Genomic DNA, 288,358 nt, shown 5'->3' with positions numbered 1-288,358 from the left:
TATTGAATAAATCTTTCCATTAATAATTCTTGACAACTTTTTCTTGGAGAGAAATCCATTTACAGCCAAACAATTCAGTTCCTTGAAACAAACTGGCCAGGTATTATTATCAATTAACTTGAGAGAAAGCTACTCCCAGGTTCAAACAACTTTTCATATTGAAAATGGAGGTTACGATCGTTTCAGAGAGTACTTAAGGCCAGCTTGATAAGGCAAATCCGGCCAGCAACTTGGAGAACTTTTTAACTGTTTTGTCTAATTTATCACGTACCTAAATGACATGCTGTTTTGTTGGAAGGAAAAATATCTGATAGACAAAATTAAAGAATTTGTGTATCAGGACAAATCCTTGGTCAATTGCTTCTTTGCTCCTTCCCTTTGCTGCATTCAATATCTTTGACTAAGAAAAAAATAACAGTGCATCCACATATGCTGAGTGTGATGGATAAATTGAAGCATGTACAAGAACAATATAGACATGAAATTCACCAGGGTTCTATTTCATAATAAAAACGTTATAATTTTTTCCAATACTCTTTTCTATGTGCATTGATTCTCTGAGTGTGCTGCAATCAGGCAAAACCACTGTGAGACTCACCAGAAAGTAATCTCACATTGTGAAATCATTCTCAGCCATTAACATCTCCATGAATTTGAATTGAACAGTTGAACAATTCACACTTGTCCTTTTTTATTGTATCCAACACAAAAATCCGAGTCCTGCAGGATATTTATTTTGCACATACCTGACACATTAATCAATGAGAGAAAGAGCTGTACACTGATTAAATGCTCTGCTCAAAATGAATGATCCAAACATTACTTTCAATTGTTTTGAATGGTTTTTATTAAGGTTTCAAGTGTAGCTGTTCAACTTACCCTGCAACCAGCATTTGCAATGGTGCTGATAGGAGATGATAGCTTTCTGAGGTTTATTCAGTGATGACTATATGTGGTATTTTTAACTGTCATTACATTTTACTTGTTCCATATACGGTAGTAGGCCTTGAAATGAAATAATAGAATGAGATTAAGGAGAAAAAGAAATGGGGAGATGACAAGATAGTATTTATGTACAACAGCCAGGGGTGTCTTCTCGAGACTTCCAGAAAGAAAAGAGTTCTGGTACTTGCTGCATAGACTGGTGAAATTTGATGAAATCAAATCTTCCTGTTGTCTAGGAGCAGCGATGCCCTTGATCACCTTTGTCTCTGTGTTGGGAGACCTGGCTGATTAGTCTCAGAACCATGACAGACAGTATTCAGGTTGCCTGCTGCAGGGACCTGACCTGCCTCTTGCTGGTGGTGTGATCTGTGTCATTCAGAGATGGCTGGACCATGGCTCCCTAAATGACTAATGCGGGGAGATGCTAGTAATTGTAAAAGGTTGTTTACCTAAGTTGGGCTCTGAAACTACTTCTTTTCATAGATGCACCAGGGATCAATCTACCTTGCACTGGTGAGGTCTACAGATATTTGTGGTGGGTGGTCTCTATGCAAGTTCTAGTTGGCTCTGATATGAAGTTTGCTGTGATAGTTTTGTCCAACTGTGCTGAGTCTCCCCACAATTCTAGACTTACTCATAGTTCGTGTTTTTCTAGTTCTGTGTTAAAGAAGGGGGAGGAAAAAAAAAAAGGCAGGAAGATGGAAAAGGGGGGAAATCCACAGGATAATTAAGGACAATAACTCTATGCCTGTTTATTTTATCCTGTCTTAAACCTTCCTGACATGTACTGATGTCTGTAATGTAAGTGCCCTAAAGGTGTGTGGGCCGTCATATTCTTTAGTGGTGTTTGCTTTAGGAACTTAGCTGTCTGAAAGCTTTAATATCTAAGAGGAGCTCCATGTTCTGGCAAGATGCAGCTTGCAGGCTTCAGGGAGGAAAAACAAGCCCAGCAATGCAGGCACTAGTCCCCTTTTAAGCTGCTGGAGGTAAAAGCATAGAAGTTCAGGCACTTAGATGTCCAGACTGAATGTAAGGAGATAAGTGATTGTATTTGTAATACCTCAGTGTGCTGGCTGATTCATTCAACCAATTAATAAACCCCTGCCCTGAGCATAAAGCAAAGCCTGTTTGGAAAGGTTAATGTCAGGCTCTCAGACAGCTCAGTTAAAGTTACCTTTTTGCACTCCGCAGGAGCTCCTTGAGAATTTTGTCATAAAGTCTGCTTAGTGGAGCGGAGCAAAATAATGCAATAATAACACTTAGTACCTTGTAAAAAGCTACTGGAGGATCTCCAAGTGTTTTGGACAAATATGTAAAGGCAGCTCAGCTTTCTCTATTGCCAGGTAGAGCAGGGTTATGTTCTTCAGCAAGAAGAAGGATTTTTTTAAATTTATTTTTATTAAAAACCAAACAAAATAAACTATTTTGCACCTTGTAGAAGTGTTTCAATTTATTCATGGTCTCAAAAAGAAAAATTCTCCTAAGACCACAGCAGAGAAAACAGCAGTGAAAGAGTTTGAAGGGAGTGTCTGTTCTGAGATGTGAAGGAGCTGAAGACAGAAGTGCTGTTTGCTAAGCAGAATTTAGATGTTGCTTCTCAAGCACCTGAAACTTTAAAAAATAAAAAAATAAAAAATTCTTAGGATCAAGTCCCACCCCAGCTGATGGCAACTGGAATTTTGGCATTCATTTCAATGGAAACAATATTGTCACCCATGGAGGTTTTACTCAGAACAGAACCAGATCCTGAGGGTGGGGAAGATCCAAGGGGAGGTTAGTTGTCTGCCTGTTTTCTTTTTCATGAAACTTTCTTAATTTTCTCTGTCCCACCCCCTTTCTAAAGATGACTTCTGTTTTTTTTCCTTCAATAGAACTCCAGTTTCAAAATTTCCCACAGTTCTAAGCAGAAGTTTGTGCCTGTCTTGAAAAAAATAAACATTTTTGTTGTGAAAGTAATTATTATTTTTTGAGCTGACACGATCAAGCTAAGGTTAAAAGATCACTTAGTAGTCAAGGAAATTCACTCCCACATCTTTACCCTTATGCTATTTATTTTAAGAAGGCTTTCAATAGAATGTTCTTCCGTACCTCATAATAACTTTAATTTGTTTAGCAATTGGATAAAAAGAAAATTAATCACCCAAGTACCTTCAAAGGGAGAATTTGTACATAGTAAATCTTCAGCTGTAAAACAGCCACCTGCCATAGCACTTTAAGTTAGTACCCCTGAGCTGTGCGTTTGAGCACTCTTAATCCTTTCCAGCACAAAGTAAGAAGGGCTTGCTATTGGTTTTCAGCTGTTCAGTGTTAGTAAATTGTGAGTGGGATAGCTGTTTGAGTAGTGAGTATGAATCTATGTATTATATATGAAAAAGTGTCTTACTCAGTAGACAGCCAGAGTGAGATCTAGGTTATGGAGGCAGTAGTCAGAAAACTACAAAATCTCCCCAAATTTAGGAGCAGTAAATTTAATTAACCAATGGGAAGAGCTTACCAAGTAGCAATGACAATTTTACTCCATATCTTGTCCAATTCAAAATGCTTTTAAAATAAAGAAAAACACTTTGGGTAGGCGCTGTTGAATTTGAGTTTTTCTAGAAGTTTTATTTCTGTTCAACCCAATAATCCAGGGACTACTGCTTGAAAGCCTAAACTCTGCATTTTTGGGTAGTTTAGGGAACATAACCTGAAGCAGGTGTTTTTCTGGATCAAGAATGAGTGGACAGCAGACGTAACATTGAAAAACATTCTAAATTACTTTTATTTACAGTTGCCATTCTTTCAATGAAATCTACTTATGGAAAATGTATCAACAGCTACATCACAAGTTTGCCTCACAGTAGCAAACTAATCCAATGATAAGACCACTTGCTTGTTTAGAAAATTATTTGACTTTCTCTCTTAATGTCCACCCTCTGCCATGATCTAGTTCATAAGAACATTGGAATTGCTTGTTTTGAGTTGTTTTCTTGCATCTATCATCTGCCTGTTTTAATATCTCCTGTTTTAGGGATGTTTATTTTTTTTCCCTGAAACTTAACTGTGGGTTGCAGAGCTAGAAAAGTGACCCGACTCTTCAGGTGCTCATGCCAGACTGCTTCATATGAGTAGCACTGTGTCTCTGTCCTTACTGGAGGAAGTCAAGGAGCACACAGCCCTCAGAATGTTCCATGCTTGGCACCAAGTCCTGAGGCTCGCTTACTTCTGCCATGGTTCTATGTGCCTAAGGACATATGAGAAAAGGTTAACAGTAAAAGTGTCTCTAGATTGAGAATAAGAGGCCTACTTCTCCTGTAACAACAAATACATGGGAAAAGATCACAGAATTCTCTTTCTGCCTATAAATCTAGCCCTGAGGCTTGAGGCTCATACGTTTCACTCATTTTTGGTCTGAAACGGATCCAATGTCAATCAAGGCTTGGAATGGGGGAATCATTGCTCTGAAGAAATGACTGAATGAGAGCCCTTCTTCATAAAGATTTCTTGCTTAAACAGTAAAACAAAGTAAATCTAGTTTTGTGACAACACTGAGGAAGGTGGGGGCTGGGATGGTGCCCATGGGACAGGGCCTGGTGGTGAGGGGACAGCCCAGGGTGCTGCTACGGTGTAGGCCTAGAAGAGCAGCAGCTTCCTTCTAACTCCTATCACCCAGATCAGCCCCTCCTTCTGACAGGAAACTTTTAGGATTTGGGTGAATCCTGAATGGTTTTGCAGTAAGGGAGTTGTTGTGACAAAGTTTCCTCAGGACTAGGGTAGAAATCTTTCCTGAGGGAAGGGAAAGGCCTGCTCTGCGCTGGGCTGCCCTGCTGTGAGGCACAGACTGCTAAGCAGCACTGGATCTCCTGCTGCACCTCCCCACGTGTGGGGCCAGCTCTGCCTCAAGGCCTGAGTCCCTATTTAATCCTCAGTTTGGTGAAATGAAATCCCCACACTTCGTAATTGGCTACTGATTTCTTTCCAGCTCGTTCTGGCGTTCTGGTAGTGGCATGTTACTGAGATGCCTGGTCACTTGGAAGAGGTTCATTTTCATTATGCTTGTCCTTATAGGATTTATGGAAGTTTGAGTCTCATCAAACTAATAGCCTTCATCTTTTCAGTATAGGTATTTAAAAACATCTTGTCCTAAACGCTGTGTTTTGTTACCTATAAAAGAAATGACAGGTTTGGAAACCTCATTCCAGCCCTGAAGCAAGCAACAACAAAAAGAAGTGCTCTACTCCATTCAGAAATGCTGCTCCTTAGGGTGTCTGAAAATGTATGCTCTCCTGGGTAAGCAGCTGTTTCTCAAAGACTTGGTGGCAAGTCTGCCATTATAGCCTGCTTCTGATCAAAGCTTGATGGCCTCTTCTGAAGTGCAGGCCCTGAAATGCAGCTGCCAATGTTCACAGATGAAACCACAGAGCTGCCCTTTCTCTGGCCTGCCAACAGCCTGAAACAGGTATAACCATGGCCTAAAAAAACTCTCAGAACTCAAATCCCAAATTACACCATAGTCTTCCCCAGAAAGCTCTTTCTCTTGTCTCCAACTCTGTTGGCTTCTTGGCTCACACCAAGCCAGAGACATGATTGTGTGTGGTGTTCTTCTAAAAAGAGTCCTCATCTGAGGTATGAGGATATCCTGCTGAATAAAATCTGACAGTAAAATATTTGATACTGCTCTAAGAGTTAAGTTAGGAGGTTGCTTGAAAACAAGACATTTAAATGCATCAAACAACATTAGATGTTAGATTAGTGTTAGATCAAACAGGTGTTTGGTTAGGTGAGCAGATGTTTGCTAAGGACCTTTTTTTCTGGTATATATGGTGAGAAATAAAAAGGTGAAAAGGCAGTTGTGATCCTACATGAACAGGGGGAAAATACACTTGACCTTATTGCTGGTTTGAATTGCTTCCCACTCCAGTTACTTGAAACCTTTGCTTGTTTTGTTTTCATGTGATTGAATGCAATGTTTTAGGGTTTAAAACTTATAGTTAAAAGCTTTGTTGAGGTTTCCTAAGACTTTAGAACTTCAGGTTTCATGCAGACACTTGTATTGTCTGAATCCAAAGGAATTTAAATTATAGGAGTTGACAGATAGTTTTACCTGTGGTGTTGCTTATGCTGTATGCAACTGTGTGTGTGTGCACAATCTTGTAACTTTGCCTGAAAATTATAGTAAGTGCTTCACTACATAGCGATTTTGAATTGAGCCTGGATGTTTTAGTCAAGTTGTCGGGATGTAGCTGTAGGACATACATTCAGCTATGTGTGATGATGGGCTGGAATTGGAAGAAAGCATTATACAGCTCACAATATAATCTGTTGTTGAAATTACCAAGACTGTACTCATTTTCCTTCTCCAAAAGACATCTATCATCCCCGAGAAAGCATTACTCCAAAGTTCAGATTAAGAGATCGGAATAATTTTCTGTGGGAGAACTAATGGAAAACCTTGCAGATGGGCTGAAGTTACTTAAACTGTCCCTTCGCATTCTGTTCGAGTGTTACTGTCTTTGCAGTGAGGTCTGTATTTTGCATGGAAGATGGAGTGCATGTAGGTGTAGCGAAGACCTTCTAAGATTCACCTGTGGCTGAAGTGATCTGTGTGGAGAACATATGTCTGTATATTGGCTTGTGCTTCAGCTACTGAGTAATGCAGGTTGTAAGTGGCTGTGTAATCTGTTGCTATCATCCTACACGCTACCTCAGACATTTTTGTAAAAAGGAATGTCAAAATTCATCTCGTCCTGTCTTACAAAGTAGTATAGAATGGCAGCCAGAGATGGATTCTGTGACCTGCTTCCTTTATGTGAATACCCTTTTTAGGATTTTCTTTACTGTCTTGGTGCCTTTAAAAAAACAACCAACCAAACAACAACAACAACGACGGCATTGCTCCCTCTGAATTTGCTCTCCATTTTTTTTTCACATCCCCCTTCATCTTCTGTGTCTGGCAAGTAAAATGTCAACAAAAACGTCTGAGTGCAGGTGTACTCAAGTGGGTTCGGAATAAGCAAACAAGATCACCCAGGTCTGGACACCAATACGGTCCAAACTCTCTTATGTTTGTGTTGTAGGAATTTACTTTTATCAACTGTTGTGACTGAGGTCTCTGGAGCAAATGGCGCATCCAACTTGGATAACCACTACTGTATCAAGTTTGTGTAGTGTTGCCTATTAAAATAAGATTAGTTAGATGGGATGTTCCCTTTATAGTCTCCTTAACAAGTAAGAAACAGATGCCTAAGGCACCCAGCCCTGTCTGTGAGAGAGAGTGCACCTTAAATCATCCCTTTGAATATGTATTTAGGATACTAACTTCTTTGCAGCTCAGTGTCTTGCAAAGATGGGCCCCTAACAGAGCTGTTAAATGGGCTCAGCTACAAGAGTTGTTGCAAGTGTGCACCTGTCTAGTAACAGCAAGTTAAAAGATAAGTGCTTGAATAAATCAGTCAACAGGTTTTATGAAAGACTTGGGAGGAGAAGAGAGGACAGCAGAAAGTAGTTGTAATGCTAATCAAAAATGAAAGATGTCCTAAAAGCATGTGAGAACAGGCAAATATTAGCAGGTGTTGCAAATGTCCAGACTTAGAGCAGAGTTTGAACCACACTGGGTAAAACTACTTTGATATGGGTTAAAATGCACTAAAGATGCTAGTTAAGCCATGTAGTTTTAGTGAAAGAAATTATAATTTAGGGATGGATGGAATACCTTAGACTGTGAAGTCTCTCTTGGTTTTCTTTAATAGAGATTTTTCTTTCCAGGTCTACCCTGGGCACCCGAACCTACTTAAGCTATGTATGCACTTGAGTGTTCCTGCTTTGATTTTTTTTTTTTTTTTTTGAGGCAAAATCCAGGTCTTAAGCCACCTCTCACAACACATCTATCAATGTAAGTTTTCTCAGTGACCATTTCCATTGTATTTCAGACCATCAGGAGCAGTTTCCAAGGAGACTACCTCCTTGTGGGCTGAATCTTCAGCAGGTGCATATTAGCTCATTTCCAGCGAAGTCTGCAGGGTGAGTTGTTCAAGTTTGTTTATAGTATTAAGTTCATAAATCAAACTGTTAGCTGTATCACAATTATGGGGGAGAGGGTTAAAAAAAAAGTTTAATCTCCTTTGACTCTTCTTGAGGGCAACATTGATGATCAGTCTGTGGTTTCAAAATAAATAAGCTCATTCTGGCTACAAAATGTAAAGCCTGTTTGCAGATCATGCATTGTATTCCGCCACGGGTTTGAGATTTTTAAGGAAACATCAAGTTCTGGAAAACAGTATGTTCACATGTGATTTCTGTAAGTCTTAATTTTCAGAGCACTAGGGGATCAGCCTGCAGCTCTTCTAGTTGCTTTGTGTAAAATCGAGAACATCAGGTTTCTGATGATATTTTGCAGCGTTTTTCCTCCTTTGGCACTTTTCTCTCTGTATTGGTGATACAGGTGGCAATTGTGAAGTAAAGCGTACTTATCTTTTCTATTCAAAGCCTGAAGTTAGTATTTGCTACAAATCATTGCTCTGTCTCCCTCAGCAGGTCCCATCCTGGAATTAATTGACTTCCTGTTTGGTGTGTGTGCTCCTGAGGGAGGTGCATACAATTTTTATTTTAATTATCAGTATACCAGGCTAGACTTGCCTGTGTATAGCATTAGAAATAGAAGAAATGCTGTAGGCAGTTTATGTCACATTAATTTATAGCTTGGATAGGATTTGGATAACCATATGAATTACTTTACCAGTGGACTTGACCTTTACATGTGGTGGTAAATTGTGTGAAAGAGAGAACACCAACAATGTATTTAAGGAGGGGAGGAATTTGAATCTGAATGGTCTTGATTTTGTAATAAATCAGCCACAGAATAAACATGTCTCTTCTCTCATACCCCCACATATGGAAGGATGATTAGAACCAGGACATCAAAGATTGTAGAGGTAAACAAATCTATTTATGACACTTCTCTCTTTTTTCGAAATTTATGAGCGTGTTTAAAACGCTAACTTTGTAATCTCTTTTAACGCACATAAATCAAGTATATGTTTTAATAGTAACAATATGGATGTATTCTAGCCTTACCCTTCATAAATATATTTTGGGCTGTTTCTTAAATAGCTGTGACTTAATGAAAGGTATGTATAGCATTGTATGTGTCTCCTAGAAAGGATGTTGTATTTCTAAGGTTATTGCATTCCTATTTCTATTCTGGGAGGTCTCCTAGACCACACCCTCTCTTCTGACTGTTACATCAATAAATATGGTAATGTTACAAAATATTATTTAAGGGAGCTAGCAGTTCTACCCTTTCTGTGCCTCTCAGTCTTCCAGCTTGAGTCAAGACGCAAGATAACTTTGGCACATCGTATGCAGCTTCGTTGGCTAGGGCTTGAAAAATGGTTTTGCAGCTAACTCAGATGTGTCACTGCTATTATTTTCATACGTGGTTTATCACAGCATCAAATATGCCAAGAAAGCTATAAAAAGCAAAGCTTTTTTTCTTAAAAGGGTGCAAAATTTAAAGCCTAGTTCTAGAATTAAGTAGTTGAGCTTGTAGGTTAATATAAGTGAGATTTCACCGGAGGTTTGAATTTTGGGCTCAGTCTATAATGTGATATGTCTGTCGATGGTATGGTGAGCTGCTCTTGTAAGTCTCTAGTTCAGACTAAATTCGTGGGAGTGGGTGATCTAATAACATTCGGAATATGTTGCTGGGTGAGATAGGTGAGCTGAGAGAAAATGTGTATTGTCTTCTAATTAATGTAGACTAGCATCTCAGAAGATTGACTTGTTTCTCATTAAAAGTCTGTACTCTGTTGAAGATGGAAAACTTCCTAACTTTGGTTTAAACCAGGACCAAAATCATAAGGGTCGGAGTGTATTGTCTGCAAATTTTAAAGCAAAGTCAGTTTTAGCTCATGTATAATTGAAATCCTTCAAGCATCTAACCTACTTGTTTCTATTGGATTGAAGTTCTGATTCAATTGGACTTAGTATGGAACTGTATGCATACCTTGATTCTTGTACATTAGCATGCCTTTCCCCAGCCCCCATGCTATTAACTAACTGTTGAGCATCACTGCAAATAGATATTATGGTGTGACAATTTTGTACTGTATTTGGGTAAATGTTGTAGAAAACATAATGCTGTAACTCTGTTTAGTCAGACTCTGTACAGATGTAAGGTTAGTCATGGATCAGACTTCGTTTTCATCTCTCCTTCTGCTTCATTGCCCACATATGGGGTTTCGAGCATGAATTATTAATAATTGAATCATTTTAAATGCTGGAGATGCACCAATTGTTGTCAGATTTAAAATTTGTTCCTTTTAATTGCATAGTTACCATTTAATGCACAACATGGATCCAAGGAGTTCTAATTGTTAAAGAACATTTTTCACCTCTCCTGATTGGTATGATTCAGGGTATAGAAAAATCAGTAGATTCAGGGTATAGAAAAAGCCTATTGTCAAACCCACTGAATTTTCTTGTCAGTGCTAAATTAATACAATATGAATGTAAGATATGACCATGAATAAACATTTTAAAGAATGTATTTTTTTAATCTGTGCATTTCTGTACTGTTAATAATGTTAGGGGGCTAAAACTTCCAGTTGTTTTACCTGGTAACTGTAGATAGTACAGGAAAGGTAATAAAACAAAAAAGTGAGGATTAATTACTTCATATGGATGAAAACCTGAAGTCACCCTGGAGATGCTATTGCATCTGTTATTGCTTTGCTTTCAGTGGTTGGTGCTGATGGTAATGTTCCATCAAGGGCCCTGGAAAAATTTACATCCTTAAGTACTTGGGGATAGGCTTAACAAAATGGATTTTGGAATATGCTAATCATACTTATTTTCATATTGTTGTACCCACTGGGCCCACTTGCCACCTAGATCCTGGATCAAGGAGGTGCAATCTGGAGAATGTTCCTCAGAGATTTGTACAAAACTTTGTACAAAATTGAACGAGAACTTAAAATAATCTGTAGACAAAGGTAGTTCCAAAGTGAAGTTCAGATTTAAGCAGAACCGTGTACCTACTGTGTTTCTCTTTCTAAGAATTATGGAAGTAGAGAAGGCTTCTTCTGTGTTTTTTTCCTCTACAACATTTGGACACCAACTGTTACTTTTGTGATCAGTCTATGCTTGCTTCTATAGAGCAGCCTGAAGGGAGATGAAAAAGTGTGAGCATGGAAGAATTTCTTAAAAGCAAAATCTAGGTCTGTAATGAGGAATGATAGATATAGCTGGAGGTTTCCCACTGTGGGTAAATAGGAAACATTGCCTGTGCGCCTGCCTCTGTCCCTCAACCAGTTTCTCTCGGAGGCTACAAATAAATAAATGGAGGACAACTAGAACCTGGGATATATGACAGGTTGCATTTATAAGGGACAGCTTTCCATTGAGAAGTAGGCATTTGAAAAAGTGATGCATTTGGCTGCGATGCATTAGAAAATGCATTTCTAAACATCACATCTTTTTAAAGTCATATATGTGTGTGTGAGTATATATATATATGTATATATACACATATATACATCACACATATATATATCAGCAGGTTCCTCCTGAAAAAAAAATATATATATATATATTTAGCTTTAGGGAAGTGTTTCTATTCAGGTAACAGAATGGAAATATTGCAGAAATTCCTGTGCTATTCCAGAGATGAAATAATATGTCCTAATAGGAAACATGTCTTGCTTGATCCCAGTAGTGTGAGTTCAGTCCTTAGAGTCAGGAATTACGTCAAAACCACCACAATCTTCCATATGGGTCAGGCTTTCTAGAACCACCACTAGTCTCTGTTATCTTACTGAGTTATTGTCTCTGATAGCTCCTAGAGGTCCACTTGAAGGAGATACATTCCGAATAGTGTGCAAGTGTTCACCACTTGAGGCAAAAAATAAATAAGTAGATCCCAATCTTGATATCATATTCCTATAAAATTCCTCTAGCTTGAAAACCATTAACAACTGCTGGTAGAACTTCATACTACTCGATAAAACTAGTTTTGAAGCATTGATGTGAAATCGGTTCTTAGAGTTCAAACTAAAGTAACAGAAGTGCTGCACAGAGATGTGGCCTCTTTACACTTATGTCATTATAAATGTGACTTCAGACCTAGCAGACGGCTCACGATGGTGGTGAGGTTAAATGATTGGAGTGGCTTATCTGCAGTTGGATGCAGTACTCTTTTAATCTGGCATGTTATAACACTACAAATATTTTAGGAAGAGTTAAAATCAAACTACTTAGGTCCTATGTGGTAGAGAGATGGTGGTAACGGAGGACATGACTGTTTGTTTTAAGAGGAAATTCTCTGTTTCCAAAAAAGAAAGGCAGAACATTGATTTTTGTCTTAAACTTGTGCCTACAGAGAGATCCAAACAAAGTCTAGTTTGGAACAAAAATTATTGCTAAGGTGAGAAATCTACGTGTTTACACAGGAGCACTTAGAACAATGCCCCTTGGTATGAATAGCCCTTCTCTAGTGCACTGTGGTACCCACAGAATTGCATTGGTTTTTGCTCTCAAAATTAAGCTGATGGTATTTTGTAGATTCTTTTCTCTTCCTCCTCTTTTTCTATTTTTTTCTAATGATTTGTTGAAACCGGAGGAGTAATTTTAGCTTTACATAGTATGAATTCCAAAACTGTTCCACTGGGACTTCTCATGGGTATAAGATAATAATTAAACTATTTCAATACTGCAAATGATCTAATTTTTCTTTCACCTTGCCCCAGTATAATATTAACTACTCATCATTTACATAGCTAAAATAAGTTTCTGAATACCGAATAAGTCAGTGTAGTATGAAATTTGACTTGTGTGTTTTCTTCTGGAGTTGGTTCTTGAAAGCTCTATAGAATCACAAGACGGTTTGAGTTGGAAGGAACCTTAAATATCATCTAATCTCAACCCACTTGCAATGGGCAGGAACATCAGATCAAGTTGCCCAAAGCCCCATCCAATCTGATCTTGAACACTTCCAGGGATGGGGCATCCACAGCTTCTCTGGGCAACCTGTGCCAGGGCCTCACCACCCTCATAATCATCTATTACTTTTTTTTTTTTATAGTAGCATTTAAATATCAAAGTAATAACATCTAAACTCACTTAATGTAAGGTAAGAATCTAGTCTTATTGGTTCAGCTGTTGGCTTAGCACCACTGAAGTTAAGAAAATACTCCCGAGTTATAGTATGTGCTTGGGATTAGGCCACATGCAGGACTGCCTGAGTTGGGAAGGATTTGCAGGCCTGGCTGTATAGTCTGTCGAGTCTTCCTGTTGTAACCAATCTGGAATTTTAGTAAGGGAAGAAATTTTCACAACTTTTGAGGCTTAACTGATTTAAGCTTTCAGATTGAAACCTGATAAACTTTGCAACCTGTTGCAGCTTTAAGATTTTATTGCTTCTTGCTGCTTCCATTCACCATATGGTCTGCTATTCACAAACTCTGCCCTAATGGGAATTACCCTTGCAGGTAATTTTCTAATGATTGTCTTGGGATAAACAAATTTTTCATACTTGTTTTGCTAATGTATTCAAGTAGGTTCACAGGGGAAAAGATTAATCATCTAAAAAGCAAGCCGGTGTCTTTCATTATGCTAAAGGATCCAAATATGATCAGAGCAAAGCCACTCGTTGCTATGACAGCAGATACCTTTTTCTCCCTTTGTGAGGTAAATGGCAGCTCCCAAGCTGATTGGCTAAAATGAGCTTATCCTGGTGACCAACCATAGGGAGTTAATTTCATCAGAAAGAGAAAATGGTGGGAAATCCTGCCGCGATCTTACAAAGGAATTTTCATTAGAAACCAACAGAGTCAGGGGTTCTCTTTCATTATAATTAATATGTTCCATCTAATAAAATAATTTAGGTGAGGCAGACAATAGAATTAGCCTATCTATTATTTTGTATATCCACGTAAGCTTTAATCTGTTTTCTACTAAGACCTACGCTCAAAGTAAAGCAACCCTTATTTTTCCCCATAATACCTCTATTACTGAAGACTGTCATCATGTACCTGTTTATATAATTGTAGATAAGCTAATTGCAGGCAATACAAAAGTGCTGGCATTCTTACAGGTATTTGCTGGAAACAGTCATGCTCTATGGAAGTAATGGATGCAATAAACTTTACATAAAAGCATTTCCCTTTGGTTTATGGTGGTAATTCACATTGTATTTCTCACTTTCTTAATGAAGGAGACTTTTAATTGGATCAGATTCAAGGATGGAGGTTCTGTGCAGTTCACAGGTGAAAGGAAGGGATCGTAAAGAGGCACTATGGTTTACAGTTCAGTAACATGGGAAAGACCTACACCAGCCTGCATGAATTCTCATTTCTTGTAAGCTTTTAGGTGTCGCCATCTCATCCCCTCTTTCAGGCAGGACTCTCCTTGAAGAGGTCAGACTGACTGTGCAGGTTGCAGAGCATAATACAGTATATACAATATTGTGTATAAAGACAATACAGTCCTCTCCGATTGTCACTGCATACATGTGGGATGAAAAAAATAATCTGGAATTGAGTTATGAAATAAAATCGGTGTTCTTGGTGCTTTAAAATGCAAAGGTCAGTCAGTACACTATTGGTCCCTATAAATCAGCTTTACTTACCCATATACATAAAGGGGAAAATACCTGGATATATCTAACATAGGGAGAAAACTAAGACGGCGGAAAGCTTAATTAGTTGCCTAAAACCACAGTGATTTAGTTACATGCATGAGATTACAACTCAGGAGTTTCTGGCCCTTTGCCCATGCTCTCTCAGTATCATGGAGCTCTTATTTTGTGTTATTCTACTAGGACACTTACTTCCAAGACCTGATTTTCTGCACTTTGTGTGTGTACATGTGCACAAACACGGCAAAACTTTCATGTGCTTTCTATTTAGCTCTGCTAATTACATATGCAAATCCACAGCTGACAGACTATTTTCCTTTGTCATATACTGTTGTGGTAACTTCACGTGCAGATTGGCCTTGCAACTATAACCTACCTTTTTGCATCTGCACACTTCTGGGAGTCCTGTACTTGGCTTTTCTTCTCAGGTTGGTGTGGTGGACATAGTTCACCCAATTTGTAAGCAGTAATGTGCCGTCCAAGGAAAGACCTGCTCTTCTAGCAGTCTGGACACTGTCCTGTATGGTACTGAGTATGTTTAGCTGTTACAGAACAAGCTTCAGACTCAGCATTCAGTGTCTTCCCTTGAGATATCAAATCTTGATTGGAAGTTCATTGCATGACTTCATGTGAGTCATGTAAGCAACTGCTTGGGTGTCCTGGCATGGCAACAATTAGTAGCCAGAAAAGGGAATCATAAAGGCACATTCAACCTCACCTAGATTGAGCCTTCATCCTCTAGGATGAACATATTTGTTTGTAGTCTTAATATCGGTCTGTCTTGAATCAAAGGTGAAACTACATGGCTACGTAAAGATACCAAAGATATCTCTCCAGGTGCTAATGCAGCTCTCTGTTTCTAGGGACCATTTTTAAAGTTAATGTGAGAACATAAACATGTATTTTTTTATGCCTGTGCTCTAGGCCTCTAGGACTCGAATTTTGCAGGGAGTCTTCTAACCCGAAAGCTAGTCCCTTGCAAGTATTTTTGTGAATCAAGCCCTGACTCTACACAGACTTCAATGCAGATAGTCTTGCAAAGAGGGCTGTTGCATTGAAGCCAACTACTTCTTTAAAACTGATGTGTTCTAGTTTCCTTCTGTAAAAAGTGGCGTTCTCAGGTATGATAAATCTTTCTGGAAATGGCAAGTTTAACCATTGCCCTTAATGTTACTAGTAATAGAGAGTTGGTCTTGTGATTGCATTCCAAACAACAGTGAATACTCAGGAATTCCAGCCCTTTCCCAAAGAGGTCCCAGCAGGTTGTTGCTTTGGGAAGGGTCAGTGTGCAGAGCAGGAGAAAGCCTGAAACAGCTCCCAGGTAAATGAGGCATGTTCTGGTGGGGAAGCCAAGCTAAGTTTCTACGCCCTTATGCTGCTCTCTAACACTGCAAACAAGGTCACAACTGTGGCACGGAGGCAAGAATGAGAATGGGTAGGGAAACAGAAAGCAGAGTTCTTTCTAGTTTAAGCTTCTTGTGGGAGCTGGGGTTGTGTATATTAGCCCCCATAGCTTTTGCCTATGTACTTCTGTCTTCTCTGATGGGCTGTGGCCACAAATTTATGTGCTTCTTCTCTCCATACCAGCAGGAAGCTGAATCAGAGTCACCTGCTCAGAAAAATTTTGAGCTTAGGTATCTGCTCAGCTATAAAGTAAAAACTGATTTCTCATAAATATAGTGAATGGAACTGAAAAACTGGTTGTCTCTATGGCAGTTCATGCAAAAGTTCCGTTGTAAATGGCCTCAGAATTTTACAGTCCTGAGGGACTGAGCTTTTGCTTCATCCATGAGTTAAGTACTTGACTAGAATGTGGATCAGAAACTTGGATTAAAATTTCTACAAAGGTAATGAGTATTTTGTATATTTGGTTTAGGGTCTACTTTGATCCAATGCAGGTAGAAAAGAAAAAAAAAAAAAAAAAAGCCTTGTAAAAATTCTCATACAATTGAATTATAGCTTCTGAAGGTTTTGTGTGTATTAAAAATAAAAAGACACCTCAAAACCAATTTTTTTAAACTGTACGTTTCCAAGACAATGCTGAGTTTTGTTTCGTCTGACAGGATATAGGATGAAGTTTTGAGCAAAGAATAAAAGTAAGCAAGTTTTTAAATTTAAGTGAAAATTTTCACGGGCCTGCTCTCTAATTTTCAGCTGAAATCTCTCGAAATCTCTCCTTAAAGAGCAGATGAACCGAATTAACTAACAATGGTAGAGGAGTTATTTCAGGATGTGCATTTTTCTCCCTGGGAAGTTAAAACCATAGTTTCTGAGATAAGCAGCAACTGGTACCATGGTCATTGATTACAGAATTTTATATGCTTGAAATCGTCATAAAGGTGATCTATGCAAATTCTAGGTGGAGAAGATATTTAAAAATACACGTATAAATGAGCTGGCTTTGAATGTTTTCTCATAAAATGCATTAATGTGATGTGAAGGCAGCAATGGAGCTGATATTGTTCTGTTGTCTGTAATGGTCCTATTAAACTACTGCATGATTAAATTGATAGGACTTGGCTTAAAAATTCCAGCACCAGTCTCAACGCTGTGCTTTTCAGTGCTTTCAAATTAGGTCAGAACATGGAGATAAAACATACTATTGTGGAAACAGAATCCATTTACAGCCTGTGCTGTCAAAACCTGAGTGATGACTCCCCTCCTAAAGATGGTGTTGATGATGTATTTTATGACACCAAACAACTTCTATTTTTGACTCTCTAATTCTATTGTTGCATTTCTGTTCAGTGCCCTTTGATTTGTATTCAGTCTCACTGTACTTCAGGAGCTGTAATTCTGTCATTTACAAGATAGACTTGGAGCTTTCTTGCAACTGTTCTGACGTACTCATAACAGGTACAGGTTTTTTGACGGTGCAGTACCTGTTTTTATCAGCATGTGGGCTGCTGCTGGTGATTTACAGTCTAAAGTTAATAAAATTTGTCTGCTCCTTGTACTGTGTTTATTTAAGCAGCTACTCTGAGCCTTTTCATGAGTTGTTCCAAATAAGATCAAAGGGTTGAGAAAAATGTTTGTCAATCTGAGAAGTTACAGTGGTGGTGTTCTTGTAAACTCCGTATCCTAAAAAATCATTGCTAGTAAAGTGCTCTGCACACATGATTAACAACTTAATGGTAGATGACAAGATAGAATACTTTTTGGTAAAGTTTCACTTTAAACACAAAGAGTAATCTGTTTCAAGCTTAGAGAGGTGGGGGGTGTTGGTGGGGGAAGACAGTGTCAGGCTAGATTTCCCCTGTAGATACCTCTAGAGCTGCTGTTGAGCACAACAGCTGGTAAGTAGCAAGCAACTGGAGAAAGATCCGCTTTTAATCCAGTACAATGTTTTCTTGTGCCCATTTTACTGTAAGTCTCAGTGGCAAGGGGACAAAAGCTGTTGACTGATCTATGCAATTACCTCCTCTAATATTGCTTTCAACTGTCTGCCCAGAGTGACAAGAGTGGATGAGGTTTAGTTAAAGTCTGGGAAAAATGCCCTTTTAATAAATAAATAAATAAATGCCCCTCTCTGTTATCAAGCTGCTCTTTTAGGCCTTTGTTTTGGAAGAGTGAAGGTGACGTGCTTGAAAGTTAGTGAGCCTGAACTCAAACAGCAGCAATGCAATCAAATTCTTTTTTTTAACTGAAATACCCTTAAGACTCTGTGCAGTTTGCACTGGGACAAGAAGTCTAAAAGTCTCTTTTTTGCTTTCTGGTTTGCATCTATGGAGTCGTATCTCCTTTTACACTGTGAGTAGAGGCAAACATTTAAAACTCATTGCCCAAAGTGATCTTCATTTAGAGACTTTGTCCTTGATGACAAAAATGTCATTTTAATAAAAAGTAAAGCTAATTCAAGCTGCTATTAATTTCTAACATAGATGATAGAAAAGTAAAATTGTGTTTAATGAACTGTAGATGGAAGCCTTTTCCTTTTAACTGATGAGATGGTATAAGGAGGTGCTGCGCATACCTTTATACTCTGAATCAGTGCAGTGGAGTTAAAGCCTAATACCGAAGCCCTTTCTATGATGCAGGTGGCTGTAACAACTGGTATCTTGGTCCCTGTTTCTGTAGAGTTCTTGTGCAAGTGAATCAAGAGGAGACAAATGAACAGGAGTGTATGCTGTATGCAAGGGCTGGATGTGTGCTACGGTTCTGCAGTCATGGCAATGAATGCACTGTTGACTGACAAACAGGCAGCATTTCACTAAGTACAGATGTTCGGATATCACATGAGATGTTGCAAAGCCATTTGTGGTATGTGGTAGAGGAAATATGGTAGCTTGGGCTGCAGAGAGCTGTAATCCAACATCTTAACCAAAATCATGAGAGAAGGTGTTTGTATTAGGCAGCTTTCTGTTCCTTTCATACCTCTAGCCAGGGACAGGCTGGATAGGGAGACAGCCTCGCTCTTTCCCTTTTATGAATCCAGGGATTTCAAGGAAAAAAACAAATCCACATCTGAATAGCTGCAGAATTGAGCTGTATGGGGCTCCTATTTTTTTTTTTGCTGAATGTGAAGATGCAGCATTTGGAAGGAAGCAGATTTCACTCCGTCTTCCTGCAGAGCATTGATTACCTGCTTGCAAAATTTCATACCTAATGGTACTGCAAATTCTGCTTATTTTATTAACAGTTATTTTTATCATCTGCACTGAGGCCATCAGGTATCTTAACACTCAATTGTCTCCTAAAATGCCTGAGAGGAAAGGCCAGTGAGAAGTTAATTTAGATTTCTTTGTATGGCATTTCTGACTATAGCAGCAGAGGAGGAGTTTGGAGTGAGACCATCAAATCAGTTCATGTGTACTGTTAAATATCCTCACTGTTCAGCCCATAGCAGCATCTGTTGAATAATGCCCATATATTCTGTGATGAACCTATTCACTCATTAATATTTAAGCTCCTGCTCAGTACATTCCAACCACTGCTGACCCTCTTACTGTCACTTTGATCTGTCAGCTTGTATATGCATTATTTGTCTATTGACAAGAAAAAATGTGGTCCAATAGATTTAATGGTAGTGGCTGTCAAGAGAGGTAAACTCCACTCCTGGTCCCTACACCTTCCACTCCCTGTCCCTACATTTGATTTCTGCTGTGACTGTGGTCAGGTCTTTTTTTCTTTTCCCACTTAAATGTCCCTGATTAAAATACAGGTAATATTTTATTTAAAATGATCCCTGTTTCTGTGAAAAACTGAGATCTGGAGGAGGAAAAAAAAAAAAAAAGAAATCCTCAGAGTGGAAATTGCTAAATACAAGCTAAAATTTATTACGGTGTATTGGTACGTCACTGAATTGGCAGTGACTGTCTGAGCACTGTCTGGAAAGGCCTTGACTAAGAATTTTGCTGTGCTTCCACTCCTGACCACGGGCAGGAGATATACTGTATTTGTACTGCTTAGTGTTGCATAGTTCAGAAGTAGGGTTTGCAGAAAACATTGTATTATTTTTGTGTTCTTTGTTGAACAGAAAGCCATGCCTAATGTCCATCTCTTCTTCAAAATTTCAGAATTGCAATTTATTAATTGCCGTTGCTTTGGCACCTTTCTAATTCTGTCAGGTGCATTGTTGACTATTGCGGTAACTGCGTGCCTCAAGGACGTAGCTTGCCAAGCTCAATCTGCACTTCAGTTCTTGTACTGGCTGAAATGACTACAGAACACTGATATTATAACTCTGGAATGTAAGACACTTGTGCAGAGCACTGAGAATAAAGAAAAACCTACTTGTGATGACTTCATTTTATTTTCTCTCTCCAATCTATTTGTTCTATAAAACCGCAATAACAGAAGTAAAAACCAGTGCTACTCTTTCCTACTTTTTGGGGGGTGTTTGTGTGAAATTAAAACTAATTTCAAACTTGACAAAAAAGAAAAAAAAAAGCCTTAAAATCTTTCTGCTTAAAAAGAGGAAAGGAAACAGTAGTTTTGTATTTGTTTTTCTTCTGTATTTCTTTAACAGAGTTTCAGCAGAATTAACCCATGTGGAAATAAAATAAGGAAAAGTTATTACAAGAAACTGAAATGTCTCCTGCCCTCATTATTTTGGTTTCAACTTTATCATTTACCAAATTCAGGGTAATTCTGGAATTTATATGCCACAGACACTTATATTTTGCCTTTTGCATGGACAAAAAGTGTTTGTTTCCTTTATGCTCTCATTGTGAGGCTCGAGTATCGTTTCAGCACTGCACCAGGTCATCCAGTTTGTTGCCATCTCTGGCAATATTTTGATATCCTATTCATAAGCCTGATTCCACATCTCAGTCACTGTGGATTTTGTCTTCTGTTCTTCCTATTGGAAGATTATCCCCAAACTTCTCTGCTCTAGTACTGAAAACCTTTCAAAGCCCAACTGCTCTTTGTTCACCTCATGTTACACCACAGCTTTGCTCTGATTCCAGTTCTGGGCTGTTTACTTGCAGGGCTGGAAAGGAGTTACTGATCATCTATGGGGCTTCTATATGGACTGGGGCAAAACTATTCTGCGTTTGTGAATTATGGGGCTGGAAAATGTATGATTCCAAAGACATCTTTGTTTTCCTTTTCTGCTCAATCTTATTTCAGTTATGATTGGTTTGGAAACATTTTCTCTTAAAAAAAAAAAAAAAAAAAGAAAAAGCGTCTGAATCACCAGTCTGAATAGTGTATTCGACGAGGGAAATTCCTAGGGTGTGGTGAATTTTTACAAGACAGACTTTTAATGGTAGAGAGGCATTCCTTTGAAGTGTTGGATGAGGAGTGGAGGAGCCAGGAATCTCAGAAAGCCCAACTCAACCAATGTATTCAGTTTAGTTTAAAAGGTTTGTTATTTGCAGAATGCTAATGAATTTTCATAAAAGAAAGTTATCAGAAGGTGGCTAGAGTTACTGTTCTCTGCTCTGTGCTAAGAAATAAATAATAAAAAAAGCCAATTTACATTAATGTGGTCTAAAAACCAACACACAGGTGGGCTCTGCTAATGCTTCAGTACTTTCTCATATCTGATCCTTTCTGAGAAAAGGAATCTCTGCTGTCACTGCTTAAGCACCTCCTGTTGCATAGATGTGGTGTAATTAAGCCTCTTAATCTTTTTCTTCTCTGTTCTTTTTTTTAATAAATATCTGGTTGTTATTGTAAATTTCTATTAAAATTGGTCAAAGGATTCCTATAAAACATATTCACCTCAGTTTCAGAGACATGATGGTGAACAGCTGCAATAAACGTGAGGATATAGACTTTAGAAAATTACAAACTCTAATCATTTCCTTCTTATCAGCTTAAAAGAAGGTTAGCTTCTCTGATTTCAGTTGTTACAACTTAGGCCATCCTTGACTGAAAGTGATGTTCACCTTGTTTATAATACATTTGGGTCACTTCAAAGAGTGGGAATCATGAAAGGAGACTCATGATATTTTGTGTTCTGCTGATTTGGAAAACCAAGAAGTACCAAAAGATCAGACAAAAATACTTTCAAAATTTAGCAGCACTAAATAACCTAAAATGCAATCTGGCACTGCTTACAGCTATTTGGTTACCCAGAAAATCCACTCGGAAAAATCCAAGATGAAAATCTACGTAAAATTCCTGAGTTTACAGAGATATTATATGAAGCTGTGTGATCCCATGCAGTTGAGGCTTCTGCAGAAGTTTTTTGTGAAAATGTCTTATATGTGGTTATTGTGAATGCTGTGGGCCTGGACTCGATGACTTTGCCTCTCCATTTGGTCCTGTTGTTCACCTAACAACATCTTAGATCAGTTTTCCACATATATGAACGGGCTTAATATATGTAAGGCAAAAGAGCATGGAAAACTGTTGCTTTTGGTCTTTGTTTTCCATTAAAATATTATGCTCCCCAGTTAAAAGTCAGTGTTTACCAATAGAGGTGCTGCACCGAGTAGAAAAGATCTTTCAAAGGCACAAACAGCTGATCTAATTGATCTAATCTTTTCAGTGCCTCTAAGCCTTTATGAAGTTCAGTACTCATTTCTCCAGTCTGCAATCTAGTCATAACTGGTAATTCCTATTCTATGTTAATTGTTGGTAAGTGAATGCTAGCTCTGTAGGGGTGAGTTGCTTTAAGATTAAAAAAAAAAAAAAAAGAGTTCTTGGTGTATTTTTATTTATTTTTTATTTTTTATTTTTTTCTCTAAGGACCTGTCAGGCCTGTTTGACCTTGGTGTATCAGCTCCATTCATTATTCTTCTGCAAGGTGCTGGTTCATTTCCTACGTCACGGGAATAAGTGGAAAGGGACTAGACAGTAGAGGGCTACTGCTTGCTTCCTGTTAGCTGAAGTCAGGTGTCAAGGCTCTCTGTTCTCTGGTTTGATTGATAAGCTTGAAGGAGTCCATGGCAGGTATGCAGGTCAGGGGGATAACAGCTGGAAAATATGCACCCAGCAGAGAGACCACACAGAGACCAAATTCTTTCTCACTTATCACTGAACAATTTCAGGATAACTTGGTGGTTAACATAACCCAATATGACTTTTGACTCAATGTGTAATCTGTGGATATAGCCATATAATTATGTTCTGCATTACTTGACTGATAAAATACTCTGTAGCAAAGTGGGTGGATGCTAATTGTTTCTTTAATTTTAGCTGCAAAGCAATATCCAAGATTCACCAACAACTGTCAATATGCTATTAGGTATTCAGAGATTTTAAGTGTAATTGTATACTAGTTACATTCAAAGGGTGTGATGACTCCTGCTCCTGACTGGACATAGAAAAATCAAAAAGCACAGGAAAAGATGGGTGGAACCTTCTCCTACCCTTCTCAGAGGTAGGAAAGGGGCAACAGGCCTGTGCTGGGACAGAAGCACTGCCAGTCTGGCATCACTGGTAACGCTATGTTCCTGTTAGGCAGGGAAGGAGCCCTTCCCATGTTAGTTTTGGTTTTACAATATGGTCTGTTCAAGGCAACCACAGTGTTTGAATGTTTTTGACCTCAGTTATTACTGCTGTACCTCACATGGATACCCTACCCAAGCTGGGAGGTTTTGGGTGGGCACTGGATCCTTGTAGACCTGGCGTGTTGCCTCTTCATTCTTGCTCTCTGCGGCCTCACCTCTGCACATCACCTTTGTCTCTCTGGTAGATAACATGAAGGCTCTTCTATTGAGGGTCTTGGGTGCTCCGGCAAACTTGATATTGCTACAAGGGTAAATGCTGCGCCTGGCAAAACGTAAGGCTGCTTAGTCACTAAGTACAGGGCCCTGTAAAGGAGTGTGTCTGTGATCTACCCCATAGCAGCTCAAGCTTGCTGTTCCTCATGACCTGCCCACTTACAAAGCAGGAAGATGTCACCATCTTTTCCCTGTATCAGCATTAGGTGCCTAATCTGTCTGCAATAGTTAGAAACAAGGAGCTGCATTAGAGAAGAATTGACCTCAGGGCTTGGTGCTGTCTGAAGAGGCCCAGGCCCACTCTGTAAGATCTGCCTTTAAGTCTCAGTTGAAAATTTAGGACTAAAACTGGTCTGAGGTCACTTTGATAAACACTTTTGGATGGCCCAGAATTAAATAACATTGGCTGAGGTCTGGCCTCTGTCTGTTTACAGAGCATCCATGCAAAAAACAGCAACATAATTTAAAATATTAATAATGAGTTCAGATCCCCTTCCTACAGCAAATCTGAAACTTTAAAATAGGGAAAAAGCAGGGATTAATAGTTGCTTTTGACAAAGACATTCTGCTGTCTACATTCTATACAGTTTCGTTCGTTCTTCTCAAATAATGCATCGGTGGTGGACCCTGTGCAGTGACACTTGTGTAAGAGTTGTGAATACCCTCTCAGGAACACTGCTGTTAGGCGCGTATATAACTACAGGGAACAATAGTCATGCACAATTTGGGTTTTGTGTGCTCTTTTGTTAACAGCAATCACTGAAGCATAAATATATCCTACTGATCATATTTAGTTACAGATATTTTAGAGTGCTCTCCATGTTCAGTTATAGGCAGTTGTCTAGCAGAGGCATAATCCAAATGTAGTGCAATGACAGTGTTTTATGTTCTCATTTCACAGATGTATTTGAAACAAAGGGAAATCAATAGGCTTAATTTTTCCAGAGTGCATTTATAAAAAAAAAATTGGTGGAGTATTTTACTAGTCTTTCCATGCATTTTGGCGATGGAGATTTGGTGACAAATTAAATTTTAGGTCCTCTAAGTGGCAGCTATTGTGAGCTCTGACCTCTTGTTTTGGAATTATTAGATTGATTTCTCCTGATGTGACCCACTTCACTAGGTATAAAACAGGAAAAAACTTCACTGGGAGTTTTACAGGAGCACAGGTTTCATCATCAGGTGTTTGTAATGTACCCACAGGTAGCAAGTAATACTCCTCCTCTTCAAAACATCAACCCAGTCTGTTAATTGTGTAATTCCACCTCTTCCCTTCCTCCCTCTGCACTCTCCTTCCTGCTCCAGCCCCAGTGCAGGTGTCTGGTCTGACCTGTCAGGTGGGTCTCTGTTTGCCTGTCAGTTTGGGAGCTGATGGCCTTACCGAAGTACGGCTGATTGCACAAAGTGGAACAGGGTTAGTCTGAATTGCAGGTGTGAGCGATCGGCAGAGATCTCTGCTAATCCTGGGGATAGTGGAGCACCCTGGTCTGGAGCAGATGCAGCTAGAGAGGGCTAAAGGAGGTGCAAAAGGGGAAAAAGAAAAAGTTAAATGCTGTGGTTTCCTTCTCCCAGGCGGCTTGAGTTATCTGGCGCTTGTAAAGGGAGTTGCTCTTGTTTTTCTGCACACCATGAGGATGGAGTTTGGGAACGTGGCTGAGACTTTATTTATATGTATGTCTTTATGTAATATCTTTATAACAAAGCATTTGGAAAATGCCTTTCCAAGTTGGTGGAAAATCCTGACCACTTAAGTTTTGGGGTAAAGTAAAAATAAAACTTAGTTTTGTTTTGTCTTACTCAGCATCCGTGGAAACCAGGTAGCTGAAAGTGTGGTTGAGTTTTGGGCTTTATCATACATAGTGCTCAGGAGCTCTGCTGGGTGCTAAATGGATTTGACTGAATTGGGAGTGAGGGGGAATTGATTCACTGCCTGCCTTGGGCATCTAAAGCAATGTACAGGCTGTATGCAGTGCAGAAATTCAGAGGACAGTTGTGTTATATAGGTGGGAGCGTTAAGGTAGGCAGGGGATGTGATACAGGTTTAATAAACTGTAAGAGGGAGAAAAGAGGTGTTGCTGAAGAGGAAAAAATGGGGTAACTGGAGCTGGGGGAGAGGTCTGTAGAAAAATGCAGAGGTGGTGTATCTTGTGAACTGGATGCCTTTGATCTGCTATGAGTAAACACTGCTTTGCTTTATGAGTTTTTAAGTTCTACTCGGGCTTTATCTTCAGGGTTCTCCTAAAATCTTGTAAGTTACAAGTTCATATTTCTTATTTGTATATTAAACTCTCTGTATCACAGGATTTCAGATGCTGAGGTTCTGAAGAAATACTATCTAATAAATCTAGACACTAATATAATAACATTTAATATATACATAAAATTTATTTATGGACCTTTAATGTTTGCAACAAGTAACTATAACATTTTGCTATAGTCACAGGAGTTGACTTTTCATATAGCAGGGACAAATTTAGCTTAGAAATGATATATTGCAACTTAAGGTCCCAATTCTGTCATTCAGGGAAAGGACTGCAGGATATAGCCCTTTATTTGCAAACAGGGAAGGGCGCTTACACTAAGCAAAACATGCCTTAAAAAACTAACAAGAAATTGGAGAGGTACAGAGAAAACTTGAGTATTCCTCAGCAAGGCAAGTTAATCCAATTTCTCGGCACCAATTTTTCTACACTTAAGAGGAGGTTGTATTTTGCATTCCTAATCATCAGGTGTGAGCTATTTTAATGCAACAGTCATCTGTGTTTGCTTTGTATTTATCTCTAAACATATATTTCGCATAAGTAGGGTGATACAATATAAACAGTGGTATGACTTCTGTTCCTCCCCTCCTTCTCCACACACACAAAGTCGAACTGATTCTATAGTTTGCACTCTCTGAGACTCTAGAGAGACCCCACTTCAACTTGTATTCTCATCCTTGCTAGCATGGTATAATGTCACTTTGTCACACTTAGTTTGCTTGTAGTATAACCTCTCCTTTGCATTGTGAAACACTTCAAAAACACAGGAGATGCATACATAGGTTCCTACCTCTCAGTGTAAATTGAGAGGACAAAAACAGACAGAATAAAATAAAGGCCTGTAACATGTGAGTAAAGTGACCAGAACAATGCCTGGATTGTAGCTTATTGTTTGGTTTCCAAGTTAAAATCCCTAAGAAAATCCCTCCTGTCAATTAAACTGGAAGGGGTGTGGGGGGGAGCTCTCTTGCTTTCCTTCTGTCGGAACTTCCTCCCTCCTATCTAGAAGCACAGCACACTTAGCTGCTGTTGGAGTTGACAGAAACTCCTGTATTGACCCCAGGAGGCCTGGGGTGGACCTGTCAGTGCCGGTTTCTAGAGGGCTCTGCAGAAGCAGGTTTCTGGGAGAGATGAAGTGCTTGAGGATAGTGCCAGCCAAAGAGCGGCATTAATGCTCAAGTATCTTTAAAAGAGATTTTTTTCCCTCTTCCCCTTTATCTAATTCCTCAAAGTGAAATGGATGCAGGTGTGTGGAATGAATTCATCCAGGATTTAGAAACACCGTTTTGTATGCGTACCCACCCACATAATTGCTTTCCTTTCACAAACTGCACTCCCATGCACACCTGTGGGATGTTGGCAGGACCTCTTGGATATTAGATCTACTGAACATATGACCCATGCAGCTCTCAGTATGGTTAAGTTACAGAATTGCCCATGGGTAGCCTTGGTGGGCAATGAATTGTGTTCATGGTTCATCTTCTGTATCTTTTTGTTGTGTTACGGCAGTATGATAGGAATCATCACTAGTGTGTCCTTTGTGGTTTACAATTTTGTATCTCTGTTTATTTGTACATTAAGCTTCCTCACTAAACAGTTTGATGGATTTCATTATTTCTATAGGGAGGCATAGGATGTTGTTAATTCTTGCTATGACTAAGTGTACCTATACATAAAGTAGGGACAGAGTTTACCTACTCAACTAATTTTCCTGTGAAGATCAAGTACTGCTGTGAGGCTCTTGGGTAGGGCCACCGGGGTCATCATGGAGACTTGTCTTTGTGGAACAGGTGGAGGCTGGGCAGGATAGCACAACGCATCTAAGGCCATGCTCTGTGGCCTGGCTTTATACCCTGGAGCCAAGCTTTAAATAAAGAGAGGCATCTTTTATGTTTTCAGCATTCTAGACAGTATTCCTTCATCTTCATGCTTTTGTCTGCTTTTCAGATGCTCCCAAGTAGTTGTATCTCTTCCTCCCAAGTAGCATATTATTAGGTTGTACTGCAGTCCTTAACTGATTACAATTTACAGCAATCTACAGCGTTTTTGTGGTGTCTCATCTCCTCTATTTCTGTTTAGGGACAGAAATTCTGGTAAACTTGGATCATGCTAGAAATGTCAAATACAACTTGGAAAGACATTGCAAACAAATTGACTTAAGGGTCAGATGGCAACTTTAGTCAGGAGGTACTTGGTCTCTGCATAATCGGATAAAGATACTACAGATGTGACATGCAGGAATCCTGTCTCTAAAGACGTGCAGCTACTGAAAGATGCAGCCAAGTGGTGCAGGGGATTTTCAGAACTGCTGCATGTAGCTTCGCATCTTTGTGCGTGTTCATGAAACGTGTTCTCCTAGAATGGTACTGTGCATATCAAATGTCCTAGATAATGAGACATCCAGGAAGAACAGTACAGTATCTTACATACTCTTCCTGTTTCAGTCTATTTTGCTTTTGTCTAAACGTTTTTATTGTAAATTAATGTACAGTTATTTAGTTTGCAACATTAATTATTGAAAAGAGTCATCCCTGCTTCTCTAACAAGTGAGCTAAGTACTGAAGCAGGCTTTTTACTAGAGGACTTACTCTTCCATGCTGTTTTGGAAAAAATGGTGAATAGGAATAAGTTGCTCAAAATGAAAGAATGATGAAGTGTGAGTGAGGGATTCTCTCCCTAATCCTGCACTTTTACACATTGATCAACAATTTAGGACAGAAGGGAAAACAAGAATGCTGTATACAGCTGAATTTACAGATGAGTGCAATTACTCAGGGTGGAAGTTATGCCAGCCGCAGGGGATGACAATATTGACATGGGGCTGTTTTTGGTGCAGCCTTTTTCTTCATCACCTCCAGCTAACAGCTCCTTTTTCTGCATGTTACCTCATAAAGATAACAACGTGTTGCTCACCTGATGCCTTGACACCTGTTTCTGATTCTTGGGGGAAGAAGTCTAGTCTAGAAAAATGGTAGTTGGAGCTTTTAGAGGCACCTACTTTGTAGGACCTAGGGACCTGGGTTGTGTTATTTGGTTATGAGAATTGCAGCTCTATTGTCACTGCAGTCCTGTGGGGGAGAGGCTGTGCTGTTCCTGACTTACAGGAAGAAGGTCGCTTACTGATTTACTAGCACCATTTCTTAAGGTACTTAGGATTTCCTTGGAAGTCCTTCATCCAAATTCTGATAACTTCTAACCTTGTTTAGATTTCATGGGTACTGGTGGAACCACAGCCCCACATATGTTATTGGCTGCAAGTTATCAAAATACTGTACAATTCTGTTGCATAAAAATAATTTTCTTGTTTATACGATGATGTTTTTTTTCCAGTTACAGGTTACTTAGCTTCACTTTTACTGTCCCCATAAATTTCCTTCAGGGAGGGAAAAAGTCTTAAATATGTGTCTATTTCAGAGATTTGGGAACATTGGAAAGATCAGTCAAAACAGGTACCTAATTTCCCACTACTTGCAATTCACAATCTGTGAAACACTTTCACACCAATCTGCAAGGCTGGAAAGTGTTACTAACCCCACTGCATGGGGTTCCGGAGACCTGGGCTACAATGCTAACTCTTTTTCTTCTGGCTTTCTTTCAGTTTGGGAGCATAGATTTTGATTCTATTTCCCTGAGTGAATGACCGTATGTTTAAAAAAATAAAATTATAGACTTCCCCTGGGAACATAGGGAAGGAAATAAAACAATTTGCTTGCAAATGGGAGGTAATTGGTATGTTAATTAAAGTTGACTTTATGTCTCTTAATGTTAACCTCCTGATTTTCTCCAGTGTTTCAGGTAGGGGAAAAGAATTTATTCTTTAGTATTCTCAAGAATGAGATTGGATAATAGACACAAATGAAGTCCAAACCTAGCACAAAAAACATGAGAAGATATGTCTCCTGGCTGCTTTCCTAATACAGCATAAGGAGGACGAGATAGTTATCTGAGCAGTCACTCCACAGCTCAGACTTCAAATTATAGTAATTATGACAATTTGTGCCAATAGCCATGAGGTGGGTTTTTTTGATGTGGTTAAAAATAACATCTGTAAAAATCCAATAAAAAAAATTACATTTTGCTAATTTTCTGATAAGATAATGTTTAACTGTACTCTGTGCCTTCTACTGCCAGTTTTCAATTAGAGTATTTCCTTCTGGGCTTTTACCATCTCGTCTCATGGATCCAATTCCATCCTGAGCAGTTCATTTGTTTTAACTTTCTTAATTAATTGTTTTGTGTAGGTTTTGCCTTTCAAACTGATATCAATCTTCTAGACTTATTAACGTGCTGATTGCCAACGCGCGATACAAAGCACGACTCAGTTAAATTGTTCTTTCTGTCATATTAAACAGAGTTCCCATATTAGTCTGCTAAACAAAATAATTGTAGATAATTTAGAGGGTGAAAAATGACAAGAGTCCTGTACCTGGGAGAGTAGAAAAAAGTTCTGTTTGCAGCTTCTCTGTGTTGGCTTGAGGCACAATTTTGAGCCCACATACAGAGGCAGAGTAAAACAAAATAATTAGCTCCTAAGAAATTGTAGGAGGGAAAAAAATGCTTTTGCCAAGCAGTAAAGGCTCTCACCTTATCTGAGGAATATGGGTTGCAAGGAGAAGTAGGGTACCTGACCAGTCGATAGCCTCCCTTCTGTGTCTTCAGTAAATTTCCTCTTTTGTGTGGATTAATTCAATTTTATGTTCCTCAGTTAAACAAGACAGATGCAATTGAGGGGCAGCATAGCATTCACACAGTCCTTACGTATGTCTGTTCCATATAGCTTGACTGAAAGGGATCATGATTGTAAATTCTTACGTGGTTTAATTGGTGTATGACAAGGAACAGACATCCCTGGGGATGAGGGTTATCTTTGAAGTAGTCACATAGATAACCTGGAACAAGTTCAGTGTGTGGCAATGCAGAAGAACTGTTTCTCAGAAAAGGCATCAATCCTTAGGCTCTCTAAATGCACTTGAGATGATGACCAGAGCCCACATAGCTGGGAACTTGTTGTTCACACAATAGTATCACTACTGTGCATAACCAAGCTGAGCTCTCATTATGCTCTGTATCGTGCAAATGATTTCTGAAATTGCTCAATGATTGCATAGCTGCTCCAAGAGATTTTACCTCTGGCATTGGTGGGAGCAGACAGGTGATTGAGCCCTGTTGACAATCTCCCTTTCATAAGCATCACAGTGAAAGATAGCATAAAGAATGAAAGTCATGCAGCTTCAGGTATGTTGCATTAAGTCTTTAAAAGACAGGTAAGGGCTAGGGGGACTCTTCTGGCAATCAGTCTTCAAGATGTGCTTTAGATAGGGGACTCAGAAGTGCGTACTTAAAAATGTATTGAGCAAATTTGTCTCAGTTCACAGAGGAAATAAGGTACCCAAATTATAAATTCAACACACTTGGCAAAGCAGAGACTTATCTGGGATTTGAAGACACATTTTGATCAAAGTTTGAGGTACTGGTCTCGATGTATGATAAAAGTTGGGTGCTGTGAAATTGTAAATTCTGAAAACAAGGAAGAACTTTTGCTGAGCTTTGCTTGGTACAGTGCTAAAAAGTTATCTGCTCTGCATTGTACTCCTCTTCTGTACTCACTGACTCCCAACGCTTCTAGCGTGCGTTCCTGATTTCACATCTAGACTCTGCAGAACTTTGCACCTGGTTTTCTGCCTTTTTATCACCAGACCAGGGAAACTCAATATGCTTCTCTATTTATAGCCTCCCTTTCCCACATTTTTGCTGTTTTTCTCTAGACTGTTGTGGTATATGCTTATGCACATGTTTTTGAACCAGGACACTGTTATGCTGGTATTTCTTTAAGAGAATGTGCTAAACCTTTTAACTTGCAAATCTAGTATGTGTATTGCAAGATATTGGGACATGCCTGATATGTATTTTCCTGGAGTTTTTAGCTGCTAAAGCTGATGGAACACATGCCAGCCACTTCAGTGCAGCAGTTGTATTGAGCACCATTGTACCTGGTGGGGCTGGCTGTGGAGGTGGTCGCTCTCTTATTTGATGCAAATCTGTCTTACTCTCCAGTGCCCCTTAGCCATCAAGGCCTTGGTGCATGTGGCTGCTGAAGGGAGCTTGCGAGATGGCATGTGGTACCAATGTGACTACAGACTGATTCAGAGCAGCTGCAAAACCTGCACCAGCTGTGACTCAGGTAGTGAAGCCTTTCCTGCCTTACAAGGTAGATCCTTCCCCTTCCCTGCAGAGAGGACTTCCTTGGTGCTTTGTGCCATGCAGAAGCTGTAGAGTGGCCCCACGCAAAACTGTATAGAAAAATTTCCTCTTTTCTACTTGCAAGTGAAGTCCCTGTGCAGTTTTCCTAGCAATGTAGGCATCAGCATGCCCTGTTTGAGAGGGATCAGGTTTGCAAAGTAGCAAGAAGCACCTTGCACTTGAATCTATCTTATGCACAGGCAAGGGTTGGCTATTGTCAGCCTAGAACTTCTCTGAGCTTTCTGGCTTTTTATACACAAGCCCATGTGTGCTGACACAGATTTCTCAGCACTGGTACTAAGTTGCTCACAGAATAAAAATAATAGAAATATGCAAAGCATTTTGCTTGATTTAAATTTTGCAGAAAACTGAAGCAGAATGAACTTTGGCTTCTGTTCAGCTGCAATCTAGACATGAATTAACAGGCGCTTCAAACTTAAATTAGACGAGTCAACCATTGAATGTAGTTCAGCAGCACACCAAAATAAATCCAGATGACATTTATGACATATTTCATTGTTTCCATAATCTAAGTAACACAAAAGGCATAAGTCACAGCACAATACTTTATTGCATTTCTTTTTGAAACACTGGCCATGAATAAATTTAGAGTGGAAATTGGAAGTTTTGTTACCATCAAAGTGGGAAATATACGATGATGATGCTGTGACTGCAGTGGAATACAGCTGCCCATACTAAATTAGAGCTCACAGTCCAATTCCACTCCAGGCTAATGTTCCTTAGTACACAAATTTGGGTTATTTAAAACAAATGTCAACACCAAATGTTTTTGGCTTCCTTGTGTACCACTTCTATCATGGAGTCATCAGAGAGCATTAAAAAAAAAATAAGAACTTTATTGAAGTATTTCAAACAATTTTTAAAATTTGATTTGTGGTCTAAGAAAATGTAAGTGCTGGTGATGGCCTCCTTTATTTGAGTATCCCTTCTGTGTCAAGTATATTTAAAACCTCAGGCGTGTTTCATAAATATTTACCTTATACATATACGTTTATATATATGTGGTGAAGATCATAAGAATGAGGGAATTGTGACATTTCCCAGCGCAGCCATCCAGCTGAAAGACACATTTGACCCATTTACTAATTAGACTGCACATTTTTCTCTGCCCTTCCAACTAAAAATACATAACATTAATTCAGGTAGCGCTCATGGTAGATCTAGCGAAGTGTCTGTGGCATTCTGTCATTGGGCAAACTGCTTTCTAATGCTTCTGTCTTCTTTTCAGTTTAATGCAGATTGAGAATTGAGATGTTAAGTGGATAGGATACTTAGCGGTGAACAGGACTGGGTCTTGAGAAGCCCTTCCAGGTAGACAGGCTCCATTCCTCATGGGAAGGACTCTCACACTTTTCATAGTCTCAGGTTAATAAGAACGCTAGATATGCAGTATTGCTAGCCCAGACTGCAAGTGTAGTGGCCCAGCAGCACAACTGAAGGCAGGAAAACTTTAGTGACACATCCAGATCTAAAGCATAAAAGTCAAGCTAAAACTACAAGAAAAAATAAGTGTATTTAAATATAGCAGACTACAAGTGACATGGATACAACAGATAACCTAAGATCTCAATGACTGATGGTTGTACAGCATAATTTTAAGGAAGAACTGTTCCTAAACAATTTTTCCAGTGTATTAAGCACTAACAGCATCAGGCATGCATGTCTTGTTCCACTCTTTTTTTTTCTTGAACAAACAAGTTGAATGTGGCCAATACAAGAAAAGAGCCCACTCTCCACTTATGTGTTCACGTTCCTTTGTCCTCTTTCCAATATCCCTCAGTAATGACGAAGTGCAGGATCATGTTTTGCTCTAATGTCTTTCTTGTAAGATTCGGAGGGTAGTGCCGTTGTGACCTTCGGGAGCAGTTTTTTCCATTTGGAAGGAGATGAGGAAGGGAGCATTGAATTTGAGATTGATTTTCCTCCTTTTAGCATGTGGAAATTCAAAGCAAGCTCCTTGATTCATCAACAATGACTGCATCTCCAGCCTCGGAGAATGCAAAGGCATCAGCAGGAGCAGACTGATGAAGTTAATACCCCCAGACCACATGGTGAATGTGACTAGAGCCCAGTTTGCTGTATGCTATTGAAAAATGCTGATACTCCTGGCAGTGGTTAGTTTTAATAGGAGAATTGCTATCTGAGGATTAAAGGAGTGGGGAGCTCAAGCAATTTTAGACATCGCAGTATGTTCACAGTTTCTACTGGGGCACTTGGGACTCTGCATATGTACTGTATGTTTTGGAGGCTTCCAAGGAATGCATCTAGCTAAAAGCCAAAATTTGTGAGATGCTGTTTTTCCCTGTTGCCCTTCCATGGTAAGCACTGGAAAGTGTTGGAGCCTTTCAGTACAAGTTGTATTTTCAGTAAAGAGCAGATTGATTATTTCAGTAGAAAGCCTTTTGAAGACCCGAGTTATTGACCTCAGTTCTTCAGCAGGAAGCTTTAGGAAAACACACTGGATCCAGGCCATGGGGACCTTTGAATCCTTGAACTTCTCTTATTTTTCTTTGAGCTGGCCAGTCCCTTCTGTCCCAGCATCAAATCTGATCGTGCTCTGCTGACCCAGGGAAAAGGATGGCACACCTAAAATATCACAAGAATTGACAATACTTGCCTTTCTTCAGGTTTTGGAGAAGCAACAACTGAGTGCACCACTGATTTCTTAGAGGTGGTTTTTCTATATCAATGGGATTTGCATGGGCACTGTCATGGGAGGAAGTAGTAATGTTCCTGTATGTGCTTCCTCTTAATAAGCCAGTGCTAAACTTACCCTATTTTATTCTTGTGAAGAAAAAGGTTTCTCCTTTGTACACCTACTGCAAATTGTCCTATTGCTTCTGCAGGTGCATCTAAACTCTGTGGCAAACCCCCACCAGATTAAATCTGATGAAGTTACGTGTTTATTGTGAAACAGGCATCCACAACTGAAGAGATGCTCTTCTGTATTGTGGGATGGTTTGGCTGTTGAGAACATCAAATGCTGAAGTTTGTATTTGGGATTAAATATACAACTAGATTGCTGTGTACATCTCTCTGTTGTGAGACTGCTGGACTGTGTATATAGAAACATTGATAACTTCCAGTTGTTCTTCCCATTACTTTTCTGCTGTTCATGGCTGGTTGGGGTGATGAGCTAGTTCATACTGTAGCAACAAACCCACGTGCATGACTGAGGGAACAAGTGGATGGCACTTTGAGCTAGTGGATATTTGAAGATATTCATTCACTTCCTCTAATAGTTTTTTATTAACTTTTTTCAATTGTGCAAGAGGACAAAAGGTAGGAAAATGTCAGGTTTAAGCAATTTGTTTTCAGTTAATTTAGTTCTCTCTCTCTACCTGCCTAGTTATGTCATATTGCTGCACAGTGTAGGAAATGTTTATCTTTCAGTGCATACTATAGTTTCACAATAACAAATGCATGTATTTAGTTGTCACACACAGATTTATGTGAATTTCAGTTCTGAAAAAGGGTTATGAAACTGGTAGAGGAAAATAGGTGGAGTACTGTTCAAATTCTTGTTAGAAAGATTTCAGTTTAGGTGTATTTGAGAATCTATAAATGAAGTTGCCTATTCTAATTGCTACTTTGAGCACAGGATTCGTGGATGTTTCTGCACACCAGAATAGCATGTGTCCAAAAACACATGGTGGGATTCAGGTTGCTGGTAAAATAAAAAAAAATATATATTTTATCAAGAAGATCAAGCTTCATTACAATTGTCACTGATGTAATTCAAAGTGCAATTTACCACTTGGTGTTTGCTGTACTCATTCTATTACAAAATGTTTTTTCCTTGCTATCAGTGAATTACAACTATTTGAGTTTAGCCCCCAGAAGTCTCCCTTATTGTGCTTCTTGGTATTGCATATGAAATCACTTTTACCGTGTTCTTTAGTTTTTGGACATAAGGTCTGAACTTCTCCCAAGTTACTTTAACCTAAAGAACAGATCAGTTACTTGTACTCGTCTATCTGCATTGGGAAAGGAATGTGTTTTGCTGTGCATCTGGGTATAAATGTATCAAGAATTCTATTCAAGAATATATTAATCCAATTCATACCTCTTTTTGGCTCATCTTTGATACCTGAAGTGAAGTTCTAAGCCAGAAATGAAGCATGTTCCAGTACTTAGAATTACGATTTTGCAGTCACCTATTGTCCAGTCCAAGTATTAGTGTATACAAGAGAAATTGAAATAAAAAGTTTGCAGAAGACTACAGAAATCCTGGGGCTGTCATGTGAAAAAGTAGATCTCAAGCCTCTTGATGGGTTCAAGGTATTTGTAACTTAATTGCTAAGCAAAGCAGTTATATCAATTTAATAATAGGATATTTTTTAACACACTCAGCTGATCTTAATTAGATATGTAGTCAGCACAAAGCTGCTGGGTTTTCTGCTTCTGTTTCCACATAATTATAGTCTACCTACATGTAAATTCTTTCCATTAGGAATGTTATATGTATCTGGTATACTACATGAAGCTGTTAGGGTTCAGAATTATCCTTCGTATGGATAATATTCTTCTGAAATGATGATAATTTAATTAGTTAATAAAATAATGTCTTTAAAACAATATGCAAAAATACAATAAAACTGGAAAAAAAATCCAGTAATGCAGTGTTTTTACACTTGTGGATTTGCATTTGAGAATATGCAGACTTGTGCACCTAGAAGTAAATAACAGTATAACTATATTATAAAGTTTCGTATTAGTTAGGAGCCACTAACAGGCTTTATGATCTTTACTTTCAGTCTCAGGTGACAACTCTTTTGAAATGTTAGCCTATATTGCTCTCTGCATGTGGAAAGATAGCATATTTTTAGAATGTTTGGGAGCTTTGGGAAATATTAGTGTGCTTTTCAAATTCTTTCACCTTCACAATTGTGTGCATTGGTTGCTGTAGCCCAAGCGAGGAAGTCTTAGTTTAAACTGTTCACAAGCAGCCTAGAATAGCTATTCTGGAGCTGAAAATATCGTAGTTTAAATTGTAGCATCCCACAATCTGCCAGGTCTAAAAGCCAAGTCTGTGGTCCCACTGAAAGAGGGAAATCTCTCGTTCCTGATATTTTTCCAATTTCTTGTCCATTAGTGATATTCATCTAAATGAATGATAGTTACTAAAATGGGGAATAAAGATTGTCAGGGAAGATGCTGTTTGGAAAGAACCTCTCTCCCACCACCATAATTTCTGAAGTGTTTTTTTTTTTTTTTCTCTCAAATTTGATGCACTAATAGTGGTTTTAGAGGCATAAATGAGTGAGCAGAGGATAGGGAAGATGGTTAAAGGCTTTACCATAATGGTTTCAAAAAAAGTCATTATACATCTGCAGCTTAACAATGATGTATTTTCTCATTTGCACTAGGTATTTACAGTATCTAATATACTAATTCTGTGCTGGGTATATAGTTGATTCCTGCTGTTAAAGCTGTTATTTATACTTGTTATGCTTATTGCACTTCATGTTATATGTCAAACAGTGCTCATCTTAATCAAAGTCAAATGCAAGTCATTGCATACAAATGACACAGGAAGGTGTCTGTATTTCGTGCAATGCAAACATGAAGTCTCTAGGAGCTTAGACTCTTATCCACAGACACATGATCTACATTCTCCCTTTGAGTACGCTGAGATTTGACTAATTGATTCTATGTTTATTTGTTATTTTTGAAAGATCAATATTTTGGAAAATGGACTTGCATTTGCCTTCTCAGGTTCAGGTGACTCAAGCTCAAGGACTGAAGTGTCATGAACCTTTTGACTCGTAAGCATTTAGATCTTAACTATGGTGATCCTATTTTCTCTTCATATAGTAACCTGTTTCATTGTCAGGTGAAAACTTATTTAGTGTGAATTTTCTAAAACACTGAATAAGGGTAGGCTACTCATTTTGTTTTCGAAATGCAAGCTCTATTAAAATTAAGCGATATGATTGTTATCTAAGAAAAAATTATTTGGTCTTTTAGTCATCCATGTCCAAGCAGGAATACCCCAGTGTGGTCAGCATTAGCCAAATTTTGCTCTGAAGTGTAAGTGATTGCTTTCATTGGGTGAAATATTTGGCCAATACTTAGGTGCTTTTAAAACTCTTATCCTTTAATCTGGTTCTTTCTTTAGCTGTTAATATACCCTTTTGGCTCTCATAAAGCCATGTTTCTAAGGGCAAATGTCAGGTAGTGTAAGGATTACCTTGTTTTCCTTTGCTGGAATGTACTCAGAAAGCTAGAGATATCAGATCAGGGATCGTTGCTGCAATTAATATTGTGTAGTGCATCTATCATCAGTCTGTAGAAAGCTTGATGCTGTGGGCAGATCCTTTTGCAGGTCTAGCCCTGCGAGGGAAAGAGCTTTTCATCTGCAACTGCTCCTCCCTCTGGCAGAAGCTGTGGGGTGATTCTGTGCATCATCCATAAGACACCGTCTCCAGGTCGAGCTGGGTTGGCAGAGCCAAGGCCGACAGATCTCCGCTCATCTGAAGACTGCCCTGAGTGGATGTGCTCCTCTGTGCTCCAGTGCCCACGAATGTGCAGGGGTGGCAGTCCTAGCAAACAGCTGGAAGGCAAACTGGTAGCTAACAGGCTTCTCCACAGTCACTGCTGTTTGCAGAGTTCTCAGCCATCTCTACACCAAGGTGTTTTCTTTCCATGAATCCTGACTGAAGAGTTAACACCAGCACTTCTGAAGTATGCTGAAAATGTTTACTGGAGAGCTAGGACTATGTTCATCTATCCCCAGGACTTAATTTACTACCTTATCACTAGCTAATCAAATTAGCCTCCTTCACCTTTAAGAAAAGCCAAATGCTGTCCTCTATGGAGCTATTACCTCCTCTTCCTTCATCCCCAGTCTTTTCCATGTGGTGCAAAAAGCAAGCGATCAGGCCCCCGGAGCAGTAGTTGCTGCATAACTGGTATGGCTGTGTCACGCAAACACTGAAGAGGTATGGAACTAAATCAACACATTTGTTGGTTCAACTCAGTACAAACTAGCTACGGTAAAACCAAGCTGGAAATGGAGAGCAAATATATGTGAGAGGCAAGCCATGGCTTGCAGTAAAGAAAATGTTTGCAGAAAACGCCAGCATTACAGGTTTATCTAAGGTGTGGTCTAGCTTAAGCTGCAGTAATTACCCAAGGTACCATAGCTGTGGCTGGAAAATGAAGTGCTTTATAAACTTAACCCATTCATGTCTCCTGAGACCAACCACAGTGTTACATCTAGGTCAAGCTGTGCTTTGTCCAGTGCAATTGAAAATTCCCAAACAAGATCACATCCTCTTTCATTTACTTGCCAAGTGCATATGGAGGCTCTGTGTTCTCACGTCTGTTCATGGCATTACAAATAGAAAAGAAAATTCTTTTCTTTTACTATTTATAGATGTTAGTGATTCCATCAACCATAGGCAAAACAGTTGAATGAGAGGAAATCTTTGAAAATACAAAATACCTGTTGGGCAAAGTATTTGCTAGGTAGTTATATATAGGGTTATATCAGTGGAGAAATAATACTGGGTGAGTAAGGGAGGCAGACTTAAACTTGCTGCTTTTTAGCTATATGTGTCTGATGGTTGAATTATCAGTGGGCAGCAATACTGCTGTCTTCAGGAGAGTTACACAGAGCTTGCCTAATTTTATTTGCTTCTCAAAAAACAGAATAATATCCAGGAGGATACCAAAATATTTATGTAAACTTGGAGCAATGCCTCATAAGATGGCCAGGATCTGAAGGAGTTTGTTTATGAGGAAAGAACTCAAAATCATGAGTAGGTGAAATCTGTCCAAAAAGTACTCTTAAGTATATGAAAATTTAAAATGTGAGGGAGACAGTGTAATAGTGTGTCTATTATGGATGAATTCCTAGGGACTGGCTGAAAAGAAGAACACTAAATTTGTGTTCCAAAGCCTTTCATTCACAGATGTACAGAGAAATGGCTTTCAAAGATGACATTAAGACTTGGCCTGATTTAATATCCTTTATAAATGCTTGTGAAGGATCTGATTTGGTACCAATAACTTCAGTTTTAGTCAGAGTATCGGGCATAATGCTTTGGCCTATAAAATCAGAGACGAATCTACTACTTCCAATGCTGACACGTTCCGATGTTTAATCTTGAACAGCTCATTTGGTTGGTTACGCTGACCACAATTAATAATCTTCCCTGGTTGGAACAGATATCTTTAGTTTCAATCAGATTACTAGATTTGTTTGGTTTTGACTTCCAGGGAATTAATCAGGAGTTATTAGTTTTTTTGCTTTTTGTTTGGCAGGATGGGGGGGATTATTTTTTCTTGGCTTGCCAAACACTGTAATTTTCAGTAAGCTTTCTGGTTTGCTAGAATGAAGCCCAACTACCCACTACCCCTTGCATCTTCTGTTCTTGGAGAATCTTTGTTGAGAAGGAGGCTGTTCTGGCATGTTTTCATGTGTGCTACGTTTATTTTTAAAATGTTTTCCAAAGAAGCTTGGCAACAAGCGCTGAGGCTGTCATTACTGTGGCGAACTGGAAAATAAAAGAACAGCTGGTATGTTTGGTGTACTGGGAGCTGTCACTCTTAGGATTCCCCCCTCCAAAAGTAAAATCAAAGTATGTATTTGTTTCTCTTTCGTAGTGTATAATAAATTATAGGAAGCTGAGAAAAAAGCCAAGCCAAGTCCTAGGGAAAAAAAAAAAATCAGTAGAAAGTTGACAGTTGCCGACTGGCAAAGTACATTCCTGGCATATGGGAAAGGAAAGAAAGTAGTAGAGGAATCTTCACGAAGGTTATTACCCTAAATTACTTGGGGGGTTGTCCTTAGTTTGCATAGGCTGTTCTTAATGCCATCAATGAGGGATGCACAACAACCAGTCAGGAGCACTGTACAAGCGTAAGGGCTGGCTGTATGGCACATAGCAGTACCAAAAAGAAATATCCAAACTGTAGGCACTGGCAGCTGGCTTGATGCTCCATCTGGGCTAACTGGTGCTGTGGAGGAAGAAGAGTATCATGATCTGGACAAAACTCCATGTGTTGCCCTGTGTCACATGGACATACCTTACCTCCCAGGCAGTGGGAGGGCACTGCTGCTTATCTGGCCTCCCTGCTTCCCCCCCACCTCTGGCTCTGGTAGTCGGTCCTCATTGGCTTTCCTCTGAATGCTATTCATTTATCTATTTATTTACTTTAGGAATCTGCTCCATGTTTGCTCATTTCATTTTTTATCTTGATTAAATATCTTTCTAAGTTTGGTTTTTACAGGCCCTTGTTTTCCTATGTAGAAAGCAATGGAGGAAGAGTTTGCTTAAGAGAGGAGTGCAGAATGGCAGTATTCGCACTAAGTCTGGTGAAGTTGGTCTAAATCTCTCCTTGACATTGGCGTACAAGAGATCAGACCCATATATTTTATTTTTCCAGTGTTTTCTGTGCAGACCTGTGACTTCTGCTTCCATTCACTCCTCATTCAAGCTGATAACATCCCTGTTGTCCTTAGTGGTGTTACGTACAAAATGCTTGCATTGTTTGTGAAAGTTACTTGCAAGTATTTCCTTGTGCTCATTTATTTGTTCTGCCTAATTACAAAGAATATGTGAAGGCAATTTGAAAACCCTAGATTTAGGAGGAAATACATTACGAAGTGCTCTGAGGGAATGAACAGTTTTCATTTTAACCAAATTGTTGGGGTGACTTTTCTTGGTAGGGTTTTCCATGCAGAAAAACAAATCTGCTCACACGTATTTCTGTTGTCTCTCTGGGCCTCTCACTGCCTCTGTGTCTCTTTAACTTTCTTTTCTTAAATGTTTTTATTTGTTGTTCAAATATTTGCGGTCCTTAGAGCAGAAAAACTTCAAGCATTTCGAAAACATAGGACTCCTTAAACTCGATAAAAATTACCGAGATACTGCTTTAAAGTGCCCTGCTTAAATAAATTAGAGCGTTCTACAACTCTTAAATGCCCAATAGAGATGCAAGAGGCACCTAGAATAATAGACTGGGTCACACTTAAATGAATCTCTCTTGAAGAACATAACAGTAATAAGATAAACTGGCTCTGCACTAAACCACAGAAGCAGAGATAATACAATACAGCTACCCTAAATGAATCTTCCTTAGAGGAAGTGACCAGGTGATAAACTGGAGCATGAAAAGGGGAAAAAAACAATTAAAATTACTTAACTTGTTGAAAGAATCAATTTTTCTGAGTATCAGGGCAAAACGTTACCAAGCTTATAGATAGCTCTTCAGAAGCAGAAAGGATTTTTAAAGCACTTCCTTTCGTATAGAAGCAATTCATTGACTAGATATACACAGTACATGAATTTAGTAGCTGCAGGTATGAACTAATAAAGCACTGGTTTTTATAGTGCTGGGCTTTTCTTTTCTTGTAACCTCTAAATCCAGGATTTAACCCCTGTGAGTTGCAGAATACTGTTGTGATCAGATTTTGTCAACAGGCCCTGCACAAATTGAGTTTGGTAGGTTCGTCAAGGTTATGTAACAGCAAACATTTGGAAAAATTGGGCACGATTGTCAGCCTTTGCTCTGAAAGGGCACAGGATTAAATGAGCATAAAAATTTAATTGTCCTCTCACCCTGAATGAGGCTGGGGCTTTCCATATTAGGGTCGGGCTGGCTAGTTGAGCAGCAATTTTTATCTGGCCCCTGGATAAATAGATGCATTCAGCCTTCTCGGGCCTTCAACCTTCATTAACACAGAAATTAATCACATAAATTAAACATATATATTTTGCTGGAAGAAGTCTTAACAAGCTGCATCCTCTACTGGATGAGAGAAAAGAATCAGGCATGTGTACATATTTAGCCTGACAATGCCAAGATTTCCAGAATATGTTTATATTTCTGTCCTTAATTTTCAAGCAGCTTGGCAGCTGGTGTAAATTGTCTACACTAATCACAGTGGAGTTAGGCCAATATATACCATGCAGGAGTTGATTTGTAGTTTGCTTGAGGCGCTCAAATTCCTATTCTCAACATGTTTTCTCTTTTAAACTTCATTGGTACATTACTGTAATTCAGTTGCTTTCAGTGGAGGTATATGGGTGTGTAATTGGAATAACCAAGCAAAGAATTAGTCCTTCAGATCTTATGAGGACAAGTGTATTCCTGTGCTTCAGTAGTGAAATGCAATGTGTGTAAGATACCAAATTTGTGATACATAATGACATTTTACATTTATATGGTCTCTTTCATTCCATGTAATCCCACAGAGATTTACAAGTAGCTTAATGGCAGCAAACTGTGTCTGATTTTTGAACTGAATTATTTCTTCCCTTGGAGCAGTTGGTCAGTCATGTAAGTGACATTAAAGAACAGAATAATCATTGATAACCTGGGTGTTTACTAGAGTTGCAGAAGTTCTCGGCCTCCCACCGTAAATGGCACTGTGTTACGTGATAATGTTGACCATAAGCTATTGAAATAAGGCAGGATTTGCCTAAAAGCAAATGCTTTGTACTTAAGGTTTATTTTTCTCATGTTTAAAATATGAAATTACAGAGTAAAAGGAAGTGGTAAAACCTCCATCACTCAAAGCCATGGGAATGTATCCGCTTGTTCACACATGCTTCATAGTTATTGAAAGTGTGATTCTCATTTTACCTACTAATCCAACACTTGGATGTATTTAGAGGAGAGCTTAGTCCTAGCCCTACGTTTTGATTTCCAAGTGATTATAAAGAAGAATGTGCCGCATCATACCTATCTTTTATTTGTGTGTCAGTGACCAATAAAACATTCAAAGTGCAATTGCAGGTAGACCAAGTTGTGTGCAAGATACAGAGCTCCTATTGATAATGTAAGTGCCTCTTGTGAAAGACACTGATGGAATTTGGTAGGTACATATTATTCATCTAGGCTCACTAGGACATGACAAAGAACAAGCTAACTTTAGGCAGTGAAACTTGGTTGTGTCATTTTATGGTCACCTGATCCTACCAGCTCTTCCTTGGTGGGCTCCTTGCTCCCATCCATCCTTCTTTGATCTGTGCTGAGCACTGTCTGATGCCAGGTGCCGAGGAGCAGAGAGGACTCAGGGAGCTCTGGTGCTGTGGGTATCCCACTGTTTTACAGAGCAGGAGCTGCTGAACAGTCCTCTGAAATGTCGCCAGCACTGGGGTGAATTTCACAGTCTGGATTTCTTAACTTTGGCATTCAGCTCCAGGGGAGCTCGCAGCTTTCTGCCTTAAACTAACTGGGAATTAGACATCTTTTCCTATGGAAATAGTATAGGTTTTAAAATACCTTACATGATGAATCAGGCTGAAATATTTGGGGTCGTGAGGGCAACCTTACTTTTACATGTGTAGTAATGTGTAGCTGGGTGGGTGACAGGCAGTTTCTTGGAGAATCCAGCTTTTGAGAGTGAACAAAAGAACATGGTTTTGGCATCTTAGATGGCTTTCTGGAAGCCCCTGTCCCAACCATTTTACAAAGCTGGAAAGGGGGGAGAGGCAAGGAAGCAGGAAGATAAGGGGCACTGGAAACCCAGGGAGCTTGTTTCTGGCAGACTTCTCTTCCCCTTGCTTCTCCTCGTTCCTCCTCTTCTCTGGAAGGCTTCTGTCAATTTAATAAGAAGGGAGATTAACAGAAGCTCTGTGTCTAGGGAAATCATTTTGTTTTTCTGCTAAATTTAAATGTTTCCCACAGAATTTTTCAATTGTGCAAGCGCAGCATTTCTGATTAGAAAATTAACATGGGAGATAATTTCTCAGTTCTGTTTTGATTACCCACCAGTGAATGCAATGTAGTTCACACTGCTTTATGTAGCCATTATGATCACTTTTAATAAGGTTAAGTCTTTTCCTCTGAGGTCTTTTGGACAGAACTTCAGGATTTTGAGCACTAGAAAACAATGTTAAGGTGTCCAGATTTATTGCTTTAAATGTGCCTCCATTTCCACTGGAAAGCCTGATTCTTCATGACTAGTCCCCCAAAATACATGCTCCAGTTTCTCAAGAGCATTCCCAATTCTCCTGTTTTGTGAGCTTCATATACTCAGTCTGTGTCCTTCCAGGGCTCACCATTAATAACATGCTGCATCCACAGCACAATGTGATTTAAGTGAATGAAAGGACTTTAAAATAAAGGACCTCATATTCAAGGTGTCTTAAAAAAAAAAAAAAAAAGAGAGAAAAAAAAAGAACAAACACAAACCACTTCCTGAACAATAAAAAAATATCTGATAAAAAATATGTGCTCTAGGAAACACTAGTACTGTTTTAGAAGTTAGACTACACAGAAGTGTTTCATTACTCCTATGCTAGACGTGGGAAAAATTCAGAGCTTGGAGGAACTACAAGGAAGTAACTTTGGAATTCCTACGCTGCTGTTGGACTGTTGGATATTATTTTTGTCAGGCTGATTTATCTCATCTAAGTGGTTATTAGGTATTATCACAGTAGGTTGTATTTTGTTACCTCGAAGGCTAGTCATAGCATTAGTATTTTCATGTTTATAACGAGTTCTGTTACTGACATATTAAATATAAGAAGGGGATATAAACTATGAAATTTGGTCTTTATTTACTAGCAGAACAGGAATTTCTTTAGAAGAAAAATTCCTACTTATTTGTTACTACTGTGCTGGTGTCTCCATTTACATCTTTTGTTTAAACTTACTAGTGGTCGGACACAGCGTGTGAATTTAACTGTAATAGTCTTGAACTGCAATTAAAGCTAATGAATGTTTGTTATTAATGTTACTTCTTGGTATATTGTGCTTGATGAAATCCTGTTGTAAGTGGGTTGGTTAGAAGTCTGCTTTCCCTTGAGAATGGCAGGATGAAGAGAGTGTTAGCAGCACAGCAATATATTGTGGCTCAAAAGTGTAAGTTGGGGAAGCGACAAGGGTTGCCATCTCTCAGACCTCATGGATTTCAAAGGCTGCAGGCTTAACAGAAACTCTTTTAATTTCATGCCACCCATCTTGTTTTCATGGTGACCCATGAAAATTGACACAAGACAGTGGCATGGCACTGTCTTGAAGGAAAATCACTTTATTACTAGAGCTTTCAGAACTTAGAAAAAAGCTATGGGAGCAAGGTTTATTTCTCCCTTTCAGCCAGCAGAAAGTTTCCCAGCTTTGTGATCTTGCTTAAAGTAGGAAAGATTTCTGCGGTGCAGAAAAGTAACAAAAGATAGGTGAACCCGAGGCACTCACTGCCCTGTTCTGGGCTACTACGGGCTCAGGACTGATAGAAGTTTGCACTTATATCATCTGTGCTTTTTCCTGCCTGCTGCAGTCCCTCCCTTAGGCTGATCTACTCAAACTAAAGCATACAGCATGTGATGGTAGGCTGATGGTTGCCTCGAAATCATGGATCTGGGCTCTTTTTGGTAGCTTAGTAATGTTTAAGGTGAGAGTATACAAACCAGCCTAGGGGCCAGAGCTGTTTGGTTTTGAACAGCATCAGCCCCTGCTCCTCCCACCCCAGCTCTGGGTCAGTGGCTTGTGCTGTGCCCTGTCCATGTTTGGCTTCCTTTACTTCACTCAAATGGGAAGGTAAGTCTCTAACCTTCTGTCTGACGGGAACTAGGGATACAGGGAAGGGAAACAGTTGTCCCCCATGCCCTCATGTCACCTTTCCCTCTTTTTGGACCTTGTCTCTCCAAGTTATTTCTTGTATATGTTATTGCAAGGACACCAGGGCAGACCATCAAACTAGATGTGTTGTGGCTTAAATTCAGTTAGGGTGCAGTTCAACCTAGATGGAAAAGAAAATGGGCTGCATTTCCCTCAGCACACTGCTGTGTAAATCCACACTAAAGGTATTCTAGATTAGCGTTGCTAAGCAAGTACAGAAATCTCTGCATGAAACAAATTCAGAGGTCTCTATCCTGCAGGCTGTAGGCACTCTGAACTGAGGGACAGATTTTGCTGTGTGGGGAATGCAAGACTTTTTTAGCAGCTTACAGTATTGCAAGGTGATGAGCAGTCCTCACGGTACTGAATGCCCCCACTTTCTCCATCACATCTGCAGAAATAGAGGGTGCTTCAGGAGCACTCTGCACTGCAAAGGATCAAGTCTGTCATCTCTCCTGGTGTTTTCAGAAAAAAAAAAAAAAAAGAAAAATCACCATTGAGAGTCTCTGAAAGCCTCTAGCTTTTAATGATCCATCCATACCTGTCCATTGTGTTCTGCTGGAAAAGACATTTAATTTATTTTAAAAGATCTGGGGTGTTCAGTGAGCCCAGTTTGCACATTTCTCATGACATATCCAGCATTCCCAGCAAGGGCAACTTCTTAGCATGGCAGGCTGCAGAACAATGCAGCTTTTTTTCTTTACCCCTGTTTCTGCCAAGGAACATAAGTCTTCCAGAGAAGAGAGGATCTCTCATTATATAAAAACGTGTGTGCCTGGTTTTATATATTATATAGGTGGGAAATATGAACTTTAGAAAAAAAAAAAAAATCATTCTGGAACTGGGTGCTGTAAATTCGATGACTAAATTGATTGTCCTCATACCCCCCCTTAACTTGAAAATGCCTGAAGGGGAAAAAAGTGTTTTTTTGAGGTGAAAATGAGTGTTCGATTTAATCTATACAAAAATTGCAGTTTTTAACTCTAACAGCTCGTGATGGCTGCTTGTGAGGTGTGTGAGCAGTGCTTTTACACAGTGGAGCCCTACTTCCTGGCACAAGCTTGTTAGTGCTGCTGCAATAGAAGTAATAACAAAATCCTCTTTGTCTCAAGTTGGTATGTACAAATTCTCACAAGGAGAAACAAAACAACACAAAAACACAACAGTCCAACATGTCAAACCCTCGCTATTTTCACATGTGAAAATCCCCTGAGAGAAATATTGTGCATCGCTACTGTAGATAGAGTACATGTACTCAAGAACAAAGAGGGCTTAAGAAGAAGACATGGTGAATATATAATAACTCTGAATAAATACGGTAAGTCCTCTCTTGTTTCTTTGCAAGTGCTTTTCAAGAAGTGAATAATAGTAAAGCTCTCCAAGTCACTTAGGGTCTGAGCCTGCAAATATCTACTCGTATGAGTACTTCTTACTCATGTAAGTAGTCCCATTGAAGTCTATAAACCTGCTCATGTGAGTAAGGCTAAACAAGTTCAGGGTCTAAAACACTATGGGGGAGACAAAAGCATATACAAGTACAGCCCTAAGACTCTTCAGACATGGAGCAGCAAAAGATTTATCTGAGGCTTCCAATGTAAAGCCTTGTAAATTAGTAGGAAGATCTAAAAAATCAGGCCGCCGCTGCATTGGGAAGCAATGGAGCTCTCTTAATATGGGGATATAGGGGTAATGTGATGGAAAGACTTAGATGCAGCATGTAGTCTACCAGTTGTATTCTGTACTCCCCACAATCAGAGCAGTAGCTGGAAGTCTAGTGAGCAAATAATTATAGTAATCAAGTCACGATGAAACAAAGGAGAGGCTATTATTCCAACAACTGGCCAAGGGAACACAAGTTTGGCTGGCTGGATTCCTGGAGAAGAGTAGGATTTATTACGTAATGTGGGATATAAACTTCGATGCGTTTAAACTGTTTTATGGATATGTTTGCTTTTATTTTTTAAATAACCTCTGACTTAAAAAATAAGCCTTGTTGCTTTCACCGCTGTTGTGGTAGCTGTGCTCAAGATCCCTTTTTCCTGGCTGTTCAGCTAGTCCTGGATTTTTTCTTGCTGAATCCAGAGTTTTACTCAATAGCCTGGATGTTTCTTTGGATTGTGACTGAACCTGAAATTCTTTGACTCCTTGGGATTAAGTCTTATACCTAAAATACTGAGAAAGCCAGCTAGCAGAGAGATTTCTTGAAAAAAAATAATAAAATTAGGAGTATCCACAGTTTTTCCGCGAATCCAAAGTTTACTTGATTCATACTTCTGTAGATTGCACCATTCAGACTTTGATTTCACCATTTTAAAGCCAGTGGTATTCATGTGAAGTTAATGGAGTTTCTACCAGTGCAAAATCTGTCCTCTACTCTTTCAACTTTTCAGAGCGATTTCATCTTTGTGCCTTTTTCCCTTTTTTTCTAAGAAAAAAAAAAATTAAAAGGGGAAAATAGAGATAAGAAAGCACATGAAGAAATACTATTTCTAAGTAATGTACTTTTTCCAATGACAGCTTAGTATTTTTGTTAAACGGCACCACTTTCAGCTTTCAAAAAGGTTTAGCCAACAGTGCTCACACTGCTTTCGACAAGGTAAACCTTGCCCACCCGTTATAACCTTTAGGTCATTCCAATCATGTTATTTCTCCCATAATGCCAGAAGTAATGGAGTAGGCAGGAAGTGAAAGTAGAAGTTATACAGCACTGCTCTCTTGCCTTTTGTTTGCTTGTCTATAACTACCTTAAACTACTTCCTTCTCATCATTATAACAATGGGATGAAATGGTTCTTTATAAATGGCCATGAAGTAAAGGCAGGCTGCAAAGGCTTCTGTAACCTATTATTATGACCTTTCTCTCATCAGTAATTGTTTAGCAATTTGTACCTGAAAAATCCAAGCCGTCTGTAATGTGCCACACAAGGTGTGGTGAAAGGGCTTTGGAGACAGATAGAATAATTATTAAATACCAACGTGGTACAAAGCAGCAAGTCTAAGCAGCATGAAAAGGCATCAGAAGGTTGAATAATGAATCTATCTTCAAATGTATTAGGTCCTGGCTAATCCTGGTGAAATAAATGCATGTGATTTAACACATGGAGGCTGCTGATGCTGTGTCTAGATTAACTTCATTAAGGAGAAAAACAAATGAAAAACAAATCTAGTGTAATTCTACTGTAGGTATCTGTAGGAAGAAATCAAAATCCATAAAAATCTTAGTATGTCCCAGAAGTAGGAGGAGCATAGAGGCTTGAAATACCCTCAGACCTTATTCATAAGCTACAGGGTTTGTTGTAAGCATCATTTCAGTGTCGGAGCCCTCCTATTTGTTTGGATTAAAGCTGTAAGTAGCCTCACCTTTCCCAGACTACTCCAGCTGATCTCTGGGGACAGAAGCTTTATAGGTATTTTTTCACTATTTTTTGAGCATGGCAACTAATAGAGTTGTCCTCTTGTGACTCATGATGACTCAGAGCCAGACACAGTAGGCATGGGTAAGTGTAACACAAGATGAAAGTAAGTGTCTGTGGGATGTGAACGTTGCTGCGTCCCCAGTAGCATAGTGGTTGCAGTAAGGTCTCTGTTTATTTTTTGGAATTGAAAAGTAAAACTTCTCAAGTGTCCAATGTTTGCCTTGAACTGGGATCATTTGAGGAATTTGGTCCAACTGTTCCTTGTCCTAAGTCTGGCCACCCACTATTTTGTGTGGTTTGTCTTTTGCTGGCCCTTTTCCCGTACCCGTTAGTGTTTGCCCAGCGAGTGCCAAAGCTTTCATTCTTCCTTCTCTGAATGGCTCCAAATTTGCATCTCATGCAAACAGCCCAGCTGCTAGAGTCACACTTGCAGTACGTAGCTGCCACGCTATGTATACACACTTCGTCTTGGGTAGCAACTTGCTCCTTGGCTATGAGGAGAAAATAATATTGCCTGTTTTTCTCACTTTAAAAGTAAATAAATAAATAAACACTTCCATTTAAAATATTTTGACGGATTTTTCTAGCTTGATGGTTTTGGCAACAGTCATGATTGTCTTTATGGTTAATCTTTTTTCATTGTGGTTTTGAACGCAGTCAGTCTGGATGGTTAACAAGGGGCATCAGCGCAAAGAAGCGGCCATGAAGATGGGAAGAGCAAGTGGCTGCAACGCAGTCCTGCAGCGAACTGCCTTGTGTGCCCTCTCCTGGCTGGAAGCAGCCAGCTCAGGCCGGCATGCCATGCTCCCTGCGCCTGCTGGCTGCTCTAGCAGGTCAAGTAGCGAGAGACAATATAGGGATTTATGCAGCAAACAAGACTAGGCTCTTCCTCTGTAACCTCAGCTATTGTCACTGCATGTTCCTTTGTAATGCTCCAGACTTCCTGCCCTCCAGGCATGTCTTTTCCAACCTGTTTCCTTCAGCTCTAGCCCTCTAAGTTTGGCAGCAAGCTGCTAATGGGGAGGACTGGTCCTCCTTGGCGTTATTAGGCTGTTGGTAAATTGGATTCTCTCTCCATGTAGTTGCTCATATCCTGCCCTCGGAGCAGAGCTGCACCAATGCAGTTGACTGAAGATCTGGGAAAGGAGGTTTGGGGATCCAGCTTGTCTCTCTGGAGTTGGGATTGTTGTGGTTTGCTTAGTTGTGGACTTGCTACCTACCTCTGTGAGCCCCATTCCCAGGTGCTTTGCAGGAGAACCCTATCAGAGTCCTCGTGTGGCTTTTCCAGATTGCTTCCTCCTTTCTCTGGGATGAAAAGCCTTTAGGTCTGTTTGTTCAAATCCTGCGACAGCGTGGACACGCACCTCAGCAAAAGAGCTGTCACTGCTTTATTTTTTGTGTTATGGTGACCGTCAGGTCCCCGGGGTTGTGTGTGTGATAGGAACACAGAACAAGAAGTTTGGTCCTTGCTCAATGCCGTCATACCTGGCAGGGCAGGTTTGACATTTGCTCTGCGGTTTGCTTGCCTGAGTAAGACACGAGGGAGTCACACCTGGGTTTTACTCTGTCCTAAGGATGGAGACATGGATTCATAATTGCACTTGTTTGACATTATCAGATTTCAAGGATATTATCCAAGGCTAATCATGGGCCAGTTTGCTGCTTCTGCCACACAGAGCTGATGTGAAGCGCATGCAGTGGTGTAACTGTGCTCTTGGCCTCAGAGTGAGATGCCAGAACTGCTCCCGCAGGTCCCTGTGTTAAGGGCTCATCAGAGGCCTTAATGATGCAAGGATGGCTGCGTTTTACTGTCTCAGTTGCTGTGATATTTGTATAGCATTTCTGTAATTTTTTTTTTTGGGGGGGGGAGGGAAGTTATTTAGCCTATACTGCCCTTTGTTGCATTACATTTAACAGGGGTGCAGTTAGATAAATGCGTGAGCAGAGCAAAGTAAATGGCAGTTTTTCTCTTCCCTCAATACTTTATTTATCAGTCTTTTACTCTGACTCTTTTGCTGTCAAATCTAAAAGGCGTGATGATGGAAAAACATTTTCTTATCTGCCGCTAAACAGAATCTGAAGCCCTAATCCTGCAAATATTTATTCCTATACTTAACTTTAAATTTAAGGATGTTCATTAATCTTTGCAAGATCGGAGGACAATTTGTTGTTTAGATTTGAGTCCACCAAACCGCTGCTGAATAAGATACTGTTCTTTCCTGCACAGATGCAGTAAGCACTGTCCATTTAATATGGATGCTGTTTAGCCTCTTTTAGTTTGCTTCCAGTTCGTAAGAAAGTGATGGAAAAAGTTCCTTTATTAAGCTTGAAATTTGTATAGGAATTTTGGTGACCTCCTGAACATTCAGCGGAAAGCTTAGTTTTAAAGTTAGGCGTTACGAGTATCAAATTAAGCTGTCAGCACATGAAGTGATACAGGGGAAGATGTGTACAAGAACAAGCACACTCACAGGAACACATGCACGCATCTTTTTCCTCTCTGTGCCAACTGGTAAGTCTTAACAGTAGAACTAGATGCTGGGAATTACATTTTAGTAATTCTTTTCTAGTTATGTCAGATTTCTAGCATGCTATTAGAGACATGTGTGTCATCCTCACCATCACCCAACATATCATTGCTGTTTCAAACTGTTACCAGAGCTGTTGACACAGAATATTGTGTCTGTCGACAGCTCCAATTAGTTGGCGTGTCTGACTACTGACAGCACAGTCTACTTTTGTTTATGAAGACGGTGTGAGCTGTATCTCACTCTCACAACCTCCAGTGGCAGACAGATGGATAGAACTATATAATCATCAACGGAAGCGGGTGATATTCTGTCTTCACAAATCATCATGTGGAGCAGAACCAACGGCCTTTTGTCTGCTTTCAGAAATGACTGCAAGATTCCTCCCATCTGTCAAGTTATGAGGATGAATATGTATAAAATACATCAGATATATATGCGGGGTTTTGTATGGTGTTTTTTTTTTTTTGTTGTTGTTTGATTGGGGGTGAGGGGGAAGGGGGGAAAACTGCTTCTTAATTTTCACCAGATGTTAGCTATGAGACATGGAACAGTAGAGGGAGAAGCACAATCATTTTCTCTCAAATTGAACTTTTTTTTTTAAAGGAATGGACCAACCCCTCATCATTTGCAAATGTGGAACCCCATTGATTTCCTAAGGTTGTACAATTGCAACTGCACACAGAATCTAGTCTAATGCACTCTTTACATATATTTAATCCTCTCTATTGTGTGATTATAAAATCTTAGCAGCTGCCCAACCAGCAATGCTCTGCTTCTCATTTAATGGTAGTTACCGATACAAACTATTTTCAAAAATAGTTCCAAGTTCCTGAGTGGTTCCTCAAGCACTGTGTACACTGAGCTCAGGGAGTGTTTGTTCCGAGAACAGACCCCCCAAAGTAGGTAAGTATTATAAATTTGGCTAATTCATTCAAACAACATATTGTTTAGTGTTCCTTAAAAGGCCTAATTTTTAAGTGTGACGTTTGTTTTCTTAAGAATGGAAAACAAATTTCCTTAACGTTTCCTTTTTTCCTTAACATATCAAAATATCGTGGTTTTCAGTAGGAAAGTCTTTTGTTATAGACAGCAAATTCTTATAAATTCTTATAAAGCAAGCAAATGTCTACTTGAAGTAAGTGGGAGATCAGAATACAAATCGTCTTTGTGCTGTTTCTCTGCCTAGTTTTCCTACTCTGTACTATATAACACTTTTCAGCTTTTCTCTGCTATAACACGTGCCGTAACATTTAAGTGCTGATCTTGCCTGTTAAAATTAATTAGTGGTTATTATTGACTGAAGTGGAAGCAGGATTTGAGTTTTATCCAGAAATTAAGGAATATTGATTCGCTTATTTGCTATATGAAAAATATAAAAATAATATATAACATAGCAAATAATTGTCATTTCCCTACCCTTGTGGGAAACAAATTCTAATCTTGCATTAACATTCTAACTTTCCCTGCAAAATCAGCAGGATTTAGTGTATAAAACATAAGTGTGTGAAACTAGTAAGCTAATGAGTAAAATTTAGTGGGACGGAAGTAACTGCTTATTAGACTGCATGGATCTTCAGAGTAACCTCTGCTGGGGTTTCAAGCAAAATGTAAAAGTTTCATCCTGACTGCTTTCTCATCCCTATTAATTCCATAGGGATTTTCTTGATTAGTAAAAAGAACCAAAAACTGGCAAGGAATGTTATTGCTCTGGATACAAGCCAGTTCCCAGTGTGTTCGATGCAGTAATTATAACAGGTAAATCAGTAATATAAAAGCACTGTATTTTATTCAGAATTTAACAATTTAAATTTCCAGTAGTGCTTTTTTTTTTTTTTTGAAATTCTTATGGAATTGGATTGTATGGGGCAAAATACTTTTCACATGAAATTTTTTAAGCAATTTAAATTTAAAGTTTGTGTGACTTAGTAGCTGCACCCTAGTGTTTTTCAGTTGTAAACGAGCAATGATATCCTGAGATTCTGCTGCACACTTAGAAAATCAGCTGAAATTTTGAAAGTTCCTGAGCAGGCCACAGAATATACATATTAAAAGAAATTTGAACATTTATGAAACCAAAGGAAATTCATTGTGAGCTTCTGGCTAATTTAAGATCAAAAGAGCAGTGAAGTTTAGCAAATTAATTTTTGATTATTCATGCAATTGTACTAATTACTGTGACCAGCTTTTAGAGATCCCAGTGAAATACTTTATGGAAGTCAGACGTTTATTGAAATGAAACCTCCAATATTTAGATAATAGGAAGCATGTGGGTTAGACTGAGAGAAACAGGGGCTGTTCACTGATGTTTTGAGAGAAACTGAGCATGTGTGGCTATGAGTGACTACCGTGAAGCCCAGGCTGGGAAGTACTCAGGTATTCAGAGGACTTGCACTAGCTTTTCTTCTGTCATGGGGCCTTTTTGTTTCAAGACCATACTGGGGATAGAGTTATTTGGAGCAACAATGGACTGGAGCAGCATCAAGTGAGTAGCCCCTGTTTGTTTGGACCTCATGGATGCTGAGAGCTGCTGCGTAGCAGAAGTGCTTTAATGGAGAGGTTTCGGCACCTGCACACTCACCCTTCCTTTCCTGGCTTGCATAGCAGCAATAAAGTGCATCTGACTTAGAGAGAGACCCTTCTCAGGATTCAGATGCTGGAAGGGTTAATGGGTGGTGTCAGCCAGGTCCCCAAAGCGACTTTCCTCTCAAATGTTGCGTTCCCAAGAGCACCTCTAGGAGAGCTGTTCATTCTGTTGGGACATCCTCCTCATCTCCAAGCACAACTTCTTCCCGTTTTTTTTCTTGTTCTTTCATGCTGGTTTTGTAGGGGTGTGTGTGTGTGTTATAGCTGAATTTCAGTGTGTTCATAACTTTTTTTTTTATGGTTAGGGTTTGAGAAACAAGTGATGTCTTTGTTTACTGAAATAAGAGTATGACTTAAATTGTGATTATTATTTGTACCCATGATCTGAGCTGGGCTTTGGTAGACAAGGACCTCATTACTACCTGGGCTGCCATTGCACAGGGAAGATATACAGTGAGATAAAGCCCTGGTTGCCAAAAAGAATAGGCAAACCAGGCAGAAAAAAATGGTTTTATTCCCATTCTACACAGGGGAGTTGAGGCAAGTCCATGGTATAGAAAAAGTTTGTATCTCTTGTGTTCCTGTATGTGTCCTAACCGCAAATCATCCTTCAGGCAACTTTACCTGTCACTCAGGCTGTTAGATGAGACTTGCTCCTGTGGTAACTTCTGCAAGTTCAAACTTGTTCTGAGCACATTTTTGGAAGGACAAGTCACTGCAGATCCGTACTTAAAGCACGTGGGAGCACAGGACCACCAGTTCCTGGGGTGTTTTTCATCAAGAAAGCATGAGTGTTTTCCTTATTTAGTTCTACCTTATTGTATTGGAGGTATTCATTATAGAAGCAAATTCTGTATCCCATGAAATGTTTAATGTTAAGAAAATGCTTTGGTTTGAATAGAGTTTAAAATCAAAATAGAATTTTACTTGAAACATGGAACCGAATCCAGGCAGCTGCAGTTGGCTTGAAAACAGTGGCAATGACCAAGGAAGAGTTATTGCTCCACTCTAATGGAAAACACCCCTTGGAGTTAAGTAAATGAAGAGGAATATCCCTGTTTTGTAGGAGGAACCAGAAACACATTTTCAAAATGCTGCACCCGAGCCTTTACAGGTCAGAGGGATAAGTTCAGTTTTAACTGAGTTAAAAGTCAGTCCTGTGCTGAGACCACTGGAGTGTGTCACCGTTCATGGGTAGCACTACATCAGCAAGTGCGTTTTTGTCTTATTTTGCCTGGTTTGCTGTGTTGCCAGGTGCTAATCCTGCGACCTACCCTAATTCTCAGAGTTCTTTTCCTATTTTTCATTGCAGGATAACAAGTATCTTGACTGTAATCTATTAATTGAATTGAATAAACTTGTTTCCCTAGCAGTGAGAGCATATTGTTTGCACACAGTGTCATCCCAGGCCCTCCAGCTATCGAAAGATTGCCAGATATGTTTATTAAACCCCCTGAGCTTGGAAAGAACACAGAAAACTGTCATCTAGAGCAATACGAAAGTGCCTATCTCAGCTGGGGATCTGGCTGTTATGAATAAAGGAAGAGTTTGTGGTAGAGTTTTGAGATGTAAAGAGAAAAGGCTTCCCTATGGTGCAAATGTGTTGGAACCCTCAGGCGAGAAAAAAAAAACACTGAATTGTTGCTGGCAGTACAATGTAATTATTGAGTTAGCTACAGCTAGGTCTGAGAGCTGATGAGGTAAAGGCCTGGTGACTCTGGCTTCTCTTCTTTCTTTTGTCCCCCTCAGGGCAATTAAAATTTTTAATCATATTTTTTTTTTTTCTTACTGATGGTGGAACCACATATATCTACCATGTTTCTGATTATTTTGTGGAATAATAGCTTTCAAGGTTCCCCTGTTTTGTGTCTGCTTCCTCTCCCTGTTCTAAGTGAAAACCAAAGTAGCCAACAGTGAATGAAGAGCTGGAACGAGTAGTAAAACTTGGCTCCATATCTAAACTCTCCTAATCTGCGCTGGAATCACAGACCTGGCGATTCTGGTTTCTTGCACTATGTCCTGGCTTTATTGAGTTTTTCCCTATTGACATAAAAGAAATCAGAAGTTCACCTACATGTAACAAAATCAGAGCTGGAGAATCTAGATGAGAACCGTCTTGGTGATGGATGTTTGACCTGAAATCTTACGTACCTGAAGGTTTATTAGATTAAAATGTCTAAGTCAGCAATTGCTAAAAAATTTTGGTTGTCATCCCACTTAGAGACTGATTTCAATACAGACTACAACGCAAACTGAAATTATATTATTAAAAAGGGGGAAGATTCATTTCTGTTGGTCTGATGACTCCACTTGAAGTTATGACTTTTCTTTGGGAGATGCTGCTCCAGGTGCTGCAAGGCACCCAAGTGTTCCTTCTGCCTCTTTTCCCTATCTGCTCCATTAACCATTATAAAGTTCTTGTTGACCCCTTTGGGAAAAAAGCTTCCTATTAATTAAACTTATACCCTTTGTTCTTCATATGTGATGTGGCTTTATTTTAGTGGAAAAAAGTGTTTTTACTGAATCTTATCTTTTTTTTTTTTAAACATAAATCATGTAGGTGCTGATATTGGCAGCTTGCAGGGCACAGGGAAGGTATGGTAGAGTACACACTCAATATTTAATGGTGAGAAGACAAAATGTGTTGTGCAGTAAATGACAAGTGGTGAGGTAGAGCTCAAATGAGGGCTGATACTTATCTCTAGTTCCCATAAATTGCCCAAAGACAATCGGGACCTTTCCACTGACTTTGGTGAGCTGTGGCTTAGGTCCCATGTGTTTATATCCAAAATACATTGTTGTCCTTGATTATTTATGTTATGCCTCAAGGCTTCAGTCCAGCTCTCTGGATCCTGTTGTGCTGGATCATTATCGAAGCACGCAGCTAGCACTGCTCTTAAAGCTCTTTCAATCTAAGCAGAGTAGCTGTTTCATAAAGCAGTCCTCTTCTAGAAGCAGTTATTTGATTCATGTGACGGCACACAAGAGTGGCCTGCTTGTCTTTTTGGCTGCCCTGGTTCTGTGTTACAGTCCCTGCTGCTGTTGCCATTAAGCCAAAATGAGATTTCTGTTTATTTGTTTTATTTGTTACTGTTCCTCAAGCTTAAGGAAGTACTTCACTTTTACAGGCATGCACTCCTTTACTTTCTGTTGCAGTATAGCCATATTTTCCTTGCTTTTTCAAGGGGAATGCTATCTGTGTGAAACTGTGGTTGTGTTCACCCTAATCTGTGAGGTTTCTGTAAAATAATTTTGGCTTTACTCAAGTGTTTTCCAAGTAGATGCATTAAGATGTTTCTGTGGTCTGTTCTTTGTGTTGCATCTTTTAGTAGAGGTGAGCTTATTTCTTTGGATCACAGACTGATGATTTGAAGAGTCATGAGCTTTTAAGATTCAGATTTTCACTACTAACATCATAGATGGAAGCGGGGAAGAGAGATTTTGAAGTCTTTGGTGTGACTATGGGACGAGGACCATCACTTTAGTCACCCTAGGCTAAACTCAGAGGGAGACAGTGGGTACTCAGCTGGGAGATCCAGGTTCTGTTCTCGGCTTGACTGCTGGCGTGACACTGAAGGCTAAACAAACGCCTTTGTGCATCCTTGGTTTTATTCCCAACTCTCCTATGACCTGTCTGGGTAGTCTGGGAGAGGAGCTCTCTTATTAAGTGTCAGATCGACGTTACAATATACATTTTCTCTAAGCACTTGCTTGCCTGACTCCTTTCATAGTTTACTGCAGATATATGTGATTCAGGCTTTGTATTTAATAAGCATTGTGTTCTAAAATTGTTAGTGGTTAAAAGTAAGCAGGCAGTGATGAGTTGGATTACTAAAGATGATGTTTACACAGTGTGAGTTCTGAAAACACCACAAAGTAGCTTTCACTAGGAAAGACAGTCTTAGTAGACCTCGTAGCTCTTGGTGCATATCTGAGGCTTTTTTTTTTCTTCCAGGGAAACTGGGGAGAAATTCTACAGCACAATCTGTAGTTCAAGGTTTTGCCTACAAATTCAAAGGTGTATTACGGTATAAATAATTTTCAGTTTAAATTGGTAATATCTGGAGTCCCTTAAATGATCTTTAATATATTTATATTTAAAGCCACATATAAAAAAGTTATAAATGTATAAAATTTGTACAATCATTACTTTGCTGAAGTCAATGGCAAAACTCCATCAGACTTTAGTGGAACAGAACTTTTCCTGGTGTCCCTCTTTCACCGGGAATTTTGAGATTACAGTTTGACTTTTGAGGCATACTTGAGCAGAACTCCCAGTTTCAGAACTCTTGAAGAAACTTTCAGGGAAAAAATGTTTTTCAATTTCAATTTTTGTTTAGTGTTTAAAGCAAACAAAACAAATTTAAGAAGGTTAAAAAAAAAAAGATGTTTTGAAAATATAAAAATGGAAAGTTTTCATGCTGTAGAGGTGGGAAAATCTGTAGCAACAATGAAATTGCAAGGAAATTGACCCAATTTTGAATCATTCTTTGTAATGAAAATGTAGGGCTGTCAAAATATTTATTACCAGCTCCAGATTTCATTCCAGAAACTGTATCAGTTGTGCTTCGCACAGATTTTTTTTTCAGTTTTACTTTCAGATCTCGGAGAATGAAGAATACTACAACATGTCATTATTAATGTAAAGATGACACCATTTAGTGCTTTGCTGTGGTCTTCCTGTGTCTATCCTCACCTAGCTGCTCAAATACCTACCCCATAAAGCACTCGTACATTTATTACAGAAGTAAACATTTCAGATTAACGTGCTTCAGCTGTAAATATCAAACAGAGCAAAAAATAAAATTTGGCTTAAAGCCATTGTATCAACATAGGAGAAAAATACCATCTACTAGCAACTAAATCAAATGTCTATTTTCTATAAATTAACCATACCTGCAAAAAATCATATATTTAGGTTACAGTAAGCAAAATGATTGTATGCATTTCTTTAAAATATTCAGTTGTCCTTTGAAAAATCCCTACATTAATTTTTATTATTTTATCGTTATATGATAAAATCATTATCTTGATTGTAAAATAAATAAATAAATAAAGGTAACCCCAGAGTTTACTTGCAGCAGAGGTAAGTGTGAATCAAATCAGCCTGGATGGCTTTGTGGTAAAGTCATTTTTTCCACAGGTCTTTTACCCAGAATGACAGTCTGTGTTCCCTATTACCCCTTTACACAATATTCAGTTGTTATGATATTGTATATATGCATTAACAAATAAAGGAATGCATCCACAACAATTATGTTCCTCTTCTGCTTGATTTAGTTGTCAGCATGCATTCATGACTCTGTAAAGTATCTCCTTCACAGCCTTGTCAGGCATACCTTTTTCTCCCCATAATGTCAACTTCGTACAGCAGGCAGGCCAGGTGAGCTTGGCTCACTTTCAGGTTTTGTCTGTCTCTTTATCTGAAAATTTTAAAGGGGGGACGTCAGAAGAGGTAATTGCCATAAATTACACACTGTCTGTTGTAAATTGTGATGAGAACATAATTGAAAATTGAGCTGAGAGGCACTTCCTGGATTCGAGCAGTAAGAGAGCCAGAGGACAGCCTTAGCAATTTGCAGTGGGTCTGCAAAGTCATTTTTTCCACCCCTCTCTCCAAAAGTGTAATTGATTCCGGTGCTGTACGATTACGCTCCTGTGTCAAGGGTTGGCCTGAGGGTCCTGGAGAGGGTTATGGAGATGATTCTGGGGGGCTCGCACAAATAATTGACTTGTTTTACGTGAGTACTGTGTGAGGGGAATATCAGCTTTTTCCGACAGGAGAAGTGGAGCTTGACTGCTTGTGCAGAGATGTCACCGTTCAGAAAGGAACATTGTTCAAGGTTCCCAGCCATTGTGTGCTTGTGTGAGCACTGGGATATTTGTGCCTCTCTCAGGCATTGCTGGGGGTGGAGATGAGTGTTAGGGCTGGGGGAGGGGGGAGTTAGTTTTACTCTCTTCCACCCACTTTTTCCTCCTCTTTCCCTCTCAGCTAAATAAAAATGTGAAATGCTAATGAACAAATCAACTTAAGTAGGTATTATTATTCATAGCAGAGACTCAAACCGAGAGGAGCTAAGTGACTGACATGGTAGGTACAGGAATCCGTACCAGGAGAGGATTAAGAGTTGAAATTTTCCTTGGCCATTCAACTCTGCTGATGCTGACCCAGCTCAGCATCCTTTCTGTGCAGTCCAGGGTCGCACCAGCTGGCAAAAGAGCTTGTGGATTTGAAAGTTGTGCTAAGAGGGATTTAGTGCAGTAACCTTGGTAGAGCCATCTAAAATGTACTAGAAAACAAGACTTTGTTTGTGACTTTTCTTTACAGAATGAGATGATGAATTTTAAAGTTTGGCTCCATTTCATGGTGTATCTTCAGCTTGACATACATTTAGACTTTCAAGTACATTTGCATTCCTTTAGATCTATGCATATATACAATATCACTACAGAACAATAAATTTGTGAAAAACAGAACACCTTCCTATGAGGGAACATTAATTACCATATTGCATAAAAGACCTGTGCTAAAAATGAATTTACTATAGTCTCCCAACAGTTGGAATTACACAAAGCTGAGAGTACTTCTTTCTTATTCACAATTCATGTGAAAATAATTGTGTATGTGTGCGCATATACACATGCGTATTTGCTTATAGCCAGGGACTTTCAGCCTCCAGCTCTAAGGAGATTTAAACAAACATTTTCATTGCCATGGGGAAATAGCCTTTAAACCTCTGAATCCAATTCATGTTTTGAGTACTTCTTACCCCATTGTAACATTTATACTGCTACACCGGCCTTTTGTAGGTATAATTCTTTGGTGTTTCCCAAGAAGGATGACCTTTTTGCAAAAGCCTCAGTAACTGCTGGACAAAGAATAAGCAGTAGCAAAGCGTGCAGCCACCTGCGTTTGGCATCCTTGGCCCCATGCCCCTGGGAATGGTCTGTGCCTTACGGGCCTTTCTGGAATTCCCCCCAAAGCAGCGAGTAACGGCTTGGGAGAAGACTGAAGCAGGGAGGCAAGGCTCAGTATGAGGAGATATGAACTGGGACCTGTAAATTTCTACCTCTTTCTCCTTCTTCCCATAGAACTAGAATTTGAGACATGTTTCAGAGGCAATCAAGAACACCAAAAAAATGTTGTGTATTAGGCCTTCATGAAAATCATGCAATGAGCTGCTTTACATATCTACTTTGTTTACAACATTCCGTTCAATGGCAAAGTTCACTTTATGAGGGAAAATGGCCAGCCCTGCCTTGGCCCCTTTCTAACTAAGAGAGGCCCCTCAAACTAAGAGAGGCAGCTCTGCTGGGCTAGCCGGTGAGTGGGTACCTTGAATAACTGAACACAAAGGGATTTTAGGTAGCTGTAGTTAGTAGTCCTCAAGCTCTTTTTTGGCTGCTGCAAGGATGCAAGAAGCAGTGATAGTGGGTTATGTTACAGACCTGATAAAATTGTATTGGCTGAAAAGTGCCAGGGGGTTTATTTGTAGTAGAGATGGGCAGCTAAGTGGATTAAAAAATAGGAAAAAATAGTTTTCATGACAAATCTATTCCCTTTTTTTCAGCTGGAAAATTTTGCAATTCTGACATTTATACCTGTCTCTAAAATTAAGGAAAAGTGTCTGGCACATTTTTGGGTGGCTTTATCTGGGCTGTTGCAAAGAGGTTATGGCCTTGGCAGGGCAGTGGTATGTGGAACTGAAGTTCCATGCTTGTCAGACCTGGTGAACCACAATTTGTTCATGCTGTTCATTTGATGGCTGTTTGTAGTAGGATTTTGTCTTGAATGAGAATATAGCCTTCTAGGACAAGCACTGATATATTAGCACAGGACTGAGTCCTTGAAGAATTGTTGAGGTGCCAATGAGGCAAGTCTTTGGATCGCCAAGTGAGTCTCAGGTTGTTTTATTTATTTATTTTAAGCTTTGAGGTATGATTTATTTATGTTGTGATGTTCAGACATGTGCAATGGTACCAAGTTTTGTAGAAACAACAAAAATATGGCACATCCTCAATTCTGGATCCAAGACTGGAAATTGGTGAATAATTATGATTCTGAAGTACTGTCAGGAAAGCAGTGCTGAGTGTGTTATCCTCAGAACATGAAACTTGTCGGGAAAGAGTTGCATTGGTGGGTGAGTGATGACCTAATTTTGAGCCAAAGCCTTAACAAAAGGGATTTTATGGCTAAGGTACTGGTCAGCATGGTTATCTTTTCTGCTAAGTGTCTCTGGGGCTGAGCACTGGTGAGAAAAATGACTTTTCTATATTTTATATCACAGCAGGTTTGACTAGTTGTTTAATTTAATTTGATTGGGCTCATAGAGCTTAACAGACAAAGGAGGAGTTAAACTGCCGTACTGGAAAATGTGGAAATTACAGTCTTTTGTTTCAGTAAACCAATTGGTTTTCTGAACAGACAATCCCAGTCATCAAGTCTTGAAAGCAATACAAAGCAAATTGGATTGTGAAGAAACCTTCATGTCAACTAACCTGCAAAGAAAAAAAGTCTTTCAAGGGCAACTACCCTTGAAAATACTCAAGAGATTTCTTTTTCTTTGAATGAGAGTCAATAAAAAAGTGTGGAGAAAAACTTAGAAAGTTATTTAAATTTATTTTTTTTTGAATACACATTCATAGATTTCAGTCTTATTTGGACAAAAATCTTCTAAGAAACTGAGGTTACTGGTAGGGGGTACAGAAAGTATCTTTTTATTTACAAATGAAAAGAACTTTTGATGATGTTGGAATGCCAAGTAACAATCTTTTCAATACAGAGATTTTAAAACAAACAAAAGAGATATAAAGTGCAAAAAAAAAAAAAAAAAAGGAACTAAAGGGAGGCATGCAGTTCCCCCTCATCACTCATGAATAAAGTGATAAAAGTGTTTTGCAGAGGCAAGTTCAGAAGTAATATGGGAAAGCACAATATGGAAGATGACCTACCAGGCTAGCTGACAGAAGTGTATTACAATGCATGGTGTTCGGGGAGATGCTAAAATATTGCCACTGGTGCTGGTGACTGGGGTCTTGAAAACTGGAGAGAGAGAGAGAGAGAGGGCAGGAAAAAAGCCACCAAGATATTCCAAGCCTTAGAACACAGTCTGTTTAGTTTATTAGGAAGAAGATCGAGATGTGATTGGGTGTGTGGTCACCTTTTCAGAGGAAGAACATGGTATCTGAGAGAGACTGAAAGAAATCCTCTGACAAACCCTCATTGGAGTGCAACAATTTGAGACTTACCAACATGCAGATCCCACAATGAGCATCTCAATAAAGCCAAGAGCAGCAGAATTGTGTTTGTGCTCCAAGTAGTGGTTAATGTTGTGGGAATGGTGGGGGTTTGGACAATCTAGTAAGTTGTTACAACAGACAAAAGTAATGGGATAAATACCTGTGTTAGAAAGGAGGTTCCTGTTTTCGGTAGCATGGACAGTTAATTTTTTGTATAAAATCCCAAGAGAAAATCTGGCTTTTTCATCTTCAGTGTTGGAAGATGTGTGATCCAGGGAATGTTTCTTCATGTCAGTATTGGATTAAATGGATAAAATTCTACACTCTGTATTATACACTTTATCACACAAAACAGTATCTTTTAGCATTAGGAGATTTGATTTTTCTCATAACTGGACTTAAAAACTAAGTTTTAAATCCAGGTATAAAGCCAGCTGTAAGAAGAGCTGGCACTTCTCTCAACAGGCTGGTTTTATTGATGGTGTAGGCTGTTTTTTGTCTTTAAGATCACATGTAATTGAGATCAATACTCCCAGCTGTAACAGAAGTATCACCGGATCATATAGTATGTATGTCTTTTTTGGTGCAGGTTTTTCAGAGCAATTTTACATTCTTTTCTTCCAAAAGCAAGAGGCTTTACTTGCCTTTTTGAGCTAGAGGTGAAACACAATTAGCTATTAACAGCCCTGAGTTAAGTGGTCCTGAGTTTTGACAGGGTACAGTGGTTATGTGTCACTTGGATCTCAGTGTGTGTTGCTGTTCTCTATGATCGCTGCTTCATATTGTGTTTTCCAATAACGCTCTTTAAAAGCACTTGCTGTATTTGGTTATGCTTTTGGCATGTGATGCTCACCTTATTGTCTCTTCTAATTCAGGGAATGAAAATTGTTCTCGTTTATTCAGGGAATTTTCCTCTTTTAATGATGAGGAAAGTAGTAATGGGTTACAGGTGAAAATAAGCACACAATTAACGCAGTCAGGCTCGTGGGGTTTGTTGGTGCTTACTACTCCTTAATCAGTTGCAATTAACACAAGATGAGTGTTTACTCTCAATTCTCTTAATACTTGTGTAATTGACCACAATAACAAATTTACATCTCTGGATGTGCTGAGTTTTTCTTCTACCCATATTGAAGCTTATAAAATGTTTCGTGTGCTGTGCAGATATTTCAGGTACGAAAGCCTGAAATAAAATGCAATGACTTCAAGAGAGAAAGAAAATAAGCTTTTAAAAATCAATGCATTTGGTGTGTAAACATGTTGAGAGAGAAATATCTAAGGGCTGTGGCAGGAATAAAGCCTGAAAACTACAAATTACATGGAACAGAATGGTTGTTAATTGCAGATTTTTGGACTGAATTCCTGCTTTGTCACCAAATGTCATACAAACTTTGGTCGGGTGAATTAGTCTTTGTTTCCTTTCTGTATTTAAAAAAAAAAAAAAGAAAAAAGAAAGACACACATAAGGGGAATAATGTACTATCATGTTTCATATGAAAAAAGATGTATGCTAAATACATCAGAAAGTTGAGACCTTGTGGTGATGGGGCCACAGCTGTACTGAAGATAGGTAGCACAACATAAAAGGATGGATAAGAGGCGTGGCATTGGGACACACAGTTTAAATGTCATCGTTTACAGCGTTCCTATTTGACTTAATTTATTAAAAATAAAATAAACAGAAAAACTTGTGTTTAGTAAGTATGATTATAAAGAGAATTTGCAGGGAAAATTAAAAGGAAGTTAGAAGTTCATGGTTTGTTTTGTAAACATGAGCAAGCGCTCGGCATGTTTGCTTTCTTTACTCTCTAAGAAAGTGCCTCGGAAATACCACACCATTTTGTGCTGGACACTAAAAATGTAGCTAGGGAGTCCCTGCCCCAAATGGTTTCCAGTTTCAGTTGGAGAGGCTCAGGAGACTGATTTAATGGAACAAAATAAGGATTTACAACCCCCAGCCTTGAAAATTACCTTCCCAGAAGCTCTGGTACTTTTAGTTCAGGTGGGTGCTGGTGGGTTTAAATGAAATGAATAAGTTCAGCAGCAGAGCTCTATGCTCAAGTGTTTTAGGTTCTAGCCTTGCAAACTAAGTATGATACTGCATTGAACAAATTTACTTGTGTTTGTTGTCTTTGTGCTATATATAGACTTTTTTTAGACCCTGGCTTATGATTTTAAATCTGTAAATACATGCACACAACTGGTGTGCATCAATGCTTTTAATTCTTGACGAGTTCTTTAGCAAGTAATGGGCATGTGTTGAATCTTGTCACTCTACGTGTGTGTAGATGCCTGCATCATCTTCTGCATGCACTACAACAGCATTAAAAAAAGGTTTCAGCAAAGCAAACAGTAGCAATTCAGAGGGGAAGTAACAGACAAATGCTACCCCTAGGGATTGCCAATCATGATGCTGGTAGTTTGTGCCACACAGAGCCAACTCTTTTTTGCACGGTGCTCCCGGGGTGACAAATGACTGCTGAGGTTCAGGTGGAAGCCACAAATATTTTATCTGAAGCAGAAGCTTCAAGCTTTTCTTGATCCTCATGTGCACAAATTTGGCTTGATAATTTAAAGAGGGACTTTTTCTCAGTTTTTCAAAGATGACCTGTGTCCTTAAAACACAGGCTACAGCCTGAAAGCTCAAGTTAGAGCTTGGGTTCTCTGGAAAGAGCTGGCTTAAAAGGATTGCAGTTGTCAATGTAGAAAAAGGGAATGGTTGCAATGTACCTGGAGGGGAAGAATGTCTCTTTAAATGGTGATGGTTAGACTGCAGTTTCTTACCATTTTTTTTCTCTGTGCGCTCTGAAGAACACCAGCCCAATAATCCTGTTGTCATCACTAAGACACTGTCACTCACCTAGTTGGATATTTGGGCCATTCGTGACCACCCAACAGCATTACTCTTGGGTGAGGATTCGTAGGCACAGCTTTCCAGAACATCTGTAGAACAGGGCTGTTGTTCTGGCTCTATGTAAAGTATCAGATTATTCAATTTACTTGTGTATTTTTTAGTTATTTGTAACCAAATGCACAAGCAGATTCACAACATTCCCTAATTACCCCTCTCTTTAAGATCAACAGTGTAATGAAAACAGCAGAAGCTGTTTTACCTTCTGTACCAAAACATAAACCAAATATAGATCTATTTTTCAAATTAGTTAAATGTTCAGTTTTAATAGGCCCTTTGGTTGCTCTTCATGAAAAGCGCTTGCACCATGCAGCCTGAAGTGTGTTCTGTGGTGGTCTATAATTTGTCTAAGTATACATTAGTGGAAATAATAGCGAAAGGCTGCCAGAAGACCTTTTGTCTGTACGTATTGCCTTGTTTCTCATAAGAAGAGTTCCCCACATACTTATTTTTTGAATGTAGCCTTTGTATTTATAATGGGAATGCATTATTATTTGGTTTGGTTTAAGAAATTGAATAGTATACAGTCTTTCTGGTTACATATATTTGCTTGAGTTAGAAAGTGCTTCAGGACCTAATGCAAACTATCAGGAAAACACTGAAGTTAAAAGGGGTGGATGGGAGAGAAAAGGAAATCTGGGTTTCCAGGTAACTTAGGTCACTTTTTTTTGAATTTGTGTTCTTTGTTATCCCTTGAAATGTTCAGTTCTGCCCCATCCAATACATGCATGCTCTCTGCCTTGCCCATACGGAAGCTGGTTGGAGCTATAGGACCATAGGAAAGCAGTGATGGCTTTCAGCACATGACCTGGGGACAATCACTGGCTCCTGGGCATGTGCCTACCCCACAGCCAGAGATCCTCTGGTCCTGCCTGCTGATTGCGAGCTGTGTCTGCCCCCAGGACTGCCAAGTCCATGTGCTGTAGTATTTTTCCAGTGGGATTCTATCTCTGGCGTAAAATAGAATATATTTTCAGTTTAGGACTTTTTTTTTTTTTTTTTTTACTTTGTTTATAGTCTGTAGGATCATCTAGCTATTCAAGCTTTTCCTGGAAAACTGGATAACTAGAACCTCTTTTAAAACGAAGGTTGAAACCATGGTTTCTGATAGCTGTGACTATAGGAGAACATCAACCTTCCAAGCACTGCGATAAAATTGAATGGCTTACTGAAACTCAGCAGCTTATATCAGGGTTCATTGTACACATAGGGTACATGGTTATCTTGCCTTGAAGAATTTTATTTGGGATTGAAATATTAGGGGAAAATATAACAAATGAGGTGAAGTGGTCCACAATGTAATGGTGTGGGTTTCTTCTCTCCCATGCCGAGTAATTTTCATTCTTCAACCAGCGGTGGCATTCTTCAGACTATGAAAGACTGTAAAATACAATACGTGAACAGCAAAGTCAGCTCTTGGGTGCATCCAAATGGCCACATTATATCAAGCTAAAGATCCATGTAAGTCAGAATATCTAATGCTGAGACCAGCTAGAAGGAACAGGACTATAGAGAGGCTCCTTCCCTGGTGCAGTGTTCCACCGTGTGTCAGTCAGCAGCACAGGGATTTCCTCAGACATGGAAGACATCCTAGAATTATGAAATAATACAAATTGTTTATGTTACTGTAACACCTAGAAATCCTAGCTCTGAACCAGAATGCTATTGTGCTGAGTGCTGCGTAATCGAGAAACAAAGAGGCTGTTCTCATTGTTGTTTTAAATCTGTTGAGCTTGCTATAAAATACAATTTGCATAGTCTGATAGCAGATACAGAACTAGATCGTGATTTTGCAAGCCGTGACCTGTAAATTTAACTGTCTTCAAGGGATTAACCCTGCAGCTTTCACGATTGCTCACAGACGGCTGCACTCGGGAGAAATGATGTCCCTGGCATTGTGTGCAGAAGGGATGTGGGTTCATCCAGTGGGTCTGATCCTGCAGGAGGGCTGTGAAGACCATTGGCCATGTGTCCTCTCTGCTTCACTAGTTCTAAATTTAAAACCAGGAGCTAGATGTGGCTGTGCATTTGTAGCACAGGAAGCAAAATCACGTGAAAACTTTTGGGCATACTTGAAAAAACCAGATGAGGAAAAAGGGGATCTCCAGCACTTTTCTGTAGGAGGACTAAGCCTTATATTTTAAAATGCATTTAATTGCTTTATGAAAATGGAGAAAAAAATACCAATTTCAGTAAGGTGCATATCAAGCTATTATAGAAAAAATAAATAAGTGAAACAATTAACTTTTTTTTTCCATTGGGTAGTATTAAAAAGAATAATTAAAAAATAGTTATAAATATTTCCATCTTAGAAATATTTTCTTGTATAGATGTTTCCTTTCACTTGAACAGTGCTGATTGAGCAGGAACTTTTTTTTCTTTCTCCCTTCAGCAGAAAGACAACTTTTCACAGACCTGTCTTACCACCTACTTCCTGTTTTATTTTTTCATGGATGCAACTTTCCCTGCAGGAAGAAGGTAGGAAATATATATTTTTTTAAGCAGCAGGTTGTCGTTGTATAATGTCACATAATTAAACTGGAAACTTAGTGTGATTTTTGAATTAATAATCCAGAAGCTAAAATGTTGAAAACATTGACTGTTTAAAAACAAACAAACAAACAAAAACCTTTAAATGGCAGAGACTTATCATGAATCTTACCCTTTAAAATAAGATATTTGTGCTGTAGATAAGTTATACTATGCTAGACTCTTATTATTGCATAAGTCCAAGGGAGAGGTAGTTAAATGAAAAAATCTTCAGTATTAATCTCCTCGCAATAATTGAAATAGATGCTTTATTGATCCTACAGTACCTACTGACTGTAGCAGCAAAAGCAGTAATACATGTTTGCACAATACTGAAAATAATTAAAATGCATTAGTATCTGTTAAAAATCACCTGTATGATTTTCAGTGAATGAGGTCTTTTGTGAGGGATGAGGACAGGAGCATTCACACTGTGATGTGATTATTCAAACTACCGTGACCATAAAGCTATGGAGATGGCAGTGACCTTTTAACCTATATAAAATCAATAACGGTCCTTCTTAACTTTAAGTCATCTGTTGTTTAGTTTATACATATTAGAGTAAAATATGCGGAATAAATCTACAATTAAATGTGCTTTTAATCAAAATACAATTTATTAAAAGTATCTGCTTGTATGTTTGCAATATAAGAGCAGAACATAGTATGCTGAAGATATGTAGGCCTTTGCCTTTTAGTGCATTTCTTCTTTAAAATCTGAAAACATCTCCCTCTGATGGAGGTGTTTGAATTTCTTCAAGTGGTTTGTAGTTCTGTGCTTCGCTTAACCTCCTGTTTCTTTTCTTTTATTTACATGATGTTTTGTCACATGTACAGGCTTTGCAAATAAAATCAAAATCAGTAGAGACAACCAAAATCAATTTTGCCTTGGAAAAGAGAGATTTTTCTTTATAATAGAAAATTACACTTTTGATCATTTAAGTCAATCGTTTCTTTTTGTGTAACCTTGCAAAGATTTATGTGAATGTTTAATTTCATTCTCGCATTCAGCCCATGGGAGTCCTTACAACTGCTGACATGTAGAGACTGGGACACTGACTAGCAGGAGAGAGGTTATCTTTTTTAAGGTTAAGGATACCCAGTTTTGGTGTCAGAGATGGTTTTGTCTGTCAAGCTGTCAGTTGTGTCTGTGTGGTACTTGTGCAGATTAGTAGTGATGAAAGTCTGGGGAATGAATAGGAAACAGCTGAGATTTAATTGTAAGTATTGGGTCTTCTCAACATTTCTCCCTTGTTCAATTTTGTAATCTGAGTTCTCAGCTGAACAGAATGATATAATATAGGAAATTCAGATATTTTGTTTAAAGGAAAAAAAAAGGAAAAACAGCAATAAGGCACCGAGGGGAGAGAAAATGTCTCTACAAATGCAACAGACATAAAAGAAAGTGAAGTAAAGTTAAAAATTACCATAGGGCAGGCAGGACACCTGCTAAAGAACCTTCTGCTGTCTCTCACAGCTGGAAAGAAAAATGAAAGAGATGCAAACAACTGTTCTGGAAGCATGAAATCAGCCTTTTGTCTTTTCGTGTCCCCTCCCCCCTTTCTGAACAGTTACAGTATGCAAAATTTAGGGGAATCTCAAAGTATGCTGAGGAAAAAAATTCAGCAGGCTCTGCATATAAAAAGCTTAGGCATGGAAGTGTGCCTCTTTGAAAACAGGAGCATGTTTGGGAGCTTCCCGGTGCATTGAAGAAAGTGGTAATTAATGCATAGTGAATGACTTCGAATGAAGGTTGAATAGGGGCATAACAATGGGAAGTTTTTTTTTTTTAGGTTAAAGTGTTGAAAAAGGAAAGCTGTTAAAAGATGGCTACTGTGAAGCTACAACTTCAATCCTTGTCTTCTCCGACTTTCCTTTATAGACTGTGGTGGGTTTTGTTTTGTATGAGTCTCCAAATACAATGAAGTTAATTTGCACCAATTTCATTTTGTGTATGCTTTGGCTTTTTTTCTTTTTTAAAGTTTTTTTTTTTTTTTTTTTTGGCCGGGCTTGGTTCTTTGATGGTGCTTTTCAGCAAATGGTTTGCCCAAAGTTCAGATGGTGTTAGCTCCATCCTCTTTTTCATTTACAACATCAAGGGGATTACAGAGAATAACTTTGTTGCCCAACATCAAGGCTATATCTTCAGGCTACTAGAAAGGTAGTTCTCAGAAAGTGTGTCTTCTAATATTTTAGAACCTCCACAGGCTTCAGATAAAACAAGTATTAAATACAAAAAGCTCACAAGGATCCCAAGGAAGGTTAAACTCACACAACCTCCTTCATGTTGAACACCTGAAATATATTTTTTTGGACTGTTGGAGTGTTATCATAGTGAAGACAGCAGTGAAGTCTTATATAACTGAAGACAGAAAGAATAATAATAAAAAAAAACAGCACCTTGTTTAAAGACAGGCAATTTTTAATGGAACGTGAGCTAAATATAATCTACTCTTGCCATCAAAAAGGGAGTTTGGAGACTGAGCAAGTCATTTTGGAAGGGGTCTTGGGGGTTGATTTTTATTGGATCACAAGCTAGCAGATCTGCAGTTTTGCTGTGCTTGATCCAAGGACAGAATTTATAAGGCTTGAGGACAGAAGAATTGGAATGTTTTGGAGAAATGAAATAAGGAAGCTACTATGCTCAAAATAATTTCAAATATGTTTCTCGTGTTGGTAGTTCTTAGCAGGAATTCTGGGCTGGAGTTCATTAACCTTGGCACCTCAGTCCTTTATCATGTAAATCTTAACTACTTCTAAGGAAGGTATAAAATTAAAAACACCCTACAAAACTCCCAGAGTATATTCTGTTTTCTGTTTTTCCAAAGGGAGGCAAAGAAAATGTAGTATTTGCTGTAGTCTAGCAGAATGTGTGTCCTTTCTTCCCAGTATATCTCATTAGCACAGTTTTGAGAGGAAGGCGAGTCATGCTGATGAGTACAAGTGAAAAGTTATCTGCTTTTGCTGCTTGCACGGAGCTGCTGTCTGTCCCGAGCAAGTCTCTTACCATCTCCTGCTAACTTCAGCAGGTGTTTTATTGCCCTCTGCTCCTTAATGTTTGCAAAAGGACTGTGAATCCTCAGATTCTAGAATGGTGCTCTAAAATAACTGTTGTCAATATTATGATGAGTGATGTTGATTTAGGTTTATGTATGTAGTTTTCCTTGGGTATACGTATAAAACGGTGTCTCTGACACCCAAAATACTTATTGTTCCTGCTAGTTTTGCTAAATTGGATATGCTGATGTTGAGTTAATTATATATTGGCAGATAGAGGCATCTTTTGAACTGCATGAAATCCTACTTAGTGTCTGCATTCTAATATGTCTTTTACAGTGCTAAAATGTGTGTATGATACGAACAACTTTATTAGAAAAAACAAAATAAACAAAAAAAAACAACCCCAACTTAGGTGAACATATTTTTGCAACAGATGTTTGAGATTCATCAGAGATCAAGTTGCAAAACTAAAGTAGAGCCTTTTACTTGATCTGTGAAATTCTGGTTAGGCTGAGTTCCTGACTTCCAAACATTGTCCTCCCACTCCCAACCCTTTTTCTGGCTTGCTCCAGTGCTAGCACTTGCTAGCAGTGTGCCAGTAGAAACATAAATGCTAATGGTCCAAAAAGTCATTACCACCAGCCCTGGAGCATTAAAGCAAGGTCTACAGGGGCTTGTGCAAGCTGCAGGGTAACATCTGGGACCTGACTTCCCTTTCTCAATGTATCTGCAGGTTTTTGCAGGAATCTGTTGGTCTTTCATAGAAACCAACAGTAGTAGCATGGTGGGGAATGAAACCTGGGTTGGACTCTTCATTTCTTCTGTCTCTTTAGTAGACAGTCTTGTTCAAATGGGTTAAAAAAAAAAAAAAAAAAAAAAAAGGCAGATTTATTAGTGGGGGAGCAGGTGGAAGGAGCATGATGCTCTGTGTTATGTGATGAAATGGTGGCTGTACTTCTGCGGGTATCATGCCACTCATTGTCACAACAGCTTTTCTTCCTGGTAATCAGTTGTGAGATTTGGAGTTTGAGCAATAACGATTGGGTTTGGATATGTTATACATACTGCATGGGCTAGATTGTATTTTTCAAGGTTTTTTATTTACAAATCTGAGCTGATGTCATACAAAACAAAATAACATTAAGATGAAGTTATTTAGGTTGCTAAGTCCTACAGACAGAAGGTAAAGGTTACAGGAAACTTGGCTACTGAGCATTTTTGAATCAGTCCCCTTGTGAGTCCTGAGAAGACTTTAGTGATGTGGTTGTGTTAATTTTTTTGTTCTTCTCACTTAAAGTGTTCATAGGAGATATAGTAATATGAATCATGAACAGGCCCTATGAACTCAATACTTCTTAAGTTGCAAAGTAAATAATCTGGTCTAGTTTTATATTCTTGTGCATGTATGTATGCTACACGTGCTCCGTTATAGGTTAAAAAAAAAAAAAAAAAAATCTGTGTCAGAAAATGTCAGGAGAAGATGTAATGTAAGAACTCCCTCTGCTGTAAAAACTCCCAGCATATAAAATGCGCTGTAGTACTAGCCATTGTGACCCAGAAATAAAATGTTTCCTGTGAATTAGAAGGATACAGAGTTGGATTAACTGGATGACATTTCCCCATCTGGTTTTTATTTATTGTTGCCCTTTTCCTTTCACTGTAATTAGTGCATAGAAGTAACAATAGGCATATACTGCACTCTAAGCTACAAGGATGTACCAACATTTTGAGCACTTTCCATTATTTTTTTCCCAGTGACACTTCTAAAACTCCTAGCATCTTAACTCTGCTGAAACCTATTATTTCTGTGAACTGAAGAGGCAATTTAAGGCACCTTTTCTGTTTGCAAACAATTTTCAAATATAACCTCACAATTTCTGAACTTTTCCCAAGGGCCTCATAAAATCGATAATTGTCCACTTTCTTCTAAGTGACTTGAAAAATTGAAGGTCTTACAATTCAAAATTCTGATCTGGATTTCAGGGTGCCCACCAACAATCCTGCTGCTCAAAGGTGCTCAAAACCAGAATCCTTCTCCTTAGAGAGATTGCAGCTGTTTGGAAATGTAATACATCCTGGGCTCTAGAGAACCCGGTTTTCCTTTGGACTTTCACGTAGCTTGAATTTAGAGGTATTGTTGCTGGATATTTCATAAATACTAAAGGTGCAGAAAGAGTCAACTTTTCATTAGTAATTCAAGCTTGGCATTGGCATGACAGTTTTATTTTAAAGGTGGGCCATTGACAGGATATTGCCACATCTAAACTTGCCTATAGTCCTAGGTGTTAGTTTGGTTTTAGGTAATCAGTAGGGTTTTGTAATGGCTTGGCAGTAAATAAAGTAGTTGAGATGGCAGAAGGGTGATGCAGATGCTCAGCTGGTGGCACTCCTAGCACTGGGGATAGGTAGCAGTAAGTAGTGGTACTAATCAGGTTATTCTGAAGACAAAAATAAAAAAATGAAATCCCCAGAACAAAACCTCCAAACCTGATGATATTTATTCTTAAGAAAGGGTCCTGTAAGGAAAACCACTAAAACCTAGGGCAAACTTTATACGCAGCAAAAGGGATGAATGTGATAATATCTCCACAAAGATGTAAGAGCTTGAGAAGTCTGGCTGAAAATTGAGGGTTCTTATGAAATAAAGGTACATGAGATATCCCCAAATCTGTGACTCTACAGCCAAGAAAAATAAATAAATAAGAAAAAGCCTTTTTTGGCTCAGTGTTGAAGAGAAAGCAGAGATTAGAAATAAAGCAATTTATAACGAATAGAAAAAGGGACACTAACAACAATTGATAAAGTTCAGAAGTTATGAAGTGTATAAAGTTGATAACAGCCACTAAAGCATCTGAGATAAAGCCACGTAAAATGACAATAAGAATGTTTTAAAAAGTTTTTTTTTTTTTTTTTAAATGAATGACAGCACAGTGGCATATCTCTGTTTCTGGACAGAGATGAGAAACATCGGTTGTTTGATACACACAGGCTTTGAATTTGTGTTCTGTGGCCAATAGAAAAAGACTCCCAAAATGGGCTGTGTTTATATACTGGTGTACTGGTGGAGTTCCAGAAGTCAGGAAGAATGTAAACATTTTGCCAGTTTTCAGATAGAGCAAGTAGTGGTTAATAAATAAATAAATAAATAAAAATTCACGTTATCCATCCTGGGCAAAATAATAGAAGGTTTGTCAAATGACTAATAGGTTCTATTGCTCTGTTTCTTTCTGAATAAATAGCTAAAAATTGTTAGGTATTGCTTCCTCTGTTTCTTTATCATTAGCACTTGTTTACTATTCCCTCCTAGTTGTGAATCCTGTGCTGTGGTCAGAGAGCATGAGCAACTAAGTATATGTTCCAATGCAATACAGTAAAAAGAAGAATGTATAATTTATTAAATGAGTAGAATTTGATTTTTGTTCTCTGTACCAAATATTGTTGGGCCGATGTTAGACTGGTGGGTATAGTTCAAGATTCTGCATCCCACAAAAATACTGAAAATTGGATAAAGAATCCACAGATTTTAGATCTGAATAAAATCTCATGCCATGACAGCCCATAAGACCTCAATCTGTAAAGGAAAATGAGAACCAATTAGTTTTAAATATGTATAATCAGTTTTATTTGTGGTTGGTTCTTGGAGGGTATTCCCATGCTATTATTTTGAATACTGGTATGTGATCTTCTATGTTGTGTTAAAATAACATGCCTCTGGCTCTTAACAAACAGTGCTGATCCAGCTGGTTCCTAGCCGCAGGTCTGAAAGTGGCACAGGCTGGGGACTGTTCCCTATAAGCGGTTTGGATGTGGTCCTCCTGTATTAGATGGTAAGATGACTAATGTACATGTGAGCTGCTCCTTCCTGGTTGGCCTCAGCGTTAAGAGAATTTACTGAGATGTAGCCAATGGTCTAAGGTTCCCTTTAAGCCTCAAGCTTTAGAAAATAGAAGATATCAAATGGCATGTCCCAGTTGGTGTGCTCTGATCCCACCAGTCATGCACCTCTGAAAAAGGGGATGAAATGATTAAGATCTGACTTATGGTCTGTCATAGTACTGTTCTAGCCTGGGGGACTAACTGTGCAAAGGCAGCAGGACTTGTCCGCCGATGAACTGGAGTTCATTTCTCTATTACATTGGTGCTAAGTGTTCTATACCCAAAGGTGTGTTTGTCTGATTTCTGTACTGTCTTTTCAGAACATGACTGTTTTAAGTTTTGATTTAGATCTTATTTTTACACGGGATGCATAACATTCAAAAGCATTGCCAAGATGCAAATCCAGTAGGCAAGCAGCCATATGCTTGCAATATCATATCTAGAACACACAGATTAAACAAAGATGACACAAGGAAATACAAAGGAGACTTGTGATGTGGCCACAGGTAGGTGGATGCCCCTATTAAGCTCTGAGTGGAGACTTGTGTTATTGCAGGAGTCTCATGATGCTACACAATGATGATGACAGTAAGGGTGTGATGAAGACCACACAGAAGTCTTTGAAAAAGCTTTCAAATACTTTTGCAGTTTATATAATCTGTGGCTAAGGAAGAGTACCATATACCTTTTAGATTTCATTTTCTAATAGAAGGAAGATGATGGCTAGAAAACGATTGAAGACCTCTGGATGTTTTAAGGCAAGAATGACTGTAGCCACAAAGCGAGGGAAACTGCATTAGCAGGGGTTTGCAAGAATACGCTGGACAAGTCAGTGTAGTATTGACTATATGTAACACTGTAGGGAGCAATCCCAGAATGACCAGTGTAAACTGTTTTTCCACCTTTCCGAGATTTCAAGCAGTTTCACTTCTGATCCCACCCACAACTGTCTGTGAGACTAAGCTAGGGTTTGGCATTTCCAGTCCTGAATGGAAATCCAGGCAGAATGAAAGGAAATAGTCAAGCCCAAATATTTAATGTTAAAAAGTACAGACATACTATTTGTTCTAGGAACATGTGAAAGTGAGAGAACATCTCTACGGTAAATAAACCACACTTTGCCTATCCCTTTTGGCAATGTGATGAAATGCAGACTGATTGTCAGCAGGAATGCCTTTCAGGACATACAATAGGTCATTGGATACCTACCGAGTACTTTAACAAGTGTGTCAACTGGCATCAAGTGGTCAAGCATAAATCCATATCCCGGGATGCAGTAATTTGTTTGGTGTGGTGCTAATAGTTTAGGACTTGGAATTTGTGACAGAAGTAAGTGCTCTCCCAAAAAACATCTTTCCTATATTTACCAAGAAATTTCACCATCTGAACACATTGCATGTTGGCTGGGATGAATTAGGAAAATAACCTATTTAGAAGTGATACTTTAACTAAAGGCAGGAGTGAGTGGAGGCACAGTTAGGGCAGCCAACTGGTGTAATGATTCTTTTTTGTTTGTTTTTGCTGATTTTCTTGAGAGTTTGTCCTCCTATCTCTGCTCAAACATGGTTCTGTTGAACCACTGCCTTCTTATATTCCTTGTTTCTTACCATATAGTTAAAATTAGCATTTTGACTGAACTTTTGAGCATCTGAGGAGAGAAAAAAACCCGAAACTTCCATCAGTTATTTTTCTTCCATTGTAGTGACCTTATGTTGTCCTTGTTTTTTCGGTTTCTTTTGCTACTTTTGGAAGTCTTAGACAAAGATTTGGAGCTAAATTCAGCCCTGATGTAAAACAGTACTGTTTTGCTAAAGCTTTTACTTGGTTCTGCTTTGATCCTGGAAAGACTTACTTTTAAAAGGTGGGAATGACACAGTTTCTCCTCTACAAGGAGCTATTTTTTTTTTCCTAGCACTTATTGTAGGAGCAAAGCAAGCACAAAATTGCCCTGGAAAGACATTTCAATAATCAGAAATATTTTTTATGGAAAATTATCACAACTATTATTGTACTTGATGATAGCTTCCAGAAAAGTTGGTGGGAGAAAACTTGTTTTGTAGTTTGGACCATTCTCAGAATATAGGACAATTCTAGTATTAAACACATTGGGCTGATAATAAACTCATCCTCAACTCTTCTCAAGGGCTGAAATAGTGAAACTTCAAGAGGCGGCAGAAGTTTGTCCAACTTTGTTTTTTAGAACTGACCACACCAACAGAACTAAAAATTTCAGCTCTGTTGACTTAAGCTGGTCCTTTCTTGTTACTGTAACTTGTTAAATGCATGCTACATCCTAAGGCAGATGAAGATAGTATCTCTGTTCCATACAGATAGGTCTTGACCTGAGTTTTGATGCAAAAATCTCAAGTTCTCAGAGGGACTCCATGGGAAACAGTGGCTGGCTTCAGCTCGCAGCTTTTAAGATGCTGGAAGAGACTTGGTGGTAGAGAAGGCTGCATGAATGCAAGAATTGTTAATATACTGTTTAGATCTCGTGTCACCGGAAAAAGTTTAACCCTTTGTCTCATAAAGTTAGCATGACGATAGTTTGTGATATTAATTGCTCCACTTGTTAATTGGATTAGCTCCAAATTTGTGTGTCATTCAGCAAAGACAGCCAGAAGTGGAACGACAAGCCAATTTATGAGCAGAAAGGTATTTGGCAGGATTGCTTTCAGTCAAAATATCTCTTTAATGAAATGCCATGGGGAGTAGTTGGTTAAGAGAACAAAGTCAGGTTTGTGGCAGGACTGTCAGTAATTTGAGAGGCTGCGCATCTCTGGAGCAGAATCTTGCGGAAAGGGTAATTGCAGCAAGTGTCAATCTTAAATATCAAAAAAAGACATTGTGCCCAAATGCCAGTATCATGTTCTGTGAGGTATCACAGTTCAAGAAATAGCCCTGAAGCATTATGGTGTGTCAGCTATCTGGACCTTTGATTGGGAAGTGCTAAAATTCCCAAGAGATCCAAAAGATGTTGCCAAGAGTTCAACTTCTTGTAATGTTATTTGATAAAGATCTAGTAAAGATGGGGACCTTGCCAAACCAGAGTCTGTTGGTATTTCTGGGTTATGGATGGTATTGCCAGCAGTGAAATAGTGAGGTTGTAAAGGAGTATAGCAAAATTCTGAGCTTGAATTAGTCTTTAAAATAAATAAATATATAAAAACTTCTGTCTAATGTCGTGAAACACCATGTTCCTGAACAAAGTGGGGTACATTGCATAAATTAATGGTGTGTTAGGGGAATTGGCTTTAGCTGCTGACAGTGATTAATGGAAACATCTAACTTAGCTTGTGTGAAATATTTTTAGGCTTATAGAGGAACACTACAAATAAGCTATCAAACTAATGGGTTTTGGTTTTCTTTGCACCCTACAATGACTGTTCTTTACCAGAGTGACCTTTCAGCATTTCTGGGGTTACCTGGTTTACAAGCACCAAATTCTGGGGTCCTTTGAAGCATGGAAAAAATGTGGGGAAAGAAGCAGCTGGAAAATATTTCTAGAACCCATGTGCCTATTTACAATAAATTTTATGTTTGTCTTAAAAATGAGAAATGTACCATGTACAATTTAGTTAGCATATAGAAAATATTGATGAAATATTTATGAAATAAGGGTAAATTCTTAACCTTTGCATGATGACAAATATGCCTAAGGATGAAGCTGCATTACATATTTAAGTACTAAGTGTACTTTTTTGCCTGTTGACATATCTTCAGAGTAGGAAGAAAGTAGTGTTGAAAATAGAAAGCATTAATATTGTTGACAAGTAAACAAAAAGGAAGATTATATCCACACAGCTCAGCAAATGGTAGTGAATGCAGCCTGAAAGTTATAGTGCAGATACAGTAGAAATGTATGTTTTCTACAGGGAAAGCTTAGAAAATGAGCATGACCTTTTCATGCGCAATCACTATGATTTTAATAGTAGCACAGTATTAAGGTCCACTACTATATTTTTTATAAAGGATGAAGGTTTGCCATACGTAAGAATTTCTCATCTGACACGTTAAGTGTTGAAATAAGCATTTCTGTCAAAGGAACTTAATCAGTCACAGAAAGCATTTTAAAGATGAAGCATAGCAGAAGTAATAGAATTCTGAATATTTCTCTAAAAAATCTTCCAGTCTTTATTCTGAGAGAAAATATTTTAATGATGTATTTTTTTAATGCAGACTTTCACTTTTTCATGGATTTCTGGGGAAAGGGGAGGATTATTTTTGGTCTTGTTTTTTAGGTTTTTGGGTGTTTTACAGATCATGACCTCTGTAACCTCGTTACAGACAAGTGATGATATTTACTCAGTATACAAAACCACACTGTACTGAAGAAAAAAAAATCCCAATCCCACCCAACTATGTCTCACTTTGGAAAAGGCAAGTTGAAAGTATTACTCCTACACTTACTGTTAATTTTCAGTCCAGACCACAGGCGCTGTCTGCATGGAGATCAAAGGAAATATTTACTGAAAGTGGAAACTAACTTGTATTTTTCTTCTAGAAAGGGGTGCTTTTTTCTTAATAGATGGATATTAAAATATTTTATTTACCAGAACTCTGACCTGTAAATTATTCTAGCTACATGGATGGATGTAGAGGGAAGATGGTGCCATTCCTTGTCTTTGACGTTATCAAGACAGACATTTCTGGCATCTGTAGAGATTCAAAGAATGTGTTTTTTCTGTAGCCAAAATCTCATCAATTCTACCAAGCAAAAAGGGTATTATATATTCATCCTGTAAGAAAAAGGAGATATTTGCCTAAAAATATATTTTTAGCGCCCACACCTTAATTCAATTTTTAACTACAAATTGGATTAAACAAACCACATCTCCGGTAAATTGGATTCTCTGCACTCACATGTGCTGTCATCTCCTGCTCATTGGTCAAGAAGGAGAGAAGTTCCTTAGAACTCATTTGGAAGTCAAACAATTATGGTTTATAGTTACTTATGGGAGTAGCCTAATTGGTAAAGAGAAACCTTGCTCCCTTGTTCCCAGATGAGAAATGGCATTTTTCTGATGGAAAGAAAAAAAAAAAAAAAAAAAGGCAGTCTGCCAAAACCTTCTATTAAAAAAAAAAATCAAAAATATCCCACCCATTCCCTCTCTTAAAACAAACAAACAAACAAAAAATGAACAACCCACAATATCCAGATTCTTGAGATATCTGGCAGAACAGGGGAATATGCCAGATATCTGAATAAATGCCAAAGGCCTCAGAAGAACCCGTTGGCTTCTATCTTCATGTGATTAGGGTTTTCCCAATGAAAGGATTTCATTTTATCTCATCTGTGTCAGACCTTAGGATATTTAAAACAAACCAACGACTCACAAATGAACAACAACAAAAACCAGAATAATCAAACACTCTTGAATATGAGGATATGGGGTTTTGGCCATGTGGCTTATCTTTGAACTTGGGGTTTACCACACTTAGGCAGTTTCCAGGCTCTCCTAGTTGTGATGCAATTTTAGACTTGTATACTATTTCCTGTTCCATCTTCTCCATGCTCTGGGTGATCCAGTTTGTGTTACTGCCCCATTTGGATTGCAGTGCCTAATTTTGGAGTTACTGTACCAGACGTTTGAATTTTGTTGTCTTATGTTGACACACCTGAGCAAACTGCAAATGTTTAAAAAGCAGATTGAGTAATTAAAGGCCATCTTACTGGATGTTTAGAAAATTGTAGATGGTACCAGGTTGGGGGGGGGAAGGGAGAGCAAATTATTGGGCAAGAAAGGGCCTGTCAGGGAGAGTAATGAGTTAGGAGATGAATAAACACCAGGTGATGAAAACAGTGACTGGTAAGTTTCTTGGCAAGAAACGGGCAATGCATAGCAGAAAATGTTGCACACAATGGGATGGACAGATTGCTTAAGTTTCTATGACTGTGTGGCCTGTTACCCCAGGTATTCTCCAAACCCGGGAAGACCAGAGAAAATACAGAATATAAGGAATTTCTTTCTGCTGGCTACATATGCATTTTAAAAGGAACAGACATTTTTAGGTAACATTTAAATATTAAGTAAGTGTTATTTGATAATCATCTGTCACTTCATCTGAAGAATTAAAAATGCTTCATGCTTGAGCTGTTGGTGTCATCACTTTTTCAAATGATATCAAGTATAAATAAATTATATTACTTACAATAAGATGCAGTTTTTGTTTTGCTGCAAAAGATTAGTCTTCAAACAACATCACTTTAATTTTCATTTCATTTTAAAGATGTGGGGTGCATCTTATTCTAAAGCAGGCACTGGAAACTTTAGCACAGAAAGTGGTGGTGAAGCAAAGCGATGGGCATTAATGCTTCTTTCTGTTTGTGAGAGCTTCTAATATGAGTGCGTTGCCTTTTCTCTAATTTAAAATATTGTAATTAAATATCACGTAGTAGGCACCAGTTACAATATTCCTCATCCTTCTTAGCTCGCTGACCTGTTCAGAAAATCTGTCTGCAAAGAGTCAAAGATCTGTAAATCTGAGCCTTACTGAAGGGGGAGAATGGTAAAGAAATTAAATGTTTATGTATAACATGTTTAAAAAATGTCATAATTTTTTTGAGGGCAATATTGGTTAATTCAAGAAATATTCTTAACTTTGGGGTAATATTTTTGTGTTAATGGTATAGTTTAGCTTAACATCTTGCTTGTTAGATCTGGCGCAGTGGTTGTGTTGCAAGGAGTAGTAGCTTCTTGTGAAGTTTGTTGTTGTTGTTTCCTTCTATTATTTTGTCTCCACCTCAAATTTCTGAACTTGGAATATTTGCATTGTCAGTTTTGTGGTTCTAAAAGATTTTCAGTCAAGTTGAAACCAACTCTGAATCTCACCATTGTGTTGATTTAAGAGAAATTACATCATCTATTGTCTGGTAAATGATTGAGCTGCAATTGTTCTCAAGGAGGCAAAATAATCCAAGGGATTGATTATTGTATATCAATCACAGTCACAGCATAGTGGCAAATATCTTTCTTCTAAATGAATTATTTTTAAAAGTATCTTGCTGATGTCAAAACATTCAAAGCAATTAGAACTTCTCTATCCTGCTTTCCCTGAGCCCCCGGTGGTTGCAATAGGTTGAACTTCTCCAGGTTAGAGGAGTTTCTTTGTGAGCCTGGTGATTCTGGGATGTGGTGCTCATTTGTAAGTGTTCTTGGGGTAACCAAAAGAAGTGAGGGAATGGAAATTCAGCAAGGAGGTGAACCGAAGATGTGATGATTTTGTGAAGTAGCATTAGTATGTTGAAGGCATCTGGTCCCTCCGTTGGCTCCAAAGGAGGTGACAGTATTTACATCATTCCTAGCAGTTGTCCATACTGTCCTTGAAACCCTGTGGTAGTGGAAACTCTGCAATGCCCAGATGATCTGTGTCAGTGTTTTGCTGGTTTCACCAGTAGGGTTTGTTCCCTAATGTTTGATGTGCCTCCTTCCTTGGTGCAGCTACTGCCACGACTACCTGGTCTGTGTGCCCTGGCAGGGAGAACAGATTGTGCTTTCCTGGGCTGCAGCAGCAGCCAGTGCATTTGAGGGCAATCTATCCATGCCCTCTCTTGAAAAGCAACCTTAATTTTACCTTCCCATATGTTTTGTAGACTTCTGATTACATTATATGATTCTGAAATATATCAATAATCATCACCTTCTTGGTTTTGTACATTGCATTTCAGGGCTGAGAAAAAAACACACTAATTTTTGCCTTCTTATCCAGGGTGATGCAGTCTTCTGGAATGTTGTTTTTGGAAACCACAGCTACTGCAGAGTTGTGCAATGTAGCTGAGTGACAAATGATCTGTGGGGAAAAGCGATGGAGAAATGTCCCATCAGTGTATTGCTGAGAAAATTCCCCTTTATGCTTGGGCAGCTGCAGTGGCTTCCCTCTTGCTTTTCGGTTTGTAATCAGCAGAACAATAGCAGTCTGTCAGGGGCTGTAAGCACAGTAGCTGAGATACTTTGATAAGCATATATCTGCTTTGGCTAAGTAACAGCTACATCCTTAGCATTAAAATTTTAGTGACATCAACAGGAGGTGACTTCAATGGTAGCAGAGTAGAGGACGAAGCCCTACCGCTGCAGCTATAACCACGGAGCAGTTATAACTGTGTTGTTGCTGCAGTGGGAGCAGTTATATAGTGTGTAGCTGCAATGGGGTGCCCCGGCTGAGTTCTCCCCAGGGCACATGCAAGCACAGGGTGGGGAACAGTCTGACCTGAACGTCTTGTGGTTTAAGGAGAGGGGACAGACTTGCGTAGAGGAGAAAGGGGAGAAGAGCGAGGCTGAGCTCGCGTGCCTTGTCCTGCTCACTGAGTAGGCAAAGTCACTGCTCTTTGCAACCCTTACCTGCTGCATAGGGTCCTGCTTGGATCACCAGCCACCTTGCACTTGCGATTGCTTCCAGGTCCACTTCTGTTGTATGAAACTAGTTCATCAAAGTGTGTTTAGATGCTAGCTTTCTATAAGCTGGGCTCTTGTGCCAAAGTCAGGCAGAGAGGAACTGAGAGAGAGGAGCAGGGTCCTGGCTCCCAGGGCTATGGGCTGGCCTCAGCACTAAAACGTCTCTCCTTGGGTAAGCTGATCTGAGCCACCAAAGTGGGACCAAAGCCCAGTTTGCCTGTCCCACTGCTCTTTCACTAATTGCTGTTTCTTGTGCATTAAAAAAAATCCTTCTCCCCCCGCATGCCTCTCTATTTCATTTATTTCTATAAAAATTTCTGCATGAATGCAGCAGATGTCTACTCTTCTGCAAAAAGATTGTGCTTTGAAGCCAGACGGTAGCCTCACTTTTCATGGCATTAATGATGTGGACTAAGCTTAGGGAATTGTATTTAAAAATACTCCAAACAGAACAGCACTGTTCAGCCGCTATGCACACCCGTATTTTTAGTAGCTAACATGTTTGTATGTGTACATACACACAGATTTTTTTTTTGTGTGTGAGTGTAGGCTGATTTGCTGATTTATTCCCACTCCAGATTGAAATTACCGGGATAAGATTTTCTCTTTTGGTGGTTAGATTTTCAATACATGGAAGCAGTTTCCAGTGGGGTGGTTCCCTGGTCCCTCCCTGTGGGGATCTCCCCATGGGAGCAGATGCACAGCTTCTGCTGGGGGCTGAGCAATGAGATTCAAAGTTGGGTGAAGTCAGCTGCTGGATTCTCTCGGAAAGGTTCTCTGTACTGAGAACCCAGTTACCAACGGTGCCTTCTCTGCACTTGTCCTGTCGGAGAGCAAGGAGAGAGACTGTCAGTTCATGACTGCTGGATGCAAACGTTGCACAAAAGACAGAACTAGTTATAATAAACTCACAGGCAATGCACATGATCTTCAAATCAGTCCATTTTTATGTAGCGGAGGTAAGCCAGATTTTTATCACGCTGTAGTGTCTTTGTAATTCTGTAGCAATTTTGCTGGTTTTCACACAGAATAGAGGAAATGAGAAATTAAATTGAAATAATTTTCTTATATATAGGTTTTGTTTATATTTCTGAGACAACACTTTAATGTCCAATAAAGCAGTTTTGCCTTAATGTCAAATTGGTATTTACAGGTGCTCAGGTGCTCTGTTTGTTTTTCTTCCCTGTTGGTAGTGCCTTTTCTTTTTTTTTTTTTTTTTCTTAAACCTTGCTTGGGCAGGAAGATAGGCGGCCCTAAAGTGTGAGTCCTGAGCTGTGAAACTTTAATATGCTAGGGATAAATAAAACCATACCATGATGGCTTTCATGAAGAAAAATAAAAAAGTTTACTCTTTTTATTAAACCTGAAAGTCCACCATGCTGAGGGCATTTGAAAGCTTTGGAGACATGATCTTTACATATTTACATTTTTTTACCAGTTTATTTTATTGTTCCGCTATAAACATTTAACAGATTGTTTTATTTTTAGAGGCAGTAAATTCAAAGTAACCACACTTGTCTATAAAAAGCAGACTAAAAAAATTCGGTGAGACCCTAATGAATAATACCACTGAATAATGATATCAGTGTTTTCAACTACTTGTGATATTTTCGTGTCCTGTAGAGACTAGCGTTCTGTAAATATTCAATATTATGTTGACATAAGATTGGCAAACGCAGTACTAAATGTGAAGTAGCTAGCTAACTAAAATTGTACATCAGTGCTGTATTCCACAAGTGGAAGATAACATTAAGAGTTCAGTAAGTTTTTCAATAAAATTTTGTAATTTTTCATCAAAATTCTTATATAAAAATTTTGTATATAAACTTCCAGTACTATTTTTCCCTGCACTGAACACTTTTGGAAAGACCAAAAAGATCCAAAAATCAAATGAAGATCTATGTTTGAAGTTCATTTGAATCAAATGAAGATCTTATGTTTAAGTAACAATCACATTTAATTGATTAACTGTGTGGGGTATATGACATAGTGACAAAGTTTTCTGTTTTATAAGATTTTTTGCATACTGGATTATTTACCTGCAGAAAGCTGACTGAGTTGCTGCTAGTTCTGTGGGTATGTCCATTTTAACAGCAGAGCACAAAATGATGACCTGTCAGATTTTGGAAACATTTTCTTGTGCAAGTCATCATTTTACCTCTACAAAGCCAAATAAACTGAAGTCTTTTTACAACACAAACTTTGGGGCAGGAAATATTAAAGTCAGAAGCCAAATTTTATTGTCTCCATTTGAACTTGTTTTTGACAGAGCTGCTGCAGCCGGTTCTGCCAAAATGAGTTCTAGGTAACCGAGGGAGACTTCCCAGAAAGTTGTTTCTTTGTTCCAAGATATTACGAAAGGGAATCAGCAAGGGCCTCTGGCTAGAAAGTGTAAGCTGACCTGCAGTATGGGAGTGCAGGAGGTCAGCCATTTGATGTGGGATATATCTTCGGGCCATTCAAATAGCTTCATAGCTGGGTCTCAAAATGTGACTTCCTGCAATTGTGACCCATGGACCTTTCAAGTACAGTGGAAGTCTTGATAGATCAGTCAGGCAGCTTCCAGGACTCTCAAGCTGCATTTGTTTCTCAGCTGGTTTTCTGGTGGTTGAAATATTAAGACAGTCGTCCAATGCTTTTCTTCTACTGTGAAGTTAAGTGCATTTTATTAAAATATATATTTTGTAAAAATGTAATAAAGCAGCTCAAACTTTTTCAAGGCTAGACAATACTTTGAAAAATGGTTCCAAATCTCTGGCCTCAATATATGAATACTAATTGTATCTTATCTACTGTCGGTTATTGAAATCCCAACCAGTAGGAAAGCTAATCTGACATCTCCATTCACATACACCTTCTTTTGAGCCTCTTTACAGTTCAGTCAGTGTTATCAATGATTAAATATCCCAGTCCCTACAGTTTTAACCTCTTATTTTTTTTTAAATCCCTTAACTTTACTTTTTGGTTGTTACTTTCAGTTAGTGAACAGCTCATTTTTGAGTAAAGACATTGTGAAATTCACTTAAAATGGCTGTTTGAAGATTTTATTAAAAAAATCTCTATGGACGGACTATGTCCTTCATCACAACAATAGAAATCCTCATTGTCTTCAGCAGTATCTTTCCAAATTTGCATGAAGGTTAAAATCTGAACTAAAAGATTAAAACACATTTAGATGTGTGAGCCATCAATTGAGAACAGCACAGGTGTTTGTTTTCAGTGGGACTCATTTTGCTAACAGCTAATGTATAATTATTGGGACTGTTCTTAGGTAGCTGCATGCAATCCTTAAAGAGATCAAGGCAGATCAATCCTTAAAGAGATCAAGGCAGACATAATATTCAATAACCTGGGTTACTGAAATTAGAATTCGAACCTATTAGTACAGTAATGGTTAAATCTGTATGTAGTTTGCATTTTCCAGAGCCTGCATTTCTGGTGCTTTGGGCAAGTTATTACTAAATGGGATAGTTCTTTTTTAATGTCCCTTTTAGTGTTCAACTTCAAGTAAATTTTAAATCCAAATTGTCCAAGGAACTCTCCACTTTATATTCAAGCCACAGATCCAGCCCTAGGACAATACCAAAGTAGGTGCTAGTATGATTGAAAAAAATTGCTACAGTCCTTGGACCTTTGACCAACTGGTGTTACAATGCAATGCTCAAGTTGCTTTGCAAAGCAACCAGCTATATACTCTCTAAGAGATTTTGTTGACTTTTTGTGCAAGGCCAATTTATTTACTTATTTTCAAGCACCCTTATTTTTATAATATGGCAGTAAAGAGAGGAATTAAGTTGAGCAGAGAAATTACAGTTGAGACCTTACAAAGGACCAGATACTTGACTGCTGCATAGGAAAGCAAGGTTTTCTGTTTCTTTGTGATGACTCACTACATGTCAGATAATGGAATCCTATTAGTGCCAGCACAGGAGTACTAAGAAGGTTTGAGCATTTTAGTGGGAGAGATCAAAAAAATGAGGACATAGAATAAGGAAAAAAAAATTAAGAAAAAAAAAAGATGACTTTTTAGAGATATTAGTGAGGCCTTTGTTCACTAATTAAGGTTAACAGTGAAGATGAAGTCTGGTAAAATGTTGAATTTGGACTCTGTCCACTGTGTGCACAGTCTGCTTGGGACACAAAGAACCTCGTTGCTTACAAGCAATTTGAAATGCGTTAATTTACAGCAATCCTGCTAATATATAGGGTTTGATTTTTGGTTTTGTTGGTTTAGTATTTTCACTTCTTAACCAGGAAGCATCAAAGTTTGGGCTTCAGCCCAGGGCTTTAGGAGCCAAGCCGAAAGAATTTGCTTTGTCTTTCATCAGATACAACCCCGCTCTGTTTCCACAGGATTTCTCTCCTATGTTTGTAAGAGACCTGAGTAGATTTTTTGTCTGTGTGAGGCCTGCAGTGGGTGCAGTGTTGGTATTATTGGCTGTTGTTTTTTTGCTCTCTGAGTTTAAAGAAATACATAGGGTTTCTCTTCATGACTCCAGAAGCTATGACTTGTGTTAACATGGCAGTCTAAGTTTTCATTTAATGAAAGTAGTAAATTTTTCACCTTTGTGGTTTTCAAGTGGACATAATTCTTAAAGAACCAGTCCTGAAGATACTGCAGGATTTCTTGTTTTGTAGATTTTGTGAGCTGCAAGACAGTTTTGTGACTTTTGATTGGCATGGGTCATGATATTTAAATATCAAGGAAAGCATTTCTGTATAAAAGAAACAAGTAAGCCAGAGTCTGACACCCTGGCTAGTATAAAACATTGTACATCCATGTAACCATGGCAGTTGGGTGAATAAGATGTAAATTTAGGATGCTGAGAACAGGATCCAGATTTGCATTTTGGTATCTGATACACGTGTATGCTGTTAAACTGCAGTGTACCACGTCTATTTGCATTTTACTTGTCTAAGTAGCGCACCTGAGGGTGGGCTTCAGCAGCCAGACCTACACTCAGGCTTCCTACAGTAGGAGAGGACACAAATATTCAGTGCTCTTATTTTTTTTTTTTTATTTTTTCCTGCTTTTTCCCCTTCATCTGTGACTGTATGTTTTCTTTGTTTAAATATAATGATCACTGCCACAGATTACAGGGCAGGGCTCAGGAAAACGTTTTTAAGCATCCCAAGATAATAAGGAAAAAATACATTTCTTTTAGAACAAGTAACAATTTTCAACATTTTGTGGAAACTGGTGATTTGAAAATTGCTGATCAGTAGAAAACATGAAAATTAAGATTTTTTTTCTCCCCCCAAATGCCTAAGAATTTTGCATTTAGTTGTGACTTGACACAGGTTCAGAAGTGTGCAATTCAGACACTGGCTCAAGACATCACTAGAAGCAGATCCAAGTTGTCATGTTTCATTATAGTTATTGAACTATTGCAAGCATGCTATTATGCTGTAATGAAAGGGGTCTTCTCCTGCTCTTTTCAACTTGCATATCTAGGAGAGATACCATATGTCATTAGTCCTTGGCACAGATTCTGGGGAAAGGAGTTCTCCAAAGTGCTTAAATACGTGCGAGACCTTTTCCATTGGAAGAGGCGAAGGAAATACGTTTTTGACCAGTTGAACCTGAATTTTATACAAAACCATTTAATGGGTATAGATCATTTAAAATACAATTTCAACTACAGCGTGCTTTTCGGAGAATGATGCAGGTTAAGTTTATGCTGACCTGTCAGAATAGAAGTTAGCTGTATGGGGGTGTGTGGAAACAGTAATGCCAATGCTACTGTTACCCGGCAAGTGTAGCGTTGTCCCCTGCTGAGTGCCTCTGGGCTGGGGGTACAGGACCATGGGAACTGCCTGGACAAGATCTTATCCAGAAATTACGCTCTCTGGATCAGGGGCTCTGCTGGTTCTTCATTCATCACTGCTGTATGTTGAAACAAGTTTTTCTTGTGAAGGTAACATGTAAGCCACTGTAGAGTTATACTGGGTTTCTGGGACTGAGATCTGACCCAACTGCCTTCCTTTAGCCCAGCTGGCATTTCTATGCTTGCTTCAACTTGCCAGGGTAATGTCTTCAGTGACGCATCGTACTGCCATGACTTAAGCATTTAAATCTCTGATTTTCTTGAGAAGTCATTCAAACAGCTCTAATATTGCAAGGCTGTTTTCAAAAGATTATGACATTTATTTAATTGGTCAACTATGTGTGAATGGATTAAGACTCCTGATATTCAGCACACAGAACTTCCAAAACAGCAGATGCTTTAACAAGGATATGGATGCATTTGTTCTTTTCTGTTCAGTTCTCTGCCACAAAAGTTGCTTCCAAAGAAAAAACGTCCTCTAATTTCTTTCCCTTATGATATAACAGCATATTCCTCTTTATGAGGATAGAATGGCATCTTAATCTGTATTAAAGAGTTTGAGTGAAGGTGGCAGTACTTTTGAAGTCTTTCAGTGCCTTCTCTCACCTGCAGATGCCCCAAATACCTACCTTCCTAACTACCATCTGCAAATGCACTGGGTAAGTTCAGCTAAGTGGAGATGCATCCTGAAGAAACATCACATGGCTTCAGCCATTTGAAACCCAAACAATCCAGGTGAGACTTTGAAAAGTCCCATAAAAAACTGCATTGGAATCTTTATCTAATGATGAGATAATGAGGGATGATTTTGTGGCCATGGCCGATGAAATTTTATGCTGAGCTTGCTGGAATTACTACTTTTATTGCCAATGGTCTGCAGTTTCAGAAATGGGTAAATGCTGAGTTTTTCATGCAGACTCCATTATTAAAAGAAAAAAAAATCTTTTGCGGGTTTACAGCCTTTGTTTGTTTGTTTTGTTTCTTGCTTTTTGGATTCAGGGTGTTTTTTGGTTATTTTTGATAACAAGAAGTAAAGCCCCAACAGATAGCAGGAGCATGGTGTTCTCAGCAAGTCTGTTTTTGACTCCTTTAGAATCAGCAGATCTCCCATTAAAGTCAGTGGACTTTGGATGAGGCCTCTGATGTGGGACCAGCCCTTCTGAGCCAGACCAGAAACTCATCTTCCCTTCCCTGAGGATGGCAGGCTAGGAGGGGATTCTTAGCAAAGCCAATGATTTAAAGAGTTACCAAGATTCAAGTTTCCTCTGATCCAGCATATTTGTTAATACTTGATAAGCCTTCCCCACCCCCTTAATTTTTTTAATCATTGTTGGAGCCAACTTATATTTTGGCTTCTAGAGCATACTACAGTAATGACTTCTACAACTGAGTTCTGTATATCAGTGTATTGTATGTATGGTCCTGCCTTACAGATGTCTTTGGGGGTTCCAGAGTCATAGGAAAAGATAAGGACCAGGTGCACAGACAGATATAATTAATTTAAATAGGAGGAATAAAGTCAGGAATAATGGTGAATGTCTTATGGCCTGGATTACCAGTTGTCATTTGAAAGAATATTAAACAGTGAATTAAAGTATTTGCAAGGCAAAGACAGAATTCAGTATTTGGCTGTGGTAGGATCAGTGCATCCTTGTATTTCTTTGCTACTTTTTTTTTTTTAGTTTAAAAATAAAAGAGAGGAGGAGAGGCAGACAGTTCATCCTTGCTAGTAATACTTTTGGTTTAACAGTGCGTCATTTAGGTGTCTTTTTCTGATATTCATTTTCAGAAACATTGGAGAATTCAACACTATAGTGCTATATCATGGGGATTTGTTTGACTCATGTGTTAGGATAAGAGGGAGTGCCTCTATTTGTATTAGCTGGAGGAGGATTGTGAACTATTATCTTACTTCGTTATCTGAGCTAGGAGTGTACAAGGAAGTTTCTTCTACTAATGGTTGAGCCGCTCTTCAGATAAAGCCCTCCACAGGATCCCTGTAGCCCTAATTAATCAGCTGTTAAAACAGTAGTTGATAGACAGGCCTGCTTTAAGTTAGAATTGCCTGCAATCAGAGATAACAGGTAAGTCCCATTTGGCAGTGAGATATGAAAGTAGGAGAGTGATCTGTTATCAAAATGAATATGGCACTCGAGTCAAAATTGAAGTTTGCAGAAAGAGCCAGCTGAGTAAGACAGAAGGAAATCTTTTTTACTTTGAGTGATCAAAACACCTTTGCTTTGGTGATTATTTTAGACAGCTCTGAATTCATTTTGTAAAATTTTTGTATTAAGAGCATCCATTATTAGGATAAATTCATGCTTCTAGAGAACACTTGTTACTCCAGTAATATTACTAAAATTATTGATAGAGATCACTAAGTGCCGTAGCAATTAGTGCTCCCACAGTACAGGCACACCCAACCAGCATGCAGGTTACATGTCCGTGTCTCAAGTCAGCATTAATGTGTGTCTTTCTCATTCTGGGTCACTGCCCTAATCATCAGGCCGTGGAGTAACTTCCCTTACTCAGTTCACATTTAATAAATTATGCAGAATTGTATAGCACCAGCAGTGTGGGGGGAATGTTGGATCCCAGTAGCTGGGTTGCTTACCTAGACCTGGCAGGTCTAGGCTTAAGTACCCATGCTATGGTGTTTAGAACCACAAAGAATGAGCATTTTCTTTCCTCACGTTCAGCATTAAGAGTTGAACAGATCGGATTGATGGTCACAAACTCTTTGGGCAGTAGGTGCCTGATTTATTTTAAAACATATTTCTGTTATTGATTTGTTTGTATCACACCAACCATGGGAAGCATCTCTTAGGACCAATGCCATTCTGTCAGTTGCTGCATAAACAGTGATAAAATTATTCTCTTCATCTAGGTTCCAACTACATTTTAAATTCTCTGAATATAACGAGAAAAGGGTACCAGCTTCAGAGGGGCATGCAGGGAGACTGAAAGAGGGTTGGACTGCTCTATAAACCATGAAACTACCTCTGTATCTTTTGGCCTGGGCATTTTTTGATAGCTCCATGTTCCCAGGACCTGGCACAAGTGTTCCAGCAGTCCCTCTATAACAGCGATACTATTTATTTTCTTTGACTTCTTTACATGCAGCTGTGAATATTCTTCTGTTGACTCCATTGTTTGGTCTCGAGGGATGCTTATCAGTGTTTTAAAAATTAAATTACTGGTGGCTTCATAGAAATGAAAGCAAGTTTTTCCCTGATCACATAATAGTCACAAATAAGGTATCAGCCTTTTTTGGGGACCATATACCCTAGTATTTCTTTTAAAGTGCTACAGACCTCAGGAGATACCTTAATTTTTGTTAGAAGTCTCCATAACCACAATCAGTGCACGTACATGTACTTTTCCTTGCTGGGATGCCTGTGCCGCTGGAACACAGAGTGCTGTTTTCCACAGTCATTACTGGCTGACGTTTTCTTTTGCTTTCCATACTCAATGCCCTAGGCCAGGGTCTCTATTTCCTGGTCCTTATCCCTGCTAGTAACTTTGTTCTCCTAGTCTAGTACTTGTTATTGCTTATGTTATTGGAGTACTGTTCAGATGCCCTGTAGTCTGGAGGCATGTTCTTCTAGGCTAACATTTCTTTCCCCCATGAAACTTTCTTGTTAGCTCAAAAGACATATCCTGCTCTTAAACCACTCACTTATCTAGAAGGTCATATAGGTCTCCAAAATTACATGTGCATACCACTGCTTTCAGCTGTGAGCATGAAACTTGTGCTTTCATTTTATTGTGGGTAAGCCCTATCCCCTTTACATAGTCTCGCTCTTTTTTGGCTGATGCTTCTCATCAAGTACCTCTTTTTGGCATTCCAATGTTTTAGATGCTATTTTTGACACCTGAATTTTACTTGATCCTAATTCTTTTTCACTGATAAAATGATAAGGAAAAAACGTTTTAACTTTTTTTTTTTTTTCCTTTTCATCCTTCTGTATAGTGCTCTGTTCTGGTTCGTTTTGTTGTACCCTTGGGTTTACTTCTGAAAAGTCAGCATCCTGGTGGTCATTCCTTTTGATGAAGTCTGTTTGCTCTGTTTCAAGGTGCTGCTTAGCCCCTCAGATAATCATACTACTTTTCTTGTGGTGTCTCTCTCATGTAGGCTGTTTCCTGTATGTATCGCCTACCACCTGGTGGGTAATAATATGTGAGTACTTCATGTTTCTAAAATTAAGCTCTCTTTTATTCAGAAAACACTTCACAGAGCATTGCAATTCATTTATTGCTGCTACAGGAGCCATGTGCACGCAGACTAGCTCTCCGTTGTATCAGCCAAGATTTCTCCCAGTAGCAGTTCAAGAACCACACTGTTCACTACCCAAGGAGCTTGCAGCTGCTCAGGGCCAGATCAGCAGGGCATATATACATTTAGCAGATTTTCTCACCAGTCCAATATACATTGCTCCCAGGTATCTCTAACTAGATTTTCAATAGCCCTCCTTTGCCAGGGATCAAGTTGGAAGTAGAACAGTGACTGTAAAAAAGTCACCCTGCATTAATTAATATGCAGTGAAGGGTGAAAAGGATACAGATCACTCTTCTGTGAGCCAGCAGCTGTGTGACTGATGTGATGTCCTTATTCCCACCAAACCTTCAGAGCAGATTTTTTTTTTTTGAAAGCAGTGGGTAAAAAAATAAATATTCCAGGACCCCAAATTTTACCTCCATTTTAGTCATATATCATGGAATGAAACAGTGACACTGGGAAGTTCCTATTTATGCATTTAACCATTAACCAGACATGCACACACGTGTGCATGCACGCGCACATGCACACGAGCTATATGAAAGACACATTAAAAGAAACACTTCCAGCACAGGGATTTAGCTGTGTGAATCCCATTAACATTAATGGGAATTGTTCCCCTAAATCCCCATGTATCTCGTTAAAATATACCTATTAGTGACAGGCTGAAGTCTACAAAAACCAGCAGTTTCCAAGTTAAAACTGAAACTTCATCATTAACCTATCCCATTGTGCCTAGGTAATGCAACACCCTTTAACTTCTCAGATTCAAAGGTATCTTTTCTCCATTGAACTTAAAACAAATCTTGTCTTGTTAATACAATAGGTTCTGCTATAGTTAGCCCACTCTGTAACTCTTGATCATGTTAGAAATGTTTTCCCTCTCTCTCATCCAATACCATCTATAAAGGGATAGCGTTGCCAAAATATCTTTGAAATCTTTGAGAAATAGAATATAAAATATAAATGGACTAATGTGTTCTCTAATTATAGATCATAATGTTGAAGTATGACAGTGGTAAACTGCAAGGTACTGAGTTATTCTTGTTTTTTTTTTTTTTAAATAAAGACAGAGTGTGATATGTAACACCCAAGTCACTCTAGAGGAGAGGATACCTAAAGGAACCAGGTGAAAAAAGGAAACTTTGTTTGCAGCGAACCCATTTAGCACTGCCCTTATAACAAAAAGAGACTTTCAAATGGACACCCCAAATTCTAGTTGGTATAGTTGCATGCATTCTGGACATGGCTGTACGTGTGCATGATGACAGAGGTCCCTGTAGTAACGGCGTAGCACAGCAAAGAGATGACCAAACAGAGTAAATGAGCTGGCTTGGCTATCAAGTTGCCAAGTTTCCTTTCCGTAGAGCTATGCCTGAGGTACTGGAGAGGGCAAATTTAAGAGTAGGTTAGCATGTGTGGAGGTCTGTACTAATGATGTTGTGCTGTTTCTGATACATCAGGCCACTCACCATTGGCTCAGGTAATTCTGTAGGTACAATAGAAAACCATGCTTTTGTAGCTTTGATAATGGTACAACTTTTTCAGCTTTTGATAGCAAGGTGAAATAAGGACTGCCAGCAGGATCCACAGTGATATACTAGTAAAATATTGAGAACATAGACCTGTATCAAATATAATTTCCTCCCAGTTTAATAGCAGAGATAAAAGGGTTACAGTGAAACTGAATAGCAGATCCAGTAAATCCTGATTTTATTTTTTATTTTTAAGTAGAGCATGGCACAAAAATAGACATCTATGCAGCCTCACTGCTGTTGTTTTCATTTTCCCTGCAGTAGAAACAGTCCTTCCACCTTTGGGCTGGAACCAGTGGGTGAAAATATCCTCCCATGCAAGCAGAAATGACTGTAATTACACTGTATGTGTGCGCTTATTTCCTCCTACTCTCCCTCAGTGTAGACCTCTGATTTACTACATTACAAATAATTTTTCTGGCCATAGGTCCCCAATGGTCCTTGTTAACCTGTGACCAGTCCTCCTGGTCTCAAGAAAATGCGGTCCCTGCTAGACCTAGCACAGGAGTTTGTTTGGTCAGGAGGAGCTCTGGTAGGGCTTCTTCCAGTAGCTTAACCATTAACAATAAGCAGCAAAATGAGTCATCCGTACTTTATTTTTAATTAGAGCTGCAGTGAGCTGAAGCTTGAGAGTTTTTTTGCCTGCAGAGCTCAGGAGCTGAAACCAGCAGCACTTTCCTTGTACTGGCTGTGCAGGGATTTCTGTAAAGCAACATGGTTAGGTTGTTGTGGATACAAACAGTGGAGCAAAACCAACACAATGTACAGATTCACTGAGGCAAGTTAGCGTAACGCCTGTTGGCTCAGTCTGGATGGGGATGTTTTGCTTGGTTCTATTTCTGGTTTTCTCCCTGTCCCCTCCACCCAGAAAGAGAAGCCCAAATAGTGAGTGAGACAGCACTGCATAAAGAGCAAATTGAAATTTAATTATGAGGAATGTTTGTTTTAAATGTTTGATTATGTTTTGGATATGCTTCAGAAGGTTAATATGAAGTTTTGCTACAACAGCCCCCCTGGAATATTTCCACTAACTCCTGGAGTGAAATATTACATTTGTATTTCAAACAACTTTTGAATTAATTGTGCATCCAGCCCTTGGACAAGCCCAGAAGTTTCCTGTACAAAAGTTCTGATAAATTATGCTTTTTAGTGCCCACGACCCATTCAAAAACTGTTAATGCTTTTAAAATGAGTGAACCCTGTGCCCACCTGAGCTGCAGTGCTAGCCCTTGTCATAACAACATTGCAGTCAATGTGTTCTGCTAGGTGGTGGTTTTAAAGGAAGGTAGTTCTTAAAATATATCAGAAAGCAGTAGGAAAATGTGCTGATTGCCATTTCGTTAAATCTAGATGAATTAAAATCCTCACTACAAACTTAGTTCCATTATTTCTTACCAGGGCTGTTGTTACCTATAGAGGAAAATGCGGCCCATCAAACCTATATGCTTTACAATGTCAGTGCCAAGCAGTTGGGAGCTATCTGAGTGCTGGACCCTGCTCTGGTTGCCTCCGTCAGCTTGGCCACACCAGCAATGTGCTCCCCTCCTTCCTTACCCATATTTTGTTTTCTCTCTTGTTTTGGAAGTTCGTTGGGGCAGAAAATGACGTGAGATTTGAGACAGTATCCTTGATTTCAGCAAGCAGACCCACAGTGAAGCTCGTGTTGGTTGTTATGTATACATGGTATTTATTTCTCAGGTGCTGTTACAGTGCCTTTCTACAGGTGCATTGAGCAGGTAATGATTAAGGCTTTTTCTCATGATAGGTGCGCTCATTTTTTAGCTTAGGTTGCTCTGGGATTTCTTTTGCATCCCTAGTTAATGGGTGGGAGGACAGTTTGTGATGGAACAGCCAGTGTGGTAATGTTGAAAGGGTAGGAAGCAAGCTGTGCTGGGCCAAGGACTTGCCTCTGCAGCACGCTTCAAAGCAGTGCACGAAATATTAATCAAACAGTCAGATGCTTCTTCCTGCACAGCCTTTCCGCAGAATTCCTTGTTCTGGGTGCAGGCAAAGTCACGTTCCTCAAGGTTTCTGCAGCTCAGGTCTAGGTGGCTCCAGCAGTACCTTTGCTTAGAGGGCAGAGTCTTTGGTGAGAGCAGCTGCAAAGGGGGGAGCAGGGAGAGAGCCCCAAACCTGGGCTGTCTGCTTTGCTCCTTCTCATCGCTGCAGCTTTACTGGGGGGCCTGCGAGAGAAGCAGCAGGGACGTGGGGGTTGTGTGTGGCTGCTGGTGGTTGTACACGGGCAGGGGGAGCGCTGTGCAGACAGGCAGCAGGGAAGGACACTGGGGACATAGACATGACCTGGGAGGAGAACTCATCCAGGCCATAGCGATGCTGTGGCAGGCTGGTGGGGCTGCGAGCACCCCTGGGGCATGGTGCTTCTCACTGGGCTAGGTTAGGCTGTGGGGAGTTTGATATTTCCTGCCATGAAGAATAATCTCAAGACAAGACCCCACTGTAGCATTTTTATTCAGAGTATTTATTATTTTACAGAGATAAATGCAGATAGGAGCAGGTCAGGATGGGGAGGGCAGGTTGATATAGGAACTAGAGAAGAGTGAACACTAGGATGGATAAGGCAAAGAGTTAGAGATGGAGATGTTGGTGGACAACACTTGAAAATAAGCACCCTTATGCTGTGTAAAGAGATTAAGAGGAGCACAAAGCAGTGTGGGGAAAGAATTGCAGGAGGAAAGACCTGTGAGGTGGGTTAGTTACAAATCTAACAGTAATTTAGAATTTTAAAACTGAGTGGCAGAAGCATAAGTATGAAGAGTAGGTATGTCTTCGTGTAGGAGCCAGACAGTATCTGGTTCTGATGTGGGATAACAATTTTCTGTCTCTTTTTGTGATTATTACATATTTTCATAGAAAAATCCAAATTGCTGAGGAGCTGCAAAATTATATTTGAGTATCCATGTAGTGATTTGTCATTACTGTAGATTTTTGTGTCTTCACGTAGTTAATGTAACCTTTCTTGGAGAGAGTTTGAAGGCAGCATTCAAAAAATCATTTGGCTTCCCTACTTCTCCATTGGTTTAAATTGCTCTAAATGATACCAGTATTATTTCATTTGATCTTGTAATTAAACAATGTAATTTATATCAATTCATTAAATATTTTGGCTAATTGCTTTTGCACTGATTGTATCTTGCCCTTTTTTCTTTTAATTTATTATTGGAAACAAGCAGTTATCTACTGAAAACCAGTAAGCTATAAGTGTAGAAAAGATCTTTCTTGTGGTTTTTATTTATTTTTTTAAGGTTCTTTGATTAAAAATTGTGTTAAAATATGATCACAGAGGCCCCCATTCAGCAGAATGTTGAAGCACGTACTTTCATTGCTGTTTAGTAAACATTGGGGCTTTCTTGAATCAGAGTCTGAATGATGAAAAGCCAGACTTTCCTCAGCAATGGAAACTTTGCAACATAGGGAAGTGAAAGCTGGTCTTATATTAAGCAGAAGAAATTGCTTTTATTCCTTTTTCTCTATTGCTGACCTGCAGTGAGTAACCTCAGTAACTCATCTTGAGTCCCGGTCTGCTCTTTGTGTAGGGTTGAGAACATTTGCTTCTTTCCAGGTATGGGTATGTGAGACTATCAGCTGTAAACTATGCCCAGATGCACAGGGTTTGGGTGACTAATGGAGTATGACAAATAATGCACAGCAAACAGTCAGCTTTACATTCACTGTTTAATTTGAAATCTGTTTATATGCATTCAGATAACGTTCGTTCATAGGAATACATTCACAGAGATCAGGCTGTCAACTGTTTGAGAATCTTAAACGTACTCTGGTACTTAGAAAGATCTGTTCACAGTTCACACGCCTGAGTGTAATTGGACTTACTGCAGTTAAGATCCTTTGTGTAAGAGTACACGGGATGCACATGCCCTAGTGAGCAATTCAGAAAGTATTCACCTGTTGCAGTGAATTCTTGCTGCTTTACTCGTGGCACCTAATTATTGCTTTTGCCTTAAGCAGTTCAAACTGGGAACGTACCTGACCATATAGGAAATTGCACATATCAAAATAAGCTGTGGTGTGAGAAATCTGAATGGATGAGAATGTTCTCTCAGCGTTGGTGGAACAGGCAATGGCTTTCTACATGCTGAGGGAGATCCTGCAAAATGTCTCTCTGCAGATGCTCAAACTTTTAGCTTCTGAGCAGAAATCTGATCGGTTTACATCCACCTCACTGACACATCCATCTCACTGATGGAACAGGCCCCAGGGGGCCTGTTCTCTGCCTTGCTCTGCTGTGATCTTTCTATTCCTGCCATAACCTAAAGGCTGCATAAATCAGATTAAAATTTACAGTGTATTTCATGGATGCGTGTTGCTGCTGCTAACTGCCCTCTGATAACTTTACGGTGGTGTTACGACATTTTTGAATCACACTTACTGCATTTTTGCCATCTATCGTTGTTCATTTTTTTTTTTCAAGCCTTTTATTCTTACTCTGTTGAGCTGGCCCAGCCAGCCAGGTTTTCCCAACCTTTCCTTTTATTTGATTAATAAATGCAATTGAATACTTTCAAGTCTATTCCTTACATAATTTCTGGTAAACTGTAGTTGGATTAGACTTACTACTTATGGCTTTTGTCTTTTTATTTCTATATTCTAGCACTAATTACTAGTGATGTGATTAATGTTCCATATACCTGGTAGCTTTGTTCTTTCTGGTTTTGAGATGTTGTTAATTAATCCAACTTTGCAAAACACTTGCAGTCCTGATCATATGTAATACTTCTTTCTGGAAACCAGAGGCTATATAAAAGCTGAGCAATTACAGATATATTTATGCAACTGTACTTACAGAAGCTTTCAGTCTAGGTATCACTGTCAGAAGTACCAACTGCATGTAAGAGGATGACTGTAAGTGATTCTTTGTTATGTTTATTTTATATAGGATTGAAACAAAGGCCATAATATCATTCCAGTGTATTTTCATAGAATGTGATAGTAAGGGGTTGTTCAGTTTGAAGGAAAAAAAAAAAAAAAAAAAAAAACACAACATAAAACTCAAGAAGTTGTTTTAAAACTGTCTGTCTAGTTTCAAACACACTTTAAAAATGTCTAATAAATACCTGAAGTAAGTTCAGGTTTTCCTGTATTAATACCTTCTGTGTATGAATATTAAATTGCATAGTGGGATGCTTAACATTAACCACACAGAATGATGTTCAGCTGGTGAAAAACGCCTTGATTTTGTTGACTTCAGACAAAGTGAGATCATGGAGTGCATAATAGCAGTTTTGGAGAACATAAAGAAATAAATACACTACATGCAATGCATGCTAGTCACATCCCTTACTATGCTACTGGAAGGTGATCAGATAGGACAATGGTAAGGGCAGTTCAGGAACATATTGAAGAAATAATAGCAGTTACTTTCAGAGCACTTTGGTTTATCTTGCAATGTCTGTTTTCTTTGCAGAATCACTAATGGTCACTGTTACTGGAATTGTTAAAGTGACCTTTAAATTGCTTTACAAATATCGAGTTGTGGATGCAATTTACCTTTGCACAATATTCATTTGTCTATCACAACTTAAACAAAACAAAAAAACAGAGTGCATTTCAAAGTATTTCAAGCAAACTCCTTCAAGTGTGCATGTTGTGTGGATGTTTTTTCTGTTTGTTTGTTCTTTTTTTTTTTTTTGTGTCACCTGTAATCCTTAGCTTTGCAATAATGCAATGTTAGGAGAGACTTTTTTGGCCTGAAGAATGGCTAAAATCTTGGAAGGTAATTGAAGCTTTTTTCTTTTTTTTTTTCTAGATTTTGATACTATACAACTGAAACAGCATGTAGTTTTCATTGAACTTTGCATATACCTAGGTACACTTATATACTTATACTTGTGTACTTATATTTACACGTATTTATACACCTTTTGGAACAGGGTATAGGAAGAGGAGTTCACACAGTGTTGGACTGAGCGCAAATCTCTTCCTTTGCCCATCGTTCTGGTGCAGCAGCTCTCTGGCCAGATATATAGCTATTTCTCCTCTCCAACCTCCTGAGTTGCTAAAGCAACCTTCCCAACCCATATGGCAGGTTAATTTGAAAACTAGCAGACAGTAGTTCTTCGGTTCCAGGTGACAGTGAGACAACCTTGAGAACACTCAGCAAGCAAAGCAGCTGGCACATGGGGGACAGGCAAGTCCCGTGTGAAGGTGGGACATTACAGCTTCTTCAGCAGAAATGAAGTGCATTATATGAGCAGCTCTAAAGTTACTCTTATAACCCACATCTATTCTACAGTGGCTATTCCACTGTATTAGGTGAACAGCATGTTTGTGTACAGAAAACAAGTTCCTCTCTCCCTGGAGGGAACTGCAGTCTTGGTATTTACTCTTTCCTAACCCATATATCGAAAGTCATTGCATTAAAACAAAGTGGAGTTCTGGTAGGTTCACATTTGCTTCCTTGATTCTCCATTGAAAATCTAATTTAAAACTTTGATGCTAGTTGTTCAGTAAAATAGGGTGATGCTTGTTGTTTTGTAAATATACCTCCTCTCTAGTGGTGAGACACTTTCTTTTTATTTTTGCATGGAAGATTCACTTCAAGGCAAGTTTTGGATCTAAGTGCCCTCATGCATTTCTTACCTCCTGTGCATCAATATAGTTCTGTATTTTTCTGGCACCGATATTCCAAGTGATGTGACTGATATTTCAATGATGATCTGACCCCCAGCTTACAGGAATTAACCCAAACAAATGATTCTGATCAAACTCTCCCCAGCCTGAAGTTAGTTTCATTGTCTGCATCAACAGAGTTGATGTTAAGATCCTGCAGTGGACTCTCAACACCACTTATGATATGAGTTGTTAAAGCTGATGCCTACTTGTTATATTATCATTGTTGCTGTTGTTTATTATTTACACAGTGCTCTTGCTGTTTGTGAGGCTTTACAGAGAATACAGATCCCTGACCCTGTGAGGCCCCCAAGCTGTTGCCGGAGGAGTGTAAGAGAGATGTCAAACAAAAGCCTGAAGTGAGGGGAGGGGTGGTGTTTGTGGGAAGCGTAAGCATGAGTTTGGGTAAAGCATTGAGATGCATATGGTTACATAAAGTTAATTTTGGCTCTTTCTGCTGGTCCAGATCCTGATCTAATGGAAGATGTCCCTGCCCATGGCAGGGGTGTAACTAGATAATCTTTAAAGATACCTTTCCAGCCCAAACCATTCTATGATTCCTCTGCACAGGGGAAATTTATTGTGAAGAAAAGCAGCTTCAGCTCAGCCAGTTCCTCCCCTGGGAGACGTGCAGGTGTGCTGTGTGCCCTGGCAGGCAAGGCAGAGTGGTGTCACCCACCAGCCCCGCTGCTGAGTTGCTCTTGGGATGGTGGAAGTCACAGACAGGTGGCACGGAGGTGGCTGAGTTGCTGGCTGGCCCAAGCACCCTGTCACGCAGTTTGGCAATACCTTGACTTTCAGCAGTCTTGTGCTGGAGGTGGTCTGATGGGACAGAGGGCTGCCCCCAGAAGAATTCTCCACACCCTGGAGATAGATGGTGACATTCTAGCATCCCCGGAAGGTAACAGGTACAAACATTTTTAACGGGGGGAGTGGGGAGGGAATACACCTAAGACTGATGCTCTGTAAACACAGAGACTGGAAGTTAGCTAGCTGTGTAACTAGTTGAAAAGTAATTTTTTTCTCTACAGAAAGCAAGAGAAAAATAGACTTTTGCTGTGAATAGCCGAATATCATTCAGAAAGAATCATTTTCTTCACATTCTATGGCAAAAGTAAAATGCCAGTTGCACGTGGGAACAGGACCCTGTTTACTGTGCTGCATCTCCAGTATCAGACACTGCTAAGGGCTTGGGTACCCAGTCAGGTTCCTGTATCTCAATATAAATGCATGTGTACCCTTTGATCCATAGCAAATGTAAGATAATTCAATTTAGCTTGGTCAAGACATAAGGATAGAGGAGCTGCAATCTTGCTTGCATTTTTATGGATGCAAAGCAATATTTAAAATGCCTTCTGTACGCTGGGAATTTGAAACAGTCCTTGAGGCAAGAGGCAGAATTCAGACGTGGTATAAATCTATTGAATTCTATTGAAATCACCGCCTTTACAGTTGTGTTCACTCAGGCCTGATTTTGACCTGAAATTAATCATAAGGGACTAAATTTAACTTGACATAAATGCACTTGTGTATGCATGTATATATAAAAAGGCACAAAAAGGTGTAGTTAGCATAGAAAATAAAATGCAGCTAATTATTGCAGATCTTTTTTAAGTATGTTTGCAAGTGATGTGTTTTCAAAACAAGCTAAACAATAATTCATCAGCTTGTGTACCACATGCTGGCTAATGAATAAAGTCAGGAATCAGGAAGCAAATGTAAATATGGGGTCTAATTCCCAAGTGCCAAATTAGAAGTATTTTGTGCCCACTTTGCACAGGTGCAAGTGACAACATAAGTTACAAAACAGCTGGGAATCTGGTCCCACAGTATGTTGTACTGTTCAAATAATTGAATTTAAAGTGTGGTTGCTGACTAACTAAAGCCTTTTCAACTATATTCGTCCTAATTTCCCAGTCTTAGGCCTGAGAGAAGACCAGGCCATTTGACAAGATTTCCATTCAAGATTGTCCTTTCAATCAGAATCTGTAGGGTCAAAAAAAAAGCCCGTTTGTTTTATGGTGGCAGTTAATCTGTAGGAGCAGATTCAAGTTTTGGCAAAGATCTGTGGTGAGATAAAATGAAAAAGCTGCCAAACAGCATTGTTAGCATGGGGAGGAGGAAGGGAGGAGAGCTGACACGACTTCCCCAAGTTAAATGCCAAACACACCTACATCATTTTCAATCAGGCCATACGAAAACCAGGGTATTTATAGCTGTAGTAAGCTTTAGTGCTCATTTACCCTGGAGGCAGTGTGTTCATTGCAGAAAAGGATTCATAATAACTAGTGCTCATTGCTACAAGGTTTTTATAGTTTACTTGAGTCAGTATAGCATAACATGCTAATAGTTTTTAAATAAAGTACATCTAAACAATTGGTTCGTAGTGCCACATGATTTGCAGCTCAGTACAGAGTTCTGACCATTGCAACTTCACGCTTTGGCTGCTTTCAAGTGCATTTCTTTCCTCTGTTGCTTTTTATTGTCTGCATTTAAGATCTGGAAAAAATTGGTGCCAATTTTAGGATGGTAACTCGATTGACTGAGTATTCTTTTTTAAAATGGGATTTAAAAAACTGCCTTCAAGTTTGTTGTTAGTTAGTCGCTGTTGAATGAAAATGGATATTTATGAAGTTATTGTCTTGGAGGGTTGCTGTTTTATCTCCCAAGTCAGAAACAAGACACAAGATAGATTTAAGGGGAGCTGTTAATAAATAAACGTGACGGTGAGTCTGAATCTTATTCATTACCTGCATCACTTGACTACTGCTTTTTTTCCTGGAGTCTGGATTCAAACATAAGCTGCTAAGATAAAATCAGACCAGACAGATGTACAGTTTGTGTTGCACTACGTCCTTGCACTGCTCTGTACCTGTAATGCAGGATTGCCACAGCTGCTCTCTCCTTGCGCTCTCCTCACTGCTGGGGCAGAGGAGCAGGCAGATGCCCGGATTAGCTGCAACACAGATGTTTGTGGCTGAGGAGGAGAGTGAGAAGCTTGCCTTCCCTGGGTTTCCCCTTGGTAACTTGAACACTGCTCTGTGTTTTAGTCCAAGAAACTTATTGCCACCCAGAGCGCAGTCTGGCTGGTGCTACAGAGCCTGGTGGTGCCTGGTGAGGGTGCTGAGTCTACTGCTGTGAGATCCTGCCACTGGGTAGCCTCCATCTGTCTGTGCCAACTGTTGTCTCTGCTTTTTGCTGGATACTCAGTGCTTTAGGGCACAGCTTGTTCTTTTGAGAGTGCAGGATTGGAAAGAACTGTCAGAGTTATCGAGTCTGCTCTGCTGCAACTGCAGGCAGCTGTGCACTTTGTTTCATGTGTAGGTGACACCTGGTAGCATCCCTGGCCTGAATAATCCAGCTGGTTTTGTTAATAAACAGTACACAGCCATTTGCATCTTTAAATACTCTGACACCAGAGAGATTACAAGTTCCCCAGTTTTCCTTTGCGGTTTCAATGTGAGCATGCAAAACAGCTTACTGGGTCACTTGGATGCTCTTAGAGCATATGTTTTAAGAGTCTCTTTTCTCACAAGCTTCCATTTTTATCTTCCATTATTTTCAAAAGTTCAGAGTTTAGGTATAAAAGTGTTTCAGGGATTGGAAATGCATCCTTAAGGAAACATGTTGTTGATATAATAGTGTACTAAGTGTGTAGCTGGCATGGTACTCTGCTCTCTGGTTGGGTAGTTGCTAATGAGATCTTTTGAAGATGTCAGCTGTTTGCATAAAGTGTGCAGGATATCTGGGATAAACAGAGCTTTCAGCTTTTGTGAGTCTCTTAGCCACATTTTCTCTTCACAGCCGTACAATCTTTAGCCAATATGTTACTCTTCTATAGCTGGTCAGGCTTGTTTGAGTGAAAATTAGGTCTTAGTGTCTTTATTTCCATTGAGTATCAGATAGCTTGGCCAACTTTAATTATGAGAACGAGCTGACTTGGTTGTTACCCATTGCTGTTTTCATACCAGAGAGACAATCTGGCCAGCGTTTCCAGAATCTTTTTGATACGGTAACTATGCAAAACATGATCTCCAAGATAAAATAATGAGAAGGTAAGGAGAGTCTTTTCCTTGACCATGGGAGAAAACAAGTCTGTACATCTAAGCCTGTCAGCTCTTGTAAAGGGAAACACCTGGAATTTCAGGCTGGCTGCAGGTGCTTTACAGTATGGCACAGGCCAAGGATCAATACTGGAAGACCTGATTTTGTTCACTTTATATGTTGATGACCTTAAAATAGGAACATGAAGTAAAGTGATGACATTTGCCAATGATACAGTCTTGTGGAGACCAAGTTAATGTGAGATCTGCAAAAATTCAAAATATTTTAAATAGACTAGGAAAACGGGTAGATAAGTGGCTTATGGAATCTATTTTAAAGAAATATAAGATAGAGAGGCTTACATGGCTACCTAGTGTCCTAGTCGCAGGAATTTTGTACTATCTATGGCAGCTGGCATGCTTGCAAACTTGAAATGTAGGGAGAAGATGCAGCTGCAGGTCTTCTAGTGCTCACAGCCACACCAGCAGCAGTGTGGGGAAGATGCCTTTGTAAATCCCAAATGACTACTCTCAGACACACAGAGGCTTATTGTCAAATGTCTGGAGCCTATACTTCAACAAAACTGTTGAAGTAGTTCCTAAGCAGAGACATTGCTAAAATTTCTTTTGGCAAATCCACTTTCAGTGGGTAGAGATAACCATCTGTGGCAACTTTAGAGACCCTTCCCTGTGCAGGATGTACTGCTGTGGTAAAGGGTATAATAAGCAAACCCTTTTGCTTGTGTGGTAAAGACTGTAATAGACCTAGCACTAGATACAATTTGAAATATTTCATAATGTGTGTTTAATGACAGCTACATGTAAATCCATTCACATTCCAACATTGCTCAGATTTTCTAATTACAAATTGACGGTTGGTTTTGTGTTTTTAATTTCAAAGCTGCTATCTACTCACAATTTTTTTTTTTAACTGCCATACAGTAAGATTGAGAAATTGAGTTGGCTAGGACTGCTGAGTAACCCCATGAACTAATGAAGTAAACATTTGCAACCACTGTGACATGGAAATCATCCAGCTCTCCCTGGTGTACACCTGCAGAAACCTGTGATTCACCTCTGAGTCACTCTGCAAATGTTAGCAGGGCAAAGCTGACAGCCGTGTAGAGGGCTCACTCTGCTGCCAGTTCTCTCCTTCTCCCCTGGAATAATGACATTAATGATGCTTCCAAATGGCTCACGGGGTTGCAAAATGAGAGATCTAAAAATCCATGCGGCAGCTTGATTTCCTAATAGGATGCATTAAGTAGGACATTGCATGTTTTACAGGCTGAAGTTGATTAGACAATAAGACTTAAAATATGTAACTAAAGTGGTTAGAAAAATAGGTTTTGGAAGCTCAGATCAAAGCTTTACAGGGGGGTGATTAGATAAATAAAATTTTAAGCCTAACTGAGCAAATAATTGCACATCCTCTGAAAAGAACAGTTCATAGGGATTGATCAAATGTGAGTCACCCCAGGCACAGATGTCTTTCTAAGAATATTCCATTTAATTTTCTTAATGTACACCAAAAGCAAAGAGATAGTGGTGCTGATCAGTGAATGCTCTTGTTTGCATAAGGAAAGGCTCTTTAAAAATAATGGAGAATGAAAAATACCCAACCAATTAACCACCAAAAAATGATTCAGTTCCTGTTGTCTAACAGGGATAATTTCCTCTTTAGCAGTTTTTTTTCCTCCTCATTACAGGGTGTGGGCTCTCTGTTCTTTAGTATGTACTAGATCCCCATAACACTCTCTAAGTGTTTACTTCAAAAGAAATGCAAGTCTCATCGCAGTCTTTCCTCTTAAGGGTCAATTTGTATTTTTCTATGGGAACATCAGTCAAGGGAGAGCGATAAGAACCTTAGAAGCAGAAAATGAATAGATCCTAGAAGTCCATGAGATTCTAACTGTGCAAGGTTGTCTCTTGAGGTAATGAATGGAATTTGAGGATGAAGCAGGAAGAGATTGGAGCTTATGCAGGTTCAGGGGATTCCTGGAGAGGGGAATCCCACTCTCTGAGGACAGACACTTTCAGAACCTTCCTCTTCCTCACTTTAGCATTGGTTTTTGTGAACGCACATGCACATCCCTGTCCTCTGAAGGGTGTATAGCTAAGGAGGATACATTAACTTTGCAGAGAATGGCCTGACAGGGTGAAAGTCTGCCCTTACAGATTTTGGCATGTGTTCCATTTATTGCAACAAAGCCAGAATTTCAACTTCGCTGTTTCTGAAGGATAATGAATAATAACAGGGAGCTTGGCTTCTTCCAGCCCATTCCTCAGACCTCCCTCTGACACAGGGAGTGCTGATGGAGTGAAGCTGTGGAAAAAGTAATAGGAAAAGGATTATAAAAAAAAATCCTTAGAAATAAATCATCTGCACAATCCTGATATATGCAGCATTGTCATATCAAAGTTGCTATACAGAAGTTGGGTATCTCACTGGTGGAATATATTCCTTATTCAAACATTCCTCATGTTTTACTTTACTTGTTCACTCTTTGAACGCCAAGCTGTTAAATAAGACATGCACAAACTCAAGGAGAATGCAGTCTGCTCCTGTTTTCCCCTCTTGTACTTTTTATGTCTCTGCAGATTGCAGTAGGCATCTTCTAAATGCTTCCAACAAGCCGACAGTGGCAGAAGTAGCGTATCCATTGGAAGGTTAGAGTTAGTAATAAAATAAAGGCTATTGAATTTCACTTTAATGAGCAGCTTGGAACCATGACTAAATCTGCTTGTTCTTAATAAAAGAGGGTACCTGACCTTCTGTCTGGAGCTCTTTTATTTCATATAATACCTAATTTCTGAAGGCAAATGATGTTTTCTCACTGTTCCCTCTATTCTCCCCCTCCTTCACCTTCATGACAAGCTTTCATGGCATTAACTGAAATGTGACGCAAGTGGGATAGCTCAGAAATTGTCTTGAGGTGCTGTGTAGGTTTTGGTATGTCTCTGGCATTACAGTGTGCTTGTCAGATCTAGGAGAACTGGCTAGACCACGTGAACCATGAATTGCAAGCACCTTTCATCTATACTTCACAGCTAATATAGAAATTTTCTTAATGGAGTAAAAAGTGAATTTTATAATTCTGACTTTGAGACCTATTTGTGATTTTTAATAGAGTGGATAGGAGCTAAACAGTGAAATAATGGGAGTGAAATTCCCAATTGGTTTCCAGCCTTTGCATTCCTTTTGACTGACTTCCTTCATAATTCAGTTCTTGCATTCATATTTAATGCCTACCTGTTTCCTCCTGTAACTTATATTGTCTACTTGAGTTCCCTAGCCATCTTGGGCAGGAGGACCAAAGACTGTAGAAAGTTTGTCTCTCTAAGGTGAAAACAATTCGTTCTGTGATTGAGACCAAGGGTTGTGTTTTTTTCTGACAAGGGGAAAGGTTTTCCTTTATCTAACACCAACTAGCTTTCATCGATGATTAACACCGCCGCTTGTGATGTATCCTTAAAATGGTTCCTTTCCTACTCTCACATCTTAAATCCTCCCTCATGTTGATGATGTAAATATATGATGTGTGTTTGTATAGAAAAGGGCTTGGTCTCATGTACAGAAGAGGGGGGTAAGGGTGTGCAGCACTTTAAGGTAGCAGCTTAATATTTTGGAAAATCAGACATGTATCAGCAATTTCTCCTTGCAGCTGAGAAATATATTTATAGCTTGGTATTTCTAAAAGAAAAAAAGAAAAAAAAACATTACTAGTTCTAACTGAAATGGTTAGAATTGTAGACAGTTAAAATAAACATTTTTACTGTCTCATTTTTAATAGCTATACACTTAATTTTCTCCTGTTATATTTTGAACTTAAATTGATAATTTTCTAAAAAAAAATGTGTGGAAGGATGAAAATTTCTTTTATTCCAATCAACACCTAGAAAATGTCTTTTAATTTTTCAAACACATTAAAACTGATATTCAGGAAATGGAAAACGACTTAATTTGGGTCATGTATTGAGTGCTTACATGCCTTGAAATGAGGCACCTGTTGGAAATGTCTCAGAGGAAGCATATTGTGTTGTCACTGTACTTGTGGAGAGGAATCTCCAATCTTCCCCCTTGCTAAAACTCTTTGGGGTAAACTTGTTTCTGTGAAAGGGAAGGTTAGTTCTCATTGCCTCCAATCTGGTAGAAACTATATGTCTATGCAAGACAGAGAAGTGGTTCAAGTGTGAATTTCTTTTCTGTTGTACCTCTACTCTGTTAGTACCTCTTGTCTTGTTCCATCTTGGTCTAGACTTATACCAGTGATAATGATTTCAAATATACTTTATGAAGAATTCAGTGAAAGAAACTATATTCAAGATTATCCTGGGGTTTTGTTGTTGTAATTTTACGTCTTAGGTTCATGTCTGGAAGTGATGATTTGAATGTGGCAATTAACTCACTTTCAAGAGGATGCAACATACAAACATGCTGTTGTTGCTTCTTGATATAGCGTGTTTTGCTCAGAAGAGGCTTATTTCATTACTATCCTTTACTACAATTTTTAATTTTCTCTAATATGTGAGTGGCATTTTTTTTTTTTTTGGAGGGGGAGTGTAGATAAAATGAAAAGGAAACAGGGATTTAGCAGGGTCCAATCAAGAGTTAATTAGCTATTTGTGTGACAGACAGCATAAGCATAGCCCAACTAATCCCCTCTTTTGTGATTTCAGTCTGGAGTAAGGCTCAGACCTGGGTAAAAGTCAGTAACACTGGCAGATTTCTGTGAAATGTACACAAAGGTGCATTTGCTAAGTATCTCTTCACGGGAATGTTCCACAAAGCTCAAAAAAGCCACATGTATTCTTAACATCCACAGCCATTAGGTCACAGTATGTTGAAATTCTTTTCAGTTTCAGAATTTAGCAGTGGCGGTTTCAGTTAAAATAGGAACTGGTCTTAAAAAATAAACCCACATCCATTCAGCTTACTGTGAGGAACAGAGCCGTTTGTTTCATTTCAAAATCAGCAATAGCCTTATGAGAAAATGTGATCCTTGAGAGGATCCTCAGGACGCTTGCCTGGAGTCAAGAAATGCACGGCCTTAATAGTGGGACCTTAGGAGAGTCCTTTATTCTCTCAGTATTTTGGTTCTCCTTCTATAACGTGTTGTAATTACATTTGCTTAAATCACAGGGATTCTGTTATGTGCTCAGATAATTTATACTGGCCATATAAGTGTGCAAGTAAGGCAGCAGTGACTTTCTTAAAATCTAATGTGGAAATGCCCTCTTATGCAGTGTTTCCTAAGCCCTCTGCTTCAATGGTATTAATCAGAAGTCTGATTCAGTAACCTAAAAGCAAGTAAAAATGATGCTGAAGCTGAGCATGCTGTCTGGCTTAGAAGTTTACTTCTGCTCCTTTCCTGGATCCTCATGCTCCTCTTTGCCAGGCAGTTCTTCATTTATTCTTCCTTCCCATCATCTCCTCTCCAGGATTGGTGTGTGGGGCTTGGGCTCTTATATAGGACTGTCAGAGAGCAAGGAAACTGTGGTGTGAAACGTTTTCATCCCACTGCAGGAGCAGCTCTATGTTCTGGTCAGCCAGACTCTCACCTGTAATGTTTGGACTTGGTCCAGTGAACTGAAGTACGTTGGTTTCAAGCAGCTTCATGTATTTTCCCAAAGAGTTTTCCCAAGCGTATTATCTACTGCTGCATTGTGTTCAGTGGTTAGCCTCAAAGAAATGGGTTACTAATGTATTCATGTCATTCTTTTCTCTACAATCAGCCCTGTGCCATTAAGTAGGTTCGTATGACCTTCAAATGAGACAATAAAGACCTGAACCCAGTTAGTTACTAGCCGTTACTTCAAGCACACCTTTCATTCAGCTCGGCTGGCTGCTCAAGGGTCTGAGTGAAATGGTCGAGCTCTCCAGCTCTGCACTGGATCTCTTGCACTATTTTTGAGCAGACAGGTGTCTGCACTGCCCAATCACCACTCGGCCAAGCATGTTATCATTAAACGTTTTGGCAAAGTGATCAACACCTCTAGGTGGCCTGATGGTCTCCTCACACCCAGAGCTGACTTGGGGTGAGCCATGTTCATATGGGGCTTCTCAGGGCAGCGCTGCAGTTATTTGTTTTCCCTGTAATAGCTGGAAGGCCAGGTTAAGGGATCGAGGAAATTCAGTGCTGTATAAATATAGATTACTTCTCTTTCTTCTTTTGTATGCATGGTTTGTTGATTTTTGCAAAACAAATACTAAAGATTGATTTATGTAAAAAGCAGAAAAGGACATCCCTTTTCCTGAAATATCTGAGAACTGAAACTTTTTGCAAGTATAATTCAGTCTTATTCTAATTATTTTTAAATGCTGCCTGTGCAGGAAAAAAAAAAAAAAAAAAGAGGGGGAGGGGAAAGAGAGGGGAAAAAAAAAAAGGTGTGAGCTTTTACAATCTTATTCATTCCATCAATGTAAAAGCTTTTTATTTGGCTTCAAAGCGAGTCTACTACTTCACAACAAAATTTCATTATGTCCCAGCTGAGTTCTGTTTAATGGAATTAAATTTCACCCTTTCTAATTATCTTTTGGAACAGACAATCTTTACAGAATAATTAGTAACAGAAGTACACAATGGATCATTGTCTTTATTACTTGCAAAGAAATTTTAGATGCTGTACTAAATCTTGAGGTATGATCTCACAAAATGTAAAGTATCTTGCCCCCTTCCTCCTAAATTATATAACATTCAACATAGTCAACATAATTTAGGCACAATGGGTGGTAATTTTCCTTCTTTGAGATGACCAGCTTTAAGTTGCTGTAATAGAATAACTTTCCCGATCCCATTCTAATTAAGCAAGACTACAGATAGGCAATCATTTTGTCTTCAATTAATTTTCAAGATTTCTAAACGAAGGACTTAACGTTCTTTTATTAAGGAGATAAAAACAACTGTATATTTCCTTATCAAGCCTCCAGTTTTCCATCAATGGTCATTTATATTGCGGCATTGTTTTAAAAAGCCTTCTTCCAATACTGCTGAAATGAAGTTAGTAATCACACAAGGATGGGATTAAAACAGATAAGTACCCCTGCAATGAATGAACACACACAATCATAAATTAAATGATGTATTCCTGGCATAGATGAGAGTCGTTTAGAATATAGGGTTTCCTCCTCCCTGGCTTTTCCAAATGTTATAAAAAATTATTAAATCTTCCTGGATTGTATCCCAAGACATAGTTTTCCTTTTTAAAAACAGAGAGAAATAACTAAGTGAAAAGTTAATGAATTTTGTAGCAAAATGGGCTGTTTCTCTAAGAATTGGTTTGAAACTCACCTTTCATTGATTTAAAATTTACCTCGAAACAAGGAGAGGAGAAAAAGAAAATGTGTAAGAAAAATGGGTAGGGTCCTCCTTGGACTGCTAGTCTTTATAATTTAATTTGTTGAGAATTTTAAATTACATTAATTGTGCTTAAATAACTGACATTATTTGACACTGCAACAACAGAGCAACGGAAATGAGTGACAAACGCACAAAAGACTTTTGTTATCTTTGTTTGTCTGCCTGAATAAATCTCAACAAGTAGTTCAAAGATTTAAATTTATAGCATACTTAATCGTCATTAGATGGCCAATCCTATTGACTCTAAACTGCGTTTCACTGATATTGAATAGTTTTGGCATCCGCTTCAGTTTGACTCATCAAGAATCTTTATTGTCAAATCATTGAAATTATGTAAAGAGAGGTCATAAAAAAAGATTGTATGCAGTGTTATGCTATATGTGTTGTTTTTAATGTTCATCTTTTTTTTTCCAATTTATAAAGGTGCTTGTTTATGTTATTTCAATACTACAGTGCTATTCGGAAATACAGATTGTGAGAGGGACAACTAATACAAGTTTTCAATTTAGAAAATGATTATTTGGAGACTTACCATACTTGCATAAATTGGTGTATTGACATTAGTCCATAATACCACTCATCTGAGAAAAGTGAGGTTGGTTGTCCCCATCCTCCCAAAAGGCAGTACATCCTGACTGAAAAATCCCATGGGCTGCAATGGGAGAAAGCCCTCTAAAACAAAATAAGGTGGCTAGAACCAGCTGGTCATAAATGTCTGGTTGTGCAGTTATACAGACACATAGTTGTATCTAGTTATCTGAGCGCTGTATTAATGCTCTTTTATATCCATTTACCTATAATTATACAGGAAAAATGCATACTATACTGTCTAGCAGCAAAAACCTCTTATGAGTGTCTGAGATGGGGTGGAAAAAAATAACTCCAAACCCTTATCAAGATCTCTTATTAACTGCTCGCTTTTATGAAAATCTCACAAAATAGGCATGGCAAACTCTGGAGTGAAATGAAATATGCATGTGTTCTATTTGCTATGAAATATCAGTACATAATGTGTACCAAACACCAGTAAATACAACATGTATCACATCAAGTATACTAAAGTAAGCTATTAGTTATATTGCTTTACAGTCCTGCTTGAGAAGAGCATCTCCAGCAATCCTCAGCATGCCGTTGAATCAGCGGCTCTTTGTATGCTGTCAATTTTAATGAACTGTAGGCTTAAACTTAAGCAGGTATTTCAAACTGTTCTGAGGGATAGGGATGTGTTAATTATTAGGTTTGCTACAGAACTGGTAAGTCAGGAATTTATTTAGACTTGTCTTTCTTTCCATACGTATTGAGTAAGGTACTAGCGTAAATCCCATTAACCTTGGTTTTTCACATGTGTTTTGCTGAACAGGGTTGTTACTCTGAATCAGGACTAGAAAAAAAGGCTGATGTCGGAATCAGTGCAGTACATGAGAAATTAGAACAAGTTCAGGACCTGCCAAAGAGATTTACCTCCATTAAAAATTCTCTACTTTGTTACATAAAATTAATAGTCAAGTTTCTTATTTTCTCTTATTCTAGAGTAGAGAGGAACTGGAACCAGAAACAGAGAAATTGAGGGACAGGTATGCATACAAATGCGTAAGAGATTTGGGTATTCTTAGCCTTCATCAGTGACATTAACTATTCTACCTGTATGGTCTGATTCTGAGTCCATTTACAAAAGCAGTTATATAAAAACATTGAATTTACTGGAGTTTTCCAATAGAAATGAGATCAGAATTTGGTCCATCTGGATTGAACACTGATATTTGGCAAGGGGGTAATTTCCCTTAGGCGTTGGCTGTTTAATCAATCAGCTGGATGCTGTTATTTCACACTGTGATTGTGAGATAAATCAAGAAAAAGTATCTTTTCCTTTAGGCTCACTTCACTCTCTGTAGGTGAAGTACTTTTTGTCCTGTTTGCAGACAGCTGCTCCACTACATCTTGCTTTGAACTTATGGTCTGCTTCAACACATTAGCCCGAGTAAAATGAATAGGAAATTTTAAGCACCTACTGAAACTCTTATTCAAATAAATTATTATTTTTCTCTTCCTTTTTTTCAAAAAAAAATATATATATAATACGAAGGGTTGAATTGTGCTCCCTATCTTTCTGAAACTCCCATGTATCCTTGCACAGTAAGTACTCTGTGGGCAAGGTCAGAAGTATGCATGCTAAAATTCTGGAGGGAGGGACATAAATGTCATCCTTTTTTATTAGCAATTTTTCTCCCTCCTTCAGTAAACTCAGAGAACCGATTCATTGCCATTTATGGGAGAAAACCAAATTCCATTATTCATTGTAAATTCAAAAAACTGGGGTTAGGTCTTCCAATTCATAGGAGACTGAGAGATTTAGTTATGATATGCTTACTCCTGAAGAGCCCAAATCTCCTGCAATAAGCACCTTCCAGTATCTGTGAGTGGAGCAGAACTGGGACTTTAACCCTTGGTCTTTGTATTGGCATTTGAAAGGATTTCCCTTTGAACAGCACAACTGAAGGCCCATCTGGATGCTGAACAATCGTTTCCTTCTGATGATGTAAATAAATTAGTAAAATGTAACATTGAGGTGAAAAAATAACTGGTCTCAGTAATGCCTGACTATCTTGCTATTTAATCTCAGTTGTACACTACTAAGGACATGCTAGAGTGCCTGATGTCTTTGCCATGCTTTAAACGACATAATAGTCAAGAGCACTAGTGCCTTCTTTTGAGTGTAGCAGTGTTCTATTAAGCCGATAGGATCAGTAAACTTCCTAAAGCCTGCAGGATGAATTGATGTTTTTCAAAGACTTGTTTAGGAAAACAAGGGAAGCAAATGTTCATAGTCTTTTAAGCAATGGGGAAAAAGAGAGAAAACCCTCAACAAGGGATTATTCCTTTGTCGATTCTATTCTGACACAGAAAGAGAATGTGCACTGATGATGTTTTGGTTTTGTTTAAATACTTGTTTGTGCTACTCCATGGTAGTGGGGAGGAGAAAATCTGTCATGTCAGTAGGATGCAATGAGCAATGGGAGATTTATAAATGGATTGGTTACATGCAGAACCTAGTTCATGGCTTCAGTTCATATACATAAACCTTCATATTCAGAAAGGTAGAAATATACCATGATGGGTGGTCACTGACAGGCATAGAGACAAAAAAAAAAAAAGTCACTGTGTTAGGCTGGGACTGTGTTTGTTTTCCTTAATATAAAAATATCCAACTTAGTAACGTTAGCTTGCTGGTGGTGGTGCATATAGGTGACAGTTAGAGGGATTTCTTCCATGGCGTTTTGGTTGGAGAACGCTTGGTTTATCTTTCTTTTAGCCAGAGGGATAAAAGAACCCTATGGATCCTTGCTCCTCTGGGGACTGCAGATATAATTTATGGGAGAGTTGAGTCCAGCTTTTTATTTCCATATACACCTAAAAACTGATAGAGTTTGGCATGAGATGGGTTTAAATAATTGGTGTAAGAGTTTTTCTTTACTATGAGGGTGGTGAGGCACGGGAGCAGGTTGCCCAGAGAAGCTGTTGGTGCCCCATCATTAATAGGAGGAAAATGGACTTGAAGACCCAGAGTGGTATTTCCATGTTAGTTCTCCAGATTAGTTTGGCTCTCTATTTTCAGTCTCCATAAGCACCTCCACAGATAAACTTTATTAGCACAAATGTCCACAGAAACAAACGCTGGGCTTCAATGCATGCATTTTTTTCCCTGAAAATAATAGTTGATTGCTAATTTAAGGATCAGAAAATGTGCTTGGCATTACATAAGATGCATGTGAAAATAAATAAAAGTCAGCATAACTCTTGGAGAAAACACAAGGTTGGCTGGACTTGGGTTACATCCGCTACAACAGTTTCCATATAATCAAAGGTATCGGCGCATATACCTTTTTATTTTTCAGGAGGAATGCTACCTCACAAAACTGTTGGCCACTATTTGTGCCCCTCAGCTGTATCAGCATGACAATTTGTGTGTGTTGGGGGGGGGAGAAGGCGACATTTGGATTCTAACTGTGCCAGATTAAAAATAAATCCTGAAGAGAGAGAGAGATTCTAACCGAAGATTGATCATTGAGCTGCTTTGCTGTTGTGGCATCCCAGCAGAAAGGTGGCATAGGGTTGGCAGCAGGGTCTAGGGGAGCCTAATAAACAATGCAGAAACATTTTATTTTTAATTTATTTATCCTTATCAATTGACTTTACAACAGAAGTGATTTAAGGTCTCAGTCTCTCCTGTGTCAGTGCTGTTGAATTCCTGTTAATGTCCCTGAGAGCTCTTTGCCCTTATGTTCACCTTGTGGAAATATTTGTCAGTGGCCTGATTCAGCACTCACAGGGATGTATGGGAAGACACCTTCTGACTAAAAAGGGAACTTATAGCAGCATCTATGTTCTAGAGAGTCTCTTTGGGGGGACTGTAGTGTCTGGTGCCTGATTCTCCACTGCCTTATGTGTTGTGTTACCATTTGTTTATGCTGGTGGTGGTGCATAAATCTGTGCTCTTCTGATTTGGAAATATTATATACACTCTCAGCACTAGGTGCAAGTGTTTGCACAAAGTGCAGAGCAACGGTGAACTGGATTTAACCAGTGCAAGGATATTTTTATAAGTCAGGATGCTTAGGAGCAAGGAAGAGTCCTTTAAATGTCGTAAATGAAAGGGTATTCACTTTGTAAATTTATGTGCTGTAGATATTTACAGAATTAAATGTACAGCTGCTTAGCCTTCCTCTTGAAGGGAAGCTTTCTTGGCAAAGTGTTTACAAAGCACAAGTAAATATAAAGAAATAGTTCTCTGTACATTGTTATACTTTTTAAATTACCCTATCTATAAGGTCAATAGGGAATTGGTGTAATATCATAGTTGAGTTTGTTTAAAGTTGAGGCTGTGCAGCATAAGAGTTAGGATGCATTAAATTTAGAACTAGATTCTGACATACATTTTTTTTTCCTAATAAACTGTTCTTTATGTAACAGAGAAATCAAATCTGAAAAAAAATATAAATACAACTTCCTCGCAGAAATCCCCCATAATTGCTTATGTTTATACTTCTGCAGTCATCTCTGTGTATAACTCAAATTCCATCTAAAAATTCCCTTCTTTTTCTTTTGTTTGGAAAGGAGGGTTTAACAGAAGTGTAACTGCATTTGAATCCAAGAGATTGTTTTTGCTGTAAAACTCTGAAGAGCCTATTATGCTACTGCCCTGTCTAAAGTAATGTAAAGTGAAGCTGTTCCAGTATGAGTAATGATGTGTCAGACTAATTGTTTTGACTAGCTGGGCATCCTCTGAGCTCACTGGATCATGAATACAGCAGCTACATCAGGTTTCATGCCACTGCACTCTGAATGAGGTGTTTGTCTCTCACTGTTGTTTTTATATATTTTACGTTGCACCTATTGGGTTATATTTTTGCTGCTCAGTGTTTGTCAACATCATATTTTAAAATACCACGGAAGTGCTGAGTGCTGTACAATCATTGCCTAACATTTAAAGAACACTATTTTGTAAGGGACAACCTGCTGTTAGTTTGAATATCAAGTATCCCATTTACATTTTGGTGGATAGTTCAGAAATTTGATGTTTGCCAAATATGAAGTGTTGAAGAACACTTCATGTGCTGGATTAGTTCACTGTTGTGATCCCCTTCACAATGAGCAGCCATCTAATAAAATTTTGTATGCACGAATTTACATGACTGCATTACGCTATCTTGCGGGTGACGGTTCAAACACGCAGTAAAAAAAAATCTCCAGATTCCTTTACTGTTTTTATCAGATGGGCATGAGATCATTCAGAAAAAGGAAACCAAAAGAAAATATTTGCCTCCAGCTATCCAAAAAAGTCATTCATAAATCAGCTGTAGCCAATAGACAGGCAAATAGTTGATCATGTGTGTTAAACTATTTTGTGACAGATAATAACAAATGATTTTAAAAATTCACTTGGCATTTCACACAAGTTAAAACTTTATAATATTATCCACAGTAATAAAAAATAATATTATGTAAAGTCTCCTTAAGCTGTTGCCAGAAAGCTTGCTTTGTCTTTCAGTGTGAATTCCACCAGAGGAGTCCAGAAACCTATCAAAAACTGTGATTTGTGGAAACACACACAGTTCACATCTTGTTTACTCTTCAAATATCTCCTCGTTTGTGCGTTTTGGTAACACAGCCCAGAACACCTTGCTGACTTGAACCCCCCACCCTGTGTAAAACATAATAGACAGGGTTGGTGAGATTTGGTACAAAATAAGGAGCTTTAATTAATTTTAAATGGTGCTTTTCAGAGTGTCAAAAGCTCAGCCCACTGAAGTGGAAAAGGGGGTTAGAGTGGCTAGAGCCTGGCAACACAGCTAATCTAGGCACTCCTGAGCAAGCTCATTTCAAATGCTGACATCAGTGCATCGGCATTTCGAGGTAGAGCTGCCTGGGGACAGTGAAGGGAATGAGCCACATTATAGAGGGACCTACTAGCGCAGGGCTGCGAAGTTACAGGTCTGTGGCAGCTTCTGTGACAAGGGCGCATTGTCACAGCGCGGGGCCTGTGCTGCGGGGACGGTGCAGCCTTGTTTGCGCTCTCAGCGTTTGGAAGTAACCCAGACAAACTGGGAGCTTGGTGCCCGGTGCACACAAAACCCTTAGATGGAGGCTGTAGAAATACTGACATGGATTAGATACAACGCTGTGGACCGTGCTTTCAGTCACTAAATAGAACAGCTCCGTTGCAGCAAAGCTGCTGCTCTGCTGGCCCAGGACATTTAGATGGTATTTTTCAAATCAGAGGTTACACATTTGCTTTAAAAGAGAGCAGAACTGTTCCCATGTGAAGATTCAGTTTTAATTTTCCAGTTTTAATTTCCAGTGTAAATTGAAACATGTTTTGAGTAGTTCCTTGTTTCTTGTTTAAAAGGCTAACTTGGCTTTTGAACATATTCCATAGAGATCTCATTATTCTGGAGTTTGTTCTGCAACCTCTTTTCCAAAGGCTGCTGATAGCAGTTATAAACACAAATACCTTTAACTAAGTGATGAAATATTTTAAGTTTTTCTTCTTTTGTCTTTTTAACAGTAGCTAATATATGCTTCTCTGTCCAGTCTTGTTTTTCTTTAAATCAGTGGACTTCCTATTTACTTTATCAAAGCACACACAGCAAATCAGTAAGTACTTAACACAGTTAAACAAAAAAGGCTAGAACATGAGTTTTGTGCTGCAATAGGAGAGCACATCTTTGGCTAAAACAAAACCCTCAGAGGTATAAGGCCACTGCTAATGCCCCTTAAATTTAAGGTTGTAAGTCCTCTGGTAATGTCCCTTACTTTGAAGTGCTAGCTTAAGTTTAATTTCTTATTTATTCATTATTTACAAGTGGAAGCAAAAATAAAACCTCAGTACAATTTGCTGAGTACCAGTCAGACAACCTACAGACAACAGAAGCTTGCAAAGGTTAGTAAAAAAAAAAATAGTTCCTTTTTATAAATGTAATTGTTCCTCTCAGCCACTGGAGCATAGCAGCTTCAAACTCTTCTCTTCCAAACCTCTACACAACGTGATTTTCTACAACTTTTAATTGTAACCTCAGCTATATTCATGTCCCATTTTGTATTTCAAGTTTGCTCAGTGAAGAGGCTTAACGTGGTATTGTTTCTACAATGCATGTAATCCTAATGCGAGGCTGCTCATATTTCCTATGTCTTTGCTACTGTGCTGCCCTGGGTGGCTCCATTATCTATGAGCTGCTTTTCAGGTGTGAAGCTCTGATATTAAATCTGCCATGAACATCTGTGTTGTTGCACCACTTACCTATTTGGTTTGGGACATCTCACATGATGAATTTGTCTCCTTAGAAAGGCTGTGCTAGTTCAAAGTCTGCTTATGAGCAAGTTCTCTAGAGATGCTATTCATATATAACTTAATATAAATCTTACTTGTTGGAAAAAAATAAAAATTAAAAAAAACAACAACAAGGAGCCCAGGTTTTCCCTCAGGGAACAGTTCATTATTTCACTGATGCACTGACAAGGGTGGTCCTGAGTGCCTGTCTCCTACATGTGTCAGGCTAATGGCAGGTTGGGAAGAGTTGCCAACATGGTGCATGCTTAGTGCCAGCTGGCTTCTTTTTGCTAATGGCTAATATTAAATCATTTCTCAGATTGAATTATTTCTCAAATGATAGTCACACAGATTTAGCTTAGAAGTTGGTTTTAACTGGAAATGTTCAAGGGAACCAGGGATCTGGGGAGATGGATTTTGGCATAAAGAGTAAATATTCTGTGAAATATGGTGGCTCAAATTTTTGTTTATTCACAGCCTATCTTGAAAATGTAACACTGTGGTAATGTGATTTCACTGGGAAATTTCATCACTTCGTGGCTATAGTGTGGCACTCTACCATGCTTTGTCATCTTTTTGTAATCAAATGTTTAGGGCCTAGTCCTGAACACAGCAGTTGAGATTACATTGAATTACGGTAACTCTTTGTCTAAGGAGATCAATACTAGGCTGTGTATTAAATACATTTATTCTGCATTCTAGATCCATATTACACAAAAATAGACCATTGTTGCAGTTCCTCTGTATCAGTGCTGTGAAGGCATAATAAGAATTATACACAAACCCAGGCTGAATGAAATCCATACTAGGTAGCCGCAGTATAGAACGTGTTATTTTTAGCATTTATTCATTTATTCATTCATTTATTCATATCGTGTAGTGGCAGAGCAGTCACTGGGAAGTATAGTAGGCTCTGGAAACCTATTGCTTACACAAAAGCATGTTAAATCAGAAAATGTCCACAGGCCTATTGGATCAATTCAGCTTATACTGGTAAGAGAAATTGCCTCCCACCTTCTTATTCAAAATCATCCTTAGTTTCTCTAATGGATGTAATATGAAGACATAAAAGGAAAACATTACTTACATATGATAGATCTTTTTTTTCCCATGCATGGGAAGGTTCTGGCCATATGCAAGTTCCAGTCTTCTAATGAGTGCCAGGAAAGGAGGGATGGTCTCATGACTGGAGACTGAATAGTCAGAGGCCTTTTACTGGCCAGACTCTGACACAAATTTGATTTGAGACGAGTCATTTTATCTCTCTATGACTCAGTGCTGGCAATGAAAAAAAAAAAAAAGGGGGGGATCATCTCATTGGTAAACAAACATGTTTTCAGATCATCTCTGCAGTAAAAGGTTATATACTTTTGAAAATATTTCAGAAAAGAGCACGGAGAATGAGGCTTCCTGTATCCCTGAAAGTTCATTCAAAAACTTCCCAGCCACTCCAAAACATTTGCAGCTGGAAGTTATGAAGGGTATGCTTTTTTCCATGAGATTTCCAAAACTAGAAGTGTGTATCTTAAATATACATAGAATATTTAGAACAGAAATTTAGTTTTTTGCCAAGTTAAAATATTTTCATTTCTGACTCTAGAACGTGCAAGTGAAAAGGGAGGAGTAGAGGACAGGAAATTAAACAGCGTCTTTTATCCTTGGGATTAGTTTCATTACAAATTTTATGCAATGATTTGATTTGCTCTTTATTTTATCCAGTGTGGTTTGTTCATCAGAGGTGGGTCTGCATTGGGCCAGCTTGTGCACTATTCCACTCAGATAATTGAGGTAATTAAATCACAGTGAGATAATTTTATCTTCATTTAAATTCTCTGCATCACTCATGGATCTTATTTTAACAACGCACGCAGATGAAAGATTTTTGACTTGAGGTATCGTGGTGATTTAAGGAATAGGAAACATTTCAGGATTCATTTTTCACTTGCTTTTGCATAATGCAGATATTCTCATGAAGGGTGGCAGTAGCAAAGCTTATGCCCAGAAGCACTCTGCTCTAGACATGTACGTTTCTCAACAGTCTGACCTATAAGGCCCACCTGTTAGCTCAGGGATGTAGCTGACTGTCACAGCTTGTTCTGCCTCAGGAAGTTTATAGAGTTGGACTGGGTTGATGCAAGCAACTGCTTTTTGCATTTTCAAGTAATATGAATGCATTTTTTTTGTTCTAGTGCACAGTGACTTTTCATAGTATTTAGGTATGATCACATTCTAAAAGGGTGAAAGAGAAATGAAGAGAAATTGGGGGTGTTCAGACAGTGACACATCAGCATCTCTAGATGTCTTATAATTTCAATCTATGCATTAATTATGGCAAGCAGTGGGAATTTTGTGTGTGAATGTGAATCTTATGCAACAGAATATATTTTGTCATTAACTGAATGGACAATTTTGTCACTATGCGCAATTTTTGCTAAAAATAAATAAATCCATTTTGTAACTAAATGCATTTATTTAGAAACAAGGGACGTCTGTCTGATTGGGAGGGAGTGGGTGTTTTGAGAAAGAGGTGGCTTGTGAGTCAGAACTCCTTAGATCTATTCTTGGTTGTGCTTCTGATTCATGATTGGTTGGATCCCAAATCAGTGGAAATTGGGCCAAACTTTTTGTGACCTAAAACAAGTCACATCAAAGTAAAAGTCATGTATTAGGCAAAGAGTTTTTTAACCTGTCGTGCTTACTAAAACATGAGAAATCTGAAGAGAGAAATATGATGTACTTTTTCTCTAGTTCCTTGCCTTTGAATATCTGATGCAAGGCATGATGTTTCCCTTCTACATCTGGTCATTTTTCTCTCCTGTCCCACAGTCAACACATTTTTTTTCTAAAAACTGGGACTCTAAATATCCCATGAATATCATCACAGATTTATATATAGATACCGTGACCAGAACTATTTCTGTTTATTTTTATTTCAGGGAGCAACATTGAAGCTGATGATGTCCACTTTTGCTTTTGAATTCTGATTTTTTTCTTGTTGTTAAAAATAAAATAATTCTGGTTTTTATAATTGTTGAGGATTTTTAAACAACTAAAAGATTCCGTGGGTAGTAAATGAAAGTAATAATTCTGTGTACTCGTGTACTCTCTTACCTATTTTGACTATAACCATAACCACTGCCTTTCATTTAGGATCACAGAATTCAGAAGAGCTTCCCTAGGCTATCAAATCCAGTCCCTGGTGTTCACTGGAAATATTACAATTAAATAACTGCTAAGAAAAATCCAGTCTATTAACACAGTCCCCAGTAGGTTTCCTATATCAAAATTCTGACCTGTAGTGAAAACCCAAAGCCAAAACTACACTGTGTCACAGCAAAAGAACAACAACAACAAAAAATGAAGTGTTGCTAATGCCACAGTTCACTGCAGTAGGGGAGAACAAAGCTTTCATATAAAGCACTTATTTAATGAATTTGTGGGTTTTGGGTGCTCTGCAGAGAGCTGAAAGAATGTAAAATAATTAACTACAAGTCAATCCTATTTCCAGATTGCACCAACAACCTGTCCCCCAGCACCATGCAGTATTGAACATTTACCTTTCTTTCTCAAAAATACCTGCAGTGAGTGGGGGAGGGTAGTTTACTGTGGCATACATCCCATTATTGCAGATGGGATTTTCTGTGTGTGTGTGTGTGTGTGTGTGTGTATTTCAATTTAGACTCAACAATATGGAAGCAACTCTCAAAGGGCACCATGTTCTTGTTGCATGTATAGCATAATGCTACTAAACATTAGAATAACTGAATCAATAGAATGTATAAATAGATATCTCCTTTACCCATCTGTACAGCTACAACGTGTTTAATGTATTAATTAAAACTTTCAGCAAAAAGAAAGACGAAGCTTGAACACTAATCTGAAAACATTCTTTTTCAACATGTCAGGAGTGTACTGTACAAAACAGCTTCTTTAACAACTTAATAAGTAAGTGAGGAATGTTGCTGCAGGTAGTGGATCTTCAGTGATAACAGCTATTGCAAATAATTGATTTTTAAAAAAAGACTTAGTTGAAATCTGTTAACTTGTGAAGACATTTAGTTGTTGCTGAGTAAAGAGTAAGGATCTTGCTCATGTACCAGGTTCAGGGAGGGAAAGGAAAGGTTAGAACTACTTTTAGCTCAAACACTAAGGTATTTATTCTCCCAAAGAAATTTGCAAATAGTAATGGGGACTTCACATCCAAATCCTTTCTGTGTTCCTGTGAGCATACGTTTCACAAGGTGTACTTGAGCTACACTTATCTATAGCTAGAGCAGTCTAAAAGTATTTTGAAGAATTCTAATGTGTTTTTTTTTTTTTTAATTAGTTTTCCCTTGAAATTATGTACAGCGGGCAAAATTCTCTTTCCCACCAATGTTTAAATGAGGACGCTTCTCTTCTGCTGTCTTGTTGACATAACTGAGCACAATTTGTCTCAGTGTAGATCTGTAAAACAATTTACTCCTGCACCAGAAGTTATTTTCTGTCCTGTAGGAGTTATCATTCAGAGACAATAACAGCTCACACCAGTAGCATTGTCTGTCATGAAATAAACTTCAGTGAGGTCAGCTTGTTTCATATGTCTACAACTCCTTGGAGAATTAATTTGACATACAGAGTGCAAATGCATTATTAGCTTTTGGGATTTTCCTCCATGGTTGTGGAGCTCTAGCAACATACCCTTCATTTCCTAGCTGGCAATCTTTTTTCTCAACAGAGTTTCAAAGATGTGACTACTTGCAATTGCAAGTCCCATTTCTGGAACTAAACTCCTTGGCTGAGAACCTCAAGTGGGGATGTAACAAGCAATTAGTGGCATACCATATTATTGTAATAGTGTGAAACATGTTTGTGTGGTTAAGTACCCCTAATGTTATTAGTTAGGATAGGGGCTGGACTGTAGATGGCAGCTGTATATCCCATGCAGACTGGGAATCACAGGATAGGGTGTATAGGGATGAGGTGCTCCTACTGTTATGCTGTAGAGGAGGAGATATGCCCAGTGGCCTGCTCTTCTCTTCACCCTGCGATGCAGAACAACAGTCCCTGAAGAGAGAGTTGTTTCAAAGGTCCCCCACACGTTGTAGTGAGATCACAATACTGACAAGTGGGGGACTAATTGAGGGCAGAGGGCAAGAGAGAAATCCCCCACTCTGAAATCCCACTGTATTGTTCTTTCCCTGTAAACTAACATGATTCCACATTATCATTGTATTAGCTTTTTATTTCACCGTGCAATACTTAAATAGTATTGCATATCACAACTGAACTCTCTAGTTTGAGTTGATCAGTGTCTAGACAGTCCATGCCCAACACAACTTTCGCTGTGACACTGACAAGTTAAGGCTAAATGTCTCTCATCGGGGTTAGTCAGGATTTTAAGATCAGGAACAGAGAAATTATGTATCTGTCTTTGCACTGTGGAAGCTTTCTGAAAATTAAAGAAATCTTAAATACAAAAACCCTAAGTATAAGGAACTCTCAGTTGGTGGTGGTGGATTTTTTTTTGAACGTCAATTCACATTTTCTACAAACACGAGGGCTACAAACTTCTTTAAAAAAAATGAGCTAAGATTCTCATGTAACTAAACAACTTGAGAAGCTGAGGGTTTTAGAGGATCTCTAAACAACATAGACTGCAATCAGTACAAAAGATGAGGTGTTTCTAGTACAGTGTATGTGTTAATAAGGTTTGATCTGCTCCTGCTCGTGTTATATTACCAATTCAGTGGAACTTTGCTCAGCACTAAATAGTGGTTTACAACAAATAACGATGAATTTTCATATCCATCAACAGGCTGTAAAGGGAATGATCTGAAATCAATGCAAACAAGAAGCAGAGCACTATATTTAAGTATTTTCATGTTACTTGAACCTTTAGTAAAGAACTCAGCTAATCACATTTTCCTTGATAGTAATCCTATAAAAATGATTTATGTAAAGTATTAAATATATAGCTGGTGATATTTATTCTTTCCTTATGCAATTTGTTCTTTTAACATTATTTTGTTTAGTTATTGGAGTAATTCTGGGCTTTGTTTGTGGAACAAATATTTTTTTAATAGGTAACATTTATTTTGGCCATGGTACGTTAAAGATGCAGGACTAAAGCTTAAGCTGGTGTAAGCTGATCTGGCTTCCAGCAAAGTCAGTCCTTTAACTTTGTGAAGACTTTCAGTCGCAGCAAAGAGAATAAAAAAGTCAATGTAGTCCTTTTACCTGTCTTAAGGATCAGACCTGTAATTGCACCGGGAAACTGAATGTTTTAAAAATTCTTTTGCTCAAGTCAGTTGATGAAAAATATATTTATTGATGTACTCGACTTTATGGAGTGAGATTGTGAGTATGGTGGGGAGGAGGGTGTGGAGCTACGAAAAAATGTTCTCTGTAAAAGGGTACTTTAATTGAAACTAAGCAAACTAAAGAGCGAAATAATGTATCTAAACAAACTTTGCATCCTATAAAGATGTGGGTACATAAAGCACGCAAGCCAGTTGCTTATTAGATTATTTCAGGCCTTCACAATCTGTTTGCTTACTCCAATAGCAACTTGTTGATAATAGGAAGCCTTTTGTGAGAAATGGCCCGAAAAACAATGGAAAGCGTCAGATTTAGTAAAGTGTCTAAGGAAAGTCTTAAAATGACACCCACGCTACGAAGGGAAGACCAAATTTGCTTTTTCTGAAGGGAATTTGTGTTTGTCAGGAAGGGCTCCTCACGGCTTTGTTTCCAGGCCTTGATGTGTGACCAGGAGCCTCCAGGCCTCCCGTCACCCCTGGCCTTGTTCTGCCACCGCGCTGCCCACCCATACCGGCACCGCAGGGGGAAGGGTTTCAGAGGAGCCAGAATCAAAAGCGGAGGGAGGAAAAAAAGTGCTTTTCAGGGTCTGATGTGTGGGAATCAAATGAGAGGCCTAGCTCAAATCCGGTCGCCAGGCAACCATAGTGATATGCTGAGGGAATATCATTAAAGTTGGAAACTAAGCGGTCGCTCTGAATTAGCAAACCTGACCGCCGTGTGGATGATGCGCCAGAGCCACCTCAGCCCCCGAGCTCCGTTTCTGCACGTAGAGGGGGGAAAAAAGCAGCTGATTTGTGGAGTTTTTCATAAAAAAGACAATGGCTGTCCAGACATGGAGTTGGTGGTGAAATATGGTAACTGCCAGGCCTGCAGCTGGCCCTCTGACACAAGATTAATAAGTTGCCGTTTCCTAGCCGACCACAACCTAGTGGGAACTATCCGGCATTTTTCCATGAATTGTGGGTAACAGCCTTCCCGCAAGCTGGCCTACTTTACTGCTCTGTTTTTCGCAGCTCGCTGAAAGTGCAGTAAACATCTGTGGCTGCAACGAGGTCACTGGAGATGGTGCCCGGCAGCCGCCACCTGAGCTGGCCCAGCCCAGCCCCGTGCACAAAACCAGGGGCTCACTTCAAAGCATGACACCTTCCACTTGGGAGGAGGCTCTGGTCCTGGGTTAAGCACTTCAAAAAGTTTTGCTGCGGCTGGAGCAGGGAGGGGGTGGCGAGGGACAGGGTTCCGAAATGACAATGTGACAAGAGAGCGGGAGCAAACCTATTGAATTAGATTTAGGCTGTGCTGAATATTATCATCGACATGAACAACCAAAGCTTATCGGCTCTTTCCTTCTTGAAAGGTTGAATGAAATTGAATTGCCAACCTCTGTATTTTACCACCGTTTGGCTGCAATGGCTCAGAGGCATACATGATCACTTAAAAGGAAGCCAGGTTGAGTCAAACTGCAGGGCATATCTATATGTTTCTGACAGCAACATCTCAAACACAGTGTGACATGGCATAACATTTAGAGGTAATTTGATTACAGGCACTGTGTAATGCAAATCAGACTTTCCCAAACATGTTAATTTTTTGTCACAATAGCTCACCAATGCAGTCAAGTTTGCTTTATTTTAAGGTATTTTCAAGCTGCATTTTCTATTATATTAAAACGTCATAATATAATTGTGTGCATTTGCACACAAATTGTAAAGAGCTAAAAGATCACAGAATCTACTGGCTTCTGTCTTTCCAGTTTTAATTTTTAATTGTGATATAATGAAAGTCTTTTCAGTAATGTGTAGATGTTGAGATGTGTAGATGTTGAGTTGTAGAGAATTGTTTGAATGGTACTTTAGACACAGAAATATTCAGAAAGAATGAGTTATAACTCACATTTATAGATTAATCTGTGTATAAAGAAAAGCACATGCATTTGTAACTGTTTTTAAACTTCTCTGTGGTCCATTTATCCATTTAGAGCCACATGCAGCGGACTTGCAATTAATTTATGATATTACTTCTGTTGGTATGTAGGTAACCTGTCACAGTACCTCTGCATTCTCTGAATGCAAAAGTGCAAGAATGGTGCTTTCAATTTCTGGATTTGCTTCTGTCCTTCTGTGCAACATTGGTGAAACAGGCTCCTTCTTTCTTGTCTTGGTTTCCCCACTTTTTCACTGTACATTTAGATTCACAAATGAAAAGGATCACAGAGAAGCTAAGTTTGAATCATAATATCAGCCTGGGGAGAACATTCTTAAATTTTGAGCTTCTGTTTTTAGAAATCACTTTGTGGAGCAATATTATCCTGATGATTCAGAGCTAATGAAACTTTAAGTGGTGACAGAGTCCTGCTGGTAGGATCTATCCACCAAGCTGGAGCACAGCATAACCCCTCATATCTCCAATGTATGTCAGATACCAACCAAAAGACTCAGCATTGGCAGGTGGTTGCCATTAGTGTGCTGTGTAATTGGCACTGGAAATCAGTCTGATTTGAGGCAGCATTGAAGTATCTTACTTGGTGGGATAGGAGAAGCTGATGAGAAGTTAAGAGATGGTCTGGCATGGTTAGCTGAAGTTTGATCAACCCAATGAGTGCAGAAAGCAAACCCAGATTTGAAATGAAACAGAGCTGAGCACAAACAGGGAGAAGCCCAGATGATGAGAACCCCAGCTGAGAACAGTCTGAATATGTAGTCATTTGCCTTTGCTAAAAAGGCAAGGTTTGCAGAAAGAATTGGTATATTGTCTTGCATCTGTGGTATAGCAGGAAAAAAACATTCAAGCAGCAACCAGTCATGATTATTGCTTTCCAGTATACGTGCCAAGGACTCCTTTTTAACATGTGTAAATGTGTAAATAAAAGAAATATCCCCCAGTCAGTATAAAAGAAGAACCCAAAACATAAACACAAGTGAAAGTTTATATGTGGTAAACATTTCCTGCACATCAGCTGATCTACCACAATCTTAGACGTATGCTTTTAGCTTGTGAAAAATGTCAAGTAATTCATGTTGGCTGAGCCCTCTGCTTTGAATAAAAGAGAGGAAATAACTAATTCCAGTTACCTGAGCTGCAAACTCAGAGCACAAGCACAGACAGTTGCCATGAATCAGATGGCGTGCAATAACCTCTTTGCATGTGAACATCCCAAGTTTATATGAACTGAGCCCGCTCAGTCATAATGAGAGAGGCTAAGTTGCCTTTGGCTCTGCAGCCACAGAAACATTACTGCTGTTTGCCGCCTCCACGTCTTTTGGGGTCAGTGTAGATTTTGCTTTTTCTCTGGTTCTTCGTTTAATCTCCAGCACTTTCAAAACACTCACATTTCTGTTGTAAGATTTGCCTGGAGTGAGGAGAGAAGCTTAACAACATGGATCCCTTGTATTTATAAGAGCATTCTTCTCACGATCTCTGCCTGTCACAGACATGAGGATTAAGCATGGTTCTGTTTCCAGTATGCATTTCTCTCATGTGTCCCAATGATTCTGGACCCTGCAGATACTTGGAAACCAGGTTTTCCAAGAATCTGAATATTGTAACTTTATGGTTACAAAAATATTCCTATTCTGACAATTACGACTCGCTTCTATTTTGTGTTCTGAATTATTTGGAACTACCAGATTTTAGGCACTTTCATGGTGAAATCAAGCAAAGGGACATTAATTTACAGTTATAGCAATACTTCTTGATATCTACTGTGTTGTGCATCTACTCTTGAACAACATATTTGGTATCTATAGCCGGATATAAATTTTTTTTTTTTTTTGGTGAACTTACTTAGCATAGCATTACTGTATGTGTTATTTCAACCCAAATCCCCCAAGCCTGTTTAGTCCTATTGCATTTCTTCATCCTTTCTGCTCCTTGACATAGTTGGCTATTACTACAGCAGAAGCATTGCAAAGTGTTTTTCACAGCCTCTGCAGCTTTTCTGGTTACACTGGTTCCTGCAGTCAGCTGGACGTTTTCTCTTTACGCAAGGAAGGTCTCACCTGACTGACTGTGTCCACTTGAAGAAACAGCTCTCCTCGAACAGGGCTAGGAAAACAACAGCCTCTATTCCCTCCCAGCACCAGCCTTTCAGGTGTGAGGGCAGGGCTGGCTGCACAGATGAGGAAGCAGCTTGCCTCAATTATGGGCTTTCCAATTATTGCAGCATTAACTCAGACCCATTTCCTAGCTGCATGGCTGCCACTCGCAGCTCAGCTTTAAAAATCAACAATCAGTTTGCATCTGTGCCTGTCTGCCCTTCTGTATAGCGAAGGGAGAGGAAAAGGTGAGGTGCAGAGAGCCTAGTGGTTCTTGATGTTAATGAGAAGCCAGTGTGATCTCCTGTGAGTGCTTTTCAATAAGTGATGAATGGGACATGTAAGCACATCTTCTTGTTACCCGTGTGTACCTTTCCTGTATCAGATGTCTGTATTACTACTCCTGCCATTGTAACCTAGGACTGTGATTTGTGAGCGGAACGTTCTTTATCTGTTTAATAGTCATACAGAACTGAGTATCTGGAAGAGTAGGGTAGCCTGGGGAAGAAACATCATTCTCCTGTAATCCTGAACTGATGACGTTCATTTGGGTGGTTTGACTTTGTTGCTTCTGTTTCTTAAAGAATAATACTGCTTCTTTGGGTGCTGTTCTGACCCTGCAGGAGGGGCAGGCAGAGAGTGTTGGTTTAGGTACTGTATGAAATAGTGTGCACAGGGCACATCTGATCAGTTTCTGATAGAAAGTAAGCGCCCCTTGCTTTTTGTTACATCTGAGAGTTTTTGATGTTGTGTAGGAAATCAGCTGTAGAGTGGCTGGAGTCTCCTGCCCCTACTAACATTTCCATAATGTTTTCTATGGCACCAAAGCCCACAACTATCTAGTGTAGAACTGGAAAGTTGAACAGATGATCTTTTTGTCCTCTTGAAGTATTTTGTTCAGATTTTCAAGCACCATGAAAAAACAAACAAACAAAACAAAACAAACAACAACAAAAAACCATTAACTGAATAAAAAGTTAAAAAAAAATAAAATATCAGAAACTTAATTTAAAGGTGATATCAATAGCCCAAATTCTCAGCTTGTTGAAAGTGTGCTCAGTCCACGAAAGCTAACTTTTGAGACAAAGTGAGTGGGTATTAGGCAAAAGAGAGATGTTGAACTGGCTGGTTAATTTTTTCTATTTTTTTTTTAATTAAAACAAAAACAAACCCTAGACCAAGGATATGACAAGAATGTGTGGTACTGGAGAAGAATTCTCCTGAGCTTCATAGGCAGATTATCAGACAACTAGTTGAGAGGAATTCCCTCATGATCAGCTTGCCATTTTTCTACTGCAAGTGTTAGAGCAAGTGGCTAAATTCCTGTGCTCTTGCTTTTCTTGGCCACCTCTGCAGTGTGCCTTGGGCCAGCAAGTTTGCTCTGTAAGTAGCTGTGATTTAACCCTTATGGTTCTCTTTCTTCTTGGCTGTCGGCTGGTGGCAAAGTGCCAAATGCTAACAACCATAATGGCTGAGCAGCTGGGGCTCCATGCAGAACATCTTAAAAATTACTTGTGTTCTGGCTCCTTCATTGCAACATGTTGATCTCTTCCTATTTGACTGGGGTGGTGGCAGAAGTGAGACGGGTATTCTGAAGGAATAGACAGGGCTAAGGTTTTATCCTTTGCAGGAAAAAAATAAAAAATATATATATTTTAATGCTGCTAAGTAAGGCAACTGCTAAAGAGAGCTTTCTTTCTAATTCATAAATAGTTGAGCATCTCTTTTCTGTAATTACACACTATGAAAGTTTGAAAGGGTTTCTTCTGGTTATTCCTTTCATTTGTAATCTTCCTTTAAGAAATGGCAGAGTTCTCAGACTCTTCCCTGTCCTGGACAAGCTGGAACTAAATCCTGCCTGTTGGATTCCTGTAGGTTGTTATCAAGGAGAAGGAAGACATAGTTGCCTTTGGTAGTATTTACTGTCATAATATCAGTAATGAACAGGAGACAGAACTGTTTACTAACATATAACCATTAAAAACATTGTGTTAAGCTGATAAAGCTCCAATAATACTTGAAGTTCGTTATTCAGTTGGTAGAAATGGAGTGAAATTTGAGGTAGTGAGACTAATTTTGTAAAACTAATAAATGCAATAAGGTAGCCTGCACAACTTTCCATAAGCAAGAAAAGAAATCCATTATGTTTCATTTTATTTTAGGCAAGCAAGTGGTTTTGCTGTCAGCACCACTTGTAACAGTATAATGAAACTGAATCATTTTAAACAAACCCTCAAATACTTTTTACTTTGTGTTAGGATTATGCAACTGAGAGAGAATAGTAACTTCTTAAGAAAAAAGAAGCAATGTGTGACATTTTGTCTGTCAGCACTGGTGAAGTGGAATACACAAGCTTATTTAAAATTATTATTGAATTTTATTTTACTTATAGTGTTATAACAATAAAGGAAAAAGAAATGGCTTGGAATATAATGAACCAAAATCATAAACAGCAAGGGGTATTATAGAATCAATAAGGAAGAATCTGAGCAAGCAAACTCTAGTGAATAATAAATCTTTATTGGATTCCTATAAATTATTCTTGCTACAGTGGTAGTGGACACTGAGGAATAATCCCACCAAGACCGTTAAGCATATGATATTACTCATATGTAAATTGCAAAGGATCAGGCCCTGTATGGAGACGTGTAGTCCTTTTCCAGTACCGAAGGATTAATGTAGCTAAATTTAAGCAGCACAGAAGAATTTTAAAAAACACTCAGTGTTAGCACTTCTGCTGACCTAAGTAAGAGAAGAGCTTGGACAGCATTGGACTTTAGAAAATCCTACTAGTTTCTGTGTACTTGACTTCAAATCCTTAACTGCGTGCTAAATCAGCCCTTCCAATTTTAAAAATGATTAATGACTCACTTAACAGACCAGATTGAAAACCCTTTGAAACCTGTGAAGAGAATCCTGATGATTTCAGATTTGGATTCATTTCAGAATTGAATTTGTTTTGGAAAAACTTGGATATTTTATCCAAAAATAATCAGGCTGACGGGCAATAGAACTGGATGCACTGATTGGTAACAGTTATTATTCTTAGCTCTGGGGCATTCAGATTGAATTTTCTATTGCTTTGAAATTTAAAGTAGCAGTTGAGATTTTTCTGAGATATAGGTACAACTTATACTTAGCATTGTTTCACCCCACACAGTTTTTATAATTTATTTCACTACTGCTGATGTTCTTGAGGGATGTGCAATCTTGGAGATAAATTCCTTCAGGTAGATATCATTGAGGCTAAACTAGAAATTTAATTTTGGGAAATTTATCCTTCACGTCGCTTCAGGTCACCGTAGTGTAATTCAGTGCAATGCATCTGTCTATAACTTGGTCACTTTTCCTGCTTCTTTTGGCTCTTATCGTGCTAGATTGCAGTGTGGGAAGGGGGAGGAGAGACCAGGCAGAAAGCACTTCCTTGAAGTGTACGGTAATGTGGCGCACAGTCAGCACCCACTCTGCTGGGTAAGTCCCAGGCTTGCCCTCGGCCTCATGGGACCCTTCCAAAATGATACAAATGAACCTGTTGTTGTACTTGGGTTTACTGCCTGTGAAATCTGATAGCGACCTGGAAAGGATCCAGTTTCACCTAATCCAGCAGGTAAACTCTGATGCTACTTGGGTGAACTTTGCAAAACTCCGTGGATAGAACCAGGGACTGCCAAAAACCTCTCCCCTCTCTGACCTCCGTGGCTAAAGAAAGAACTTCTGTACCAGTGCCTTGCAACACACTCAGTGCCTCCTTGGTTTACACACCAAGGAGAGATGCTTAATGGTGACCAGATGCACTTGTTTGTGTTGGAGTTGCGTTACTGTGTGTTCATGCAACTTCCCCAGAAGAGAGATATTTTCCTACTTGTGTTTAAATATTTTCTAGTTCGTAACCTCATAATGCTCTTGACAAAAGAAAATCATTTCATAGCAGAACGACACATCCTGGAGATCCTGTGTCTTACACGAGGGCTGGCTCTTCATTAGTGCCGCGGTGGAATTCAGTGTTGCTAACAAAGCAGAGTGTGCCCACGATATTAGCGTGGTGTGATTGGCCACTCAGTGAAGGAATAATTCATAGGCATACACTAACAAGGCTTTGACTGAGCTGTGCTCACTCTTTTAAGGAAGACAGGGCTGTTGTTTTGGGGTTCAGGCCTGGCCCTTCTGAAGGCCTGAGGACTGCACCGTCCCTTTGAGGTGTACAACAATGAGAACACTGCCTCTTCCTGACAGGCCCTGTGCTATGTCTCTGTTAGAAAACAGAGCTCAGAGGTCTACCAAAAAGCCCACTGTGCCTGGAAATATCAGACAATGAAAAACTGAATTAATAGAATCTGACACAGTTTTACTGTAGCAGCATGTTTTTCCTTGCTTAAATATATTTTTCCTTCTCTCATGAACAGATTACTTGATGATCTTTACAGAAACAGAAAAGTTAAAAAAAAAAAAAAAAAGGTAAAACAAAAACGCTAACAATATTGGGGGTAAAGATTTTTTTTTTCTTTTCTGTGTTAAAAAAAAAAAAGATACAACATGAATGTCAGTCTGAAGCACTGCTGGCAGAGCTAAGAATGTGGTTCTGTGATAAAAGAAGCCGAGTTGTCTTTGACTATCCATTTGAACATACAGACCTGTTTGCAAGCCCAAACTAGAATTCTTGTCCAAATTTTGGGAGTGTTTGGATTCTGCTTTTTGGTTTGATCTCATATTGACACAGGAATTAGTAACTGAATTTGTACCTACATCTGTCTTTTCACACGACATACTTGGGTTGCTTGAAGCTGGAGTTTTGACCTTGTAGCTAACTGGAATTGCTACATATCTAACTTGTACATGATAGGTAGTGGTTGGGTTTCTTATTCCAGTAAAATGTGTGCACCAACTGTATGCTCAGTCACTGGGTTTGAGATCTCCATTTTGAGCAGCAAGCCCATGCAAAGGGAATTTACTCAGTTTTCAGTCTGTATTGTCTCAGGTAAAACTCCAAATCCTCTGACATCCAGCGATGTTTTGCTGTTGGCTTCAATCTGGCTAGGGTTTTTCCTGTCTGATATTCCTGTTCTGGCCAAACAGCTACTCACAAGGAAAGGGAAGAAAAGGTTCCCTTCAATGTTTTGGATTCTGTGTGTTTCTAAGGCGTGTTCTCAGCCTGGATTAGGTGAGTTATGAACCGTTGTACAAAGCAGAATCAGAATATCTGTAGCACTAGGGACAGAGAATCTGTCCCTCAGACCTCCTCCTTTCCATCTCTAGCAACCCCCTGCAACCAGAATCTGGATGCCAAGAAACATACGCCAGTCGGATGAGACAGGGAATCCTGTAGCAATAGCAGTAGCAGAGCAATTATGGTAAGCCTTTAACTAGCTACACAGTGAACATTTTACATTCCTAAATCTGCCATAATGCAAAATAATCTGTTTATGTTAGGGAAGACATTGCATTCTGCTCACTCATCCCTTCCCAGGCTTGTCTGCACAGGGCTAAGTTTCCATAACCCCTAACAGGAAAACACAGAATTGCCAAAACCTTGGGACCTTTTTTTTTTTTTTTTTAATATCACCTCAGTTGCTCTTCATAGCCAAAGGGCCTGTAATTGTTCTTATAACAAAGAGTGACAATGAGAGCTGTGGAGCTTGGTGCTCATCCCACAGGCAACAGGATCCCCTCTCGGCTGCTGGAGTCTCTTCCTATTTAACACACCTGGCCTCCTCAGCAGCACTTGGTAGAGTTCAGACATAGTGCCCCATAGGCAACCCTCTAACCCTGCTTTGCTGCTGTTTTGTCTACAGTTTATGGGCAACTTTTATTGATGTTCATTGTTTTCTGACATAGGAAGTTCTGAAGTCAGAAAAGCCTTCACTTTTCCCACAACCCAGTTTAAATGAGACTATTTTTGGAGGCTACCGTTCCATCTGATGGATGCCTTTTAGCAGGTCAATTATAATAATTTCAATAACCTGATTTCTAAATTTAGCAATAACATTTCACTAATGAAGTACTGATAGAGTTCCAAGCACAGTACCAGAATTTAGGATCCCTGCTTAGTGGGGCTTTGTAATCTATGGGCTTGCTCTAACTGCAATCATAAATTGCTGAATTCTTATACGGTTAAAGAGAGTTGGACTGAGCCCTAAACAAGATAGCAAATTTCAAGGGTTTTCAGAAATCAGATTTAGATCAGATGAAGGCTTAAGAAGCTAGATGTTTGGATGAAATATGCTTTCAAGAAAACAAAACAAACAAACAAAAAAAAAAACAACACTTTTTCTTCCTGATAATTTTCTATTATAACAAATGCATTGCCTGCTGCCGCCTGCACGAAGCAGGGTAATAAACGCATGAGTAACTTTAAGTATGTGACTAGCTCCATTGAAGGGTTAAATTTTTGCACATTGTTAAATTCTCTGTATGTGATTGCCATTCCGGAGCCCAATCCCACATTCCTGAGCAGTCAAATTTCCCCTGGAAGTCAGTGGGAAGTTTTCAGGTGCATAGCAATGGACTACAAAGCAGAGAGTTTCTGGAGAAACAGGGGACCCACCATTTTCAAACTAAAAACTAGTCACCTTAAAAGTGACCTCTGTGCTCTCTCTCAGCCAGAGGCATAGAAAGAAAGCATTCATTTGTATTTGTCCTCTAACACTGAGTGGAACAAGCATTGCATACCCATCAAAGAAAACATTTTTTTAACTAAACAAGAAATGTTTAAAGCTTTTTGTACCTTCCTTTCAATTGGGTGCTTATTTATTTTAATAAATGCAGCTAAGCAATTATCGCAGGATGCTGCATGTGGCAGGGAAAAGCACAGTTTGGGGGAAAAAATTGAGGGAAAAGCACAGTTCCCTTATATGTCCATCCATATTCCCCCCCCTTGTGATTCCCAGTTTCGGCTCTTCCCCTAACCTCATTTGGGCAGGGTGCCTGCAAGCAGCACTGAATACAAAGAAAGGAAGCAGCCCAAGTGTAAGTTTCCTTTGCCTTATGCCCCATATTATTCTTTATTTGTTGTGCTAATTCAGCAGTGTAATTCCCAAATACAGCCTCCTTGAATTGTTTTGATGAGAACTGGTAACTCAGTGCAGACTATTTTTAATGAGCTCTGCAGTCTAAAGACAAAATTATTTGGTGTGAAGGCTCCATGCGCTAACTGTTTAATGATATGGCCGATTACTGTAGTCCTACTACTATAAAAAAAAAAATACTGCTATGTGATTAAAATTTGTTTCTCAAGCCATAAAGCAACCTGTACAGTGTGTGCAAGTTAACCAGTCCACTTGTCCTTTGTCCTTGGTGCCTTTTGGTGATGATGTGGTAGTGCCCTCTAGTGAAAAATCTCGACAAGAATCATCCAGAGTACAATGCAGGACTTTGTTCCAATTTCTGACAATTCTTTCTTTTGGACTCTATTTTGGGAAAAAATTGATTTATGTCTAAATATTTCCAAAGCCAGCAGCTATTGAAGGCATTACAGTAAAAAAACTAATACCTGTTTCCATACTTTTCAGAATCAGTGGGTGTTTTTTCACCTTTCAACTACTGTCTTAACAAAGCCGTGGTTAAACATTTCAAAGAAGCAGAATTTTTATTTTTGCTCTTATGCATTACTTGTGCCAGCAGGGCTTTGCATGGATGAAGCCTTACAAAGTTTGTGGTTGAAGGCTCTGCCCAGTTCCCAGTACCCAAACTCTCATTAGGCTTCCACAGGAGCAGGATTGGGTTCACTGAATAGTCATACAGTATTAAAAGGTAAACAGCTAGCCTGAAATGTTACCAAAACTTTTAGCTTCCTCTGCTCAGGAAAGAGGAACACTCAGAAATATTCAGAGAAGAAAAAGAAAGAAGAAGAAAAAGAACAGAAATATATTCTAGTTGTAAAAAATTTTCAGAAAGCGCAGGATACACACCTTTGTTGCTGTCGAAGAATATTTACTCTGTTCTCCCACACAAATTTTATTGCCTCCTTCTGACCAGAACAATAACATATTAGTCACCAAACCAGTGACCCACTGTGTTCAGACAATTGCTAACTTTTTGATATTTTCCATTGAAATGGAATCAGAGAACTATTATTTACCTTTCATGTACAGAGTTTTTTGTTGTTGTTTCCTTTTTCTTTTTTTTTTTTTTTTTGCCTGCTGTAGTATACACTATTAATATGGTGTAGTATTTCCATGTATGTTAATCCTGTAGTTTGTTAATCCCGTAGTTTGTGGTCAGAGTACTGCTGCTACTGTGACTTGTAGCGAACGCTGCGGAGTCTTACTCAGAGCCAGATGTGCTTGGAGCTGTACAGAGATGGGGGAAAAAAAAAAAGGCAGAGCCTGTCAAGTCAGTCTCCTTCCTGAATATTTTATTTCACTTAAAATATCAAGCTTATGCATCATAAACAAACAAAAGGCATCATGTTAACTGACGCATTAAAGAGGTCAGATCCTGTATTTCTTCTGTGATGGGGAGGGGGGCAAAAGGGGAAGGGATGCTATTGACCTATATAAGTGCTATTCAAAGTGAGCAAAAGTTAGCCTAAGAAAAGCTGAAATGTTCTGCGTGATCCTCTTCACATGGAAAGGTCAGGAGGTGGGGAGAGAAAATCAGGAGAAAAAGATGTGATTAAAATGAGGTTTTATTTTTGTTTCAGGTTAGGGGAGTGGGAGCTGATTGAACATTTTAGACATGAGAGCAGAGTAAGAGACATATCCCTCAGTGCTAGGGTTATCCATGTAACCTGAAGACCCTTTTTATTTAAAAAGCTATTGCTTGTGATCTTTTCCAAAGAGGGAATCAATAAATGTCCACCAAAGTTGCTCTTTTGGTCAAAATGATAAATGAACACTGAAGTGCTATAAATTGGTAGCAACCAGTGTAGCAATCCCGGAATTCAACAAGAACACCAGTAAGAGCAAAGCAACGCTGATTTCTCACAAACTCTGCAGTTGTTGCTGACATTTCCCAAAATGACCCAAATATTTGGCATGGAATTTTTAACAAGTAAATTGCTTTTTTTTTTTTTTCCTTTGTTTTTCATTTGAATCAAATTAAAAATCACAAGTCCTCTGGTTCTCCATCAGTGTCTAGTCCATACCCCCAGAGAGCCATCAACACCACCACCGCAGCGTCCGCAGCCAGCCCTGGTACCCGCCTGCGCTGCAGGCTGCCTGCAGCGCGGAGCAGGAGCAGGCACCAGCACCTTCCCACGCTCAGGGAACGCTGTTGAGGCTCGTACTCTGCTCCTGAGTTGGAGTTAGAAACAGTTAGAAGTTAGGAGTTAGAAACAGATGCTCCATGGGAACTCAGAGCCTGTGCTGCCACCAAAATCCAGCAAAGGCAATGCACAATTTTCCTGTGCACCACTAACCAGGGTAGTAAGTACAAACTCTTGTATTTACTGGGATTTAATTCCTGGGGGTTGCAATACTTCAGCTAACTTCTGGTAAGAACTTAGTGATTTTCACACTGGTCGTAGACCCCAAAATGACAGAAGTTGTTCTTTATTCCTTTACTCTTTCAACTTTTTTAAAAGCAAACTGTATTTCCAGCCAGGCTTTCATTTAAAATAACCCTCTCATTCAAAACCTCACTTGTAATTTTATCCCAGTGGTAACTCTTACCTGCCATACTAGCCCTAGGCCCTTGTAGCATTTGACATCATCTTTTGGACAGGTTACAGAGCCTATTGAGGCAGTTGTTAGAAGCAGATTTACTCTGCAATGTGGAGCCAACCAAAGAAGAAAATTAGTGCATTTATCTGTCAGCGTTAGGCTAGATTATCAATCCAGTGCACTAGTCACAGGATCTGGTTTTTCTTTCTCTGGGGAAGTGAAATTGATATACTGGTAGGCAGTAAAGGTGTCAATTATAAACAGGACATTAACATGAGAAAGTAGGTAAATGGTTAGTTTTAGGCAACGGTCCTTTTTCAAGTTTAAGTATAGGCTTGAAAAGTAGGTTTTCCTTCCTTGTAAATGGTCTTTCTAAAAGGAATGTGAAAACTCCTTCCTTCAAACCTGTTAGCTACATTTTCCCTTCAAAGGAAATGGTTGATGTGAGGGAAAAAAAAACAACAAACAAACAAAAAAACCACCACACATAAAAAAGCAAACACCAAACTTAAAAAATAAATAAAAATTGTACTAGTGAACTTGAAAATTCTGCAAATACCATAGAATATTACCAATCTTCAAAGGTTTGTACAAGCAAGTCTATTAATATCACTAAGCAAATAATTTGCAGTAAATTGTTTACTGTGAAAATTAGCTTCTTTTCCTGCTCAACTTAGTCCATGAGCAGATTGCAACTTTTTCAGCTGGCAAGACAGCAGCACCCAGACGTCCCCAGTCCAAATCACCGCCCTGGTTTGTTAGATGCTGAACAAATGCCCTTCCTTAAATAGTCCTCCTATTATGTATTCGTGCAGGTGCCAAACACAGTTACTTCTTAATTCTCTGGGTGGCTTATAAAGACTTTGTTCTGAGGAACAGCAGGCTGACCTTAGTAATTGCTGTGGTTTATTTTTTTTTTTTGCCATACCTGGAAAGTATTCTATTACAAAGCCCAGCCAACCCATTGCTATTCCCATTATCCACCCGGACATAAATATGCCTCATGAAAAAAAAAGACTGTTGCTCCCTGCAATTACATTCCACTGTATATAGATGAGTATGAGCTGTATGAGCATGGATTTTATATAAACATGTAAAGAATAATAATCCTTTGTCTCTAAAATGTGTTCTCAGTCCCTTTTAGGGTTTTGGACCATCACATATAAGACTTTTTTTTTTTTTTTTGGTGAATCCTAGTAGAGCAGCTGCCTACAAGTGCCACCAACCAGCAACGCTGTCAAGAAACCAGGTTGCCTTGAATTGAGATGGGCTTCAAGAGTCAGTTGGTGTCAGAGGCTATGATCGTCCCTTGTACAGACAAGCATGCCCTGCTGCCTCCCATGCACCACAGCAACCTCTCCTGAGTGCAGAGGTCTGCAGCAGGAATAGATCTTGTCTCATGCAGGCAGCAGGATGGTGTTGGAGGCCTTGATGTATTCCTAATACTAGAGGAAGCAGGCAGGGTTTGTCAATGAGGGTGTTGTCTTTCAAAATATATTCAAAACAACAACAACAAAAAATCCTAAGCAGCTGGGGGGGGGGGGGGGGGGGGGGGGAAGAAGAAATTTCGAAGCATGGGTGCTTGGTGCCTAATTCCCATGGAATATCGAAGGCAGCTGAGGTCTTTGCTCCCTATGTCTTTTTTCTTGATCTAATTTTATAGGAAAGCTGAAGTTTACCCTTATATTTCTACGTCTTTTTCAGTTCATAAATGCTTGTTCTGACAGTTTGTGCTACAATTCTCACTAAAATGTGAACTTTGAGAAATACCACATATTCCCAACAGTGACTGCATTTTCCAATGCTTCCATTCTTTTCCACTGCTGCCTTATGGACTTCAGGATTTTCTTGTACAGAACATAGCAGTCTCTGTCCATGCTAGTTTAACATTTGCCATGCAGAAGTACCCCAGTGTGAGGTCTAAATTAACCTCCTAGAAATGCCTGGGGTGTGTTTGCTTTCTCCCCAGATGATGCCAGGGGAATGTATTTTCAAGCTCTGTTTTCCTGCCACGCTCCTGCCGGAGCAGAGGGCAGAGCAGCAGCGTGCTGTCGCGGGGAATGCCTGCTCTGTGCTGCTCTGCTCCCACTGCATGGGCCACTGCGTGCTCACCACCTGCTCTCTGCCTTCTCGGCAATTAAATCGGGAACTGCTGGTAAATTGCCTCTGGTGCACATTCAGAGCTTTCCAGCTGACTGCTGTATGTTGCGTTCAAGTATTGTTTTATGGGTGGAACATCTTTTTCTCTCTCCCCCAAAGGGGAACTGGGCTGTGATGTGTGGAGAAGCGTAGGTCAGTGCTGCTCTGTCTGTAGCTGTAATTTCTGGTTTGTGGGTCTGTTGAGAGGCACACGTGCCCTAAAATTATCACTGTTGAAGGGTTAATGGGAAGATTGAATTGACTCCCCATCCAACCTGATTCTTTGGCCTGTAAGAACTGGTGAGAGCAAAACACTGCAGATCAGGCAGGAGAGACGAAAGAGCGCCTTCACATAGGGTGGGGATGTCATCTGCAGCAGAAGGGGGCAGGAAGCCTGGGGGGGCTAGAAATAATAAATTTCAGTTCCTTCAAGCCAAGGCACTTTTGGGTTGCCCTGCAAAGGAGTGAGTGAGCTTGTATTTCCCTATGCTCTGACTCTGGGTGTGCAGCTGTGCACACAGGCAGAGAGTGAGCGAGCAGGAAGCCTCCGTTTGTGGGCAGGTGATGGGCATGGGTGGGGGCACCAGATGGGCACCTCGACCTGCCCTGAACATCTCATTTCAGTGGAGGTTTTCTGTGCCTCCTTGCCTTCTGTTACAAAGGCCCCCCATAGCTCTGATGCATGTCCCTACAGATGCAGCTGTTGATGCTGGGAAATAGCTTGAGGCAAACCCTGGATCTTCACTTGTCTCTGTTATAACTTCTTATTTCCATGGGAAATTCCCTCTCTCAGGCTGCTCCTGAGCTCAGGAGCCGTGTACGTGTTTGGGCAGAGGCAGAGATTCACATTTTACTTTCAGAGACTTTGGAAATTTGGACTTCAGCAGCCTCCGGTGGCTTATGAAAACCTCTTAATGTTAATTTCTGTGCATGGAGTAGTGTTTAGTCCTATCAGGCTTTTCATAGCCCTTCAGCTGGGAAGGGTGGGAGGTATCCCTGCCCTTGGCAGGGAGTTGAATTAGATGGTCTTTAAGGTTCCTTCCAACCTAAACCATTCTGTGAAGGAAGGACTGCCTCTGATGTTAAAATTAGCATAGGCAAATGAATTTGATGCAAGACTGTGACAAGTAATAAAATTCCTGCCTGTTGCCTACCGCTGCTTCAATAAAACGTAAGAAGGGGAAGTTCTCTATTGGGAACAGTGGACCTTCTCCCTGCAGAGCTGTCTGAGGTGGGGAAATGCTTCCATCTTGTTGCCCAAGGTTTTTGAATAATTTACTTTTGTTTTGAGTATGAGAAAATAACCCCCTAAGGAAATAGCTTGAGAAGAATAAGTGCACAAATCTCAGTTTCTCTCCCTTGCCTGGTGAATCTGTCCAGTGCCTTTCACTGCCTCAGGAGCAGAATGATGGCTGGAAAGCAAAACAAGGGTCATGACAGCTTCACCCGCATCAGTAAACTGTCGTTGAACAGAGTTGGTCCAAAGTCTTCATATAAAATTACTGCATTTTCATTGTCCTACATTATGTCTCTCTTTGGTAACCAATATATATATTTGGCAGCGTTGGTAGACAGGGAGCAAAGCTAGAGTGGTTTTGCTTTGTCTTTTCCCCAGTAGACAACTCAGGATGCCTGGTGAAGTGAAGGGCCCAGGGACTTCTTGCTGCACTAGAGAATTGGTATGCAGTGAGTCACTGCTACCCATCGATCTGTGCCCCTCAATCTCCTACAATTCTGGAAGTGCTCTTTAATTTGTTTTTACTTGTTTTTCTTCATCAGGCAGTGAAAAGCAAGCTAGATCTGAACCAGGAATAGATTCAGGGAATTCTTATCCAATTTGGTAAATTCTTTGCACACTCCCTCTTAAATGAAGCTATTTCCATTAGAAAGGACTACTTGTGTGAGTAAGCTTTGCCCAAATGTAGTACCAGCATTCATCATTTCAATCTATAAATTTGAGAAGCAAAATTTTCACATATTATATCTGCTGAAGCACTATCTGGAGTTTCTGGATAGTTGGAAAATAAAGCTGAAAAACTTTACCCTGTAGCTGCAAAATTATCTGTTGAATGCAAAGCATAAATTTAAGAGATTGTAATATGATTTGCAAAGGGCAGATCTGATGACCTAGAATTTTAAGACATAAATAAAGTACTGAGGACAGTAAATGGCATAGAACATAGGCAGAGCTCTAAGATATTGGATCATCTTTATTGAAGATGCTGTGGGCTTCTGTTTTACCTGCTGATGGTCCACTTGTGATTTCAGGCTTCCCACAGCCCTCTCCGCTGCTTGGACTCTTGCAAACGTGATTGCTAAAGCTAATTGAAAACTAGTTAGGGACTTGGCAAAAATGCCTTTCATTGCCAAGTATTGAGGGGGAGCAGGCTACCAAAAACTGAAAAGTTTCTTCTGTATCCAGCTTTCTAGTTGGGCAAAACTAATGTGGAGGAGTGCATCTTTATTAACGTGTTTTTCTCCCTCTCTTTGAACTTGAATTTTGTACAGCAGACCTGGTAGGAAAGCTCGTTTGTCTACTGGTGCAGTGGAGGAAGGGGAGAAATGCACCATAGCAGAAGAGCTCTAAGAAATGCTATCAGTAGGGAGATACCATCTGTCCCTCCATCCCCAAAGGAAGGAAACCCTGACTCTGAACTGACACTCAGGTGGTCATACTAATGAAAGCGACATTGGCTAGGATGTTTTACTGTATATTATTACACACCAAGTGCCTATAGATATATAGCGAATGGCTAAATTTCAGTAGTTTCTCTAGTTTTTGCCAAACTGGTAGCCCTGGTCTTATGTTGGTTTTGATTTATTTTACCAAGGGAGCCCACGAGCATTATATCTGAGGTAAAATATTGCGAAAGGGCTGGTTACAGTAAAGATGGTAAGAGAAAATGAAAGGAGGAAGGAAGCAGCTTCTCCTGCTTGCTCTATTTTTTTTTTTTTTTTGCGCTATTTTTCTTTAGTATAGAAGACAGGCAATCATTTACATGAATCTCTCCATTATAGACCAAAATAACAGTGCAGTTTTCATTAACAAAAAGACTACCTTTTTCTTCTTCGTTTGTGTTGTCAAGATACTTTAGCTGAAACATACAGTGATTTCCAACACTTACCCTAGTTGTCACACTGAGAGTGAAATAATGGCTGACATTAGGAAGATTATTTCTCAGCAATAAAATTACCTTTCACAACATATTTCTATCTAAGTGGAAATGATGGAAAATCATAGATTCTATTTTCAAATTGAGAGAGAGAAAGATGAAAATGAAATCAACAGGATTTCCTTCCAGTCACACAGGTAGAGAATGCAGGCAAGCCAAAGATGCTGCCAAAAATCCAGTGGGAGGATCTTCCCGGACCTATTTTTATTAATCAAGCCAGTTGATTGAGACAAGCGGAATTGCGTGAAATGTTTTCTGCACAGTGTAAAATGTGGAGGTTAATTAACTGGGATCCCAATCCTGCTGCCTCTGCTGTCAGCAACATGACTCTTGGATATCATTAAGAGCCAAGACCGAGCTTTTACTCAGGTTTGTTAAGGAGTTTGTGAACTTTTTTGATGAACCTGTAGCCACATTTGACAGAAATGGGGTCAGTTTAAGGTTTTCCGTAGAACTGTGATGTTCCCAGAAATGTACGATTTCAGTCATAGTCCTGTGAAACTTGGCTTCTCTGTGCATGGAGTTGAATTTGAATGGAGCTCAGGGCATCTGAAACTATGTGAATCAAAAGAAAAAATGCTCATGTGATCCCTGCTGAAGTGTAACAGCCAAATTAAGACTGCCTATAAAAATGAGTTTCTAAAAGAAAAGTGAAAGGGAATGCAGGCTGCCTTTATCAGTAAGATTGCATCTTCTGTCATCAGGCAGACGTCCAGCAACCCAGTGGCTTGTTACTTGGGCAATACATTGCGTAACTGTAAATAGAAATAACTCAAGTAAAAAGGAATGGATTGGTCACTCCCCGTTTGTGCCATGAGGGCAGAATCAGGCCTTCAGGCATGGTTCATACAGCCTCGGGCAAGAACATGGTGACTTTTTACTTTGCAGAAAATAAACCGAAGACAATCAAACAATGCTTTCTGCAAATATTTCCCCCTTGATTTTAGCCCTCCAAAGACCTATTTTTAGATCTCTATTTCCTGCCAGCCTTGCTCCCGAGCCATTGTTCCCCTGACTTGTCGATGGCGAAGCAGCTGGCAGCGAATTGCAGCTAGATTGGAAGTGCACACAAACACGCTCGTCTACAAAGAGATTTTAGTTCTCATAGTGTTAACTGCCCCTTCCCTGCACTCCTCTCCCCCCGCTCCACCCCCGCCTGCTGCAAGCACAACCCAGATCACATTAGAGTCCCAGAGCACAGGGAACGGTTCTCATCTATCCGTCACCAAGGAGGCAGACAGGACAGGGAAACAAGAAGTCATTTGTACCTGATGAGGAGGACACTCCTGGGAAACAAACAGATGAGCCACCACATGAATCTGAGCTATTCTCTGAGGTAAACAGAACTGCATGAGAAACACACAAATTATCAGGGGCATCACGCTTAACTCCCTCGCTTCAGGCTGCTGAGTGGACCGCGGGCCTGAAACTCTAGATTGCCCCACTATCTGATTGTGAGAAAGTTAACCCTCTAAAAGCAGCTAGGGAGAGGGAGGAAATCCCAGAGCCCAGGCCTCTGGAGCGACATTGTTCACCTCACAGCCCTTGCTCGTGTTCAGTTGTCCAAACCACCACAAATGGTCCTGGCAGCAGTTCCACGTCCCTTGTGTGGGCTTGTGGTGTGGTTTGTAGAGATTTCCCCTTTGGGGTCAATTCTGGTGAGACTTCCAGCTTAAGTCAACTTTTTCTTCCGTAACACATACATTTTAGTGGTAATGTGCCATACCAAATGGTGGTGTCCGTTGATAAAAGCAAAGCATTTGTCATAGGGTGCAATCACCACTAATTGCGACAGCGATGATACTACTGCAGAGTAGTGGTTGTGCTCAAATAAATGCTCGTGTGCGTATGGTGCATCTTGCTCTGCCCGTGCCAGTCGATTTGAGGGGGCTTACTCCAGCTCCTATTTTGCAAACATTATCTCCTCGTGGTTGAGGATGAGCACGCAAACTCATTTGTAGCAGGCCTGAGCTTTTATCTTCCAGGAAGCTGTCATTGCAGCCTGCCCCTGGCTTTGTGATACATATTGCACAGGGCAGCCAGAGGCCATGCAAAGCGTTGTGGTGTGTCCACACAGGTAATGTATTAATTTATCCCCATTTTAAGATAGGAATATAGTAGTTTGGTTAGAACAGACCACAAAAATCCTTAAGTCCGACTGACCAAAATAACCAAAGGGATAACCAAAAGTTAAAGCATATTATTGAGGGCACAATAAAATGCCTCTTGAACACTGACAGTCATGGAGCTTCAACAACCTCACTCAGGAGCCTGTTTCTGTGTATGACCACCTTCACAGTCGACACATTGAAGTAGAGAGGGATTTGATAAGTGATTTGTCTGAAATCACACAAGCAACCTGTATTAAAGTGAGAAATTAAATGACAATTTTTGAATTGTCCAGCCCTTTTAATCACAAGGTCATTCTTCCATTCTGATAGTCAGCAAAACCAGAGTTTTAATTTGGTGCTTAATAACTTAAAAAGAGAAGGCTGTGTATCCCAACTAAAGAGGAAAACAAGTGCAGTGGTTAAAAAGTTGGAGAAAGAAAAAGATACCCTGCTGGATTTGAGTTCAGAAGTCTGGCAAGAAGAAGGATCTTGTGATTAAGCATGACTTTGAATGTAGGTCACTTTGGACAGCCAGGTGATTTCTGAACACAACACTTAGCAAAAGTCCCTCTGCTCTTGGTGGATTTAGAGCAGTACAACTCAGAAGAGATAAAAGCTCTAATTTTGACATTTTCTTTTCTTATTTTTTCTCTGGAGACAAGTATTGTTCTACTCCCTTTTCTTCTATCTTTTCCCCTTTTTCCTTCTTCTTCCTTTGTGTAAGTGATTATCCCCTGTTGTGAAGCAATTACTGATAACAAATGATGCTCTTTTAGTAATATGTTAGGAATACCTTTTCACATTCATGAATTATAAGATGGGAGGGATAAAGTATGTTGTCACTATACCTTAACATTTTCACTTATGAATTGCCAATGAATGCTCCACATTATTTCTAATTTTGCTCTAAAGACTGACACAGTATAGAAACATACAATTCCATTCAGAAATGCAACCATAAATGTTAAAGAATTTAAAATGCTGATTCGAGAGCTAAAAAAACACATTGAGGACAAATCAACAATTTTGCACTATGATACCAACACATCTTTGAGAACAGGCACTGAATAAGGGTACTTTGGACAGGTAGAGAGCCACGTGCAGCTGGTTTCCTCCAAGAATCCACAGGTGTGACTCTGCTGCCTTTATTTGAATTGATTCCGGAATGTCAGGGGAAAATTTGGCTTTTAATGTATAAATGACTGTATTAGCAACTTAATGTTCTCTGTGAAGTGTGTTGTTAAACTTCTCTTTTTTTTTTTTCAGTATTTATATACTGTGTTGCTAAATCTTAATACTTATCATATACTTATATGAACACATCTTATAATTACATTTAATGAAAGCATTTTCCATTAATTATTTCCTTATTCTCAGCAGTGAACTCTTGAATGTATCCCTATGAATGTCATCAGTGTTACTTTACTCCAGCCCAGTGAATGCCATTTTGTGTACATGGCAGCAACTATAAAACTAGCCAGTCTTCATGGTGGAAGTATTAGTACTTTGGTAAAAAGAAGCACATATTGGTTTGTTATCAGAGTAGAAGGTAGCTGAATAAAAGAAGGTTATATTCACATTCCTTCCAAATTTGAAAAATAAAGAGATGGAAGAAAGAACAGCAGTTTCTCTGATTTCATTTTTAGGATGTTATCATAGTTAAATGGATAAGGAATCATAGTCAAAATGACAGTGGAATTGTTATTTTAGATGTTATTTTTCCATACAAAAAAGCAGTTGCATAAAGTTCTCTGTTCTTGCATCATCAAAACCAAATGCTCCAGAACTGGCTTATCTTAATCCCACAATCATGTTTTAGAACCTGTTTCTGCTAGTCTTTTCTGGGCATTCAGTGTACCTCGTTGTCATGCTATTCTGCTCTTGGTGTGCTTACTGGTACGATTCCCATGGATTTTTCTTTACAAATAGTGCTTTATTAAACATGTTCTCAACAAATTAGAGGTGTGTTTCTAATAGGATGGAGCATTAGTCAGTATGCACGATGGAAACCCCACACAATAGGGGAAAAGGCTGGTTTGTTTAGTCTTCTTTCAGAGCTGTGCATCTCTGATGCCACCTTTCCTGTCTGAGTCAGGGCATTGTCTCTTTTGCCTGTAAACTGTAGGGTCAAGTTGAGGTAAAACTCAGATGTGATGTGAAAGAGGGCAGCTCAGCTCTGTGATGGCAACTTCTGTACAGTATCATTGAGAGGTCATGTTTTTCACCCCATCAGATTTTCATAGGTTGCTTCATTAAAAATTGAGGTTCAACCACGTTACAAAACAGAGAGGCAGGCTGCTTGAAGCTTCTATCAATAATGTATCAGCTCATCTATTCTGATTTCTTCCAAATGTATTGCCTTGGTTATTTTTAGCACAAAAGGGAGCGCATCTAAATATCAGCTCTGTAAAGGGGGAGAAAACTTCACTCCTTGCCATGTTTAGCTAAACAGTGTCAAACACGAAGCAACATTTTGCTCTCATAGAGCTTTTCAGCTAAAGGAGAAAGGTTTCCATTCCCTGAATACTTGTTTTTTTTTGCAGTCGAGATGAGCAATTTCTCAAAGCCCTCATTAACCAATGAGGGACACAGTTGTATTCAAGGATCCCTCCAAAACACTAGTCATGTCAGTAACATGACTAACACTTACTTGGTGATAGCTTATAGGCAAAGCACTGAGTAGTGGTCACACCCACGGTGCTGGAGAAATTACCAGGAGAGAGCACTGTTTAGAAGGCATGGTAATTCCCTGTGCCCCTCAAAGTACATGTATAAATACTTTTACCATCCTGCTTTACTATCCGTTTAATTTCAGCCAGATTTGAACCATCCCATGAAATGTCTTGTTTCGGGGTATGATAGCTCAGAAGATTTGATGAGAGATCTTGCTGAGATGCATGTTGTCCTTATAGCCATTGCTTTTGCTTACTGTCTAGTGCCCTAACTTTGAGGAAGGAGGAAAAAAGGACCAAGTTGGTCATGGTGTCTGAGATACCAATTTCCAGCTGTTAAAGTCCATTCTCTAGTAGTGGCAGAGAGGACACAGAGGCCCCAAAACTTCGCAGAACCACAGAATGGTTACGGTTGGCAGGGACCTCTGGAGGTCATCTAGTCCAAACCCAACCCCAGTCCCCAATTCTCAAGCACAAACACAGTTGATAAATCTACGTGGTGCTACCTGCAAGGTCTTTACATGTTGTGTTGGCTTTACAGCATTGATTTCTGCATGATTGGTATTAGTTCCATAAACATTTAGGGGGCAAACTGTCATTTTGCTATCAGAGTTGTTGTTCAGAAATGAGCGTAGTGAGTAAGCTCAGTGTAGCACCAATCAGCATCTCTGCACCTGCAGATAGAACTTGTGCATGTAGCTTGTGGTGGGACTATGACAAGAGCTGACTCGCCATGTAATATGTTATTTTGTGTGCACTTCATCTCCCTAGTCAAAAAAAAACACACCTATTTTCATGTCCAGGATAAATGCTTGTAGATGAACCTTTTCTTTCATTGTAAGAATATGCCCTTCACCTCATTTGGCTTTTTTCATCTGTTTTGCTGTGGTCTGACTTTGTACTTTTTCTGTAATAAAGTGTTTCTGAGGCTGTATACCAACTTCCAGGGAACCCCAACATGCACCCACGACAATTTTTCAAAGAGAAGATGCCTAACACTTCTGAGCCGAGTTCGGAGATCAGGCAGGTGGGCGCCAGGTGAACTCTCAAAGGCTGGGTAGGGCAGCCACATGTTTTCTTTGTTTAATTCTTTGCTGATTTTCCTTGTCTGTTTGTTTTTCCAGTTGGGTTTCCTGTCCTGCTCCTGAGTCACACAGTTTTCTTCCCTATTTGTTCTGTCTCTCTTGTTTGTTTCTGCTCGTTGCCTGACACTGGGCATCAGAAGGCTATTTGTGATGTATAACCTTGCAACTCTAATTTCAGGAGGTTTTGTTGTGTTAATGCAATGTTAAAATTCCAACGAGCAAGTTGTTAAAATAAACAGGCCAGAAGCATGTTTTTATTTTTTAAAGGAAGCAGGACTATTCTGCAAATGTTTTTAAGGATGTTCTTCAAATAGTGTCCCTCTGTGGGGAAATGAGTATGAACTATTCTACTATTAGAAGCTTAGGTATTTGAGTAAGCACGTTCCAAGTTAAGGTGTCTGTAGGTTAGCATCTTTGTTACACCGTTAGTCTAAGGGTATCAGAGAAGCAAGCTGTTTAGAGAGGGGTAACACCTTTGATCAGACAAGGTAAAATAGCTGGGAAAAGGGGAGATACTTTCAGAAACACAGATCTGTCGCACAGTCAAAATGACTGCTTTAATTCACTCTCCAGTCTTAGATATGCTGTCAGTAGAATAACAATTTAAATGATGATAAATTACAATATCTTCAATACTGGAGAGTTGAACAAACCGAGGGGAAGATGATGGGGAGCTCTTCGGTGCCATGTGGGTGGGTACAGAAAGGCAGAGGAAATAACTTGGACTTGTTTTTATATATTTTAATTGTTTCATTACAGCATCAAGTTACTGTTTTAATATGTTATGTCAATCTCTAAGTCTGGAGACGTTATTTGAAATATCATGTGCAGTTTAAAGAACAGTAAGTCGTATCTTGATACTTTGAGAAATTTCCGTGCTAAACTACAACTAGCACCAGAGCACAGTAGGACAGAAAGCAGCATGCAGGTGAACCTGTAAACTGTGTGCTCGTGGTGACTTTCTTACTACTGCTTTAGGGAAAGTGTTTACTTATTTCTTCCAGCCCAAAGAAAAAAGTTTGATCATTCATAGAATGCTGGAGAGAAAAATACTGTGTGCTAGCAGCTCCCTATCACCAAGAACCATGTCACCTAATGAGTTCACTTTCTTAAACTAACAGACAACACATGCTTCTTTCCTTCAAAAACGGATTAACAATGTAATTTACGAATCTCTTGCAGCACAAACAATATCAAGTGTAATGTTTATCTGCATTGAACCTGACAGCTTTGCAAATGAGTTTCAAAAGCCATTGAGGAGCACTGTCAATACGGATCCTGCAGACGAATCAACAGTTTGTTCCTAATGAAACAGATGCCTATCAGCACATTAATCAATCTAATCACAGGCAGAAATCATTCACTAAAGAAGTAGTTTTGTAACTTCATTTGGCCGCCTTGTGTCTGGTTGGTGCATGCCTTTGTTAAAGCTTCACAGCTCTCCATGCAGTAGTTGAGTTGGTTAAGCAAGGAAATCAATGTGAAAAGTTGATATGATTGATTCCCTGAGGAAAAGGAGACAGAACAGCTCTGTAGCTTTAGTTCTCTGGAGTGGTGTTTTTATTCCCCCCTTGACAGGGGGAAAGTTCCATAGCTGAGGAGAGATGCATTCTCTGAAATTTGCAGAGCTGTGATTCCCCCTCTCAACTTGACACTTACGCAGGCAAGAATTGTTCTCAGCACCTCCTTTGTGTCTCACTTGGGCCACACAGGGAAGGCTGCGCACAGTTTGTGATGCTCGCAGGACCTCAGAATATCTCTCCCTTCAGACTGACTGCAGACGTAATATGCACAGAGTGGGTCTAACTCTGGAGTGATCACCTGCAGGACCCAGCAAGCCTGATGTATAACTCCTGTGGCTGGACACCTCAATTTGTTTTCCTGACATTAGTGCAGGAGAGGGACATGCTCCTCTCTTTGGATCATTACCTGCTTGGTAATGACTGGCTGCAATACTACCAGAGAGGATATGAAGCTGCCCAGATCTTCACAGGGAGCTCAGTGTGATCTCAGAAATGAACCTTTGGTGATGTTCAAAAAGTTCCGTTAACTTTTTTAAAAATTATTTTGTTCTTCCCTGGGTGGAAAGTCAGTCGTGCTTCAGTGCGTGTGAAGTGCGATTCTCCTTTAGTTCTAGTGCCTGGGGGGCTTTTTGAAGTAGTAGGGTCTAAGCTCTCACCAGCTTATGTCTCCGAAATCCTGGGTAGTCTCAGTGTGCAGTGTAGTGATGGCTGTGAAGTGCTCAGTCTGTGGGTCTGTTACAGCCTGTCTGACGCAATACCTTTGCCACAACCAGCTGGTTGTGAGGGGTGTCCTCTGCAAAACAGCTGAGGAGCAGATCCATGAAGCCAGACCAGGCAAGGCACAGGTGCTTTCCTCCCTGAGAATCCAGGTGACTGCATAGATGAGCATTTATTTCACCAGAGCAGATGCAAACCTGAGTGCTTTTTATATTTCTATATCTGTATTAAATATATGTGGCACAATAGTCAGTATGACAAGTCGAACACAAATGGTAGTGAAAAAAGCATGCTGTAAAATGGGTGGTCTATGAAGCCAGTGGCCCATCTGCTGCTCATCTGGAACATCCCTTCTCTCCACCAGAGCGGTGAATGCTTGGAAATTGCAACAGTTCACTTGAAGTCAGTTTAGGTAAAACAATGCAGCTTTTGTGGATGCACCATGTTAGAGCAGTTTCCTGTTAGCTGTGTGATTTCTGCAGTCTGCCAGGGTAAACCTATGGTCCCACTTTAGGCACAGCTAAAGCAGATCAAAGAGTTGCTCCCACAAGCTGCTTTTCAACAAACTTGACAGGGCAAAAGGATTTGCATTATGGGATCACGGCATTTCTGATCTGATTATAAAATAAATTTGGCTGTGTCCACAGGAATTAAATGATACAAATCAGTCATTAAACCAATAGTGTATTGAGTGTTTGCTTGAATCAGTTTCAGGAAATTATAATTCTAATGGTCAAAATGGGCTGGTAGAAGTTGGTCAGGTAGGTCACCAGTTCAGATGTGTGTTCTGGTATATTTTGGTGAAAGGAAGCACACGTTCATAGGCAGCTATGGATGCAGAGGGGACATCTGTACACCTGTACTTCTAAATGTCCCATCTGGCCACTGTGCAGTATTGCAGCATTCAACAGATGTACCTTAGTAACAGCCTTAGCCATCATTTAACTATATGATTTAAACACAGCAGTAGATGCAAATGAAGATGTAGTATTTAAGACATAGTATCAGTTCTTGATGCAGTGAGACGTAGTTAACTGAATGAGTGGGGGTGCAGTGCTAGCTCTACCGACCTCAGAGATTCACTTCTCTGGGGCAGCAGGATGTAGGGCATGTGCTTAGAGCCTTCCTGGATTGAGGCCTAAGAAAGGGCTTTTTCCACTTGAACAGGAGTTGGGCTGTTGAAGATGATGCTACAAAAAACGAAATTTTTATCTGTAAGTTGTTCCTGTCTTTCCCTGCTTCAGAGCATAATTTCATTTGTTATTCTAATTTATTCTTTTTAATTCAGAAAAAAAGTTCTTAATTATTTCTCAAACATAGCAATGAAAAGTATGAGTAATTATCCAAAAATGAGAGAGGAGTTTAAGAAATATGAAGAGTATCTAATGTCATGATTGCAGTGCTGCTCCTTCATTCTTTGAAAATGGAAATTTTGGAAACAAAACCAATGATTTTATAGGAGATACTTCTACCGGTTTCCTATACTGGAAGGAGATACTGTAAAGATACTGAAATACAAGGAGGAAAGTTATTTGTAATCCTGGCTAAAAGCTGAAAATATAGTTGTGGCAAGTAGCATTGCTTGTGGAATGCAGTTTAAAACAAACAAACAAAAAAGAGGAATGAGACATTGTGTTTGTAAAATGGTAATATTGGTATGTCCTTTCATGACTGTACCTGATCTATACAGAAACGTGGTAAGGTAACTAACAGAGACAAAAAAAAATAATAATAATCTTTTCAGATTGGGCATCACAGTGTTTTTGAGATATAAAGGGACAGGAGTGGGCTACAGCCAGCACTCCTGGTGATAGAAATGGCTGCGCTGGTGAGAGTGCAAAAGTTTTGACTCTCCTTGTCATGCTCTGACTGCGGTCACCAGGGAGTACCTTGGATAACGTGTGTATTCTCCAGTGGCACACAGTCCAGCCCCACCAAAGCTGTGCATGCTGTGCAGGGATTGCATTGTGAGTCAATATAGTTACTAAATGGTTGAATTTTCAGTCTATCTGCAAATGAAATTAACCAGACAAACTCAGATAGATTCAGTCTAAACAATTCTCCTGACCTGAACATAAATCTTAGGGTGCTAGATTTTAGAAAAATTGTAGTGTAGTTAAGTAGTTGGAGAGCAGAAAACCTCTTTGCCACTTGTACTCACAGATGTTAAGACAGTCAAGCACGTCAGTAAATCTGTATAGGACTAATTTGGAGAAACCTCTGCTCTGCCTTTGCAAACATACTCATGAAACTCCCTTGGACAGTTTGCAGACTCCCAAGGCAGACAGACAAGTAGCTCTGTCTTCATCCTGGGAAGTCCCTTTCTCTGTCCCAACATGACTGACACCGTGTTACATGTCCATTGCAGAGTGAGGAGGATTTACATACATGGGGCAACCTGTGGTAAAAGGAAATACTGGGAAAATCTGTCAGGAAACAACGGATCTGTCTGGAAGTCTTGTTCTTAAACTTCTGTCTCTGAAGAGAAACATTAGGGAATCCTGAGTAGGTCCTGAGAGGGGCTTTAATACAGAACTTCGGTTTTGTCTCCCCTTTTTGGGTTGCCATCTGCTTTATCACTTAGAGAATGTTAACATTCTTTAAAAATGGGCAGATGGACCTCATTCAAGTTCTGACAGTAACTCTTTGTTATTGGTACAAATAGCTGCAGAGGTATTTAATTACCATTAGTAGTCATCAGTTTGCTGCGAGCTGGTGACATTCAGCATAGTGAGCAGGCTGCATTCTTTGTGTCCAGTGAGTTCATAGAAAGTTAAACCTACTTTTGACAACAGCCTCAAGCTTAGCTACCATTAACCCCTCTTCAGTTACTGGATGATGTGTTTGAACAGTATGAATGATTAATGAAGGTTAAATAGTCCAGTTTCTATCTTAAAACCTTTTGTTATTGGCAAAGGGCAGGGCAACTGCCAAGGTGAGTAGAAATTCAAGTGTTTGGTTTTCACCAATTAGTTCTTGGCAAATTTAAATTATTATGAGGTGGTAAATTCAGAGGGAAATGAAGGTCAAAGTATGAAATTCTTGAAGGTTTGGCAAAATTAAACCAATCTTGCTTCTGAAATTAAACATCTTATTCTCATCAAACACTGAAAAGTGTTGTGGTATGTAAAAATAACTAGCCCAGCAAAAGAAGAGCATTCCGATTTATGCTTTGTCCTTTTCTTAGTTGAGACAATTATGTCCGTATGGCATTGCATGGGAAGGAAAAGGAAAGTCATCTTACGTATCTGCATGGATCCCCACCAAAGCTAAAGGCTCCTGCAGCAGAGGTGCAGCAGCATTTTTGCACATGGCCACAGCCACATGTCCCAGCTGGGAGTTCCTCATCCTAGATCCCAGCATATCAGTGCCTGTAACAAAAGTGTCCGATCCACACATCTCAAAGCAAAGGACTGGTCCTCATTTATTCAAAATAACTATTCAGCCCTCAGTAAAATGTCAACTGCCTTAAGAGTTTCCATTGTAATATAATATAACATACAGTCTAAATTATGGGGTCTGAAAAATATTAAAAGGATACACTTTGATGATGGTACACGGTGACTTTTGATGTCACTGTGACTACAGCCAGGCACAGTCCAACTGCTTTAGCAGTACATACAGCTCTAATTCAGTGAAGTCAACTACCTATAGGGAGGAAAGTGTATTATCCATATGTGATTCAGCATTGATTTCATCTCAATTTCTACCCAACGTCAGAGCTGCAAACATCTGACTAAATAAAAAGACCACTGACGAGGCTGTGTTGGCACTGAAGGAAGAAGTTAGTTAACTGACCATCAGCCCAGCACAGACATCACTGAGATGGGTCACAAATGACTGCTGGGTCGTGCTCGTTCGGAGCAGTGTGGATACGTGTTGAGGCTGTACATCATGACAAACTGCAGGGTATTGTAATTGTTTAGAAAGGTTCTTTCAGTAGCTCTGGTGTGTGTGGGAAACAATTTTGTGAAAATGTCTGTCACGCACGTATACCCTCCAGATATTGTGGGTAACATCTGGACTTGCCTGAGTAATGCTTCTTGCATTGTTTTCTGTTTTCCAAAGCAATCCAGTGCCTATCCCAGGTAGTGCACTAATTATTAGTTAGGAGAGGATTAAAAAGACACAGCTGTGCCTGATGTGAGTCCCATGCTCCTGCTGTAGCAGTACATACAGTTCTAGCACAGCCTTTTTGCCTTAATGAAATGTCTAACCCTGGGGTGTGTGCCTCTGAGTCAAATGGGACTCGAGTTAGCTTTGGCTGAAGCAAGGACTGGCATGTGATTGCTCCACTTGAGTTCTGGAGACCTTCCTCTGCAGCTTGTTCTGCTTCGTCATGAAACACTTGTGCATCTTGTTTCCTAAGATAAATTCTGCGTGGGAGCAGACTCTGTGAGTCAGACCAGCCCTGGTTTGATAGGTACTGTGTCTAACAATTCAGGAAGTCAGTGTTCAGATGCAAATCAGCATCCAAATTTTCTAAAATCATGATATGTTAAACCTTACTGGAGAGCCATTGCAGCAGGAGGTGTGCCAAAGTGCCATGGGGTGTGTGTGGGTAACCAGCTGGTCACGCCAGAGGAGGAGGTCTGGTTCCTTGCAGGCTGCTTTCACCATGGTGCCCCATTAGGAGGAGAACATGTCTGAGATGCAGCTTGGCATGGTGGGAACATCCTTTCCTCACGTCCAGAGTCCTAGAGAGATGGCGGCTGTCTTGCTGTACCTTGCAATATGGGTGCCATGAAATGGAGGCGAGCTGAACCAATGTGTCACCATGACCACGACGCATTGCAGGTCTCTTCATAACAGCTCTCCAACAACAAGTTGTGCATCCTAACTTTTTAAAAACAGGCCCCTCCAGAGCAGTCCAGGGTAAATTACCACTGACCCCACAGAATTTGTGACCACTTGGTGTGCAGCGAGCAGAGGAGTCTACCTGAATTCTCCCCATGTCAGCTACTGTTCAGTGGTTTTCAGATGCTGAGGCCTATGTGAGGTCACAGGATTAAAGAGAAGTCAACCAAACTGTTCCCAATCAGTTCCTACAATTCCCTTAACTCTGTTCTTCTCTTCTGACACCTTTCTAGAATTAGTGTTTTCTGACAGCATGCTCTCCTAAATTTCTGGGCAGCAATTAATTCTCTCCTTTTCTAACCCATGTGCTTTTAACAGTTAAACAGTTAAACTGAGAACTGAGGTATATCTTTAAAAACAAAATAACAACAAAAAAACTACTATTGAATTGAGACCTTTGTATGGTGTGCACCTGAAGCTTAGAATAGTTGCTTAGAATAGTTAATCGTATTCATGTGACCAGTATGAGAGCATTAGGTGAAACAATTTACCAATGAATATTTTGTAATTTAAGCAGAACTGTGCACTGAGTCACTATGAAGCATCTTTGTATGTTGCCACGAAGAAATGTTCTTGTTGCTATGTTTTGGAATACTTTTATTTATAAGCATGGTTCCAAGGCACAACCTTTGCAGCTTGATGGCAGTCTGTATGTCCGGCTTACTCCACCATGGAAGCAGGTGCACAGCTGTCATTTGCTCTACCTGAGCAGCAAGCAAAGCTAAGTAAATTTGGATGGTTAGATCTTCGCAAATGCTCCAGCTGATTTTCTAAAAAATTCTCTTATTCTTTTAAGAGAAGTTGCTTATGTTGTGTGGACACCCCTTCATTGTTGGTTGAACTATCTGATTGTGGCAGGGATATTTAGGGAAACATGTAAGTGAATGTTGGAAAATATTTACAGAAATAAATTTTGATCTTGAGGAAAAAAAATGTATGAGCATCCAAAGCTTAAAAAATGTGCTGTGTAGAGCATTGTAGCACTTCCCATCCATATACCCTTTCAATGTCTGTATATCTGAGCTACAGATAGGGAATCAAAGAATAGAGAATATATTCTTCCAAGTTCATAAAGGATATTTGTGGCAGAGAGTACCAGTCAAAGAAGTATCCTAAACTCTGTATTTTCATATCTGTATGGGAAATTTTTCAGAGTTGCATGATATGACCTGTATGGCCAGGTTTAGCAGACATCAAGGCCTGCAAAGAGAAAATGATACAGAAGTCTACCCAATAAATTGTTGGCTTAAAATTACTTGCCTGGTCAATTATTATTATTAATTCAGTCATAGTGACATATATAAGAAGGTGGAGAAATGGTAAACATATGTTCAGAAATAGATGGTTAGAGTTCTGTTTACTGTCCTTCTGTCCAAACTATGGTTGGCTCTTAGAAATAGGATAAAACATCCATAAGTTTGGAAAGAAGGAAATGTATCCCATTATATAAGGCAGGTAATGAACCACCTAAGGGTCTATTAATACGTACAGTGTATAATATTTTAAAGAATGATTAGGAGGGCTGAATCATGCTTCAGCAGCCATTTTTGTGGGGAGTAGTAGAATTTTAATTAGCTTCATATTCATTACTCACCTGATACATAGTCTCTAATTGCACCTTCAGTGTATTTTGCTGTCTGTCACTGGAGCTCACTTTTATTAACTATAATCATTGAAGGTTTTATGAAGCCTATCCATGGTATATGAATACCACAGTGCAAATGAATCACTCAGCCTTACAAAACTGTCATGAACATTTACCAGTAGGCAGGAAGAGTTTTTGCTTGCACTGGCATGGCAATTACGAAAGGTTGAAAGAAAATGTGATTTATTTGACCACCAAGGAAAAGCCTGCTAAATTTTGCAAGCTTAAAATAATTTAGTCAAAAAAAAACAAAACAAAACAAAAAAAAACACGTGTGAATTTTTTAAAATCCTGTTTCTATTTTTGTTCATTAATTATATCCCATTTTATTAGCATAGGATAAAAATTCCTGTGACCAGTGTGCTTCTCTGTCCATGCAGGTACACTGAAACTGTACATGCAAATAAAATGTATGATTATTATTATTATTTTTAATTTTACATGAAGATGTTCGTTCCCCTTATTTTCAAAGTATGAACTTCAGCATCAGCATTGAAGCCCACAGACTTCTAATCGCTTTGGGGTGGTTATGGTAAGAATTGTTCCCTGTTACTGCTGTGCCCCGAGTCCCTCAGGCCCCGCTGCCACCTCCCTGCCACCTTCCCACTGCATCCACCGAGAAATGTCTTTCTCTGTTTTACATAAATTTGTCCATTAGCATAATACGTCAATAACAACAGCGCATAAAATTACCTGTGACAAATAGTATCATAGCCATAGACTTTCATCCAAGTGTCTGTTGTTCGTAAACTTTTTTTCATCTTTTAATAATATAGGTGGTTCTTACATAAACATAAAATGAGTTATCTGGGGACTCTGCTTGAAGTGCTGACCTTGCCTTTATTCAGTCAAATTCCCAGTAATAAAGATGAAAGATTTGCCTAGAGTAGACTTGAACTGGGATTAAGGATGTCAGTTGTCAGTGATTTTTGCCTGCAAAGTACTGTCACTAGATGCTTCTGTCATATAGAAATGATAATAAGCAAGTAATTAATGTTTGCGGTATTAATCTTATTGAGCCAGGAATTCTTACAGAGATCATGATTTTCCTTCAATTTCTCAATTGGCCATTAAAGAGTTGTGAACTGGTACTGCATGTCTTTCTCCCACTCAGAAAGTGTCAATCAAATAAAAAGATTAAAATAAGTAAGTTGTGCTTATGCACCTACAAAAGAAAGAAGCAGATGGAAGAGTGATTTGGTCTGATTTTTTTTTTCTCTGCTGGTATGCCACCTCCAAATATGAAGTAGAAAGTAATATCAACAACAAGCTGTTCTTCAGTGCTTCTACCCAAATTACATTGAAATTAGTAGAGAATTTTCCAAAGGGAATTGGTTTGGATCTGAAATTACTAAAACTGGCTTTCAGGAGTTTGTAATAAATATACATACTTTCTAAATATACAAATAAAAGTATATGATTGCTTTACTGTTGGCAAAAAACCCTTCAGGTCTTTAAATCTTTGCTGACTCTCAGCTGAGAATGGTTTTTGGATGAAATGATACAGGGAAGAATTGGTTGCAATTCCAGAATATATTGAGGCAAATTAAACCCAAGTCTGGCTTTGCATGCTGAGATCACACCCCAGAAGATATCACTATACCACGATACCAAACAGCCTTCAGTTTGGCATCAACCCACATCTAGGGGATGGAGAATTCATCAGTTCTCTCCTCTTTGGCATTCCCTTGAAGACCTTGTAATTATTTTTCTGTTTTAGCATTGCTGTGTTAAAACCCTATTCCCACGGAAATAAGTGGCAAAATTGCCACTGAGCAAAGCTGGGCTGGTGTGAGGATAAGGATATTTGAAGGACAAGGTCACCATGATGGATCATAAATGTTACTAATAGTGTTTGGCGGACTCAGGGTTGGGTGCTACCACCAGCACTTTCATTTGCCCGGGAGTGATTTGCTGACCACTGTTGCTATCTCAGTTCTGTTGAAGTAGATGCTGATTTTTTGCATAAATTCACCATCAAGATACATTTTTTGAGAATACGTACCCCATCTTAAAATAAGTAAATGACAATCAATCATCCTTGTAATGTTCCCAGATAATTAGCCACTGGGCCTGTCTAATTACTTCCATGAAACATGAGTTGTCTTTCTTAGATTTCTGCAATATGGTCTGGGAAGTCTCAAGTAACACAGCAGTTAGCCACCGACTGGTCAACAGTGATGACTAATAAAGTTTATTAGTTGTACTTGAATGAGGGATAGTAAAATATGAATATGCTCCTTACTTTCAAATTATTTATTAATTATTTTATATTACTTCTTTCCACAGTAGTGATTACTTTGTTTTAATAATATATCAATGTGATCATGTATACATGAAAAAAATATACAGGTTCACTTCACATGGGGCTAAGAATTCAAAAGAGACAAGCAGACAAGTCCATAGCAAAAGACAGCAAATACAGTTCAGAGAGTTTTACAACTGCCCTTCTTTAGAGTTTGTATTTAGTGGCTGAACCAACTTTTCTTGGTGAAATATTTCCTTTAAGAAAAGGGACTAGACCGTATGTTTTGGTGATTTTTCTCAATTTATATAATCCAATCTTCAACCATTCCTGATTTCTCTTGCTTTGTATGCAACTGCCTTTTGCCAGTATCCTACAGAATCTGAAGAGAGACAGAAATCTTATTCTCTAGGAAATTCTAAATTGTATTTAAAAGTTGATTTCAAAATGATTCATCTGAGAGGAAGTCTAGAGAAAAAAATATTTTGGAATATTTAAAGACTTCACTTTGACATTTCAAAAAAATAAATAAATAAAAGTAAAAGTCCTGTTCAGTCTGACTGAACACTTTCTGAGGGCTTGTTGTCATGAACCTTCAGCAGTGAGGTGTGCCACAACATGGTATTGTATTTGTAAGCCTGAATTCTGGTGGCAGCAGTCATTGGGATGCACCAGTTTCCTCGTGAGAGAGCTTTTGTGAATCTCAGTAGGTGACCGTCTGCTTTAAGGGGTTCCTAGATGCTTCTGCAGACCTGGGTTTCAGCCCTCAAAGGGCAGAGCCCACAGTCCCTCTTATGCCCTGCCTGTTCTAGGCAAAAATCTGAGGAGACCTTGTTGGGACGATTAGCTTTACAAAAGTTGCCAAGGTAGGACACAGTCTGTTTAGGAGGTCTGCAGAAGGGGGAACAGCCCACACAGCCTGTAACTGGAGGTCTGTTTGTGCTCTTGCCTTCAAGTGTAAGGCTCAGCTGGGGTTATCAGGACCCCGTGGCAGCTGCTCTGTAGTGCCGCACTGGCTCTGTAGGTTGTCTGCAGCTCTCTAGGTGTGGCACAGCCAATCCTCTTTGATTTTTAATGAAATCATTCCTCTGATTCCTTTGCTGAGGAAATCTTTTCCTTGTGCTTGCATCTGGAACCTCAGAGTAGAAGGTGCCTGCTCGCCTTGGATTTTGTTCTTCCTTATCAGCTGTGCAGTTCTGCTCGGAGCGGGTTTGTTTTGTTTTACAGAAGCCTGCTTCACCTTTGAAAGTACCAGTCTGTGGAAGCACAGATCAATTATACTTTACTGCGTATCTTATAGTGTTCTTGTGCTGGCTCTTACATTTAGGTGCTGATCTGGGATGCTAAATGTTTGGGCCACAGGTATGGCTGCAGGGCCAATGATAGTATCATAAAGAGAAATGCAGAGAAAATGGGATGGCCAGCAGCAGATAGCTTGTAAATGCTGTGTTCATTCACAGGCCCTCAGAAAAGTGCTTTAAAATGCACAGCCCTGTGAAAAAATATGGAAAATAACTGGAAAATTGCACACAGTTATCCATTGCTCTACAAATATGCTTTACATGCTTGAACTGAAATAAATATGTAGTTCCAAATCACCATTCTCTTGCTGTAGCTTCAGGTAATTCTGCTAATTGATTGTCAGCCTCTACTACAGGATAAATCATCGCTTGAGGACATTCTCAATTCTTATTGGAAATCAGAGGAGAAATCCTAGCATGAGTGGGATTTTGCAGCTTATTTCAGTGGGAACAAGCCTTTTGGTCCACATTTTTCCTTACTCTGTTTTAGCTGAAAAGATCTGCATGAAAGGAACAAAGAGCCCTAGAAGACATGGCAGATCTCCATAGACGCTCAGCAGCCTTTATTCTGTCTTGCCCCTGGAGAATCCCTCTCTATGGGTAAAGGCAAACCCTTCTACAAATTGCTCTTTTTGTGTGAAAAAAATTGGCTCACCATCCCTGAAATCAGGGAAATGGATTAGTCAAAAGAATTCATGTTCATGTGCAATGAATATGTTTAAGATCCACTATGGCATTTGACTCCAACTGTGTATTGGGATCAGGCCAAGAGTACACCTTTCCCATGGCAGCTCCAGGAGATGAAGAATGAATCAGGGCTGGATTTCTGCATAGGTAAAGTAGGTCACTGCCTACTTTAGAGGGAAATTGAAGACAACAAATAACATGTTTCATATGAAGTAATTGTTATTCACAGACAATAATTACTTCCTATTAAAGTTGGTAAGAGTTGCAAGTCAGATTTTCTTGGTATCCTGCAGAGTTGAGAGGTTCATAGGGAAATGCAGCATTCTGCTGGTTTTGTTGTTGTTGTTTTAAGCAAACAAGACTGCATTTTGCAGCTTGGTGCAATGCCAAGTTAAGAGGTTTTGGTATGGACCTGTTCTTTCCAAGTGTAGGAGGTTGGAACCTATAGACCAGGTCAATCCCTACTTTCAATCTATTACACATTTTAAGACAAACTTTCCAATATAAAATGCCATTTGTATGTGACATTTGTGTCTGTGTGCACCCAAGGTCATTTGGTGCTCTGACTGACTTTGTTAAGTTTGAGTTCTGAGTGCAATTTGGTGATAATGAAATACAAAGGACAACCTGTACCGATCTGTGGAGTGGGAGCTTCATCATCTCAGCCCTGCAGTTCTGTTCAATCTGATATACTGAAATTATTTAATTATTCTTATATTAATTTTGGGTATATTGAAAACAACTGGAGCGTCATGTCCCTCCAGCTCTCCCTACAACCCATCACTCCTCATGCCGTAGCTCAGAGCCACACGTAAGCAGAAATGTGGCATTTGGTTTAATCCCTTGGTGCAGGCAGGTCGGCACTCCCACTGTGTTAAGTACTAATGCATGCAGCGTTAGTGCCTACTGTCAGGAAATTCCCCAGTTGTTGGAGACATGGGTAGCATGTTTAGATGTGTGAATGTATTTATACATTACTGGAAAACAGGCATTTTTAAAGGAAGCATTTCAAATTGTACTTTACAGATTTTTAAAATTAATTTTAGAATGATAAACATGGAAAAATAGCTCTTTGATTTTGCACTGTAATGACTCTGTGGGGCTGGCTAACCCTGGGATGAAAGCAGGTAAATTTAACCATCACTGGGGAAAGCGTAAGAGAAAATCTCATACATTGGATAGAGGAACTGTGATGCTCCTCTGATGAGGCTGATACTCAAGACTGGTATTTTTAGCTAAGAAATTCAAATGTTAGTTATTTTATGGTGTGAAATCCATTTTTGTAAACTGTATAGCATTCATGCAGAGTGCAGTCTAGAGAATGCACTATTTAGATTCCAAAGGTGTGAAGACTGGGTGCTGTGGTGATAGTTGACTCAGGAGCCAAGTGGCAAAGTGCTAGCAAGGTTACGAACACTGCTCCTTCTGGTTTTCTAACTACTGTGATTCAGTATTTGTGCTTCTGCAATAGCAGTGCTGCTACCTCCCAACCATCCAGGCTCTACCTCAGGAGTTTTCAGAATTTCCCAAGGCTCTGGGCAAGTGAGCCACTCTTTATTCTCTCTCCTTCTGTACCCAAGCTCCTGAAGTCAGGTGCTCTGGCCATTCCCACCTCTCCCAGGTCAGCAGTCAGAGGTCTGTGTAGGCCCATTTCTCTGATTTAGGTATCCAATGAAGGAGCCACAAACTTAAGATTATCCCGAGCATTTTGGAAGGTAAAGACGATGCTTTTTCTTGTGGATTGTTATGTGTGGTTTGGTGGCTAGGTTAAAGGTCTAACGATCTCATCTCTGTTACTGCCTCTTGCATCACTTAGGTCAACTCATTTCATTTCTGTTTGTTTTCAGTTTCCAACCGAGATAATTCTAGAGACCCACTTTTGTGTTAAAAGCTTTGACACATGTGGACGTAAATTATGAAACATTATTATTATAAATTCAGTCATGAACTTTATACTGTTGAACCATCCAACATCCAAAGAACTAGTGCTGAAAAAGGAACTGAAGAATGCTTTTATGCATTATCAAAATAGCATAAATATTACAACCATCCTCCTTGAAATTAGAAAGAATAATTGGAAACACTTCCTAACACTGTGCAGGAATTGGGCAAATGCACAGATGCCTCTGGAAATCAAATCCAGGCAGAAGGGAAAATACTCCCTTGTTGTACAGAAAGGAACTGATGTTCATATGTTTGGGAATTTACACAGATCCTCATTCAGTAAGGCACAGCGGCAGGAGCCACCTGCGGATACGGCTGGGGGCACACAAGAGAACGGGTATATCCTCCACATACCAGCTGTCCCTTGCAAGAAGCAGTCTCCTCTTCACCCTCCTCTGAATGTCACAAGCTAGCTTTTTAGTTTAATGATCTTTAAAAAAAAAATAAAATGGTTTATTTAAAAGAGAAAAACTTCCTGCAAATAATTAACTGCCAAAAATGACCACTTGGGAGTTTTATATTGATTTATTCCTCTCTCCACCAAATGCTTCTGTTCTGTATCTTCCACTTGCTACATTATCACACATCTATTTTGCATATTGGGGTTATGAATTTGCCTTTTCAGCTGTCGTAGGCTATTTGCGTATCTCAATTGTTGATAAAAAATATGACAAATTGTTCTTGGCAATGGAAAGGGAAGGGTTTTAATGATAAATGGGCTTTGCACTACCAGTGTATATTCTACGCTCCCTACAAATGCCATCTCCTGAAAAGTTTGCTGCAGCCTGACAAAACATTTTCTTGGACTTAGCCTTAAAGAAAAAGAAAACATAAAAAATAAATTAATAGCCACATTAAATAGCAGAGGCTTCTTTTCTGTTTTTTTTTTTTTTTTTTTTTTGGTTTTGTTTTTTGGTTTTCCTCATCACTTGCCTTTCTTTAAGAGCTTTCTTTGACAGCAGGACAGTGCCCCAGATTTCCCAAATCTTAGAAAGCCTGGAAAAGGTTAATTGGAAAAGTCAGGGTTGCAGTTGGATGGTTAGTGCAGCTGTACTCTCTCTGCTGCTTGTTAACATTTTCTCAGTGCCTCAAGGCCCCACAACTCTGTGTCACCGCTGTCGCCAGCGCCCTGGCTGTGAGTCCACTCCCCAGCCTTGCTGGCTCCTCATTTCTGTACGCTTCACTTTGCTGAGCCACTCCGAGCTGGCGTCATCCATCTAGTCACAGCTCTCTAAGTTTGCCATGTGCACTGACCCTGTGCTGACCCTGAACCATGATACAAACTATGGGATTGTAATTAATCTCTAATTACCCACAATACCTCGCTGGGTATTCAGCCTGCTGTTCAGTTGTATTCCCAACCAATTCAGTCATCAGTGGAGCATTCAAATTCGGCGCAGCTCAGCATTTAGAAACCAAGGGCTTCACTAATGTTGAGTGGCTGGGCTACTTAGAGGCTGTGTCCACCTTGCTTTGCTCAGGCAGAGCTCCATTCAGGCAGGGCAAAGTCAGGCTCCAGCTGTAGCTTGACCAATTGATGGTGCAATGCTCGCATTCATGTTTCACTGTTCAAAAGACAACTCAGCAGGCTGCGTGTGACACCAGTAATTTATCTCTATTAGCTCTTGCTTTCACAGCTAGTGTATTTCTCCTACCGGGGACAGGAGGAGTCTATCATCAACTCAGCAGATCTTACTTGAATGCATCACTCCTCTTTTAATTTGTGTTCTTGCTTCTGTCCAAGTGGTGAGATCTAGGCAGGATAGTCCCTTGGAAAGATGCCCTGAGGAGAGCTGTGCTGAGACAGGGAACTGGTGCTGGGGTTGTGATGTGCTTTTGCTCTTGAGCTCCCAGTTGAATCAAACCCTTAAGGGGAGAGATTCAATTCGGGTAAGAGTGTAGGGGCTGCTGCAGACTTTAAGAGTATTTCACAGTGGTTATCCCACAAGAATCTTCTGCTCCTTTTGTGTACAGCAAATGCAAAGCCATTATACTGCATCCCTTGACTGCTGGATGGAGCACTTAAAAGGAAGTCACCACATAAGAAAAGAGGAAAAGCTTCCCTCCCTAATTCCCATTACTTCAGCTGGCAAACATTTTCCCTAAGTGTAGCTCTTTTGCTATCTTATATCTCCACCGTTTTTTTCCTTCTCCCTCTCCAATTTGCCCTCTGCCCCAGTATCTCTTCAGAGTTTCAGAGAGTCTTGCTTGGAGTTGGGAGAGAATATTTTGATACGACATTGTTTGAACAGGACGTGTATATGACACACTTACCAAACTACACCAAGTGCCAGTGTAAACTGGTGTGGCTTCCCAGTAGCCAGCCAGCAGAAGTTGCCAGCTCTGATATCCTGGGGTGGAGCTGGGACTTTTGGAGCTGCTCTTGCTCTGTCTTGTGCAACTGGTGTCCCTTGGCTTGGTGAGGAGCCCGGTCTCTTTGCTGGCTGTCAGCCCTCTTCCTCAGCCTGTAGGGACTTCCTGGGGTGCCCTGGGCATCCCAGAAGTGACACCAAAGAAATGAAAACTAGACACATTATGAAAACTAGAAACAAACAAAAAGTCACAGAAAAAAACAACAACTGAATTTTAATTGAAAATTCCTGGTTTTAAGTGAAATATTAATAGATGCATCAATCTTCATTTTAAACTACTTAGGCTCATTCTTTTCTATAATTGCACTGAGAAACTGTTCCCAAATCATATTGCCTTGAGAAGCCTTCCGATTTCCAGCCTAAAGTCATTAATATTTTACCTACTTTGTACCTGATGAATGCAAGATATGTACACTCTGACAAAATAATTAAATAAACAAAGCATTCACGATGGGAAAACACAGTTATGTTAAAAATCCTGTCATTTTAACTTATCACGGCCTGATGCCTGGATCATTAGGAGCTGTCTTTCTCTATGCAACAGCTCTTCCATGCCCAGTACCTGGGAGCTGCCTCAACCCTCTGATGTAACAGTTGCTGTGGTGACTATTTTGCTCTTAAGTACTCATGATATATGAAATGATCACACTAAAACCTGCCTAACTTGTCTGTGTATTATACATGGTAAACCTGTTCTTTACCAACGATAATGTGCACTTCTCATCATTGCCAGCTCTCACTCAGTGGAAATAGCATTTTTGTTCCAGACGTGCTCCATTTATGCCATTTGACTTGGCTTTAACTTGGGGATTTATTCCTTGAGTGCTTAACAGGAGCATTTGAGGGAGGGAGAAAGGGGTTGTCAGCAATCCCACAAAGCCTTCAGCTTGGTTGTGTGACACATTCCCGGGGCAAGATGCTGTCACCCAGTCAGTCAGCCATTAGGCATGTAATTATGGCAACCAGTCATGAGACAGTTCCTAATTAACAGTTATTTTTCTCGGCATACTACTGTTCCCAGCATCTGAAGCAAAATGGATAATTAAGACATTGCCTCCATCTACCTGGTATCAACCATCAGTTGTCTGTTGTCCTACACTCGGCTCTAAGAAATACCCTGGTGTGCCCATTGGCACAGCTTGTCCACATACTCTCTCTTCTTTTACTCAGTTCTCTGCACCCCACGCCAGGTGCAGGCAACATTTCCACCTGGAGGACATGGCAAAGACACCTTGAAATTGTTCACTGAGCATCTTTTAAATATTCTGTCTTTATTTACATCTCTATTTGAAGTCTTAATATTTTTCTGTAGAGGCTGTTAGTCATTAAAACTGTTGTGTTAATGAAAAAAAAAACCCACAACCTGCTTACATTTGCGTTGGTAATTCATCAAATTAAATAGCTGTACCTGCAGTTGAGGTCCAAGACACAGTCGTGTCCCAACCATGATTGTTCTTTTAGTGACCTTCAAATAAATGATCTCCAGTTCTGGAAAATGTATGAGCTTTATCCATGACCAATATGGATGTATGTTATATGTAAACCCTTGCTGCTTTTAAAGAACATTTCTCTATTTCCAAGCCAAATTTAAAAGAATGTGGGTAGCACTATTAAATAATCCACCCATTTATAATGTATAAATAAATGTTTCTTTCTCTCATTATTTAAAATGACAACTGACTCAGGTTATTCTACTGATGTGCTGAAGACTCCGAAAGAAAGAATTAAGCAAAAAAACAACACCCAGTGTTTTTCAGCACCTGGTAATGCAAGCATCTGATAAAAACTCATGGACCTGTGATTCATATTTGGCCTGCTTTTGACCCCTGAACTTTGTGTAGTGATGAAATTTGAACAGCAATATTTGTGTATTTCAACAGTTGGTTTTAAAAAGCCACATGAGACACAGTTAGCATGACTTTTTTTTTTTTTTTTTTTTAATCTGCTTTCTCTTCTCTGTGTCTTGTTCACACATTTCCTTTTCTGTTAGGACAGATTTCACACATTGAGGGGCTATTGAGCAGCACCGAGAGTCATATTCTACTCTTGAATACTTTAACAGATGTATGACCTTGGGCAGTAAGTGAAAAGTTCCTTCACCTATGTTAGAAGTGGGCATAAAAGTGAGATAAGTCCCAGCATGGAGGCTGTGTGATGAGGTAATTGCCTGTAGGCATAAGCGGGGGTTTGTGGATCAGTGGTGTAATTCTGGTGTTGCTGAATAGAAGGAATTATTCCATTGATACACAATAGATCTTATTGTAAATCTGCTTATTTTGTAAGTTCCTCATGAACAGGTACAGAGGTAGGTGGTAGATTATGACTGAGAAGCAATATTGTGAATTCTTTTGATCTGTTTAAAAACAAAACATTTCAGTTAAAGCTTCTCACTTTCTTTTCTTCTCTAAATGGCAAGCAGAGGTGGTTCCAGGTCTTATGTTTGTGAGCAATTTATACCTAAATTTTCTTAAATTCTTTATTAAGAGTCAATCTCTGGTACTCATGATTATTTTCTCAAAGCTTCACTAAGCAGTTGGATAAACCTATTTCTGGAAAGAAAGCAAGAAATAGAATCCATCTTATTTCTGAAAATAAAAAATTACTTTTTTTTTTTTTTTCCCCTTGTTGAGTCAGGTAGTTGTTATTTGTGGCCCACCCTGAAAGGTCAACTCTCTGTCCAGAGGTACCAATTCCTTCTCACAATTCTTCCATTTTTTTCTCATGTTAAATAATTCTCAGCCTTGGAAAGTAGAGTTCAAAATCCGTTCTCTAGATTTTAGGAAAGCATGCTCTTGTTTTGGCAGCCGTTCTGAAATGTACTTGTTCAGCTTTTCTAAAGTTACTCGTCCTGTTAGAGTGGAGCTTCTTGGCCTTCGGCTGTATTCGGGCAGGCAGGGGGCAGCAGGAGGTGATTTTTATGACTGTTCACTGTAGTGCAAGAATCACCAATTTTTCAGTCAAGGACTTGAAAAATGGCCAGTCTTAGAAAGGTCTTACCTTTCCTGGACATGGAAGCAGGGGCGGGAGCTGGAACATGTGGGCATGTTAGTCTGTTTATGTTGATTGCTGTGGTAGTAACTGCTGTGGTGAACCTCCAGCTCTTTCTCATGTGCCTTGAGTTTGGAAAAAGATCTTGACAGCCCAGTAGAAAACAAGTGGCAAATTCCTACTGATTAAGAAAAAAACTATTCTCCATGTTGTAATGAAAGATATATAACATTTCCTGCAGCTGGTGGGGAAAAGGTTAAGACAAATCTGGAGAGAAAAGGGAAATGCTCCAGCTGGCTGCAGACAGCAGGTATACAAAGCCTTGGCTCTCAGAAGAGAGGTGCTCTATTTAGGGGCTACGGACTTGTAGCTAGGGCCTGAACAGCAGGGTTCAATGAAGCTCAAACAAAAGCAACCTACAAAGGTTTACTAGAGGGTGATTCTCAGATGCACAGAGGGCAGAACTTATTAAAGATAAAAATGAATGGAGGAAAGGGTGGCTGGAGTAAACCTTTCCACTGACCTTTGTTGTTTGATAAGGCTGCAAGGAACCAGATATTATCCTTCGGACATTTTAACTGGTGTTCGGGGCTCTACATTGTCTATACCAACAGTGAAGCTTGGGTAAAACTCAAGAGCCTAAACAAAAAATAAGCAGTTTAGTCTGGGGCCAGAAGCATCAGTGAAAAGCCCACTGTGACCTAATAAAATGTCAGCTCTAGAGATGGAATCAAGAGAGACACTGACAAATATAGTTCAAAACAAAGAGGAAAAGATCCTCCTTTCTTCCATTGTTTTTACAGTGTATTTCTGTTGCAAGCATGGAAATTTGGATTGTTCCCCATAATCATTCAAGTGACGTTTTATACAGCTGTCAAAAGGCTCTTCTTCTGCCATATTTTCCCTTATTTTTTTCTTTATTGATTTTTTCTCTTTAAGACTTTAATTCACTCTTCTTCAGTCGCTACAGTTGAGAGATACTCTGTAGATCACATAGAGATAACATTCCAGCCTACACTAGGTCACTCACACCTCACATAAGAATACAAGTTTCCTGCAGACAGCTAGTCCTTTCCTGATTTTCAGGCCTTTTTGCTCCATCTTTTCATTTTTCTTTCTCCCTTAGTATTTGGGTCTTAATCTTTCTTTAGACTTATCCTTCATGCTGTGCTCATCTGAAATGTACCAATAATTGCTGCTACCTATATGTGGTTTGATCATTCTGTGCATTCCTTGCTGAAACTATCAGTGAAACAAGACATCTAAAATATGATTCTGCAGAGTTAAGGTAATATTTTTGGTGTCTGAAATCTCTTATGAATTGTTCTGTAGACATTCTGCTTTTTAAAAGAAAAAATGACAGCAACAACCCAACCCTAATGACATATTTCAGTGTAATGCTGTAATTTCAGCCCCTGCCATGAACTATTGCTGTTGTACAGTAAAGTATTTTGCTAGTAAATGGTGAAGTGATTTCTAGTAAGGCCTTTTCCCTTTATTCCATCCTTCCATTGGCAAAATTCCTATCTCACCAATTCCAATGTATTGAAAAGAAAATACTCGTGTGAAGCACATTAGACACCATGTGAGTGCCATACAGACAGTAAAGAGGAGCTGTTGTAGTTTCACCTGGTTTATCTTTGGATGTTTTTGAAAAGGCAGAAGATGAAGGTGCTTCTTGCCTTGAAGTGGATGAAGTATATCAAGTGCACGATCTGTTTATTGGTGTCAATGTTTTTAGCTTGTTCCTGGATGTGTACAGAATGGGAAACATTTATCTGCATCTGCACTAAGAAGCCTTTTCCTAGGAGGTCAAATATCTTTTTAATAAGTCTTTTTTTTTTTTTTTCTCTTCTAGTCTGTTTCCTGCTTGTTGGAAGTCTCCTGCTTAAACAGTCTTTCAGTTCTCTGTAGCTCATCACAATTAATTTTAATGCCAATTTTATTCTTAACTGGTGGGTGCATTTCTGTGGCTTTTTGTGTCTGACCAACTCCAACGCCAGTTGCTCTCAGTTGGCTGCCATGTAAGAGTTTGTTACAGGACGAGTCAGTAGGGATAAGGTGGTCAGTGGCTACCGTAATGGTTGGGTCATTGCTTGGGAAGCAGAACCTCAGACCTCTGCACCATTGCAAGCTGAGGGCACTGGAGGGGAGGCCGAGGACCACCATGCTGATTTCTAGGTCGTGGGTGGCCTCCATTTCTGAATTTGGTAGGCGTGAACCAGAATTGAGCTCTGGAGCTCTAAGCCACAGAGCTTCCATGGTTGGCAAGTGTAGGGCCGGAAACTCAGATGAATAGAGCCCTAAATGTTTTTTTGTTTGATGCTCATGTTTAACAGAAAATGATGAATCCATTAGCAACTCCTTCCGCTGCCAAAAGAAACAGACTTGCACTTGTAGATTGCTTTCATTCTGTGCTATCAAGCCACTGCATGCTCAGATTCTGCAAAGCCGACGGTCATCTATCACTTAAAAGTGTTTTTTTAGAGGTACAGTCATCTTTGTCTTAAGTGTGTTTATGTGTCTGCTTGAAAGTGGCTCATTAAAATATACTGACCTTGTTGAGCACCTCAAACAAAATCCATAGTGGAAAACATCTTATTTTGTGTTTGTTTTGAATTATTTCAAAGTTTGTCACTAGTTTCATATGACAGTGGGATTTTTGGAATGATTTTTGTCTGCGATGGTGTGTCAAAGGGACTAGATGGCTCTTATTATACATGGCATGAAAAATATGTCAATGGAGACTGGACTGGGGCAGTTCTCGATTTGTAAAGGGGTAAGAACATTTGTGTCCCATTGTGCTTACTCAGGCAAAACTCCCAACAGTCCTAAGTATCCCACTGAAAGCAGCAGGACTCCTGAATATGTAAAGGATCCAGGATCAGATGAGTAATGTCTCTAGAAACAAAAAAGTTCTGAACTAAAGGTTTTTTTTCTTCATGAGACACATTATCCAGCATAGTAAAAACATGTGTATTTATAGCCTAGATTACGCTTTGTTTTGTGGGATGAAAAAACACATTTTAGAGTTGGCCCCTTTCCTGAACAGATGTTACTGGCCTGGGTGAATAACTTATTCAAGCATACGATTTAAAAGGATTGGATGAGAATTTTTGCCAAACTCAATTCTGACTAAAACTGAAATCTTTCACTTTTCTTCCCTCTGCCGTACAGGCTCTGCTGTTCCGTTCAGCCCAGTCTTCATCTTCCGGCTGTGGCTGTTCAGGTGTCACATTGACCTCCTTGGTTTCAGACTTGCATTCTGCCCATGCAAGAAAATCTCTAAGTGATTTTTTTCATTAGTGTGTTTCTCCCCTAAAAAAAAGGACTGTCAGGGTAACATCAGAGGCTTCAATGTTTGTCTCTCACTGATTTCTCACATCAAATGTGTTCATTTTACTGGTGTAAAGATGTTTCTTTCTAATTGCCACTGCTTCTGACTCCAGCTGGCTTCTTTTCTTCTTGCACATTATCACCAGTATTTAAGGTTTTGCAGGTCAAATTAGACCCGCGGTGACATCTGTGCCACCCATTGCTTTCAGAGAGACTGCCCAGGTGTGGCTGAATGCAGTCAGATAAACAATCCTCTTCTGTGCAAGAGTGGACGGGCTGGATCTCCTTCTCTCCTGGCTGTGATGGGTCTGTGGTCTAACAGGCCTAAAAAGCAAAAAGATGAATTTGTCATCAAAGCCTACACTGCGTTAGCAGCAAGGAACAGGGTTTTTTTAATTGAAAATGTGACCGTTTATACAGAGGTATCACCGAGTTTGAACACTAGTAGTACCAAGAGCAGCCTGGTAAGGACCAAGACACTGGCTGTGATGCTTTTTCACTTACCTGTGGTATTCTAACTACCTCTAACATCACTCCAATGCACTATACCAGGGCTGCACTACATCATTAATTTTGAAGCTGTATCTAAGGTAAATCCTGTAGAGAGGACTTCCACCCCCCCCAGGGATGTCCTCAACATTGATGGGTCTGTGTTAGAGTGCAGGAAGGCAGATTCTTCTCATGCCTGCCACCACCACGCTCATCATTGAAGTCATTGACATTGTATGTAGGTGGGAGTAAAGCATAAATGCTTCAAGCATTATCTTCCTAGAAAACTTGGCTGTAGGATGGCATAGCAATGTCATTGTCAGTGGTTCCTTTCCAGCAGCTGAGGTCACCCACCTGAAAAAAAACCTCCAAGAAATTGGTAAGGGTGCATGGCATCCTTGGCCAAACCTGGTGCTGTAGAGGACACGTTTGTTCTTCTGGAATAATGCAAGGTACCCTCTTGTGTGTCTGATTTCCCATAAAGACAGATGGATAGGGAATAGGTTAATGAGTATTTACACAATTCCTTATAAAATCTTGAAGCACATAAGATGCAGGTCAGAATACATATGTGATGCAGTCATGGATATGTTGTTAGAAATTGGAGCCTTGATAGTAATAGAGGAAAATACAAATAAAAAACTAGGTTATATACGTAACATAGAATATGTTAGAAATCAATGTGATTTAAGCATTCCAAATTAGAAATGCCTCTGGCTCTATAAATTGTTTTATGTATGCTTCCTGAAAAGCTTGGCCTCTATAATCCCAATTTCAGTAAATATAGCAAACCTGTTTTGAGTACTGTTAGCTCACTGTTTGCCCAATGGTTATGCCTGCCTTTGACAGACTTTTAAACACTATCATTGCTCTTAAATACGGATTAGAAATTTCTGAACTACGATTTGCTTATCTGTGCCCTAGCTATAAGTTTTAATGAGTATTTTGCATGGTTGAGTCCCTTCTGTCTAGCTTCTGTATGTTTGCAGGCAGTGTGATTGCATCTGCTTCTTGAGGCTACTGAGACAGCAAGAGTGGCTGCTCTGTTCATAAAAACATAGTAAAGGTAGTTGATAATATCAGCACTAATATTTTTTTCCTGCTTCTCTGATATATTAAGAAACATACTCTGTAAATCTCATGTTTAATTCCTTTTTGGAGCACGGTTTAATACCTAAAGAAGCATTTTGCCTGTCTATATTGTTATAAATGCATCTCATTCTTGAAAGACAACATGGAAAGTAAAACCTTCTTGACATTAAGGCATTTGAGGGAGTTATACTCTTAAGATATTAAGTCCATGCACTAAACGTATACAAGCAGATTTTCAGAAGCATTCGTACACTCAATTTGGCAAGAAGATCATCTATATGAGTAGTTCATTGTTTTGCTTTCTGAGATTTGTACAGGTTGTTACAGCACTCAGACTTATACTAGCAGTAATTGAAAATTCTTCACAAATACTTCAAATCTCAGGGGATGGATTCTAATTTACTCACTCTAGTCTTGTGCCAGGAGAGCTGTGGTTGGTTTAGTAGAGTAATCCTGCTTTAAACTGGGAGAGTGCAGGGGAGCAGGGGAACAGTGTCAGATTCCCATATGTTCCATTAGATATTTTAAAAAAATGACATCAACTGTTAGAAGTTGTGTTGAAGGCCTTGGCTCCTTTGAGCATCTGTGGCACTGATCCTGCTCAGCAGATCTTGGGAGTGTCACAGTTTAGTCATAGGGACTAGATAGGGTGCTAGTCATCACTGCCTTGTACAGCCTATATCAGGCTGTCATTAAATGTGTCTGTGTCCTACCATATTTACTGTAAGCATCATAAATATGTATGGAGAGATTCAAGTTTGCAAGGACTCTTTTGTAAGCATGCCCTGAATGAACCAATAGAGTTCAGAGAGTTTTTTGGGTCCATCCCCCATGATACTGTTTATACTTACTGATACCTCATTTTCCTTGGGGAAGGAAACAAATGTGGTCTTTGCAAATGGGCTGTACAAAGCAAAGCAGTTATCCTGCAACAGAGACTATTCATTTGTTTGTCACCTGCCATGTTCTGGGTGCTCTGCTTGCAGACTGGGGTCTGCTCTCATTGACCCTGCAGGGCCTGACGCCCTTTGCACCGGGTTTTGTGTGGGACTCTTCCTGTTGACCCCCAGCACCTCAAAGCTGACTACAGAGTCTGAGCTAGTCAGTGAGGTTGTTTTTTTACTGATGAAGAGAAACGGATATCTCCTTAGGGAACCGCATCCCATCCTAAGACACGTGTAAATAGCTGGGTTGAACTGCTCTTTCTGAGGTTTTCTCTGTACAACCACAAGTTATAAAAGGAGCAGGACTGCTTAGACCAAATGGCTGATAAGAGGAAAGATGACTCCATGCAAAGGCAGTGCACAGTGGAAGCAAAAAGCCTCTAACTCTGGATGGCAGAATTTTATATCTGTACTAAAAAGCTGTAGATAGCTAAAGATGCAACAATAAAACTCTGGCTGTCTTTGATTGCAGTGGCTATAGGCCCTGGGAACTGTTGCACCTGATATGGAGAAAAAGAGTAGTGAAAAAAAAAAGGAAAAAAAAAAAAAAAAAAAAAGAAGACACAGACTTTAAAATTGTCTGTAATTCAGCAGATTGCCAGGGACCCTCTACTTCACTTCCAAGTAACTGCTTTGTGAAGCTGAAATGATGATAATGCACTTTTAAGTGACCATGAAAAAATGCAGTTTAAATATGTTGCGAGAATTCTGACCTCTTAAAACATGGTGTTTTCTGTACAGTGAAAGGATTTTTGTAGAAGTCACTACATGACAGCATTAAAGTGCTGAAAACATTATTAAGCACTGCCTCAGTGATATTAAAGTCCGCATCCCAAAGCACTGTGGAGCAGTGTGATACAATGGCTGAGGTGGGCTCTGTCAGCACGCTAAGAAGGTCTTTGGGGGAGGCCCTCCTGCAGGAGACACAAAAGCCATGCTCTGATGCCTTCCTATTTCCAATATGGTGGCTCAGCATTTATACCTGCAGCTCTCAAGTCGTTCCTGAGGTGAGAGGTTGTACATCCTGTTAGGGCAGCTGAGGAGCAGGAAGCACAAGTAAAAGGGCAGGAAGCAGAAAGGCATCAATTAGAGCCAACTTCAGCTTGTTGTGTGTCTGTGCTCGCTTCATGAGACCACACCGGTACACTGGGGGAAAACCCCTCAGTTCTCCCTCTGGGTGAATAAAAACGTACAGTCCCAGGCGTGTAGCTGCTGAAAAGCAATGCTACAAAGCATGGACTCTCCAGTCATCCAGGGAAGAGTAGGTCAGACATGGTCCGGCCTAGCACCTCCTAATATCTGTCATACTGAGAAGTCAGAAATCTTCCTTGTCTCTCAATCATTTTGCTGCTTTTTTTCTACATTTTTGTACTAGCTTGAACGATAAAGCCAGGTTATTTTCCCTTTTCTTTTTCTTTTTTTTTTAAATGCTTAGTTATTTTCCTGTCTCACACAGCTGCAAAAATTGAGCTGCCACATCATCAGAAAATGTTCCTTTTTAAAAACAAGCATTTCCAAAAGAATTTTAAGAAACAAAATATCTCAGAGAATTATTTCTGAGGGCTTTGTACATGAGCAGGTGGTTAGGCTTCTGGTCAAAATGAAGGTAAAGGTTTCCTATTAGCATCTTTAAAAAAGTGTCTTCTTAGAAGTGCCACTTCTCGAACAAAAGAAGTTTGCATTCATGGAATATTTTGGAAGATATTTCTTCATACTCTGTGGCAAAGCATCAACTTCTGCTGTCTGTTGATTCAAAAATTAGAGGTGTGCCATAGTTGCTGTAGCAACAGAGTCTCATTTTACCCCTTTGCTCATTTCCAACCTGTTACTAAATTACTAAGCACTGGAGTGATGCATCAAAAAGCACCTAGAGATGCTGTTAATGTAATGAAACCGAACCTTCATCTACTTAAAACATGTTGTGTCAGCTTGGAAATAAGACAGGTGGTTTTCTTTACCCCCAAAAGTTGGCACCTTGTCAGCTACTTAAAGTTTTAAAGTTAGGAAAACAAGTTCTACACAGGAAATAAATTTCTTGTATGGAATTTATTGACTAGTTGTACTTGGCAAAACTGAATTTGTTTGATAGCAAATTATAAAATATCCTCTTTACTGGGGGGGGGGGGGAATACTTTCTAGAAGGCGCAAAGATGAGGTTTTTATTGGTCAAATAGATCATTTGTCACTTGGTTCCCCAATAAAATTGGTTTAAGTATTTTTAAATATAGCAATGATTACAGCAGTACAGTAAAAAACTAAAACTGGTGTCCAGGAGTGTACCAGGTGTACCAGGAGTGCCACCACCTCCAGCTATGACAGAAATTACTGAAAGAAGCATTATCCCAAGTGTTTTCTTTGAAGTCTCACAGCCTATAATACAAATGCTTATTGTACAGCCTGGTTTTATCTAGTATTTCAGTAGCTAGGACTTTGCTTCTGCTTTGGTAGAAGGGATAAAATTAAGGAAGAAGCACGTTCTTCTAGAAATAGATACAATTTCCAGCATCACATTGTGAGATCAGCTTGGCTCCCTTTCTTTCAAGTGTGAGAGTGTGGGCTGAGCCCTTGTGTTCCCTTTTCTGATAAAGTGGGGAAGGATAAAATCCATGAGATTTAGCACTACTGTTTCCCTACCTTGGCGCAGACTCTCGTATTTGGCCTGACACTTATGCTAGTCATTATGGTTGTAAGGAATCATCAGTGTATCCACTGTGCCAGCACTGCAAGACCATTTTACTCCTTTTCTGTGATAGAAAGGGGAGAAGTAAAGTGAGGGTCTCATCTGGTTACCTCTCTGCATAGTGCTCCTGGTTTCCAAATACTTCTTCTGCCATATGTAGCATAAGTTCCTAAGTTTATTACTTGCATGAAGTCATGTTTGGCTATGATTTGAGAGGTTTTATATATATATAAGAATTGCCTTTTGATAATGTTATTCCACGCCATCTGTATAATATTATCAAGCATAGGAGACCGACTAGTAAGACCTTCCATAATGTCAGCAGAATTTCAGCTTCTTAATACACTGATCTTATACTGTTTCCCCAGCTTGAAAACCCAGTACTAAGCCTTTAAAATGACACCATAAGCCACAGGCTTTTGTTTAAAAGTAAGGTGCCAGATAATACCTATAAATGTAGGTGTTTGTTTTTAGCCTTATATTGCAACCTTCTTGTATGTAATTCTGGTGTATTTGCACCAGCTTCTTTTGACTGTCATTTTTAATGTATAATGTTTTTACCAGGTGGGCTATAGAGCTGTGTTATCACTACAGTAAAAAGTCCACATGTACCATGTTACAAAATGCAGAACATACCAGATATAACTTCCATACTGGGCTTAGAGATCAGACTTTAACATAACTTTGCTCCAGATGCAAGACGTGGACAACAGAGACATGTTTTGTTACAGGTTTTACTAATGCAGATTTAAAGTAACATGACTGAAGTTCTAAATTGATATGACAGTTGCACCTTTTCTGGATAAAAGAACTGGCTGCAATGTTATGCCTGGTTTTAAAACCAATACAAATGATCTGAACCAGATTTTTTCATCATGGTTTTGAAAATTTCCTTTCAGACAGAGGAAGCATTTAGGACCATTTCAAAGAAATGTAAATATGCGCTTAGACACGATAACTTGTGGCCAGGCCAAATTTCACCTAGAGTATTTATTATTTTCTACCTTCTTTCAAGATTTCAGTGGCACTTTCCTTTGCTTGTATTCTTCATATATTTCTACACTGGTACAGAGTAGCTGCACGTACTTAGACTACTGAAGAAGCGCGTCAGCCCAGGAGAAGGTGTCCAAGAGCTGTCATTGAGGGGCTTTCCCAGCACTTAGAGCTCTGCTCTCCCGTTTGGGAACAACGCTGCCAACGGGACACCTTTGCAGAAGCCAGCATGTCTCCTTCCTCTGTTATTCAACACTGGGCAAATATAGCCAACTTGATGTGTGGCTGCAGGAAAAATGGCACAAAAGAACTGGTCGGAGGGCAGGAGCAATACATGGTTTTGCTGGGGAGACCAAATTATTCCTTCTGATATGTGAGGAGGTTTCTTCTGAACGTAGCATTCAAAAAGGAACATAAGCTGAGGCTGTCCTTGGCAATGCTTTGCAGTCGCTGTGTTAGAAGAGGATCCAAGGAAGTTCTGACAGAGAGGTATAGAAATAATTGCTGATGAATGAGAGCTCATGGCTCTTATATGTTCAGAAATATCACATATCATAGGATCCTCTTTAGCTTGTTTGCGGCACTATATAAACTTTCCTGTATACTTTTTGGCAGAATTTTGCTCCTGTGCAAACATTTTACAAACCGTGACATGAAGCATCTTGTTTTGCCTACAGCACCAAAGTCTTGGTGTCTCACAGCTTACAGTGACTCATGCTTTTCTGTGCATTTTCATTCCCTCCCCATAAGACAGCATAGTATGGCCTATAGCTGGTTAATAGGTTTGCTGAGTGCATTGATGTCCTTTTGGTTGAAAGGATCCTATGAACAAACAGTAAGATGAGCAGACGTGGATAAATAGTTGATGTTCAGGATAATGGTAATTGCACTTAAGTGGAGGAGATCAGCAGAGTAAAGAAAAAGGGAAAAAAAATGAGTGGCATATTTGGTTGTCTTGCCCTTATTTTAACTCTTCTTGTACAAACAAACTTTGCAAAAGAAGTGAGAACAAATGAATTCAGAAACCCTTTGATTATTTTTAGCATTAATAGCTGTGACTCCTTTCTGCCCACATAACATTAGGTCAGCACCCTACCATTTTTTTAATTGAAAGAGTGTCACCTTAATTCAGAAGCAGATTTTTCCCAATGAACAACATACCTTGGAGACCACAAAAGCAAATAATAACACTACAGTTGACCTCACCAGTTCCTGAACATTTTATTGAAACCTGTTTCTGGGAGTGATGTCGCAGAGTGGATGCAAAAACATTGGGACCTCAGAGCTCTCTGCTTTACCTGGAGGTACTAAACAAAGAAAATAACATACCTGCTCTGTCAGAGATGTGCACGCTCACACCTCTGGCCAGGAAAAAGCGTCTTACTGAAACTGCGAGACATTTACAAACACCCTATGTGTCACAATATGCAATCACAACCTCCTAGATAAATTTAAACCCAAAGGATACAGTGTTGAGATACTCCAAGTGCTCTATTTGTTTGGATACCAGCATAGCTATATGAAGATAAGCTAACTCAAGAAAAGTTACAGTGTCTTCATGTGTATTTCAGGAATTTTGTGAGTAACAGTGACCACACGCAAAACTATTGCATACCAGAACTTCCCAGAGAAGGAAACATTCCTATGAACTTTTTTCCCCTAAAATCAGAAGTGCTTAATGCTTTAGTTGAAGAATTCTTTGAAAGTTAGCAGGATACAGCACATGGTTCTCTGTTCAAAATTGCTGAGTCTATCTTTAAAGGGCCTACCCTATAGGGACTTTACATAGTCCCTGTATGCAAAGCAGGAGCAAGCATACTGCTTATCTCAGTCGTGGCTCTGGATCTCCCAGAAACTGAGGCGCAGCAAATGTTAGGGCAGCTACATGAAAGCCATTGAACATCACTCACTTCAGGAAACTGCTAATTATGGTCTAAGTGCTAAGTCAGACCTGAGTCCCTGCTGAAAGTGCTGGAAGGAGATGCCAAAGGGTGACTTTGTTGTTGTTGAAACCATGAACACCAAATTTTAATACAGACCTCCTGTGTGTCTCATAAAATTTCCAGTTAAGCCCAATTCAAATCTAAACAAAATCTCTGCTCATTCTCTCCAGTGAAATTATTTACGGGTTCTCTCTCCACCTATAACAGAAAGTGAATGAAGCAATCCTTACTCTGTGGGCACGGAGCAACCCCACCCTCTGACTTCAGGGACTCTACAGCAAGAGAAGGAACTAAGATCCAGGGATTTGAAATAATGTTATTTGTGGCTTTCTTTTCTTCCTCTAATGACAGTACAGAGGAATGTTTTTTCTTAACAGATGAAAGCAAACATTAAAGTGTCATTTAGACGTTTTCCTGTAAGGAGTGTAGAGTATGTTAAAATATATCAAAAAGAGTATTACCTTGTTGAGTGCCACCTGTGAAAAGGTCAGCACTAGTCTTCAGTCTTTTTTTTTTTTTTTTTTAACGTATGAATCATAGGCTACAAATGAGACTTAACATTTGCATTACTATTTTAATCCATACCGTTATTTATGAGGGTTCTCAAAATACTTGTAAGTATCAGAAAATATTCTAGCATAGGCCGGTATTACTACCTGCTCAAGTTACAAATAAGACACAAAGGTGGAACAGCTGAAATTTTCCGACAGAACTAGTGCCTGGGAAAAAGAAGGGGCATCTCAGTTGCTGAATATCTAGCCTGACTGATGCAGGGCTTATTATCAGCTGTGCTCTCACAAACCAGTGCAAGAGGTACAAGTGGTCTGCATCTCTGAAAATTAAACATCCGGATAGCTCAGGTTTTGTGTAGCAACTAAGCGAAAGCTCCAGAAAAGAGAAATTCTATCTACATTGTAGGACAGCTGATGTGATAAAACATGGTGGGATGGCTTTAATTTTCACAGGCTTTCACTGACAGACAAGTGCCCGGTTAGTTAATCAGGCTGCCAGAGCAATTCTGTGCAACTTCTTCCCTTTAAGTAACTTTGACAAAGTCAGGCTCATATATATGCTGTGTTCCCTACCTCAGAGGCGCTCAGGAACATTCTTCAAAAGGTGTTTTTGTGTCTTTATAATTGAATTGATTCTTAAGTTGTGCCACAGGTGTACACCTTATCAAAGAAGAGCCAGCACTCCATTTGTTCATAATGCCCTCTAGGAGGAGGTTTAACATGCAATGTTTGTTGTTTCTAGCAGGTCTCTCTGCAGAGAGAGAGGTCGCTACTCAGGGAGGCACTTTCCTCCTTGGAAACAAGAAAAGAAATCACCGGGAAGGAGGGGAAAATGCATCTGGGTAACAGGAGGGGATCTTGTCAATCTTCAAGTCACTAGAAAATGATCACGAAAGTCTTTTGTTAGAGAAGCCTATAATGGTACTATTGCTTGTCTATTGTGGCCACTAACAGCAAATAGCCTGCAAGGGCAGGGGAGATGTAGGATTAGACAGATTGTGTAGAGGGGCTCTGGATGCTTGAAAAGTGCATTCCTGCTCACCAAGGTCAGAGGGGTCAAAACAGTGTCATCATTCATCCTCAGTTGAAGTATTTCTATAAACAAATTGACCTTTAAAAACATCCATGGCATATATGGAATAATGCTAATGATGTACTATTGGATTTCTTCCACAAGTGGGAACAGAAAAGCAATTGTAATTCACTTATGTTGAGTTGGAGACTGTATTGTATGGTACTTTTTCTATTGCTAGGAACCACAGCCATCCTGAAAAAAAAAAAAAAAATTAGCTTAATTAGTATCATAATTTTTGGTGCATTTTAAGAATAAGCCAAGTCAACATTTTTTTTCCTTCTTTTTTTTAGAAGGCTCATTCTTATTCACATGTGTATTTCTGGGGATAGCACTGGGGTGATGCTGTACATGTCCATCTCAGGTAGGGAAAAAAGATGGGCTGGATCTTCCCTGACTGAAGGGGAACTGAGTACCTGCTTTCTCTGTCCAGCCTAGGAATTGCATTTGTTCTTAGTTGTGCTTCTGAGCAGGGATACTTATCTAGTTTATCTGGTGACTTCAATACTCAGTGGGACTATTGCTTAAGTGATTTGATCAGAGTATGCTTATCAATAAGGAAATCACTCTTCCATAGTGCACTTGAATCGCACTGAGTGATGCTGCTAAATCTATGTATTCTTTAAATATCTGTGAAGTAACTTTGTATGGTAAGGCAAGTTAAATGCTTATTTTAAGCTGTAGTTAAAAGTTACGTAAGTAAAATTTTCAAAAGTTCAGTTGCCAAATGCATTTTGAACTATTCTCCCATTATTGGCAGCCAGGGGAATGTTTTCTCTCCTAATGTGCATGTGTAACATCCACTTTATTAGTTCTCAAACTCACAGTATATAATAAGTGACCACAGATGAGAAAACCGCCCTTGACAGTGGCTGTCTACTCTGCAAGACAATATTGTTTCCAAACGCCTGAATAAAAGCACATTAACAGCAGGAGTCAACAAAGGTAGTTTTATGATTTTTATTTTAAAGAAAGACTTTTAAAGTGTCCCTGATACTTTTTTAGAATCTATTTCAACTGGATTTTTCTTGAACAATACTTACAACATCCTGATCTTTGGGGTCAAATCATACTCTCAGTTGCATGCTGTGCAGTTCTGAAAATTTTGAACGAGTTTAAAAGTTTGAAGGACTGACTCTAACCACCAAGCTTAAACACAGACGTTCAGGCATTCCCTGGGTCCTCCAAAGCATAGCTTTTTGCACAGTTTTCCATTTTTATTTTTATTTTTTTAGATATATTATGGTCTGCACAAAATGGGGGGGAATAAAATCATGAAAAACAAGTTTTTCTGTTCAATAGCTAGCAAAATAATCTACTTGAGCGTACATGACAACAGATACCAGAAGAGAAGCCCTACAATTTCAAACTGCTTTAAGATGCCCATGTAATAAGGCTGAGTCTTAGAAAATCTGGCATTAGTTCTCTGGTTTTACACCTTTATGTAACCTTGGGAAAGTAATTTAAAAGTTCTGTGATCCTACTCTAAGATGGAGACAGTAACACCTCTTCTATCATGCTTTCTCCTGCGTGCTTAAAGACCTTTCGGGCCAAGGTCTGTCTCTCATGTGGGAATGGATAAGGGGAGTCTAATAAAACTTGGCAGTTTGAAACAAAATAAGGATGATCCAAATCTATCTGTTCCTAATCCTTTCACAGACAATTAAGTAAGAATAATATGAAACACAGCTCAAAGGGAATATTACGTGAATTTTGGCACATGACAAATTCATGGAAAAGTTGTTGATATTTGGTGTGTATCAAGGTCAGATTTAGCGTTGGAGTTGAAACTAAAGATACCAAAATATTTCTCATGGAATTAGCAAAGCAACTTGTGCTGGATAAAAATGCAGTGGTCCTTGCTATGTAGGATCTCATAAGTCACATAAATCATATTTGCTTCATGTGTGGTAGGAAGTGGAGAAGGGCAAGGTGTAAATGCAGTGCCGAGTCTGATGCCCTTTTAGTGTTGGTAGAAACTCTCGAAAGAGAGCATGGCTTTTAAAAATTATTTAAAAATAGCTAATGACAATGGACAGTAATTCAAACAGCACTAATTCAGAGCATCGGAAAGTTAAGTCTTTCCATTGACTTTTGTAAGTTTTTGAGAAAGTTCAAAGCTGTGTTTAGCTGGCAGGGGACCACCTTTGAAGGTGTATGGAACAAGGGAGTGAAGAGAGATTTGAAGGAAGAGAGGGAACATAAAACTGAAGAGGTGATTTCAGGAGCTTCATATCAGGAAATGAAGCATATCCTAGAGTCAAAGCTAACAGCAAAACAGGAATTTTTTAAACAGCTAGGCCGTAAGTATTTAAGGTGTTTGCACCTAAATACGAATACATACACAAAAATCAGTGAGTTGACTTAGATGTCAACCGCTGGAATTTCTCATCTCTGACTGTGAGGCTCCTCTTAAAAGTTTGAAAGTCTAAACTTTAAATGATAAAATATGGCATCCAGGATTAAAAATTCTGGCAGTAAATTCTCCCTTTGAAGCAGGTAGGCTAATTCCAATTCCCCAGTAGTTTAGAGAAATTAGAAGCAAGACTCTCATTCTTGGTAGCATCCCAGGGACAGTGGGAAACCTTGCACACTCAATGCTACTCTACCTGTGTTTCCTATTACAAGGTCTAGAGAGATGCAAGGGAGTGCAAGGATATGGGATGGAACTGGGGCTCCAAGCCCAGCTCCACTCCTGAACTGCTTTGTGATATTGATCACAAGATTTGAAGAAGATAAAACGAGAGCGTGAAAACGTGAACGAGAAGTGAAAGGGGCTGTTCAGAGAAAGAGGCTTGTTGTTAGATGCTGTTGGGGCATGAGCCCAGAGCACCATTTGCTGCCCAGGCCCCTCCACAAAGCACTGCAGGCCCAGGTGCAGCACTGCAAACCTGCCCTGATGCCAGCTCCAAAGGTGACCTAAATGTGACCCTGCCGCTAGAGATTCATCCACCCAGCCTTACCTAGGGGTTCAGATGAAACGGTTTCCTTTCAGTACTTTGGTATTATTAACTGTTATTATTTCTTTAGGTTTTATGCAACAATAAAAGGGAGGCTTCTGTTCCCGGCTGCAGCAACCCCTCCCACAAATCAAAAGAATATGACTTTCATTTTGAAAAGACTGAATAAATATGCCGTGAATACAGAGGGACCGCAGATTCCAAACACCCCGAAGTCTTGGAAGGAAACAATTGTTCTTTCTTTCGTTTGATTCATCCCGAAAGGTTCAATATATGTATCTCACGGAGTCTGGGTGGTTTTCAGATCCAGGGCTTTGTTTCAGGTGGAGGTGTTGAAAGATGCCATAGGAACAATGAGACAGAAAGCATAACCAAGAGATTGGGATTTGGGCTTTCAGGAAGAGCTGGTGATTTGGGAGATCTAATTCTGAGTTATCTTTCAATGACACAATTTTCAGAACACTGGATCCTCTGTGCTTTCTGAAAGTCAGGTTCTGTGAAGGGGTCTTGGGCCAGACAGCAGAAATCATGAGCTTGCTGCCGGTTGTGTGGGTACGAGGAGAGTCCCCAGCAGGGAGAGCTGTGGGCTGAGCGCTACAGCCAGAGCCCTGTCTGCCTCACAACACGCGGCATACTTTATCTGCACTCAAGAAAAAGGAAGAACAATCCTTCTTGTTCTCCTAAGTCCTTTCAACTCCTGAAGGAGTTGTTGCACGTGGACATCTGCTCCTTTCTCCCTGAAAAGCCCCTGGTTGGAGCCTTGGCCAGGCTTCCAGTTCCCCAGGTGGGGCAGAGAACCTCGCCAAAGGAGCCAAGGTAGTGTTTTTGCTGTCACTGAAGACAACTCATTTGGGAAGTCTGATGTGATGCTGTAGCCAAGTTTGATTTCTCATAGCATTGTATTTAAGGGAAGGGAGCTCCCCACCCAGCTATGCAACCTGAGCGGCCCCTCTCGCTTTTGTCGGAGAATCCCCCGTGTGCCTGACACACTCTGGGGGTTCAGACCTGCAGAAGCACAGCTCATCGCTTTCACTGTCCTCTTGTTAAGGCAATGCCTACCCCATCAGGCCAGGATGGCAGTTCCCGACAATCACTCTGTCCTGTGTTTTATTTTGGTTAAGTTAAATAGGTGTAAGATGAGAAATCTGTGTGCATGCATGGGGTGAGGGGATTTTGACCATCTTAGAGTTAATGGCCAATTCTGTACCATACATCCTTAATGCTGGGAATTTGCAATAGCAGAAATATTCACTTCCCTTCCTTGCTAAACTCCTGGAGATGAGAGGATTATACTAACCTGCACAATGTCTGTAACCACTTTTGGACTCTGTGTCAGTTGGATAGAGTATTGCCCCCAAACCTGTTTGAATAGTTAAGTTTGTTCATTTGGTGAAGATCTTGCTTTTTTTTTGTACTGGAGGATTTTCAGTCTTGGTAGGTACTTTACAGTTAATGAGGATAATTCTTTGGTAGACAAAGTTGTCAGTAAAAATCTACATATGGTACAAAATTGTGACACAACCTCTGCAGTGGCAGCTCTTGTAAGTGCTGAAGACAAAATACCAACTACGTGGTTTTATCTGTGGTGGGATTTTTTTCCACAGGCCAGTCTTAGAGCAGCACAACAAAAGCCCATTCCCCTCCTCCAGCTTTTTGACTTCCACTGTTAAAAAGCAGAGTACAACCGAGCCTTCACACCCCTTTTGAAATGCAAATCCCCCACAGCCTGGGAAGGAACAGGTTAATATTTTGTCCCCGAGCAGCAAAGCTACCACAGGTGTTTGCCCTCGTTCAGGGATTACCAGAGCCCAGGCATGGCAGAGCTCAGCTGGAGCGAATTACTCTGTCAGCAGGGGCTGTAAAAGGAAGAAGAGACCAAGTGGTGGGTCAGGCATGCTGGGCGAAGGAGACTTTAATTCCCTTTTTTTAGATGCCCGGTTATGTGAAACCTTTTTAATTTTCCAAAGTAGCCCTCTTCTCTCAACCCGTGAGGTTTGGGTTTTTTTCAGTGTCCTTCCCTGACCCGTCACACTTCTCGCAGTCATTTCATCTCATCATTTCCGTCCTGCTTTACATGTTTTAGGATGTCCCATTATTTCCATATTGGAAGCTTTTTAAGTTAACAGGCCCAGCAGGCTTGCAAAGACTATTAGACACAAATTATCTTTTTTTTTTTTTTTTCCTGTGGTCTTTTGCATGTAAAATACAAGTCCATTCCATTGCAAGGAAATACAGTTAAAAATTGACCTACATTTCCATTAAGCTATGTCTCATGTTGCACAGTGCTCAACTTTATGGAAAGATAGGGCTGTGTGAGATGTAGCAAATTAGTTAGAGAAGGGAAAAGTACGAAGAATATGTAGTCAAAAATATAACAGGCACTTGCTCACCCCTGATTGTAAAATGTCTTGTTCCTTAGCTTAGGTGAGATTACAATTAGGGGTAGATCACTTTAAAAGATCTATTGTTCTTTCATTTTTTTCTCTTCGTTTTTCTTTTTCTTTCTTTTTTATTTTTACGAGATAATTACAACTATTATACACTGTTACATTTTGATTCATACAAAAGACAAATAAATTACATCAGTAAGAAGTTTATGTTCATAATATTACGATCTGTTTCTGCTTAGGAAATTAACTGATTATTTTAAGGTAATATCATAGATTATAAGAGTTGATGGTTAAAAGAGGGGGTCTAACTGCCAGGAATCTTAGTACAGATAATGACTCTGGATATTTCTAGGTCTACAGTCACCGTTGTATCTCAGCAATTTATTCTCAGTATGATCATTTATTCTTCCCATTAACTGGCAAAAATTTTGGCATATATCTTCAAATTCATCTAGTTTCCTCTCAGTGTAATTAAAAAGGTAAACACATTGACTTTTTTTAGGCCAATAGGATTCAATGATTTGCTTGAGGTGAAAGCGGGAATCTGTAGCAGATCGCCTGAATCTTAGCTTCCTTCCCCGTCTCCTTTATACATTTATGTTCTGTCTGTCCTGGTCTGCTGAGTAATGGGTCTAATAGCATAATAGAGTAATAGTGCTCTCCATAAAGGGGCTGCAAGGCTTAGGCAGTGTTTGCAAAGTATTTAGGAGGCTGAGATAGAAAGAAAATACAGTTTCTAACTGATGAGCAACATTGCTGCTGACAAATGACTGAGTGTTGTCCTTGTAATTCCAAAATAACTCAATGAAAGATCCAGAAGTTAAGGTTTGTGGAGGGTTTTGTGTGTGTGTTTGGTTGGTTTTCTTTGTTTGGTTGGCTTTTGCTTGCAAAAAACATGGGAGAACCCCAGTGTGGCAGCATATGTACTTTTTCTTCTCTTTGTGTTTGGCTTAGGAATGTGTACAATATACAAATTCTGCAAATTTCATAGGCATTTGTTTGATTTAAGGACTTCAGTTCACTGTCATCCAGGTTATTTTTTCTTCAGATTTCTTTATTCTGTTTCCTTTAACAAAACCTCTTCATAAAGGATGGAGATGTCATTTTGTTCTGGCTCTGATTACAAAAACCACTGCTAACAAATAGTGGTCAGTGTGCACTGAATCTCTTTTTAAGTATGGTATTAAAGCTTCCTTTCCTTTCTGGACACCTTTACACTGGCTTTTTCAGCAAGATTTCATTTTCCGTGCGGTTATATTTAAATAGCAATAAAGGCCTGACCTCTTTGATGTTCAAGTTCAAAATTTGCCTTGAACCTAATAGAACCAGAACTTCCTCTTTCATCTCTAGGAGTTTCCAGGTAGTTTAATCAGTCCAAGGAGCCTTCATTCCTTGCTGGAGCCTCTTGAGGGATTTTGTAATGGAAATAACTAGTAAGCAGCACAGCACTGGATTCCCATGAACACATGCACAGGCTGGCAAAGCTTAAGCTATCAATACTGGGGAACGGAAGAGCTTAAGGGAAGGGATTTTTCTGCTCAGTAGTGTGAAGTTATACCTGCAGAATATTAGGCTCAATAGTTTAACATCCTTTACTGCAGATGAGGTTAGAGAGAGAGACAAGGCCGGACTTGGCACCCCAGTGCTTACTGTGACTCATGTATGCAGTTAATCAGCCAATTTGACTGTGCTGGCACTTAGAGCTGTTGTTAGATCCTGTAGATCCATCTTTTACAGAGGCTGCTCAAAAGTGCTGTTTGGTCTCAACTCCTGCTTTGAGTCGTCATTTCTGGAGGCTTGGCTCTTAGAGCAATTGCAAGAGCTGTTTTCTAGAGGAAAAAGACTTATCAGTCAAGGCACAGACAGCTCTGTTAGGCTGAAAAAAAACAAGAAGCAGATATTAAAGTGTGGGATGGAGATTTTAAATGTAGGGGAGACTGTAGAAGATATAAATTCTAAGTTTATAGAAATATGTCAGTAGTCGTTTAGATTTTGAGATGTTTGATCAAACAAGAAAATACATGTACCAAACTTCAGAACAAAAAGTTCATCTTTTTATAGGTTATTAAAAATATTAATGTTCTGGTCAAACTGCTGAATTCCTGCTTCCTGACATACACGGGGAGAGGTATGTGCTTCACCTCCTGGTCATGATCCCTGCTATATATCACTGGTGACTGTAAGCATCTACACAATGAAGAGTGGTGTTTTTTTTTAATACATATATTGCTTATTTTTTTAAACTTACAGGAAAAGATGTAATAATGCTCAGTTGATATTCAGTACTTGGTTGAAGGTAGGACTAGATGATCTTAGACGTCTTTTCCAACCTGAATGATTCTATGATTCTATACATGTCTTGAAAATGGGAACTAAAGAAATTTAGGATAGAAACGAGGTGCATATGTTTTAAGAAGTATAATTAACTTGTGATACCTGGAGATGTAGTTGATTCTCTGTCATGGCAACTTAAATCAAGTCTTGATATCTTTTGGATTGTTACAGTACAAAAGACAGTAGTTACAATGAGAGATTGTTGGTTTAAATGAAAAAGGTGATCAGGCTGCAGGGGACAGTACTCTGCCCCACTTCTAGCTAAGAGAATTTGCTCTTTTGTTTCTCTCTATAAAATTATATAGTTTACCTCTACCAGTCCCAGGGCTCAGTTCTCTATGGAAACCTGGAAGCCTGCTTGGCTCCATATGCTCTAATTCATGTTTAAAACAAGCGATAGAAACAGTGTGCAAAAGAGGCTATAAAAATATTTCATCAGAAGAGAAGAGATGGTTGTTGCTAGTTAGTGACTTCCAAACAGCAAGCTCTGGGAGGGGAATTAAATGCTGATCACAAGATCGGATGTTTCTAGATAGTGTGTCTACCTCATGGTTGTGTGTCGATGATAGAGAAAGATGTGTAGCACAGCATACAAAGCTCAGGCCCAAGCTGACCTGCCAATCAACTTCTAACACATAGACTCCTTGGAAAAGATCTTTTGATGTAATACGTTCCCTTCGTGCCATAGTTTAGCGTTACCGCATCACATGGCCCATTGAATATGTTGTGTAGAGTCAAGTCACAGCATCAGACTGTGCCAACGTATGGATAAACACTTGATTTAAGGACTAGATTTGAGTATTCTTTGCTTGCAGTCAAGTCTTGGCTGTGGTTGTCGGTGTCGCAGTCAAGTCTTGGCTGTGGTTGTCAGTGTCGCTACTTCATCAGTTTTTTGGGTAGGAAGGCTGGCATCTAAAGCTCATGACTTTGATGTACAAGGAAACTTCTGGTCTCTTTTGCCTCCATTAATAAGCAGGTTTGACAGTGTTGAAACAGTTAATCACCAGGATGTTTTCACCAAACCTGGCATCATGGATGGAAACATTTAAAACTGTTCTTTTCTTCCTCCTCCTTATCCATAACTCTTTTTACACCCTGAAAAAGAAATCAATCAAAATGTAGATTAAAATTCCAAGTAAAAGTCAGTATTTCTTAGGGAAAGATAATAGCTGCTAGAATAAAGTACAACATTCACAATCTGACAAAGCAGCATACTGTACCCGTCATGTTCACTTGTTTCTCCTCAGTGCTGTTTATGGTGGGTTATTTCCTTTTTATTTTCAATGTGTTCCAGTTGGAAATTCCTCACTTTGAGTATTTGTTATGATGAGAGTCATATAAATCTGTGGGGGAGAAAAAAAAAAAAGATGAAGAAAAAAAAAAGATGATGTGCCAGAATGGGTAACTTGATCCCACCCAAAGACAAAATAAGGTGCTTGTCTCTGTATCTGTGAGTTTTATGAACGTGTATATCATTTGTCAGTGCTGACATATAGTTTTTTTTGTTATTGTTGCTCTTAAAGCTGTGATTTCGGAGTTTGAGTTACCAAAGGCTAGGGCAATCCTAGCTTTTCTAAAAAGCATTGATCCCATGAAGAATTGTACGAATGTTTTCAAATGTATTTTAGTTGTTAGTGGGATTTGAAAATGTTGTTCAATTAGAACTGGGGTTCTCTAACCACAATGTTGATTCAAGGGACAGTCCATGGTAGCATAGTCTGACTGGTTGAACGCTGAAGTTGGCTGGGCCGATGGCTTCCAGGAAAGAGAGGAGATGCCAGTTTTATTTTGCGACTGTCAAGAAGAATTCTGTTTTTGATGGTCATGTTTGGGCAACCATCCATCAGGGTCTGCACTAGGATAGCTGATGCGCTCGTTCCACACAGACTTCTGACAGCTGTCAAAAAGTAATGGTTTTCTGTTACTGTCGACACAGGCCAGATTCAAACCAATGACCAAGAGGTGAAAGGCTCTGCATCCCATTAGCAATCTTCCTCTGTACATTTCTTCTATTGTTAGTTTTTAGTATCCTTGAAAACTCACCCTGCAAAACCTCACTGGCACCAGTTGATCATAAAATAAGACGTAAGTTTAAGTGCATCTATTTTGAGTTTTAGGCCAATTCCTTCAGTCTGATATTTTATCTCCATTCTCAGCTATGCTTTTTATTTTTTTTTTCCTGTTTTGATAAATGGACGATATATCATAGCCTTCAAGTTTTATTTTCTACTCAAAGTTTTTTTAGGCATACTAAAGGACACAATCCTAGAAGCTAGAATGTAACTACAGATTTTGCATCTCCTGTATGACCTGTCAGAGAGTCTGCTGTCTCTTATAAAGCCATTCCAGCATATACTTAATGTCAATTTGATAGAAGAAACACTTTCATAGGTTCTCTTTGATTGACACATTTAAAATGACATCAGTTCCTAGTTTTAAAACCTATTGTTATTAAGTCTCTGTTGCTATTTATGTTAGAAATATGTGCATGTATGTCAAAACAATATATCAACTTTGCTGATTGGCTGCACCTAGATTGTGTTGCCAAGGTAACAGAACAATTGGTTTTAATCTTTTCTAAATTGTCTTATTTATTTGTTTCATATTCAAAGTTTCATATTTAATTTTCTAAAAGCAGAATTGGGTGATTATTTAAAAATATATTTTTTTAAACCATTGGTGCATTCAATGCATTTTATGAAATGTTCACAGAAGCATACTTTTTGTCAAGATTAAAAAGAGTAAGCAATTATGGATTATTTGAGATAAATATCTATTACTGTGCTACTAAGTACACAACTAGCTTTTTGGTTTGGTGTATTTGACAGTTGTTGGTTATATTTTAAGCAGTACGTAGTGGATTCATCACACTTGAGTTTTCTTAGATAGTAAGATCTTCATGTAGGACTTGTGCCTTGTTTTGTAATGCTAACCGCATTGTTGGCGTTATCAAAATACAAGTAATTACCTTGCTTTGGTACTTTGTGATTTTGGAAATGTACCTCCCCATCCAACTGGAAAAAATGTTCATTATTTGTTTGAGAGGTTCTAAATCCCCGTCATAGACAAACGAGTATTAGTACGAGGAACACTTTCTGTTCATGTCTGGAAGTAAATTTTGATTTTTCAGTATGTAACTCAAATAGGATTTACCAAAGTTTGTGATTTACTCTCCTGTTTGGTTATAAAGCAAACCCCAATCACCTTCTCATACATGGTGTGGTCAGGCTAAATCTGAGAGAACCTCAATTAAAATTTACTCTGTTCAAATGCATCCCTGTTGATGTCATCCCAAACAGTGATGAGCATTGTGAACTCTTGGGTTTTAGCTGGGGTTATGTGTGATAGACAAAGTCTCTGTTTATGACTTGCCAGGATTACCTAGGTGCTTCTTGGTTAGTGTATTTCAATTATATGCATGTACATATGCATACATATAGGTAGGCTCTCATCTTTTGAGTAAGCTTATTTCTGTACTTGTATACATTTACAATGGAATTTAGGAACAAAATCTGAAAGGTAATTATGGTTTTCCATCATCCTCCAAATTAACATCAGGAAAGGCACACCCATGACAATCAGTTCAGGCTTAAGTGGGCCTGAGCAAGAGATAATTTATCCCCACACACTTTTCCAAATTAATTATCATGCTATGAAACTTAAGTGAAGCATGAACCGAAAGATAATTTTGGAGTAAGCTTTTTTCTTTTTCTCCTGAAAATAGTGAATTTAAATCAAATCCTTCCTCTAGAATCTTGCCTAATGTGGGATTGTGCTAGAAGTTGCATGTATGAAGATTAGTGTCCCAAGCTTTGCTGCTGGTTTGGCAAAGAGATTACAATATCCATCACAGAATGAGAGCAGCTCTATAACCAGGCATATTTCCAGCAAAATGATAGATTAGGTCTGTCCATTGATTACATCAAAGAGGTTATAAGATCAGTGTATATGTTCTGGTTAAGGATGTATCATCATACTTATTAGGATGTATTCCAATAGTCTTCAGGTTCTTTTTAGTTCATGGCAAAATAAGATCAGAGAGATCTTACACCTGTAGGCTATTTTTAATTGATGGTAAAAGAAGATCAGAGAGATCTTACACCTGTGCAATGTTTCATTGTCCTTTGCCACATTATACTGAAATGTTCTGTAACTGTAACCTCAATAACATGATAAATACTGCATGCACAGTCCAAAAGAGCATATATTACAAGAAATTTTATTACTTAAGTAAAGAAAACATATTGTTGATATGACTACAATGGAGAGATTTATGTTGGGAAAGATCAACAATGCAAATACAGACTCGCCAGGTTCTACCTGAAGAATGAGAACAAACATAATATTTCACCAAAAAGGAAGAAATACACTTAGAACTCTCTTGGCCAGTTTTTCAGGAATCAGTTTTCATAAGGATCATGGTTTGTGTTCCCAACCCACTCTTTGATGTTATCAAACCATTGTGTCAACTGTTTTTCCTGTTATATTATTTTGAAATGCTTTCCAAGGGCTGGTATAAATGTAAATAGCTAGGCATTTGTCTGAGTTCAAGTTACACCTAAAATACATAAAACAATTGTCTTGATTTTAATGAATAAACTTCACAGTATTAGCATTTGCAAAGAATCAGATTAAGAAAAGTAGCATGTGAAAATAATACAACTCTGTAATTGATTTTACAAATATAGTATAACCTACCTGAAAAAATATGAGAAAATTGGAACTTATGGCTGTGGGATGGAGCATTAAACATGTTGATAAGGTGGTGTGCTTAATCAGCAGATATAACTGGAAGAAAATACCATGTACATTCATTAAAAGTGGTTAAACTTTGTAACGAAAACTATATGCAATGACAATGACAGTCATAGAAATATAGAGTTGAGTGTGGTTTTGAATGGAAGAAAGATAACGTTCTCGGGAATTTTCAGCAGACCAAGAGCTCATGGGCCATGCCCTGTTAAGGAAGGAGTAAAAGAGGTGTGAGTGGAAAGAACATGCCAAGATCTTCAAGAGTATCCTGAAAGTTATTTCACAACCTGAAAGAAAGTTTTATACTTTGGGACCCATGCTGTTTGATGCCAAGTGGCAGGTGACACATCCACCTAAGACTGTGAAGTATTTGTGTGCTATTAATACTGGACGTAAAACAAAAAGTGGCTCAGGTAGAGTATAACGCTGTTCCCACATCAGTGAATGCAATGAGTGTGGAAAATGATAGAAACCTAGCCCTTTTGTGCTATAATATTAATCTGAACTGGCACAACATGAGTCCACTTTTACAACAGAGATTGGACAGAGAATGGGAAAGGAACACACGTCAGCTATTCTTCCAACAAATCTAAATAATCTAATCTGGTGTGTGGTCCTTTTCAGAAGCTTGTCCAAGTCTGATTAGAAAATTACATTTTGTTGTTGTTGTTTCTGGTAACAAGAGTCCCAACATATTCTCTGTTTTAAGAGAAGGTTCAAGTTCCAACCAGTTCAGTTGGCATTAAGGACTTCAGTCAGAAGAACACTTCACATTTCTGAATGTCAGAATCTCTTTAATTGAAAAAAGTTACAGCTATATTCTGAACTTGAGTGGTGCAATTTTTTTTCTCATCCTTTAAATGTACCAAGCACCAATCTTTAGCATACTGTGGGCTGGAAGAACTACTTTGCAATCTGACTGGCATCTGAACACCCTTTCTGAGTACATGTTCTGTACTTTAAAAAGCAGCCGATTCCACCCCCTTGCTGTCTGGCTTTTTACACTGAATACAATATTCATGAGGGGGACCAGGCTGACAGCTTCAGAGAACAACACCCTCTCCACACAGAACAGCTGCTGAATGGTTCGCCAGGCCGCCCGGCCTGGTTGTGCTTCAGGCCTGTTCTGAGGAGACCACTTCAGGGAGTGCCAAAACAACCAAATGGGCACGTCCCTCCAGCTCCCCGGTTCTTTTCTACCTCTATCAGTTTGTGGCAACTGTGGGGGTGAATTTAAAGATAGGCACTCGCTGTTGGGAACTGGGATGTGAACCCTTAGATGCACATTGCAGAAGCCCCTCTACATCTGTCATTCACTGCTGCTGCCTGGCCCTGCTCCCATGGCGTTCAAATTGCTACCTAGAACTTCTCTTAGCCTCTTTAGACTTGCTGAGTCTCCTCTTTGTGACGTGCTGACTTCATGACTGGCTGAGCAGGTTCCTTGTGACTTGCAGAGTCACCACATCCTGACTTGCTGTGTCACCACTGCATGCCTCACAGCTTGCTGTGGTGTGATACCACGACTCGCTGAATCGATGCTTGGTGACGTACAAGGTTGCAGCCTGCACAGGTGCCGCTTGCTAAGTCATTGCTTTGCAGTTTGCAAAAACTTGTGACCTTGTAACACATCCACCTTCCCTGCAGTCTATCTGGCAGCTGGCTCTCTATGGAAGAGCAGTGTCTCTCCTCAGCACAAATTAAAAACCTTGTAAAGAAGCATGAGAAGTATTTTCCAGTTGATGCCGAAGTGCAAAGGGCAGAAAGTACAAAGTCAAGAGTCTGTCTTCTATCAAGGGCAATGAGCTGTCTTTTTTTATCTTGGCATTTGTTGTTTATCACTTGCCCTGCCTCCTAGCTGTTGCCATCCTTACTGGGTTTTGTTTCTTCTTGTTCTTGTGCAGTTTGTTTCTGTGAGTTTTCTATCAGGCTGCTAAAATCCAATATTGCATTGGAACTTGGCCTTGTAAAGTCTCATCTGGCTATGGCACCAAAGCTGTCCCCATGGTGACAACCATGAGATGCTGCCTAGCTACCAGAGAGCTGAAAAGAAAGGTGCTTGCAAAAAGTCCCAACCTGTGCAGGTCAGGGGCTCTCCAAGATCCTGCTGTGGGCTGGTGGGCTGGACCAGGACTGAGTTTCTCCCACAGCTCATCCTACTCATCCCTACAGACTCATCCTACCAAGTTTTCTTATGCCACATAGCAGCTACTTGCTAATTCCTCATGTCTCAGATGATGCTGCTGAAGAAATTTGGCTGGTTACCCACCTTCAGAAAACCTGCCCATCTTTTACATGAGGTGCAATGCCCTCAGGAAGAAGAAAGCTGTGAGTGCTACCTGAAATCTGGTGGAAAAATATGAGCTACTGTAGGATATATCCTGTGGCCTGTTCATGGAGGGATAAATGCATTTGTTTTTTTTGTGCAGGTGAAACCAGTGTTGTTATGGAGCATAATGCCTTGCCTTCCATATACTACAGATATCAGTCTTCCACCTACTCTCTCTGGCCTGGCTGTGCTAAACCAAAGTCCACATTCTGTATTCTAGAAACAAAAAGGTTAAAGGATTCCCCAGAGTTAGCATACTGAAAGGCAAGGTAAAGTACCAAAGCACCAGGATGGCTTTTGTGGTTTATAATATGTCAATTTGTACAGTAAATAGGGTCTGTGTTTAATGCTCTCCTGCAGTGATGACTATTAATAATAAAAGGCCTTGAAAGGAACTGAACTTTCATGATAAAGTATTTCTGACAGCTAGCTCCTCAGCACAACAACTGTTGTCCCCAGAGACTCATTCAACTTTCATTTGAATCATGGAGAAAGAAGACCAGCTTGGAAGATGTTTTTCTGGAGTGCAGAGGGGCACTTTGATCCTAGCTCAGATAACAGCTGCTCTACCTGAGCGGATTTTCGGGTAGATGTATCCTTCAGCCCAGGTAAGCCTCAGGGGAGGTGTCTGGTTGACCTCAAAGCTCAGGAAAGGCACCTGATACCTGAGGGAGGGTCTTTGAATGAGCTAGAGGACCTGGCATCACATTTTATCATTCTGTCAGTCTCGCGTTTCTGGCAAGAGACAGCGTACACAGGAAGGGAACTCCTGAAGGGATTGAAGTCGCACCTTGATTTTTTTTTCCCATTGTGAAATAAAAAAAGGAGGCAGAAAGCCAAAATACTTTGATTAGATTTTGTCTGTACTATTGTGTTTTCTCACTGCCCTTAGAGAGTACAAAGCACTTCATTTGAAATCTATGACCCTGATTTCTCGAAGCTGGAGCAAAAAGCAAATACCTGATATTTGATAAACTTCTCAAAGTAAAATGAAACTGTTCATATAGTGCATATAAGAGCTACAGTGACAGACATTATGGAAATCCCTACAGTAAACAGGCAGTGCTAGCTATTGCAAAATGTGGCAAATTCTTTGATACTTATGCAGACAAAAATCCAACTGAAATTAATTCTTTTTCTGGATATGATATGATATGGATATGACTACTGAATTTTATTTTTTCCCCATCAACAGCATCTATGCTGGTTCATGTAAATGAATGTGCAAAACATTTCAGCTTTTTTGACTTCAGATAAAGTGACAAGACACTGTTTTTTTGAAAACTGATTTCTCTTTAATAATTCTTTCTTCTTTCCCATGCCTGTCTTTGTGACACTGAGGTAAATCCAGAGTAGCCCAGATAAAGATTGTACTAATAAACTTTCATTTTTTACTGCAATGCTTTTTGGAAACATTCTGCTTAAAAACTGTTGTTTCATTTATTATGATTCTGTTCATTCTTTTCCTCACCAAGGATATTTCATCACTCATTCAATGAACATGAAGTAGGGAAACACTCAAGATATCCCTTGATCTGGAATCTCTTATTATGTCTTTGATACCCTAACTGTGTCAGTGATAAAGACACTTGCTGAAGCCAATAGCTTGTAAGGCAGAAGAACTTCTCACACTGATTGTCTTCTAAACAGCTTCAGAAGATTTTCAAAAGAAATGAGAAACCTGCTGATCATAGGCTTTGCAAGCTTCATTAAAAGGGTAAAAAACAGTGGTGCCATTGCAGGAAAAGAAATGAAACAAGTGTCCAAAAAAAAGCTGAAACTTTGGCTCTGTCACAGTGAGTACAGACTGGGAGTAGTCAATTTGCACCCCAAAACCACTGCTGAGTCTCCAGTCTGAGAGCACATTAATTGTTTTGTGGCATTCAAAGCAGAGATCTTGTACAGCCCCGTTCTGTTGGGATATGGCAGCTCCCCATGCTATTGTGTGGAGGGGCAAGGGGGAATTATTTTAACTGTCAAATTTGTGAGATGAGGATGGTGGAGTATGGAACATGGATTGGAATTCTTTGCAGGGGTGGCTTTCGGTGTTTCTGAACAAAAACCTGCTTGTGAAGAGAACAGACATTCCCAAAGTCCAGCCCCGCAGCCAATTTTCAGTGACTTTAATGGGAGCTTTTCTTGTATAAAGACCAGGGACAAGCCAGCTGCAGAGCACACACACGAAGGCTTCCTGTGGCTTCCCGTGGGACTGAGATGTGGCAGAGAGGCAGCAAGGTAAAACAGCCCTGCTTTGGAAAATTTCACCTGCTGAAAGAGGCTCTGGAGGAGATATTTGAGGATGAAGGATTTCTGTGGTGCTTTTGTATAGTTTATACAGCCGACCTTTTAAACTGCTAACAGAGTACAGAGCCTAGAAACATTCACAGTTGCTCCTAAGTTAAGGGTTTTGTCCTGTTGAGCCATTACATTATCTGAGTATAAACCAAAGAGTTTTTGGCTCTGAATAATTTAGGTGAAAGAGTTAGCCCTAGGCCAGGTGCTCTACTTATGCAGATGGTGAGATAAATTATTCAGAAGAAGAGACAGGTAAAACAGATGGGAAAGGCCGCCAAAACAAGACACCCAGAGGGCAGCTGTTTTACAGCTCCCCCGCGAAGCACCTTACTTACCAGGAGGGCTGTGGTAATGAGTGAAGCAGTGGTGTTGAAAATGAACTTTGCCTTGTTAATTCATGTGGTGGTCACAGGGAATACAGGTACTGATGCCTAGAAGCAATCACCACTAGTAGTTTAGGCCTTTTTAACCCATGCTTTATTGTTAGAGAGCACATTCTCAAAGGATTTGCCCTACCAGTAGGACAGAACTAGCTAAATTATTTGATTTTGAAAATGAACCTCAGTGGGAGGGGAAAAATACACTTCAGGAAATATTGACTTAATCTAAACAATGACACTTTTCAAACAGCTTATGCTGCTGCATCATCCAGTTGTGTTTTCTCTTTCCACATATATAGATTTTTCATTTTGATTAAACTTTTGCTGTCTGAAGTAGATTTTTCAAGGCAATTTAGGATTCTTACTACTTCTGTTTATGGTCACATGCGTCAATTTTTATAGAACCCATCATTTCAATTATGATAAATAAAGGCCTTTGATATTAAAAGTACTCAAATAGTCCAGGAACTTATGCCAAAGCAATGAAAAGTTCTAAATTATCTTGCTATTTTTACTGACAAGTGAATATTTTACTGGCTTTTACTGTCAGTCAATGTTTGATTATTTTGCTAATGACAATCACTAACTTTACTGATGGTTGGCAATGTAAGACAAGTGTCATGAATGTATACAAAAGCTGACACAATTTTTTAGGAGGCTAAATAAACAAATCACTGCAGATCTGATTTTCTAAATTACATTCCCATAATAGAACACCTACTTCATACAGATATTCTCCCTAGCCAGAGAGGAAATAAATAATTTGCCTGCTCAAATGGCAAATCAGATGCATAATAGGCCATGTCTGTATATGTAGTTGCACTTTTTAGGCAACGGGAGATAGGTGCTTCCCTGTGCACAGTTTCACTAGGGATGAGCTTTTATGAAGAAAAGATCTGTCTTTCTCTTTCTTACTTCCCTGCTGGGAGTGAGTGGTGAAGGATACAAGCCCCAATGAAGAGGAGAGAAGGAAGGAGAAAGGAGGGACCTGAGCAAGAGAAAGGGAAACCGATGAAAGACTTAGCTAAAGGAAAGCAATGTGAGGAAAGAGTGCTTGTGTGTCAAGCACCCGGAGATCCCCCATGTATTTCCTCAGCTTAGAGACTGGCATCAAAGTTGCCCTATCAGAAAATGGCACCAGAGTTGCCACATCCCCTCTATATTCCTGGAGAAGCTGACTGACTGAAGGATCTCAAAAACTTCATCTCTATTTTCTGTCTCTCTTCTTTGTTGTGTTACTCGGTGTGGCTGAACCCTCTGGGGCAGAAGCTGTACCTTTGTGTTCCGTGTCTATGAGAGCATAACGAATCTTCAGTATTACTGGGGGTCAGGTGTAAGGGTAGCACAGATAATGCCAACACAGGTATTCCTCTTGCAGAAAGCACGCTTGAATGTAGATCCAGTGCAGCAGCCCCCTCCCTATGATCCTTAGATTGTATTTCCATGTAGAAAAGTTTCCATGGAGAAAGCACATTCATGTTGCAATATAGGTTGTCATAATAACAATTTCTCTGTTAAAGAATAATCTAAATGTGCCAGAGACCTTTTGAACTTAAGGAAGGCTTTTTCAGGTATAGATTTTTATTTTTTATTTTCATTTTTTTAAAATATGCATTTATAGTGTTGTGATAAATTGGGTGAAAATGAATTAACAGCAAAACAGAGAATTGTGGCTTCACTAAAAATTCAGGATAAAAATGTTAGAAAAGTGAAACCCATTATTTGATCTCAAATATCTGTAAAGTGAGCACAAAAGGACACAAAGTTACCCAATCAAACAGTTAGTATTTTTCCTTTTTAACTTTACTCCAATGTAAAAGTTCTCAAATAACACTTCATGTTGTTATTATTTCTCAAAGTACACGCAAAACAGCCTTCTTTGTCGTCCTAAAAATGTTTCTTCTGTTGTCTTATAGGAGTCTTTAAAAATGTATTGTTAGATATTCTTGCAGTCAACAGGCTTTTCTCTGAGCTGGCATTTTGCTTGTACTTATCCAAGATATTATGTAAGACCAAGAATCTCACTTATTTTCTAGTTAGACAAGTGTGTGTTAGCCAAGGATGACACTCTGTCAATAAATCTTTTCACTTTCTTGGTACTTCCTTTTATCTCCAAGGAGGATTTAGCCATCCTCTTCAAAGAAAACAATATCCGCTGATGTGCATCTTTCCTGGTTCCCTCTTCATATATTTTCTTCTTAGTGACCATCATTGTGGCTTCTTGACTTCTTTTGTTTGGTCACCAGCTCTGACGTACTTGAAATATTTACTCTTCTTTCATGTCTCTGTTTTCTTGCCCCTGTTCTTATCTTACCACCATTTTCATTAGCCACTTTTTCTGGCTCTTTCTCCTAGAAATGCAGACATTTTTGATCTCAGCTGTCTTCAGCAAGCTGTCCCTTAGTCCTACCTATCTCTAGCACTGCAACATCTCTTGCTTCCCTTCACAATCCTCAGCTGTGTTCTCTGCCATCATTAACAGAGGAGTTCTCTTCTAGTGTCATCTTGGATCCCCTTTGTTCTACTCTTTTGCCAATCCACCTCATCAAAAGGATCTTCCTGAACAAAACTCTGTCTCCCTCTCATGCCTAGAGTCTTCATTTGTTTGCTTGTTTTTACCATTGTTGTTCATACTGATTCATTCATTCAATAATATTTCCCTAAGTTTACTGTCTTTTACTAACTTAATGATTACCTCTCTCACCTGCATGCCTGTCTATTCCCTATGCCACTTTTTTCTTCTGAATAAATGTTTGTTACGCAGCAAAGATATCCTTTAAATACTATTTAGAAATTCTTTTCAAATCATGTAATCACCTGGCAATTCTCTCTATTCAGTCTATTTCCTGTATACTTTGAGTTCCCATCCTAAAGGAAAAGTCTGTGTATATACATATATATATATATATATATATATGCATTAGCAATATGAGTCAAATTATCAGTAGTTCAAGAAGGGATTGTTGTTTCACCTCATTAAAAGGTTTTTCTCTTTCCTTATCAAGCTTAATAATCAGTAAATGAGAAAGATCACAAGTGTCATCTCCCAAGTCCCGGGGCAGTTTGAGGCAAAACAAGAAAGCTATTCTCTTAGAAATTGCTTGCTATGTCAATGCAGATAAATGAGTTTTCATTTAGTTTGTTGAAAAACAGCATCATCTGCATAGAAAAAAATAATGCAGCTAACAATTCTGAATTGGCACAGACTGTGGGAGAAGTAGGATATAGCCGAAAACAATCACCTAGTTATCAATGAAATAAAAAAACTAAACCATTGAAATTAATTTATTTTCTTCACTTTTGAATGTGTGTTTAGAAACATTAGAAAATATTTAAGAAGTGATGCTAAGACAAGCTAAACTAATTTGGCTGGAGTATGTGAACAATTCAATTGCTTTGCAGGCAGACATGGCTTTAATAATATCCATCAGTGCATGACACTTCTTATTTAAAGGCTGCAATCAACATTGACTGGGTCATTTAAACAGAGAAGAGGTGTCATTTATCCATTTATTTTGAAAGTTTTAAATACATGTCAGTAAATCAGTTTTCTAATATTCAGCCTAGTCATTTAGTACTACTGAGTAAAATTCTTTGCTGTTGAGGTCAACAGAGTCAGGTTTTCACTCACCAACTCCCACAAAGTCAGCTGTCGTATGGATGGCGAACATCTGGATTGAGCCAGTGGAAGTTTTTCACGGATTATTTGATATCACTGTGGTACTGTACATACACCTGAGAAAATAATTTGGTTCTTATTTGGTTCATTCATTGTAAATAGTGCCTTAATTAAACACAGAGCTGCCCCCCCCCTATTTTTTAACTAAAATTATTCTAAAAATGACTAATGTTCTATTAAAATTAATAAAAATAAGAAAGCAGTAATATTCCTGATGTGATTGAAAAGGGTCATGTATGTTGGTTTCCACTGGGTGTATTATCAAATAGAAGAAAAACAGTTATGTTCAGTTTAGCTGAATTGTAAACAATAACAGAACTGAGAAAGATGTACTTTAAAACGTGAGAAATCTGACCAGTACCTTGGGAATTTCTCCAGAAAAGCAGATAATGAATGTCATTCAGGAATGACCTCATTGCATTATATGGTGTAGATGTCACCTACAATGACTCACACACCTTCATGGGTATAAATTGGTCTTTTAAGACAGCTTCATGTAGATAAAATCTAATTTGTTCTCAAACCATCTTTGGTGTCTGATACAATTTTTACAGTAATATTTGTGGTGAGAAAGTGTCTTATACATCATTTAGGGTCTAGATCTACTAATCAGATATACTTTCAAGAGCCTGAAACTTTTGGCCTTCACCTGTGAAAGAGAAACCGTCTTTGTGATCTGATGCATGACTCAGTATCTTTTTTCAAATGTTTGGAAATTAAGAGGGGCTGGCTCTTAAGTCAATACAACAGGATTTTTTGGAGTCTTTTCTTGTTAAGGTGAGTGAAATTTGTACAACCAAAATCATGTTTAGGCTGACAAGACTGGGGTATTAGATGTGTTAATAACTTTCCCTGACCTCTCATGAATTTTGTTTGAATTAAAATTTGGGGGAGTCCATTTATTTTTCATACTTTTGGATGAATTTTTTTCTTTCTATGGATCCCTTTGGCCAAGGTCTTTGATTATGGCATATTTCTTTCTTGAAGCCTCTTATGGTGGATGAAAACCTTTGTACTATGCAAGCACCAGCTTTTATTATCAGTTATCTAATGTTCTTATCAGTTATTCACTAAAAAGGTCTAATGTAATTGTTGTGAAATACCAAAAAACAATCTCTTTGCTGGCAGCAGTAGGCAAGACTTGCAAAGTAAACTCCAGTGGGCAAGTGAAAAGCCCCAGGTTTTAGAAGAGTTTATGTACATTAAATTATCTAAGATAAAATCCTATCCCACATAAGTCAACAGATAAAATTCATTTAACTTCTGTGTTCAGGATTTTGGCCTGAAACATGCTTTTATGTACTTAACTAAAACCCAAGATTTATTTTTAAATGCAGCTGCTGTTTTAAGCAGGTCTGTATCAAAAATAAAATGGGAGGGGCACCAGACATACTACTGAAAAGCTGGATTAACAGAGGATGGATCCAAATCACTGCAGTGGACAGCCCAAGCCTTCCAAAGGAGGTCATGTTTTGTCTAGTCAGAGCACTCCAGGACTAATAATTGTGTTTTTCTGGTACTTTATCTGTCTTGTTATGGTTCTTGCCTAGAAATATTGTGGGACATCTATTAGTCTCCATGCAGTAATGTCGAGGCAAGACTTGTAGGCAGACAGGCATAGCAGGCAGTTCATGTGCAAGGCACGTGTGAGTTCGCATTGTGTTCAAGGTACACACTTACATTATATACCTGTTCTTTCTTAGTCATGACTCTCCTTCTCTCTCTCCCTCTCTCTTTTGAACTTTCTCATTCAAGTTTGCTACAATGTCAAACTAATTCCTGAGAGCTTTCAATTTCAAGATTAGCACATTCAAACCAAATAAAAGGAAGGTGCAAAGGTGACTGAAATGATGAAGAGAGATGCTTACAATCTGGAGTAGTAGGGTTGTGGGAAGGTTGTGCAATAGTGTGTAACTCCTATGTGGTCTGCTGAGAAGTGCCGCTCTGTGCAATCTGTCATGGCAAAAAGCCAGCAAAGAGGCCATAAAAACTGGCATCAAGTGAAGACACGGTATTACTGCCTTGGTAGAGCTTTACAGTTTTTAGCTCCTGATGCAGTAAAGAGGAGAAGGAAGGAATCTTGACTTCTTAATGCCTGTTTCCATGTAAAGTCTGGTAAACCAAATTCTGACCAGCCTGTTGCAAAATAAAATGTTTGAATTTCACCAAGCCACAAGGAATAAGCAGTTGTATCTACACAGGAGTGAATTTTGTCTGGGGAATTTGTGGAAGAACCAAGATAGGGAAATAAAGAAGGAAAGTGGCTCAGTGGGATGGATTGGTGCAATGCTCTCTTAAGACGTAGCCACCTCCCTTCTCCAGCACCCAACATTTTCAAAGGAGACAGCCAGGGTGCAGGAAATCTGTTGCTGGACAGCCTGTAAAGACATTGTGTGTGCAAAAAGACCACTTGATCTGTACCCTCACAAGATCCGAAATGGGCCTGATGATTTGTTGTTTTCAACGTCTTCCCATTTTTAAGAGCTTTCCCTACTGATATTGTCAGAAGGAAGCTTTAAAATGTGGCCTTTCTGTCATATGAGGGTTTAAGGACCAAAAGGTGCATGATTTTCAAATCATGTAACAAATCATGGTTGATGTCACTCATGGAACAAGACAAAATTGAATGGAGGAAGAAAAAACATATAGTCAGTGAAATATTTTCAAGGCTTTTTGCTTTGGTGGAAAAATACAGTAACACTAAAAATCTATGGAAAAAAAGGAAGCAAATATTTTAGTTTTTGCATATGTAAGTGTATATGTGGAAGCTATTATTAAAATGCACCTTACTATAATGATTCATACAGACGTTAAGCAGGATTATGAGACAAATAAAGGCATAACCATCCTCTTAAATCATGCTATACTGATCAAACAGCTCTGCGCAATACCCTAGCTATTTACCTACAACAAGATAAAACATGATTAGTGCCCATTACCAGTGTGGTAAAATGAAAATAATCTCAAAGCACACATTACCCAAGCAAAGAGTACTGAACTGAAGTAGAGCCAAGTAATAAATTTACACTCATCAAAGAAGTTATTAAAAAAATTATTATGAATTTCATCAAATATCTAATGTATACCTACATTTGCTGATTCAGCAAACCTCCAAACACCACTTAATTTTAACCATATAAATTAACAGTTTTCAATCTGGGTCTACAGGCAACTGGGAGTCCATGGTCTCCTCTTAAGAGCACCAGTAGAGGTAAGGAAGAAAACTAAACTTTTAAAATTCATTATTCTGCTGTTAAACATACAAGAATGTTATATCAAAAAAAAAGTATAAAACTGGTGATATAAGTAATCAGCCTTCTTGTCCATCCAAAAGCGTATGTGAGATTATGGAATTAAAGTATTGCACACAAACTGTACATTCCTTCAACCTGCCATTGTTACATATACTGATTTTACTGTTACAATAGTTAATCATTTAAACGTTGGCTGCATAGGTCTCTTTATTGCATACGTTATACTGAACAAAAGCAGAAAACACCACAGAATACAAACAGATTCAGTGCTATGCTGGAGAGGAAAATACACCACAATCTTCCCAAGTGATATCATGACACAGAAGTTAATGCACACGTATGTATTTTATTAAAAACTTTAAAATGTTATGGGTTGCACTCACCCTATGCTGTCTAGTCAAAGCTTCTGATACAACAAGTAGAAGTCCTCTCCCATGACTGTATGGGTGAGTGAGGGTCCATACTTCTGAGAAGTATTCAGCTGTCTCAATCCTGTTAAAGCCCCTAGGGAGGGTGCTCAGCATGTTGGTAATGTGGACTCTGAAGTGCAATTCAAGTGTGTACCTATCAGGTTTAGAAGCTGGATTTTCAAACTCACAGAACTCAGGCAAATAAAACCAGTTTCCTGCACAGGAAGACCAAGTGCTATTCCCTCAGCTAAGAGTATTTCCACGCTAAAGTAGAATGGATCCATGTTGGATGCAGTCTTCTTGTAAGAACTATGGTCAAAATTTGTTTTTATAGTTTGGAAACTGTACTTTTGTCATTCACTCAGTAGTGTCAAAAATCTTTGTTTAAATTTTCACAACAATAATAATAATTTTGTTTTTAAATGGGAAGTCAGCATAGCATTTATCAGCCCATACAAAATTAATGTTTCAAAAAGTTATCACCACCTGAAAGTAAGGTTTTATAATACAAGATGCTTTATAAATCTGAGTGAGAAGAAGTCGTCACATTCTAATAAAATAGAGTAACTGGAGGCAGAGTGAAATTAATAGTCAGCAGCCATAACAATACTCCTGTAATTAAATATTTCACATCTCGAGGATGCCTATTCACAAAACACTTAAATAGCTCATCAGTTTGGCCAGTCTCTCTTGGTTGTAAGGAAAGGAACGCGTTCAGCTGAGTGGACATCCTAATTGTGCATCTTCTTCAGGGAAACGGTTTTTCACCAAGCTTTTGCAATTACACTTGTAATGTCTATAAAGGGCAGTGAAATCAGTTATATACCATACACGGTTTGGTTAAAGAAAATCGCTTGGAGGCTTGGGTTCTTCTTAGGTCAAAGAGCAAAACACTCCATAGAAGAGGTCAGCTGAATGTGGAGATCACAGTTATGGGAGAAGCTTTGTAACTGATTAGCAGGCAAATTGCTCTGAGGGTTGTCAATCACGTTTTGCTTCCTTCAGTACAAATGCATGTTTATTTTTAGCCTCCTAAGACCTTGCTAGTATTAAGGCCTGCTAGCAGCAAGGCTGATGTGCAGCAGTGCAGAGCTCTCAGCTGCAGCAAGGTCAGGTGGAAATTGTGAGAGCTCAGCACTTCTCATGACTGGTCTCTAGACTGGGACAGGACGATGTCTGTCCTGAAAAGTAAGCCAGAAATTAAGGTGGCACCTGACTTTCCAGGACAATGCTTCTGTAAGTGCCTTAGTATTTAGTAAAGCGTGTCTGATATGCTCAGCCCACACAAATGTAGAATCTGCTTGCATCCTGTCTCTGATTATGTCTCCTTCTGTAAGGTATAGCTGCACACAGAAACACACATGCAAATATGTGTTTTCTAGATTTGAGTCTACACTTACCAAAAATGAAATAGCTTAATTGATGTCTGTGGCATTACTCCTGGTTTCTAAAAGTGTAAGTGTTGAACAAGGTTCTCTCTACATGTGTATAAAATGCCATTTAATGCATATACCATAAAAAACATGTAATTTATCTATATTGATATAATGTCTTTATTTTCGTTTTAAAGTAATACCAAACAAACCGCTAACTCCCCACATCCTTTATTTGTTTAATTTTATAAATCTAAAGAAAAAATGGCTCACAGCAGTCTACAAACAAGCTGCATCTGTTTAATATTAAAGTGCAAAAAATAATAATAAAACCATTACTTTTGGAATATCCAAATAACCTGAGGAAAAACAGCATCCAGCTGGCCCTTGGTTTTACTGGTTTTTACATCAGTTGGATGTTTCTGGGATTACCAGATTCAACACTTATCTTTAAGTAGGTTGAGTTTCTAAAGATGTAGCATCCAGAAACTTGTGAGTAATCTGTCTGCTTAGAAGTACAATATTGTGTTACCAGATCTGCTGAGCAAATGCACAATAAAGTTAATCCTTTGGTTCTGGAAAAGCTGTAGGTATTGCAATGGCAGATGTGCTGAAACAGAAGTGTTTACGTTTGTTAGGGCTTGTGAAGCAGCAACTCCACCACCTCGCAAGTATATGAATTTCCTGCAAGCATTTACCTAAGGGCTATCATGGGAAAGAAAAAGAGCTCTGAAGGGGTCTCTGAATCCTGTTGGCAGAGTGGCAGACCTCTTCTGGTGAACTGGGTGTCACACGCCTCTGAGCACTAAACTGCTTTTGGTATACAGGGAAAAGTATTACGAAGACCAATACCCGGTTATATTTAATAGGTTTTCCACTTCTTCCTTCTTCTTATGCCAGATGGAAAGCAAGAAAAATGTTAAGTTAAGGGTTTTGTGCTGTGCAGGTGTGATATGACTGTGGTTTGGCCAGAGCTTTGAGGCAGAGCTGCCTTCTAGACCTTTTATAGTGAGCTCTCCAGAGAAGACTGGGAGGCTTTAAACTCAGAAAGCCAGGTTGTGTAGTGCACAAATGAGTGGTGTAACCTGTTCTCCCCTTCCTGGCTTGGCTTCCTAATCTCACCCCCATAGCCTCTTGTTGCTATTAATTTGGCACCAAGCCTCTGAGACAGTGGCCATATTCACCCTAGGGAAGCCACTGGAAGGGCTTGGGGTGATTTAGGGCTTATTTGCTATGCCTAGTATTTACCATGCTATGCAATGCATCGTTCTCCTTTGCAGAGAATGAAGATGGGGTACTTTGGAATAGAATGACTGTGAGTTACCTATGCAGGGGTACGTTTGCAGGTCAGGCGTAAGGAGACGCAAGACAAGGATCAGAATAGAACTCATGGGTCTCTACCACTGGGGCAAAAGGCAGGCAAAGAAAATCCTTCAGAGATAGTCACAGAAATTGAGGAAGACAAGACATCAGGTTGATCTGCTCAGGTAGTAGATAGCTGGCAAATCAGAAAGGAAAAGAATTATGTGTTGGATCTAAAAGTTGATCAACAAGAACTTGTCAGAGATTTCACAAGAGCACCTTTGGTTGAAAGTACAAATTTTGGATTCCAAAGGGCCTGGAATAAAAATAAAATAGAAGACTAATATAAATTCCATGGTTTGGATTCTGTGTTCACTATTTGCGTAGGAGTAGGAGGGATCTCCTACATTACCAAATACATTCCTCTGCCGTTGTAAGCAACCATATCTCATACTCTATATATTTATTAAGCTCCATGGGAAAATTCTGATTTTTCTTCCCAGTTTTAATGGGAGGCTGTTTCCAAACTTCAGTCTTCCTGTGATCAGAAACTTTAATTTCTGGGTTGAAATTTATTCATTACTCATTAGTAATCATTTGTCCTTGTGTCATCTTTGTCTATTTGCTTAAGTATTTTTCTCTCGCTTTAGTGCCTAACCTGAATGTATTTATAGAGAGCAATTATATCCGCTCTCAGCATGAATGAGCTTAGAGATGAAAGAGAGAAGGAAGCAAACATGTTGCTTCAGCCTGGACCAGCTGGAACCTCTTTGTTCAGACTCATGTAAAATATTTTGCAGCAGCTGAATCTGGAAGCAGCATTTGTGCAGCTCATAGCAATATGATACAAATCTAGCCACCTCGCAGCCTGATGAGATGGAAATGGACATTTCAAGCCACGGTTGCTCTCAGGGTATCCATGGGTACTGTGGAATTGGGAGCACTAAAACTACAGTCCAACTTAGTTGGAGAATAACGATCTGCATTTGATTGTGCCAAACACCCGTGGTAAGCCATTGCAAACATTTCCCACCATTATCACTTGTATTTTTCTAGTGTTGGGAGTAAGGTATTTGTCTGTATTGGATTATCGCTAGCTGTGTGGCGTATTTCAGAGGGGAGTCTACATGGTGTTATCTGCATGCTGTAGACTCTGGAGTCAGCAATTCCTTCTGTTATTCCCCAGAGTAGCCATAAGGCTGTCTCCTAGACTTCATCACACTAACGTAATCAGTGAAGAGCAGGAGCTGCCCATCACATCTCCTGGTCTTTCAGTACAAATTTCTAATTGGAAGATGGAATCAATAATACAGTAATAATACACTCCACCATAGCATGTATTCAGATAAGTGGTTTGAAAAAGGGACCCTTAGGGGAATGGCAATTGCAATAAACTATTGTTTTGCTTAGTGCCATTTCTTTGCCAGAAGCAGCAAGCATAGCTGAACAACTATATGGAGTGTTGGATGCTTTAAATATACGATTGTGCATCGTTCCTTTGTATATAATTCTTAAATGCCTGAGAGCAGTTTGTTGTGAATCAGGTTTTTAAACTTTTTTTTTTTTGTGTAGAAAGTGCTTTTAGATCTAAAAATGTTTATTCCTCTCATGTATGTGTGTATTTGCACTTGCCACCACTCATGCTGCAAAGTATGTTTCTTTTCCAATCAAAATATTCTTGGGATTCCACAGACTGCGAAAGCAATGGAAAATTAAAGGGCCTTTAATTTGGAAGAACCTGCATCATGTAAATAAAATTATACAAATACAATGAGATGCTGGTCATTGTATCTGCAAATGAGTAGTTAATGGAGTAATGCATCTCATCACACTTTCTCTTCTGGAGAGCGGAGTTTTAGCCTGGCTTAAGATAAATCCAGCCCTCTCCTTGTGACTGACCTCTGTGCATCCTCATAAAAGTGCAAAATTTGCACAAATTAAATTCTTCTCATAGTTTGGTAAAATCTATGTTGTCTTTCTTGACGGAGACAGAGATACAAGAGTACTGTCAGTCAGGGTTGTGGTGCATTGATAAAGCTACATAAGGAAGCTTTAACGATACCTGATTTAAGTGTAAGATTCTTATGAGGTTTTTAGAGAGGAAGAAAAACAGTGTGGTTGACCGTGGCATTTCTCAAAGCTGGTCTGTTTTAAAATTCTGGAGACAGATTTGAGTTCACCTGCTCCTTTGCCCCTTGCTTGCCTGATCACAAGATGGAAGGCCACATGACAGTCTAGAAAGGGACTGCACGTTTCAGTAACTAATCAGAAATCAATTTTGACAGCCTACTCATTGAAAAGGAATGAAAAAGCAGAGGTGGCAGGGTTTTTTTTTAAGGCTTTAAGGAAGGGTGGTGGTTTTCTCCTGTAATTCACAGAAACAGCAGATGTACAAAAGGAGAACTAAAACAAAAAGGACACACACAGTGTGTGGGAAAACCTGTTGGTTACTTGTCTTTGCACAACAACTCTTTTCATCAAGAAAACAGTTTAAATACAATGGAAGTTGTGCAACAGTATTCCAATTTGCTGGCAGCACTCTCATCAGTCTTAACATATTTGTCACTGGTCCAGGTGTAAATACATAAAATAATAATAATAATAATCAGCAAACTGAAAATCACAAAAAATGTGGCCCATATGATTATGCTGGTAGGGTGATGCTATCTACTCTGTGACTGCTCCACACACACAAATGCACAGGAGAAGTTGACTTCTTCTGCATGGGCATATCCAGGGCAAGGGTGGTGGCCAAGCACAAAAGGATGTACTTGTTTTAGAAGCACATGCTATAATAAAGCTGCCAGTGTCTCCCATAGGGGAAAGAACTGGACCACAAAAAAAAACATTTCCATAAGTCAGATTTGGTCCACAGGCTAGCAGCTGGACCACGTAGCTAAACAAATATCTCTGTAGGATATTTGGAAATTCAGACACATTTTGAACTGAAAAACTTAAATGTTTGTTTTCAGGCTACTCCAGGGTATTTGGGGAAGGACCAAAGTATACATAAAACTGCAACTTGGTGGTATCACATCTTAGTATCTTTTTAGATTGAAAGCTTTTTTTTTTGGTAAAGAAAGACCTATTCTCTCAAGAGGACTTCCAAATCCAGAAAGGAATTAGGTAAAATCTTCTTGAGGTCCCTAGGATCTTTTCTAATGTCACTGACTGTAGGTAAACATGTTCAACACTGTACTGATGTCCAGCAGTGTCAAATTCTCTGACTGATATGAAGTTTCAACTCCTTGAGACCTGCCATCTTTTGAACGGTGCTAGCTAGGTGCTGGCATCAAGAAGTCACAGTCCAGTTCAGGAACCACTGTGCTAGACACAGCTTTCACAAAAAGAAGATAAGATTTGGAGCCCCATTGCAGTAATGCCACATTGTTGTGGGATATTTTCTTTTTAATTGGAAACAAAACAAAACAAACAACCTGCAGTTATCTGATGCTCCAGTCAAATGTACAAAGCACTTTTAAAAATACAATAGACATTCAAATGGGAACATTATTAATTAAAATCCTCCACGTACTGTACAAATGAAACGTTCTTCTCTCTACCTACTCAAGTCATTCATTCAGAAAAATCCTGGGAAAATAGTTAGGCTTTGCAATGTGCCCCATAGGTCAATGTATTCAGGCTCCAACAGACCAAGTGGGAGGAGTGAGTTCCAGAACAGGGAAATCTTCATTGCGAACTCCCTCTCAAAGAGAGTGCATTCAGAAATGTGCACAGCATGCTTACAGAAAAAATGGCACTAGTCCTTTGCCCAGCTCAAATTTTAAATGAGTCCTTTAATATATGTATATCCAACCAAGGAAGGGATGCTGACCTATGCTCCTGTCTGAAGCACAGTAGTGGAAAGGACTTTGAAGCCCTGTAGGGTTTTCAGACCCACAGCTTACCTGCCTTTTTTTTTTTAATTATTTTTCTACTGTATATATCCTTATGATATAGATTTATACCACAACAACCCCTTTTCTCTGTGCTTTACTATCCCATATCCACTTTATTTAATAAAAATGGCATCCTTGAGAGGCAAACAGTCCCTGGGCAGCTCACAAGTTTTGTATGTTAAAAATAGCATCCGTGAGTTCTGGTCTGAAAACTATTTACTTTTCCTATAGTCCCATACCAAAAGTCCCCACTTAATATAGGGACGGGTCAAAGTCTGTCTGCAGAAGCCAAAGACAAACTTCTCTCATGCTTTAAAGTTTGGTGTTGTATTTCAGATCCATCCCCTAAATCAGACTGGCTTTCAGTGTTCCGATCAGAACAATCCCTATCTTATTTGCTTGCTGGCTGCAAAACAGTAGGAAGATTGTCAGTACCCTGCCCAGGCCCTAATTAAAAATCCAAACTCAAATTTAGTATTTCAAACATTATTTAAAATATATGAAGATAGTCAGTCTATTGCTGGTGCTCATTACTCTGTTGAAACCTAATATTAGTAACAGCATGTACAGAGGACCTGGAGCATGAATTAATAATGAGGTGCTTGTGCTGGAAAACATGCAAGAGCCTGGTTCCCCAACTTGGCAGGCGTCCGACACAGACTAGTTTGCTTTTCTCTGCACAGTGATCGAATCATCTGCTCGACAAAATCATCAGGAAGGAAAGTATTTCTGGTTAGTTTACTTCCTCTGATGATCATTTACCAAAAACAATGAAGAACAAAGAGAATCAGAAATGAAGGGATCCACAACAAGGCAAAAAATCTTTAAACCGATGGTATTGTACTAGTGATCAAATGGTAGTAGTGATAGCATCTGAGCACAATCCTCAAACAAGTAAGGACCACCATGCCATCAACCTGCCTCCCCTTATACATGAAGCCTCTTCTTGAGGCTTTTGAGGTGAGTTTTTAATCAACTCTTTCCCCACTTGTCATTGTCCCATGAGAAAAAAATATCTGAACAAGAATATAGAGAAAGAGCACAAGACTTGTTAAAGCTCTTGGCCTGGAGCTAAGGTATTGGAGGTATCTGCAGGTTTTCTATAGATAAGAGCAAGGAGATGGAAAGTCACTGAGTTCTTCAAATGATGCCAGAATCAAGAATAGATGTACAAGCTAGAAAATATCTGCATCATTTGTATTTTGATATATATATATAAAAATTTATATATAATGTGTGTATACCTATATGTGCATAAAAAAAGATAGTATAGACCTGTAAGCTGTATTTTTCATGTGTGTAATAATATTACTGTTAGATCAATGATATAGTATAGAGACTAGGTGTATCTATTTTTATGTATGTATCTATGTATACTCCCTTCTTACACGTGCTTTACAGGAATCTGGCTTTCATCCGTCCTCCTGGTGCCCCATGCTGGCCTCCTCCACTCGTGCACGCTTCTCTCCTGAGGCTGAGCCCAGCTGCCTTTGTGTTGCTTCCTCCGTGCATGGAGGGAAACCTTCACCATTTGCAGAAAACAAATAATAGTTGTTGAAGTAGTTCGTGCCCTGAAACTTTAGCTGTGCCCTGGTCTCACACACCCTTTTCCTTTAGGATAAACATACTGCTACACACAGAGGATTTGGTGCAGGGTTCAGGTCTGGAGCCATTGCCTTGTTCTTGCACTATAAATTAAAAGTTGTGAAGGAGAAGGAAATTTTCCTGAGTAAATGAGAGAAATTATCACATAATTTTGTGTAATTTTTGATGCAGGGAACAGTTTTCTCCATGTACCTGTTGGGGGAGAGAAACAAGGCTGCTTCAACCATCAATCTGTGGGACCTCAGATCTCAGCCTGAAAGCAAGGGTGAAACGAAATACGAAAATTGCACTGCAGTAGAAGAGGAGTCAGCTATCTGAGGGCCTCTGCTGAAATCCCATCTTTCGGGTAAGGTTTCTTATGCATTTTCGTGTTTTGGTCACCTGATGGTAGCTCTCTGGCCTAATTGGTTTCCTAGTTAACAGACTAAGTAATGATGTAACCAGAGTGTGTGGGAACCAGACCTGTGTGACAGATACAATTTTTCCCAGCCATACTAATTTTGCCTGCTTACCTGGTTCTGCTGCTGGTTATCTGGAAATTTGAACTACTTAAAGGATATAATGAGCTTAACAAAGGTTGAGACACAGCTTAATCATTTAACATAAAATTATCATCAGCCACAAAATATATTTACTTGTGAAGTCCAGTTATTTTTCTTACTAAAAATCACTATATTTTAATATATACGGTTGCGTCTACAGAAATTATTTACTTTTGCTGTGGTTAGCTAAAGTGAGGATTAGTTGTAGCCTAAAGGAGGAGATCAACTTGGTTCAGTTGCAAATGTCTCAGGATCCACTTTTTGCTCTTCGCTTCCTGCTGTCCCAGAGTGCTCTCACAGTGTTGCTCGTTTGTGCTGGTCGTGTTTGTAGCTTCATGCTCTTGCTATTGCTCGTATGGCAGGGCTTCAGAAAGCCTCCAGGTAAGATCAAGGTCTTGTGGAACTGGGCAGTATATAAATGTATATAGAGAAACAGTCCTCTGCATGCAAAGGAGTTGCATCCCAAGTACATCAATGCTTTGAAGAGACAGAGCAGAACCTCTGAGACTAATTTTTTTTTTTTTAAATCAGCCTGAGAAGCAGCCCCATGTACAACAAATGAAAGTAATTGGGGAATGGAGGTGAGATGGAAAGGGAAAACCTGGCTTGGAGGAGGTGAGTCCAGTTTCCTTCTCCATGTGGCCAGATGAAGGGCAAAGGGTTTCTCCCTGCTATAACATAAAATCACAGCAACTGCAGGCACCTTGTACTGGGGAGACCTGGTCGTGAGAGCAGCTCGAGTGAGGGATATGCCCACCGCTCAGCCTTTCTGTGCTCCTCAGTCAGTTCCCATTTGCCCTTGCAGAAGGGGCTGCATCTCCTCACAGCCACTAAATGCTCTCTGACAAGACGGGGCTGCTAGGCTGGTTTGGTACAGAGCCTCAAGAAAACCCCATGACCCTGGTGGTTCTTGTACTGCAACGCAGCCAGGACACAGCACAGCCAGCATGGCCTGCCTCTGATACCCTTTAACAGAGATTTGCGTACATGTTTTATGTTTGTAAGACTGCATCTAGGTGTTGTTTCACTTTGCACCCAAAGTCATATTCAATGAATGGGAGAAACTGAGAGCAGAAGCAAGAAGCTGGACTCCTAAGGTGATGTGAAACTATTTTATGTTCTTGAAGATAGGACTCTTAAATGTGATGACAGAAACGATGAAAGTAGCAGGGCTTTGCATACACTTGACATAGTTAATCCAGTCAGTAAACATGATGTTAAAAAAAGGGCACCCTGTAACATTTCAGTATCTCTCTATTTGAAGTATATACGATGCCTAACATGTATGCAATGGATCTGGGGCCTGACATCTATTTAAACTCATTGGGAGCAATATCAAACATTAATGGGGATTAGTGTTAGAACGGGTGTAAACATAGCAAACAATCTGCTCTAAGTGTATGCTCACATTTCCATATGTTATGTATGTAAGCAGAGCCATTGCAGAGGAAAGAAACCCCGAGAGGTAGTTCTCAGCTAACTACTTCTAGGATTGGTAGAGGCAGACACTAGGAGGGCACAACTCTCTCAAAGCTACACACTCATAAAATGCAGTGTCTAGAGCTGCAATTTAGTTTTGTAAAAGGTAAAGAGGACTTAAAGAGATGTGATTCCATTGTGCAAAACCACTAAAAACCAGATAAAAATGATTTAGTACTTCCAGGTGCACTGTAACTCTTGGCAGAAAAAGCTAATTCCAGGTGTGTAACTTCAAAAAAAAAAAAAAAATTCAACTGTTGTCAAACCTGGATAAAATCATCAAGGTAGAAAAATAGAAGCTAAACTAGGAACAAAGTCCAAAGTATAGCTGCGGAAAGACAGCCTCTCCATTGAAGAAATTATTGCGTATAGGTGAATCTCCCTATTACTTAAGTAAACATAGCGTGATTATGGGCAATATTTCAAAAGAGATAAAGCTTTGGCATGTATGAGCACATAGAAAGATGACATATTCGCAGTGGGAGGTATGAGGTGGGGTTTCCAGTAGTGCCAAAATTTGTCTCACACAATACATGCTTAGGGCCAGATCGAAAGCTGCTGAAGCAAAGAGCAAGTCTTTCCACTGTCTTCAACCAGCTTTGTATACAGTGTTCACTCACGCTAGGAGAAAGGGAAAAAATACATTTGTTTCCTTATTTGCAGCCAAATTGTTTACACATTTTCCTTCTCTTTTTAAGCCTGGGGAACTCTTGTTATTGACTTCCTCAGGGGCAGGTCCTTAATCAACAGATCAAAATATAAGCTGTACCACAAAATGGAAAATACTATTATACCAGCTAAAGTGATTTGCTTGAGCAACACATGTGGTATGGGATATTATTATTCCATAATAGAATACACATTGATTCATTTGACACTTTTTTTACAAAAGAGCTTTTATTTATATGATGTGTTTATGGACAAATATGCATTGAATGCTTTTTAAGTCCTATTATGGTTTGTTTTTATTTCCACATGTTCAGATGAAATGACCATTATTGGGACTAGAAACTTAAAGCACTAATGGAAGCTCTTACAGTTGGTGCCAGTTTTATATCCTGCAGGGATTGTTGCCACTATATTAATATCCTGGAGGTCAAGCTAATTTTTTTTTTAACGTATTTTGCAGGATCCGTGCAATTTGATAGTGTGTCACACTTGGTGTGTGCCAGTTTTGCATCTGAATTAAAAAGGCCAGGGAACTGTACCAGATCAGACCTCCAAGTAAGGAGGTTTTGCAGAAATCCATGACCACACAGAAGGAAAATGCAAACTTGTCTCCCAAAGGTACATGTGAAAACTCTTGAGGAATCAGCGTACTAGCTACAAATGAGACAGATTTGTTGGGAAAGTCTGGTTTGCCCTAGCAGCTGGGCTTTTGGTTGCCTTGATCAGCGACTGGGTGTGTGGCAGTGCATTTGGTTCAATTTGCTCCTGTGAACCAACTTTTTTTTTCAATTCCTATAGCCTAGATTTAACAAAAAGGGGTTTGAGAAACCCAATCCTTTCTCAGTCACACGATCACTCCCTGACTTTCAGTACTGCTGTCATCCATGGGAGCCAAGACAGCATCGTGCCCGTGGTAACACATGGGCATTTTGGTGATATGAAAATAGTGCACGTGAACATGAAAACCTTTTTGCCCTTGCCTTGAGCCTGCTGGGCTGGGTGGCAATTTCTTATTGCAGAGGAGCAACAAGGTGTGACTCTGTGCACAGGGCAAAGCAATTAACAGCCCAGCTGTGATTGCACAGGCTTTCTGTAGCCTCTCTCCCTCTTTTTCCTACACATAGTACATGCACATAGGGGAGGGGAAGGGGCTTTTCATTTCCTTTCTCCACTCGCTGCTGCGATTGCACTAAGTCAGTACAGAGCTCCTTATCTCAAAGCAGTGAGGAAAGTGAAATCTCCAGTTTTGTCACTGTCTGAGTGCTCTGTAATATCCAGGTTGTTCAGCAGGTGCTGATTTTACCTTCATGGTATTGCTGTTAGTGGCGTTTATTCTGTCCAGAGCTCAGCATTAGGGCAGGCAGGGTCCCAGTGGGGTAAAAGTGTATCAGACATGGCACGAAGTCGTACTGGTTTGTTTTTGTGACACTGTGATAAATCTGTTTTCCACTGAAAAACACCAAAGAGCCATTTTAATTTTTACCTATCGTTTCAGACTCTCCAGACTATTAAGGCTGCATAAATATTAAAAGCTTGTTATTTACATTAGAATCATTATCTTTATAGATATCAGTGCTTGTTAAATGATTCATAATGCATAATTCATTGAACCAATTCTGCCCCTTTCTCTGTTTGTTATTCACCTGCAAACAGACTTTGATTTTTACAAATTTGTTCATTATTCAAATCATTCCAGGCTCTCTTCACAAACATATTATAGTGGTCTCTTTCTTGAAAACTGTTGTCTCCTACTACAATTTTATCAATTTGTTTCTGTTGTTGCTTGTAGAGTGTAATTGAACATTTAATAACAGACTTGAAACTCCCCCTGGCTAATCAAGATTTACAGGACAGCTGTAGGGATTCATGCAAACGCTTCGGTTGTTGTCATGCAGCCTCTGACAAGGTATGCGTGTGGTCATTTATAAAGCAAGCTCTGCCTTTTATTCCCACTTGTTGGAAACAATAATCAAGGGAGTTCTGCAGCACTTGGCCAGCTTGAGAAATCTGGAAAAGTAACTTTGGTGTAAATGTACATAGCAAGTATGGCAAGATTTAGGTTTCCCTAAACTGCAGCGCAGTGTTGAGAGAGCACCAGACTGGGATTTTGGAGATTAGCCTGAGATCTCCAGCCAGCCATTTCCATGCAGAGTTGCTTCCCTCTGTGCCTCAGTTTTCTCTTCTGCAAGTTGATATCATTGTTGCTTCAGGACGATGTTTCTCTGCAGAGACCACAGGAAGTAAAAACACTCCTGACATCTAACTTAAGACAAATCTATGAAGTTGCTTCCCCTGAGCTCAATGGAAAAAGATTTGTGAGAAGTTTCTCCATTGATTTGGGGTATCTGGCTTTGGGGCTGCTGTTATGAAACATCTCCAGGCTGATCCCTCACTCCCTGTTATAGGAGTCTGGAGTGACTCACTGTATCATAGCTTGGCTAAAGCACCTGACGAAACACTGCTGGGCTTCTCTAAAAACAAAAATAGTTTGGAAAATAAAGTGTAGTGTATTTGTCTCTGATCCAAATACTTTGATCTTTAAGGTAAGAGTAGGAGAAAAGTTCTTTTTGTTTCCAATTCAGTTCATCCGTATTCATCTTCAGTTTGTTTTGGATGCACTTCTGAGAAGCTTCTACCTGCACAACAGGAAAAAGAGTTCAAAACAATATAGACAAAACAAACTCAGTAGTAAAGGATGAATTTATTTGAGTCTACAAAAATGATTGCGGTAGATAACAATAACTAAATCTGTGAAAGCATTTGAAGAAAAAAAAAAATCTTCTGAAAGCAATAGATACTTAGAAAATATATATATAGAATGGAAGTTCAATTTTTTTATAATTTCAAAGTGAAATTTCAAGGTAAAACAGACAAAATTAAGCCATTTTTGTTTTATTTTGAATTTTTATTTTCAGTTTACTCAGCAAAAAGGACTTATTAAATTTTCCTGGTGATTATTCTCTCCATATCAGTCTAGTCTTAATGTTTTTTTTTGTTTTCTTCCTACTAAAGATAAGGGAAGAGAGTTGATTTTTAGAAAGAATTTTTTCACATTGAAAGCTAAGAAATGGAAAAAAAAAATAAGAACATAAAATTAGAATCAGAAAATATTCCAGATTTTCAGCTACAAAAACATGACAAATGGCCCTGAATGGAACTGTCTTCTTAGTTTCTAATGTTTCTCCACTTAAAAATTTAAAATGTGATCATTTCCCCCCTTATGTTCTCTCTGTTTTGTTTTTCTTTTTTGTTTTGGGTTTTGTTGTTGTTGTTGTTGTTCCTTTCTTTCTTCCTTATCTTAGATAATTATATGCAGCTATTTTCTTTTACTCTCTAACCAAGCTCTGGTAAAATACAAGCTTCTAATGAGGAGTGACAGTGATTCAGCTATCTACTATACACAGTCACAGTACCCATGGACTTAAGTATCCTTGACATCCACTAACTGCAATGATGACTTTTAGCAGTAAAGAGAAGATTTACATCAGGAGGTTTACTTTTATATTGTTCACAAGGAGGAATGAGGTAAGTCTTAGCATTCCTGCAATGTTTTTGGACTGAATATATAGAGTCAGAGAACATTTATTATACAAATTCCTCAGCACTTCTCAGGTCACATCTGCACCTAGGTTCATGCCAGCAAAAATGTTCAGGCATGCCTGCACCCAGCACCTTGGATTGGCATGTTATGGATAAAGAGTAGCCCGGACATTTTTCTGAAGATCAGAGCTCAAACTCCACCCAGCGCTGGGTTGTCTTTGGAGGAGCGGCAGCACTTCCATGCATTTCAGGGCCTGGCATTGCAATCCTGATCCAAGTTTAGACCTGCCATAATCTCAGTTTACCATGCTTTGCAGTATCCGAATTTATGATTTGCTTCACACCTGTGTCCAGTTCACATGACAGCGAGTTACAAAGAATCTGCAGAATATCATAATCTCTTAAACTAGTCTCCTGATGACAGATGGAAGCATCAAAAGTGAGAAACTACAGTATTGTTCATTTTCACTAGTCCTCATTCGTCTGTCTTCCTTCTTCCCTCTCTTTCACCATCAGTCATCCAGCATTTGATGTTTGGGGACATCATGTATTATTTTGTCTCCAGTCACTTTTACCCCCTCTTTGTGCAATGTGTTGACACAAGCCCTGTGCTCACTGTGGAGCCCTGGCCAAAATGGCTCAGCTTCCTTCCCAGGGCGTCAGAGAGCCAGGAAGAAAGGCTTGTTCAAGGTCTTGGCTCCCTCTCCTGGCTGGCTTTGCAGCAACTTAAAATGAGATTTGAGCCCTTCAGAAATTACGGTTTGCTTACTGCCAATGCACACTTGAAACTAGAGAGAAGAGCGCTCTGATGATGAGACTCTGGATTGTAAACAAAAAGAACAAGTTGGAAGGTAATCTCACTAAAACTATAGTTATTTTAAGTAAAATCATCATGTTTTGGATATTGACTGTTTGAATATACTGTCCTCCTGCCAAAACTTCTTGAATACAATATACAAATGAGAAAGTCTTGTTTTCCCTTGTTTATTTTTCTGGATTACCTGTATTTTCCGTCTGTCCTGCAAGCTCTAGACTTCTACTTAGTAAATGTCCCAATAAAGGCTGTATGTTATCCTTAAACACTGGTAGCATTCCCTCTACCTGCTAATTGCTTTATTTGTCCTTACTGCTTCCGTCCCCTCATCAACAAAGGCTTTAGCATAAAGGGCAATGAGGTAGAACATGACAAGGAGAGTGGGAGCCAGAAGAGTGAATACTTCTGTAATTACACAGTAGCCTGGAGTAGCTCTTCTCAAATCAATTATGTAGCCTGGATTGCCCAAAACTCTGAGGACAGAGCCCTTGTTTTAATTTGCCTATGGAGCTATGTGCTCCAATAATGGGCAGGGTTCTTGCCTTGTTACCAGTTGCCTTTTATCAGAATCCCCATAACTCCTTTCTTAGTTGTTATTTTTGTCTAATTAGTGTATTAATAATGCATTGCACTTAGCACAGCTATGAATCAATCATTGCAAATTGCTTTGCAAACATTAACAAATGAAATTTCACGTTATCTTGTTGAAAAGGCAGTCTCATGTCCATTTTACAATGGGGCAGACTGAGGCAGAGGACAGTAACAGAAAACAATTAGAAAAAGCAGATGGAAAACCACCCATAAAATCCTGATAAAGTCCTGTTACCAGATAAATTATCAGAAATGCCAAAATCTTAACCCAGCAATCAAAACACCCAGCCCAAACCATACACTTGCTGTGCAGTCCTCAGCATTGTCATTTTGGGGGAGTTTATAACTGGGATAAACTTTGACAGTATAAAAGCAAAATATAGCCAGCATCAAGAGGATTTCAGAAATTCTGGAGACTAATTTTTGTTGTTGTTGTTGTTGCTGAAGAATTTACAAAATAGCATACTGCATATAACATGGACCTTACAGGATTAAGGAGAATTAGCATCTTTGTTGTCAACAGATTTCACAACTCCATAAATGTCTCTGATCTTCCAAAACTTCTAGCTCTTGTTGCTGCACAAGTCAGTGTCAGAACTTCCTTGGCATCTGTGACTGGGATTTGGCCCACATGGTGGTCGCTGCCCTCATGTGTTCCTCCTTTCTTCCTTCCCTGTGGGACACTGACCAGAAGCTGTGTCCAAATGCCTGGGAAAGTTCAGAATCAGGCAAAAATTTGCTTTTGATTCCTATTCTTTTTGTAAATGAAATACCAGTATGTAATGAGCAACCAGAATACTGGTTGTTTTACTTAAGCAATGACATAGAGGAGTGGAAAAAATAATTTGAAGGTGCATTTAAAAGGCATTACAGTTGCTGCCTGAAAGGACAAGTGTATAGGAGGCAGAAGGGTGGCTAGTGGAACCGCAGGTAACCAGTTGTTTTGTTCAGCTCTGTATGCAACAACAGAGGCGAAGTTCTGACATGAAATGTTATCCAAAATTTTGGTAAAAAAAAATATAATTCACTGAAAAGCCATTTTAAGCTTCCTAGATGTTTCTAATTAACTGCAAGTAAATTTAGAATACAAACATTTTCAGACTCTTAATTAAAAAAAAAAAAAAAGACTCAATAACGATTCATGAAAAGTTTGTGATTGTTATGTGTATTTCTTACTGAGAAAAGGTTTATCTGGAAAAAAAATGTGTCTGGGCCTAACTGTAACCTTATCTGCATAACCTGTAATAGAATAAGTATAGCTATAGAAAGACTTTTGTTCTTTTTGGCATAGCTGATCAATTAGATGCATAGGATGGAGTTACAAAAGCTCTTACAGTTTACAGGAGTTGCTTTCTGTTTACCCATGCCTTTATGAACAGCACAGTGCTGGAAATGATGTTACAATGAGCAAGCGATATTTTGAAAACTGAGTTATTCTTTGTCATATTACTAAAGACATCAATTGTCACTGGTTTCCCACAGAATTTTGATGCCACAGAAATGCACATGAAGGGTTGGGCATTGCTTCAATCTGCCTTGATGGGGAAAATGAAGGCAACAGTGTTATATCTGTTTTATATAAGGAGATCAGAGGCACAGAGGGGCAGGATTATTTTTATTCCTTTTTTTTATTATTATTAATTTAAACCCTTGCAAAATTTTCATGAAGCTTTATGTATAACATTCTATTTTTGATGCTTTCACCATCACTGTATCATCTTTCCACCAGCAGCCCTCATTGGCCGTTTGTGACTTGCCCAAAGTCTTTCCGGAGGTCACTGGGAGAGCTGGGAACTGAGTCTTTATCTGTAATGACAGTCAATGCACACCTCTAGATGGAGAGCAGACATATACCTTCATCCAAAATCCATGTCAGGTTCAAAAACACCTTTTAAAAGACAGCTGACCTACTGTACGATTACAGTTTCAGGTGAAGGAAGCCAGAGCCAGAGCAGGTCCTTATCGAATAACCTGCTGTGTGCGAGGTGAAAGCAGCACCATTTCAAGGCTGCATACCCTTACAAAGTCCAACAAGCCCATGGAGAGGGACTAATCAGCTGGGAATGAACTGGTACATCTTGCAAGACTTTTTTCTAGGCAAGTTGGGTGCGAGTAAAATATTCTAACGAGGGAAAAGCGAGAAGTTCAGTGCTTAATTTGTACATGGAAGTCCCCTAGCTGGAGCACATGTCTGTCGGTGGACTGTCACCTCTTGTACCCAGGCTCCCGGTCAGTGGGTCCCAAAATGTGCCTGCTGCGCAAACGGTGGTTCAGAGAGCTGGCAGATCACACAAGGCAGGTAGCACCTTGTCTCCTTCTATAACTATTACATTTCACTAGGAAAATTGAAATGCATTATCATCCCCATATTAATTTATCGTATTAACGATTGCTGGAATGCCCAGATGGTCAAGAGAGCAAGTGATAATTGTCATTTGGGAGGAGACAGCATTACTCAGATAGATAGAAATCACCCGTTTAGGATTTATAGGAAAACAATTGGTGCAGTATGGTGTCCAGCTACCTCTCCTGCTACTGGTAATGCATTTGTGAAGGCACTGACACATTAAAGTTTGCGCTAGGCTCCCCCTTATCTTCGAATGGCCACCAAATGGCATTCTCACAGTATTAACTTTCTGTTGCTTCCAGCTCAAGATGTGACCTAGAGTAAAAGGCCATATATCTCCCCATCAGTTCCCCTAACTACTCCCTCTCAAGATGCATGTTGTGTGCCTTAATCTTGCAGTCCATGACTGAGAAAAATGATGGACTTTAGTAATATTCTTTCCAATGAAAATAAAACATTTGCATGGTCAAAGTAAAAGCTAATGAAGCTAACTTAGAGTTTCCAGAAACTTCAGATATTGGAGAGCACACAGCCTTAGCACACAGTTTGCAGGCAGGTGCACTGCAAATTTTTTTTCTCACACATAGCTTTTAGCATATAAACTAGTTACTACATTTGCTAAATTAACAAAGCAAAAGGTTTTGAAGATTTGACTCTTTTTTTGTACCTGTATGCTGCACATGCAAATATAACATCCCCTCCTCTGCCTAAAAAACAACCAAACAAATAAATAAACTCTCAACAAAAGCCAAAGTTGATTTCTAAATCTATTACAAGTGACTGTGGTTGCCTGCAGCTTGTACTGACAGCCACGGGCCGGTGTGGGGATGCGCAGGGCTCAGGCAGCAGCTGGCAGCCCAGCCCCTGTCCCCATACTGGGGCCAGGGCTGGACAGGGTGAGCTCCCCTTTCTGCCCCCCAAAACTGGAAAGAAAGCACAGATCGCCTCAGCTTTGTGCTGCTGGAGGAAGGGAGTTGCAAACTGCAGCCAGACAAACCTCCCAAAGTGGCATGCTGGACTTGATGTTTATGCCAAAGGTCACTTTTTAACAAGGAGTAATAGATATTGCTAAACTATTAATGTAGAATAACACCTAAATACATTTTTTGTGGGGCCATGGAGATGCACGTTTGTCTTTTTAATTAATAGAGCCTTTGACAGTGCAGACACCATGCCACCTCCCGCGCTCCTATGGCCAGAGGTGGGCAGGAGCCATGGTCAGGGAGCAGCGGCTGCAGCCCATGGACTTTTCCTCATCCACTGTCAGCTCTGGGGGACTGGAAAACCTACAGGGAGGAAGGAGCTGCTCGCAGCCCAAAAACACTGGGAAAAAAAAACATTTTTATTACTGGGAAGGCAGAGAATGCCAAAAGTGCTAAGCCTCCCTCTGCCCAAATCTTTTACCTTTGAGGGCTTTTTTTTTTTTTTTTTTTTTTTTTTTTTAAGGGGGGGAAAGGAAGGGAGGGGGAAAGGGGTGCAAAAATGCTGACCTTAATTAATGGAAGGCCCACTAGACTCGAAGGAAAAGGTTTGGCTCTCAAGGCCCGGGCCTCCCCCTGAGCCTCTCCTGGGTGTAATGAGAGAGCTCAGCTTCATTACTGGCAGCTGAGGGGAAGGGTCACTGGGGCTGGATTTGCAGGGCCCTCATTGAGGGATCACTCCATGCTGAGAGGAGCTGGCCATGCTCTTGGACACCTGGTCATTAACATTGCTAATTAGCGGCCATTAATCAGGGCCCTGGGTTTTTTGTTGTGTGTCACCGGCTCAGAGGAACCAAGTGAATAAGAAGATTGTTTCATTACCTCCACAAGAGGTGGAATGAAAGCAGTTCCCATCAGCTCAAGATGAGCTGAATTAAGGGAAAGGTTAGACAACAATTTAAGATGAGCTGCCGAGGGGGAGCTGGGGGACCTGAGCTGTCCTCTGAGAGGAAAATCAGTCACCTATAATTAATGAAATCTTCCACAACCTAACTTTAATCACCGTGTGAGCTTCTCACCAAAAAACTTATCTTTTGCATCTGAAGGACGTTAATTTATCTGCTTATGAAGTTCCAATCTTGGCAACTTTTATTCTGGTGGGATTTTAACAACATGTATATATGTAAAAGCAGGTGGGTGTATGTATAAGTGTACACTCATACAGTGTGAGTTTGGGTGTGCATTTGTTCAATATATTTACCTGAGTTAGCAAGGGTGCTTTTTACACAACCAGACACAGGGGAGAGGGGGAATAAAATTATTTTTAAAAGCATCTACTTATAAAGAAATTTTTTTCAGAGTTGTATATATCAGTGTATCTATATATTTGTATTTTCTATGCTATGGGTGTGAAAGAAGAGAAGAAATCCAGTATTTTTCAGAGGCAGAATAATTAAATGCAAGTTCTGTTTTGGTGGGTTAAAAGTGACATGGGAAAAATGATAGTTATTGGTGCGCATAGGAAAAAGTAAAGAATTTAATTAGCAACCAGATTGTTAAAATGCAGCATTCTCCTCCCGTACTCTATTGTCTAACTTTTGTGGAACAGGTGCCTAATTTTCCTAATGGGATACATTTTAATTGACAAAGTAGTTTGATTGCTTTACACCAGTTTTCAGTTTCTTGCTTACTTTTAATATAATAAACTCTTTATTTCTACAAACTCAGATGCCCTCAAGAAAGTAATTAGAAGCAGGTTTTATCTGCCTGTCTTTTTTTATAAACCACTTTTTGATTTCTAAAACCAACTAACCAAAAGCTTGATTTGTTCTGCTGATGTGTGAGAGCCAGTAACTTTTAGTCATATGCACTGAGCATTTCAATCAAGTTGTTTGCATATCCATTCATGTCAGCAAGACTCTCAAAATGGATTACAAACATTTAATTGTAAGAGGAATAAAATAATTAAGGAAGGACAAGTGGAAGTTAAAAATATGCCTAAGGTTTCACAACAGTTTTTGGATCATTCTCATCATGAGGCATAAATTCCTCCTTGTAGTTTCAAAGGACTTTATTCATCTCAGGCACATTGCTTTTTGTAACAACAGAAAGTAAAACCTTGTTTCTTATGTATGTGATTCTCTTTGTAGAGTTGGGAGGTTGGTTAAAAATGTCCATAAAACTAATCTTTGGAGCATTTTAGCTGGTCTGGAATTCTATAATATGATTTCTGGGACTTCATGGGAAAGTTGAAGGCTCAAGGGGAAATTACACAATGAACAGCTGAGAAAAAGTTGCATTCTGGCACAGAATCATGCAAATGGGGCACATTCTTCAGTTTTCTCATGACGGATTGTCTCTGAAACTACTGAGCCAAGTTGCTGAAATGCTAATGAAGGAGAAGCATCAATGAGCAGTGTCATCCTGGGGGCTTCTGAAGGGGACAGAGTAGGAGACGGAGGGAGGGAGCGAGGGGGAGGAAAGGAAGGAAGGAAGAGAGAAAGAATGAAAAGAAACCGGGCAGGAGGAGTTTCAAATATTGGGGCTAGCCCACTCTTAAAATTAAATGGAGGGGAAAAAAACAGAGCTGTGATGAACTCTGATGAACAAGTTCCTCCTGGCTTATAAAAATGAATAGAAGCACTTACAAGCCAATGAGTATGACTTGTCGGGGGAAGCAAGCATGGGTACTGCTGGAGTTGGGGGCCACCCTTCTCTTTTATGCTAGGTGAGATGGGTGTAAAGAGATCAGGATGCCCTTGCAAAAATATGAAGGAATGGTAATAATAGGTCCTTAACTTGGCTCTGAAAATTGTTACTATTTACAACTTTCTAAAAAAGCATTTTCCTTACGACACAGACTTTGAGTGCTTCTGTTTGATAAGAAAAACAATTACTTTTCCCCCAGTAAATAGCTGAGCTTTATAACCAGTTATCCCAAGGCTCAGCTATGAGTGCTCCTTGAAAATATTAGGCTTAAACGTAGTACTTTTTTTTTTATTAAAATACCCTGCCAGCTCTGTTTAGTGGACTTTCAGAATTGTTCCACACTCACTTGTGCCCCAGCATTACTGGCCAAAGATCTCAGCAACCTGGTACTATATTAATTTGAACATCTGGATGAAGGTCACTTCCATTCAGTGTTCCTGTAGGCATTTTTGGGTGCTAAGCACTTTAAAATACGGCCCTCAGCACTCCAGATGCAACATGTGTTATTCAAGCTTGCAGAAGGGCTGTGAAAACCCAGCAGCTGCTGACAAACAAAATCCAGTCATCTGCCCTTTGTCCTCATTGCTGGTGAGAGCAGAAAATCAGTAGGTGTCATAAGTGTGTATGTAGACGGGAGGAAACCGAACTCTCCAAGTCTGGACCAGTGTGAGGTAGGGCTGTACAGTGGATGTGTCACTGGACTGGCAAGAGCAAGACCTTGGTCTTGGTCTCATCTATAACCTCCAGCAAGCCCCTTCACCTGTTTTGTCACGCTTCCCAGTTTTTGCCTCAATGGCTCTAAATTCCTTGAAAAGAATATGACTCTCTCTTCCTATGGCTTTTCATATTGTCTGCCAGGATATCTCAGTTCTAGCTGGAGCTTTCTGATGCAATCCTGGTGCAAGCAATGGTAAAAAAACAGTATAGCACGACTGCACAAAATCTGAAATACTTCAGAACAATTTGGAAATGGCTATGCCGTGTTGGGCCCATGGCACTTGGTGTGTTACTGTTGTACACAATTGTGCTTTGGTGGACTGCTTTAATGTTGATTTCAAACCTCGGCAATACTTACAGTCTTAATTTCATTAGCAGATTTAAAATGTGGTACCTGTATTTGCATGCACAAATCACTGGGTGGTGCTTGCCTGCCCAAATACTGTTATTTTTTAGTTTATATTATGTTTCATAGCATCTAAAAGCACTAGACAGAGCAGGATTTGTGCAAGCATTGAATAACAAGGGTCTCCCTGGTGCTACAACTATTGCAGGAGACACAAGTGAGGTGTGGGCAGATGTGGGAGTTCTTTGGCCTGCAGTCCCGTAGGCAGCAGGTTTGGGGTGGTGTCACCACACCAGTGACCTACTCCCACTCTTTTTTTTCTTTTTTTTCCTTTTTTTTTTTTTTGGTTGGGGGAGGAGGAAGGAAGGAGGGAGAGCATTTGTAGGCATATAGTAATCTCCCAAGTGAAAGTCATAGCCCCAGCGCGTTTTGATTTGAAATCATCATGACTAGACCACAAGGATGTGGAGAGAAGGGCCCAGCTGTGGAGGAGGCACTTAAAGCACAACCAGTACTTGAGAAAACCTCTTTGGGTAGCTGGCCCTGACCCCTCAGGGTGGGGATTAAGGGAGGGGAGAAGGGACCACCTCCTTCCTCGTATAATCCACATAAACACACAACACATGTTGTTGCTAATCTGCAGATAAAGGGCTGACAGCAACACAGAGATGTACACATAATATATAGTCTTATTCCCAAATGTCATCGTAACAACCGCATTTGGTGTTACTGCAAATGCTGCCCGTGGCTTCCACGAGTCCTGCTGCAGAATCCAGCCTCTCCATATGAAGCCCTGTTCTTTTATGAAGTGGTGTCCCAAAATAGGCCAGATCTTGTTCCCATGCCCGAGGACCTCTACACCCTCCCTGACACAGCAGGCATCTCCCAGTGGTCAGTGCATCCCACCCTGCTCTCAGCCACAGCACACAGTGCCTCTTGCAGACCCTTGGCAGCAAGCAGGAACTGTGCCAAACTAGACATTTAGTGTTCCTTCATTGCTGGGCTTTCTAAAATATTTTCTCCACCCCTGCAGGTGATGTGGGATTTCTCACCTTCTGAAAATCCTGTTCATGCTGCTGCTTCATACCACTGGTTTCCCAAGTTGGTTCTGTAATTTCCTCATTTGCCATGGAAGGATTGCTATCTCAACTCATCTGTGCTGTTTAGAATCTGGTAAGTGCTGAGATGAAAATATGAATTCTTTTCCATAGGGTGGTTATGTAGTTCTGTAAATATTGGAAAGTATGTATCCATTGGGAGGAGGGAGAGAGAGAAATGCTGTTTGGGTTTTATTGCTTTGATTCAAATAAAAAAGATTCCTCTATAGGAGCTGGAGGTTCTTGGGTACTTAAGGTTTTACAGTGTTCCCCCCAAGCAGCACTGTAACAGTAAATGGATGATTTATAGCAAAGTAACTAGAATGCAGGATAGGTGATTACAGCACAAAGAGACCTGGATAAAAAATAAAAAATCTGCACATAAGCAAACACAAATGAACGATAGGAGCCTGAAAGCCCAACTAAGGTCGCAGTCCAGGTCCAACAAGAAAGCACAAATGCTGGCACCCAAAGTTTTGATTGTCTCTGCTCAAAAAAGTTAAATAACAGTAGTTATCTCTCAGACTGAATTTTTCCAATGTCTGAAATCTCTGAAATCAGGATTTTTGCTCAAAGGGTTATCTCAAACACTATATTGTACATGGTGGTGTGATTACAGTGAACAAGAATTAGGAGATCCTAAAACACGCTGACAGTCCCTAGCATGCCTCATTGTGCTCCAGTGCTCCAGCTCATATAGTACAGTCGGAAGGACCACCCACAGTTCGTTATAGCCATAGTGGAAAATTGTATGGGCTGCTCTAGCTAGGCGTAATTGGGTGGGCAAAAAATTGAGTTTTCCAGCTTTTGGAGCTATTTACTTGACCTGTTTTAATTTTAGTTGAGATGGAATAATATGTTTCTCAAGGAAATATTCAGGCGTTGCCTCTTTTTAGCCTAATAAATCTCATCTTCAGGAGAGTCTCTAAGACATTCACATTTGTAATGGCAAGGAATACAAACTCTTAAACATAATAGGTTAAATTCATGGTAGTTGTACAACTAACAATGCTTACCCTGAACCAATTGAACTGCTTGAAAGTTTTACAGGAACCAATGTGGTGGGGGTTTTTCACCATATCATTTGATCTGCTCTCTCCCCCTCTGCCGGCCTGCGATTTACTTCTTCTGACATATCCTTAATGCAGGTCCTGGTGTGCCACTGTCACCTTGAATTATGTTTATTTTGAAAGTTTGTGGACATCCCTGTTGTGGCCTCCCAGGGAAAAGCACTTTTGGACTGACTGCTGAGAATCGGCATTGGAGCATGTTTACTTTGCTCCAAGTCCAACTGCTTTGTGGGCTGAAACTTGAGAGGAGGCTACCAAGTCTGTTTTAAAAACAAATGGGACTTAAGCCATGCGACTTCCTAGGCAACATACTAGAGCCTGCAGAGCTCAGAGCTGTTCTGTTCATTCAGGCAAGTATCCATTTATGGGACAATGTTATAATGAGGGTTTGTGCCAGCACAGTTTGTTTTGGATGGATTATTGTCCATGGTGCCACTGAGTTCTGACAGCACCCTAACATTGCAGTTGGCCTGCAAATTTCAGCTGAAAGTTTATGCCTTACTAGGTTTGGAGTGATTGAAAAAGCCATAAAAAGGTGTGAAACTCAGTGTCCTGACATACTGGCTGTGGCCTGTGAGAAGCAGGTGTCCCCAAACTGCATCAACGCTTTGCCTCTTCCTCATTGCCAGAATGAGCCTTTGGCATCATAGATGGCATGGCACAGATTAAATCAGCCTTAGACTCTTCTCATTTACACCTCGGTCATAATTCACTTATACAGTCCAGACATAGGGTATTTCCTGACCTTTCCAGTTCTTTGTCAATCTGGAGTGAGGTTCTTGAAAGACATTAAGGTTTAACACCATTTTTCTACCAACGCTCTTACAGGAAGGTTATTGAATCTTCCAAACCACTTTTTTTGCAAAGATCAGGTCAGTGATGTTTTGTTTGTTTTTCAGCATAAATAAAAGACCTCAGTAACTTATTTTGCAGAAATCACTCAGTTGTTGTAAAACAGGAAAATAATCCATTTATAAGGCAAATTGAAAACATTTCTAGAGATGGGATCAGAACCTGAATCTCCTTTCCACTCCCCTCTGCTTAGAGGCACACTGGTCTATTTGGATCTGAGATGTGTTGCCAGCACACTCTAGAAGAAACTCATGTGGTCTTCCACGCTGATGGCAATTTCTCTGAGTCAGCAGGAAATTTGCCTTGACTTCATGGCAACTGGATCAGGCTTTCTGCTACTAAATAAAGGATCCCATTTGCTAGATTTTCTGTAGTGTCTTTCAGCACTGCAGAATCAGTTCAAGTTATTAAAAATAATAATGCCATCACACTGACTTTTATTCCTTTATATTCTGGCTTGAAAATCAAACTGAGAAAGAAGCATAAACTCATTAAGCTTTAATCTAAAACAACAGTTTGGAGCCAAATGTTCATGTTCAGTCTTTTCATTCTGTAAACAACAGTGTCCTATTAGACAGAGATAACACATAAGGGGTACAGATGACAAACACCGTGTTCATAGGATCTGTATTCACTCTGAACAGAAGGAATAGAAGTGTGTATTTACCAGTAATTAACATTTTAACTAGTGTTTGGTGAAATTCATAATGTGATTAAAAAAATGAGAATTCCTGGATTACAGGGAAGAGCAATTACTTAAATAAAAGCTACTGAAAAGGTGTCCAGAGGTAAGTAATAATAATAATAGTAATAATAATAATAATAAAAGATCCCCCTCCCCAGTGGGAAATGATTACACAGTAATCCATGCCACTTAGTCAAATATCAGAAAAGGGTCCCATAGACCCATAATTATCAGTGTAACAAGCAGAGCTTTGAGAAAACAAGCTGGTCCTCAAGACACTAATCTTCATTGCTAGCACCCATCCAACAGGCTTCATCTCAAGGAGCGAATGAGGCAGGCAAGAAAATAAAAGGACCTACAGAGCCAACAGGAAAGTTGCCCATGTGCTACTTTGAGTAGACTTCAAGGGGGTAAAAGGAGGAGAGGTAGGAGGGGGCAAAGCAGTTGTGTCGTCCATCCTTCACCCCCACTTCACCCCTCCCCCCCCAACAAAAAAAAAAAAAAGAATTAAAAAGAAAGGGAAAGAATCCGACTTGCTTCTGCAGAAGCTGCCTAGCGACACACAACTAATTAATATGGCTGGTCCTCTGTTTTCAGATCTTGTTATCAGTAAAAATAATAATAAAATGAGCCCTAGCAGTCTGGATATCTGCAATTACAGTGTGAATTGCATGAGAGGATTATATGAAGTGCTCTTGGCGTGGAGGGTGGGGGACCAAGGCGCTTCAACTTGAGAGCAGTAAGCAGCTGCTTTGGGGCTTTGCACCTGCTGCTCACCAGGCTGTTTTCACCTCTAGACGAAAACAGGCTTCTCTCTCTTCCTCTGTCTCATTTCTTTTCACACAGTGCACAAACGTAAAAACAGAGAAGGATTTTTACTTACTTAAAAAAAAAAAGGAAGAAGAAAAGAAAGATCGAGAAAATCAAATTGTCTTCTTAAAGAAGTTTCACTGCAGCAAGATGAGAGGCATCTTACGGCAGCGAAGGGGAATCTGAAGATGGAGTTTGGGTCCAAAGATACAGGCAAGCCAGCTCCATTTTAATGCAGAGGCAGCAGACAGAGTGCGATCTGAGATTGGCAAAGTTTCAATGTAAATCCAGGGGGGCAAGGGGGATGGGGCTGGGATGAGAAGAAAGGACTCTTTTACTGTTTCATGCTTCTAAGTCCTGCCGATCAGCATAAGCTCAGCTCGACATTCTGGGAATAGCAATGAGGCACACACAACAATCAAAACACCCTAAATCTGTTTGATGATTCAGACACTTCGTGCATCTGCACCGACAAAATGGGACTTCAATTAAATAACTTGCAGATTTCCACAGAGGGGGGAAAAAGTCGGGGGAACATGAGGATTTTTAATTAGTAACTCCGAATACAAGCAGTTTTTTTAATTAGGTGTTTGCACTACCACTTTATTCTTAAAGGGAGATTTGTAAGCGCGTGGGATTGTTGTGAAAGAAGATCCTGGACAGTTTGTTCCTAACATTTTGTTGCAACCTGCATTTGCTCCTAAACAGCTTTTCTTCAGCAAATGAAACTCAGCTACAAATCTAAGCAAGTCGTTCAAATTAAGGCCAAGATTTTTTTGAAAGCTTTAAGAGCATACACACATCCAGAAATATAAATACACACATATGTATAGTGTCCAGGATAAGTTCTAAGGCCCTGTAACAGTTTTCTTGTGCTTCTAATGGTTCAAATTACTCTCTCTGGTTAACCTAGTTATAGAGAAAAAAGTGTACTGGGGACCATTATATATATAACTGTACCATACACAGGGTTTAAAGAGAGATGGTAGAAGTTTGTTACAAAGCTGAATGAAATTCCCATTTGACTTTACTGCTCCACAGTCACCACTTTTAGTAAGAGCAAACCACTAATGATTGCAAGCTTCAGAGTCTGAAAAACGATGGGTGAAATCCCGGACCCTTTGAAGTCATTGAGTGCTTTTCATTGACTACTGGGGTCAGGATTCACGCTCAAAATCTCCTGAGTGTGTTCTGGCATGGCACAGTAATGTACACATCTCTGACACACACACATGCACTGTGAATTTGCAAAATATCTCCCTGAAAAGGCATCCTTTCTGTGGCAGGCCAGGATTTTGAAGCATCAGAGAAGAGATCAAGCCATTTGGTAGTCTAACCACCTTGTGACACTAGAGTGAGAACACTTCTCTGTTATTTTTTAAAATATGCCCAAAGCAGAAGCAGTGGCAATAACATATTTTTATATCCTTATCCAGTGGGCCTTGGACAATTTTTTGCTATGCCAAAACATTTACAATGGTATGGAAGAGATTAAAAGTTGGATTTCTTTCCCCTCCCTTCCTTTTCCTAGCAGGGGTACAGCAAGTAGATCATATAAAGAGGGACCATGATCATTTATCCAAATGCAAACAAATCTAAGCATGAGGATTTACCACAGACTGACTTTCTTTTTTAAAAATTTATTTCATGTGTTAATACAAAGACTGTTTAGCAAAAGTAGAATGCCAGGATTTGCATATGAATAGGTACCTAAAGATCAACGAGATCAACTCATTAGGGCCTGAACATCTAAACATACGAAAGTCAAAGAGGCCAGAGCTCAAGAGGCTGGCTGCTGAGATTCCCAGTGACTAATCCAAGCAACGCTGTTAGTTTTAAACTTAATACTATTTTTTCTGCCTTAACAAAAAAAATCTTTTACCTGAAATCAAAGCTCAGTCCAAGAAAAACTAGTCTAGTGATTGTTTCTGGGATTCAGTTTCTTCCTTTGCCACTGCCTTTCTCCATGGCATTGGGCAAGCCATTTAGGAGGGGATTCATCTCACCTAGCAGTGGCTGTCTGGAAGGGAGGACTCTTCACTACCTCATCGTCCAGGTTCCCTTTGCAGTCAGCATGAACAGGCACTTTCCGAAGAAATGTTCATTCTTGCTGTGGTATTCCCTCCCAAGACTGTCTAAATCTCTGACTGCAGGTGTTTATCTTGTCCTCTTGCCTATGCCAAGAATCTCTCCGAGTACCTCAGACCACTGTGACTATGGAATCTGATGTGCCTCAGTTCATCATCTGTAAAATGGGATGAAGTGATTAATGCTACCTTTGTGTCTCATGGGTGAGTTAGGAAGAAGAGTATATTATAAACCATAAGGTGTTCAGATATTAAAATAGTGGGAGTCATATGGATGCCATAAAAAGATAAGGTCCTGATCCAGTATCTGTGGCAACCAAGGGAATCTCTCCTCTGGCCTTTTGTGGGTATTAGATCAATCAATCCCCAGTGACATTATCCATTCACTGCAGAGTAAGTGAAGGTATGGCCAGAATTTTTCCACCGGCAGAGAAGGGAGAGGGTATGGGAAAGCCCTGACCTTACTCTATGCTTGAATAGTAGGAAGAGGGAAAGCACAAACAGGCTTTCAAAGCTGCCTACAGGATTTGGACACATCAGCTTATTAATGTTAGCGGAAATTGGGCATCCACATCTCTGGAAATTTCAGCCTCTGCATTTACAACACAAAAAGAGCCTGACCACAGAGGAGATATTTCCCTAATCTTGGCACCATTGCAGATTTTTGTTTGAGCTTCCTTGGATTAGACCTTTAGTGAATGGCACTGCTCGGATGTTACAGGAGGGACACATTTACTCCTCGTCCACCCCAAGGTGTAGCAGCCCAGTGTCAGGACAGCATATTCTCTGGGCTAGATCCTGAGCCTGTCATTAAATCTGTCTTTTGACCTTGGGCAAGTCACTTAACCTCGTTTCCTCTGACTGTAAAATGCAGATAAAATATTCCCTGCCTCATGGCCGTGTTGGGAAGATTAACAGTTAGACATTGTTCTGAGAGCCTTGAATAAGGGCTCTGAGTGCATGCAGAGTACTGTTTCTATTGGATACTGCTTTCTCTTTCTACATACAGAAGGGCTGACTTTTAAACTGGCAAGAAGCCCAGGCCCGTGACTAGTGGTGTGCCCCATTTGAATGCACAATAACTACAGTTGCATGCACAAATTGGGTATCCGTGCATGGAAACTGGACACGCAGTTGTTTACAGAACAGAAGAGTTTCTCGCGCTTGCTTGGAAAACTCAAGGATTCCATTTACTAAGTAGAAAAAGCAATGCCACCACCCATGCAATATCAAACAGCTTCTAGGCAGCAATTTAAACGGGTTAATAAGATATAATGCCATCCCCTTCAGAGACTGCAGTGCGGGCACTTTATGTTGACCCAAGTTAAAATATCACACTGATTCTACACCTCTTGCAAACTGTCTTGGTTTAAATGTGCCAAATGAGATCCTTTTGGGGAAGTTGAGAAGGGAAAAGATTGGCAGGTATTTTGCTTGATGTATGTAAATCAGGCCTGAAATGGTATAAGTGCAGTTTACCCTGAGATAAACCGGACTTGGCTGAGGATCTGGCACTGTTTATACATGAGGCCATAAATAAACTCCAAGCAGGACAGCAAACACGTTGTGCAAAGCCTCAGGAGGGCTGCTTTGCCAGGTGTTGGGCTCTGTTACCCTCACTAAAGAGCCCTGGGAGGGTGGGTTGGACAGGGAAAGCACTCTGGTCTTGGCTCCGTGGGGTGGGGATGTGCTGGGGAGTTGTCAGGATCCCGGCAGCTGTGGTGGGAAGAAGGAAGACTGCGTATCTCCTCTGTGTGCAGTCTGATCTCCAGTCGTTTTCCAGGCTCATAACTCCAGGAGGAAAGAAAATCTCATGAATAAGGTGGGGGTGAGAGGAGATGCAAGAGGGAGCGAGGGCAGCATGCTGCTGGCCGGGACAGTGTTATTTTTCTCACTCAGACAGAACTCCTTGCTGTGTGATAGCTAAATTTTTAACCAGGAGCATCTCCTATCTCTGTATTCTCTGCTTTCTGCCTGGCTGCCACTGGAGGTACCTAGCAGAGATGGTGGCAAGCTTTTCCGTGTGCTTTTTTACACCCTTCAGCTTTGGGGCCAGCCTGGTCCTAGGAGCTTCCAGGAGCCTTCCCATGCCCCAGCCTCGGTCCGTATTGTGGCCCCGCTAGCAGCAGGACTCAGTGTTCCTCTCACACCTCAGCGCACCAAAAGGAGATGATATTCTGGGATGGCATCAGGCCTCGTTGCCTTATTCATGGGGAAGAAACTGTTGTGATTCCAGGCCACATGGGTCTCTTCAGGGTGGGTGAGCGGCATCAGCTTAGGATGTCCCCATCACTAGGGCTTATCTGCTTTAAGCAGTAATACACTAATTTACTACTGTGGTAGGAATGATTGAAATATTTAGACATAATGGAGGAAGTTTAATAGGGTCTACTGAGAAACCCAGGTGTTTAGATCAGCTTAAAAATAATAACCTTCTCCCCTGCTGAGCACTTTCTTTTCACAATAAGCTCAGCTTTTATTCTTAACCATAAAGACTACCTCAGACAGGAAATTATTCACGTGATTGGTCTTTACAAGTAGCGGAGGGTTTAAACTCAGGGCTGGAGAGGTCATTAGTGGACAGCCATGTGATTAACCTTTGCTTGCCCGTTTCTTTTCACACTTTGTTAACAGCTCCCATTATTGCCCTTCTGTGTCTCAAGGAAGTAGTTTATTGACAGTATTAAAAATACATAGCTACAAATTCCAAAGAGCCCATCCTTGTGTAAAACATCCAGTCATTTTTAGCCAGATGATATACATAGGACAGAGCCCCGCAATTTCTGGTGAAAGGGAATCCAGAAATAAATTTGCGCATTAACACTGGATTTGGGTTAACATCTGTTGTTTTACCCATCACAGGACCTGTTCCCTAGCCTGTCTCAGAAAGTTTTATACTGCATAAAAGCTAAGGTTTAGTTAAATGGTACTGCTACTGGTTGTCTTAATGTACCACAGCTTAATGGGAGTCATATTGGATGCTCAGTATCTTTTTGAGTAGAGACGGTCATCCAAGGGACTTTGAAATCTTGATCAAAATGATGCAGTCTGCATTTCAGTGCGGTTTTGACTTTTAAATAATCCATGCTACATATTGGTTTTCAAAGTGGAAATGTTTCACTTCTGCTCTGAATTGCACTGTCTCTGCCCCTAGAGTTTGCAGTGTGCTGGGCGCAGGATGGCCGGGGAGCAGCACGTTTTCCTCTGGCCTTGTACCAGTGTGTGGCACAGTCCCCTCCTCATAACCCACACAGAGTCTTGTGCATGGTATGATCCCTTGCACAGCCAAAGAAACCAACCCACTGAAAAAACAGCAAGGCAAAAAGGAAAAAGTGAAAAATAACGCCAAGTGGCAGCATTTTGCACTTGTCTAGTCTTTGTGGGTGTCTTGCATAAAATTGATAGTGGAGATGGCATCAAAAAAATGCCGCAGCACAGGCTGGGGGCAGGGAAGAGGGGGTGCCTCTTTTACTTATTTATTTTGCATTGTGTTGCAGGGTAAGTTCAAGAGGGAGGTGAAAGGGGGGAGGTGTTCAATGGGGGCCCTTCCAAAGCAAAAGGGTCTTTTGGACAGAAAGAAGAGTGTCAAGGCATTTTGACAGAAAGTGGCTGAATGTGTCTTTTCTAGTTAACTTCTGTGAACTGTTGGGCATTTCTGCACACAAAGGGGCACTTCCTTGGCAGCTGAGGAGGGAGGGCAGAAGTCAGAGAGGGCAAAAGAGGAAGGCAAAGGGGAACATCAGTTTATGAATGCAAAACTTACAGTAGATTTTTTTTTTTAAGTTGAACATGTACACTGAAGAAAGCCCCCAGGCAGCCATAACTTCCTCAGCTGGCACTTACTTGGCAGAAAACCCAAGCCTCAGTGAATTTACCAGTGCTTCAGGAAGTATCCACCCACAGCATTACTCAGCCTGAACTCAACCCAGCGGGGTACTGAGCTCCTTCAATTCCTCTTAAACTCACTCTGTGCTGAGGTGCTCAGCACCCTGCTGGGATGAGGCCATACCTCAGGGTGACTACAATCCCATTCTGGACCTGCAGATTGGACAAGGTGAAAGTGAGAAGCAGGGAGTTGAAAATTTAGAGAAGATATGTACGCTAGACATCCTAGAGGTAGCAGCAGCTCTGGTGGCTAAAACATTTGTGGTACCTGGGCTAGATTATTTAGTGCTTGCTCAGATATCTTTATACTACATTGTAGGTCAGACATATCCTAAGAATTCAGCATGCCCTTCTCCATCAGTTACTGTATTTAGATTTTTTATTTTTAAACAAAATGGGGAAATTAAAGTACTTGACAGAAGTGAAAATAAAAGACATCTTCAAAGATTATGGAGGTTTCCATAAAGATAGATAAGAAAGTTGCCTTTTATTTTCTTTAAGTTTTACATATATCTGACTATTTCTTACTGTATAACCTGGACCAGACTAGACCTTTCTTTATGATGGCTGTAGATCAGAAGTGAGGCAAGCTTTGGGATTTATTGTGAAAGCATTAAATGAGAAAGTATTCCAGGGGAAAGGTAAGATCAATCAGAAAGGCCTGAGCACATCCCTAGAAAGAGCTGAGATAGAGCAGTGAGGGAATGAACAAGCTGCGCAAAAGCAGCAGTGGCAGGAACACTTAAAATGGGGACCTCAGCAGCAGCTTCTTATTACAGAGTACATATATATATATATATATTAATTTACAGGGGGAAAGTAAGGTCCCAAGGCAAAGACTGCTTGCAGTTTGGTTGGATTCACAGACCCTTCCGGCAATGGCCATTTTTGTATTAACTGGTTGAGAGGTAGTTTTGCGAGAAGAGTCCTGACTGCATTTTGTGTTTTGACATTCCCCACGAAAGGAAGAACTTCTGTCTAACCAAACTTAATTAACTTACCTTGTTATTTAAGAGCAAAGGGGAATGGAAGTACAAAAGCCAGATAAAGCCTCATTAGAATGTTTTTACTTTTGGACTCTGTATCAGGAAGTTGTATCTGTTCAGCAGCATAAAAGCATTTTATCAATGACACAACAGAGCTGCTAGTGACATTTCAGCACTGAAGAGTCTCTAACACATTTCAGTAATTTACCTGTACCTGGTTACAACCCTCTAATTAAAGCTGTGTTGAAGCCTCTACGTATCCTCAGCTTTCTGGAGTTTATCACTTTACTTTAAAAATTAGCTGCTGGCTAAAAATTGTCATACAAAGACCTAACATAGGAGCATGTTGTAAATAATAATAATAAAATAACACTTTGACAGCTTTATAAGTTATTACAGTGTTTAAAAAAAAGAATCTGTCAGTTCAGTTTTTCTTAGGACCCCCCTGGAAATGGCGCTGTCTGTTAAACAGCAGTCCCTGACATTTGGGGATTGTTTATAAGTGTTGGGAGTGAAGCCAGGTACATCAGCTGAGGCATGTTTCCAAAAGAAGTTATTGCAGGTGTGTTTTATTAACTCACCTCCCCATGCATTTCTTCTGTATTTTAGGTCACACACTTCAAGGGCTGGGTCTCCCTGGTCTACTCATGTTGTTTTATTCTGACTGCAGTACAAAGGCAGGGTCACATTTGGACTAGGTCTTGTTGTGCTGTTTTGTTTTGCTTTTTAGCAGCATTAAAAAAAAAAAAAAAGAGAGAGAGAGACTTGGCTGAACTCAAGGTTCTTGAGGGCTCTCAGCTGGAGTTGTTTTGCTCTGTGTTGCTCCTCCTTCTTCCCCAGTGGACACATCAAGGTAGGAACACAAACTGTGTTTCCTCACCTCAGTGCTTTGCTAAAGCTGTCCATTAGAGGTGTCCGAGGTTTGATCTATGTTAGAGCGGGACGGGGTGGGCACAGAACTTCTAGTCTTCTGATCTTCCCAATCTATTTTCTGTGCTGGGTGCAAGTCACCCTTTGGCTCTCAGTCAACAGCAGCAGCAGCAAAGTGAGAATCCACTGCCTGTATTGTGTCTGAGTGTAGCTTTTACATGTGGCTGAATACAGACGTTTTGGTTGGTGTTTTTGTGGCGTTGTCTTCTGTGATAGCTCCCAGCTATGCTCTTTGCTTGGACAAGCTCAGAGAGCTCCCAGGGTAATCTGGGGAAGCCCTGGGCATGCTGTCAATGTATTTGCTACCAGGTGAGACAAAGAAGGGTTTTTTAGTCCCATAATTTCTGTCCATGTGCTACTGCACTTCAAAAACTCTTTTCCCCTGTTGCTCCATGTTCTCTCCCTAGAGCTGTCACTTGCTCTCCTAATTTGGAGACGTCCACGTGCTGTTAGCCACAGGGGCTGGTTGCTGCCATCCTGAGGCCACAGGCTTGTCTCGGCTCCAACGTCGCGCAGGTTGCCGCCTGTGCAGCAGGTCACAAGGAGGAAGTCACCTCTTACTGCGAGCCCTGAGGCTGCTCCGTGTCTCTGGCAGGCTTGGTGTTCCCTCAGGTGTTTTTTTCCTGTATGTTCACAGTTGGAGATAAGTAAAGGCTTCGTTTACTGACAGTGTTCATTTTTTTAAAGTTTGTTTTAATTTAGCTCTATAGCCAGGGCATGTCTAAGCATGTGGAAAGGCCATTTGTCTTCTTTGTGTTAGCTGGGTTGGCAAATGTGACTTCAAATATCTTAGTCTGAGCGGGATTTTGCAAGTGTACTGTGGTTTTGGGGAAGGGAAAGGTCTTTCAAACTGCTCTTGGGTCGCACCTCAGAGTTTCAAATACAGAGACCCCATTTCAACCCTTGGCAGTAGGCTTGTAGCCATCCAAATCTGATTGGAGCAACCACAATAGCTGGTGTTCTTCTGACACAGCCTTCTGACTTAGCTTTGCCATTACAAGGTTGGTTTTGTTGGTTTTTATTGTTCTGGTTGTTCTTAGATGTGATATACCAGTTATGATCTAAAAGGGTGACTCAGGCTGGGGTGGTTCAGGTTGGGATCTGAGACTTGCCACAGTCTGGTGTGATAAAGTGAGTTCCTTCAACCACCTGTCTCAATTATTGTAAAATAACAAAAGTGAACTGAGGGTACTTCTCTTTTCTTCTCCTATTTAAATTGAAGCTTGTAGAAGAATGCACCTCACTGCTTTCATGGCATGGTTTGTTTGTTTGTTTTGGATGTATAGCTCTAGTTTTTGCTGTAGTGTCAACATTAAGTAATGAGAAACAAATGAGACAGCACTTCTTCCCACCCTGTACAGGGCGCGTGGTATTACAACGCTGAGTCTTTGTGTGAGAACAGACAAATAAGCACTTAGACTTCTGTGAGATGAAGGACGAGACTAATTTTCATGGCAGTGTTTTACTTTGAAACCCCAAGCTGCTTGGCTTGCACTAACTCAATAGCAAAGGGGGAAAAAGGTCCTAGCAAACATTTAAAACCACTGTGCTTGCATAGTTTTAGTCCTCTCTTTCTCTATCCATTTTTGTTCTGGAAATCATATTTACAGTCATATCCCATAGTGTCACTGTCTGATGCTCACATGAGATCTCTGTGCCTTTCTACCCAATGCTGAGTTTAATTTGCATTTTCAGTATCTTAAGGACACACAAAAAAAAAAAGATAGTTGGAATGTCAAAATGCTAAATCAAGCTGGGTAGGACCTCTGTGGTTCATCCTCACTAGCCTGTGCTTTGGGTTTAACGGGGCATCTCATCTCTGAGCGCTGCCTATACCAGTTGGCAGCACCAGATGCTTGGCGGCCTTTTCCACAGTGCTTTCTCAGGGTGCTTGGTACTCAGGCTGTCAGGACAAAAGCTGATTCAGACCAGCTTGATGCTCAGGTATACTGAGAACTAAACCACGAGCAGATACCATCAGAACACATTTCACTTGTGACCTTTCACAGCCAATGAACTGAAGGGATTTTCCTTTGCTGTGGATCAAATTTAAAACTACTTCCCAGGAGTGAAAGGTCATCGCATGGAGTCATGATATCCAGTTAAATACAGCTAAATAGAACTCGTTAGCATCACAATGAATGGAGTTACATATTACCTGGTCTAGAGCATGACTGAGTGGAGCAGAAGAGGGGGGAGAGCAAAGGAATAGATCCCCCATCACCCTTAATGAAGCACTATAATAGCAAAGGAAAAGCAAAGAGCAGAATTTGACTAACTCTGCCCTTTAAATCTGTTTCTTTTGGTCAGCAATATGACTGGTCTGAAAAGCATAGGAAGTGTTGCGTAAAGGATGTATTCTCCTTTCGCTGTGTTTGCATTTGTGGTAGTTACAGATCGATCAAAGTGGGAATATACTATTTACCACCTCCCGGTGGGGCTTTGATCTCCAGATACCGTCTGCACCGAGGAAAAAGGAAATCCAGCGATCACTTGTGTGAAATCAGATTCCCCCAGTGGGGCAAATTGCACCCCTAGGCACTATCTGATTGGCAGGAGGACCTCATATATTAGTGGATCCATGACATCTTTTGTCCTTCCAGGCCCTCTCCCTTCTGGGGAGTGCTTTTTGCTCTCCAGACCTTTTCTGGTGGTTGTTGTTTCAGTCTTTCTGTTTCTGGTTGACTTGAGGAAGGTTATTTTCTTCAGACTGACTGTGAAAATGCATGGCTGCAGGTTGAGGGGATGTGAAATAAGTAAATGAGTGCAGGGGAGTTTGGGAAGTGCTTTGGGTTCGTTGGTGAAGAAGCTGTTCTGCAAATGGGGAGGATCTACACACAAAACAGCATCACCGTGCTGTGAAGTGAATAGCTCGTAGTCAATGATTTACCTTGGTGATCTGGCTTTTCTTCTTCTTCTTTTCCCTCCTTCATTTTCTTCCTGTTTGGCATGGTTGGGTCTTTGTATTCTGTTTCTCTATTTTCTGGGGGAGGGAAGGGTGGATGAGATCAAAGAGAAGGACCAGTTCCTTTGTTTGTTTTAAATGAAGCACTATTTGAATTCTCTCAACCCTTTTTGCAAGTGGTTTCTTTTGCTATATATATATACATGCACTACGTTGACTTTTCTGTGCTTATTCAATAGTTAGTGTTCATAATGGCTAAGCAAGTTACTGTAATTAGTAGTGAAACTGAGGTGGTTATTTAGGGAGGTTTTTTGCTGTTTAATCCAGGAGGGCACATTAGGATTTCAGCTCAGTTTCCCATTGCAAGTTGGACTCTGGGACTGCCACATTCAACAAACCTACCTCTTCTAGGTGCACGGCCTTGAGGACAGGCCTCTGTTCTTGATGTATGTATTTCAAGCCATAGACAAGCTGCCATTGTGCTCCCACAGATTGTGTCAGATTTGTTCTCTGGCTGGTTGAGCAGGACCCAAGCTGGGGAAAATGTTAAAAGAAAAAGGGATTTTGAGTATGTTGTGTTTGCAGTGCCCTGCTAATAAAGGCTGTCCCAATCTTCCCTTCTCCCCCCTTAAGCTCCTGCTTTAAGCCAAGCTCTCCTGCTCCTTCTTAACACCACATCCATAAATCTGCTGCATTTTGGGAACTAAGACAGACACTTCCCTGAACAAAAACAATATATATTTTTTTTCAGGGCAGTTGAGTGTGTCAGTTAGTAACAGCCTTGCTCCCTGCCAAAACTACTGGACAGGTCATAGGCATGACACAGCATTGCCACCATCACCTTTTTAGGCACAATGGCTGCATTTGAGCCCTGGACCAAAATCACGCAGTTCCCAAGCTATAAAGCTGAGAAAAGCTGGGGACCTCCCCCCACCTCCAAGGGAAACTTTTTAATGTCTTGCCCCAAGGACTATGCCAATCGTCCCTGCAAGCTGCATGTTCTGACAGCCAAAAGCAAGCACACAGGACAAATGGGAAGAAACAGTATGGGAAAGGGGTCATTAATGAAAACTCATACATGCTGAATGAGGGATGAGCCACAGTGGGTCTAAATTAGTTTGTTAATGTACCCAAATAAACCAAAACTTGTTGCTAGCAATCCCTACAAAAGAATTCATAGTGATTCGGTGAAGAAATCTTAATGGAGGATGGTCCTGAGAGAGGCTGGAATACTTACTTTTTAAGAAGAAAAGTTGTGTTTTAATGACTTCCAATAAAACTGCCATCTGTATACTGGAAATACTTCAAAATTTCCACCCCTGCCTGAGGCAAGCTCCACTGGAGTTAGGTAGTACTGATTTACACCAGCTGAGGTCCCTGATTTTTTTTTGCTTAATTTTCTGTTTTTATTGGTGTTATCTTCCCCCCCCCCCCCCCCCTTGGTTATAAAACTTTTACTAGCTAGAGGAGATCACATTCCATTCGGGAGCTCACTTTATGTTCTTCAGAGGAAATCATCACCTTGGTGCAGACAAGTTTCAGCATTTCTGTGCTGAGAAAGGGGGGGGGGCGGGGCAAGGGAAGGGAGCAGATTTATACTTTCTAAATGAAGCACTTCACGTGTATGGGGAAATGCCTCCAGCAGAAGCAAGGCTTCTGTAAGGAACATCTGGAAATAGAGATGTACATATTGCTTTCCTTTATCCTTCCAGAGCTGTAGGGAAATTCAGGCCCAGAAGACCACTGCCTGCTCCGTCTTGGAGCTCTCCCCATCATCTATGTGCTTTCCCACAGGTTTAATCTGCCAAACGTGGGCATTTCCCAGGCTAAGGCGACCTGAACACGTAACACGATACAGCGATCTGTCATCTTCAATAGGATAATCAGCCACCTCTCTCTACCCCCACTTTTAAATGAGGAAATGAGCTTCCTCCATCCCCACCCCCCCACCTCCCCCTTTTTAATGCGATACATCTTTTTGGATTTATAGAAATGCTGTGTACCTCTGAGCACTGCTGATGAGTGATTCTATCGGTTGGGTTTATCTTAGAATTATTCTGCACTTTTGTGGTTTCTAAGGCAACCACACTTTTTGAATGAACTGCAGAATAAATGAAGGTATCCCAAATATGTGACAGCTGAACCTACATGATATGCCTTTGCAATACTAAGTACATGCATGTACCACTTAAAACATCTAAGGCTAAGAGGTATCCTGAGCTCTTACAGAACCTGATTTACATCAGCCATGAGTCTGATTCTTGCTGACTTGAAGACAGTGTTTGGTATGGCAGGGTGGGTGAAGGCTGTGAAAGACAAAGCAGAACCTCAAGGATAACAGCCCAGTCCTTACTGATTTCAGCAGGTGCAGGCAGTTTCCAGGTGAAGCGAAGTAAAAGGAGAAATACTGAGAATTTTATCATGAGCTTTGCTCCCTGATTAAAGGGAGAAGGGTGTTTATTTGTGTGGGTTTTTTTTTGTTTGTTTGTTTTTTAATATTTAAACTCATCAGCACTCAAGGTACTGGAATTATGAACTTTTCAATCTTTTCCTCTGTTCCCTAGGGGTTTTCTCTCTGCAGACACAAGACTTTCCGTGTAGGTTAAAGGTAGATTTTTTTTTTTTTCTCCAGTGCAGGTTAGTTCTGAACTGCAGAAATCATCGGTCTTTTGTATTTAGTTGAGGAGAATATCACTACTAACAATACTGGAAGTGTCGTGGGAGCAAGAGGACTTCCCCTCCAACTGGCCATATCTGAACACGAAATAGCAGCCTCTGATCTCGGAGGAGGAGGGATGGATCGTGCTGCTGATGTGTAGCTCAGGCCACCTCGCTCACACCCAGGCTTTTCTCTTGCTGAATCAACTGAATGACTGGGAGGCTGGATGGTCTCAGGGACTTCTGGAACTACTGCTCTGAAAGCCCTACCCACGGCACGTTTCAGCCAGATGTAGCTGGAGGAATCGACTGCTCCTTCCAGGGAGAGGGCAGCTGGGAGTGAGCGGCAGCTTCCTGGGTGACTGACAGGAAAGAGACTTAGTGAAATGTGCCTTTCAGTTTTCTGCAGTTTTTTCCACCATCCTCTCATCAGCTTTGGTTTGTGTGGGGGGGTATTTTGACATTTCGATATTAACACTTACCTAACCCATCTGCGTCTTCTTTCAGACCAAATAATTAAGGAGACCTTTCAAAATGCTAGATATACAGTACAACAATGCAGCATAATATGTCCCCTCAACTATTGTGCACACCTCTTTGGAAGGAAAGCTTCTGATGCAGGCTTTCATCTATTTCGTTTTTATGTAGTTCAGCCCTGGCACCTCTGCATACCTGCCCCTCCCCCAGAAAAAAAGTATATATATATTTAATAGATTTTGCATTGCTCTTGCATTTCCATTTTTAGCAGATGCAGATGTGCTCGCTCTGATGGAACCTTTCATTTTGCTTAATGGGGAGAAGGATTTTTTGCACACACCAACTGAGCTGCAATTAAAATTATTACAAGAAATGGATCCAAGGAAGGTTCTTGTAAGTCTAGGCCCAAGATTCCCTGGCAACAGACATAAGTCAAAAAAAAATTGAGGACATTTCCTTCATAATACTCTCTTTCCCTAATACGTAATCTTTTGTTGGGCCTTTTTTCTCCACTCCCCCCAAACCCACAGTACTCTCCCCAAGAGAGCAGGTAGATGTAACTGTAGGTATCCCTCAGAGCTTTCTGTTAGTGCCCTAAAAGCAGAACAGGACTGTTGAAAGATGTGCTTGAAACTTGCAATCACCAGTTCTCCTGTGAGTGGTCAAGCACTATTCTGCATTGATTTTTGTTTAGCCGAAATCAAGAGCAGAACCCAACAAAACTCAGGGGTATAAGCTATCTTCCTTCTGCCTTCACCACTGAGAGTTAAAATGTAGAAAATCATTCTGGTTTCCAAACCCAGCCATGTGAAATGCTCACTTTCCTTAATCTGAAGAGGTGAGCAATTTCTGAACATATTCTGTGACATCCTTGTAGTGTTTTCATGAAAATCTGGGTAACCCTTGCTGAATGAGCCCGCCTGTAAAATTACTGCAATTTCCCAAGGCACCGGTATGGCACACAGTCCCCAGGCTGAACGCGGCTCAGTGCATTCTTAGCAACAATTGACATAATTTTCAGGTATCCAAAATGCCACAATATTGGAAATAGAAGTGCAGAGAGTGATCTGCTGAATTCTGCCAGGCAGTCATGAGAGTGGGTTTGGACCTCAAGTACAGACCAGAAAAACCTGCGTGCTGGGGAGCCTGGGAGGACTTGCCATTAGGGGATTTGCTCCCAGCCATCAGTGCTGCACTTCGTGCAGGCTAGGAAAATAATCCTTAATGGGTGGGCAGGAAGAGATCCATTTAACTCCTAGAACTCAGGGAAAGATGTTTTTAGGTGGGAGGTATATTTTAAAGGCCTCTGACCTGTTTTTCTAAGGGAGTAGTCACCAGCTTTCCTGAAATGTTTGGACAGCCGAAGGACTGAAAGCTCTGAAGAGCTTCCCTCTGCTGAGCAAATTCAGAGACGGCATTTCTTTGCACAAGTTTAACAGTGGGTGGTAAACACGGAAAAAGTATCTTCCCTCACATTATTTCCTGACAAGCCGTACATGACACATCATGTTGCGATGTCTGGTTCATGATTGCTGCTAGGTATTACTGCAAGAGGAACACCTGACCTGGGATTTTTTTTTTTCCAGGTAATTAGCGGGTGGGGTTATCCACACCAGTGCAAGTATTTGGGGATTAGCTGCAAATCATTCAGCAAAATGGGAGCATTGCTTAGCAGGAACTCCAAATAGTTACTGCTGTGTGCAGTACATGATTCTGTGGCTTCTTCATTGCAACTACCCCAAGCTTCGTCTAAATCACCCTGACTTCCCTGGAAATGAAAGCCAACCCTTGCATAGGGACTTAGGATAAGCTCAGCATCTTGTTATAAAACATGATGATATATGAATTTAAAGCTTAGAATTTCTCTTCATTTAGATAGTTGGGAGGGGAATTAAACTGACACCAGCATGATTATCAGAGCCTGTTTTCATGTCAAAACATCAATGGTATTTTTTTCTCCTATTATATGCGGGTCTAGGACTATTATATAGGGAGTTGCACCATTAAAACTAAATTCCCAGACAGAATTCCCTTCATATATGTTAATGTATTTGTGTGTGTGTATATAACTAAGGACAGATTTCAACCCAAAGTTGTGATTGCCTGGGATAAATTGTGGGTGATGTCAAAGGGCCTCTCCTGGAAAGTGTTGAGCAACTACTAAAAATAAAATGAATAACAATACTAAAAAGCCTTCATTCCTGTACAGCTGAGAACACTCAGCATTTTTCATGCCTGGCCTCTGTAGCAGTCGATACAAGGCTAGATGATAAAAGTTTGAGTGTAGCAGTGTGGTAATCTCTTTTAGAAATTTTTCTCATCAGTGAGATAAAATAGTTCTGCTGTTGCAGGGAGCGCAGCTAAAACCGATAGTATGTGCCAGTGTCAACTTCTATTAGGGGAAATGTCTTCCCAGGAGGTGCTGCTGGTGCTGTCTTTCCTGAAAACCCAGCAGGTTCTGCTGTGCTCACCCTACAGCAGATGTTGCTAGAACAAATCCTGGGAGCAGAAACTTCCTATTCCCTCCAAGATTCTCTTCATTCAACATTTGTAATGACCACGTCTCCTCTCAAACTCCTCCTCAAAGACCTAAACATGCCAAGCTTCTTAGATCTTTCCCCATAAGTCTAGTTTTCAAACTCCTGTGCTATTTGTGTGGTTCCTTTCTGAACTCTTTGAGCTGTTGCCAGATACACAAGCAAACTTCCAAAGTAGACATGGTATTGCTGTTGTGATCTTGGTGTGGCTCCTGGCAGAGCAGGATCACTTCCCCACCTCTAACTTGATACCTCCCTTCTCATGCACTCAGAAGACACGCTTGCCCTTTTAGCTGCAGCTTTGCATTGAGAGCTCATGTTGAAGCTGTTATCTCCACTGAGTTTTTTTAGTCTCGCTCAGGGTCACTTTTTTCCAAGACAGAATCTTCCACCTTATAGCTGTAATCTGCCCTCTGGGTTCCCAGATGTATCACTTTGCATTCAGCTGTGTTAAATGCAGCCAAATTGAATCACAATCATTTGACCAGGAGATTCGGCTCGCTGTGTAATAGTAACCAATCTTGGTGATGTCTGCTGAAACTTTATCAGCAAGAATTGTATATCATCACCCAGGCCGTTGGTAAAAATCCTTAAATGCCAAACCATTGGGGAATACTCTGTCATATTTTCCATGCATCTCTAAAAGTATCCTGCTGATTGGCATTTCCCCCTTAAAAAAATGTACCTGTCAGCTGGTTTCAAGATATATAGGATATATGTATTGTGTGATTCCTTTTAACAGAAGTTTTTGAACTCAGAATTTCACCTGTAGTAGAGAAGATCAAGAATCCTGTGTTAAATTATCTTCGTCACCCTGCCCCGTAATCCATCTACTGTTCCCTTTCTTCCTCCCCCAAAAATGTCTCCCAAACAAGTTTGCTCGTTCCTAACCTGTGTCAAAAATATACTAATACATACACTGGTATGAGTTATGTTCTCAGCACTTCTTTGTCCTATTATTTTATCTATTATTTATTATTTTTATATCTACCATCTATCACTTTTATCTATTATTAAAATACTAAACAAAAAGTTTCATCATATTTGTGGGATCACTCTTGACCTAGCTTCTGTAGAATGCCTCATGTATCTGAAGTCTGACTTCCTGAGGAAATTTTCTTTAGCCAGATCTGGACACGCTCATTCCTCTCTGGTAACATTTGAAGTGGTTACCCTATTTGAACTAAATGTCCTGTTGAGACTAATGTTCCAGAGATGCTAATTATTAGTGAGTTTTGTAAACAAGTTCCAAACAAACAAACAAAAAAAAAAGAGGAGAAGAAGGAGGCTTGCAGTAATGCCCCTTACTCAGCCAGGTCTACTAGATCCTAGAGACTTCATCTGAAAGAGGGTCTTGGGAAAGCTGGCTCCATAAGTTCAGTGTCATGGCATTAACGGAAAAACATATCAGCTGGTTGCCTGTCTCTTAGAGTACTTCCATTTACCAATTTTAGACCAAGTTTAACTTTGGGGTTTATACCACTTCTCAGTTAGTCACTGCAGTATTGTTAAGCGTATTGCATGTAGTTCATTACAAAAATGTCAGATTTTGGTAGATACCATGTCCTGCCCTTATTTTCAGTGCAATAGCACTGGACTGTTAAGAAGGTGGCATCCTTCTCCTGTGCTTCACACACAGAAAAGACATAGCTGCAGACTGTTCCCACATTTTTTCAATAAATCTATTTATCTTTTCTTCCTTCTTTTTTTTTTTTTTTCCTTTTTCTGACTGGGACTTGTGAAAGTCCTACGTGTGATGTAAAGTTTCTGTGTACCTAATAAGCTTTTCTTAAAAGGCTTATTTTCAACTCTTTAGACCACAGATATTTCAGGAACTCTGTTGGCTTCACTAAGTAGTTGACCACATATTTTAGCTTACAGGTGTTATTTTACCTTATCCTGTTCCCATCCTTTGTATACAAGCTTTTTATCACTGATTATACATATACTTGCAACATATACCTTATACATACATATATTGACATTAATGAGGGCTTCAAGATCGCATATTTATTATAATAAATTATTACTATGACCCCAAAATGCTGCTTGCTGTTGTTTTCCTTAGTATCATGCAGCTGAAGGTGTCAACTATCATTCTTAATATGTTAATATTTAAAAAAAAAAAAAAAAAAAAAAGGAAGAAATATGTATTTTCCAAGTGATTTGGATGGAGATTGAGAATATGAATTTTGCCCGGAATATAAATAGCCAAGAGGTTTTCCATGTTTCCACCATGGCATTCTACTCATCAAATTTTGCTTTGTTATAGTATTCCTGAAGATCTCAGTGTCTTTTCTAAAAGTCCCTAAAACTGCAATAGTGCTCTGAAGGATATCACAGGAAAGTATTACTCCCAGTTTGCAAGAAGAGATTAAAGAAATTAAGCAGTAGTAGCTAGGCGTCTTGATTTCTAGGCCCTTATTTTAATTACTAGGCAACTTGGAGTCTCCAGATCATGCTCTTGGAGCATCCTGCTACAGGTGATGTTTCTATGCTTGAAGGACGTTCACTACTTATGTGTATTGTGTTATTAAAACGCTAACATGATCTTAAGTTGGTATGTCATAAAAAGCACAGAAATTGCAGGTTATGCTTGATGTTTGTTGTGTTTGCTGTTTTCTATACGACATGGTAGCAGTGAGAGACTATCAATGGTGTACCTCGTTCAGCAACAGATTTGGAGTCCACACATGAGAGTAGTATATGTTCCAAAAAAGCCAATTTTTGAGAGAGACCCATCTTCCCACCTCAGTCTAACAACCATTGTCCACATGGTGACAGCTGAGAAGAAAAATGAACGTAAGAAATCAGAGCAAGAGAAACAGAAAGGGGTAATGCTGAAGATGATTCAGGAGGGAAAAGCAACCCCTCCATAGCTTGCATTTGCCCTCGCTAGCCTTGTGAATGGTGACTAAGTCAAGGTTACACGGAGATGTTAAAAAGATGAGACGCAACACAAGAGGAAGCAGTGGCAGGATGAAAGGTTTACTGAGATCAAATGAGAGAAATGAGGACTCTAAGGGTCAGTCCTCCCTCTTATGCTTGCAAGTTCGGGCATTGGCTGTGCGAGGAGCCACAGTTGACAAAGCAGGATCTGTTGAACGACATAGGGATGAAGGGCCTGATCCTTCACTCTTTTACACCAGCTTTGCATGCGTATTACCCCAGTGACTTCAGTGCATAAAGCTGGGAGCAAAGGAGCAGCGAGTCCTCTGAACAAACTATGTAGGAGTACTTAACCCCTACTGGGTGGGTCACAAACCTGTGATTACATTATTGCTCCCCAAGGCCTAGGAATACTTTGGGAAGATTTTAAGAGCCCAGCATTTAACCATTTATTTAGCTTCAAAGAAAAGAAATAAAAGGTCCTATCTTTGCAAACATTTCCCAATAAAATGGGAATGCTAATGAGTTAGTGTTCACTGCAATCCCTGTAGATTTCCAAATGTTTTTTGCTATCAGAAGAAACTAGGGAAAATCAGCAAAGCTGTAATAGCAGAAAACATCCCAGGGAATATTTGGAAGCTGTGCAAAACTCCCACAGGGATAAGGGATGTAACCAATCCCGCAAAGCTGCATAATGATTACGTACAGCCAATGTGAGATTAAATCAATGCCCTCCAGTAAATTCTTTTTCCCTCTACAGACCCTGCACTAAAGTGATTATGGGTACCAACCGATGCCTCTCAAAACTGTATCCACAGCTTGGACAGGGGAGATTTAGAGGTGAAATGGCACGTTGAATTTAACATGACTGTTCTGCCTAGCTCTGCTCTCCATGTACATACTAAACAAGCAGCCAGTCCATTAGCAATATTCCAACCATTACAGCAGCCAAAGAAGATGAAAGGGTACATATAAGCAATATTATCGCTAAGCAACTTCACTATTAGCTGTTTGGTTAATCATTATTTGGTTACACTGTGTAATGCAAGATGGTACCAAAACTTTTGAGGCAATGCTAATCAAAGCCAGAAGCATGAGCCAGCGTAACGATGCAACTGCACTGATTAGTCTTACCAAGAGCCTTGGCTTAGTCATAAAACATAATGCTGTGCTGACATGGTCATGTTGTTTCTGGGCTCCGAACTGGTGTCCCTGCATGCTGAGAGGAAATGGCTGTTGATGGTGCTCTGAGCAAACTGGAAGATGTCTAAGAAAGCACAGGTTTGCACTGTGTGAGCAGACCCTTTGTAGCAGATTCTGTAGGGTCTTGCTCCCATCAGTCACAGCACATAAAGACTTCAGTGGTCATGAAAACTTGTCTTCAATGGGAAGGGAAGAGTAGGAATCTTACAAGACAATGATTGCCTTTAAGCATATTTCTGTTTTTGTAAACAATTGAAAACAATTTCATTTCATGAAGGTGCTCAGGCTATTCACTGTGACTTGAAAAAGATCTAGCAAAGGTTATCTGCTCTGCTAAAGAGGTTTTTTTTTATCAAGTTTATTTTAACTAGAAATAAAATGTTCTTAAGAATAAAATTTGAAATTAAATATTGAACCTGTTATCCCCTGAGCAGAAAGTGTGCACAAACACAAGCTCTAACACAGAGTGATATACTGGAATAGAAGAAATTGTTTTAATTTATTTTCAAATGGTTTTGAGTTGAAACCACACCCTTGTGGTCCAAAAAATCTGTCTGAGAGCACCTCCAAAACAACAATGTGTGTGTGTGCGTGTGCATTAATGAATTTCTGTTCTGTGTGAAAGAAGACTGCATGTCTCAGCACTCTGAATAAGAACAGAGCATTCAACCCCTCTCCATAGCAAATTCAGCCTTCAACAAGTTAGTTCTTCCAGGGATGGCAGTGATGCAAAACTGCTTTGCAAATGTTTTTCTGGGTTTTGTTGCTAGGTGATGACTTGGAAAACTTTGCTATTCCTGCTGAGAGGTTTAAAAAAACAGCCCTCACATTAAAGAGTATAAAAAATAGACCATCTTGCTCCGCAACTCCCATTTCCTAACTCCTGGAGTCTGCACCCTGTGTGCCTTCTCCACTCTCATGCCCCTCTCCCCCCTGCCTCCGATCTGCTTGCCAGAAATTGGAGGCCTGAAGAAACACTTCTATTACAGTGCAAGGAAGGAAGACAACATTAATCTTTCGATCCCTGACCAAACTAAGCAATTCTGCAAGTGTGCATTGATTTATACTTGCCATTTCTTTCTATTTCAATTTTACTGGGTTTTAATTTTATTAATCCAAACCTGAATCAACAGTTTCATCATTGATTAAATAGTTGCGGGCAGATTTTCCTATGGCAAGGAAAAAGAAACATTTGGGGACAACCTCACTGCAGTTTTTTGTATCCTGTACCTAGGTTGAATGCAAAATCCCTTGACAGCACCTCTGTCACCTGCAGGGCAGCAAGGAAGCCCCTCAGGCTGGTCTGATGCCTGGTAGTGTGTTGGTGACTGGGGAAAAGATCTAGAGGTGAAACTGTGAAATTAGGTAGGAGCTCAAACAGTGAATCCTTGGGGCATTTTCAAAGTAGTCCTGTTGTTGGGGGGGGGGGGGGGGAGGGTGTGTATTTATTTGATTCATTGTTGATTTTTTTTATTTTATTTGTATTTTTGTGTGTGTCTGTTGGGGCATTTTTGATATCATATTGTCCAAGTTTCCAGAGGTGCAATCTTGGATTAGCATGTGGCTAAACGTTTAGAAGCAATTAACCACTGCCGTTGTCCTAGAAAGGTATTTCTAAAATCAGGGATGAAAGCCTTGTAGTATAAACTGCATAGAGGAACAAACCTTTTTTTTAACGTATTGGGTCTGAACCAAAATATATATAGTGGCTAAAACTTACCATGGTCAGAAGCTTAAGGCAGAGGAGCAAACACCTGTTTCCAGCAGCTAGAAAATAAGGATAACTTACATTTGTAACCTCAGTTTACAGTCTGGCTTATTTGGAGCTTAATTCTGTTTTGTCAGGTTGGCCAAGAAAGAAGACCCCAAATCTCATCTCCAGAGAAGTTCTTGGTATTTGACAGCATTGGATCTACTGAAAGAGTAGCATTGCTTGAGCGTAACTGGCACTGTACAGCTCCATTGAAAGATATAAAGCCAAGAACCTCAGGCCCTAATCTTGCAAATCCTCATGTATTCTTTTAAAACTTATTCACATGAGAAGTTCCCTTGGCTTCAGAGACACCGTTTGTATTCATGACATTACACGTGTGAGAGTTTTTGAATGCTGAGGGTCCAAATCCAGGAGAACCAACAAGCCTCAACGTCTGACTTGCGTTTCCACTACTCAGTCCTAGAAGGTTTTTGGCAATTGTGGGTTTGGCTTTGCCACATGACTTGTTCTGTCTCCCTGTGCAGCCTCCACAGCAGATGCATGAGTGCTAGCAGTCATTTTAGCACCTCATTAGTTATGATGTGATGGCAGAAGTTATGTTCTATCACGTCCAGTAAGCAGTAAGTTGGACAAGGGGTGGGAAAGAGTAGCTTGCTTGCAGGTCCCAGGATGAGAGCAAGTGACATGAACACTGGCTGAAGAAGTTGATGGATTTGTGGATGTTATTTTTTCTTTCTTTCTTTTTCTTTTTTTTTTTTTTTTAACAAACTTAAGTAAGCAAGAATGTGTGAATTAGCTCCTCTCCAACCTTCATTACACAGAGTGGATGGCAACTCTACTTTCAAAGATTGAGATGTATTTATTCTCTAATTATGCATTCATCACCATGAGAAAAATTATTAATTGCAGCATTGTTGTTCTGTGCAGAGTACTCCAAGAGAAGGGAGATGGATACCATGTACAGTGAAGGCTTTTTCTGGTTGCTGTTGTTTAATACCTACTCATTAGAGAGCTTTACACAAGATTTGTAGACCTCTTCAGCTGAGGCTACTGTTCTTCAAAGGCACCGGTCCAAAGTTAATTGTTTATTGTCAGAACAACTTAGAGTGGGTTTATTCCATCTTGTACATCTTCCGGTCCTTGGCTTTACTGATGTCAAGGCAGCTTCTCACCAGTGTCTGAACTTTGATTTCCTTTCATCACCTGTTTGCAAGCAAATGTTGTGGATCAGTCACAGGTTTATGTGATAACACTGAATTATTCTTAAAAGGTTGCTCTAGTCTGCTTGTTAGGTACTAATGTATTTTTAGTGTGTATTTAAAATATGTGTCTGCTTAATGGTCTGGAACAGTTTGGGAAGGGTAGTGCTTACCTCTGGGTTGCAAAAATTTTTCAGTAGCTTAAAAGAGAGGCAGTATCAACAAACACCTTCCTCCTCAACATCATTCAATCTCCGGTATTATAGGAAGAAACCATTCTGGGAGATGACTACCAAGAACCTGGAAAGTGAGTCTGTGTCAGCTGTGTGAGAAGGGAAAGGGGATTCTAGTCTGCTTTTAGGTGTTGTTTTTTAAAAATGAGAAAAACATGTTAGCTTAGTAAAATGAAGGCAATTGGTAACAGTGCAAATACCTAGAGGAAGTAGTTCATTCACACACCAGCACTGTGAAAGATGCCATACAAAGGACTGTTAGAGGAGGGTCGAGGAGGACTGTCGTGGGTGTCTACAAACACCCATTTCCCAGCCTGGTAGGTTTCTGCTGGGGTGAGGCAGCACAGCAGGAGTTGCAGTGCTCAGCACAAACATCTCTGCTAGCCTGTTTTTTCACGTGAGACCAAAGACTTATTCACGTGTACAGTCTGCATCCGTGTGTCCCCTGCTAATGACTTTTGAACTCATTTCCTGATTTCATCTGAACTTGACAAGAACATAAAGATCTCAAGGATCAGTAGGTTCCCACAGGTTTCAAAAGGTGTCCAATTAATCCTGAGGCAAGGATCCAAACTCTAGAAAATCAATATAGAAGGGGGTAACACATATAAATGCCCAATTATCTCAAATACTTCTGCTGGAATTTCATACTCAGACACCAAAGGCAATGATAAGAGGTAAATGCTTAGGAAACCAGGCTTCATCATCTTCATTAGACTGCAGAAATAATCAGAAAAGCTTGTTCAATTTTGGGTGGTTAAACAGCCATGGGAGAAATTTAGTTACTGAAAGAGCAGTAAGATGTGGGAAATGCATGGGGACAGTGGACGCTGGCTCAAGCAGAGCTATTGCTAGACCTGACATATTAAGAAGTCTACGCAATGAGATGTCCAAAGCCAAATGACTTCATTGCCCTCAAATGGAGACAGTTACAAAGGAAGGTGCAACTGTCCAAATAGTTGGAAATTTGGACCCTTAGAACAAAAGCAAGTCTGGATAGCTGAGATAGCAGATGAGCTAATGATTGGTTTGGCTTTCATTATGACTGGTAACTTTGTCTTAAATGCCAGGAACAATCTATGGAAACTCCCTTTCAAGATGTATCTTGGATCAAACAAGTGATCTGTAGGCACTTAGTTGCTGTGATCAAATTGTCCAGGGACAGATAGCATAACAGCTATACACTGTAGGAGTTTTCCAGCAAAGAAAATATAGGAATGACTGAAACCTGTTCAGAGATCGAGCACTTTGCCATGGATTTTAGCTGTGCGTACTCACGTTGGTCTGCAACAGAAACAGAACCTGACCGTTTTCCAAATCCATGTTTCTGACAACTAGCCTGTAGCAGAGAGGAGCTCCACAGCAGCACAGTTGAACCAGAGAATCAAGGAAACACCAATACAAGCAGCGAGATAGAGATTTTTCCAGGGTTTCCATCAGAATGATCTGGTGCAGAGCTGTGCTCATAGCTGGGGAGTGGCAAAACCATCTCAGGAAGCCTGCACTTTGGCTGAGGCAGTGATTCACCCAGTCCCTGCGTCAGCCAGCGCCAGGCAAGAGGTTTCATTAGTGCAGCAGAAGTAGCAAGCCATGGGGAGCAAGGTGAATTAGTTCAGGCCATGATAGTTTGGGTAAGAGGCTGCTGGATCTGCTCTGGGCAGCTTGGAGCAGGAGCAGAGCAGAGCCCAAAATAAAATAACATCATAAAAAACATCACCTCAGTAAGACACCTCTCAGTGCTGCTAGGGATGGCAATAGCGCAAATATTATACAATGTCTTGAAAACGAGATGAGGTACTGCAGACAAAGCCTACATTTCCTTTACAGGAATTAGATCATTGCTCAGGAGGTGCCACTGAAAGGGAACTTTGAGCACTGCCACTGTGACTCGAATGGAGTGTTGTCAATAGTGCTTGTATTTATGGTCAGGATTCACTCTGGACCTATTTTCTTTTAGTAAATAGTTTCCTCGTTCCAAAAAATGAGGTTTCCATACACCAAAGGTAATCACAGATTGGAAACAAATTTCTCAAGTCATTTTTTCAAATAGTTTCAGCAAAGGAAAGAATTGGAGTAAAATGCTGATGCCGTTGGTGCAGGCTTTGTCACTGAGCTGGTTATTGAAGGAAGAGACCATGGATGAGATATTTCAAGGCTTATCCTTCAGCCTTTTTTTCTTACAATTACTCAAATTACCTCTTATTTTTTTACTGTGTCAAGAAGAGAGGACTATGTTGTCTTTGTTCGGCTCTTTTCCAAGCAGGTTTTGGTTCAGCAGCTAAACTGGGTAATAAGCTGCTTGCCCAGCCCTAGCAGGAGAGAACATGTCTCCATGCAGTGGTTCTCCAGACCTGCATATATGGAGAGGGAGCTCACTGGGGAGCTGGAGCAAGCATGGTGCTCCTGTCCCACGGTGCCAGGCAGGCCCAAGCTTGTGTGTGCCAATGGTATGGCCCTGTGCAGACTGGTTTGTTGGGAGACTAAGTGCAAACCTGCCCTACCTGAGCAAGCAAAGAAGTAGGTGCTCAGGGGAATGTGCCCAAAGGAGATGGGGGTTCATATTGCCATGAGTTGTCCGATGTGCAAGAATACCTCATTTTGCTGCTGATGGAGTGGGTATACTGTCACCAAAATGGCTCCAGAGACCCCAGGGGACTCCCTAAAGGGAGCCCCTCTTACTTTCGTGATGTGTGGTTGGAATTGGCTTGATCACAGTGGGAAAAACTGCTGTTTAAAGGTGACCTGTGTTTAGGTGATGGGGATGAATCAAAGGATTCTGGGGGCAGTTATCAACAGGTAGAGAAAGATAGTGCTTAAAGAAAGAAGAAAATAAGTTCTAGTGTGGACATAGTGAATGGGATCCCTGCCATGTGACTGAGAGGAAATGGGAAAAAAAAATCTGAGAGGTTTATATGGCACTAAAATAGCTTTGCTTTTTACCGTGACTGGTTAGGATGAGCTACGGATCATGGCACTGCCTTAGGCGCCATGGAGGTGGTGAATAAAGCTGGGGTGGAAGTGTTACCAGAGGTTGATCTGCCCACAGCTTCAAGCTGGTTCTCTCACAATGTTGTGAACTCAAAGAGTTCCCACCCACTGGCTCATACTGGCTGCACCCTCCTGTCCCATTCTGGTACTGGGGAAACAGCTGTCTGCAGGTCCATGTTGTGAGTTGGCTGGAGCATCTGATCTTCCTGGAAAATAACATGGTACAAAATAATTTTTTTTTCAGCTGCTTCAGCTGTGTGATCCACTTCACAATGTTGTGGCAACACATCCGAAGGGGGATGGAGGCCAGAACAAGCAGCAGGGCGTGGGAATATTTGAGTTTGATATTGCCGTCAGGGGCAGGAGCCTGCCCTTAAATGTCACTGCAATTTAGAGGAGGTAAGCACCAGTTTTCTTGAAGGGTCACTGTACAGAGTGGTGCAGACTTTGAGATCAAGTTGAAACAACAGTGGCTTCCAGCACAAACATGCCAGCACCAAAAATGTAGTGTCTGCAAGGAAAGGGGTGCAGTGGGGGCGTGGTGGCAGTCTGGGATGCTGCAGGCAGCACTCAACCAAAAGGTTTCAAAGAGATTCAGAAAATAAGTTGGTGGCCTGTTTTTGTCCTGTGTTCTGACTCCTTAGGGATAACATTGTCTACCTAAACAAGAACATTTTTTGAAATGTAATCAAAATGACTCCAGAAGTTAGGGCTTTAAACAAAATGGGAATGTATTGAGACTGACACTACAACCATGGGAGTTGGTAACTCCAACGCGTTTACCTGTAACTACTGCCAGGATTTCGAAATTCGGTTGAGTCGAGAGGTGTTCATGAGGCAGGTAGTTTAGAAACACCTGAAGTTGGGTAGTTGTGCCTCAACACTGATTGCAAGCAGAAAGAAAAGCAAGTTTAATACAACAAGCTCCATTCTTTTCTTGGGGTCCCAGTGAGCAAAAAGGGAGGCGTTATGAAGACTTTGTTGCAGACTCTCCGCTCCTGGCACTGAAGGATTATAGCCCCACTTTTTTTTTTTTTTCTTTTACTTCACTATGAGAGAAAGGCAAGTTCACTGTAAGTTGAAAAGCAAACAACCAGGCAAGGAATTTCTATGTACAAAGCAGATGAGTGCTTCTGGCCCTTTTTGAGATACTGGGTTAGGTCTCCTTAACCACAGCTTGTTTTGTACCACATATCACTCCACACGGGCCATTGTTGCCATGCACCTGTCTGTAATTTTGGAGGTTCATCTACCTCAGGCAAACTATATTTAAAAATTCAATGCTGATTAGAGGAAAAAAAGTTCAGGGGAAGGGATTTCCTAGTTCACAAATAAGAATGTGCAGTGGAGCACTCACTAAGTAAACAGAAAACATGGGCAGCTGAGAGAAATCAATTTAGCTGAACAAACAATGTTCCATGTAATGAACTACTAATTATCCTTTTATGCCATGTCAGTCTGAGTGATTACAGAGCTGTGCAGTTTAATTTGACGTTTGAGCATTGCCTTGCTCCATTAGCCTCATATAAAGCTACGACATGTTGAGAGGAATTAAAAAAAATAAAAAATAAGAAATAAAAGATGGTGGTGGGTTGTGGGGTAAGGGGGCTGTTTTTATCCAGAATGAAGTAAGCACCTGTAGCAGTCATAAGGAAAAAAAGCTTCTTCGTTTTTCCTTCTTGTGACTTCTTAAATTCCTGGTTGTGATGAAGGGGGCAGCACTTGGGAGCCACGAAGGACCATGTCTGGTGCTCACAGAAAACTCTTTCAGTGCGCTGATAATATCCCAGGTCTCTAGACCCTACATTAAACGATCACCATGGGCTAGAATAAATAAATTGCACAGATCAGACACACATACAGATCAAGGGGAAAGCAGATGGTAAACAATACAGCGTGGGAGCAAATATATTTTCCTGAATACTCTCTTTTTACTGGCGATTTGCACACAGTAGGTAAATCAAATCCCTAGGTGCTTGGGAAATCTCGTAGTTAATCTAGGACTGGTGGGACATGTATTATAAATGCCGCTTTATTATCATACTGTTTGTCTAACTGCCTATACTGATAACAGGATTAGAAGGTATTAACATATGGAGAAAGCTAAAGACAATTCGTTGGGATATACATTATGGCTATTAACTCTAGAGTACCAGTGCAATACCTGCAGTCTGATAAAGCTTCGTATTTTGGGCTAGATTCTTGTTTCACAGAAGATAAGTCAAGCCCAACGTCACTGAAGTTCTGGGGGAAATTTCCATGGGAAAGGTGTAGATGCAAAAAGGCCCATGCCTTTTGTCTAGGTAATGCACCAACACATGAAACAGCGTCACAAGGGACAAATATGACACAAATGTCTAATAATAATGTTTATGGCCTGGCATTCAATACTGACAGAGCCTCATTTAAGCACAAATTGAAAAGCAAATGTTTAAAAACTCTTTGCTGTAACTACCTGACATTTCTGATACGCACACCATTGAAATACGTGACATGACATACTCCAGGCTCACAGGGCACTTTTCTCACAGTATGAACACAGGTGATACATATTTAAAGAATATAATATTAATGGAATAATATTTCACTGATGTTTTGAAAAATGTATTTCTTTAAAATTTGATATTTAATCTCAAGGATAATGAGTAGCATCTTGAAAGAGAGAAGAAAAAAAAGGAAAAGAAAAAGGAAGGTTTTCTTTTCTTTAAAAAAAAAAAAGAAAACTTCCCCAAACTGAGAACTCAAAGATCCAGTCCACTATTTGGGCCCAGACGTAACTTGTATGAAGCCAGCTTGTCAGCAGGGGTGGGCTGATTTTGGTGACGAATTGCCCTTTTGTCAGCTAAGGGCGGGGCCTTGTGTCCCCTCTCTCACACTCGCTGTTGACACATGCCCTGTTCCTTTTGGCCATTTCCTAGGCTGTCCTCGTGGCCTCTGTGCTGTCCCCCTTTTCTTTTTAAGGACCTGTGGAAGACTTTCCTGCTGGATACCCTGAGGACTGTTTTTTTTGTCCACCACAGAGGTGGACACTTCCCTTGCCTAAAGGCTGTGGCCCCAGCACCCATCAGCATGGGATGCCCGCAGCAGGGGCAAGCTGCTGTTTGGGCACCTGTCTGCTGCAAACATAACCATCCTCGGCCTGTTCGTTAGTTGTTTTTTTCACATAGGACTCAGCCGTCACACCATTTTTTTTTGTTTGTTTGTTCATTTTTGGTGATGATCCCCTTGGGCCAGGTTGAAGCTGAGCTGAATTTCGGCGCTGCTGCAAGGCACGATGAGCTGCAGGCTCTTACCCTGGGGCTGAACTGGCCCCTCTGTTCCTTCCTAATGCACGTTGGACACATTGGGGCCTTTCTCTGCTGTGCATTTGTAACTCCCATTGATGCTAATGGGGGTGACATGTGTCTATCCGGCGGAGAATAGACCCCATTGACTACAGCAGTTCCCCAGCCTTGAGCGATGCTCGTCACTTGATTAAGCCAAACTAATGAGGCACGACCGGGGCCAATGGGAATGTGTGGGACTCAGGCCTTGCAAAATCTGGTGAAAACCTGCAGCATTCACTGGGGGCTGGGTTTTGTTTTGCCAGGCAGAGCCTCAGGATGCCACGGGGCGGATGTGCGGTAACAGGTGCTGTCGTACAAATGAACCTTGTGGAGAGGGTTTGCCATCACCAGCAGCAGCACCCCCCAAATTGCCTTCTTCCAGCAGTAATTACGTGTAAGAACGTTCTGTGTGCTCAGTCGTGTTTAAAGTAGTTTGATGATGGCTTCTGCTCTGTGTCTTTCTACACTGAATCTTGAATTTAGCCCCATGGTTTCTCCTCAGGAGCACACATATGGGTGCACCTTTGGCTCTTTAGCAGACAGCATGCAGGTGGAAAAATCAGGCAGCATCCTTTTCTCTGACACTGGTTTGGGAAATGGGGAAGGTGGGAAGGAACAAAGTCCCTGAATGGAGTGCTTCTTGTAGCCTTGCCCCCTCTGCCAGAAGAGCCACATGAGGCACAGCGCCTCGGCTGCGCGCCTGTCCTTGCCACCAGCCACCGAGCGCCCGCTGTGCTCGTCAGTGCTGGAGAAGTGGGCAGGGCTGCACGTCTCTGCAGTGTCCAGCGCCACTGCGTTAGTGGCAGGGCACAAGCCTGAAGTCCAGGGCAAGGCTACAAAGGCAGATCTAGATCTTCAGAGAAAACAGCTTTAAAAAAAACTATGTTCTATTTTAGGACTTGCTGTTTTGGAGAGCCTGATGGAGAAGTTGCCTGTACTTTCCCCTGTACTTTACCTGCTCGTACGTTCCAGGTCAGAGGAGGTTTGCATTTTTGTCATATTGCAATACTTGCCTTTATGTAAGTGCTGCTAAGAATAAAATTAGCAGTGGGAGAAAAACATCAGCTTGATGTCTAAATTTGGAAAACTTGATGAATAAATCTATTAACTTCGTTGTGAGGAGAGGAAAGAATAGCAACCCTTTGTTTAAGGCAAAAATAAATATAAAATAAGAGCTGATGGCCCCTTCTGGTTTTCTGAGACGTTTTTTTTAAAGTTCTCTTGTCCCCCTTAAGAGTAGAGATATTACTTTGCTCTGATCTGTGGGACTCTGGTGTAAGAAGACATGGTCAGTTGGACCTGAGAGGCACTGTCAAGATTAACAAATGCCTTCAGATTTGCAAAGGACAGGAGCAAAGGGAGTAGGAGGGTTTGTCCTCTTGTGTAGGTGTCCTTGCAGAAAGCAAGGCTCCTGGCAGGTGTTCAACACCACCACTGTCTGCACTGGCATTGTCACGGTGAGCAGCACCCTGTCCCAGGACACTGATAATTGCAGATGTGGGAATCTTCAAGCTTTGCCCAGAGCTGCTATAGAGGACACAGCCATCTATCTGCACTTTGCAAGGCAGGTGCCTCCTTCTGCCTGCCCCAAGGTTTAGCACAAAGCAGCAACAGCCCCTGTCATAGCCCACAGTGTTTCAAGGCAAGCACAATTTTCCTTTGCCCAGCACCTGTGGCAGCTGCACCCATCGCTTTTCTTATGAAGTATATCCAGAAAAAGTTACTTTACCTTTATAGGTAAATTAAAGATTATTTATTGAGCAATTGAGGTTAAAAGCAAAAGGTTAGAAATGAAAGATTTATTGCTGAAGTATTAAAGCATAGTCCTGGTCTAGCTTAAAACATGGATGACTTCAGATGAGTCATCTCAGCTGTTTTTATCTTGGGGTCCCTTATTTTTGTTCCAGCTGTCAGAGCTGCAAGTTCAGCTCTCAAGTTATGTGGAAGTGCTGCCTTCAATCTATCTCCTTCTTTCCTCTCATCTCTACTCCACTCTTTAAATCTTTCTGGACTAAGAAGCTGGCATATGATTGTGAATGTCCTGTTTAGATCTCCTTACCAAGTGGCAGCCTTGGGTACTTAATGACTACTTTACTTTCCTGTTTAATACTAAATTGGCTGGGCATGGGGGAGAGGCAGTGCATAAACCAGGCAAATACTGTTTATGTTCCTTCTGTAGCTGCTCTTTGGACACCTACGGGTCATTAATTCCTTTGTTCCCAGCCAACCTGCCAGCTGGTGGCTCTCCTGCCCAGTTTGAGCTGATCTCTTTATGTGGGCTGCTGACCTGTTCCCAATGAGCCCCACTACAGGATGTGCTCAGGAGAGATCAGGACCTTGGGACATTGCTAGCTTTCTGCTGAGACTGTGATTGATGGAAGTGATACAGTCACGATACAGAGGGCCAGGAGTTCCATCTTTCCTCCCACCTTACCTTCCACGTATTGTTGGTATTAAATGAAAGAGTAATATTGTCTGTTTGGTGGCACTCCTTGTGTATCTAAGGTGAAGCACGTGCTTAAGTACTTAGCTGGAGGTTATCACAGGGTCTTGCTGCCCAAAGTGCTATTTCCCCTGGGAGAGGCGATGCATTGGGCCAAGACAGCAGGTGGATGCCACTGCTGAAGAGCGGCTAAGAGCTAAGCTATGACTATAGATCCATCACGCAGAAGCCCAAAGTGTTACTGCAGCCTCCAAGAAACAGCCTCTAATGACAGAAAGCAAATCAGCATCATCTCATGACGCTGTTGTTCCTGTAGGTTATAAATTTAAAAGAAGGCAGGCCGAGGAATGGAGCATGGAAATCCCTGCTGATCAGGAGCAAGACTATTTTTCTCCTTTAAGAACATTTGCTCAGCTTTTTGGTTTCCAGTGTTTTCAGTTGCCATATCAACCTGAGAAATTTGCCTGGCAATTGACAGTATATTTTTCAACAGAAGATTTAAAAATTTAGTTGCATCAGCTCCAGCATCTGATTGCTGGGATTTCACTTTATCTTATTTTGTTTTATTCTTGGTATTTGTTTTTCAAGACGCATCAGCGGATGGCCAAGGATCCCCACACTACCTTTGACCAGGCGCATCTCAGGTTCAGAAATCTGCGTGTAGAAGTTACGTGACAGGTCAAAATGTGGCAAAAGCAGGGTTAAAGCCTGTGGGTCACATCCTTCTCAGGGGCCAGGCTGGGAAAGGCCACAAGAGTTGGCAGAAACACTCTGGCTTAAGCTAAGTGGCAATTTCAGGTTTTATTTTGCTCTGAGGAGGAGGCACAGTGGAGGGGAGGGAGGTTCCTCTTGGCTTTGCCATTAAACAGTGAGTTGTTTTTCTGGAGTCCATGTCTCCCCTCATCTCCCTCCCAGCACCATCAGGGTGGGGAGCCTGCACCTGTGCCAATGGTAGTCCGTGACCTCTGTGTCCTGCTGTCCATCCATCCATGTCCTTTCTCCATCCCATCCCTGGCTGTTCATGGGTCACTGGTGTAAATGAGGAGTGAATCTGTGCAGCGCAGATGAACCTGCGGGGACTTTTCAATGGTGAATATACTGTTTGGTTTGTTGTGGGATTTTTTTTTCTTTAAAAGGAATGAGAATGGAAAACAAGAAAGTCAAAAAGCCCTGAATCTTTATCTTTTCTAAGTGGAGACACCGCCACAGCAGGACATAATGGCTTGCTGTGGTGGTGGTTTGCCTGAGAGCCTGGAGATTTATGTAATGAGAAACACAATTCCTGCAAAGAACATTGTTAAACCTTTTCAAAATTTCAGCTATAAGCCATTTTATTGCTAATAATATGGCTAGATTCTCCTTTTGAAGAATCTGGGAATGTTTGACAAGAGGGGAAAATGGAGAGGACTTGAGGCACCATAATCTGTATTTTCCATTTACCTTGCTTGAAGCTTGAACAACACATGTGCCACAAATGATTTGTTTATTCCTAAGTGCCCCCAAGGAGCCCAGTCTCTATTCTCAGGCATATAATGGCTATTCAAATGAAAGCTTTAATAGATTGTTGCAGATCTGATATCAATGCAGTGAGAGAAAGAGATATGCAAATATTCAAAATTAAACAAACTAGCTCCTGCCCTTTGCCTTTTGAGGTGCAGTCTCAAATCTGGATCATGTCACCAATGCAATGAGTCTGTTAGACTCAGCTCTCTGGGGAGCTAGATCTTTTTTCTCTTTTTTCCAGCTTGTCTCACAAAACTGTCACATTGTTTGAAATATTTGCTGTCTGTAATACTCAAGACTGAGGAAAGCCCCAACCAAGGCTGAAACACATGATGTATTCTGAGTTGGGACTGTTGGTAGGAGAAGCTCCTGCTGTGCTGGTTTACTCTATGTCTTCTTAGACGAGGGCCTCTAACTTCAATGCCTTCCCTGGGCATTTCCCCACACTTGACAAACAATTCAGGAAGAGTGACAGATGCTTTCCATGAATAGAGGTGTAGTTATTTGGGGGATACAGCCTAAACACAATTTGGTTTTGTCCACACTGGAAAACAAAACAGGGGCTTCACTGTTCTTGACATAGCCCCCATTCACCTTCCTCTTCTCACGATCTGTGAAAGAGCTGGGCCCAAAAACCACTTCAGAAATGTAAAACCAACGTCATCCACCTAGCCATTGAACCCATGCCAGCAGCTACTGTGTGCATTGAACAGCAGGTAAAACTAATAATTTTACATCAAAAATACCGTAAAAGTTTCCAGCGTCTTCTAGGCTCTTGTAAAACTGCTATTATCTTGTCCAACCCTCAGGGCTTTTCATACAATTATCAATTATGCTGTGTGGATTTTAAAAAAGGCAGCGTCTCAAACACAGGCCAGGCCGGGGATTGCCCAAGCAGCAGCAGTACTTTGGTGTGCTTGGCTGGCAGGAGGGCCTCGCTCACCCTGGCACAAATGTGGGCTCCTGGCTCAGGGACAGCAATCCTCAGAGCATCCCTGAGCCTCTCTTGTCCTCCTGTTTTCTGTGCTCTGATCACAGGAGCTTTGAAGCATGGCTTGCCCCTTGCTCCATCATTGCTGCAGGTGAACTGAATGGTCCCGGTAATAATGAGTGGGACTCAACCTTTTGGGATTTGTAGATTCCTAGAGATTCCCCATTTGGAGTAGGGCCATCCTTCTTAATACCACAAACCTATGGGCAATGGCTTGCTGTTCTCCACACCATTAGAATTAATCCATGAATCTCCAGGCATCTAGAAAACCCAAGCTACAGTATGAGCAATTAGAAAAGAGAGCCCCATTCCTTCTCAGGAGGAAGCAGGAAGAACCTTGCTTTGGTTGAAGTCTGTGGACAGTCTGCTGGCTGTAAAGGGACCAGAGTATGTCAGAGGTGACGTGGGAAGCTGGGTTTGTACTCCTGATGTATTGCTTCATTAATGTGAGCCAAGGCTGGGTGCCTTGGGTTTTGGGGATGGAAGATCTGATGACGGCAGCTGAGGAAGAGGCCTTCAGGAAATAAAGTCTCAGCTTTAATTTAGCTAGCCATTTATTTCAGAACCAAGTAGGGAAAAGACCGATAGCCCAAATGATAGGGAAAAGATCTTTGCATGTAAATGTGAACAGTATCATACAGAAATGTTCCTCAAAACTATTTCCTGACAGTCATTGGAGCCATAACCAAATATCTGAATGTGGCTAGACAGTTGGTTTCTACTTGGAACTAAAGGTGATCTCTGAAAACCTTGGCTGTGTTTAAACACGAACTGGGCTGTAAGCTTCTTATGGGCTGTGGCTACAAAAAAAATAATAAATAAATAAAGGCTGACTCACAGTAGGAGAGGATTGGGTTGGCACATCCCAGTGGAACCCTCCCTGGTCTCTGAAGGTGCCCAGCATCTTGCTTGAGATCCCAAGTACCAAGCGCTCCCTTAGAGTTCTCCTCGCAGCGTGGGTGGTAAATATTTCTGAAAGACTGGCTTAAGGGCTTTAGATGAGAGGTGTTTCTTTTGGCCTGTCAGTAGCAGAGAAGAAAGAAAATGGACTTCTCCGGAGTTTTTCCAAAATACATGCCTGATTCAGGCGCACCCAGTTTCCTCAGAAGTGTGAGTTCCTGATCCCAACAGATACTAATTCAGATTTCCGTAATGCCATTGCCAACCCCATCATTTCTGCGTAGAGCCCTCCCTGAGCAGCACATGGAAGCAGATTTGTATAAGAATTTTCCAATTAAACATTTTTCTCATTTGAAAATATTAATTAAAAACTGATACATCTTGAGGGAAACTCTTGGTTTTGGCATATCTCATTTTCAGTTTAAACCATCTTGACTTAGTCAGCATTTTATAATGAAAGATATTCTTTTTCAAATAAAAGCACATGATTCTATAGGAAAAATATATTAAGAAAAAAATAATATTTAAGCATGAAATAATTCAAAAATGCTTCATTAAGGTCCAAGCAGGCTCTAATCAATTTTTGTTTCTTTCAGATCACTGGTTTCAGAAATTGAGACTACCATTTCTGGTCCTATTTAAGACTGAGGGAGAAATGTGAAATTCTGAAATCTTTTCAAGACTGGAAAACAGCTTTCTACCAAGTTCCCCTCAAATGAGATTGCAGAAATTCTTCTTTCTCCTTTTCTGGCTCTGTTACCACACAATTCTCTTCATGCTTGTCTCCAAGACCAAATCTGAGCCAGCCTGAGATTTGTGCTGATGGTGAGTGCCTGCTTTTTTTTTTTTTTCTTTAAATAAAACAATTTCCTAAGGCATTGAAGTAGGCCTGATAAAAAGCAGCTTTTAAAATTCATTTTAGTAAATAGTTTGAAACCAGACCATAAAGCCTCATAACTGTAGGTTTGCCCTTAATTGTACCTCACTGACAGCCCATTTTCCTTCTCCTTTGCAACCACTCTCCTTTATCTTTAATAGCAAAACATATTGTATGCTACTTTTGAAAGATTTGTGGGTTTTCGCACAAATTGAGCAAGATCTGTAGGTAAACAGTGTCACCTAGTGGATGGATGGCATCAACTTTTCCAAACTGTGGAAGAAGTTTGTCTGTGTGTTTTTTCCATTTTTTCCCAGAATTTCAAACTATATATAAAATTTCAAATTGGAAAAGGCCCTGTACTGAGAATTGGGATTGTTCCCAAAACGCTGCAAAACTAAACACGCGTAATGTGGTGGGCAGCTGTGGGCTGGTGTATATAAGTAATGTGCGTGGGCATGGATCCAGTTACATCAGTGGATACAAAAGGGAAGAACAGATTTTCCAGCTCAGTGCCTGAATAGTGAAAGGTTAAGGCAGCACAACGTGAATTTCTTATTTCCTGGATGTGTGAAGGTGTACCGAGTTTCACGGCGGTCTCCTGCACCCTTAGCTGCCTGTCTCCAAGCACAGAAAACAAGAGAATATCAGTAAGTGGCTTTATTGTATAATCAGACAAGGCTCCTCAGCAGTGAAAATAAAAACTCACAAAGTACTTGGGATGAGAGATTTAGAAGGGAGCATCTCAATGCTGGGGGGAAAGTATATGCACCATGGAAAAAATTCATCCTGAGAAGGAAGGATGATGACTACAGGGATGCGATGGTAGATATCTATGAGAAATGCTACCTAAAAGGAGCAGGAAATATGATAAGGCTAGAAGAGCCTTCTGAGTAGGAGGTAACATGATGGAAATTCAGGGGATGATAGTCTCAATCAAGGGTAAAATACCCTAGAAGGAAGGATACGCTCCTAAAAACTGGAGGAGACTGGATATACTGAAGCCCACTTACAGTACTTAGGTTTATGCTTTCCAACTAGTTTGCTGTCAGGATCCCTCATCTGGAGTCAAGGTGAATGCAGAGTGGGTGGAAAGAGAAAGGTTTGTGATGCCCTTTCACTACCTTCACCTTCTGCTGTCTGTAAGGCCGTCACTGCAGTTTGTGAGCAGGGAGCAAGGTTGGCTGTCTTAGCTGTATAGTCACAACTGCATTTGGCTTTTCCGAAAATCCCTTGAATGCTCTGCTTCTTTCCTCACTCCTTAATGTAGCTGCTGTCCTTACAGCTCCTCTCGTTGGGGCAGTGAGGGCACAGCGGTGAGGGACCGGGGAGGCAGCGAGGACCCTGTCAGTGGGAGCAGGGAGCTCGTATGCTCTGGGCTGTTTGGACAGGATATTTTCTGAGAGAGGCTCTCTGCTGCCGTCACCCAGAGCAGGTAGCTGTAGACCCAGGTCTTACATTGATATGGATGTGGTTAAAGCAATTAGCCAGAGCTCTGTGAAGAATGTATAAGGCATGTTAGAATTGCAGTCAAAATGATCACTATCTAATTTTCATAGTTGAGGAAATCTGAACTCTAGCACTTAATTACCTTCCAAATAAAAAGAAAAAATATTGATTGATTTTTATGGCAGGTTGTTCTGTTAAGTTTGTGTTTGGCCTCTGTTTTCTTCATTTTTGTCATGTATGAAATGAATATTCTGTCATTCTTCTCCAAAAGGGTGAAAGCGATTACCGTGAAAAGCCCAGGGAGCTCTGTATGCAGGCAAGCTCAAATATGCTGCAAGTTGGGACACTTTCTCACCTGAGTATACATTCTGTTTCCAAAACAAACACTGGTATAACTGTATTTACTCTGTTAGATGCAGTCTCCCTTCAAACTATTTCAGTTTTCCTTTTTGTACTAGTCTTCTTGGACCAGTTCCCACTGACTGAATCAGTGGAAGGCACCGTCTTCTGATGGTCCTCGCTGTGGACATCGGCTGGCATGGACATATCCCTTTGACTATTCTGTGCCTCAGTTTACTTCTCCATCAACATAAGGTCTACACTCACTTTCCAGTGTGCTTTTATGCTGGGGATGTCAGAGCTCTTTTCTTAGCTGTCCTCCCTCAGATAGTCAAATAATTACTAAATCAGATGTTTTTCATTTTCCCCTCTCATAGAGAAAGCAATACTAATTCTTTTGCTCATTAAAGTGTAAATGGAGAGGAAGCCTGTTGAGTTCAGTAATACTATGAAACGTAAAAGCAGCATGTGAGGTCAGTCTTCCAACATGAATTACAAGTGCAAACAAAAGTGACCAAAAAAGCCTGAATGGATCAAGAATCCCACTCCTGGGAATAGGTGAAGAAAGGAAGAAATAGAAATAGCACCTGGAAAATGTTGCTCTCATCAAAACAGACCTCCTCCCCTGTAAATATCCCCTAACTCTAATATTAATCAAATAGAAAATCACGTATTCTATGGAATCCTCTTTTACCTTGTGAAAATTCTCATAGTAAAACCTGGACTTTATTTTTTTTTTTTTTTGATTATTGTTAAAAATAAAGAAAAATAAACTCTTGTTCCACCAGGAAATCATAGTTTCTTCGGCCAAGAACATCTAGTTAGAAGTCTGAGAAGAGCTGGCATATCTCAGTAACAGTGTGTAAGGACAGCCCAAACATCTTCACGTTCCCAGCCCAGATCCCTGCCGCCAGCAAGCCCATTGGATGCTCCTGCTTGGCCTCTGGCTGTGCTCGCTGCCGGATCCGTGTGTGATGATGGCACCACGCCGAGCCCAGGGTGGCCTGCCAGTTCCCGAGGGGATGCAGGTACTGTGTAAAGAGGGGGTTTCGTGGGCAGCCTGCCTAATGCTGTGAGGGGAACTGCTGCCTACCAAGTACCCTTCCCTCTGCAACAGCGACACACACGAGTGCTCCTGAGCCCCCTTTGGCATATGCGTATGTAAACAGGTCCAAATCACAGAGAAGACTACTGTGCGGGCAAACACCGCTGCCAAAAAGGAAAATTGCATCGCTCAGGTAACTGAGGAACCTCTGGCAGCAAGGAAAGGTTGTAAGAGTATGATCATGTTAACATCCATCCCTCTGGCTGTCTGGGTGAACGATAAAGGTTGTAAACTTACATCCTCTGCCTGAATATTGAAAATGTGGCAGCTAATGCTGTAGTAAAAGAAGTAATATTTTATTCGTTTAAAAGATCAGCACACAGGAAAAGTGAAACACAAGACTTATAAGCTGTCTGCATCCCATCCTTCATGGCGGCTTCAGCCCCTAAGTAGTCACATTTCTGAGCACTGGGGAAATGTGAGGAGCTAATCATTTCCTCTGACTCAAAAGCATAACAGCAGACCAGAAAGCAAAGCAAAAAACATGCAGCATGTTTCTGAGTTTCCCTGTTTCAATCTGCTTCTCCGCATGTGTGAGGTTTTTTTCACCAGAATCATCATTCCTCGTGATTCAGCTTAGGGCATTGAGCTGCCTGATTCTTGAGGACTTCAACAAATCTGAAGTCCTGGAAGTAGTCTGGAAGGAACTATGAAAGACTCCATGTTTCTTGGGCTCTCTTTGCTGCCCGTTCAGATTTTCCAGGAGTGCTATGAGATAAACTTTTTATCTCTACATCACCATTTCACATCCAGCCCCAGAGCAGCTCATACCTTTCAATGGGAAAATGTCTGGGAAAGAGCTGAAGGAAAGCTTTCACTTCAGATTTACTCCCTGCCCTCTGACTCTCCCCCTTCTGAAGAGGCAGCTCAGAGTTTCTGTACCAGCTTACCAGGGAGATGAAGGACTCCATCAGGACTGGTCATTTCACTGTGTCCAGCCATCCCACTCTCTTTTCCAAGATGCTCCAGTCCAAGTTGATCAGAACCCAGCTACCAGAATTGATTCTGCTTTCTCACCCTTCCCCAGGAGATGTTTCAGCCTCCACAACACAACTTCCAGCTGGGTTTCACCATGTTTGTGTCTCACCCTGGCAAAAGCTCCACACTTGCCATGCTCCTTTCACAGGGGCTGCAGAGAAGACCATGGGTGTGTGCTTGTATCATTTATGCTCTTTCATTATTACAACATAGGAGAGGGAAAGGGCCAGAAGGTCATTCAGTGGCATCTCCGAAATGTAGATCTCAGGATGTTCCCAGATGAAACAGCCGTGTGAGAACCCACCACTGCTGCTGGCTTTACTGGTTTAAGGCTGTCTGGGTGTAGACGCTAATCTGCCCTCCTGTTTCCAGAGGCAGGCTACCAGTGTAGCACATCAGTAAGGCAACCAGGAGGAGGTGACACCTCTTCTGTACATGTGGGACTTCAGTCTCCAATGGTTTCATTCCAGCACCTTTCCCCACTGTAAACGTGGTGGAGATTCTTGTTCGTGTTCTAAAGTCAGCATTAAATTGGATGTTTTAAGCTGAGGATATTTTCCCAGTTCTTGGAAAGGGTTAGACACAGCTCTGAGCTGGGCAAAGTGTGTGTTTGCCATCAAACTAAGCAGCTGTGTTCATCTTGTCTTGGATTTCTTTATATGAGACGGGCTGATTCACAAAAGGAAATGCTGAGGCCACACAGGTTGTCAAGTCTCTAGTCTAACCAGGTGTAATGACTGAGGTTTTGCAGGAAAGCTGCAGTTAAAGGAAAAAATAACAGATCGCGGGTCAAATCCATCCCTGATGCAACTCTACTGTCTTCCGTGAGAGTTACCCCTGGGTGAATCTGGGCCCACGTTCCTCACTCATGAAATAAAACAAGATCCCTTCTGCAGCATAATCAATTGGAAAAGGTAAAAGGAGGGAAAAAAAGAAAAAAAAAAAAGCTTCCTTCTAACCCACATTAAAAATAATCACTTTTTGTTGCACAATGGGTCAGAGAAAACCAGTCCTCCTAGACACCAGAGCACAATTTCCTCAGCATGTCGGGGGGGGGAAGGCATAACTGTGAGGGGTCTCTTTCATTTCTGCTCAGTTCTAAACAATATAAGGAAGAGGGGAAAGCATAAATATATGTATCTATATAGACAGATATTTGTGCTTCTTGGATTGATTATATCACCAGTGTGGGATCTGGAGGTCCATAGGAGGAATTTTGCACAAATAGAGTGATTTAGAAATGAGGATTATATTCCTTCTGTTGATTAGACCTGTTGTTTAAAAATAGTAAAATATATCTGTTATAAATGCCCGCTAGAGTTTTCACTGCTGTGTGGTGTTTTCTGTTTCAGCTTTTTCTTCCCTTTTGGCAGGTCTGTTGTGTATGTGAGCTCTACGGGAATGCAGAAAAGCCACCTGAGGGAGAAAATTGCTAATCACTAAAAATTACTAATCATTCTTTCACACTAAACAAATCCCACTGAGAGGTTTTTAGTTACACAAAGGTGGATTTTTTTTTCTTTCCTCTTTTCCCTTTTTCCTCCAGCTAATGATACAGAGGTGCGAAACGGAGGATATCACATCCTACTATGCATTAGCTGCGGCATTTTCACATGATAACATCTAGGTCTGAGTCCAAAATAAAAGCACAATAGCCTGAAAATCTTCTAATGCACGGCACTAGCACTTTGCAACCAAAACGACAAGAAAAGGAATTCAGACAGTCACAGAATCATCTTTCCAAGGTTATTTGTATTCTAGTAGTGGTGAGGTCCCCTTGCTGAGACTGTGACCCTTGTGCAATTGCCCCCCTAAAAGAGTTTACAGCCTAAACAAATAAGGTAGAAGGTTGGAAGAAAAAGGCATAATTTGATCTGCAATTCTTACAGGACACTCGGGGAGTAAATGCCTGTCTCACGGTCACATTTGGACATCTGTAGTGGAACTAGATGCTAAACCTACTTCTTCTGAGTCCCCGTGTCCTAACCAGAGCAGTCATCTCCTTCCCAGTTCCACTCCTTTGGTCTTAGAAAGACTTTTGCTATAACATCCTCAGAAATATGAAGCTGTTCTTGAGTTAATCCCAGCATGGTTCAGGTTGACAGGGACGTGAGGTTGGAGGTCATCTTGTCCAAGCAAGACCACCCTTGCCCTGCACAAGCAAGGCCGCCTAGAGCCAGTTGCCCACAACCATGTCCAGATAGCATTAATCTTCCCAGTATACTTCAACAAATCCATTCCATCTAAAAGTGCTCATTTGCATTTGCTAATGATGCTCAGAACATTTCACAGGCTGAAGTTTCTCTTGTATTGGCATGAGACACTGGGTAGCAGCAGGTGCATGCCAGGTGAAAAGTTCGGATGCCAGTTTATGGCTCATTCTCTACACGGGCATCCTGCTCCTACAGCCCTCATGCGATGTGTCCAGCCAAGTGAACTACGTAGAAATTGTTGACAGCTGACAGCAGTGCTTCCTGGGGAGTTTCAAGAGATATATGCATTCCTGGATACCTGTCTGAAATTGTGGGGCAGAGAATTCACCATACGGGAAAAAAATCAGTGGCATCCCTGTCCAAATTTAATTATGGCATTAATATATATTAAACTTACATATCTATATGTACTTTTGCTTGCTTACCTCTACTTCAGACCTCACAGCACAATTAAGCACCTTCTGCTGATGAGAAAATGGCATGTTTTGTTTTCATTCCTTCAGCCTCTTTGGAAAATGCTGCAAGCTTTGGATTTTCCAGCAGGCGTGGGGTGGCCAGGATTTCTCCGGGCTCAACCGCTACACCACGGCCCCGCAGGTGTGATCCCCCGGTGATGCAGCATTCCTGTTTCTCACTTGAGCAGAAAGAAAACCAAGGCAACAAAATCGCCTTGTTTTCAGTCCATCATCAATGAGTTCATTCTGCCATGCTCCACCACTTCAGAGGACCTGTTTAATTAATTTTGACACATTTCTTGCAGTTTGATTCTTTGGACCAAATTTAGGGCTTCTGTAAGTCAGCTGATCCCAGGTTCATAATACTTGAAAGAGATTTTTTTTTCCACCCCTGTTCCCATTGTGTTTTTTTGTTGATGTTTCCTTTTTTCCCGTATCTTTGAACACAGTAGACATCATCTAAACTAAACCAAACAGAGGTGCAATATGTTTTCTGTCATTGCTGTAAACTGGTCTGAAGCTCATCTTTTTGTGTCAGCTCTGACTATTCAGGTTGCAAAACATGAGACCCTCTCCAGAGCATTTTTTATTGCACTCATAAAGAAATAATGCAAAACTAGGAACTGTTCCTAAAGAAAGGATATCACGAAGCATGAGCGATGTCTGGCTATGGGTCTGCTCCTAATCTCTTCCCTGGACAGAACAAAGTAGGACAGTGCTCTTAAAATACATCTATTTTATAACCAGATCCAGACTAGTTGCTGCTTTGCTACAGTGATGAGCAGTTATATTTAAATGCTGTCACTGACTTTAGGATTAACACCTCATGGGAAGCACCTGTGAGGAGCCAGCGCTGCTCAGTGCCATGGCCATCCTAGGAGTGCAGCCCCCGTGGGGGCCATGGGAGTGGGCACTGCCACTCGCTGTTCCTGCAGATTGCCTTGGTTTATGGCTTCTAAATCACTAACTAAATTGCCTTGAAATATTTTTCTCTAGAGAAAGCATGTTGGTATTTTCTGAAGCAGACCATGGCATTACTTAAATTTCATGTTTTGACATAATATTTTTAAGCTCACATAATTCACTGAATTCCACCCAAATTAATAGTTTCAGTACTTCAGAAACATCATTTGTTGGTCAGTTTTAGCCTTCCTCGGAAAGACTTATTTTTTCTTTTTTCCTTTCCCCAGGGGTCAAGATGGGTTCCAATGGAGCCTCCATGAAGCATCCTTGGCATGAGAGGCCAGTGATGACAACAAGCTTTCTCCATCACAAAATGGAAGAGAGGGGGTCAAGGTGATCCTCTTCCCTGTGCTGAAGGATGATACACCTTGGGTAAAAGCCAAAAAAGGGAGATCTCCATCAGTGTCTTCTGCCACGTGTTGACCTCTGCATCCCTCAGTGCTACTGAGATCTCCTGTGCACCCCACAGGCCTGAGGGAGATTGGTGGTGTGGCCGGAGAGATAAATCCCCTTCAGAGGAGCAGCATCTTTTGTTACAACATGGGTGATAAAATGAATTGTACAGCTGTTAAAGTACTTTTATACCATGATAACTGCAGCCACCCAAGGGTTTGTAAGCCAGAGCTACACAACATAACAAGAAAACCCAGCTATATTTAAGCTGGCATTGGACCACCACATGCACTAATCTCGCACAGTTGCAAGGGTGAAGAGTCAACAGCCATTTGCCATGAAGCTTTATAAACGCTGCTGACATCCTTGAGCTAAGAGTACATTGGGTCAATATACAAATTTATGTATCTCTCAATAAAACATACATTCGTGTGGCTTTTGGGTCAAATTTAAAGGGCAGTTACCTCCGATAGGCACCAGCTGTTATTCTCCTGCAGACTTCTGGGACTCCAAAAGCACAGAGAGCCAGGAAGTCTGAATTTAAGAGAAGGAGGATTAAAGAAGATCCACAACAGTAAATAAGTGCTGCAAAGATACCATTTTGTGGTCAAGTCATGCCACTACCATTATCAACCAGCCCTAGCTACTGGTATCAGTAGGAGACCACAGCATTGCCATCAGGTGAGTTAGTAGCAATTATAAGGTACTTATTTAATCTAAGGAAAATACAGTGCAGATTACTCACTGGCACCTGAAATGGCATAATTAATTGGAGCAATTTATTAAGACAAATAGAGGGTCATAGCTAAGCAGGGTGCTTACAGTTAATTTATAGTTAACTAGGGCACTCCTTTACTCTGCTCACATCCACCTAGCAGCTTTGTGAGAGAATTTCATCATGCTTTTGAGAAGTGTAGACGCTGGGTCTTCTCTCATGCTATGTGACCTTACCACTGTTAATGTGTTAATTGCAGTAGGAAAAAGACTGTTTTCCCTTGCCCAGGTATGGTTTAAATGGTCTTTCTCAACTCAGTATTTCTTCAGCTAACTGTCTAACAATTAAAGCACAGTAAAAATATACCCTATTTCCTCATGTCTTGTTTTTGCTGAATCTTTCTTGTGTCCATAAGCAGGGCTGATCCTCAACTAGTTTATAAGAGATTTATAATGAAATCATACGTTGTTTTCATAAAACTCGTACAGAAGTCTATATGGGCTCTTTTATCATTGATAAAACCTAGAATGATTAGCAAACAGTCCCAGCTCAATTCAAAAGAGTTATTATAAACCAAGATAAAATATTTTCTTAGGGAATTTTGACAATTGAAGTTTAAGTGTATACGCAGCTTCTGGCTCCTCATTGCACCACGCTACCTGCAAATTGGGTGTACCTTGAGCTGAGTCTTTTAATTGCTCTGTTAGAAATGACACGGGGGCTGCTACTGGTCTCTTTTCACAGAGGTCACCCTACAGCCCCCACTACCAAACCCTTATCATGTAAACCTAATGCAACTGTCTTAATTGTTACACTGGTTTTGCAAAGGGGGGGGAGCTGGGGGAATCCTGAAACCTTGTACATATCCGATTTGTATTTCTGCTCAATTTTGTTTATTGCCTGATCTTTGTAAGCTCATTTTATTGACTGTTTTTTTCTTATTAGATGTTCATACTAACTGGAATTGCAATGCACTGAAATCTCATAATGTTCTGTTTTTTTATACCACTGGTCACTCTGCCCTAACCCTAGATGTATGCGCTGAATAGCCACATTGTTCGTTTATAATGTCCTTGGCTTTTCTATAGCCTTGTCCCTGTGATATTACTTGTGGACACAGTGGGCTGGATTGAAGACAGTGAAGTTAAAAGTGGTGATGTATGCAGCTATGTAACTGTGAGAAGAAACGTATTGATTCCACATACTTCCTTTTCTAACCTGCTGTAAGGTGTTTCATCATGCAGGACATCATGGAGATCTTATATTTATTACTTAACATACATTGAAAGGTTTGACTTCTCTTTCTTGCTGGCTTTCTGAATGGAAAAAGCTGTTGTTAACATGTCTTGCGTGTCAGAGATCAGGCTGTTCATGACAGCTTATGAAGCTTTGAAAGTATATAGTAATAGAGAGGAATGGCAAACTGTTATATTAATGTAGCTGAAGCACAAAAAGTGAAACTATTGACCTTGCCAGCTTTGCATTTGGGGCAAATGTTACTGCAGTGAATAGAGTAACTTTAACTAGCCTTAAACAGAAGTTGTTTTTATTTTTTTTTCACATGTTTTGCTCTGGTCTAGATAAATGTGAATGCCTAAGAAGGGCTGGGCAAAAGACTAAAGATAGATACAATTTTGCAAATATCAGGATTATTGTGTGTGTGTGTGAAAACTTGTCTTTTGGACAAAGAGGCCAATAATGAAATAGAAGCAAAAATGATTTCTGTTGATTGGTAAATCACTTTAAAGCTTCTGTTACTCTAATTTCCTTTTCTAGAAAAATAACCTCTCAAAGCAGGCAAACAAAAAGCCTTTACCATCTCTCTTGTATGGCATGGCATCAGTTCACTGAATGGAACCAGTCGGTGTGGAATAGGTGCACATCCAGCACACCTTTAATACAAGGCAGCTCTTGACATCTTTGAGACAAAAGGTCCTGCAAGTTGCAGTGCCTGGTTCCTGGAATATGCAAAAGATACTGCAAAAACATATGGCAAGAGATATTTATGTGTTGTGAGGTACAGATGGGCTACAGGGAGAAGCAGATTGCTCAGCTGCTTTCCATTCTTTTCCCCTAAATCCAATATAAAAATCATCCTGGCAGGACAACGTATAGGAAGACAAGGCTTATCAAGGGATGCTGTCCAGGCTCAGGCATACTATCTGCCTGTCCAAGGCCCTGTTCCATGGAGGTGATTCCTGCCCCACAGCTCACTTGCACGGCCGTTTCTCTGCATGCAGCATCACGTTTGCTTGTGCAGCTGCTGCCCCGGCAGTGGGTAAATACACCGGGGGCAGAGGTGCCAAGGCACTGTGCTCCAGCGTGGGTTTGTGCGGCTCGCATCACTCAGTGCCACCAAGAAAAACTGCCCTCTGCCCTTCCCACAAAGGAAAGCCCTCACATGGGAGCACAGCACTGTCCCCCAGTCCCACACCGAGCCTGTTGAAGCAGCCTCCTTTCACCCTGCTGGTGCGCGGCTTCCTCAGGCACCGTGGAGCAGGGAGCGTGCTGGGGAAGCCCGTGCCGTGGCCATTAGTGCTGCACTGGCAGCAGCCTCTGCAGATAACGAGAAGCCCTTCTGCCTCGCTGCTATTAAACCGCTGCCTTTTCACGAGAGGAATCCTGAATTCTTCCTCAAACCTAAACAAAAAAGTGAGCCTTTTATTCGTTTCATCATTATCTAGGGCTGCCACATTCAAATGATTCTCCAGCAGTCCCTTCATTTCCGAGTGCACACGTTGAGAAGGGATTGGAAGCCTTTTGATTAAGAATAAGAGGTGATGACACTACAACCAGTGCAGGGTTGTCATCATTACCATGTACCTGCACTTCCACAGAGCTCTCGCTCTGGGTTGCCTCTGATATAAAGCTGCTGTACTCTGTGCCCTAATTGAATGGAACTATTTCATAAACACGCGTTCCCCGAATCCCAGAAAAGATCCTTTTAGAGGGGAAGATATGGGGAGGGTGGTGGGGAGGTGGGGAGCTAGATGGGCTCAGTTCCTGGCAGACCAATTTTGTCTGTGAGAGAGATTTCTTTGTTCCCTGCAAAACTGCTTGTCGTCTACAAGTGGATTTTTTTTTCCCTCTCCTCTTCTCTCCTCTCCCCCTCTTCTACAAGTCAAATGAATGATCTGACCACCCACTTTTAATCTTGTGATTTTCTGCTTTTGGCCTGGATTACAAGTCACCTATGGCCACCTCCAGTGCATAGCTGGCTGCAAGTTTACACAAGACACCTTAGGGAAAACATCCATTCCTCCCTGCCCTGTTTGTTGGCTGTTAGTGCCTGATACTTTACCGCTCTGACTTGGTCACAGTTACGATCTTTAGGTAAGAGGACAGGGAAGAGACCTGCCATCTACTCACCTGGATGCTCTCATCTCTCTCATGAGGTTGTATTCATGTGTATGTCCTAAACAGTGGGAGCAACACTCTGCAGATGGCTTGTTAAGCAGTGTCCCTGTCGTCAAGCACGCTCTGCTTGTGCTCTGGAATCTTCACTGAAGATTTACTGTTTTCCAGATTAACATTTAAATCCTGATTTTGACCCATATTCCTCTCCTGGCTATTTTCCTCTTCCCATGCAATATAACTGCAGCTGTAGTGGACAGTGGTGCTGTGACTGGGTCCCAGAGGTTGCAGGAG

At 40.0% G+C, this 288,358-nt stretch overlaps 1 long non-coding RNA gene across 4 annotated transcripts; it reads left to right on the top strand.

The window, feature by feature from the left end:
- Positions 1 to 50,103: 50,103 nt before the first annotated feature.
- LOC121075109 lies at positions 50,104 to 283,075 on the top strand. Of its 4 annotated transcripts, none has more exons than XR_005822734.1 (8): positions 50,104 to 50,274; positions 69,851 to 69,936; positions 220,353 to 220,527; positions 221,740 to 221,820; positions 223,332 to 223,489; positions 235,889 to 236,028; positions 275,820 to 276,048; positions 282,688 to 283,075. It is a non-coding gene; the product is annotated as an uncharacterized LOC121075109 (long non-coding RNA). The 4 variants fall into 4 exon arrangements; XR_005822733.1 differs by lacking the exon at positions 282,688 to 283,075 and adding an exon at positions 278,677 to 280,884; XR_005822735.1 differs by lacking the exons at positions 275,820 to 276,048; positions 282,688 to 283,075 and adding an exon at positions 239,406 to 240,096.
- The last annotated feature ends 5,283 nt before the right edge of the window (positions 283,076 to 288,358 follow it).

The sequence above is a fragment of the Cygnus olor genome, chromosome 9 (assembly GCF_009769625.2).
Source record: "Cygnus olor isolate bCygOlo1 chromosome 9, bCygOlo1.pri.v2, whole genome shotgun sequence".
In the NCBI taxonomy this organism is placed as follows: Eukaryota; Metazoa; Chordata; class Aves; order Anseriformes; family Anatidae; genus Cygnus; species Cygnus olor.
This window is presented reverse-complemented; position numbering and strand designations above follow the sequence as displayed.